Below are 241,640 nucleotides of genomic sequence, written 5' to 3'. Positions count from 1 at the left end.
GGAGGACTTAAAGCGATCGTTCTGAGACTCTGACAGCGACCCGTTTAATCGTCTGCAGAGGAAAGACGTTTCTCTCCATCTGAGGCTCAGTCGGCCTCAGTCGCTTGCGGCTGGTTTGCTGCTGTCATCGTCGTCACGTGTCACCGTGACCTTTAGAGCTGACGACCTCACTCCCTCCAACATCTTGTCACGCTTCACAGAACTCAACACAAACAGAGCCGTAGCTCACGTCTGACGAGCAACACACTGTAAAAACACAGTCTTACCAAGTCGTGTCCAGTTTCTACTGTAAATATCTTAATACTCATGAAAAAAGACAAAACTAACTTACAAGTAACTTTTCAGCAGGAAATGGGAGATTGTTTTAAGTTACTAATTCCTTAATTTTAATGAAAAAAGTAGTTGATCCACTGGAAGATTATTTCACTTATGATTTGAGGAAAATAAGTGAAAGGATCTGCCAGTGGATCTGGTAGCTTTTTGTATTAATATTAAGGACTAATTGACTTAAAATAAGGTTCTATATCTTGCTGAAAAGTTACTTGTAAGTTAGTTTTGTCTTATTTCAAGACAACGTTTGTTTTATTGACTTAAAACAAGCTCCTACACTGCAAAAACACAAACTCTAAAAAGTATTTTGTCTAGTTTTATTGTGAAAATATCTTAGTTTTGTCTCATTTGAAGTGTACTAACTTACAAGTAACTTTTTAGCAAGATATACAAGTTTGTTTTAGGTCAATAATTCCTAAATATTTATGAGCAAGAACTTATTTTATTATTTTTAAACAAGACATTTTCCCCCCAATTTAAGCGAAATAATCTACCAATGTAACTAGTATTTTTAAATCAATATTAATGATCTATTTAGTTAAAACAAGCTCCTTATCTTACTGAAAAATTACTTGTAAGTTAGTTTTGACGTATTTCAAGTGTAATAAGATATTTGCTCTAGAAACTAGACCAAAAAAGTTGGTAAGATTTTTTTTTTTTTTTTTTTACAGTGTATGAACTTGTTTCAAGTCAATAAAATAAGCTTTGTCTTGTTGAAATAAGACAAAACTATGTACAAGTAACTTTTCAAGTAAGATAAGGAGTTTGTTTTAAGTAATATTGATTTTAAAATACTATTTCCATTGGTAAATTATTTCACTTATAACGAGACATTTTCCCAAGCTGTAGGCGAAATAATACTTGGTAATATTTAGAGTTTTTGCAGTGCATCTTTCACTGTCGTCTGTCTTCACACGTTACTGAACATCTATTTTATTTCTGGCCTTCTCTTTCTGCTGCCGGACACACTGGAAGCCTTTCTCCTCTTTATCCAGGAGTCAGGACGGAGAAAAGCTGCTCACTGTTGCCAGAAACCATCCCACAGACCCAGAGGGGAATGGATTTAACTCCAGGACAAAAGGCCTGGTTATATTTCACCGCAGGACGGTCTTTGTGCCTCTGAATCAGCCAACTCTGAGGCCGTGTTTGCTGCTCGCTCAACCTGTCCGTCCGCTATAATCTGAACAGCAGGTCTTATTTAGGGAGATGCAGCAAAGAGAAGTCTACCGGGAGATGCGAAAGGGGGGAGTGATTGATTTTCTGCAGGTTTACACACAGGCTTTTCAGCTGAAAGAGAGCTCTATCACTGCACATTTCTCACATCGGGGTTGTAAGGGGGCTGGATCTGCTGGGAAGGAAAAGGGTGGGGGGTGGCAGTGGTTAGAGGGGTCTTTTCAGCTCTTTCTGGAGGCAACAATAGTCTTTGTTCAAGATCTTCCACCATTCTTATTAGGGCTACCAAGAGGAGGGAGGTGCGAGGAGAAGGGTGTTTCTCCATAGTTACAATGGCAAAACAAGCCAGTTTAGAGGGAGACGCTCCAACTCCAGCAGGAGAGCTGAAGAAGAAGGAGCAGGTTTCACTCTGCTGCAGAAAGTTTAGCAGAAGTTACCCAGGCATGGAGCGGGACAGCCACAGCGAGGACACCTTGTCCACCATGGTCCTGGAGAACGTCAAGAACAAACTGATCCACGCCTTCAGGGTGACCGCCGAGTCCAGAGCGGGTCAGAGGGAGGCTGGCGCCGGCGCCGGCGGCGGCATCGGGAGGAGCCAGCAGGTCAACGAGGAGCTGCGGCGGGCGCAGATAGATGGAGCTCTGACCTGGCTCCGATCCGAACTGGTGAGATTTAACGCTTCCTTTCAGCATGCGCACTGGAAAACAGAAATGGAGCTTAAAATTTCCCTTTGGGATCAATAAAGTATTTCTGAATTTCAATTTGAAAAGAAAAGAGTTAATTTGCTACATGTAATCAAATTAAGTTTGTTAATCTTTCTTTTTTTACGTCTGTATAACATGACTAAAAAGTAGGAGTGCACTGATTTATGAGCACTGATTTTCTTAATTTTGAGACATCGGTGATCAGCTGATACTTACATTTATCAACCTCAGCAAAAGTCTTAAAGGTGTCAAACTCGAGGCCCCGGGGCCAATTCTGGCCCGCCACAGCTTTTCATCTGGCCCTCTGGACTGCAGAGGGATGCATAAATAAAACCTTTAAGATCACATTTGTGTGCTAAAGTATTATTTTATGAAATCACAGCAGTTTTGCAGCTGTGTACCGCCAAATTACATCAGTCAATACCTTCAGCTTTTTAAGGAAATTCACTCAAAATCAACAAATCCTCACATTTTGTTGTGGGTTTATTTTAAAATTTCTGCTAAAATGGTCTGAAACATTTTTGTCTAAGCGTTTCTAACTCCCACCAGCAGGTGGCAGTATGTATTACTTCTTCCAGCCCTACCTGATGTCACGTTATTGTCCGAGTCGTTGTGGCGAGTAACAAAAAGTCACTTTTACAGAAATAAGCTCAAATGTCTCAACATTCCTAGCAAATTTTCCTACGACAGCAGCACGAAATCAGTGATTTTGATCACAAAAGAATCAATCAATAAATAAATAAATAATTTAGAAAAAAATATGTAGCTATAATTTTTTTATAAAACTTGAATACTCACAGTTGAAAAGTCAACATGTTTATCAATATTCGGTACAATTTTAATTCACTTCATGTCACAAACACACAAATCGTTCAATGTGTATTTAATGTTTAGTGGATTTCTTTATTTAATTAACCAAAATAAATAACTTTTGTTTCTAATTTAATCAAAATGACAAGTAAGATATTTATTTATTAATGATTTTTTATTTAAATGCCTCACTTCTCTTGCCAAATAGATCATTAAGTTCTTCCACGGCTAAATAAAGGTTTGAAAACATGCATTTCTTTGTTTCATTACGTGTGTTTCTAGTTTTATTTAAGCGAATGCATTAATAAATCTTTACTTGGCCACTAATAAACACATCCAACAGTGCCTGCTCTGGGCCTGGGTGCACTCTGACCTCTGCCTGTTGTCGTGCAGCTGGAGATGCGCTCGCAGGACGTGCAGCTGGCTCAGACGCTGCTGGGGCTCAACACAGAGATCCAAAGACTGAGGAGGGAGAGCTTTGGGGGGCTGGAGGTGCAAGGGGATGGTCAGCAGTGAGCGAACCCCACGAGACCGCTTCTTATCTGGGAAGGACTTAAAGCTGACGAAGGGAATCCGTGGAGCCAGAAGCGAAGAATCCGACACAACAGAGGAACACTGAATGCATCGTTTGAACAGAGTAGAGCCGCTGCATGGACAGTGATGGAGGCAGGCAGAATAACTAAAGCTGCGTTCACACTGCAGCCTGAAGTGATCCAATTTCGATTTTTTGTCAAGTCGGGTTTTTTTTGCCGTGGCCGTTAAACACTTTAAAATAAATGCGACCTGTATGTGTTCTGCAGTGTGAACGGGCAAACGACCTGAAAGTGTCCCGCATGCGCAGTAGAGGGCGCAATAGCGTCAGAGTTCTCAGAGTTTTGCCAACCGCCATAAAAAGAAGAAGAAGAGCTCAGTGTTTGCGGAAGTAAACATGGATGCTAACAGTGGAGCACAGCTAACATATTTGAAGTTGGTGTCCAGCCGGAGTAGCTTATTAACAATCTAATCCTCATTGTCGTCCGTTATGGTTGTTTTTCTTCCCGCTTGCTCGCATCAGGACGCAGAACAGTGACGTTTGTCGAGGATCAGTGACGTTCAGTCCAGACGAACGCGACCTGGATGTCAGGTCACATTCGAATCGGATACGTATCGGAATACCCGAGTGGCCTGGGTCGACCTGCGTTGTTCAGACTGTCATGAAAAGGTCAGATACAGGTCGCATTAAGGCAAAAAATAAAAATAAAAAATTAGAATTGGTTCAGTTCAGGCTGCAGTGTGAGCGCAGCCTAAAAGACGCTTCGCATTTCTGCAGGGTTCCTCTGATTCGGAACAGTAAAACGATAACGAATGTGAAGTTGAGGAACAATAAATAAATGAATTGTTAAAAATATTTGTCCCAGCAGCTTTATTGAGCCAACTTTCTGAATCACAGGAGATTAAATTCATCCACACTTTCCCTCTTTTATAGACATATTCTGTTTATTCAGTCTCTTACTATCATCATTTTTATAGCAGTTTACAGAAACAAAATCATGCTACTGTCAAAGATTTCACCTTTTGTCACCTTCTAAGTAAAAGTAGATGTGATTTATTGAAATGTTCTGAGATAAAATAGAAGAAAAACAATCTATATTTATAAAATAAACTCCTGAAGATGTGAAACTTTAACCTGAAATCCAGTGCAATGGTCTCAAGAAGCTTCCTTATTAGTAAACATAGTCCAGTTGTGTGTATTTTAAAATCAAATACCTGACCCTCAGCATGACGCTGCCACCACCATGCATGAGTCGGTACAGTGTTTGAAAACGTCCCACTGCTCAGACCCTTTAAGAAGTTTTGTTAGAATATTATGAACGTAACTGTTAACGAAAAATCAGACATCATTTACAATTTTCACCAGTTATCTAAACTTTTCTGCAAATCTAACTTTAACCTACTTTAAGGTTTTTCTGTATTTTCTTCTCTGACCAATCACTGCGACTCGGCTGAATTTTGACCAATCAGCTGTAGGCTTCTTCTAATTGAACTTCCTCTTTCATGATGTCTCTTGAAAGCCACTAAGCAGTAACATATTTGCTTTATTTAATTTAACTTTTTTGTAAAAACCATTTTGAGATGTTCTATATGTATCTTTGCATGAATAACCGTTATGAAATTATCCTCTGGCACTTTGATCCATCTTTGGGAAATACGGTGCTTGAAAATGTTATCTGCACTTTAAATGTTAACTATGAAAAGTTTTTCATTTTGAGCAAGTTATGTGCAGCAATTTCAACTTTTTTTTGTAAGACCAAGAGAAAAATCAAAAATAAAGCTTACAAAAAATTGCAACTTTTTGAAAAAGGTGCTACAATCTCAGTAATTTTAGGCCACAACAGTCACGAGACAACATGGCAACATCTGACCAGAGCTATCTTTTTCTCTTTTATTTTGCTTGGTTGGTTTAGGATGTGAGAAAGTTAAGACTTTCGTGATTAAATGTTCCTTGTCACTTTTACAAAATGCAAGCTAACTGTGCACATGTTTAGAAAATTAAGGCACAGAGCTTCTCCTGTGGGTCATTTTTTCAGGTGAATAAAAGGTTTGATGTATCTTCTGACAGAGATTGTTGGTGAATAAGTTTCTGTTTCCTCCGTCGCTATCAGAGTCCCAGTAGCTGCCCTCTCCGTCCATGTCCTCTTCTTCCTCCTCGGAAAGCTCCTGCTTCAGCTCCTGGATGCCAGAATGAAGCTCCATAAGCTGCCGGATCAGAGCCTGGTCCTGGGAACGCATCTCCATCTGAACATAAAACACACGTTTGGATCAGACTTGCGGATTAAAAACGGGGGAACTTGTCTTCCCAATCAAACTGACCATTTCCTTCCTGCGCCATTCCGCTCTAATAAAATAAAATCTCGGCTTTCTCCCGTTTACTCGGATTCCTTCCGGTGGAATTTCAACCTGGCCAATCAGCGAAGAGAGAAACTCGTGAACGATGACGTCGGTTTTTTGCGCTGTTTTAGAAATTAAGTCTGCTTGCAGTTTTAGCGATAACAGCGGAGGAAGTGAACGAAGCCGTTCAGTCGATGTTGGCCTCTAATTATTAAAATATCATTAACATCTTGTTCGGATTGGCACTTCTTACAGTGGAAGATGGTTAGTTTCTATGGAGCTAAATTGGAGCCATAAAGTTGGTCCAAAAGAAAATAAAATTCAAACTGAAGGAAAAAAAGATTTAAAAGTGACAAAAAGATTTGAAACTTGAAAAACAGGTTGCAAAACTGAAGAAAATGTACAAAACTAGTTCCAGATTTTTTAAAAGTTTCTAAACATTTCAGTTTCAAAACAATTTTTCAATTTCAAACATTTATATATTTCAAAACATTTTTTGTTTTTTTCAAACATTTTTTCAGTTTCAAGACAATTTTCAGTTTAAATTTTTTTTAGTTTCAAACTTTTTGTCACTTTCAAAATTATTTTTAAGTTTCAAATCTTTCTTGTTCAGTTTCAAACAATTTTTATATTTCAAAACTTTTGGGGGGATTTTCAAACTTTGCTATATTTCAAAACTTTTTTATTTTCAAACTTTATTCAGTTTCATGTTTTTTTCAGTTTCAAACATTTTTCAGTTTCAAAATAATGTTTTAGTTTAAATCAGGAACAAACTTCTTGGCCCCAATTTAACTCCATAGCCTGTGGTGCAGGCTATTTATGGTAAGCTTCATTGCGTTGAACTACTGCGTTATATACATCATGGACAAACAGTTTTTACCAGGCTTCGATGAAAATGTTTTTGTTTTTTATTGGTGGATGTTCTGTGCAAGTTGCAGCATTTGAACCACCTCTCCTTTCAAATGTAAATTTAACTTCTTCATTTAATTACATCCACTGTAACATGCGATTTCCCCCAACTTCACCAGAATCCAAGTTTGCTTTCCAGAATACAGGAATGTCTTGAACAAAAAACCCCGGCAGGCCGATCTGCATTTCTTTTCTGTGTTAATTACGGCTCCAGTCGGAGAGTCCGTGCTCCGGCTGAAAGATGCCGGTCTTATTGCCTTTGTCAGAAACTCAACGACTCACAGATGAAACATGAACTTTCCTAGTGGAGACGGGGGCCTGCTGGGCTCCAACTCATTATGCCAAACGCTGGTCCCTTTCACAATGGACACTGTCACTGTGTGTGTGTGTGTGTGTGTGTGTGTGGGTGTGTGTGTGAGAGATAGAGAAAGAGCTGCTGAGCAAAAAGACTCAATCAAGAGGCTTTTTTGTTTGCCCCAAAGTTCTTTCACTTATGAGGAAAATGAAGATATTAGCATTTAAGCTGGATTTATGGTTCAGATGTGCTGCAGGGATAAAGTTGTTCTCTTTTCCTTAGAGGCTAAAATGTAATTTGATCTAAATAATCTTGCTTTTCTCTTATAACTATCACAAAAGGTTTATTTGTCTCATATGTAAAGTCTTTTTTTCATTAAAATGAGACAAAATGTTAAATTTTAACTTCTGTTAATGGCAGAATTGGGTAGTAACTACAGTTAGGAGTATTTTAACTATGCTTTACTTTTACGTGAGTAATTGTATTACTAAGTACTCGTACTTGAGTGAAATTTCTGGATCCTGAATAAACAAACATGTTTTAACCAAATATTCACCAGACACAGACCTGCAGTTTTTCTTAAAGTTTCATAACTTTAACAAAGGTTGTGTGTCTGTGTGGTAAGCCTTTGGTTAAAACATGTTTGTTTACTCAGGATCCATAAGTTTTACTAAAGTACGAGTACTTAGTAATACAATTACTCACGTAAAAAGTATTTGGTAAAAAGTCTAGTTGTGCACTGGGTAACTTGAAATGATCAGTCATTTAATATTTAAAAATTACATCATCAGACAGATCAAAATATAAGGTTAAGTGGAAATTTTGGTATTTAGAGGACAAAAATTACAATAATTTATATAAGTAATAAAAAATAACAAAATCTGGCAAAAAAAAAAAAAAACAACCAATTGTCCAAATCAGTTTTTTTCAATAAAAACTTATGAAACTTTAACAAAAACTGCAGGTGTGTGTCTGGTGAATTTTTGACTAAAGTAAACTTGTTATTTATTCAGTGGATAGAAAATCCTGGTATGTTACTCAAGTGAGAGTAGCAATACTTCACAATAAAGTTCTTCATGTAAAAATAAAAAGTACAGCGTAGTAAAAAATACTCCTAAAAGTACATTATTCCAAAAAGTTACTCGAGTAACTTGAAACACGAACCAACATTTTAATGTGTAATGGCGACACTTGGCAAAATAATGTTTCAATTGTTGGTGATGACTTTGTATTTTTGTGTTTTTATGACGTAAAGCACTTTGGACTTCCTTGTTGCTGAAACGCGCTATCCAGTTAAACTCGACTGATCGATTGAAGTAAATGTAACTGAGTAAATGTAACTAGTTACTCCCCAGCTCCGGTCTTACCAGCTCCGCTCGCAGCCAGGCCAGTGCGCTCCCAATGTCCCACCGGCTGCCGTCTCTTCCGGCCGTGTGCGCCCCTCTCACGGGGGAGAAGTGGCGCAGTTTGGGCCTGTTCTCCCAAACTGCGCCATCATGAAAGGTCGAAGTCTTGCAGGAGAAATCCCGCAGTCTGGTCAGGACCACTTCCATCACGCCAGTCCGGTGAAATCCTCAGCCGGTCTCCACCGGACGGTACTTATGAGGAAATCACTTTCTTTTTTCTCCTCCTTCTCTCTCTTTTTCTCTTTCTCTCTTCCAAACGTGATCCCTGCAACTCGTTTTATCCAAAAAGGAAAAGCTAAATGTCGTCACCTAACAGGGAAATGTGACTGACGTCGATGCATTGTTCGGTTTTTATCGGATCCGCTCGCTCCGTGACGATTAGCGGAGGACGTCGGTGGTTGCTATGACGACGGGGATTGTGTATCTTCAAGCCAGAAGAAGAAGGGCTTCTTCATTTACGCCTTTTTTTTGTTTTGTTTTGTTTTTGTGAGGTAAATGTGAAGAGCAGCCATGTGTGACTAACTGTTCCCATGCCACCTTCCTCCCTCTGCGCAGCCCGGGGCAACCCGGCGGCGGTCCGGACGCTCCGGCAACCGAACACACAGCGTCTGTATCGGGGAGGACGAACCGAAATGAGCGCCAGAAGCTATTTTTAGACTTCCACTGGTTCCACTTTTAGAGATGCAGAAAAGAGCAACTGAACCGAATTTCAAATGGAGTAAAAAAAAAAAAAAAGACTAATTGTGTGAATGTGTCATGGTGGTAAAGTTGCGCTGAAAACGGATGAGGATTTGTGACGTACGATGACGTATCAGGGTCATTGCCTTCAAAACAAGTCAGAAATGTTTAGGCTAATATGAGAAATTTTCTGGAATAAAACCTGTAAATTTCTCAGCTTCAAAAGTCGAAACCTTATGAGACAAAAAAAAAAAAAACAACGTTTGAGATTATTTTCAGAAAGTTTCTTGAAACAAATGGAAATGTCTGAACTCCAAAAGACAAGAATTTGTGAGGGAAAAAAAAAACTAAAAAACTTTGAGATTAGTCTCAGAAATTTTCTAAACAAAGATGGAAATTTCTGATCTCTATAAACTGAACATTTGCAAGAAAAGAAACTGATATTTTGAGATTTAAAAAAAAAATTTAAGAAAAAAGTTTTGACATTTCTGAGCTCTGAAAGAAAAAAATAAAAAATTTTCTGGAAATATCCTGGGAATTTCCTAAGTCCCAAAAGTTGAAAGATTGTGAAACAAAAACTCTGAAATTTTTAGATTCATCTCAGAAATGTTCCAGGGAAAAAAACAATCTGAGCTGCAAAGGTTGAAAATTTGCAAGAAAAAAAAAAACGTAGAAATGTGTAGCTTAATTTCAGAAATTTGTAGCAAGCATTTCTAAAATCATTCTACTCAGTTGCAAATTTGTTTTGGTCTGATCATGCTACTTTTAAAAACTGTATTTATTGTCCTTATGTTGCCAATTTCCCCCGTAGTCTTCTTTTTTTATTTTTGATGTTTTCATATCTCAGTTTGTTTATGCTGAATAGATACTTTCTCACTGAGGGGACAATAAATAACATTTCTATTCTATTCTGTCTCCTTCCTTATGACTCAGTGTCGCCCTCTTGTGTTAATTTCGGGAACAAATGAGGTTCGGATGAGAGGCGGCTTTTTTACCAACAAATCAAACGGTAAGAAAATATTAAAAATCAGCTGTTATCAGTCTTAACAATAAAGATTATTGTTTGCACTTTGACCAAACTTTAGAATATTTTAATATTTATGGTGAAACGTCATATCAAATGTTATTTTCAGTGTGTAAATTTGAGGGAAGTAGTTGTTTCTATTTCTGTTATATTCTGTCCTATTGTCAGAATAGATACATAAGTAAATAGATTTATGGTCTGTGGTGAAATTAAAGCACTATTTTAGGCCCCTGGTGGTTTGGAGGCTTAGTAGTTGCTTAGTTTTGGGTGGGTGTGTTTCAACATCCGGGTCAATCAATCAATCAGTCAATCAATCAATGTCTCAGTTCCAGCTGATCAAAACCTCAATGTTTGTTTGAAAATCCGATTTAATTTAACTAATTTAAACTTCTGTCCATCTTGTTCTGATCGCAGCGAAAGGAAAGTAATGACATTTCATGTTTATGTTTCACTTTTTTGTTTGTTATTTACGATTGTGATGATTAATGATGCCCCCCTCCCCAAACAAAAACATGAAAAAACCTCAACTAAGACCCAAACATTTCGTACCAGGAAAGCTGTTTTTACAGAACAATGCCCATCACTTCCAGCAACAGAGTTAATCTGAGATAACTTTGACTCGGGGTGTGGGGATCCACGGATGAACCACGTGATTCCGCACGAGGAATCCGCGGCACACGGCACTTCCAGCGGGTTGCGTAACCCCCGAGTGCCGGCCGCTGCTGCTGCTGCTGCGGGGCGCTGCGTGAAGCGGCCAGTTTGGGTCGGTGCTGCAACCACCAGTTTCTCCACTTTAAGAAAGAGTCAACTTAGTTGCACAAGTGTTTCCCCTGGTAGTTTTTGTTGCAATGAGCTTTCAACTTCTGCATCCTCCCAACGTCGAACCGTCACCTCTTCCCACCCCGACCACCTCCCTCTTCAGACGGGTTGCAATTTGCACACGGCTGCGTTGGTTATTTGCACTAATTACGATGTAGGATGGGTGCAAATATTCGCAATCGGCGTGTGGAGAGCCAGCAAAGCTTCAGCCAGAGAAAAGCGGAGTTGAATCTGTGAAAGGTTTTCTTTTTTCCACTAGAAATTTGGGTTTGATATTTCCCTCCAGTGATGTTCAAAAGCAAGGATCCGGAGAGACGTCACATTTTGGCAGAGCAGAGCAAAGCGTACACCCTCCCGGGAAGGTGAGGCAAACTTTTATATTGAATATCGGTGATTTCTAAAGAGGGAAAACTGCAAAAAGAGGCGATTTCTGACTTGTTTTCATTTATTTATTTCGTGTTCTTATGTGATTTAGAGTTTTCCTCACGGCACTGATGTGGGATCTGTACGCAAACCTGCATTTAATTATCTTGTTGATCAACCGATTTATTTGATTAGGGGAAATGATCATCATTCAGCTTTAAGGGCTGTGATGTTGAGTTAGTTACATTTTTACATAATTGGTCTTTTTAATCGTCTCAACCTCATAAAACTGTAATTAAGTCAATCTAATAAGCTTAAATAAGGATACTGAATACAATAACGCTTTAAAATCTTTCAAAAATAAAATCGCAACCAGATTTGGTAATATTGCACACCCTCTTAAACACCTTCAGGTAAGGTCAATTTATTAATATAGTAGATTTTCAGCAGCAAGGCAATTCAAAGTGCTTTTCATGAGTTAGAGGAAGAACAAATAAAATAAAAGCAAGAGAAATAAAAGTTTACAAAAAGGTAAAAATATAGACCACTTGCTGCAGTGTTGTTGGTTGTGCAGGAGACTCTGCTAATGCTTTTCAAAGATATTCGATTGCAGTGGTGGTGATATTTGAAGGGTGGGCTAATGTGTATATATATATATATATATATTATTCTTTTTTTCTTTTGTTTTTTAATTCCATGAGAGACCCATCCAGTTTGAAAAATAAGGAGAAAACCTGCTATAGATAACCATGGAAACATACCAAAGACCAGGGGTCTCAAACTCCAGTCCTCGAGGGCCGCTGCCCTGCAACTTTTAGATGTGCCTCTGCTGCACCACCTGAACAGAATAATTAGGTCATTAAGGCTCTGGAGAACTGATCTACACAAGGAGGAGGTCATTAAGTCATTTCATTCCAGCGTTTTGTACCTGTGGCACATCTAAAAACTGCAGGGCCCTTGAGGACTGGAGTTTGAGACCCCTGCCAAAGACCAATTGCATAGAGCCTCTGCAGAGGTCCCAATTTAATTTCCCTGCATTAATTCCCCAACACTGGACACCATTACACTGATAAAATGAAACCAGATACAATATATTTTTAAATGAGGCCTACCGTATTTAAAGAGAAACTCACTTTTCTGGGACGCAAAAAGGATAAATAATCCACCTCGTTTATGCTAACATTGCTCGCCATCGCTCCTTCTCAGTTTACGGCAAGCCACGCCCACACACACTGGAGCTCAAGGAAAGTCCATCCTGATTGGATGAATCCTGTGGCCCTGGGCCAACCAAAATGAGCCGCAAACCGAGGGGGCGTGGCTAGACGCCTGTCAATCACTCTGAGCCAATCAGTAACGCTGAATGGGGCTGTCAGAAGTTAGCCCTTCCGAAAGACCCAGAGATTTTCACCAGGCGGTTTAACACCAAGTTTGTTGAAAATTTAACAAAATGTGATACATTATTTATAAAATGTAGTTATTTTAACAACTTTATTGTAAATGTCAGGGAGGGCTTAGCCCTACTAGCCCACTTACACCAGCCGTCCCTGTACATCTGTTTGCAGCCATTTTCGGCCAGCAGCAGATTATTTGGATTTAAAGTGACAGGAGCCCCTAAAACAGCTCATTCTGTAAATAGCTCAGAATAGGCAGAACTGAGCAAATCTCATTATCTAAGAATAAGTTGTTTGTAAAAAGAACAGAACACGTTTTGTGTATCTCAGAAACATCCTAACCTGTTTAAGGAAGCATGATGGGTCTCCTTTAAACATGTTCTGTAGTCCTGAAATGCTGGTTATAATTATTTTTTCCCTATCAATTTACCAAACTAGTCATTGACGTGTGTAAAAATATATTTTGCATGAGGAGCCAACCTTGTTTCCCCTCATCAGTATGGCAGCGGTTGGTGCAGGTTCACTATCTTATAGTCCGGTGTGTTCAGAAGATCATTTCCATCACCAGTTGGACTCTCTCTGGACATTTGGGGTTGTAGTTTTTCCATCGTTTTAATGAAATCGTCCCCATCTCTGTTTCTTGGGGCTGAATTTATCATTCTTTTCGCTATACACAGTGTGCCAAACCATGAAGAACTGCAGAAGGATGGGACTTTCAAGCATTGTCACGATAACAGCTTCGCTCAGCAGAACCGAGAGACGGAGAAAAAGGTCGCCAGGAGGAGGTTGTACGTAGTTTCCATCGTCTGTCTGCTCTTCATGATAGGCGAGATTGCTGGTAAGTCATTTTTTAAATTCCTTTTCTTGCTTTATTAGTTTCATTCTAAATCTTTCTCGGCATTCTCTGACAATACCGGTTAATTTTGACCATTAGCTTTCATCCTTTTATTCTTTTTCACTCTGTTCTATTCTCATTTTATTTATTCAACTTTTCATTACATTTCCACCTTCTGTCTTTTCTCTTTGCTTTTTCTCCATTCTCCAAAATACCCGGTTACCATATGTAAAAGAGGTCAAATGCAACTGAAAACTTTAGAGTTGCAAAATATTGACGCTAATGGAGACAGACCCTTAGTAATTGTTTAAATTGTTCCTTTTTGCAGGAGGATATTTGGCAGGAAGCCTCGCAGTGATGACGGATGCTGCTCACCTTCTGACTGACCTAGCCAGCTTTGTCATTAGCTTGTTTTCCCTCTGGCTTTCCTCTAAACCTGCCACACAAAGGCTCAGCTACGGCTGGCATCGTGCAGGTACCGAGTCATAGGCCGGGTCCAACAGCATCTGTTGGCCAATGTTTCCTTTCCAACAACATTTAGTTAGAAATTATTAATACAACAACACAACACACACTCTTTGTACATATGAAAACACAATTTTGTGACTAGCATTTATTTAATTATCTACATGCTAACAATAGACCTTGCTGGTTGCATGACTTCTATAGTATTTATTGGCTAGCCAGCAGCTACTTTGCTAGCTAGCAATTCCTACTAGCTAGCTAACTGGATTGAGGTTTAACTTACCCTGTCTTCAGTACCCTTATTTAATAAACATAAATAAATAAGTATATAAATATATTAAATTCTCTCAGCTAACTTTGTCTTTTAAATACTTTGTGTGTTAATTATACATTGTGATTGAGGCTTCCCAAGTAAATTAACCATTGTTTTTGAAATGTCAGTTGACCTTTCCATTTCCTTTCTCTCTTGCATATTTTCTACATTTTATATAAACATTTTCTACCAGGGTGATTGCAGTTGTACGTCAGTTAACCTTTTGTGCAGGTATCTTGGGGACACACGTGACTGTGAGATGACCAGATACTGCTACTGGAACGATGCCACGAATCTTTATTTTTTTCTTTTTTGCTGTTTTTTCTAGTCAAATGCTTGTTAACTAAGAATCAAGATAGATTACTAATTTGCTACATGCTAGCTTCTTTAATAGATGCTGTTGTTAGTACACTTGTGCTGCATTAATAAGGTCCTGGTTATGAATTCCTCAAGCTATTTCTGTATGGAGTTTACTTTTATTCCAGGTGTATAAATGTTTTTCTAAATGGCCCAAATGTCTTAAGAGGGTGGATGGAAAGTTAGCTTGCTGGTTGCATGTAGTTAATTAACTTCATGGCTATAAACTAGCTAGCTGATAATGACAAGTTAGCATCTTTGATTAAGAATATATTCTTTCTCTGGTTCTTTGGCATTTGAAACAGTTTTTCCTCACTCTTTGTCAAAGAAAAATTTCCGCAACAGTTGCATGTTGTTAATTAACTTCATGGTTATAAACTAGCTGATAATAACAAGCTAGCATCTTTTTCATCCTGCACCGATTTCATTTTAGTAGCAGCATCTCCAGATCCAGTTTTAGGCTGAATCTTCAGTCACTACCAGCCAAATTAATGTTCCATTAACAAAAAGAGAATTGATGCACTTTAATAAGAAACTTTACTTTAGGTTAGACTAGAAGCAACTACCTGGTAAAATAAGGTCAACTTTTTGCCCCTTAGCCATTCAGTCGATGTTTGATTATGTTTTCTGGTGAATTCTCTCCTGATATCTTTGTTTGTTTTGCTGTCCATGCAGAAATCTTGGGTGCTCTGCTGTCAGTTTTCACCATCTGGGTCGTCACAGGAGTGCTGGTTTATCTTGCTGTGGAGCGCATCGTCCATGATGACTACGAGATCGAGGGCCATGTGATGCTCATTACCTCAGGCTGTGCAGTGGTGGCCAACATTATGTGAGTAAAATGGAGGAATGTTATTATTTATGCTAATGTATTCAATAAATGTTCTTTGACAGGTTGAAGAACAGCATTTCTTAAAGCGCTGATTGAAATTGTTCCTTATTTTCCAACAGAATGGCTTTAACTCTTCACCAGTCGGGTCACGGCCACAGTCATGGCGGACTCGCGTCACACGGACACAGTCATGGCGGACTCGCGTCACACGGACACAGTCATGGCGGACTCGCGTCACACGGCCACAGTCACAGTCCCAAGAGAGGAAAAGAAAAGACTCAGACCCCAAACAACATCTATTCAAATGACTGCATAGACATGGAAGAAAACCATGCAAGCAACGGTATGATCGAAGAACAGCAACATCATTGAGACACTAAAATGGCGTAATATGATGTGGATGTCCGTTATTTTTATACGCGTTAGGAAAGAGGGCTCAGCAGGCGAATGCAAGTGTGCGAGCAGCTTTTGTGCATGTGATGGGAGACCTTCTCCAAAGTGTTAGCGTGCTCGTCAGTGCCATCATCATCTTCTTCAAGGTATCTTATTTTGTATTTGGGCTCAAACACAAACTCGACTTTAAAGAGTTTGTTTTCTGTAGATGGCTGTTACATAGTGGTAGAAACTGCAAATGGATATTTAAAATGTCTGAAATATAAAAATATGTAAGTTTTCCCTCATCTCAAGTCTTATTTTATTATTTAAAAAGAGATGTTTGTTTCCTGCTTCATTGTGAAACTACTATATCTTTGAAAATTACTTAAATGATCTTACTTAATGGTTTTCATAAAGTTTTTATTTAAACTCAATTATAATCTTGAACAGGTGGGTGTTTTAGGGTGTTTTCACACCTGACAGTCCGGCAGACTCAGTTCGATTGGGAACCAACATTAGAACATTTTTTACGTTTTCGGCTGATGATCCACTTTCACACTGCACTGTTTGCCTGTGGTGAAACAACACAAAAACCACCGAAGAAGACACTGAGCGGAACTTCCTTCTTCACAAAATGTAAACAAAAATGGAGTAGCGTCAGGTTTTAGCGGCTGTTGGATTTCTCTTTTGCGTTTGGTAAAAGTCCATGAGTCATTTCTTCGGCTAGTTTTAGATTCTAGCGCTTGAGTTACCTAGCAACTCACCCGTTCTTTGGTTGCCTAGCAACCACTTGCTGAGTAACTGCAAGTAACTAAAGTTTTAGAATGCCCTAAAAAGGCCATGAGCCACTTCCTGCTTTTGGAATGGTCTCCAGTCCAAAACAAAAGATTTGTGTTTTTTTTGCAGCTGCCCTTTTAAGGATTTCACAAAGATAATTTGCTTTTCTGCTTAAAAGAGAAATCTTATTTATTTATTTAAAAAAATAAAACGTAGCATTTTATTACATAGCTATTTATTATGTTATGCTTTTTGATATTTTTTCTTCCAGCCAGAATATAAAATCGCAGATCCGATCTGTACCTTCTTGTTCTCCATTCTGGTCCTATGCACCACCTTCACCATCATGAGGGACATCCTTCTTGTTCTAATGGAGGGTAAGGCCTTCACTATACTTTTAGTACATATTATCATAGATATAGATCATTTTCTCTTAGTTTTGCCTTTGTTGTTTTTCCCAGGTACGCCATCGGGGGTGAGGTACAGTGAGGTGCGAGACCGTTTGTTAACTGTAAACGGAGTCAAAGCAGTTCACAACCTTCACATCTGGGCGCTCACCATGAATCAGGCAGTTCTCTCTGCACACATAGCAATAGGTGAGAAAAATCAGTCATTTACTTCCAAGCTTGTTTTGTATTTCAATTAGATTTGAGTTGTTTTGGTCTAATTGGCCTATCTAAGTAATAATAATAATAGTCATTGTAATATTATTGTCCACACATGCATGTGTAAATTTGCCTTTGCTTTCACATTGTGGTTAAAAACAATACATAATAATATAGCTGGAGAATAAATCAATAACATATAGCAGATTCGACATGGGATCAGTATTGATAGATGATGCATCTGATAAAATATTCAGTAATTTCACTGAACCGCCCTGCATTCCGGGAGATATAAGCAGAGTAAAGGCTTTAACCCTTTAACCCAGGGGTCTCAAACTCCAGTCCTCGAGGGCCGCAGTCCTGCAACTTTTAGATGTGCCTCTGCTGCACCACACCTGAATAGAATAATTAGGTCATTAAGGCTCTGGAAAACTGATCTACACAAGGAGGAGGTCATTAAGTCATTTCATTCCAGTGTTTTGTACCTGTGGCACATCTAAAACCTGCAGGACTGCGGCCCTCGAGGCCTGGAGTTTGAGACCCCTGCTTTAACCCTGTAAAGGCTTAACTCAACTTAAGCTAGTGAGTCATTTGGTGGAATCAACTGACTCAATCACCCTTTGGTTACCTAGCAACGTGCACGTTCTTTGGTTGCCTAGCAACAACCTGCTGAGTAACTGCTACAGTACAAGTTTTAGATTCCACCACTGCGCCTCATAACTGCTTAAAAATAAAAAACAGCGGGTTGAAGTGAAAACTGTGGATAAAACAGGGAAGTCACGCCATCAGTTTGTTTAAAGCAACAACAAAAAACAATTAATAATTATCAATATTGACTGATAAGAAACAATTATATTGTGAAACCAAGCTTTTTTTTAGCCATGTTGTCCAGTCCTACGTAATAAAAAGGCCACCTAGTCACATTTTTGCTTTTTCGAACTAAAATATGCCTTTATATAAAATTTAAAAATGTGTTTATTGTAATAAACATCGGTTTTATTGGTCTCTTCACGTTAGATGTTAACAGCATTTCAGTTAGACGTAGAATAAGTAAATTATAAGTGGTGTTTTCTGTCTCTCTGTTTCTCCAGATGATTCGGTTGATGCTCAGACCGTCCTGAGGGAAATGACCCAGGCCTGTTTCTCCTCCTACAACTTCCACTCCATTACCATTCAAATGGAGCGGCAGGCTGACCTGAAGCCTGGATGTACGCTGTGTGAAAATCCGAAAAACTAGGAACCCGACGAGACTCGTTTCCATAGCTACTAGGACGGCCGGGAAAGATTTTCTTTTACTGCAGCGTCTCAGACAAACTTATGTTACTGTATGTTATGTGCACTTTGTACTAATTCCTATAATTGTGGGTATTTAATGACAATTAGGATGGCACAAACTGTAAAGAAAACAATAGTTTGACTCATTGCAAAAGAAAAATTACATTAAACTCTAATTTGTTCTTTTCTTCTTTCTGAATTTTAATTTTGAGTGTCTTTTAGAGCTTACTGATTCTTAAATGTTTTGAGTCAAGGTGCTGAATACAAGTAAACACAATACTTTTGGAAGACACTGTATGTGCTAACATGATAGCAGTTTGTATAAAACAGTGGTGTCAAACTCATTTTAGTTTTGGGTCAAATCAAGAGCCTGAATGCTCTTAAAGGGCCGGTTGTGCCAGAATGTATTGATAAAACCTGTTCACACACGGTTAACGTATCAATGAATTCTTAAAATTCAACAATATTGAACATCTATTCAGTCCCGTCAGGATTTTGTGATAATTTTTGTGATTTTTTTGCAATAAAATTCAAAGTGTTTATGGTACTAATTTGGAAATATTTGGATATTTGCGCTTATTTATGTTGGTAGACGCAACTTTTTATTACTCACTGGATAGATTATGGACTATAATATGACATAAATTAAAATTGAAGCGACTGTTCAGTACAAGTAAAATCTTTGACAATTTTTGAGAAAAATTTGCAATAAGCTCCCAATTATTAGTACAAAACAATTGGGCGATTTGTTGATTTGTGCTTGAATTTCCACGATAATTCGCAAAAAACTGGAGGGACTGATTGATATAATTTGGCAGTAAACAGATAAAAACTCAATTGATTTGATTCATAAAGTAATATTTAAGCACATTTAGTGTTTAGTCTAGACTTTACAGGGCCACATAAAAAGCTACGGCGGGCCGGATTTGGCCCACGGGCCTCGAGTTTGATACATGTGGTTTAAAGAGAAAATATGTATTTTTTTACATTTGTAAAACTTAAACTACAAAAGTTATTTGAATGTTTTATTTGATCCACTCAGTCAACACTAAAATTCAAATTAATTGTTCATCATGCCATCTAACTATGAGGGAAAACTAAAATTATTGCTGCATAAAATTGAAATATTAAAGTGATTCCAACAGTTTAAGTACAGTAAATGCCCTTTTGCATCATTTTACTGCCCATTAACTGAATATTTAGCTCTAATCCAGGCTCTTTCAAGTGAATGTGCTTTGAAGAGCTGAGTGGACTTAAGATGCAGCTGCCCTCAGAGTAACTCACTGCTCTCTCTTCTTTCCAGCGTATTTCCCTGGAGGAGCCACATATTTAATTAAAGCATGAGCAATGCACTAGAGAGTGCAAAGATAATCCCTTTTAGTGCTGATACCCCTTAAGCTAATAATTACTACTCCATTTTCTTGAAAGTGATGACCGGTAAAGCTAATTTCCAGGTTATTTTTGACTTTAAAATAGTCTGTTTCCTGTTTTTATTATTCTATCTGGATATATCGTAGGTGTTTGTTCAGACTGCAGCAGCACTGATGCTGTACAGTGAAGTTCTTTCCAGTTTTATCTGTTTCGAAGCTGCAGGTAAAAGCAGCTGCTTTCTTTCATGTACAGCAGTGGTCCCCAACCTTTTTGTGGATCGGTCAAGACTTGGCAATAGATAATGCTTCTGCATGTTGGTATCCAGCTAAAGCCTCCTCGGTCCGCGGACCGGGCCCGGGGGGTTGGGGGGGAGGCTGGGGATTGGGGACCACTGATGTACAGAATACTGTCTGAGGCGAGCAGAGGTGATGAGATGTGCAAATGTGAAAATGATGAGATTTCTGCCTGTGATAGATGAAGATCTTTGATGCAAATTTTTTCCTCATTGAGGTTTGACCCCAGCAACCCGTTAAAAATCTGCCTATTTTCTATCAGCCTGCAGGGAATCGATCGCTCAGGAAGCGAAGGAAAACATGCATTTTGTTTCAAGTCAACCTTCATTTTTTTATTTTTTTTTATTAAGAAGTTGTGGCAACACAAGCAAGATTGTAAAAGCCAATTTCTAAAAAACAAACAAACAAACAAACAGTTCAGGTTTTGATGACACAAACTCTTGTCAGATGACAGAATTTTAAAGGGTGAACTTTAAATTAATAATAGGAATTCTGCAATAGGATACTTTTCAAGCCACAAAACAAATCTTTCTCCATCCATCCATTTTCTGTTCACCCTTGTCCCTAATGGGGTCAGGAGGGTTGCTGGTATCTCCAGCTAAGTTCCGGGCGAGAGGCGGGGTACACCCTGGACAGGTCGCCAGTCTGTCACAGGGCAACACAGAGACATACAGGACAAACAACCATGCACACACACACACACACACACACACACACACACACACACACACACACACACACACACACACACACACACCCACACACACACACCAACACACACACACGTACACACACACACACACACACCTAGGGAGAATTTAGGACTGTGGAGTACCCAGAGAGAACCCACGCATGCACAGGGAGAACATGCTCCATGAAGAAAAACCCCATAGCAGATATTCATAGACTGAATAAGTTTGTAGCATTCTACTGTATTGTGCTAAATTAGTCCAGATCTTAGTCAGCAGACCTCAATTACTTTGTGTCATTTTGGCAATTATGAATCACAAGTGGAGTTCCTCAAGGCTTTGTTTCATACAATAAAATATAATTAAATTCATTTTTTGGCTATACAAAGAATATTTTCAGTATGCAGTCACTATTGTAGAAATGTTTCAGTCCCTGTACTGAATACTGAAAAACGACAAGTTGACCCTCCCAATATGGCGGCGTCGCAGACATAGAGAAATCAAATCTGGTGCCAAGCTCTCTAGCATGTGTGGCGATTAATGTTATACAAATGACATACCAGCTGGGGGCGCTGTTTCTCTGTTTAATAAATACGTCAAGATTAACCTAAGCACATATGCAGTGCGCAATGCTTTTTCAACAAGACATTTTTTCCCATACAGGGAAAAAATATGGAATCTATCATCAATATTAGAGAATAATACTTTATGTGATAACTAAATCTAGAAAAAATAACTAGAAAGAAAACGAAGAAAGGAAACCAGAAGAAGAAGGAAGACAGCGGCGCACCTATTCTGGAATTTACTGCGTGATTTCTGGAACAACGTACTCTCGCGATACTGAGATACAATTAGCAGCAGCTGTGCCCAAGAGAAGCTTGTTTGTTGTTGCAGGGCATAAAATGTCAACGAAAGAGAAAAATTACCACGTCAAAGGTAATATCACCCGTCGTTTAATTAGCTGTTAACATCAATATTCAGTAAAATGCTGCGTTTATGGTCGCGTCGGGTCAGTTTAAGCACACTAAAGCAAACGATAATGAAGTTGTATGGTTTGAGTTAGCTTAGGCAACAATTTCTTTCTGTTACTTATTATGACAAGGGGCTGTTGAAAGTCCACTATAGCATTTTAAAGCTATTAACTGACGTAAAACTTGTTTAGAATGTAATGTCTGACTTTTATTGTAACGATCAGTGTGTGTAACAGCTGTTAAACTTGTAGAGTTGCTTGTATTTTAATCATAGTGATGTAAAATGCCCTCTATTTCCAATTAAACCAGTAATATGGATTGAGTTTTCCTTTTATTGAAGGAATGTAAAGGTGTGCTGATGTAGATCAGCCTTAAAGGAGACTCCACCCGGACCCACACTTGCTGCTCCTTCTCCTCCTTCAGCATCCTGACCTGCCGTCTCCATGACGACCCCTCCTCTAATGCCTCCTTTCGTTGGTCAGCCTCCTCCGCCCCAACAACAGCAGCAGCAGCAGACCCAGGCTGCCAGAGATGTCAACACTTCCTCGCTGTGTCGCATCGGCCAGGAGACTGTCCAAGACATCGTCCTCAGAACGATGGAGATCTTTCAGCTACTCAGGAACATGCAGGTCTGTTTCTACCTGCTCATGAGTCACTTTTTTTTTCCTTTCTAATTTGCTTTCAAGGATTCAGAGCTTCTATAAGTTAGTAGAGATGTTATTTTGAACTTTAGCCGCTGTTGCACTGTCCATGTGACAGTCATATGTAAAAACTTTATGGATTAGATGTTCTTTAATATTTGTCCAGTGGTTCTACCTAAATAAATGCTCATATCACTCTGACAAATGACGATGACAACTTGGCTTAGTGCGACCCCAAAATTATGTACTTTTTTTTTTTAAGTACAGGAATAAAGCAGAACTTGTAATAATTTAGTCACCTTTGGTACATTAGAAGATCCCTAGTTTAAAATATTTTAAGCATCTTCCACATTATCATTATGGAGATAATGGAGTTAAATTAAAAAGTTAGAGAAAAAATGCTGTTGTTTGAAAGTTCAGTCCGTCTGTTCGTCCAACCATCACTTTTCCTGGACTTATAATACGTAATTGTCACACAGGCCTGATGCATCCGCCAAGTTTTATGAGTTTTTGTATACGTTTAGGCATACAAAAAGCCAATTCATTTGACACAATAATAATAATAATCACCACTCTGGCCTAATTATTAAATTTTATTGTAATTTGTACTTCACAAGGTTCTGATGCTGATGGCTGTGATCAGGAAGAATCTCCTGCAGCGGTCTCTGTTACAACATATCTAGAGAAGCCTCTGACTGAAGACATGGTTGTTCTAACGCAGACTCATGAAGCGTATGCTTCATAAAAATCAAATGTTCTTGATTTTTATGAAGCATCTCTTTTCACCAACTCCAGATCTTCCAAAGTAGTCCCAGAACAGATGAGGCTGTTGAATCTGTGCAACATCAGGTTGTAAACACGGAAGGATCGAAGTTTCCTTATGAAAAAACTTTCAGTATTGCCTAATCTGTCCCTTCAATTCAGTCTGTTTTCCAGGTGAACACCAACATATTTATTCTCCTCAACCACCTCCACTTCTTCTCCCATGAAGATGTAGCTGAAAACAGAGTTTTAATTATAATATCAAAACAATTAGAGGGGCATAAACTTTAGGTTTATGTGATACATTTTTGCTCTTTCTTTGAAGGTAACTGGCACATTTTTACACTAGTAAATGTAACTAGTTCCTACCCATCTCTGTTTACAAGAATAGTCGTCGTCCTTTTCTCTGAGGGCACGCTGATGTCTTAATTTCATCTCCGCTTGATTCTTTTTAGTTATTTGGTTGTTGCTCAGTTTTCCCTGAATCCACATTCAGTTTTCAGTTTTTTGAAAGTCGAGGTCAACTTGAACGTCTCCATCGTCCTCCAAGGTGCTCTTCCTGCTGCATGTTTGCATCAGAGCCAAACAAGCATTCTTCTTGCTCAGCAGAATTCACAAACAACATTGTTGTGATTTGTTTCTTTAGATCACAGACGGTCTTACTAATAAAAATTCTTCCTGTATCCTCTCTCCTCCGCTCTCTTTATTCCCGTCTCGTCTCTGGTTCTCTGTCTCCTTGTTCGCCCCGCAGGCAGGCTTGTTCATGTTATGTAGGATGTTTATAATCAGACATTGGTGCCTCAGAGGCTTGTTGATCCTCTCAATGAAAGAATACATTGTTGCTTTTAACACCCATTGTAGTTTAATGCCAATAATCCTGAATAAAAAACATCCAGCCGTGGTGTTTTGATGATGCTGAATTGGGATTTAATCTTGTAAAAAGCACATTTTCTGTGAAGCTGCGTTAAATAAGCAAGTTGACCACGCTCCAGAAGATTTGAGCTGCCTAATTAAATTACAACATTTTCTGTTGTTGTGTTTATTTCAAAATATGTAGGATCTGTAACCCCTCAGATGCTAGCTAAGCTAATTAGCTTCATGCATCTTATTTGACAAATGCAACCAGCCTGGTGTATGAGTGCTACAAATGTTGATTGATATATATATTCTAAGCTTAATATTAGAAGTGATTTGATACCAATCGAGTGATCAATGTGAACTACTCATGGGTCATGGAAGTAAATGTGAATTAGGCCAACTGCATTGAATTTTGCTGATAAAATCATTAAATAATCTTAACCCTGAGCTAGATTCTGCAATAAAAATATATATTTAGGCTTACTAATGTCTCTTAGTTATATATTAAAATAGACACCATGTAAACAAAAATCAAAGGTATTTGTAATTTTGGGTTTGAGGCTTTTTAGTGACAATAGGCAACTAGGGAATGGAATACCAGTATGTAAAATTGTAGAAACTAAATTCTGTGCATGTGCTTTTATTACGCAACTTTGAATCAAAAGATTACTTCAGATTATAGAAGAATAATATAAATAAAGAATAAATAATTATTTACTCAAGTACATACCGTAATGCGATATGTTTATTTTTTTATGTTTACTTCAGATAGGATAAAAGCAGTGAAGGGATTTTTTTTAGTATCTAGCTGTATTTAAAACACTACAATATGAACACCAGTAATTGTACAAAAATATGTTAAAATTGAATTTGTAAAACTGATTTCATATCACAAAAAAGGGGCTTGCACCTCATTGGATTTTGCAGCAAAGAAATTTGGCTGCATTTGAAGTATAGACTTATATTTTTCCTCAATTTCAAAGTCTTTTTTGAGAACATCGATAAAAATAATCAAACTGAGATTGAAAAATATGTTTCATTCCTTATGTGCCTAGTGGATCTAATTAGCATCATACCTAAATTTACACTAATTTTAGGTCCAATATTTAAATTTATACTCTTTAACATCTGACAGCAAAAACAAGTATTTTTTTTGTAGAATTAGATATAAATTCAGGTATTATGGGATTAAAATAAATCAACGTGTCCAACAGTTTTGCCTTATTTGATCCTTTAGTGCAGATAAATGAACCAGGTCTGTCTCTTCTCCTTCTCAGCTACCCAATGGAGTGACGTATCACCCCAACACCCATCAGGACCGGCTGGGGAAACTTCAGGAGCATCTACGGATGCTTTCCGTTCTCTTTCGCAAGCTGCGACTGGTCTATGACAAATGCAACGAGAACTGCGCCGGGATGGACTCCATTCCCCCAGAGGTCAGAGGTTCTGTCAATATCACCAGATTGAGTTACTACATTTAATACAGTTTTCATTTAAAATATATAAATTTGTCCCTCTATAATTCAGGTTATGTATTTATTCCCCTAAAACACAAGATTAGTTTCATTTTTCTGCTTTAGATTTATTGATTTATTCCTATCTAACACATGCTTCATCTCTTAAAGGGACAGTGTTATGTAAAATCAACTTTTTTTTTAGTTTTACATCATGGTATAATGTTATTTCCTAATCAAAAACAAACCTGGAGTGTTGCTTTGATTATGCTCATTATAGGAGCTGCTTCTTAGAGAAGCCCTGGTAAAAATGTTGCTACTGGGTTAACAGAGAAGCCGTGTTGTGACGACTTCCTGAAGGCAGAGATTTAGAAAGAGTTTTTAAAGTGACAGAAACCCAATTTCAGTTTAAGTCAGGAAGTAAAATTTCTTCTTCTGCTGCTGCCACCACATGGATACCCCAACAGAACTATTCACTGAATCACCCATCTTTCTCCCCGGGGTTCTTATCTGACCGTCTTGAATCTTTCCGAGCTCTGCGTTCGTCTCCAGACTCTTTACAGCTCTGCTGCCAATTACAGCCACCTTCAGGAGCAACTGCAGCTCAACACTGAACAGCTACTCTATTTCTGCTACCAACGATTGTTCTATCGATTATTATGTAAGAAAACGTGGCACTTTAAGCAGATATATCATTACTTGAGCTTATTTTATACAATATTAAAATTAGGTGACAAAACCTGGGAACAATCACATCTGAAAATGTGGCAAACATGACAAATTTAAAGTGAATATCTAAAAGCTAATGTTGGAAAAACCTGTATCTAATTAGTTTAACTTTTAGCATTAATAAAATTTAAAATTACAAGATTTGAAAAAAAAATAAAAAAAGAGCCGTCTTGATAAAATATGGGATGGATAAGGGAAAAAAGTTACATTTTCAAACCCAAAAAAATGTCCATTATTGTTCCAGTGGTTTATCCATTTTAACATGACACCAGAGAGTTTTCTTAAAACATTTAGAGCAGAACTGCACTGCTTCCCCTCCCCCACTTGTTGCCATCTACTGCTGCTCTGTTTAAAGAAATAAAAACTCCATTAGGGCTGCAACGAATGATTATTCCACTAATTATTTTGACGATTAATTGATTATTTGAACAAAAGGAATTGTCATATTTTGCAGAATTTTTATTTAACCATTTAAAAATATATTAAAGATGCAAATAATGTAATTCCTTGTTTTAAAAAAAAACAAAAACAGATATTGTATTGCCTAAAATTCAATAACACATTATTCCTCCTGTGTTTGCTTGATTATTTGTAGCTAAGGATTGATCTGCAGCAAAAAAAAAAAAACTTTTCACAGAATTTGTGAAGCTAAAATTATGCCACATAATTGACAAAAAAGATTTATTTTTTATCTTAAGTGCAAAATGTATATGTGTTTTGTACAGTTTTGACTTAATTACCAATCTGAATGCATTTTTGCTTCTGCAAACTGCATTTTTTTACAGTTTGTATGCGCCAATTAACGATTAATCGATTACTAAGTTAGTTGATGATTATTTCAACGATCGGTTAATAGCATTTAATTGTTTCAGCTCTGGTCTACACACAGGTTTGTTTGCTTTTGGTACATGTGAAATCAAACACCCAGACTTTCTCTTAGAGACTCTGATTGCTCTTCACATGTGCAGTGCGACATGCAACGCTGCATCGTGGCTTTCCGCTGCTTTTTGATTGGATTTGCGGCTGCAGCAGTCACATCCCGATCTCTAAAGATTGCCTCAGAGCTAATCCTCCTATCCAGACTCCCACTGGGGAAAATGGAGGATGTGGGAGGAGACGGGTCTTAAATTGGAACAAATTTGTGTTTAATGCCAACCTTGTGTTGAGTAATATCTGAACAGGGGTTTGTTTTTCCACCTCTAAATCAAAATCTACGATGAGGGCGACATTTTCCTCTTGCTGTTGCCGCCTGACCTCCACCTTCTTCCTCCACCTTTATTTAAATGTGTATTCATTTCCCCTGGAGACCCGGAGCTGCGCTGACCAGCCAATAACTTAGCTCACCGTGTTTGTCTGGGACTGAGCGTTGTTGACTTTGGCCCAGCGGCTGCGTCGTTTATCATCCTGGGGAAAATTCAGGTGCCAGCCTGACAGCAGCTCGCTATTGGCTGCCTGAAACAGGAAGTGGAATCAGTGACTCGAGCGGTGTGACCTCATCGCAGCCTAATTAGCAGCAGACCTGTTTAATGAACAGCTGGACTGAGTGCACACATCAGGCTCTTTTCCTCTCCAGCTGGCGCTAGCTGCAGCTTTTCCCCCCGTCTTTCTCCATCTTCACATGATTAGTTGATCCTTTTTCCTTTTTCTGTTCAATATGAGCTCTTTTTCTCCTTTTTCTGCAGGCCAGTTTTTATTTTTACGGTTTCTTGGACATGTCACACCTTTTGAACTTTTCCATCACATTGCAGCTACAAACTTCAATGTTTTTAAATACAGAATTGGCAAACATTTCAGCCAGCAGATGTGCAAAGCAGTGCAATTTAAGGGGATGAAATTAAACAGGGCTGACTCCATATGTATGCCATACTTTATTTGACTGATTTAAGAAAAAAAAACACCTTTATTTTTGAGTAATTTTGTATGGCTTTAGACAACAAATTTGGTTCAGCATTCCAGGCAGTTTATGCAGATTTACTGAGGCAAAACACTTTTAAAAAATAATGCAATAATGCAAATAAAAAACCTTCCCAGAATTCTTCCTTTATCAGCCACATGTATTGCTTTCATTTTAATTTTATAGCAAATAAGACCTCGAACCTCGAGAGCTTGATACGCAGACTTAGCGCACCAGTTTCTTAATCTAGGCTAAATAAAGTGAGATTTTTAGGAAATGTGAATCACATCCTGTTGTTTCTAATAATTTGACACATATTAAGAGAAAACACTTTTAAAAAATGATTTACCACTTTTCTACAAACAAAAAACAAACTTTCTTTTGTTAAAATATTTTGTCAAAATCAAGTCAAATTTTATTTGTCTAGCACATTTCAGTGTTTATGTCATAAAAAACAGAAATCAACTGTTGAAACATTACATTTTTCCATCTAAATGTTGGTTAGTGTTCCATTTATCAAGGTACAAATTTACAGAAGGATTTACTTTATAAACAAGAAATGTAACTTTAAAATATGTTAATAATCTTTGTGTCCTTTGACTACTTTTAACTTGACCTTTTTTGGGTCCTATCGCCACATGTTTGGACACTTCTGGCTTCACTGTTTGGTCTTTATAATACAGTTTGAATCATGAAGTTTTCTAGAAAAGCAGAATTGATGGATTCAAACAAGATTAAATGTCACAATGAACAATAAATCAATTAATCACATGATAAATTAAAGCAAACTCAATAATTTCTATTTGCATAATTTATTGTTTTCCTTTTTCTACCAAAAACTGAATGATAAAACTCTTCAGTCTGGTGTTTTGGTCTCAATTAAGCCATTTTCTTTTTTAAAGATAATTTTGTTTACAGAGACTTCATAATTTATATTACTTGGTTTTTCTGTGGTTTTGTTTATTTATTTTGGATATTTAAAATGCCTTCCAGTTCCAGTATTATATGTTTGTGAGAATTTAAAGTTCATTGATCTTTAAGAATATATGCATTTTCATGCCATCACCATTATTTTACTTAAAAATGGTCTCAAAGTGACAATATTATTGTTTATCTCAATAACTAATTTATCGCCCAGCAGAATTTGTTATTGTCCGGCCTAAATACATCTGTCAAATTAATGTTGTGCATGATTTACTTTTCAAATTTTGCTGAAACCTTTTCCCTTCTGCTTCACAGTTATTCATTGCTTTGTGCTGGACTGTCACATAAAATTTAAATAAAACACATTTAAGTCTGTGGCTGTTGGGTGGAAAAAGTTTAGGGAGCATACATTTTTCTGCCAGGCACCAAATTCTCCTTTTCTTCTATTTCACTCTTGCTCAAGTTCACTGCAGCTCTTGTCATTTCCTGCAGCGAACAGTCAAGCTGTTTCATTTCCCTCTCTCCTTATCCGTTCACCCTGTTATTTTCTTATTACTTGTTTTCTTTTTTCTCCCGTTTCCGCTTTTTTTCTGCTTCTGCCCTTTTCCTCTTGTCTCACCGAGGCAACCTGGAGAACTTCATTAGCTCATTCCTCTCTGTCAGGCTGGAAACCACATCCATCTTTCTGTCGAGGAGGCCGGGGTTATGACTCACACAGGCACATTCTCGCACATACATTTACTCTGACTCACATGCACAGTGCACTCTGCATCCATCTTTTCTCAGCTGTACTCAGCACATTTTATTTCCTTCCTGCTCCTTTGCCAGAGTCTACTCTCCACCCTCAGGATTCAATATGTGGATCGGTTTTGCTCTTAAGTGATCTGATGAAGAAACACGACTGTTTTCCTTCTGGGATGCAGCTTATAGTTTGGTTTAATGTCCAACACAATGTCAATGTTCTTCTAAGATCACAGTTTAGATTTCGAGTTTTTCCAGAAAACTCTCAGGGTTGAAAGTTTTTTTTTATTGATCTTTTATTGGTGCTTTTAAAACCCAAATGGGTGAAATGTTTCACCTTTCTTCTTTAGTTTAGATTTAAATATTTCACTTTGACCTTTTCAGGGTTCTTGGAAATCCTTGAAAATGCTTGAATTTCAGTGAGGTGTTTTCAAAGTTTTGTTCTTAAAAGCGTTTAATAATCAAAGATAGCAGTTTTGTAATAATTAGCAATCTATTGTTTGACTAAAAGCATAAATTTGGAAAACAGTATTTACAGTTGAAACCAGATAATTTAAACACAGAGATACTTTTTTTCTTGCTATCTGAAGTTAGATCAGACCAAATTTATCTTGTTTTTGGTTAGTTAGAATAACCAAAATTATTTCTGTTTGCTAAATGCGAGAAAACTTAGCAAAACAATTTTTCTTTATAAAGATTTTTTTTTACTTTTCCTTGACCAGTTAGGTGTATAAGGTGTGTGTGTGTAAGAAACATTTCAAAACATAAAATTTTGTTTTATTTTAGTTTGTCTTATCCCTACTGTAGAATATAGAGTACTATTACAAGACATTAGTAATAACAGTAGTAAATTATATAATTAGTCTTTATTTTTAGTTCATTTGTATTCATTTTTGAAAAACCTACCTTGAAAAGTGTGTGAATTATACAAAATGTTCATTTTGCCCTCACTCCAGGTTTTCTTGTTTTGCTTATTTCACTCTTGCTCTGGTTTTTAGTTTGATCGCTTCAGTCATCGTGTGGTTCAAGCAGCTGCAAAGTTTCAGGCGAAACTGAAATTAACCATAAACTTTGGGGTATTTATAGTAAAGTTTTTGTTTTTTCTTGTACAAACTAAGCTTGTTTCATACCAATCCAGTCAGTAATTTAGATATATACATACATACATAAACAAGTTTTATTTTATTGGAGTTTCTCTAAACACAAACAACGTATAGTCCCTCTACTCCTAAAATTACACCTTAACCAGTTTTTGTTGCTTTCCACAAGCTGCTGGTTGGATATTTGAGTGTTTTTCTTACCAGAAGTCTATTGCTCTTGTGGGATTTCTTTTGGCACAGATCTAGTTTTTAAGCATAGTGTAAATCATTTTAAACAGGTTGTGATTTAAGCCATTTTCTTTCAGATGCTGCACCAATCTATTTCCATTTTCCACTCATTTGTAAATAACACCCTGAGATACTCGATTGGGGAGAAAAATTGTTATATTTGCTGCATTTTCAGCTGCTGTGGTTCAAATTCACACTGTCAAACAAAGCTAACCCTTTGAGAAACCTGTTCCCTTTCTCGCCTGTGGTGGCGCTACACCAAGAACCAGTGAAGGAAACAACACAAAAACCCCGCAAGAACAAATGAGCGCAACTTCCTTCTTTCCAAAATGTAAACAAAAATGGAGTAGCGTCAGATTTTAGCGTTAGGATTTCTCTTGTCTTTGGTAAAATACCACGGGTCATTTCTTCCGCCAGTTGTGCGTTTGTTTTATTTGTATTTACCCATACAAATAATCCACTATATGCTATAATCCACTTTTTACTTTTGGAGCTTCTATGCACAGATTCACTCAAACTGCATCCTATGTTTTTAGGTGGACCAAAGTTTGCTTTCTTTGTCCACATCAGTTTGATTCACAGCCCCGCAGACGAACTGAACTTTCTAGACAAACCAACCAGAGTTTGGTTAAACTGGACTAAACAAGCCTGGTGTGAATTCATCCTAAAGGCCTGCTAGAAGAAGAAATAAGGGGAAGGTTTAGTAAAGAAGTAACATCAACGTTCCCCTCTAAACCTTGCCTCTGCCTAGAAATTCTCCCCCAAAAATGAGATGAACAGCAAGTCTTTGATTTCAGTCAGTTTTAAAATGGTCTAAAGGAAACATCTGAACTCAGATTTTGAATCATTGTCTTTGATGGAAAATGGTAGTAAATTGTTCACTTGAAGTAAACGTTTGGTTCTAAACCATTTACTATCTGAGGCATCAAATAAAAACAAATACAACCCTCTGGATTATTAACAGATTTTTACAAAGTTCCCCTTGATTTGGACTCAGACTAAATATAAGTTCTGGTTCCCATGCTTAAAACTGTAGAGGACAAATATTTGAAGCGTCAAATTGTACCAATTGTCAAACTTGGTGGCACAAAGTGGATGGAATAATGAAAAATGACTGCCTCTGAATTTTTCACGTTCAGTTAGATGTTTTAACTTTGACAACTCTGGATGCTCCAGCAGAAATAAGCCAAAGCTCACATTAGAAGTGGTTTTAGAGAAGCTAACGCCAGCTAGCGTGAAACATCTGGAGTGTTGACAGCCTCAGCTCAGCCTTAATACTGGAGTTTTGCCTTAAATTCACTAGTTTGGATGTTAGATTTTCAACTGGATCATGCCAGAAGCAAAATGTGTTTTTCTGCAAATTGCTGAGGATTATTTTGTCAAATTTAAAGTTTTAGCCTGTGTAATTACAGAAAATCCACATGAATCCAAACTTGTACAGCCTGTTTTTATAATTTATTGACGTCATTTGTATAATCTGTCCAAGAAAAGAAGCAAAAGAAAACACCAAAGGATGATATTCATGGGCATAATGAGAGTAGGTAAAATCCCTACTGGAGCCGTCTAGGGTGTGCATAAACCAGTATGATTTCCCCTTACAAAAAGATATAATTAGGTATTTAGTTGCTTAGTTTTAGTTTGCACAATCTAGCTCATAAAAAAGTGCAGCAAACTTGCTTCTCGCCTTCCATCACTGTTTGGACCACCAGGGGGCAGTATGACGTCAGAAAGCATGCAGCGGCCCAGGCGGCTCCCCAGAATGCTGCCATAGCCTGAAATCTCTTGCACATCAGCCTCTTGGTGGTGTCAAGCAGACAAGGTCAAGCACACAGAGCGTTTAAAAATGAATTAATCTCTCACTCGCTGTCTCCTTCTCTCACAGAGAGGCGAATCAGACCGCCGGAGCTGGAGAGCTTACACTCAATCCCCATTTCTTCTGTTGCTTCATGGAAACCAGAGTAGAAGACAGCTGATAGGTCATGCAGTGTATCTGAGAGTGAGATGAGAGCACATGTTTATCTAAACTTTACATGAGAATAAAATGCTCAGTCTGTTTTATTATTTGAGAAAGAATAATAAGAAAATGCTGAATTCTTGGATTAAATCCAGATATTCTGAAAACAGATTTTATTACAATAAATATGAAACCTTAAAGGTGACATATAATGCTTTCTTGGACAGGTGAGCATAAATCTATGGGTTATAAGAAATATTTTGCACAAAATAATTCTTAAATAATGAGATGTAGTCTCTTTTTTGAGTTTCTTACAGAATGAGCCATTTTAGGGCCTCTTGTCACTTTAAGTCCGAATAACCTGCTGCTGGCCACGCCCCCTAACTCAAAGTTTACACTCGCATGTGAAAATGGCTGCAGACGCGTAATTATATGACAGTACATCTTAGAAAAGCAGAAGTAGAGCCTCCTACACAACCGTCAAGATTACAGCAAGTGGTTTCTGGATGATAAGTCAACAACAAAACACTTGTCTTTTCCAGCAGCCATTGTATGGCGCATAAAGCAGTAAAACCAGCTGACCAAACTTGCTGGAGTTATGCTTTGGTCGCTAGGTGACGGGCGGAACTCTGCTGGGGTTGCTAGGTAACGTTCAGTGCCTTCTGATTTGTGACGCTACATTCTGAAGGTTTTTGAAACGGTTCATTTTCCAGACACCAAAAGACATAAATTTATTGCCAAAAACACCGGCAATATGTGTTTTTTTTTTGTGTGTTTTTTAAGTGCTTGTTTTTAGAAGCAGTAAATGGAAATACTAAAATTTGGCATCATAGGTACCGTGTAACGGTGCAGCTTTATCTGCGTCAGTTATCTGAGTGCAGTTCCTACTCTTGCAGTAAGTAGTAAAGCCACACTTTTGTTTGCTCTCTCCTTTCCAGCAACTGATACCCTTCGTGGAGGACGACGGCTCCAAACATGAGGACCGATCTGGCGGGCAGAGCCACCTCACCAGCGAAGAGAGGAGAGAAATCCTGGAAGTCAACAAGGTATTATGTTCTCTATCTTGGTAGCACAGCCGTGTTTGTGTTGCGGGTTGGGTTTCCAGTCAGTGCTAACACGAGATAATGTGTGAGCAGTAATTACAGGGGGAAAAAAAATTAAGTAAAGTTTCCACATTATCTTCTAGATTACACATGGAAATTAAGCATGAAATTTCTTCCAGGCAGGTAGTGTGAAACATTAGCATTGATTTGATGTCTTAAAGGCCGACTTGCTGTTGTTTGGATAACGTGCAGCAGAATTAAGGGGCTTCGCTTGGTTAACTTTATTATCTGCTGATAGAGTTTGTGTATTTAAATGAGGTTTGGAGGCTACAGGGAAATGCTATTAAATGCTAATAGGGAATTTATTTCTTTTGAGAATTTCAGCTAGTCTCAGCAGTCTGTGTATTTTGTTGCTGTGCAGGTGGTCGCACCTGGGCTTGTGGTTTGCATTCATAATCCAGAACAATATTAAACTTGATTAGGCTTTTTCCTCCTGCTGCAGGAGACGGAGCCCGGCTCCTCTGTGGCAGTTAAAACTTAAAGCAAATCCTCTGTTCGGGTTTCTAATTGTCCTTTTCACACAAACTGCTTTTGTCCCTCACTCCTATACACTGCAGAGTAGGAAACTATTTATTTATGTGTTTACGTAAGGATTTAAGGAGACTATTCTTCCAGGAGTCCACGCCAAACATTCCAAATTAAATCATCTTTTATCGACATTACAAAACGACATAATGGTATTCCATAAGACACAAACAAAATTAAATAAATTACAAATCAGCCGTTACAAACATTACAAAAAAACATAACAAAATACATTACTCACAAACTATTTCAGCAATATAAAAACTAAATTAAAAATTTTAATAAATAAAACAGATGAATATAAATTCAGCCATTGCATTAATTAAATATTAATTCATTCTCTTTTACAGATTTTAACAGCCATTAATGTAATTTCAGATGGCAACATATTCCAAAGAGAAATTGCTTTGAAATGGTGGCAAGTGATGCCAGCTCAGATGCTAGCTGTTTGCACAAGTCTGGACTTTGAGTAGGCCACTCCAATATTAAGGTTTGACTGTCACTGGAAAGGTTTTTTTTGGGGGGGAAGAAAATTGTGTAGTATGAGTTAGAACTATATTTATTTTTCCTTCCAGGATCAATTGAATATTTTTGAATTGAATTAATTGTCTTAGGAAGCATCGTAAAAACATTATAAAGTTACCAATTATGAAACAAGCGATAAGCATTACATGTTGTCAAATGCCTCTATCAAAATCATCAATACACATCAAATAAGTTGATCAATGTTTCATTTACTACTAATCAAAAGCAACTCTATACAGGTGGGTTTTTAGTTGTGATTTAAATGAACTCAGTGTTTCAGCTGTTTTGAAGTTTTCTGGACATTTAGTTCAGATTAGTGGAGCATAAAAATTGAGTGTTGCTTCTCCATGTTTAGTTCTAGAACCAGAAGACCTGACGAGTCTGAAACAACAGGTCTTCAATGTATTCTGGTGCTAAGCCATTCAGTGATTTATAAACTAACAGTATTTTAAAGTCTTCCTAGTTTTGGTGAGAACACCAGCAGGAGCGTTCTGGATCAGCTGCAGCTGGAGGTGTGATTTTTTTTTTAGACAGACCTGTGCATACGCTGTTGCATATCACTAAAGACAAACCATGGATGAGTTTATGTAAATCTTGCCGAGACATTAGTCCTCTAATCCTGGAAATGTTCTTCAGGTGATAGAAGGCCGACTTTGTGACTGTCTTTATGTGGCTCTGGAGGTTCAGGTCAGAGTCCATCACTACTCCCAGGTTTCGGGCCTGATCGCTGGTTTTCAGTTGTAATAACTGAAGCTGTGCATTGACTCTAGATCGTTCCTCTTTAGGTTCTGTTCAGCTGGAGAAAGTTTTGGCACCTCCACACATTTATCTGCTCTAATCATCTGTTCAGTGATTGGATGGGTTCAGAGTCACCTGGTGACATCGTAATGTAGAGCTGTGTATCATCTAATATTATTTCTTGTTATAACCGGATTTCAAAAGCACATTTTACGTTATTTCTGGCTGAAATATTTGTAACGTGAGGAATACATTATTTTTCACAGAATGTATACCTCCAAATCTTTCACTCGTTTTGATCCTGATGTCTTTTCAGAGCCTAGAAAGGAAATCATAGCTAGCTGCGTTTTAAATATTAATAAGACAGCAGCAATAGCTGGATTTTTCTCCTCTATTTCTCTTGACTATGGTGTTCATTTTTGAGCAGTTTTCATGTGTCAGACATCAAACAGACGTAAAAGCTTTTTCAGCTTTATTTACTGTCAGAAATGCTTTTTCTCGACTCTAATAGAGAAGCGGCGTTGTAAGACTGCGAAGCGCTGTGCTGGGAGCTTTTCTTCAAACTGACACCGCGTGTCAGTCGGCGCTGAAATGTCATGGGAGTCGAACGATGCAGACAAACACGGTGAATCTTAGCGCAGATGAAGATGTTATAATGACTGACATGGGCTCTTGCAAGTTAATGAAAGAGTCAAAAGAAGAGAGGTCTTGTAAACGGAGAAAATATTATTCTGTTCTTTTGAGTTTAACTGAATTCACGGATTTATTGATTAGTGCGGCGACCTTTGAGCTGCCCCTAAATATTAGTCTGGTTCTGTAGGCGTTTTAATTAATGACTGAGGTATTGTGGGAATGGATTTTATTTCTTAACATTGGCTGTCTTGAACCTCTATAATTAACTTTTTCTGCATTAATTTACATTAATTAATTATGGAAAGACAATTTAGATTCATCCTAGTAGTCATCTGTGGGCTTTAATTTTAGTAAAAATAAATTGAGACATGTTCCTTCTTGTGGGATTCTTGCTCAACAGTTCTTAAGGTTTCCTGAACGTCTTCTTGAAAATTGCCTGCCTCTTTACTTTTTTATGCTGCATTATGTGAATTTTTAAAGGAATAAGCCACTTCACATCAATCTGTGACTGATTCTGGAATGAAAAGGCCTTTAAACTCAAGGTTGTCTTGAAATAACAGACAACTTGGCAAAGAACCAATTTTAAATTGGATATTTAGTCTCTTGGTTACTAGCAGCCTGTGACAACGACCCAATTGTTCTCATTTCTTTAGTTGAATCTATTAAAAATAACAAAGACAACATGGTTTGACAGAGGGAAAACAGTATTATGGTTCTTGGCTAAAGACCTGGCGTCAGGTGCCATTTCTTAGACATGTCTTATAAACTTTGTTTTCTGTATGTAGATTTTTAGCACACATAGTGCTTCTTTTGTTCTGTAGCAGTTTTTCCTCTTCTTTTCGGACTGCACTGCATTAAAAAACCCCCTGCTAGAATCATCATTATTTTAAAAAGATTGAAAACTCTTGGCTTCTTAAAATGAATCAGTGAAGAAATTCTTTCTGGGAGTAAAATATAAAGAGATTTGTGAAATACATTAAAAACATTTTTACACTAAGACTAAAGGAGACTTGAAACCTGTCTTCTATTTGAGTTCATAAAAATCCAGGATCTTTATGTCAGAAGTTTGTAGTAACTAGTTACATGACTAGGTGCAGAGTTATGATGTAAAAGTTGTATAAACAGTGACATGACCGGTCAGACTGCACATGGGTTAAATAATCTGATTTGTATCCGATTTCACTACCACATATGAAAGCTGCACAGATGGGATTTTTTTGGAGGGTGAAAAGATCGGAATAGGTAGTTCCCACAAGTCTGAACCGGAAATTATCCGTGCCATCTTAGTAGACAAGTGCAACACGAAGTGGATCCATGGCTTTGAGACCAACAAAAAGAAAATATGTGGACACTCTTGACCAATGTGCGAGAGAAAGATGCATGAACAAAATGGCTGCTGTCAGGATCGACCTGATAAAGAAAATATGTCAAGCGATGTGGATAAGCTGCCTCCAATCTCAAATTACAATATAGTTAATAACCACCTAGTGAACAGGAAGAGCGTTTACACCATGTAGGAGCTTCATGGCCTGAAATACATGAACGCTTCCAATCAATGTTTACACGGATTTGTAAAGTACGTACAAACTCTAAATAATCAGGTACTGGAGAGTGGCAGAGTAAGTACAAGTAGTAACTTGTAGCTTTTTATGTTGTAAAATGCCTAATCCCTTTATATTTTACTCCCAAAGAGAATTTCTTCACAGAATCATTTAAGAAAGTCAAGCATTTTACATTTTTTTTTAGAAATAATGATGACGCATTGTGCAGTCCGGTCCTAAAAGAAGAGAGAAACTTCACTGGTACAGAACAAACAGTATGTAAATCTATACCCAGAAAACAAACAATGTCTGTAAGACATGTCTAAGAAACGGGACCAAAGGTCTTTAGCCAAGAACTGTTTGAGGCTACATGTTTGTCTTAGCTAGCAGTGAAAAGGTAATTCAGCTAGTTCATCAGTAAATACTACAGTAAATATCACTGATATTTATTTTAGTGTTACACACAGGCGAGTAGGGTACTCAAATTGTGCTTCAGTAATAGTTGTAATGTATTTATGCTGATTATAAGTTACAGGAACGAAGGGAGAGTTAGTTCTAAGCTTGTGGGGAGTTTTTTTTAATCGTTGTCATAGCAACTCCATAGCAACTGCCTGCCAAGAGGCCTGTCAGTTACAAAGTTCAGTGTGATGTCACATGAGAACTACGCATTGGGCGATTCGAATATGGGCGGGAAAATCTAATTCAGGTCAAATTTGTCTGCTGTGGTGGCGTAGGGGTTAGCGCGACCCATATTTGGAGGCCTTGAGTCCTCGACGCGGCCGTCGCGGGTTTGACTCCGGACCCGACAATATTTGCCGCATGTCTTCCCCCCTCTCCTTCCCAGTTTCCTGTCAGCCTACTGTCATATAAGGGACACTAGAGCCCACAAAAAGACCCCCTGGAGGGGTAAAAAAAAAATTAAAAATTTGTCTGCTGTGGCTTTAAAGGTTTTATGTAATGAAACAAATTTGATTTGCGAATTTGTTTAGTAGTAAAATATAAAGGGATTAGGAGTGGTTAAAACTTCTGGGCTGTATTGTTCATATATTGTCCTCCTGTAGTAAAATAATTGGTTAAAACATTTTTAGATGCCACATAGAAGAGTGAAGGAGACTCTGTTATTTTAGTTCCACCATCTCTACATGCAGTATGTCAGATCTGAACTGGTCAATATGGTGGTGTTTTTATTAAGTCACCCTTAGTCAGACATAAATGTGTCAAACCGTGACTAAACCTGAACACTTCGATCTTTATTCAAACCTCAGATCTTCAGCCAGAGGCAGATGGTGTGGATTTTATTTTTTAGTATAACTTCTATATAGCAGAAAGGAAAAAAAAACAACACGTCAGGCAATCTTAAAACATGCATTAGGCTGAGAGACGCATCTCGCATCATAAACCTTAATATGCAGCGCGATCTCTAAATGCATGCTTCTGGTAGAGGTGGGTAAACGACGTGCCGGTGGCGTTTCTCTGTTGTGTGGAGTTGCTTTGTAGCAGGCCGGGGTCGTTTACATGTGATTTGATAAGGACGGCAACGCTCAAGGGCAACACTTTAAATCAAAGGCTGCAGACTCAACAACACATTTGCCACGCTGCTTTCAAAGGCCATGGGAATTTGATGAGATTTTTACACATTGTAAAGCAGAGGTGGACAACGTCTTATGCTAGAATCACTTATCCTTGTTTATTGATAGATTCAGAAAGATTTCTGCTTTATTTGAGAGAGATTCTGCTTTTAAATTTTCGGCTGTTTTCCATTTTATTGGAACAGTGTTTGTAATTTGCTCTTGTTGGTGAAATTAAAGTCCCACTCCAGTTGCAATTAATTTAATTTAATCTGTTTTTGCCTTTTAAAGTGGCTGGCTTTTCATGCTGCAAGGAGATATTTTATGACCATTTAAACTCTTCCAACAAATTCACTCCCTGCAGTTTTATAGTTTCCTTTCACTGAAAATTTCATTAATCTAATATTGAATTATGAAGATCTACTGACAATAAAACAGTGATTAGTTCTTCTAATAATCTTCTATCTTTCCATCCCTGAGTGGCGACTTATTCTGTAATTTTAGACACAATATTAGAAGCAGCTGTTTCTACTCATTTTAAGAAGTTTTCTGGTTTCTCTGATCAGGACAAAACTCTTGTGTGGGTTATAAAACAGCAGCTCCACATATCAAACCCTTAAAAACTAAAATTACAAACTGGAAAGCCAAAGAGAAGAAGTCATTCAGGGAAAAAAGCTTATTGGATCCTCTATATTATTGCTTGTAGCCTTTAGCTATCTCTAAAAATGTTGTAGTTTTGGTTCCACTGGTTTTCAAGGTAGAACAAGCTATTTAATGTAACATTTATTCAATAAGGCAGACCTCCAAGCTTGTGCTGCCATTGAGAAGTAAAAAGTGCTTTACTGAGTGTAAAAATGAATACAACGTTCTGTATAAAACCTCTTTTGTGAAGCAGTTCATAGCGCTTTGTAGTTTCAAAGCAATAATTTACATTGATGGTGGATTTTGCTCAATAGAGTTTCTCTGGGAAAGAAAGAGCCTCAATGCTAACTGAATAAAAACATTTTGTGTTTATTATATATCATGAACAGGCTTGTTCTTTTGTTCTTTCAGGGGATCATTTTATGTTTCCAGGGTTCGTACAGATACTTTAAGTCCTTTAAAATCGACATTAGTTGTTTTTAAGATTTGTAAAGTCCTTGAAAGTGCTTGATATTCAAACTGCACAGTTTTGTAATAAAGTTCAATCAAACATTTGATGGAAAGCAGTTGAAACCAAATATTTTCATACACCGAAATAAAAAGGCTAAACAACTTTTTTTTTTGTCTTTTTGAAGTTAACTGATCAGTGCAGCTGATTTCACCATGCAGGGCCGGTCCAGTGTTTTATGGGGCCTTGAGCAGAATTTGACTTGGGGGGGCCCCTCTAATAACACCATCACAACTGACCGCGTTTCAATATAGATTTAGTGATCATCGTAATTTGCTGAGATGTACAGGTGATTAAACTGAGCTCAAACAAAAAGATTAAACTCGTAGCATCAGATTTTAGCTTTAACACTACGAAGCTTGTTGTAATGATTATTATTGCCATGGTTACCTAGAAGTTGGCAAGTCGCTGATCATCTGTGGTCGAAACATGGTTACTACTTTAAGCTGTCTGTAACATGTTTCTTATCATTTTTGTAGGTTTGAGTTAAAAAATGTTTTTAATACATAACAGTGACCGGAGGCTCCATCTTAAATATGCAACTGGTTGAAAAAGTAAGATTGTTAAACTTTGTATGCTGTAATACTATGAAAGAAAAAAGAACACAGTATTATATGGCGTTTATGAAACTTCATGCTTAAAGATACAGTATATGTTTTATTATAGTTTTCACTGTTTTGTGGTTCTATAGTGGAATAAAGAAACCAAACTTCAGTATGAAGCGTGGACTTTTAGTTGCATTTGTTTTTTTTGCAATTTCATAAAGTAAAACAATTTAAAACAATTAAATTAAAACAATTTAAAAACTGAAACCATAAAATCAGATTTAACAACATGGAAATTCTTGATAGACATTAAAATTCTAGATTTATATTCTGTGTTACAATGTAGAGGGATCTAAGCCTTGCAAGATAAATCATTACGTCTTTGGGATTTATCTTGCAAAAAATGTATGTTGGCTTTAATTTAATCTATTTTTTTTGTTTGTTAAGGGTCTATAATTGTGTGTTGAAGTCTTGTCAACAATGTCTTCCAGTAACATATTATTACCAAGTCATATTTTCACATTTCCTGTCAAAGTGATATTTTTTAATACAAAAACATGGTTGCTAAGTCGCCCACCAGGTTTTGCAAGTTTTCTTGGGCAAAACTTGTATCATACATTACCATTTATTACATTGTTTTTCTTTGAAGTATTTTATTAACATACATGTATTTTTGTGTTGTTGGTTTTTTTTCTTTTCCTTGCAATGTTACTGGAAAAAGCGGACCAGTATCGAGTTTTGCGCCGTCTCATTTGCATGGACCTTCATCCTGCACTCTGTGTTGCTTCACCACAGCTGCACAAGGTCAATCTGAAGGGTTGGAAATTAATTAACTGGTGAATTTCTGTTTGTGTTGTAACAACGCTGCAGAGTAAAAGAATCTGTAATGTGTTCAGAAAGTCTTGATCAGAAAGTGTGAACTTTTTGAATGTGTGGGAAGGAGAGACGGGAATTAAAAAGTAATAAATTAGGAATTGAATGATTACTTGATTATAAGAAAAAATGCTGTTGTTGCCTCCGGAGCGTGACACAAACTACTTCACTTTGATTTGTTGGCATTTGTCATCTGACTATTTTCAGCCCTGGATTAGGTTTAATCTCTCTATGGGAAGCGTCTACATCAAGATGACATTAAATCATCCGTCCATCCATCCGTCCATCTGGGTCGGGAGGGTTGCTGGTGCCTATCTCCAGCTAACGTTCCAGGCAAAAGGCGGGGTTCACCCTCGACAGGTTGCCAGTCTGTCGCAGGGCAACACAGAGACAGACAGGACAAACAACCAAGCACACACACACTCACACCTAGGGAGAATTTAGAGAGACCAATTAACCTGACAGTCATGTTTTTGGACTGTGAGAGGAAGCTGGAGTACCCGGAGAGAACCCACGCATGCACAGGGAGAACATGCAAACTCCATGCACTGAAACAATAAACACCGTACACTGCGACATTAAATCACTGTGTGCAAATATCAGCTTTGGGTCAGTGAAACCCAGATCCTGCATAAATACAGGTGAGGTAAACAGCCTGCAGCCACACACAACGCCTGCTAGTATCATCAAAGTTTAACAGTTATAAATTGTAAAACAAGGTAGAGACTCGCTTAAACTCATTGTGCATTTAGTAGGACTTTACGGTATTTCTAATCTTTATTGAAAACAGCCTTAAGTGTGTGAAAGGTAAGAAAAAGGAGACTTTCTCTTTAGATTTTCTTTCTGCGCGTGCTTTTTAAATGTGCACGAGCTGAAACTGTTGGTCTGTTCGTACCAGTGCGCCAAACCATCTGTTTGCTGCAATGATAATGGTCAGAAATGTCAGCAGCAGAGGCAAGAAGTGGTTATTTTGAGAGCTCAGCACAGCTCCCCGGGCTGCTTTTAAATGTTAACACTACAGTAACATCACAGCGAGCGAACCCTGCAAACTCCACTGCATGCAGCCCAGTCCAAAAGAAACAGCAGCGTTCCCCACAAAGCCGTCCACACCCACAGAGAGAGCACCGGGACGCTGCTTAAGTAAATAAACAAGCCAATGCATGCTTTAATAATGTCAGTGCTTCAGCAAATACTGACACAGATCCTTCAGCGAACATAAAGCAGATGTTGCTTTGACCACCGTTGGTATTTGAGGCTATTGTTTTGTAGCTTAAGTGATAACTTGGTACTGATGTGAACCTGCCCTATGCAAAGCATTAGTATGCAAATTGATTCTTGTCAAGTGATGAAGCATTGAAAGATGAATAAAAAGAACTGAAGCACCTCCCATTCTTTACCTCTGAACCCTTAAAGTGCTTTTGAACGCTGTTTAGCACATTAAGTGGATAATATACTTTTTATTCTCTCAAAGTAATGAATCAAACACTGAATCAACAATATTTTAAACCTCTCCTGATTCAGCCCTTTCCTTCTATTTAGTCTTTATTCAGGATTGTTTTAAGGTGGATCTGTTGTGTAAAATGTACATTTTGGATGATTTGTGATTCCATTTGGGTCTCAAATGCTTCTAAAAACAGCTCAGCGTTGTCTTGGCAAGAAGTTAATGTTTGTTGAGCCCATTTCAAAAACGTCCGGAATGAAATATCACAAATCAGCGGGCACTGCCCCGTTACCTACCACCACACCCGAGCCCAGCCCTGTTACCTAGCAACCAGAGCGGAGCTCAAGCATGTTTGGTCAGCTGGTTTTACTGCTGTATGCGCAGTGCAATGGCTACTGCAAGAGACGTGTTTTGTTGTTGACTTGTCATTCAGAAACCAATTGCTGCATTCTTGTTGGTTGTGCATGAGGCTCTACTGATGCTTTTCAAAGATGTATGGCTGTGTAATTGCTCATCTGTTTCAAGCCATTTTTATGTGCGAGTGTAAACGTTGAGTTGTGGGCGTTCATTCTGAACGGATCTCAAAATAAGCAGAACAGAACAGGCTAAAATTGAATTTTTCTTGAATGAGTTTGTGCAAAAGATTTAACAGGCATGTTTTGCATAGCCCAATGCCATATCAAGGACGCATAATATGTCACCTTTAAATGAATTCTTTGCCGTTGAACATTTGAAATCTGCTTTCCAGAAGATTCCAGCTTTATTTTAAACCTTTATCCAGTAACACACAGTTGAAGGTGATTCCATTTAATCCACCTGATAATGTGCAGCTAAGTGGACGTTGCTTCACAAGGTCAGTTTTTGCAAGTAACTTAAAATGTGTGATGGAGAATCAGAAGATGATGATTAAAAATACATCAAAGAAAAGGCCAAAACCTTTTGGGCTGTCTCACAAAACAGAAAATCTCAGAACAATGGTGTAGAGATGCATCAAAAAACCAAGTCTGTGACCAGAATAAGATGATTTTCAGTCAAATACTCAAAAACTTTGATTGCCATCAGTGAGTGGATTTAATGTCAGTTTTTGAGATTTAACATTTCCAGATGATGTGCAGTCTAGGTGAAATGAAACTATAGTCATTTAAATTTTAGGATTTTATACAAATAAAATAATCCATGGTTTATTCAGAAGAATAATACTAACGTATTAGATAGCTGCAGCTACATGTAGTTTAAACTGAAATAAGTCTTCCTCTTTCTTGAATTGCTGCCTTCCTCCATTTATTAATTTGAATATTTTATGTTTTTGGTAGTGTTTAGAGACGTGCATATTTAAAACCAAAGCTTCGTCAACAGAATCAAATGGAGGAAATATCAGCGGCTAAAGCAGGGAATAAAACCTGTGTAGCAGCCTTTTGAAACTTTAATGAATCTCTGCATCTCTTATGAAAGAGAATAAATTATAAGGCCAATCTATTTCCTCTCTTGGTGAGAGTCTTTCTAGCTAAACAATGTGGTTTATTAAGAACAACAGCTTGAGTGCCACTCGGCTGTACAAACACGTGTCCACAAATATGAGCCAGACAGAGAGAGACGAGCAGCATGCTCTGGTAAAAATCATTATGTTGCTGTTTCTTCGTGTAACAAACTCTTGTTTACTGGAGCAACGAGGTAAATGTACCAAATATAACTCCTTTAACAAAATCTATACGCTGCAGTGGCAGCTGAGGAAGGGAGTCATTTATTTGACTTGAATGTTTCATTTGTCACGCATCCTGCCTTTTATTGTGCAGTTAAGCTTTAAAGCACCAGGTAGAGACGATGCACAGAAGACTTCTTGAAGTGTTACTTGCTTCCTACTAAGTAATGTCTTTAAATGTGTTTAATACATGAAACATAATTTATTACTTTATTGTTGCCTTTACAATCTTGCTGGACGATAAATTGTCCCAAAAGTTATTGAGATAAACGATAATATTGTTGTTTGGAGACCATTTTAAAGCAATATATTAGTAATGGAAAAGTAATGCAAGAACACGTTCTCATAGACCAATAAATTTTAAATCCCAATCAACATTTAACACTGGAACTGGAAGACATTTAAAAATCCAAAATAAACAAACAAAACATCAAAAACGACAAATAAAATTAATTATGAAGTCTCTAGACAGAATCGTCCTTCAAGAAAAGGGCTAATTGAGACCAAAACACCAAACTGATGACTTTTATCATCCAGTTCAAATGGAAATTATTGAGCTCGTTTAATCTTTCATGCGATTACTTTATCTGTTGCCCTGTTAGAAATACATTTTAGAAAACCATTGACTTGTTCAGTACTTTTTTGTGCTGTGTATGAGGATATTGGAGAGGAAAGGTCTTCTGTGTTTGCTGCTGTTGCAGTGAAACTGAGGAAGATGATGAAGAGTTTGCAGAATCTGTCTGCACATCTTGCCAGAGGCCCGGTGGAGGCAATGAAATAATCTGCAATATTCCCCTCTACTGCTGTCATGGTCCAACAGATCCTTCTACATTCCTCATATTCCTTGTTAGAGCTTCAAACTATTTTTTTTAATTTTTTTTTTTTTTATCATATTTCCTATTAGAATGAAATAAAAAAGTCAAATTCTTCTGAACTCTGTTCACGATTTGCTTCCACAAAATCTCCTTCTGAACTCATTTGGGAAATTATTCTAGGCTTTAGTTAAGCTTGGTAAGGCTCCAGCAACTGATCCTGCATGTAAACAACTAGTTGCTATGGTAACTCATAATTACAGCGTGCTGAGATACAGAATCAATCAGGCAGCACTGCATTTACCAGAGTGAGAAAATACATTTAAAAATATGTTTTTCACTGGGAAAGAAAAGCTGTAGAAATTCTCAAAGAAAACAACTAGTGCAGTTCTGGTTTATATATTTAATCCACATGCTTGCTAAAACTTAATTTGATTATGCAACACATTTGTGCAACACATCAGCTACAGACTTATTATGTTCTGAGTTTGTGTGCATTGTCCCTATCAACAATGTTTGCTTCATTTCTACACTTTCTGCAAATGTTTTGACTAGATTTAGCTGTTTAATCCGCAGTTTTAGCGCGACGCTCAGGAGGAGCGCGGCAGATGTCACGGTCAACCCATCAACTTTTCAGTTCATGAAACTACAAAGAAAGCTCATTTTTTACCAATGTTGTTGTTCCTGATCTATATCCATGATGTGACAGTCAGGTCTGTTTTATCTTACCTGTTCTTCAAAATGGGAAAGGCAATAAAACATGCCACTAAGCCTACAAGAAAAGCTACTGAAAAATTGTCCATTTGTGCAGATTAATAACAAAAAGGTAAAAGATTCATATTATAGCCATTTAATGATGATGATGATTGCTTTATTGAACAGACTTGTGGTCCACAAAGAGATGATACACAACAACATGACTTATAAAAAACAAGAAAAAAACCAAACATTTATTTCAGGTTAATCTATCTTCTGGGGTTCCAGTAAATGCAAATGTTAAAATAAAGCAGCAAAGAGAAATAAAGCAATAAAAGCCGAATGAAATGCAGCAATCAGAATCTGCTTTCAAACAGCATAATTTTCTACGCCATTTAAAAGAAAAGTATAATATTTTATTGTAATTAAACTGGACAGCTGCAGCTTTGTTTTGTCGTTTTGTGGTTTTGTTTGAAGTGTGCGAGCCAAGCTCGGTATCTGCTAATTGAACACTTAGCTTCAGTGGGACTGCTTTGTTTATGTGACGCGCTGAAAGACGATTATACAGGCATTTGACCAAGAATGAATATATTATTGCAATATTAACAATCCAAACGTCTACGGATGGAAAAGCTGACCGATAAGTGATGAAGGCAGACAAATGTTTATATCTCTGGTAAACAGCATCCCACATGGAGAGCTAGCAGGGCATTGCTCTAAACAGTGAAGTCAGTGTGAGGTAAGAAGGTTGGGCTGCAACAAACAATTTCCTTCACCGTGAATAAATCCCAGGTTTAATTTGAGTTCATTGACTATCCCAGCAGATGTTCTGGAGCTTTCTGGGCTTTTTCTTGTGCAAAATGCACATAAAATTATGTAAATTTTTAATTCTGTATATCCTGATATTTCTCTGATTCCTCAGCATAAATTAAAACAGATTACATTCAATTTGGCTTAAAGAGTTTCTAACATTGAATTATTCTGTGCAAGTCCAGTTCAGATCAATATTCTAAAGTTACAACTACTCATTAATCATTTCAAAGTGTGTTTTTATTTTTAATGGGTAAAATAAGAGCTAATTTTATATGTATTAAGACATTCAAACAAATTCTAACATCAAATTCATAACTTAGAGTGATGGGAATGTTACAACATCTAAAATTGATTTTAAACATCAGATCTGGTGTGTTTGTGTTCACTGCAGTTATCTACACTCTTGTTTTTGATGCTAAAGCATAATCACAGAATAAACTTGAGTAATTTTAATAGATTTTAAGTTATAATTCAGCAAATTATTATAAATTTTGCTGTTTTGGATTTTTATAGAAGTGGTCGGCTGCTGCTCATTTCTAAGAAATAACTTCCTCTATTGGCGTTTAATCCTTCACAAAATAATCAAGCTTAATATGTAATTATGATATGAAATGTTTGAGTTTGACTGCTTGTATTTACAATTTGGATTTTAGAACAATGAAACTTGAATTTTTACAAGCGGAACCAACAGTTTTCTGAAAAGCACCTGCATAAAGCTGTTAAAATGCAGTTTTTATTTAAACCTACATATTTAACAGTAGATTTAATTTATCTATTTTGTATTTATCTTCAACAAATCAAAGGTCCAAGTGAAATTGTTGTTTTTGTTTAGTTTATTAAAAAACTGCATTTTATTGAATGGTATATTCCATGTTTTTTGGAAAAGAAACGCGTGTAGTTTGCAGCCTAATTTAAATTAAAAAAGTTTCTTTATTGTTCTCATTCTGTTGAGTTTCTGTAGATATTGAACCAAACCACATAGAAAAACTGCAACAAATCTACTTTATTACCATTTATATCTAAGAAGATCCTGTCTATTAGCAATATTATAAATTTTATTCAATGATATCTTGATCTCAGCTTGAGTTTTAAAACTGTATGCTAATAAGGTGATGGGTGGCTTTCCTTTAATTTCCACAGGATGTAGTCCAGGGCTAAAACCATCACTTGGATTAATCATGATGAATTGATTATTGAAATAATCGTCCATTTTAGTAATCAATTAACTGGAGTATACGGGCTCAAAAGATTCAGTTGCTAACTGCTTATGATAAGCACAAGCTAAAGAAATGCAATAAAATGTTTATTTTATTTTTAAAAAAGGATTTTTGGACAATTTATTTGCATCTTGTATTAAATTTCTAATATTGTGTAAAAAGGCTTAAGTGGTTAAAGAAAAAATATGCAGAATGTGAGATTTTTTTATCTGAATTGTCGGAATAATTGTTAGATGCAGCCCTAACAGTCTTTTCATTTTTCCAGCAGATAGCAACAAGTGGGGGAGGGAAAAGCGGTGCAGTTTTCTATCCAAGACGGTGTCATGTTAAACTGGCTAAACCACTGCAACAGTGATGGACCTTTTTTCCTCTTAACCATCCTTTATCTAATCAAGACGGCCAGTTTTTGTTTTTGAAACCTTGTAACTTTTATTTTCTGAACTGAAAAAAAGCTAAGCTAATTAGAAACAGGTTTCTCTGACATCGGCTTTTAGATATTCACTGTACGCTTGGCATGTTTACCGCATTTTCAGCTGTGATTGTTCCCGGGCCGGCCAGCTGCACGACAGCAGGGACGACAGCGAGCTTTAGGGAGTATCAGCGGTTAGTCTGATCAGCAGAGTAGAGCTGCGGCGGGACATGGGAAGCAGATGTTTGCGGCCTGGCTACATCTGCTGCAGTCGCTTCAGCCTGATAGGATGGCTCCGTTTCAGGGCGAGGAGATAAAATGTAAAACAAAATAAGGCAGAGCGAGAGAGAAGGAAGGGTAGGAAGAGGAGTAAATGCCCGAGAAATCTTACCAGATGGAGCAGAGAATAAAATATTTGCGACTGAGGGGGGAGAAAGGGAAGCGTGAAAGGAAAGCATCCTGTTTGCACAAAGGAGAGAAATGGACTGTTCATGTGGGAAAAGCGTTTGAAGATGGATGAATGACCAAACAGATAGCAATGTTGTCAGTGGGGGTTGATATGTGAAGTGAAGGGTAAAGGACAAAGGAAACACTGAGAGGGAAAGAAGTCAAAAGAAAACATCCATGTGTTGCATTTGAGATGAAGAAAACCACATAAAGCAGCAGCAGAGGATCAGCCCGTTTGAAGTGAAGGGAAATGATTGATGAGGGTATAAACTGATGAATCTGAAGACGACTGCAGATTGTCAGCGTTTGCTTGCCGTCTTTCAGATAGCGTCTCCTAAAGGAAAAACTGTAAACTGATGAAATTCAGCCGGCGCAAGCAGGGGGAGTTGGATGCGTTCTGCAGCAGACGGCTGACAGAGTGAAGAGATTGACGCACAAGTGAAAAGATAAGTCCAAGCACGCTGCCAACTCTCCAGCTGATATGTCAGGCTGGTTCAGCTTCAAATATTGCCTCAGAAATACTGACAGTAGATTTTATTTGATGGGAGGAAAAATGGACTTCTGTCAAAATTTAGATCCACTTGCTGCTGCACATAATGAACAGATGTATCGTCAGAGGAAGGAGTGAAATGCAGAGTAACAGGTTGTCATGAAAATACCAATCTGAGTCTGACGATGGGGCTTTGTATGCTTTGTTCTGATTGAAATAAACGGAGAATAGACGACGTTCTTGTTACCTTTTTACACCATGATGAGAGGTGTCAAGAATCAAGTATGGTGCATCAAACCATCACTTAAAAAATAATTGAAACTAAGGGACTCTGGTATTTATGAATTGCTAAAATCTGTGAGTACTTGGGACCCATTCCAAAGAATAAAAAAGCTAGCATTTATTGTATCGTGTCATTTATCATGGTAATCTTTTTTAATAAGAATTTCAGTTTAATAATACCAGCTTTACACCGTGCTCCAAATTAATATGCAAATTGGATTAAAGTGTCATAAAGATTACATTTTTTGTTGTGCTATTAAATTTATAGATGGCTTTGTGTGTCAGGGCTTTTTGAATCACTATAATTAATTTCAGAGAGCTGGTTTGTCTGGTGAACTCAATTAAAGGAAATCTACTTAAGAAGGATGTTCCACATTATTAAGCAGGCCACAGGTTTCAAGCTATATGGGAAAGAGAAAGGATCTCTCTGCTGACAAAAGTCATCAGACAGTGTAGTGCCGTATGACAGGGTATGAAAACATTAGATATTTAACGAAAACTGAAGTGTTATCATCGTACTGTGAAGAGATTTGTGGCTGATTCAGAACAAAGATGGGTTTGTACAGAGTTTGTGCTTAATGTTATCTGGATCTTAAGCTCTGAAATTTGTGGAAAAAGTAAACATTTCAGGCAAAAAATCCCTTTTCCCCCCTTAAGGCTCTCATTGATCCCCACATTCTCAATTTCATCCCATTCCTGTTGCTCTGGGTGGCTGGGATTCCCCCTGGAGCTGGATGTGTGAACAGGTCTCAGTCTTAAATATCAGTGCCATCAGGTGAAGAGGTAGTAGCAAAGAGGCGGCTGGAGGAGGGCCAGATAAATGACTTCAGCATGGTAATGTCTGACTGCTTTATGAGGCATCCTGGCTGTGAATGATAGCCTTGCTCTCGTTATCTGTCGATTGGGGTAATTGCTGTTTGTCAGAGTCGGGCTGATGGATGGTGACGCAATTTGCCCGGAGTTGGGAAGGATGGAAGGGCGAGGCATCACTTTTCATCACTCTGCACAGAGTCCTTACAGGGAAGCTTTGTGGTTGTATCTATTTTAATCGACTTGTGTGTGTAGTCTCCACTGTAACTACCTCCATTTTTTATGCTTTATGTATTCTGTATGTGTATGTTATTTGGGTTCATGTATGCAAAAGTTTGCTTTTGCATTATGGTTGCAATGATTAATCGTGATTAATCAATTATTGAAATAATTGTCAAGTAATTTAATTGGTTAATCAAGACACCAGTATACAGATTCAGGCAATTTGCCGAAGCAGCAACATATTCAGAGCAGTAATTAAGCCCAAACTGTTCAAAACATATATAAATATTGTGAACTATTAATTGTGATTAATCGACTAATAAAGTACTAGTGCTGTAACTAACAGGGTAAAGTTCATCTGGGCATGTGAGCAAGTATTTTGGATTCATTAGCCGTAAACCTCTGGTGCCTAATGTGTTGCAGTCACTCTGTTTCTGCAGCCCAAACCTCTGGTGTCGCTGGATGTGATTGTGCATATAAATTCAAAGTCCCACCCATCATCTGTGTTTCTGCTCCAATAACACCGAAAACAAATCCAGTGGCACCCAAGTGACCAAAAATTACAGCCCAACATGACTGGTCACACGCCAAATAATGAAGGACAACTGCGAATACGAACAAATAATTTAGCCTGCAGGATTTCTTTTTTCATTAGAGTGTCAATTTGGACCGAGCTCTGTGTTTTTTTGTCAGCTTCCTTTCTGCCTGCCTGACTGACTGATTGGCTGGCCGGCTGACTGACTGTGCATTTTGCAGAATGGAGGAAGGATGATTCATAGAGGCTCTCTGGACTGCTTGATAATCATTCCATCTGGGACGTGGGACAGCCTGTCTTGTCACTGGCACATCACTCATCGTTTGTCCTCCTCTTGCATTCCTTCTGTCTCTCCATCTTTCCATCTTTCCCAAGGGTCTCGGATAACACCGCAAAGACTCCAAATCAAACCAAATACATACCAAATCCAACATGAACTTAAAGTTTTATCACAATATTTTATGGTACTATTGTGATAATGGCAAAATTGGCGATGAGAACTACATATTACTGCTTTTTAAGCAAAACACAAATACTGCTTTTGAAAAACATCCATTAAAAGAAACTTCTTTAGGAGTTTATTTTAATAAACTGTGATTTGTACCACTAATCTCCACTTAATATTTATTATTTATTGATGCTATCATTGAACAAGCAGTGGAGAAAATATTAGGACGTACAATTTCGACTAAGGCTGAAACGATTAATCAGATTATTAAAATAATCGTCAACTAATTTAGTAATTAATCATCAACTGAAGACTCAAGAAAGGTAATTTGCTGAAAAAAAGGAAAACATTCATAGCAGTAATTAAGTTAAAACTTTACCAAATATATACACATTTTGCATTTAAGATTTAAAACACTTTGTAAATCTGTTTTACCAAAAATACTTGAAGTGGCTTATTTTTAACTTCACAGGGTTCAAATTCACTAAAGGAATACTGTTATTATTGTTAATAAAATGTTTATTTTCTTATTTAAGTCGAATTATTATTATTGCATCTTTTTAATGTATTTCTAGTATTGTTTAATAAAAATCTGTAGATAGTGCCAATTTTTTAATCCAATTAATCGTCAGAATAATTGATAAAATAATACATCACTAAAATAATCTCGACACTACGGAGAGTTTAGGAGGGTTTCTACTCTTAACTGGAATTTATATCGATTTGATTTATTTATTTAAACAGGTTTTTAAAAACAGGAAACCAATCAGTAGGACAGAGAAAACATGTCCGTACATAACCAAGAACTAAATAATTTTACCACTTGTCTTTTTGAAAGAGAGTAGGAAGAAGTGAACTTATATAACTTTATCGTTATCTCAGTTGACAACAATAAATCAAAAATTCTTATAACAAATTAATCAGGATAAACGATACTATAAATCCCCACTGGCAGATTATTTCACTTGAAATTTGCACTTTTTCATCAATACTAAGGAATTTCTTACTTTAAAAAGCTCCTATTTCTTGCTAAAAAGTTTCTTCAAAGTTAGTTTTTGTCTCATTTCAAGATGTTTGCACTAGAAACTAGACCAGAAATAGTTGGTAAGGTTTTGTGTTTTTGCAGTGAAAACCTTCCGCCCTGCAGGGGGTCTGTGGCGGCGCGGCAGAAACCTCTGCACCTGCCTCCCCACCCTGCGCCGCTGCCTGCCACCGCCACTCGCCTGGCGTTTGATTTAATACCAGCCTAAGTGTGAATAAATTCCTGTCACAGCCCATTAAGGGGGCCTTGGAGAGATCTCGCCTGTTATTAATTCTCCACAGCTCCTCTCTTCCCTCTTTTAGTTACTATCTCTCCCGCTCTTACTGCTGTCTCCCGTGCGCCCTCATCACCCTCGTCATCCTCCTCCTCCTCGTCTCTCATTGCACACTGCCTTTCTTTTTTTAATGCCTTGTTAATTACCGAGCCTGTCCTCCTTTATTCAAATGAGGAAACAGGAGAAATTAAAAGTAAGAGGTTGTTTATAAATTCAAACGGTTCACTCATCCGTCTGTCTTTGGGCGAGCTGGATGTTTGTGAATAATGAACCTCGGTGGTGAGTTTGCTCTAGAAACAGGCAGGAGTTCTGCAGTCCAATCGACCAACCGCTATGGGAGTTCTGCCGTCCAATCCTCCAACCGTTACAGGAGTTCTGCCGTCCAATCCTCCAACCGTTACAGGAGTTCTGCCGTCCAATCGACCAACCGTTACAGGAGTTCTGCCGTCCAATCGACCAACCTTTACAGGAGTTCTGCCGTCCAATCCTCCAACCTTTACAGGAGTTCTGCCGTCCAATCGACCAACCGTTACAGGAGTTCTGCCGTCCAATCGACCAACCTTTACAGGAGTTCTGCAGTCCAATCCTCCAACCTTTACAGGAGTTCTGCCGTCCAATCGACCAACCGCTATGGGAGTTCTGCCGTCCAATCCTCCAACCGTTACAGGAGTTCTGCCGTCCAATCCTCCAACTGTTACAGGAGTTCTGCCGTCCAATCGACCAACCTTTACAGGAGTTCTGCCGTCCAATCCTCCAACCTTTACGGGAGTTCTGCCGTCCAATCCTCCAACTGTTACAGGAGTTCTGCCGTCCAATCCTCCAACCTTTACGGGAGTTCTGCAGTCCAATCCTCCAACCTTTACAGGAGTTCTGCAGTCCAATCCTCCAACCTTTACGGGAGTTCTGCAGTCCAATCCTCCAACCTTTACAGGAGTTCTGCTGTCCAATCTGCCAACCGTTACAGGAGTTCTGCAGTCCAATCCTCCAACCTTTACAGGAGTTCTGCAGTCCAATCCTCCAACCTTTACGGGAGTTCTGCAGTCCAATCCTCCAACCTTTACAGGAGTTCTGCTGTCCAATCTGCCAACCGTTACAGGAGTTCTGCAGTCCAATCCTCCAACCTTTACGGGAGTTCTGCAGTCCAATCCTCCAACCTTTACAGGAGTTCTGCAGTCCAATCCTCCAACCTTTACAGGAGTTCTGCAGTCCAATCCTCCAACCTTTACGGGAGTTCTGCAGTCCAATCGACCAATCTTTACGGGAGTTCTGCCGTCCAATTACAGTAATCTGTCATACTGATCATGCATCTAGCTACAGTGGAGAGGAATAACTGTCCTTTAACAGGAACCAGAACCAGAACCTGGCTCAGTTAGAGCAGCCATTTGCCACTGACTGACTGGAGGTTTGAGAAAACAGATGAGCTGAAGCTGGATTATTTTATTAGTGAAGTTTTATGTTATACTTCATAAATAATCTGAGAACTTTGAGCTCTTGAGTCTGGAAGGATGTGTTCACCTTTAAACTCTGAGCTTTTCTTCTTCCCCTCCTGCAGACGTCGCCCCTGCTGCTCTGCTCCTCTCCTGATTTCTCCCTGCCTCTCTTCCTTTTTTATCACTTCTCTCCCATCCTCCACCTCTCCGGTCAGTGTCCAGCATTAGCAGGCCATGCACAGCAGGCGCCTCAACCTCTGTCTTATTAGCAGACACATATGCGGCCCATTAGGGCTCTTTGTATGCCAGGAGCTTTTTAATTGTTTTCAGGGGTCAAAGGGGCACCAGAGCTTCAAAGCTCTTGGAAAAACAGTGGTGGCTGTTTTTTCTTTTGGGAGTAAGAGATTTCGTAGCGTTTTGTTGGATTTAATGTTGAGGGCAGTTCTCAGCTGGTTATTGCAGCTGCTGTTGTCCTGGTCATTGGACTGTTAATGTAAAATAAACAACTGAGGGATGGAGAGCTCTGTGCTCTCAGATATTTGTGTCTTTACAGACGTTATTCTGGTGGGAAAATACTTAAATGTTTTTATTTGAAGGTTGGAAAATTTCTTGAAATTTAGATAAGGATTGTTTAGTGGTTTAATAAATCTGTGCTTTGGGTAGAAATTGGATTTTCATTTTTAGATTACACAATTTAATGCCACTTATCCATCCATCCATCCATCCATCCATCCATCCATCCATCTTTACACTCATCCGTCCATCCTTCCGCTCATTCATCTGTTCCTCTTCCGCACAGATATCCACTCAGTTCCTTCATCCATCCATCCATCCGCCTAAATGTTGCTCGCTCTTCTCTCCATCCATCCATCCATCCATCCATCCATCCATCCATCCATCCATCCATCCATCCATCCATCCATCCATCCATCCATCCATCCATCCACCTACCCACTTGTTAAAGCATTAATATTCATAATATTCTCATTATTTCTGGCTCTCCTTGGATTATGTTTCCTAAAAGCTGTTCTGAAATCCTCTCTTTACCTCCATTCTTCTCTTCACTCTGTGAACAAAAAGCTGCTTTTCTTTCTTTTTTTTCCTCCCGTTCGTTTGCTGCTGGGAATCTTAACGTCAGAACATGAAAACCTGCTTGGTGTGTGAAGAGTCAGTTTAGTTTCCATCAGGGTGAGACTCGGCTAACAGGCCTCCTCTCTCTGCTCCTCTCTGCATTAATCTCCTACCGGTGTAGGGGAAGCATTACATTGGAACTACCTCTCTTTTATCTTTCTACAAATCTGCATGCTTTGCTATTCCCCCCACTGATAGCTCCACTCTTAAGACGATAGCGGTAATTAGAACCTATATTACTTGACTGGAGACGTGCCACAGGAGAGCCGGTTTAAAGTGAGTGAGCGATTGTGCCAATTAAACGCACGACTGAGCCACGAGATGCTTTTGACGTTTGAAGAACTGTTGTCGGTTTTTGAAAAACATTTAGATCAAAGGTCCTTTTTAACCTGACAGCCCTCTGCTGCCCATTAAAAAGCCTCTAAATCTGATGTTTGCTTTGAGTGTGAGAGGAGACGTGTGACCTTAGATGATATAAGCTCCTGACAAACATCTGATGGAGATGAAAGGACGACATCCTGCCTGGTCTGAAATTGACTCGGCAGGATATCACCCTGCAAATGGCAGCTTCGAGATCTCAGTGCTAACATGCAGGCTTGTTCACACAAGTTTGTGTCCAAAATATGCACACACATAAGCGACTACATGCAAAAAGCCATATCTTTTTCCTCTTTAAAATGACTGCAAAAGTTATATTCTAATCATTTTATATACATAATGTGCCAACAATAAAGCAGACTTTTATTTTAATACTGAATTTGGTCAGTTTTCATCATAAAGGTTTTACAGTAGAGCGAACTAGAAGTATGTTTTTAAAGATAGATTTATGGAGTGGACACCTTATTTTTATTTTTTTTTAAAGGTTTGCAGTAGGTTTAATAGTATTAGCGTATAGTTGAGCCTTTATCATATCGTTAATCATCTTAGCATAAGAATTCTGATTTATTGTTTGACCTCAAACCATTATTGGGATTGTTAGTTTTACTAGTTTCTCAAATGTTTGTTACTAAGCACCAATAAATATTAATTAATTTAAAAAATCATCAAATGGAGTTACTTTGTGCAGTTTAGTGATTGTGAATTGTGTCCTAAATAAATGTATTACTAATGGGAATGTTTTTCAGTAGCATTTTTTGTTTTCGTTTATTCCTGTGCCTTGTCGCCACAGAAATACAGTTACCTAAGAAAACAGTAATAGTTTTTATCGTCACAGTTTTTATCACATTTTACAAAATATCTTGATAAGACTTTTAAGTCTATTTCGCTCACATCCATCCAATTCACAATCTGCATTACTTTCTGTCGGTCTGTCACATATAGTCCATTAAAATGCATGCTAAGTTTGTGGGTGTAAATACTTTTCCAACACAACGTACCTGATTATAGCACTATATTATCCAGAGTTCGTTTAAAAACTAAGGAAAGTGGCGGGCAAAAGACATCAGCTGTTTACATTCACCTTCCAGTTAACAGCTAATCAATCACAATTCTAGTTTGTAATTTAAGAGCTTTTTATACTCCTCTTTGTGCTAAAATTTTATTTTCTGTCAAACCGTTTTTTGTTGTTGGTTTTCATAGTCAGATATAGGAATGGTTTTTCTGCGTTATTTTTTCCCCCTTTGCTGTGGCGCACTTAATTAATCCTACCTACATCTCTAGGTTTCATTTATTTAACTGAGTCTTTCTAACGCGGCAGCGCGGCCACGGATAGCAAGTAAAAGAATCGTCTTTTTGCCTTCCAGCATTTTGCGCATGCGCAAAATTTCCAGACGTAAACAATAACATGCAAGAGGTACATAAAAATAATCCACCAATTTATATCAATTGTGTTTATCTACTGTTTTTATTTGCCGATTAAATAATTTTAAATTAAATAAGCAGGCAAGCTGAGTCATAAAAAGGCTAAGTTATAATAATAAAACAGCTCTCACTTCTGTGTGTTGAAATTTTAGCTCACGTCACGGCAAATAGACGGTCATTTACATGCAGTACCTGACCGGCCATAAGAGGGCGCCAGTGGACACTGTTTTAAAGCGACCACACTCCTACCTCCCAGATTCTCATTTATTATCAGTGGGAAGCAAATTTTAGAGGAAAGCCCAATCAATGGCGGTACCTGGCGAGGATGCAAGTGCTTAGGAGGAGGCGTGAGGGCGACTGGCCTCGGATACCAAATCGATGGCAGCCATTCTGCAACAGTCTGCTGACGCTGCAAGCTCTCCACCTCAATACCGAAGACGTATTGAAAGAACCCCATTGGTAGGTGCATGCAAGGATGACAACATGATTATTGTATTTCTGCCACTGCTGGGAGCGAAGGCTTTTATCTGCTTTCAGAACCCCTTTAAAGACTTAATTCCCCTGGGAAAGCCAGCGCCAAACACTCAACAATCTGCCTCTTAAAGCCTCCTCTCGAGGAAAAGCCATAAAGTTTACAAAGTCAATTAAGGTTTTTTTTTTTTTTAAACTGATGTCAGGCAAATTAAAGCTGCTTGGCCTGCCTCCCTGTGGAGAGACTGTCAGATGGTAAACTTGGACCAATTTAGCATCAGAGGGTTCCCCAGGCGGGCAGGGAGCTGCAAGCAGCTTATCGCCCCCAACTCGTGCTTTTTACAAGTTCCCTCAGAGAAAAACTAGCTTTTTTACCCCCATTTATTTTACTGTATATTTAGTTTATTAAATAATTCCTATAAAATTACTGAACTCAGTTTCCATGCATTTAATGAGCAGCAGTAAAAATCTGACCAAAGTTTTTTTTTGTCATAACCAATGAAGAAGGATTTGGTTGTTTGGTGCATCTGCATGTAATTATGATTGGAGTTTGATGATATTAGATCTGCAACAGGCCAGTGTTACGGAGCGCTCTCCGTATGTTTCACCCTGTTTTTAAGGAACATATTATTTTTCTTCACCAGAACAGAATGATAAAAATTATCCTTAATTTCTTGTCCAGTTTCAAAAATGTATCGTATCTTTCTTTATTTGACCTTTTAATACTTTGAATCAAGTTTTCTGTTTTTTACCCCCAAGTTCTACACACGCACACCCACACCCACACCCACACACACACACCCACCCCCACACACACACACACACACAGTAATTATAGCTCTCCGTCTCTCTCTAGCTTTGTCTTACTGCGCCTGTCTCTTTCCCTCTATTTCTCTTTCCCTCTATTTCTCTCTCTGTCTTTTCCTCTCTGTCTGTCTTTCTTTCTCCCATTCTGTCTGTCTCTATATCCCTCTATTGCTATCACTGTCTATCTCTCTCTCAGGCTGTCTTGCTGTCTGTCTCTCTCTCTCTCTCTCTCTCTTTGTGTTTCTCTCTCTACCAAAAACTACTTTTTCACCCATTTTTATGTCAATTAAACGTGTTTCTGTTGTCTGATGGATCTCAGGAGTAAAATCAAACTTTTCGGATCACCTTCTGTTGATGATGATTAATATTATGAGTGAAGCGATCAGCTGTGCTTCCTATTAAACCTAATTAGTCACACAGCTTTGGTCTTCATCAGGGTTTCATCCAGCTCCCACTGCTCTGTCACACCCCTAAAAAGCTGAAATACTTGGTTTTTATTAAGGACTGCAGAGTTTTGTAGCAGAGCTTTGAATACTTTGATTATTATTGGGGTTTTTTTCTTTGTGTGTAATAAATTATACAAAGTAAAGACTTTAAATTAATATTAGAAAATGCAGTTTAGATTTTATTGCTGTCAACTTGGCAACTTTCTGAGCAGAAATTAGAGTAATCATTAAGGTTGGAGTGTGACAGCTTCTTTCTGCCGACAGCCATTAAAAATATAAACCTCTTGAGTTTTTGTTGTCCTAATTCTTCTTCCTAATAGGGAGTTTCTTTTCCTGGAGGACATTCACATCCCCGAGTAATTTAATGGCTTTCTGCTTTCTTCTGGAAATTAAGCACCTTTCCCCTTAACTCAAGTTGATTTGTATGTTTTTGTCAAGTTTATTATAAACCACTTTGACTTTATTGAACTTTATTTTTCCAGTTTGGATATTTGGTTTGCATTTGTGATTTTTTTTTTTTTGTTTTTGTAGAGGATAGTTTTGAGTGGAACAGTAGATCTGTCACAAAAACACATTTTTCTGGATGATAAATTTCCCCAGGAGTTATTGCGATAAATTATAATGTTGTTGGTTTAAAGCCATTTTCACGTAATTTAATGTTAATGGCGTAACAACGCAAGTTTGCCCTCTTAAAGATCAACAAACTTTTATTTTGTAGAGAACACTTAACACTGGATCAAAGATTAGGCGAATGATTTCTTCTTCTTCTTCTCTTGTTCCTTCCTCCTGCTGGGGTCGCCACAGCGAATCATTTGTCTCCATTTGGTCGTCTCTCCTGCATCTCTTCCCTCACGCCAAATAATTAAAACGACATTGAGATTAAAGGAGAGTTAATTGATATTCAGCAGTAAGAATCGTCTATCAGCTAATTTCTTTTTCCTCAATCCCGACGTCCTTGTGACTTTTTATGAGCCTCAGCGTCTTTGAAAATATACATAAAGACAGTAAAAACTCATGATCCAACAGAATTTGCATACATGACACTTGAAAGAAAACTTTAAATTATGATTTAAGGTTCAGTTTAAGCAAAAACATCCAACATGGTGTTTACTAAAACAAATAAATCATCGTCGTCCTGGTCATCTACCACCTGCTCCACGTCATAAACAAATTTGTTTTTAACATGCTTTTTAAAAAAACTTGTCATCTTGTTGAAATCCTGCACTGCAAAAACACAAAATCTTACCAAGTATTTTTGGTCTAGTTTCTGAAATAAGACTAACTTAAAGTAATTTTTTAGCAAGATGTTTGTTTTAAGTGAATAATTCCTTAATATTGATGAACAAATACTTGCTCCATTGGTAGATTATTTCACATCTTCCCATGTTATAAGTTAATTTATCTGCCAAAGCAACAAGCACTTTTCCATCAGTATCAAGGATTTATTTACTTAAAACAAGCCAGCATATCTTGCTGAAAAGTTACTTTTAAGTTGGTTTGTCTTATTTCAAGTGTACTATATTTGCACTAGAAACTAAACCAAAATTACTTGGTAAGATTTTGTTTTTGCAGTGTAAAGGGAACCAGATTAGATTTAATGTTAGTTAAAAAATCAATTATCTTGTTTTTTGTTTACGTAGAAGTTAATTTGTCATGTTTTTATGCGTTCTAGTTAAAGATTTCCATTAATAAAAGCAGCTTTAGTGGTGAGAATATCTCCGCTCTCCTCTCTAATCCCTGCTCCTCGCTCACAGACACTTACACTTGTAATTCCCAGCCAGATCCGTCTGAGTCAAAGCTGCGATTTGAGTTGCCAGCGACGGCGCGGATTAGCCGGGGAATCCTGACTGAAGGCTTTTCCTCCTTCCTCTCTCTGCGCCCGTGTTTCTGTGAGCGTCCGTTCGTATTTTAAAGGAAGGAGTCTCATTCTCGCCATTATCTCAAACCCCTTCATCAAAAAGCAAAGCTCTCCATGTTCTCAGAGCGCCAGTCGTCCTTTTAATCGGTAATGAAACCGGCTGAACGACTGGAAAGAAGATAAATGTCTTCATATAATGATATTATAACAAGATTACTTTGATTTTCTGTAACGTGTAATGGATCAGAACAACCTCTCCAATCGGCTTTAATGTGAAGACATTACAGCAGAATTAATTAATGTATAGATTGCGGTTATCAAGCTCAATAAGCCTGATGAGGGGCGGCTTTTTAATGGCCAACATTTGACTGTTTACTGGTTTTTATGATGGGCCAGTGGGCCGACGGCGTGTGAATGCGTTGGTGACTAATTGATTCAGGTCAGAGAGCGTCTTCTGGTGGCCTGAGCCCAAATCTGAACCGACACAACAAGCAGAGATCCAGAGCGAGAGCTGCAGCCGAGTCTCTGAAGTGGAGTCTTAATGCAGTACTTTCTATGAAAAATTCATTTTCTTTCTCTCCCCGCCTCCACTCGGCCGCTTTGATCCGAATCAGACGGAGGGAAACCACAGGAATGCTCCGGAGACGGAACAGAAACTCCTGATTTCACTCTTTGAGCTCAGATGATAAAATCCAACAAAATTTAGATCAGAGTCTAAATTTTGAAGACAAGAAAACAAAACTTTGTTTTAGGTTTTAACATGGAGATGAGTTTCAGATCCATCCATCCATCCATCCATCCATCCATCCATCCATCCATCCATCCATCCATCCATCCATCCATCCATCCATCCATCCATCCATCCATCCATCCATCCAAAAATAATTTATTGATCCCAAAGGGAAATTAAATGTTGCTGTAATTCATATTCATTTAAATTCTTGTATATATTATTATAGTGATGACTTTTGGCAGGAAGGGTCTCCTGTAGCAGTCTGTACTACAGTGAACTTGAAGAAGTCTCTGACTGAAGACGCTTTTAATGTAACTTTGCATTAAAAGTGTATTTTTTTTAATGAATGAGTCTAATGCTCTCTTCTTCAATAAAGTTTTCCCTCTACTTTTAAACTTCTCCTTCACAAACTCACAATGTGACTCTTCTCTTTTCTCTGGGAAAATATATATTCATTCACTGCTCTATTTTTTTATTTAACAGAAAAACAATCCCAACAGTTGTCCAGTTACCTTTTGTTTCTTTTATTTTTTGTTTGTTTTTGGCTCAAGCAAACTTTCAGTTTCTGTTCTTGGGTTTCCCCCTCCACAGCCTGAGCTACCTGGTGCCTCAGGGATTTGGGTTTTGTCTGGTCAGCAAAGTCAAAGTAATCCTGGATTTGCCCGGCTTGCTTTGTAAAACGCCCGCCGGGTTTACTTTCTGCTTCCCTCGGTTTACAAAGCAGATCTCGCCCTGGTCCAGTCGTCTGTCCGTCTTTTGGGTCACACTCAGTTAGACTGTTAATTTATGAGCAGACCCAGTGAACCTGATATTACCAGAAATCATGGTAATTAGGCTCAGCGTGGATCAGATATGTGCTGTTTTTTGTTTTTAGGTTGTAACATGGAGCTTAGTGAGTTTACAGATGCAGAACCTGAGCTGCTGGGATAAAACGCTAATCGCAGCTGAGCTTTCTTTGCTCAGGAAACGGATCCATGAAACGGATCCAAAACACAGCTACTGTCATGTTTCTTATGTATAGCTTTTACATGAAAATATAAATGCATCTTTTACAAAAAATGAGCCAAATGTTAAAGATTGTTGTTTAAAAAGTCAGAGTCCAAACTAAAAGTTAAAATTTACTCAAACGTTCAAATGTTTTACAGCGATTTTTATTGATTAATGAGTTTTTGGCCTTTGACTATTTAATTATTGCAAAATTCAAAGTTTTTCCATTTATACTACATAGTTATACTATTTCCATAATTCAGTGTTGTCAGTGCGCCCAGGGCGGCCATCTTGTTTTACAGCTTTTTTTTATTTGGACTTTTAATTAAGTTCAACTCTAAAATCAGGCAGTTGTTTTTTTTTGCGATAATAAAGTAGTAATAATAGAAGAATGAAGTGGCGACATTTCCACACAAAATAAAGAGGAATGTTGAGCGTCTTGTTACCACAGAGTGGTAAGAAAAATAAAAACTAAAAAAATAAAGTTAAATTACAAGAATGAAGTTGTAATATTACCAGAATTAAGTAAAAAATTACCAAAACATTTATTATTCCTATTATTTTTATTTTCTTAGTGGCTGTAATACTGCATATCTTGTGAAGGTATATTATGTTTTACAAATTATACTTAATAGAAAATCTTAATGTTTCAACATCATCATCAAATTTTTATCAGCAGCAGAAACAATCATGCAAAAAACTTAATCTATTCTGTATTTTGCAGGTCATAAAAGTCGTTTATTGTATTGTTTATAATTTATCGTAATAAATTTATCGTAAGCATTCTGATTTATCGTTGTCATGACAACGATCATGTTTTTCCAGAGCTGGATATTTCATTGGCGTCTCAAACCTAACAAACATAAATATTGGTTGTTCATATGGGCCCAGTTTTATCAACAGGGCCGATACGATATGTTAAAGAATTACTAATATTGGCCGATAGCGATGTTGGTGGCGATATATCGTGCATCCTTAGGACAAATAGTGGAAAAAATAGTAAAATTCACCATCCTGAGAACATAGACAGACCAAAACTTTATTGTGACAACAATCAGAATTTATCACGATAAACGATACGATAAGTGTCCACCTTTATGACGTATTAAATACTTCATCCAGTTTTTGATTTGAGGCCGTTCAGTTTTAGTTGTAGCTGAACTCGTTGCATCACCGGTGCTTTTACTTTGAAGGCCGTGACCTGAGAGGACAACGGACCGTCCCTGTGGTGGGAATCCGTCTCCGTTTCACCGCTTGCCGTGTGTTTCTGCGGTTTCTCCTTTATTGCAACAGTCGGAGCTCAGAATAAGTCACAAACCAGCGCATGAAGGCAGACATGCTTACCTCCACACATGACTGCACCTGCCTGTAAGCACGCCAATCACCGCTAACATTCCAGCTCGGGTCACTGTGCCGCTTTGCTCTCTCTGCAGGCGGTTCTGCAGTCTTCAGTCTGCTGGCCGCCCTCAGAGACCGGATGGTAGATCCAGGAGTTGTTGACTGGTCACTGCATGTCTGAGCAGAGCTGCAAATGTATCTGAACACCAGAGAATGCAGAATATCTGCAGGAAACCTGCAGGAAACCTGCAGGAAACCTGCAGGATATCTAGGTGTGAAGGATTAGAGTTGCACTAATTATAAGGTTATGAATAAAATCTGCATTTCCCTCAGGTTGATGCATAATTTCTGTGATAATTATTCATGTGTCACGATACGCCGGGCAGCCTTCATAATGAAGAGGCTGCTGCTCTAAAAAAGTCTGCTGCTTCATGTCTCCTTTCAGAGAAACATAAAATTAAGTTGATGCTGCAGATATTAAAAATGGAGCTGCATCTAGAAATTATTTCAGTAAAAGGTTAACCTATTTATTATTCTATTAATTGGATGAAATGGTACAAAGTTTTCATTTAACCACTTGAAACCTTTTTTCTATAGTATTATAAATAAAACATGCAAATAAAAATCTAATTAACTTTTTATGCAAGAAAATAAACATTTTATTGCCTAAAATGCAATACCATGGCATTTCTTTAATGAATATAAACTGGGTGAAACTATGACGTTTGAGAAATTCTAATTTTATTTACAAAGGTGGGGTTTTTATATATAATATATCTTGAATGTATGTATTTTTCGTACAGTTTTGGCGTATATATACGCTAGTTAATGATTAATCGATTACTAAATTACTTGACGATTATTTTAATAATCGATTAATCACGATTGGTTCGATTAATTGTTCAGCTCCAATTAAAAACTACATTAATCTTTGTTTACAAACTTACTGAAAGTAAAGGAGGCATTATCTTGTTACCAGAGAGAAAACAGTTTTACATTCAAAGTTTTTATTTTTTATCCTAAATGGAAAATGTGTTTATTTTTGTACAGTTTTGGTTTAATTAATGCTCTAAATAAGTTTTTTTTTTTTTTTTTCCAAAAATGGCTTTTTTGTGGTTCTGTACACTACAGTTAACGATTAATCAATTACTAAAGTAGTTGATTATTATTTCAATAATCAATTAATCACAATCATGTCAACCCTAATTAAAAATCAAAACTTTTTGTTTACAAACTTGTCAAAAATACAAGGAGGCATTATCTCAAAGAAACCAGATTTAGAACAAGGTTACAGACAATGGTTTATTTTTTTTAATCTGAAATGTAAAATATAGATATTTTTTGAACAGTTTTGATTCCATATAGTCCAATTAACGATTAATTGATTACTAAATTAGTTGATTATTCTTTCAGTAACCGATTAATCACAATTAATCCGATTAATCATTTCAGCCCTAATTAAAACACTGTTCTTTGTTTACAAACCTTCTGAAAATACAAGGAGGCATTATCTGGGCATCGGAGAGAAATCGGGTTTTTCAGGTCTCACTTGTTGGAGTAATGAGGCAAATCCTGTAAAATACGCGCCGGCAGTCGCTCAGAATCAAAGCGAACATCTCTTAGAAGTGAAGAAGCTGGAGAAGCGTTTAGAAATCCCCCCTGAGGAAGAGACTGGAGGCTTTCCAAACTCTGGAATATCTTCAAGGACAATCAGCTAAACAGCTGATATTACCAGAGCCGTGTGAAATCGATTGCTCAAGGTGTTATCTGCGCCGCAAAAATGGCTGGTAATTAGTCATGGCTAAAGGAGTGTTACAGAGAGCGAGATGGATTTAATCTTAATAGATTTCACTGCACTGCAGATACAGGCGCTCCCTCCTCTTCCTCCTCTTCCTCTCTCATATGTGCTGCTGCTAAATTTGCCCAAACCTCCAAACGTTTCGAGGTATTTTATTTTTTTCCTCTAATGCAGCCCGCGCTTGGCAGCTGTGTTTGATTTTATTGTTCAGAGTCTCCAGCTGCAGCCGCAGTGAAGGAGCCATTATTAGGTTGTGTGTAAAAGCTTTGGGTCCACAGCAGATGTTGACTCAGAGATCTCCGGAAAGCATTCAGAGACAACCGGGGGACAAAGCCCTGCCTGGAGGTGAGCTCGTTTGCTCCTCTGATGTCATCCTGATTAAGTTTTCAGTGATTATGTGGGAAGGTTTGGTTTGTTGTTCTGAATACCTGAAGTTTAAAAGTCTCTTTGTGGACGGTGTTTACTGTTTCACCTTCAGCCAGGAGTCATGAAGCTCAAAGGAAAACCCAAGTCCCTTCACTAATTAATCAATCCAAACAATCCTCCATCTTGGTGTGCAGTACAAAGTATTAACCAGAGTTATAATAGTTTTTCATTCTGGTTTAGTTTATTGTGTTGTGACTTTTTGTTTGTCTAATTCAGTCAGTTTTAGTCCGAACGTGTTTCAGGCATCAGGCTTCAGGCTTCAGACTCTACAACCATCTCCCATATATTTCATCTAAATAAATACATTTATTTAACATTTAACGTTTTTGCTGCATGGATTTGGATAGCTCAAATGAGGAGGAGAAATATTTTCAAATAGTAAAAGTTATAACTTAACATTAAAGCTTCCTCCCTGATCCTCTTCCAAGAAAAGTTTTTTCTGTTTTTGTCACTGTAGTCACAACTTGATTGGTCGTAAATTAAAGGACGCGAGCAAATTAGTTTATCCTCCGTAGTTTTGTTTCTGAGATAACGTTGGAAAATGCAGCATACGTGCTACTTGACCCTGCGGGGGTCAGATTTTTGAACTCCAGCGTTGGACGCGTCAGACGCTTCAAAACGCGCCGCGCTAGCCGCTCAGAACGCGCCGCGCTAGCCGCTCAGAACGCGCCGCGCTAGCCGCTCAGAACGCGCCGCGCTAGCCGCTCAGAAGGCGCCGCGCTAGCCACGTAGACTTTGAATGTAAATCTGACGCGAATCAAAACGCGTTTGGTGTGAACACAGCATTAGTGTTTGCTAGTTATTAGCTAAACATTGTTTAGTTTTCTGTAGTTTTAGTGAATACTTTTGCAAGGCACTGACTGTATACCAGGTTTTGAAAGTTGAAATCTAAAACTTTTCTAATCTAAAACTTCAAAACTAAAAGTTTTTAAGCATTTTGTTTGTCTAATTCAGTCAGTTTTAATTAGTTTTAGAGTGTCTTTGAAAGTTTTAATTAGTTAAATCTTGTTTAGTTTCAAATAGTTATTTTAGTTTAAGTTTTTTCTTACTGTGGTTGATTTTAAAAAGGTACAGAATTGAAAAAGGTCAAAGTATTTTGATAATTTATACAATGATTTGGTAGTGAATGTTCAACAGGAGAAACAGTTTTAAAAATGCGTTCAGTTCTTGTTGTTACTCCCAACATGTTGCCATTTTGCAAAATGTTTGTGAGGGAAAAAAATAACAAGTCCAAAAGGCTAATGCATAGATTCATAAAAATAAAGTGTATTATGATTTCAGTATGTTTTAGTTTTATAAACGACACGATACAGTTCCAGTTATAGATTTTCTTCACCATTTTTTATTTATTTCGGTTAACAAAAAAATGTTTTTTCAATTTCAGACTTAATGCTTCATAAGATCAAATTATGAACAAGACATTTTGTGAAATAATCTTCCGCTGAAGTTGAATCATTTCCATCAACATTAAATAATTATTGACTTAAAATAATCTCCGATATCTTGGGAAAAGTTACTTGTTAAGTTAGTTTTGTCTTATTTCGAGTGTACTGAGGTATTTGTATTAGAAACTAAACCAGACTTCTTTGCAAGATTTTGTGTTTTTGCAGTGTAAGTTTATAACTGTTGATGGTTTGCTCAGTTTTCTTTCTCGTGTCGTGATGCACTTCCTGCAGAAGCTGAAGCAGAAGAACCAGCAGCTGAAGCAGATCATGGACCAACTGCGGAACCTCATCTGGGAGATCAACTCCATGCTGGCCGTCCGCAGCTGAACACGCCGACCCGCGCTCGCTAAGGTCGGAGGCGTGCAGGTTGCTAACTGGACAGACCGCACTTTACATGAGAAACGGGAACTCTGGCAATATCAGCGTGTTGGAAACCACAGAAGAAGAACGAGGGACGAAGGGTTGGACGGCAGAGACAGTTCTGTCTACCTCGATGATCTATAATCAGATTTATTTAAGCTAAAGATCAAATATGTTTTATGTAGCTGCAGGCTAAATGAAAAATCCTAGGCGTATTTAATCAGACTATCCTTCCTCCAGACTGAAGTTTGAAGATAATTGGACTCTGAGTTGAAGGACGTGCGACTCACTGTGGCTAAACCGTACTTACAGCTAATAACCACTTCTGGATTCAGTGTAATCTCACCAGTGCTTCACTATGGCTGAGTCTGACCACTCTGTCAAATCCTCTGCTCAACTATAAATCTTTTTGAGATTTCACTGTTTGTTTTCTTTGTTGGAAATCATTCTAACAAAAATGCTGTTGAATTTTTTTATAAGTTTTGGAGATTTATTTCCTATCTTTGGCGATCTCTCCTTCAGGCGTAAAACACTCGAGTTACGAATTTTAATCTTGATAAATGCAGCAAATGCTTCCTGGGTTGTAAATCAACAACCAAACACTGTCAGCCATCCCGCGGTGCATACAGTGGGTTGCTAGGTGACGGATGGCTCTCTGCTGGGGTTGCTAGGTGACGGTGCAGTGGCCTTCTGTGACTCCACAATAAGGATGTTTTCTTTTTAAATGACTCATTTTCCAGACACCAAAAAACATCAACTTAATGCCAAAAGTCTCAGTTGTTTTAGAAGCAGTTGAGACCCAAATGGAGGCACAAAAACATAAATCGAACATATTTCAGGTCATTTTTTTCTTGTTAAATATTCTGCTCAACTCTAAAACCTTTTGAGATTTCAGACATGAGAAGTCAGTGTTTTTGTTTTTGTCAGAGATCGTATTGTACGCTGTCAGATTTTTTTTAGAAGTTTTATATTCCCTCCTTCAGGTGAAAAATGAATTTCTGAACCAGTTAAATTGACTTGAAATGCAAATTTTAATCTTGATAAACGTAGCAAATGGTTTCTGCATGGTAAATCAACAACAAAGTAGCTGTCTTGTCCAGCAGCCATTGCACAGTGCATTCACTGGGGTTGCTAGGCGACGGGTGGAACTCTGCCGGGGTTGCTAGTTGTTTTTTTTAACAACTCATTTTCCAGATGCCAAAAAACATTAATTTATTGCCAATTTTTAGAGGCAGTAGAGACCAAAATGGAAACACAAAACCATAAATAGAACATGTGTTAGATGGTTTTCTGCTACTTTATTTTTTTAGTTTTTGAGAACCTCTCCTGTGTAGGTGGGAGTTTTGGGCTGAAAAATCCCCTGTTCTCCAAAGAAGAACTGTAAACAAATGTAGCATGATTGAACGGTTTGAGGCACTGATCTTTGGTTCACAGTGAGAAACGAATGCACACATTTTGCACCGTACGCTGCGTATTTAAAACTCTGTAAATCACTGAGCTAATTGTAATTCTTCTGTCAGTGCTGGAAGATTGCAACGCTGCATGAGGAGCCGCTTCCTGTGCCGCAGCGAACCTGCAGAGAGCTCCGGCTTTTTTAATTTGAATTTCCAACAAGCTCCATCAAAGGAAGTCCTAATTTAAAAGGGCTGCTCTCATTAATAAACATCGCCACTTCACCTGAAAGTCACCTGCTGGCAGCTTCTAACAGGTTGGTACATTTCCACAGCTAATTCTTCTGTTCTTTAGAGCCGAAATGTCACTTTTCTCTCTCTTTATTTCCCAGTTTAAAAAGCTTTTTTGTTGTTCAAAGCTTGATCGAGGTTCTGATCGTGTGGAGCTTTCAGGCTCAGCAGGACTTTTGTTTTTCTTCGAGTTTCTTTTTAAGGATTGCTACGACGGAGAACAGGACCAAGAGAAATGAGTTCTCATAATATTACAACCTTTTTCAAAAAAGCATGAGGGTTATAAAATTACCAGATTAAAGTCAGATTACTTCATTTTCTTTTTACTTTATTCCTGTATTATTTTGACTTTATTATGATTTTATTCCTGTATTTTTTTGACTTCTCATAATGAGTACTCTGGTAATAGTACCAGTTTTTTATTGTAATATTAGGATTATTTTAATTTTACTACAACTTTATTCTCCTAAGATTATGACTAAGTATTGTGACTTTATTCTCATTTTGACTTTTTTCTCGTATGACTATTCTCAAAATATTGACTTTAATCTCGTATTATTACACCTTTATTCTCATAAGATTATGAGTCATAATCTCAAAACTCTAAGTATTGCGACTTTTCTCATATTATTCTCACATTATTCTGACTTTTTTCTATTATTTCTATTATTTTGATATTTTTCTGGTAACATTAAAAAAAATTTTCCGACTTTATTCTCGATATATTACGGCTACTTTAAAACTACTTTTCTCTCACGTGACTTTATTCTCATAATATTTTAACTTCATTCTCGTAATACTACGACTTTATTCTCATAATTCCTAAACGTTTTTCTCAGCATGGCTCTAATTCTCCGTTGTTTATCAGTAAAGTTAGACGTCGGATTAAAGGAGGGAAGGTCACAGAGGACATAATCTGGAAAACAAAAGGTGATGCGTAAGTCGTTGCCATCACAGATTCTGCAGGCATGTTTGATACGACCCGTTTAATAATTCACAACAAAGCCGGGTCGCAGCGCCGTCGTCCGCAGGGAGGACAGCCAGCGGACCACCAGCGGTCCGAGGACCTCAGTTGGAGAAACGTGTCGGATATCGCTCAGTGAGTAGAGAAATAAAAAACGGTGCTACTATTGAAGAGTAGCATGACTTCAACATAATTTCACTCTAGTAAATGTAAAAAGTATTCGTCCAAGAAATTACTCGAGTAAAAAAGTATTTGGTAAAAAGTCAATTAAAGTACCGAGTAACTGATCGATTTATTAATCGTTTAAACTTCAGACTCAGACGAACCAAAGTGTAAAGTTAAGAGGAATTTTTTAGCATTTTAAGGATGAAAATGACAGTAGTTCATATAAGCAATAAAAATAAATAAAAAATCAGGCAAAACAAAAATTCTATGAAAATGTTTCCAAATCAGTTCCTTTCAATAAAAATCCTGCAGCTTTAACAAAAACTTCAGGCTAAAACTTGTTTGCTTTTCATTCAGTGGGTAGAAAAAAAAAGAAATTTTACTCAAGAGTTGAGATGCATCATAACAAAATTACTCAAGTAAAAGTAAAAATACATCTTAAAGTAATTATTATATATTTTTTTCAAAAGCATTACTGAAGTAACTAACTATTTACTTCCCGGCTCTGGGCTGAACCTCTGCTGATCGATCAGAAACAAACTGCAGACACTCGGCTATAATCAAATATGAGTTTATTTTTTATTATAAATCATTCTTACAAAATGGTCATTTATCTATTTAATTTGTGGCCTCTATAAAAGTCTTCTCTTAGTTACAGGGAGGAAAAGCATCAGGACAGCCAGGCTTCACTGATTCCCTCACGCATCAACAGGAAGCTGTCGCACATTGTCACCATGGTAACGGTGTTCAACATGAAAACAATACGGCTGTGTGTGTTTGTGAGTAAAGCTGCGACTCCTCCGTTGTTTAAAAGTTTGGGATCCTGTTGATAAAAGGCACAAATCAGGAACAGACTCTGAGTTCGGTTCTGAACAAAAAGATGAAAATAAAATCCAGACGCTGCAGCCGAACTCTCCGGTGCGATGAGGAGTTTTCCCCTCACTCTGCTTTTCACACTCGGATCAGAACCATTACCGTAATGAACCATCTGGAGCGACCCAGCTGCCTCCGAATCCGTGCCGGGACTTCATGATTTGACCCCCTCATAAAGCCGAGATGGCCCAGATCTAGATTAGCGTGGATGCTTTTGTGAGATTAGAGCTGCGGCGATGAGTCTGGAAGTTTCCCGTTTGTGTGACGGATGAAACGGGCTGATGTGAACAGCGAGGAGGAAATAAACCGAACAAATGTCAGCTGCTCCCCTCAGAGACGCAGGATTGATGTGCTCAGGTCCAACACAGTGCTTTGGAAAAGTATCCTGTCATCGTTCAACGGGATCGGATGATAAACCAACACAAAGTAACTCATAACTGTGAAATGTCCTGCAAAAAGCTAATATTATATATATATACAAAAAAAACATGAGTGAAAACTTTAAGACAACGTAAAAATCCCAGAAAGAGTTTTAGAAATCGGTGCAGAACGTTGCTCGTTTACTGTTAAGAAATTTGATTTATTCTCACAATAAATTCCAATTACTGAAGTTTCAAACCCCTAAAACTGAATTTAGTTTTACAATTTCCTCCACTGTCTGTTCAATAAGAGTATCAATACATTTGAAAATATGATTAAGTGCAGTTAGTGTGATCAGTTTAGTGATATAAAACACTTTATGTGACTACAGGGTTTCCCTCAGTGTATTATAAGCCTGGCGGGCCTCCAGGCTTTACTTGTGCCCCCGCCAGGCTAAGCATTATTTATTTTAGTTTTTTAATGACTGTCTTTTTAAAAGACTTTATAGTTGGTGTTCAGGTGTTAATCTTCAATCTTCCAATAACATAATTACCAAGTGATATTTTCCAATTTCCTGTCAACGTTTAACTCAAAAACACGACGGGCTGCTGGCTGAACGACTGAACCAGAACCCAGAACCCCGGGCTTTTCTGGGGAAACCCTGGACTGCTGTCCCGAACAGCCGTATATAAATGTTTAGTATATTTTTAAAAATATATATTTGTGGATTGCTGTTAAACAGCTACAAAGTAGCAATAAGTAGTACTTATCGTCACTTTAATGGTACCACAAACTATTGTGGTACCATTAAAGTGGTACCACAATACTGTGGTACTGTTGAGCAGATTTCTAAAGTTAATAGTGAAGTCAGAGCAGTGTGTTACGTGCAAGTGTTTTTAGCTAATATGCTAACAGTTGAGTGTTGCTAACTATTGTAGCAAGCATACTGTGCAAAGAGCTACAATGATAGCATGTAGGCTAACAGTAGCATGCTGACCTAAAGTAACATACTCAAATTAGCCTTTACTTATAAAAGTTAAAATTAGCTAAAATGCTAATTTCAGAACAGTGGCTAACAGTAGCTAGCAGCCAAAGTGTATGACGACATTTTAAACTTTGACAGTAAGTGGAAATGGTTAGCTGTGACGAAGCTTTTTTTGCAGAATGAGGTTTTTCCATTCATTCCAACTGAGTCGAAATATGCATAAAAACTTACAATTCAATAAAATAAGATATTAATACCAATAGTCGTAGCTGTAATGTCTTGAATGTCCACAACATAGAAGTTCAAATGGCTACTACACATTCAAACAATTATTCATGTTTCTAAATTATTTATTAAATAGAAAATCTGATAAGTGCGGCAGACATGCCTGAATAAAGCAGCCAATTTCCTTCAGACGTCAGATAATTAGTAACTAGTCCACCTGTGTTTTGAATTAATTTATTGTAAATGTGGGTAGGGGGTAAAGATGTGGAGAACCTTAAAGCAAAGTTAGGTAGTTTTCAACAAATATGGTGTGATTGGTCAGAAATGTAAAGTGGGTGTGGCTTATCTTCTACTTCCTGCTTTAAAGTTTAAATTTGAGGCTCATTATGGTAACAGAGAAAATCACAAAAAATCTGCCAAATGCAACAGGAAGAATATCTTCTGCTCATATGAGGCCACAATTCAACGTTTTCAGCTACAATTGTAAAACACGGTGATGGCAGTATCATGCTGTGGGGTTACTTCTGTTCAGTGCTGAGAGGAAAGCTCTAGATGTGCAAAGTTGGTAGAAATAAAGTCCAACAGGCTTGCAGTCAGAGGTGATTCTGTGTCTCTGAATAAATTTTTTTTTAAAACCTGCCACACTTTTCAGATTACTCAAACGTTCAGGCATCTGTTTTAAACTTTTAAATTATGTACTACTTTGTGTTTGGTCATATAAAATACATCAAAGCCGGCTGATACTTTCACAAGGCACTGTTTGTTCTGGTTGCAATCCTCTTGAGACATTTAAGACTTGATCCGGATCCAGACGTATCGGATGAAACCAGAACCAGATGTACATTGAACCCAGATTCTGCTTAATGGTCTAACACTGAATTAAACAGATAAAACAAGTAAAAAATGGTATAAAACAATGAAATGATATGCTGAAAGTTGTAAATAAAAGGCTTTTGCGTTGATAAAATAAAAAAGAATCTGATAAAAATGTGACTCTGTTCATCGAACCCAATAGGACCGAGTTTTCAGGTGAAAGTTTGCGGGTCACACATGATGCTTCATCACCAGCTCTTCTGTCTTAACTGAGGCCTGACGAATGGAGGAGAAAACGTTTTAATCAAACTGCCGACGTTGTCTAATATGTCGAGGGGAAACAAACACAAAAAAGAAAGATGGCGTGAAAACGAGCGTTTAGGCAGCGTGATGTGCAGTAAACAACGAAGGCAGACTGCGAGGTCAGAATGGCACTGATTAAAAACGGAAAAGATGGCGGCCAAATGAAAAATTAATCTTTACTCCATTAGGATCGTGTTCATGCAAGAAAAGGTTTGGGTTTGTTCTCCGCTGTGAGCAGCCGGCGTTCGGCGCTACGAACCCACGGAGAGAGAGACGGAAACGAGAGGAAAATGGGTCACGAAATGAGACGACGTCCCAGCAGGCTGTTGGGTCGGACGGAACCGGAGCCAGGCCCGATCCCACCTTCAAATCAAACTAAAACATTTGAACCGCTATTATTTTAAAGAGATTAATATTTCCAGAGGCCATTCAAGGTTAAATATTTACAAAAAAAGCAAATTTGGTATCGATCAAATGTGCTGCTATTTTTAGCTGCACAAACATGGCGCAACTTTTATCAGTTTTGTTGATAATTATGCAAAATTCAGTTTTTCTACTTCCATCATGATTTCTACTGCTTCTAATATCAGCCAAAGCACTTAAAAAAAATCAAAATGAGCAGTTTTAAAATCCTACGGAATGCAGACGCTGCCCTGTCACCTAGCAACCAAAATGGAACTCCAGCACATTTGTTCAGCAGGTCTAACCGCTGTATGCGCTGTACAATGGCTGCTGGAAAATGAGAAAAAAAGTGCTTTGTTATTGACCTTCCGTCAAGAAATCACTACTGGCATTCTTGTTGGTTGTGCAGGAGGCGCCACTTCTGTTTTTCAAAGATGTACGGTTGTAGAATTGCACATTTTGACACATCAAAAATGTATTTGCTTAATGTTAACACGCCAATTACAAAAAATCCTGTTGTCGATTAAAAAGTTTTGGTGCTAGGACATTTTTTTAATTTGCAAAACTGCAATGGAAACACGTTTTTGGAAACACGAGTGTCATGACAAACTTATTCACATGGGATTTTAATTGCAAAATTGTGTTTTTCCCACATTAGCAGAATATTGACAGTTTCTAATGGAGGCATTAAGTTTTGGGGGCGTGGCCATCAGGAGCTTATCTGGATTTTGTGTGAAAATGTTTTGTATAGGCCATTGACCTGTTTAAGGAAGCGTAATAGGTCACCTTTAATATGGGCAGGTTGATCTCTGGTGACCTTTTATTTTTTTTAAATCTTAAATATTATAATGGCACAAAGTGACACCATATTCCATTTGATTTTTCCAGGTTTGTTGACCTTTGATGACCTCTGGATCCACTTATTAATATCTTTGAAATCAGTTTAATTTGAAGAACAGGTGATGGGAGACCGTCTCTCCGGTGTGTCGGGAGAACACCAGCAAACTAAACTAAAGCTCTGTGTGCGAACAGCTTCTACCCACAGGAGTCGGATCTCTCTGTCGGGTCCGGTTTCATGTCCTGATGCGGATGAGGAACGCTCAAACGCCCCTCCCCTCTACCATCCTGCACATGTGCGGAGAAAGCAGGAAACTCGACGTCCTCCAGGGTTTTTCCTCGTACAAAAAAATATTCTAACCCACAGTTTCTTTTTTTGTGTCGTCAGTAGTGCGCGCCGTGTGAAACATCCAGTTCTGTTTGTGTCTCTGTTTGCATTGTTTCTGTTTCCTCCTGATTCCCGTCCGGATCAGGTCCGGGGAGCAGCGGCGGCGGCGCTGTGGTCATTGGCCATGTGCTGAGTGGAAGACAGAGCGCCGTCTCTCCCCGCCCATCCGGCCGTGGTCCGGCTGCTCCTCCGGCTCTCCACGGAGTCTCTGTCGCGCGCCTCCCCCTGCGTGGAGTCCCCCCCGAGGGGGCGGCGGTCCTGTCAGAGCCTCTCGATGTCCCTGTATTTTTTGCGGAGGATGGAGACCTGGTCCTTGAAGAGCACGGGGTCCAGCCTCATCTGGGAGTGGATGAGCGGCATGGCGCCAAACCAGCTGGCGAACTTGTTCATGCAGGTCTGCCGCTGGGCGAAGTGGTCCGGGTCGGCCCAGCGAGACGCCCGTGAAGACTACAGGAGAAAACACACATTTAAAACCCCGTCTACCAACCCAACATCTTCTTCAGGTTTCACTACGGTGTGTTTACCAGGCACATCGGGACGTTTTGTAGGATAATCAACTAAATGTATTTGATTTATTTATTTCAAACAGGTTTTTAAAAACAAAACGAGCAATCAGTAGGACAGAGAAACCAAGAACAAAATGACTAGTTTACTACTTTTCTGTCTGAAAAGGAGTAGGAAGAAGTGAACATTTATTAAATCCAACCTCTTATTTCAATTTAATGAAATAGATGACTTACCAAATCAATAACTATCAAAAATTTGTAATTAAAAGCATGTTATAATATTCATGTTCCTGTTCAGTGTACTGGGGTAAAGAGCCAAAAAACAAATAATATTACAGAACAAAATGATTACAAAATAACTCCAAACAAGACAAGAAAACCTAATAATAATGTAATGCAGGGTTTCCCCAAGAGTATTATAAGCCTGGAGGGCCACCAGGCTTTACTTGTGCCCCACCAAGCTAAACATTACTTCAGTCTTTTTAAAATGTTTACTTTTTTTAAAAAGACTTTATAATTGGTGTTCAGGCGTCAATCTTCCAATAACACACAATTATCAAGTGATATTTTCAAATTTCTTGTCAACTTTAAATATGTTTTAACTCAAAAACACAGCTGACCACTGTATGAATGACTAACACTCAACTCAACCTTTATTATGCCGTATTGAGCGACACACAGCCTCTCTAATCTTATTGACTCATGTCTGTCTATATGATGGCAGCTGGAGTAATTTATTGTGTGCTCTTATTGAGTATATGGTGTATTTATAGTCTGATTTTAGTATTTGTTTTTATCACGAGGGCATTTCAATATAAATCCTGTCTGAGTGGAGTCCCTGTGTCTTCCAGAAGTATTTATTCTCCTTTTTCGGGCTTTTTCTGACGGAGACCTGGTAATGACAATTGTAAATAATAACGGGACACACAGTAATTACAATACCTTCAGTTATTAAAATGCATCATATATAAAATATGACTTAAAATAATGCAGGTTTTCAGAGAGCTACTTACTCAGCATTTAGGTAAATGTAACCCAGATCTGACTTTCATGCATCTGAGTGTCTGATTTTTTTAACCCACACAATAAATCTCATTTGTTATAAACAGGACATGTTGCAACTTTTCCCTCATAATTCTGCAGCAGAAGAAGCCAGAGGCGTTAAATCAGGACGTAAACAACGGCTGAAGCTAGAAACACAGCAAACTTCCTCATTTACCGTAATTTCTGGAATACAGTCTCAGTCTTTTCAGTCTGGTCGGTCCTGAGATTTAAATATGATTTTTTCCCCCCTCTTTGTTGCATTTTTATGTGCCGGAAAACATTTTTATTTACAGCAGCTTTTCATCAAAGGATCTGATTAATGAGCTATTTGAAATATTTGTTCCTTTTATGTTTATACTTTGATGTTCTCTGAAGTATTTGTGTATGAATGTTGCTAAATAAATAAACTTGCTTTATCTAAACAGTGCAGATTATTGAGACTTAGATAGACAGAGGAGTATGAGATTTAAAAAATGAAAAACGTGGGAATTCTGTCAGGAACTCAAATGAAGGACAGACGGATAAAACGCTTTAAATACTGAATAAACAGCAATTAAAGCTAATGGTTCAGATCTACTAAATCATGTTTGATCCATGATGATGATCTCTGATTTTATGAATGAAAGCAGTCGGGCTCTTCGGTTTTATTTCTCTGGAACAATTTGTCTAACATTTCAACTTCTGATTCACCATCAGAGGAGCAACAAACTTCTCCATCGATCATCGGCCGCTGCATGTTTGTGGGTTTGGGAATCTGGACGTCGTTTCCCTCGTTTCTGAGCTTTCGTCCTGCGGCCCCCAGGGGCCTAGCTAAAGTACAGCGTTATAAATCAAGCTGAGAAGCAGGGAGAGCTGGCTGCAGCTCAAAGGAAACAATGGCTGCAAGATGAGTCAGAAGAAGGAAGAAAATCAAAATAACTCGGGTTCTGGTCCAACACTACAAGCTTCACGATTTACTGCAGCATTAATAATAAAGTTAGTTTTGGTGGCTTCCTCACCTGCCCCATCATGGTCTCAGTAATAATAATAATAAAGTTAGTTTTGGTGGCTTCCTCACCTGCCCCATCATGGTCTCCTTGTACTGCTTCTTCTGTGTGATCTTAATGGGCGGCAGCTTGGTGACGGCCGACACCAGGAAGTTCATCAGGATGTCCTCGCAGTTGGCCAGCTGGTCCACCATGTTCTTCAGGCTGCTGGGCAGGTAGTGGGTGTACAGGAAGTGGTAGTACCTAAGAGACGGGAGCTGGATTAGGATTACGCTGAGATTACAGAATAGAGTTACTCTATTTGGGATTTAAATATGGCTTCTACAAATGATTAATCGGATTTTAAAAACTGGTAGGTTTAGCTTCATTTAGCCTCTAAAGCCGAATTTGGTGGTAACTAGTTACATTTACTTAGTTACTTTTACTTGAGTAAGTTTCTGGATACTGCGAGTAACTTCACCGAATGAACAAATTTATTTTAACCACCAGAAACACATAAACCTGCAGTTTTTGTTAAAGTTTCACAAGTTTTACATTGAAACAGTTAAAAAATGTGTATTTTGCCTGATTATGTAATTATGTTATTTATATATATTTTCATTTTGATAATTAAAATGCCAAAATTTCCACTCAACTTTATATTTTGGTCAGTGTGATTATGCAATTTTTAAATATTAAATTATTGATAATTTCATCAGTTGCCCAGTATTTGAGAAGATTTTTACCAAATGGAATACCATGGCAAAGTGTTGCAAAAATACAAAACCTTACCAAGTAAATTTGGTCTAGATTATAAAGAGAATATCTTCGTACACTTGAAATAAAACAAAAACTAACAAGTAACTTTTCAGCAAGAAAGAATAGATTGTTTAAAGTCAATATTTCCTTAATATTGACAAAAAACTGTCTTGTTATAAGTGAAATAATCTGCCAGTGGAAACAGCTATTTTTATCTATTTTAAGAAATTACTGACTTAAAACGAGCTCCTACATCTTGTTTAAAAGTTACTTGTAAGTTAATTTTATCTTTTTTCAGTCGTAATAAAATATTTCCACAGGAAACACAAAATCACTTGATAAGATTTTATGTTTTTGCAATGAGAACAAGATGGATGGATTCAGTTTCCTTTTTATCTCTTTCAATTGTTTTGTTTATTTATTTTGGATATTTAAAATGTCTTCCAGTTCAAGAGTTAAATGTTTATTAGATTTTACAGTTTATTGATATTTGAGAAGGTCTACTTGCATTATTTTCGCTATTATTATTAAATTACTAGAAAATTGTCTCAAAACAATATTATTGTTTATCGCAATAACTTCTGGGACAATTTATATAACAACTGTTCAGCAAGTTGTTAAAGTGATGGGAGCTAATCTGGGCTGATAGACGGAAGGATGAAGGGATGGATGACTAGAAAACCCATTTAGAGAACAGGATAGGGAGTAAGTGGTGGGATCTGGAGAGACGAGTGTCTTCCATATTATATTTCCCGAATGATGCTTCTACTCCAGTGTTATGAGAGCTATATTAGGAGTGATTAGGCGCTGGGAGGTGCTGACTCTCTGACTCCAGCCTGATGTGGCGTCCTCCTGACAGCAGACTGAAGCCATATTGAAGCTGACAGGACATCAGCTGAGCCTCATGTAGGAGCTACAGAGCTCTGCGTTCAAGACAAATCGACTTTTATTCTAAAACGTAGTCGATGTCAAAACCGTGGTTTCCTGAGGCTGTGCTCCACTGAACATCACATTTACTTTATGAACTGCAGATCACTGCTTCAAAGCGCTCCATCAAAACAGAGACGAGCCAGAGGGGGTTCTCTGCAGATTCAAAGTGGGCGTTTCTAAAGACTGGCTAAGGATTGACTGGCTAATTCCAGCAGCAAAAATATTTCAGAAAGTTGCAGAAATCATCTATGGTGACTGCTTTAAAAAGTTGAACGAGAAAAAAGAAGCTAAGGGTACAAAAGCCTACTTCGTCTGTAGGCAGTCCCATTTATAGACGAGAGCGGAGTGGAGAAGGGCAGAGCCGTACCTGTGGAACATGGCAGCGCCGGTCAGAACCATAGAGTAGTCGTTGGTCCATTTGGAGGTGTAGCCCCAGCGCTCCTTGTTGCTGTCCCAGAAGTGGCTGCGGGCCGGATAACCCACGATCCGCTCCGGAAAACTCTGCCAGACGGTGAAAGCAAAGTCCACCTGGACAAAACGTTAGCAAGGAGGAGTGAATTCACCGTCAATATTACGAGAAAAAACCCAACAAACAATCAAACAACAACAAAAAAAACAGATTTATGCAGGGTCGGTACACTTTTCAATAAAAACTCAGGCACTTTTCAAGTACGTTTTAAATCTTTTCCAGGGCCACACTTTACAAATTAATTAAAAAACTATTTAAATTCACTATTATATAATGTATTAGTTAACATCTTGTGGTAGTATTCAACATTGTAGGTAAATTAAACCTGTGTTTTGTAATGTCTCTCACAAATCACATGTACCCGACCGCTCTGAGAAAAAAACACAAATATAATAATACAATTTCAATAACATAAAATATAAGCCAACCTTTATTTCAATTACACGGAACAATAAGTTATTGAGTCATCAGGATAATAAATGTTCATTACATTGAAACAATCCAAGCAAACTGTGGGTAAATGCTCAAATTAAATACTTCAAGTTACAAAACAAATCTCTAAAAAATGTTTTTGGTAGGCTTTTTGGAATTCACCAAATAGAAATAATTTTTGTAATTCTAATGAACCTAAAAGAGAAGAAGTTTAGTTTGATTTTAGTTCAGACAGTGAGAAAAAAAAAGTTTTGTGTCTTTTTTTTTTGGTGTATAAAAATAACTGGTTTCACCTGTAAATAATGCTTTAGAAATTTAGACTTTTATTCAAACATTAAATTAAACTTTATTACAAAACTGTTACGTTTGAAAATAAAGCACTTTCGATGACTTTACGTGGAAATCAAGGACTTTCCAAAACTTGAGAACACCTAATTGAAATTCAAGGATTTCAAGCAGCCGTATGAACTGTGATTTTAAGCATTTAGTTAACTATCCACAGTAGAAATTACTTAATTTCAGTTATCTGATTCAAGAAGTAAAACACAAAGCCATCCATATTAAGGGTTAAATCCAATTTAAAGCTTGTAGGAAGGTTTGTGGTAAATTGAGTCACCCCTTGTTGCTAGGAAACGGGAAAAACACTTATCAGCTAACCAAACAGAAGGACTGAATCATTTAATGAAGTTTGTGAAGGTAAAAAAACCTCACGGATAAAGTGGTTAAGACTTTTATTTCTTTAAAAAGCATTTTTGACTTTTTAAGGTGAATTTAGTCCATCATAGGCAAAGAAAAGTGGGACAAAAATCTCCAAAGTGATGATGATGTTAGTTCCTGCCTTTAAAGGGGGAAAATACTTTTTCTCATTTATAGGTTTGGATTGTTTTTCTCTCATAATTCATTTGATTACTGAGGTTATCTTTGTGAAGCAAAAGCAAAAATGGGCCCAGACCCCTCCACTGCGCCTCACATAAAACTCTGGAGTAAACAGGAGGATAAAAAGAAAGACTTTGTTTAGATGAAAGCCCAAAAGCGTTGCAGTGAAGAAAAAGTTTTCCTCTGAGCTGACATTAAAGCTGCGACTTCTAAAACCCACGGAGAACAGTTTGTGCTCAGCTATCTTCATGGGAGGAACACAGGTGGAATTAGTTTTGGGTGATGGATTCCTGGCTCCCTCGGCTCTGCCATCTTGATCCGCACCAACAGCCTTTTTATGAGATCTAATTCTGCGCTCTTCAAAGCAGCATCTGGCTTCCCATGGTGCTGCGCCAGAACTTGTCCCCGGTTTAAAAACAAAAAACAAGAAAACAGCACAAAACAACAAAAAAAACACACACACACACATAAACACCAAACCCAGGAATGATCCCGACAGCATGTGGAACAAAGAGAAACAAACAAAAAAAAAAAATCACTGCTGCTCCCAATTAGGCGAGCGGACAAGCTCAGATGGGTTTCCAACAGACTGAACAGAAGTGAAAGTAAGATGAGAAATTTATAAATAAAACCAGAATAAAGATGAACTTTTAGGCAAAACTCACATTTTGCACATTTTTATACTCCCATTTTATACTCCCAACTGATTCTAAAACCAGTCAAGCACTTAAAAAAAACCACACTGCTGTTTTTTGGTAAAAAGTTAAAGTTGGTGTCTGGAAAATGAGTCATTTCAAAAACCTAAGTCACAAATCAGCAGGCACTGTCCCTCACCTAGCAACCCAAGTTGAGGTCCAAAACAATTTGATCACCTGAATAGTCACAGTAACAAAATATACACCATTGATATAAAAAATATCCAAAAATATAAACAACTGTATATCAATAAAGTACCTACAGATAAAATTAAATAGAAATACAATCAACAGATCCAGAATATGATCTTTTTGTATATACAGTTTTCACAGAGCTCACATGAAGTTAACTAAACAGCACATGTGATGTATTTGTTGTTGCTCTATTCATGTTGGCTTAATCTTTTTAAAGATGTACGGTTGTATAATTACGCATCTGTTTGCTGAGTGTAAATGTTGAGTTGGGGGCGTGGCCAGAAACAGCTTATTTGGATTTAAAGTGACACGACGCCTTAAAACAACTCTTTATGAAATGAGCTCAAAATAGGCAGAATTGAACAAACTAAAATTTCATTATCCAAGAATGATTTTGAGCAGAAAAATGTAATGAACATGTTTTGTATACATCTCGCCTAACATGTTCAAGGAAACATAAAAAAGGCGTTTGATCTGCAGGTGGCCTAACAGAAAGATGGCGGCTGTGGTGTAATGTGAGGAGTTACCTCTGTGGTGGACAACACGGTGTCTTCGTCCAGGCTGAGGACAGCGTCGGTCACGATGGACTTGTACGGCAGGAAGCGGCTGCTCATGACCTGCAGGGAGGAGAAACAGAACCCAGAGTGAGAAACAAGCCAGAACAGCTGGAGAACCGGGTTGATAAATGATTATTTGGTTACGAGCCTCAAAGAGACGGACAGAGCAAAGAGAAACCAGATACACTCTCAATTTATTATACATAGTTTAATTTTTCCTGTTAGTTTTGATGATTATAGGATGGAAACAAAAAATCTGATCTCAGTACATTTTATTATTACGTACAACTAGGGCAAAAAGAATTAATGAAATTTTTAAAAATCATTAAAAAACAATTATATACAATAGAAAAAATACATAAATCAATAAAAGGAAAGACAGCAGAGACAGCAGAGAAGAAAAAAAATCTTATGTCTTTTATCCCCAAAATATATTCAAATAGGGATTTACAAAAAACAAAACTAAACAAAAACAAAATCAACTCAAAACACAATTTGTATTATGATTAATCAATTAATCATAACTGAAATAATCATCAACTAATTTTGTAATCAATTTATCATTAACTGGAGTATATAAACTCCAAAAAAAAGCTATTTGATGAAAAAACTATATTCTGAAAAGTAATTAAGCCAAAACTGTACAACATATACATTTTGCATGTATAATATAAAAACCTTTGTCTATAGATACGTTCTACCTAGAATTCCTCAAGTGGCAATTTTAGCTTCACCTGGTTCAAATTTTGTTTAAAAAAATCTCCTACTTTTTTTTTTTTTTTTTACAAATAATTTTAATAAATCATAAATGTATCAAATCTGTAATCAAATTCTAAATTAGTTTACCCAAAAATGCTAACAAAAGCTAAATTGGAGCGGAGAATACTCTGGGATCCAAAAAGAGTTTATTCCAGATTTCTACATCTAAAAACAATCCAACTCATCTGTACCTAAGACAAATGGCAGTTCACAGTGAATTTACAGCAGCGTAATGCTAATACACGTTTCCATAGAAACCTTTCAGAAGAGTGCGAGTTATTGTAAGAGTCGCTTGTTAACAGTAAAATAACTTCCTGTTGATTCAGACAGACTCAGCTGGCAGTTCTTCCACTCGTCTTCTGCTTATTTGGGTCGAGTGGCGACCAAACAAGACGGAGCGTTTTTCATTTAGCCTCGCGCAGGAGCGGCAGGAGTATTAAAAATAAATCGGCAACAATGTTCATAGAGGGATGCAAGTTATTGATTAATGAGTCAATCTTATTGATCTGCTCAAATTTTAACATTACTTTGTGTCAGCTGTTTTAAATACTGACAAGTAAAACATAAAATTGTGGTTTTCTCACATTATTAAACTTAAATAATTTATAAAACATAACAAAATAGAAACTTCTTAATAGCTTAGCTGAGTGAACTTAAGGAGCTTGTCGAGTGTTTATATTTATAAACAGAACCACATGAAATGAATTTTTCATCACAAACTGGAGTCTGTTCAGACTGTTTCTCTTTCCCGTTCTGGCATAGTGCTGCCACCTTTGTTTCCTTATCAACTGGACCCACGTAAGGGTGACTTGTGGTGGCCTCTGCTGGTTGGAGACCAAACTACAACACTGAAAAAGGCCTAAGCAAACGTTACTGGTTAACTGACAAGAATTAATTTTAATCTAATTAACCATTAATTTACAATTGATAAGCTTAATTGTTTGGATGCACTAACGCAACATGAAAAGATAAAACAAAGGATTTTCCTGCCAGCATTCCTGGGATTCAACTACAGACTGATGTAGAGGTTTAATTGCTCTCAGTGACTGAGGTCATGCATGCAGACGGAGCTGCAGGCTACGAATGTATCTAAAGGAAAATGAACCATAAACCAAGTTAAAGCCAGCAGACGCATGTCAGATGGTTATCAGGTCCTGACAGAAATATGGCTGCAGCTCTGCTGACTCAGCAGCCACTGAGATGGACAGGTAGCATCCAGATGGCTATCAGACAGTTACGCCTCTCAAAAGACATTAACAAGAACAAAGTCTGAAGTTGAATTAGAGCTGAAAGAATCTAGGAAGAAAAAGGATAATTTACTTTCCTGACTCTTCTTAGAAAATGTGAGTCAAAGCTGCTTGAAATAAAAGTAGATTTCTTATTTAAAGAAAAACGGCAGATTTAGCTTTAAATGTTTCCTACTATGCTTCTTTGAACAGGTTAGGTTAGATTTATGGTCTATTCAAAACATGTTCATTACACGTTTTTGCACAAAATCATTCTCAGATCATGAGATGTTAGTCTGGACAGTTCTGCCTATTATGAGCTCCTTTCAGAATGAGATGTTTTAGGGCCTCTTGTCACCTTTTTCCAAACAAATCCAACTCACAAAAAATGGCTGCAAGTAGATTTGCAATTGTGCAACCATACATCTATGAAAAGCAGCAGTGGAGCTTCCTGCACAACCAACAGGAATGAATCAAGTAGTTTCTGGATGATAAGTCAACAACTATATACTCGTCTTTTCCAGAAGCCATTGTACAGCACACAGAGGTAAAATCAGCGGAACAAATGTGCTGGAACTCTGCTGGGGTTGCTAGGTGATGAGTGGAACTCTGCTGGGGTTGCTAGGTATCGGTGCAGTGCGCATGTAATTTGTCTTAACATTTGGAAGGCTTTTGAAATGGCTCGTTTTTCTAGACAACAAAAAAACTTATTGGCAAAAACTGTCTGGGTGTCTTCTTTTAAGCGCTTGGATTGTTTTTTAAAGCAACTGAGAACCAAATGGAAGAACAAAATTGTGCAAAATATAAATTTTAAACATGCATGGATCCACCGCCTCCCTTCAATCTGGAAAACAGAAAAATTCACCCTGAGATGAATTAAAAAAATAAATCCCCTCACTCTTTAGCTCCCAATATCTAAGGCATGCATTTTTAATGGCGCCTCACACATTCACAGCATTCAGGGGAGACAACAGGCCATGACAACAACAAATAGCTGCTTGGAAAGAGGGGAGGGAAAAGCAAATCTCCTGCTCCTTCCTGCAGGGCGCGGCCTGTCGTTTTCAGCAGTGATATAGTGCTGAAACAAGTTTCCATTACTGCTGCAGGCGCTTCTTTTCTCCTTTAAATCAATAAAAACATAGAAACGGACCCAGATACATGCTGCAAGTCTTGTGTTAAACATGTGGCACAAATTTACTCTTCTTCTCCACGCCCATTTGAAAGCAGACTATGTATATTTTGGAGCAGAAGAAGCCGGCCTGTATTATACATGACAGCCGCTGAATATTTACATGTAGTGGAGAAAGTGATGGAGGGTGGAGAAGAGGAGTAACAGCTTGAGGATGTTTAGATTGAAACGGTTGCAGTGATGAAAGGAGGAGAAAAGAAACAACAGATTCTTGATGGAGATTTGAACCGGATGTGAGCTGCAACTCCCACAGCTTCACACCAGTTAAACACATGGGTTTAATTGGTGTTGATAGACACTCACACACGCCCGCACACACACACATATGGTTCTGTCACGTCTTCCAAGCTAAAATCAAAAAACAGAATCCTTAAACCATGATTTTTAATCGATTGATCGGTGTGTGTTTATGTGTTCTTTTTTCAGAGTGGTAATTTTTTAAATATAGAACCTGAAAAAACTGCAAAAATGAAGGATGGATGATGGATGGATAGTTGGTTGGATGGACAGATGGACAAATGAATGGATGAAAGGACAGAAAGATGGAGGGATGAAAAAATGGTTGGATGAATGGATGGTTGGATAACAGGATGGATGGATGTATAATGAGTTGGATGTTAGCATAAACGAGCCCAGAGAGTAAATTCTGGAGATGAAGGCATTTCCTCACCTGGATCTGGGAAATATTTAAATTCGTGGTCTAGTTAAAGTCTCCCTCACATTAAAGCCAGCAGAGAGGAGCCTCTGATCCAGCGCTCAACAGCTTTTAAAGGTCCGGCCTTTTAAAGGAAAATACCACCTGCATGGAGGAGACAGTCCATCCTCCTTGCTCTATGCTGACCCGTTTCCTCCAGAAACACCTGCGCTCTGGGAGTGACCTCACCCTCTGCAGGTGTTAATCACCGCTGCAGCTCAGAGCGGCAACACGCAGCAACAACACGCCGGCTGCAGCGCCACCAGCAGGAGGCCTTCAACTTCACTGCTACCAACCAGAACCCAACCTGAAGCCTGTTAAACCATCTCATTGAGACCAATAATTAATGCAGCCAGACAATCCCTTTAATACACTGCAAAAACACAAGATCTTACCAAGTATTCTTGTTCCAGTTTCTACTAATATCTTAATACACTTGAAATAAGACAAAACTAATTTACATGTAATTTCTTAGGACGATATAAGAGCTTGTTTTAAGTCAATAATTATTGATTTAAGACTACCAGTTCCATTGGCAGATTATTTCACTAAAAACATGGAGAAAATGTCTTATTATAAGTGAAATAATCTGCCAGTGGAACTGGTAGGTTTTCATCAATATTAAAGAATTATTGACAAGCTTCTATTTCTTGTTGAAAGTTATTTTGTGGTTGGTTTTGCCTTATTTCAAGTGTCCTAAGATATCTGCACTAGAATCTAGACAAAAACTATTTGGTGAGATTTTGTGTTTTTGCAGTGTATGAGGAACACTGCAAAAACAGTGTTCCTCCAGCTTGCTCTCACGTAAGCGTCCAGTCTCTCATCACTTCAAGCGTTGCTCGTATTTCCAGCGTGTGAGCGACAGACGAAGAGGAAAAATCAGAGCTTAGAGGAAACGTGAGAAGCTCTTCACCCTCAGTCTCACTTCATCCTGTGGCCACAAAGAGAGGAAACCAAACAATCCCTTCTCCCGCTTTCCCTCTTGTTTTTCCACACAGAGAAGAAAAAAACAAGAGACAAGGAGACAGGAGAGTGACAGCTAGACAAACAAGGGAGAGAGACAAAGGCAGGATGAGAGGCTGGTGTTTGTAACGTTAGAAGTGAGATGGATTAGCCTGGGGCTTGTGCTGCTCTCCAGGAATGGGAGACTTCTCAGCGGGAATCCGCCTGCAGCGATCCGGCTCCTCAGCGGAGCAGGAGAGAGGACCAGCTGACCGGACACTTAGCAACAAGTGGGGATCGTATATTTGGCCGATCAGGGTTTCAGGAAGTTACATTTAAAGTGAAACTCACTTTTTAGCCGATAAACTGTCTAAAGAGTTTGTGTAGGGTTTAATCGTTATGTTTTTGTGCAAATTTTGAAATCTTTGTGCAATTCTGGTAGCTTTGAATCAAGCTCTTTTTATTGGTTTTTTGTAAACATCACAAAACAATAACAAAAGACACACAAACCACAAAAATCCCTCCCACCTCACCCCTACTACACCCTGTTCTGTATTCATAAAACAGCCAATGCAAGTTTCAGGTTTGTGCCAAAATTACACAACCAACACGAATCTATCTGCTGAAATTCCTTCAAACATAACATATAAATGGCTGCCATTTTTTACTGCACTGCAAAAACACAAAATCTTACCAAGTGATTTGGGTTTAATTTCTAGTGCAAACATCTTAGAACTCTTCAAAATAAGACAAACTGACTTAAAGTAACATTTTAGCCAGATATAGAGGCTTATTGTAAGTAAATAACTCCTTAATTGACTCTCTTCTGGCCTTCAAAGCAAAACTAAAAACTCAACTGTTCAAGTTAGCTTTTATCTATTTTAGATATTTTGTGTCTTTGTAGCCACTTTCTACTGTTTGTGTTTATAATGCTGTAAAATGTCCTTGGGTGTTTGAAAGGCGCTGACAAATAAAATCCATTATTATTATTATTATTATTATTATTATTATTATTATTGTTGTTAATAATAATATTGATGAAAATGTACTTGTTCCATTGGCAGATAAATTAACTTATAAGTCTTACAAGTTAAATAATCTGCCAATGAACTAGAAATTTTAATGAATATTAAGGAATTATTGACTTAAAACCAGCATCTATATGTTGATAAAACGTCACTTTTATGTTAGTTTTATCCTCAAGTACATCGAAATATCTGCACTAGAAACTAGAACAAAAATAATATCTGGACCAGAACGACCGTTTTGTTCTGCTAATAAATTAGAAACGATGAAGAGTGCGTCTATGAGGAAGACGATGAAATAAGGAAGTTGCAGGATAAAGAAGGGAGGGAGAAAATAAAGCTCTGCCTGCGTCTCCCTCTGTGGGGTGAAGAACACAGCTTGGCTCGCCGCAGTAAACACAGAAACACCACAATCACAACAAACCACAGGCCGCATGGCACACACACACACACCCACACACGCCCACACACACACACGCAGGCAGAACGCTGGACCCATTCTGCTCACTTTTTCAGACGCTGAGGCCTCCCGTTATGACTGACAGCTTGGAAGAAACCACTCAGAGTCAAGGGGGGGAGGGAAAACCACAAACCCGGCTGCCGCCGCCGGCTGACTGACAGCGGAGAGGAAACCACTTCCACTCAGGTGAGTCTGAAGCATCAACATCTATAATTCAACAAACTGAGCAATTCCTCAGTAGATGAGGGGTTTATAAACAAAAAGTGGGAAAGATAAACATGTTCTCCAGGTAATTTCACTCTACAAATATGTTTTATAGTTAAAAAGCAAAATGAAGAAGAACTGCAGCCGTTCTGACTGTTTTACTGATGAAACTCTGCAGAGTTTAAGGTTTTCTTAAATCATAAACTCTGCAGAAAATCCTGGTAAAGATGTAGAAAAAACTTTAAAACAATGCAGCTTTTATTCCAAGCATAAATATAACAAAACCAGAGAAATTAGAGGTTTATTAAACAAGAACGTTTTGAAAGAAAAATCTGAATATTTTTCGGATAATCAAGGATTAAAACCAAAAAAGGAAAAAAAAACCTAAGAAAAACATTTTTATTTTAATTTTATTTCAAGATTTTAGTTTTATTTTACTTATTTAAACTATTTTTTTAAATCTAAAAATGAACAATTTTATTTTGAATACTTTTTTAATATAAATTTCTAATATGACAAAAAAATAAAACTTCCATAAAGCTTTGAACAATAATTAAGCAGGAAATATGCAGAAAGTTTTACCACTGTAAAACTTGGTTTAATCTAGTTTTAGCTCAACTCAGTAAACACAGAATAACAAAATAATAACAAATAACATAATAAATAATAATATGTATTATTTAAATATTATTTAATAATAATTATTATTCAATATCAGCTTATTGAATAGTAAAAATAATATTAAAGTGACTAGTAACAAGAATATTTTGTCAAACAGATGTTCTGTTGACTTTGTAGGATTTTGTTAAAAACTGGAGATCATTTTTGTTAGGCAACTACAGATGAGTTTTCAGCCGATCCTTTTATTTTATTGATTTTAAAATCAAATACCAGTTTTGTTGAAGCTAAAACAAACTAAAGTTGATTCTTAATTATAATTTAGATCACAATTAAGGTAAAAAATGTGAAACAAAAGCAAATAAATCAAAACCAAATAAATGCTTCGTGGTTCTGAAGCTTGGGTCCAAAGCAGGCAAAGGGATTTGCCTCCAGTCATCCAGAGTGTAAAACTCTCATTACTGAGATTGAATTAAAACTAAAACTGTCCTTTAATGGGATCAGCGCGGCACAAATCGAAACTCATTAACTCCCAGAGTGAATAAAGATACAGTAGGTTTACCGTTTGGGAATATGTAATTAGAAATGATAGCAATCACACCTGTGAGGCATCTGAGGGTGTGTGTGTGTGTGTGTGAGAGAGAGTGTGTGTTCACCTTGTTCTCTCCCTCGATCACGATGACGGGCACGGAGGTGGCGGGCCAGCGGTGTTTGGCCGGGAGCGGCTTGTCGCAGTTCCACAGGACGATAATCTGAAAATGACCGAAAAAATTAGTTTTTTCTACTGTAAAGTTACTATAGTTAACTAAAATTAAAGGGGAAAACTGTAACTAACTTTAACTATATCACACTTTTATCAAAATAACTAAAACACACTTAAATTACAGGTATATTATCCTTTGTTTTTATGTCAATGAATCTATTTATCTGCCTTTCGAAATGTGAAATAGATTTTCCTTCTCCCCACAGTTTACCTCAGCTATCAATAAATTACGGCGCTCCGTTTCTCCCAAATCCACACGACGGGAGAAAACTCCAGACTCAATGATTTAATTTTTTTTTAAAATTGCACCTTCTGTTGAGTATTTATAAATCAATCGATGTAAGCATAATCACAATACTTTGACCTTTCTGAATTGTGCACCGAAAAATTAACCAAAGTATGAAAAGACTAAAACTACGACTATAACTACTAAAAACTAGCAAAAACAATACTTAACAATAACTAATAAACTAGCAAAAATGATACAATATAAAACTATTAATAATTAATAAAAAGTAGCTAAATCAAAACAATATATAAAAAGAATTAATAGCAAAAGTGAAAATATTTAGCGAATAAAAACTAGCAAATGCACTCTTAAAAACTAATTAACACTAGCTGAATTAGACAAACTAAAAGTCACAATGAAATAAAACTAAACTATAGTCAGAAACAGTGATTTACTTTATGTGCATGTTTAATAATTTATTCCTGTTTTACCCTCAGAGGAGCAAACCTACGGATTTAAACCACGAAACACGTGACATTTATGTGGCTCACGGCCAGAAAATGTCACCTTGTTACGAGTTGATTCAATGTTAAAGAGCCGCAAAGGGCAAACGAAGCGATAAAATATTTTCCAATTATCACCGCGACGCAGCAGCAGCAGCAGCCGCAGCCGCCACCGCCGCCGCAGCAGCAGGGTTAACATTTCAGAGGGGAAACGATCCAATCACGGCGTCCGAGGACGTTTCCCAGTCGGGGGCAGAGGTCACGCCCCCAGCTGCGGTCATGTCATGTTTTAGATGACTCAGACAGCGACGCAGCAACCTGCAGGTCAACCGATTCACTGAATTACCACAGCAGGATTCATTAATATTTAATCAGAAACACACACACACAGAACGCTGGTGAGAAACGATATGGAGAGGCAGACCATGACAAAGTGCTGTTAGTTAAAGTCAGACAGCAGGGTCGGGCTGTTCTTGATTTAACAAATATGATTGAGTTTGTCCGTTGGGTCAGGCCGACCCAGGTGGCTTAAACAGAAAAAAAACAAAACAACTCTTTTCTTATTTCTTTAAATGTTTGTCTGCTCTGAGTTTTGACTAAATGAAAGCTAAATAATGTCTGGGCTTCTGTGTTCCTGGTTTTGTTCCTTCTCAGGGTTTTTCTGTTAATCGTTTTATAAATTATTTTGCTCTTTAGTCGTCAGAAGGACGTTTGGTCTTAACTGTGGCGTGTGCTCCGCATTATTGAGGCCATATAGTTTAGTTTCCCCTGGCAAACTGGTACTTTGTGGTTCTTCTTTGTGTTTTTCCCATAATTGTTTATTTCATGTAGTTTTTTTATTGCCTTAGTTTTTTCAGCAGTATTATGTTTTTTAAGTTGTAAATTTAGTTTGATATAGAATTAAATTCATCTTAATTTGTTCCATTATTCTGTTTCAGTTGCTTAAGATGTAAAACGCTGTGACAACATTCCAGCCTTAGAGATTAATCATGTTTTTACTTTTTTTGTTGCAGATGTCAGATCAGACAAAGACAACGTGAGTGGATGAGTGGGTGGGTGAAGAAAACCTTCTCTGAAACAATAATGCTTATAGTAATAGCTATGGCTGTAACGATTAATCGTATTAATCATGATTAATCACTTATTTAAATAATTGCTGACTAATTTAATAATCGATTTATCGTTAATTGGAGCGTACAGACTCAAACAAATGCCATTTTCAGAAAGAACAAAACACCAAAATGTACAAAAACTATATGCATTTTGCATTTAAGATGAATAAAAAACTTCTGTCTGTAAAAATGTTCTACCCAGAACTGCCAAAATGACGTAGTTTTAGTTACACCCAGTTTAAATTCAGTAAAAAAAAACAACTCTTTATGCAATCCAATTAATAAAAAACAACATAATTAACAGAGCAGAAAGGAGAAAGGACTTTTTTACACGTTGGTGTTAGAGGTATTGTTTTAGCTGCTGATGCGTTGTTTGCTGCCAAGCGGTGTTGTTGAATTTTAGGGAATAAAATGTTTATTTTGGTTATTTTAAAAAAGGATTGAGTTATTTGCTTATTTGTATTTGCGATTAGATGAAACATATGCAGAAAGTGGCAGTTTTTAAAAATTGGACTAATCGATTAATTGTCAGAACAATTGATTAATCGTCCAAATAATAGCTGCCTGAGTAAAATAGCCCTAATTATAGTGTGTTGGGAGATTTTCTTGCAGTGCTCTGACTTCGGCAGACGGATATGGGAACCACATTTAGATGGCGTTCGGAGTGAAAATCCACTCATGCTTAACCCGTTTATCTCCTGGTTTGAGGTGAGTAAAACTCTCTGGGACACGGCAGCAGTCTCCCAGTCAGTCTCCGTCCGCCAGCGAACGTCTGCCCTGCTGAAATGTCCTCCAGCCAGTCTGTAGATTCTCCCATCCTGGTTCCGCTCAGAGGCGTCCCCAGTCCCAACGGAGGTGAACCACAGGAATTTCCCTGCAGCGATCAATAAAGCTTCGTGTTACTCAGGCAGCAGCGACGTCACACACACCGTGGCTCGCCCCGGGGGGACTCTGATCCCTGACTGGACCTGCAGAGCAATGTGCTGGGAGATATTTGGATGTGTGCTGAAGCATTCTCATAAGGCTGCAGCAGCTGTGAGTTAGCGTACAAAATATGTCACTGGCAGAGGAAGAAGATGATGTACAGCTGTTTGATAAATCACTAAATCATCTCCCAATTCTCAGTGAATGGAGATAACAAAAAAAAAGAGAAATCCTTCAAGAAGCTAATGGGGGGGTAAATACTGCTGTCACAGAGAGATAACAACAGGTATGCTGCACACAGACGGGTGTTAATGCGCTCACACACTTCTATAGCGGTTTGATTAGGAAGACAGATGGAGTCTCTGTCGGCTCGCCGCCCTCTCTGGGTGTCGACAGGGAAGTATTGTCTGAGTGCGCCGGATAAACGACGGCAGGAGGAAACTGCAAAACACGCAGCAGGAGGTCTGCCGAGTCAGAGCGCTCCTCACAACGTTTCTGTCGTCCAGTTTTACCCTTCAGTGTTCACTGTTCATTCATTCGTCCTCACTAGTAGCTCTCCTCTTGTTTTTTTGTGCGATAAGGGGAAGAAATGCCCCCCTTAGCTGTGCACCCGGCTCTCCGCTCTGCACGCACAGCCTGGAGAAGGCAAACGGGAAAGCAGCTCCATCAAAGCAGAAAGCTGGGTGCAGACTGATATATGGCTGCGATTAATTATCGATTAATCAATTATTCTGACAATTAATCGAATTTTTTTTTTTTGCAAATTCTGCAGAGTTTTTAATTTAAGTCTTTTCATACAATACTAGACATTAAATAAAATCAAATCTGCATTTTCTTTACTAAATAAGAAAATACAGATTTTATTGTTTGAAATGCAATAACTGCTCTTTTGTGCTTGATCATTTGTAGCAAAGGTTGTATTTGCAACAAAATAAAATAGGGATACACTGATAAATCGGCCCCGATTTTGTTTTTTTTATGAGATTGTTGATCGGTTCGCTTTCACTGCAATATGTCCAACGAATCAAACCCTTCAAAAAATCCTGTTCCCCCCGGTCGCCTGTGGTGGTGCTGCACCAAGAACTACTGATGGAAACGACAGAAAAACCTCTGAAGACGACATGAGCGCAGCTTCCTACTTCATGGAATGTAAACCAAAATGGAGCAGCGTCAGATTTTAGCACTAGTAGGATTTCTTTTTTGTCTTTGGTAAAAGACCATGAGCCATTTCTCCTGATAGCGCTAGACCTGTGCGATTGTTTTGGTTGTATTTACCCAGAATGCTCTGCGCTATAGTTCACGTCCTTCTTTTGGAGCGGTTTCTGTTCGCATTCATATATGCATTCAGACCGAACCAGAGTTCACTTCGGCCGAACTGAGACCGAGGTTTTTAGGCGAATCTTGGTCATTTTTGGTCCACATCAGAGTTGGATTGTGTATTCACTCCTCCCCAAGCAAACTGGAACCAGAATTTGATTAAAGTGGAACAAACATGGCTGGTGTGAATGAACCCTAAGAGACAGAGATTATTTGCCCTTTATTTCTTCCACCAGATATAATCCTGAACCTACCTTCATTAGACCAGAGGGAGCCTGTATGAGGGATCTGTTCACTCATCCATTCATCCTTCTAATTTATCCATCCATCAATTATCTGTCCATTCTTTAATTTGTTCATCCATCCATCCATTATTTACTCATTCATTATTTATCTGTCCATTTCTCAATTTGTCTGTTCAGCTATCAGTTTTTCCACCAGCCTATTTGTCTCTTAGTACATCCATTCATTCATTCATCCATCCATTTTTTGTATCCTCCAGTTTAATATTGCAGGTCAGAACATTTTATGAGCATCTCCAAAACATTTACAGTGAAGTTTTGTGTTTCTGCCTAAAAGGGAAAGAAAACCCTTTTGACCTGAAAAGTTTTGACCTGAAAACCCTAGAAACCCTGAATATTTCACTACTGTTACAAACTATAAATACTGAATTGGATTTACTTCCTCATCCACTCCGTTTCCTGCACAAACAAACCAAAACACAGCCACTCTCACTCCCACAAAAAAAGAGAACAAAACCCAGCCATCCAGGAGCAAATTCCATTTCATTTCCCGCTTTGGTAAGGAGCAAGCTGGGGAATCAATACACGCCATCTCCAGCTGTGCTGAAGGGGGCTCGGCTGCCATGGAGACAGATGTACCCTGGCTACAAACTGCTGCTCTAATTCAATCCTCCAGAGTTAATTCACAGCACACACAGACCCGGGATGAGCTCTGCTGTTCTGCTCCGCTTGGAAAATGCAATTGTGGAGCGGGCCGCCGTTTGCCGCATAACGTGGCGCTCAGGCAAATATTTACCTGAGCACAGTACTGGGATTTGGCCACAGCTACCAGTAGCTTGAGAATGGGTTGGGACTGGGACACCAGCGGGGAGACGGCGTGGATGACTGCAGTGAACTTGGGGTACGGTTTAATACCTGAAACACAAACAGAAACACACAGTCTTTAATGCTTTTGACTGACACCTTAAAGGTGACCTGTTATGTTTCCTTGAACAGGTTTAGATCTACGGATTATACAAAACATGTTCAATACATTTTTTACACAAAATCCTACATTTTAGGGTCAAATGAGCAGCTGCTGGCCACGACCCCAACTCAACGTTTACACTCGCACGTGAAAACAGCTGCAAACAGATGCACAGTCATACTACTGTACATCTTTGAGAAGCAGAAGTGGAGCCTCCTGCACAACCAACAACAATGCAAAGTGAAAATCAAAAATCAGATCACATTTTATTTGTATGGTACCTTTCAGCAACAAGGCATCTAAAAGTGTTTTACATCAAAAAAAGAGAAAAATACAAAGGTGTAGAACAAACAGTCAACATCTGAACCATTACCTTTTGTCAAGTGCCATCGTTACACTTCAGATTGTTGATTAATGTTTCATTGATTATGATTCAAAAGCGACTCTAAACTGTTGGGTTTTTAGTCTAGATTGAAAGGCACTTGATATTTCAGCTGTTTTGCAGTTTTCTGAAAGTTTGTTCCAGCTTACCAGAATGAGAATCAGTCTTTATCGTCATTGTACAATGAAATTTGCTTCAGTACAGCAATTTACAAGTAACTTTTCAGCAATATATAGGAGCTTGTTTTAACTCGATAATTCCTTAATTTTGATGAAAAAGTTCTAGTTCCACTGGCAGATTATTTGAATTTTTCCCATGTTATAAGTGAAATCATCTGCCAGTGGAACTAGCACTTTACTTAATCACTATTAAGAAATTATCAACTTAAAACTGAAACTGAAAAGTTAGTTATTTTTTGCAGTGTAGAGCCAATTGCCAACAAGAACTAGAGGCTTGTTCTCAAAATCTTACAGTCTATTTTCAGTGGAGACGAGGCTGTCAGCGGGAACAAATACAAACAGTTTAACTGGCAGGGATGAACATTTTTCAAAACAACTTTAAAATATTCAACAATGTTAATGTGTTTGGAAAAACTCTGAATCTCCTGATCATTAAATATTTCATCTTGCAGCTCGATAAAGAGACAACCGACCGCTGATGTGACTTTAGATTCAACCCGACTTCCTGCTGGAGCAGAGTAATCGAAGCTGAAAATACGGAAGGAAAAGACGCGGAGGCAGACGGATCATAAAGGGCGTCCAGCGTCTCCTAATTTAAATCTAATCCAACCCAAACCAGCAAAGCATGGCGGGGAGGAGATAGCGTCAGACGACTCGTCTCTCTGCCACTGAGCAATTTCTGAGAAGATTAGCATATGTGGTTTTCAAACTTTGTAAACTACGGTGTCTTTGTGATTCCTCTGCAGACTTTCTGAAATCTGCAAATATGAGTCTAGAGCTGCCAGGTGTTTATGAAACCCCAAACAGAACCTGCAGAGTTTATTGTCTGGGTTGCTAAACTTTGGATTCACGTGCCGTTTTCTGCCTGTGGCACATGATGCTGGGCTTTTATCAGCCTCTATGAGCACATTACGCTTCTCACTTCCTGAAAGTTTGCATATACACTCCAGGATGCTTTGAGGCACAGACAGGCTTTTGTACTTTTGGCATCAAGTTTTAATGCAGCATCATAACATGGAGGACAGATTAGGGCAGCGATCTTTGACTTGTTCAAGCTGGTGAAGCCTCACAATGAAGGAGCGTCTGTTTGCTTAATTCATAAAAAGTTGTGTCATTTGAACATGTTGAGTCCAAATTTCTTCTGTAAAATTGCAGACTACATTTTCCCCAAAGCGAGGCAAGGATAAGAGGTTTGTCACTCCAACGCCTGAATAAGACGCCGCCGTCTCCTCTGATGGCTGATAGATGAATGTATCTCATGTTTACATCTGCTGCTGCCAGGATTTTTAATGACTTATCATGTGAACAAGTTTTTTCACGTGATTTTAATTTCATTTCTTATTTAATGGAAACACTGCAATTGCAATATTGTGTTTTTTCAGACATTAGCAGAATATCGACAAAGATTTGTTTGTAATGGAAACGCAGCTACAGTTAGAGTGGTGTTATGAATGACAACAGAGACGGCAGCCTTTCACTGGCTCTTTGAGAGGAAGAAGAAAAGCCAGTTAGCAACAAATGATCTAGCTTTGGTTTCACACATTTACCCATCAGTGACAAGCCACTTTGTCTCCTAAAAGCCCATCCATGTTTAATTGCTTCCTCCTTGACAAACAAATTCAGCTGCAGCCATTGTAATCTGTGTCTGTCACCGCATCCATCCATTTCCATATCTGGAGTAAAACCTGGCTGAGTTCATTCTGCTGTGTGTGTGTGTTTGTTGCAGCAGTGGATGATGATGGAGTTAGGAAGTCAGGGATGGAGAGGGTTGCAGAAATGTGGCAGAGGGGGGAAATATCGGCTCTGTTGAACCGTTGCGGCAGGAATCTGGCCTCGCCGCAGCATTGCTGACTTTAAACCCAGTGATGGACGGGTTGGTGTGTCAGCAGAACTAATACAGATATCCGTCACGGACCCATTCGTCCATCCCACTAGAAGCCTGACGGAGCCGCAGCAGCAACTTTAGGCCATCTCTTGTTGCCAATCAGATAAAGTTCAGAAGCCACAGCTGGATTTGAACAGAAATGATACGGAAACCGTCTTCTTGGATGAAAACTAATAAAGAGAAAGGGAAAGAAATTCACAGAAAATCTTGGTTATGATTTCAGTTAGAGAAAATATGGGACCTGAGTGGGAAATTTCTGTTTTCCAACATTTTAATTTGGAAAAAGCCACTTTCTGACATTAAAAAAAGAAAAAACCCACCATGAGAAACATTTCTGCCCCTTTACCAAATCAGAAATTGTGTATTAAACTACATTGTAAAAAAAGTCTCTAATTTACGATAAAATACCCACAACTGTCAGTATTTTACCATAAATTATAGGCGTTGTTTGTTTTTTTGTATTTTTCGCAGTGTACAAAATAACACCAATAACAATGCTGCAAGTGGTTTCTGGATGGTAAGTCAAGAACAAAACACTTGTCTTTCCCAGCAGCCATTGTATAGTGAATACATCAGTAAAACCAGCTGACCAAATGTGCTGGAGTTCTGCTTGGGTTGCTAGGTAACGGCACATTGCCCATCAAAGGTGACTTAACAATGGGAGGTTTTTGAAACAGCTCGTTTTCCAGACACCAACTAGACATTAACTTATTCCCAAGTTTGGGTGTTTTTTAAGTGTTTGGTCTGTTTTTAGAAGCAGCAGAGACCCAAATGGAAGCATAAAATCTGAATTTTGTATAATTCCTCCGCTGTATTAATGCTACTCTGGGTTTTGTGTGTTACTGACCCAGTGTGGCGTAGTAAAAGGGGAAGTCTCCCAGGTATCCGGAGTACTGCGGCAAGGCAAACAGGCCTCCAGGGTGGCTGTTCCACATCAGGCTGCTCCTGGAGCCGTGCTCCAGCACTCGGTCCTGGATTATCTGCAAACAGAAAAAGAAACAACTAGGAAAAAAAAATACTCTGCTTGATATTTACTTTCAATGCAGTCCTTTGATGGTCTAAAGCTTTTCTTTGGTATAATCACAACCACGGAACATAAAAGCTTTAACATCAGCATGATTTCAAAAGGAAAACTCCTGCCATTTTCTGAGAAAATAATACCATTTTATCTTCATTTTCATAGCTTGGCTTCTTTGAATCTTGGAAATGTACTTTTAATTTGGAAGGTTTTCTGATCCACTCAGAAAAACAACACAAAACTGCCCCTTCACACATTTTGCAGCATCCCAGAGAGCACATAAAAATTAAAATTACACGAGTGGATGAAAAGATTGATTGTTAGCCTCTCAGATTATAAAATCATAAAGGACTATCAATGAGCCTTGTAATCACTCCAATAAAGCGTTTCACACAGAGATGAGTTTTCACACAACAAGGAGGTGAAGCAGCTACAGCTTCCTGCTTTCACACCAGAATGTTACTCAAGTGTTTTCAAAGTCAGCTGATGACTTAAAGGTGAAATTCTGCCGTTTATCTACAGAGATGGTTAGCTTTGTGGCGTTGCATTTAAAGATTTGTTGTCTAAATGTTTATTGTGATGGAAATGTTTATTCGTTATGTCCTCAAGATGTTTAAAACAGACACATTTTAAGTCAATTCAGCTCAGTTTTTCTGTATCAGATATGCTAAACCTCATATATTGGTATCAGAAGTGAAAAAAGACAATCAGCGCATACCTAGTAAATACTCTGAAAGCCACCGTCTGCCCGTTCTTTGTGCAATAAATGAAATTATCACATGTATGACTTCAGATTTTGGCATATGTAAATGCTAATCCACACCTTTGTTGCAAAGAATTGCTTAAAATGCAAAAAACCCTCTGCCACACCTTCCACCACCTTGAATAAACATTTCAAAAGCAGCATAAAAGTATGATGAAAGCATAGCTAAGCTCCTGAACTGCTTGCTTCATGCTGCCTTAAAAGCAGCTATTGAAGATCTGCAGCCCAAAGCAAAGCTGAAATAAATGTGCGTTCTTGTGTAATATTTCCCAGACAAGCCAACCTGAGGTTAGATCAGCGGCATCTGCGCCGGTCCGTCTCACAAAAAGGAAGCCATGGGGGGGAACGCGATAGCAGGACAATGCAGACGGAGTCATCAGCTGTATCTAAGCGTCAGTCTGTCAGGCCTGCCTCAATCCTTTCTGGGCCCAAATAGAGCAGTCAGTCAAACGGTCAGACGTGAAAATGGCCACCGTTTTCCCCGGCTTCTGCTGAACAGGCGGGCGAACGTACAGAGATATTGCTGCGGCGCCCTTGAGCCAAGCTAAATTGATCCAGTAAAACAGACACAGGTTTGCAGCCATGTTTTATAGCTGCTATTGAATCAGGAGCTGCCTCGCTGTTGGCGTGGAAACTCAAAAAGGCGGATATATAGCTCAGAAAAGAGGCAGAGAGTGAGCGTTGTGATTGCTGTTCTCACTGTTAAAAGCTAATAGAACAGCTGAAGGGAGGGCTGCTGCAATAACACGGACAAAGCAAAGCAAAAATTCATCACAGAGGGGAAGTGATGTGAGGAAACAGAGAACAGCAGCGCAATGGAAGTTTCTTTTACTTTTCCCGAGCTCCGTCCCCGAGGGCAGTCGATAACGGTTCGCCTCGGAAAAACAGATTACCCCAGAAACCCGTCGACTTCTCTATAAAAAACTGTCCTGCCACCTTCAAACCCCGCAGCCTTTTACATCTTATGACGGGCAATTCGGCTCGCTTGGCTGCGGCTCCTCCCCCGACGGCGGCCCTCAGTCGGACATGATGGACGACTCAATCTCACCTCAGACCAGCCACAATCAACCAATTAGAGCATGATAGATAAATCCTGCTTCTGCAGACTCGACTTTAATTGGTGAGTTTAATGGGTGCACCAGCAGCCCAGATCCAGCGATACTGACCATGTGATTGGTTGAAATGTTGCCACTTGCTGACGGGAAACACTGCCTGATTGGCTCGCTGTGTAGCCCTTCAGTCAAACTATAAAAAACTGTAATGTCTGTCCTATTGTGCAATTAAATCAGGACTCAAAAGCACCGAATAAACTGCAAGAAATCCATGAAAGCTGAAGTTGCTTTAAAGGTGACCTATTATGTTTCCCTGAACAGGTTAGGATTGGTCCAAACAAAACATCTTTATTACATTTTTAACACAAAATCATACATTTTAGGGCATCCTGTCACTTTAAATCCAAATAAGCTGCTGCTGGCCACACCCACCAACTCAACATTTACACTCACGTGAAAATGGCTGCAAACAGATACACAATTATACTACTGTACATCTTTGAAAAGCATTAGTAGAGCCTCCTGCACATCCAACAAGAATGCAGGAAGTGGTTTCTGGATGGTAAGTCAATAATGAAACATCAGTCTTTTCCAGTAGCCATTGTACAGCGCATAAAGCAGTAAAACGAGCTGACCAAACATGCTGCAACTCATGTTGCTAGGCAACAGGCAGTGCCAGCTGATTTGTGACGTTACAATCTGTAGGTTTTTTTAGCTGCTCATTTTCCACACACCAAAAAACATAAACTTTGTACCAAAAATAGTTGGATGTTTTTTTAAGCACTTTAGCTGTCTTTAGAAGCATTAGAAAAATAGTACAATAATATAAAATTTGCATGATAGGCCTCCCTTATATGAAACAAAAGTGATTTGGATCAGTACATTCATGTGTCAGAATTGAATGTTCAAAGTTAAAACCAGACAACTATGTATTTCACATAAAATCCAGATATTCTGCTATGATCATTTTCTTATTCAAAAAAAGGAATTTATTTCTTTACTTGTGTATTTTTTATGTATTTCTAATCTTGCATAATGTCACCTGTGATTCTATTTTCCTTTCTTCTTCCACACCTCTCTCTCTCTCTGCAGCTTTTTCTGCAGAACAATTAGTTAGAATTAAGCTTTCAGCCGGCAGCGTAGTTAAAGCAAACACTCCCTGCCAAACACACACAGTGAGTCAGAAGCTGTCGCAGTGTCACCTTGCACTTCGCAGCGGAGTGACGGAGTGTCGGCAGGGTCACGCCCGGGTGCTGCCATGTGTGTCTGGCCGCCTTGACATATGGAGATGTTCCTCTGACTCGGTGTGTGTGAGATTGGTCGCAGGGAGGCGAGGCTTGATAGCAAACATACCCAAGATGTAGAGGCAGATCAAAAGTTTGACTTTGAGGTCACAGATTGGGTTGTGTGCTCTGGGAGTGGGTGGAAATGGGAAGTTTGGATCTGTACATAGCTGGATTTCTCCCCAAATTATTGGGAGTTAAATTCAACACAGGATAGTGAACCACAAAAATCTGATTGCTTTACAGAAAAGAAGAGGTGAATCAAGATTTTTCTCTATGATTATAAGTTAGACAGAATGAGTCACCTGTTTAAAAATGGGAGAATTTAAATATTATTTGATGAATATGCCCACATAATAACAAAAGAAGCATATTTCTGTAGTATATTGTCAGCCAAATAGATTCATTTGAAGCTTTTAAGTTAAATTAGACGGATGAAAAGATAACGTAAAAGTAAAATGTACTAATGCTTGCTTAAAATGCTAAAAATATTGCAATCCAAACATGAAACATAAAACTATGGTTAGTGTATTTACAACAACATCAATTTACTGTCCTAAAAATTTTGCTGGACGATAAATTGTCCCAGAAGTTATTGCGATAATCGATAATATTGTTTTCAAGTGCTAATGGCACAATAAAGCAAGAACACATTCTCAAACATTAATAAACTTTAAATTCTGATGAACATTTAAAACTGGAACTTTAAGACATTTGAAATATCCAAAATAAATAAATAGAAACAGCAAATAAAATGAATTATGAAGCCTCTGTAAACAAAACTGTCCTTAATCAAAAGGCCGAAGCACCAAATCGACGACTTTTGTCATTCAGCTTTTGGTATAAAGAGAGACAGGAAAGAGAAAACGATGAATGATGCAAGTGGAAATCATTGAGCTCGTTTTGATTTACTATATAATTAATTGATTTATTGCTTATTGTAACAGGCCTAGTTTAGGCCTAAATGCGTACCGATATAAAACAACTGAAACTACCGAGCTATGACTCACCGTCAGACAATAAAACCTGAAGCATCACTTGAAACGATCATCCAACATTCTGGGATGGGAAAATTTCATTTAGGTTTTTCAACAATGTTAAGATGAGCTCAGCAAACTTGGAACATTTTGTTCTGCAAAATGTTATGACATAAAAATTGATCATTGAGAGATTCTTTTTAAAACTGAGAATTATCCTGTACTTTATGACATTACTGCAGAGGCATTTCTATTAACCGCAGAGAAAGAAACCTTCCTGAAAACTATGAATCGCTGCTAGGATCCTCTGATGATTATAAAAAACTGATAATCTAAAAATCAGGATGGAGTATCAGGGCCACGGTAGACAGAAATAAATTCTGCCAATTCAATTCTGAGAAAAACTCTGCCCAAAAAAGTTTGAAAAGTCAAGAATTTGCTAGCAAACCTCTGAAATGTTGAGATTACTTCCAGAAATCTTCTAGAAAACATAAGGAAAAATTTTAAGCTTGAAAAGCAGAGAATTGGTAAAAAAAATAAAAATAAAAAAATAAAATGAATCAAAATTTGAGGTTGTTTTTTTTTTTAGCAAATTTTCTAGAAAAAAAACAGGGAAATTCCTGAGTTTCAAAAATAAAAACAATTTGATTTTCTGAAATTTATCTCAAAATGTCAGTTATTTTCTTGTTAATTTTTGACTTTTGAAGCTCGCAAGTTTTCTTGTTTTTTCTAGAAAATTTCTGAGATTATTCTCAAAATGTCAGAGTTTTTTGGCATACAGTTACTCCTTTTCCTCCTATCTAAAGCAACCCTAACACATCATTGTAGAGAACTGCCATCCTTCAATTTTACCACCTTGATAGTGTTATAAAACAGTATTCTGAGCACTACAAGATTTTAAGGTCACTGGATTAAATTCGCCAAGTTAACAAGAAAGCTCTGAGATTTTCTTGAAAATATCTTTTTTTAATGTATATTTTGAATGAATATACAAAAAGAGTAAAAATTAAATGAAGATTAAATCATTTTACTAAGATGTTTTTATCAAAGTGTATAGTATTTCCATTCTCCCTGTGTTTAAACCTCAGCCTGGCCTTCTGTTTGTACTCCAGCTTTATATTACAGTCTGCAGTGACTCTAAAGCCCTCTGAGAGAACGACTGATGAAAAAGGAAGAAGCAGAGAACAGGAGGACACAGAAGGCCAAAGGAGCAGGTGGCTTTGTGTGCACAGCATATGTTTGGATGCGTGCCTGGACTCCTCACCTCCAGCGTGGTCAGCACTATCTTCTCCACAGAGGAGAAATACGCCTCCCAGAGGAACTGAGTCTGCTGTCTGAGCGACAGGATCTTGTCCTGGTGGATGGAGCGCACCGTGGTCGGGATCTGTGAAAACAAGCAAAGTTCAGCGATGCCACAAACACAGGCAGGAAATTCAACAGATGAAAAGCAAACTACAGTGCATTGTTTAATTGGGAAATATACTTTACTATACAATAGAGATTTTTTCACGCCTGATAGTCCGGTAGACTTGATTTGATTGGGTTTGTTACATTTTCAGCTGCTGCAGTTTGATTTCTCACCCCACTGTGTCAAAAAAAACAAATTAATTGAAAAACCTGTTCCCCTCCTCACCTGTGGCGGCGCTGCACGAAAAACTATTGAAGGAAACAACATGAAAAACCCTGAGAAAACTTCCTTCTTTACAAAGTGTAAACAAAAATAGAGTAACATCAGATTTCTTTTTTGTCTTTGGTAAAAAACCATGAGTCATTTCTCTTGTTAGCGCTAGACTAGCGTGTTTGTTTTGGTTGTATTTACCCAGAATGCTATGCATTTAATCTGCTTCCTGCTTCCTCCAGTAGGCTTGGCTTTTTACATATGAATTCGAACCGCACCAGAGTTCACTTCAATCGAACCAAGAACCAAGACCAGTTTTATTTTAGATCGATGTAACAGCAAAAACAAGTAAATTTCAAATGGAGAAAGACTGACAAGAATGTGATGTATCACAGTTTAACTTAAAATCAGTTGTTTATAATCACATAAAACAAAATAAATCATGCACAGATAATGTTGTATCATACTAATGTAATGACAAATGTGATCCCCTATATATCTTGTAACTTGTAAAATGGACCTGCGCTGTACTGCTTAGTGAAAACAAGGCATTTGTGTCAGGAAGCTTAGGGCTGTATTTAAGGTTTTCCTATTTTTTCCCCTCTTTTTGTGACTTTAAAAGCCTAGAAATACAACAAAAGTTGAAAAAAGATTAACTTCAGAGCTGGCAAAGAAATATGTAAGCTTTGAAACCTCTATTTTGGCTTTGAAAGAGACAAAAAGTTATGTTTTTTTATGAATCTGCTGTTTTTACCTTTGAGCAACACTTGAGATGTTGATGCTTGAAGCAGCAGGTCAAGTCCTGTCACTCAGGATTCAGCTCAGGTCAAGAGTCAAGCCTTCATTTCTGTAACTCTAGGAAGGCTTTGGTATTTTGGGAGATACTTTAATTTGCTTTTTAGCTGTGAGCGAGATGGCAGGATCCAGCCTGCTGAGCACCAACTCTCATTTCACATCCAGGTCTCAGCAAGAAAACTAATATGGTATTTACCAAAATGTCAGACTTCACCTTTAAATTTAACCCCATCAGGTCTAAAGTGTTGATTAGCTGGAAAATATCCAAGCAGGATCTTCAAAAGATCCTTGGAGAGTTTTTTTATTTTGGTTTACGAATAAAACTGACAATAAATCACTGAGAATATATATTGTGATTGATACGTTATCAATATAAATAGATAGGATGTCTTGCAGAATATTCACACTACAAAAACACAAAATCTTACCAAGTATTTTTGGTTTGTTTCTTGTGCAAATATTTTATTAAACTTGAAATAATACAAAACTAACTTAAAGGTAACTTTTTAGCAAAATATAGAGGCTTGTTTTAAGTAAATAATTCCTTAATACTGATGAAAAAATTATTTTTCCATAGGCAGATTAAATTAACTTAGAACATGGGAAAAATGATCTAATAATCTGCCAACGGAACACGTACATTTTCGTCAATATTAAAGAAATTATTTACATGAAACAAGCTTCTATATCTTGCTAAAAAGTTACTTGTAAGTCAGTTTGTCTTATTTCAACTTTACTAAGATATTTGCACTAGAATCTAGACAAAAATTACTTGATGAGATTTTGTGTTTTTGCATCGCAATAAGTAGAATATTTACTGACCTATAATCCTGAACCGCACAGTATTCTGGGGGATGTAGGCAGAGGAAAGTTGGTGGAATCAACTAACTCACTCACTCTTTGGTTACCTAGCAACGGCCTTTTCAGTAACTGGCACAGTAGCAGTTTAAGGTTTCTCCACTGTGCCTCATAACTGCTTAACAGTAAAAAAATAATGGCATGGAGTGAAAACTGTGCCAGTTTGACAGTATTTTAGATATCTAAAACAAAAAACTAATCAATAATTATCAATAGTTACGTGTCATTTAAAAAAGAAAACATGGGAATGTATTTTATTTAAGAACGAGACAACAAAAAGAAATTTTAAAGGCTTCAAATAAGCCCTTGATCTTCAAAATAAGCCTTTTATAAAAAAATTGAAAGCTCTGAATATCCAGCATTTCCTCTACTGTTTCTATCATTAATTAGTAGCACATAGTCATTAATCATATGTACTTTAATATAACAATAGAAACATAGTTCTATGTACTCTAGCCATTATATCTGTCAGGATCTGTGTTTTTCTGTGTTTATTTAGAGTTTTCTGTGTCTCTGAGTCTCCGTGTTGTCCTGTCTCCCCCTTGATTGTTCCCAGGTGTGTCTCGTTCTGTGATTACCCTCTGTGTATTTAATGCCACCTGTGTGTCTGCGTCTTTGTCGGGTCCTTGTCTAATGTGCGTTCTGTCATTCGTGTTGTCCGTTGGTTTAACGGTTGCTACCGGCGTCGAGCCCTGGCTTCTGCTCGGCCGTGCTGCCCGTTGCTTGGACTGTGTCGTGTACATTAAAAACCATCATCTCTCACTTTACCTGGGTCTACAGCGTCTGCCTCACCACCTCTACACCGCAATTCATGACAATATCTTAATTCATAACATACAGTACATTAGAAGAATAATCCAGGATGGCTTAAACACATTCGGTGCTGCACACACAGAGTTCCTCATGCCAAACAATATTATCACGTACTTCATTCAAATTAAGATTTAATGGGCATGTAATTACTTTTCTCCCTATGAAGCACAGGCAATTCCAACCAAATTCGTTGGCTTGGTCTGTTTATTTGCCCTCTCATAACAATCTGAGGCGTGGTGAGACGTTTTGAGGGACTTTGAATGCTGCTGGAGTTTTTCTTTACAGCCACCTCATCCTAAAGTGAACCAAACCCGGATCGGACTGACAGCCCGGGTTTGGGTTCGACTGCTGATTTGTTGGGAGCTTTCAGGTGACAGACAGAGGAGGCAATTTTGTGCGAGAGCTGCACATGAGCCGGTACCTGCAGGAGGAGTCTCTCGTCGCCGATGACTGCGGCGGTGTTCCAGTCGATGATTTCAGAAAAAGGAAGCTCCCATCCGTTACTCAGCATCACTGGCACACACGCAGCCTGAGACACACAAAGAGGAAAGCCATGTTGTTTTTTAATCTGTGATGCATTAATGTGGTTTTTCTGCAAAATAAGCTTGCCCATCTTTATGAGATTCCTAAATATGAAATATGGGGGAAGAAGTGTAAAGGTGACCTAAGTTTAGTCTACGTTCAAAGCGATACCAAACATGTTCAATAAATTTTTTTGCACAAAATTATTCTTAGATAATAAGATTTTAATTTGCTGAATTCTGGTTTTTGAGCTCCTTTTAGGGCGTCTTGTCAGTTTAAATCCAAATAAGCTGCTGCCCCCAACTTAACGTTTACACTCAGATGAGAAAATGGCTGCAAACAAATGCAAAGTCAACAACAAAACACTTGTCTTTTCTAGCAGGAAGCTGTAAACACCAGCTGACCAAACGTGCTGGAACTCAGTTTTGGTTGCTTGGTGACGGGCTGAGTTCTGCTGGGGTTGTGAGGTAACACTCTGGGCTTAACTGGGGTTAGTAGGTCAGGGGCAGCCTGGTGATTTGTGATGTAACTTCGGGAGGTTTTTCAAACTGCTGGGTGTTTTTCACGCACTTTAACTACATTTAGAGGCAACAGAAACCCCAATGGAAGTACAAAAATGCACAAAATGGGAATTTTGCATAATAAGTCCCTTTAATTTTTAGGTTGGATCCATTCAAGTGCTGAACCGTTAAAGCCGGTAATGTTGGGCATTCCCAAACAACTCATCTTCAAGGTTCCTATAGTTAAAACATTTATAAGATTATTTTAATAAAACAAAATGAAAATGAATGAAGGATGGACAATAAAGACAAACACACCAATGGATGAATGGACAGACAGAGTGTATTATATGCCTGGCGGGCCACCAGGCTTTACTTATGCCCCCATCAGGCTAAGCATTGCTGATTTATTTGTTGTTTTTATGTTTGCATTTTTTAAGATTTTATGGTTGGTGTTCAGATAATAATATTCCAATAACACATAATTCTCAAATTCTATTTTCAAATTTCCTGTCAATGTTAAACATTTTTTAACTAAAAAACAACAAGCAAAAGCGCCCCAACCGCCAGGCTTAGGAAGTTATCTGGGGGAAACTTTGGACATATGGATGAATAAATGGATGGATGATAGAAAACTAGATAGATGGAAAAAGAGATGGACAGACGAATGGGTAAATAGAGAGAAAGAGAGCCGGATAGAAAGATGGATGGCAGATAGATAAACTGACAGATGGATGATAAATGGATGGATAAATGGATAAATTAACAGACATATGCGTAAACAGACAGTAAACAGATGTATGAATGAACAGATGAATAAGCAGATGCATAAGCTTTTAGACGAGACAAAAATAAACTCTGAAAATACAAATATTGTAAATGTTTTATCATTATTTAGGCCTGAAGAAAATGTTACACATGCTGGGATCACAGCAACGCAATATAAAACAAGAGCTCTGACCCAATACCTGATGAATAAAAATAAGACGTGTGTACAATCCAGATCAGGAGCAATATATAGGCCCAGAGAGCAAACATGTATCTATTGATATGCTGTGGTTTATTATTCTGCAGTGAAAACAGAAGAAGTTGAGAAAAAACACCAAATTATACAACATTTGATCCCACAGCAGTAACACGCACAACGTCTGAGATGTTTAAAAAGAATATCTTAATTACTTGGTTGGTGTGTGTTTACTTGATTTATAAAAGATCTCTAAATCATTCACAGGCCGCAAAGTAATAAATAAATAAAAACAAACAAACAAACAAAAAAAATCAATGAGCCGGAGCGCGCTCAGAGCGTTTAAATTCTTTGAACCTAATATCAAATGTTCAGCCTTTGTGTGTGGCTATTTTCTTCTTCCTCAGTTTGAAATGGTAACATCAGAAGTGGGAGAGTTTATTACTCAGAGGTGGTGAGCTGCAGGATTGATGAGGAGAAAAGGGAATATAAAAAATAAAAAGATCAAAAGCCAAAAGGAAAGTGGATACACAGACTTAAAAACAGATGAAAAGCGGGGAGATATTGAGGCTGAATGTGACCTTTGGCAGAGGGATGCAGGGATGGGCGGAGAGCTGCAGAGAACAGGTGGTGTGTGTGTGTGTGTGTGTGTGTTGGTAGTTTGATGTAATGACAGCCCTGTCACTCCCGGGTCATAAAGGTGTCGTCTGAAGCAGCACCGGCCCCTGGGCTCCACAGATGCGGCGGCGGCAGCCGCACGTGAACCAAAAAGACGACGCTGACCTCAAAGCGGAGCGGCGTCCGCATGCGAAGCTCAAAAGCCTCCACACTCTGCACCCTTCATCTCCAACACGACTGTGCAAAACTGCTGGATCATTGAGTCAGACAAATGGAGGAAGGAGAGAAAAGGGCATATTTCACTCTTGAGTGAAGTGCAGTGTGTGAGCGTGTGTGTGTGGGGGTGGGCGTGTGTGTGTGGCTGCTGATAGTGAGATAAGCACACTTCTGAGGGCGCACTCTGTGGACAGAAGTGTTTGGAAAGGAGAGGTAAAGGACAGTGCAGTGGAGAAATGGATGAATGGGGGGATAAGTGAGGCTGGAGGAAGAAAAAAAATCTGTCTCCACTAAGAAATAAGAGCAGTAACAAGTTATAACTGATCCAGAAAGCCTCAAAATCCTGCAGCGTGCTGCAGTGAAAGGTGTGAGGCTCCTCAGGTTAGTGTGGCAGACTGAGCTGTCCTGGTAAAAGCTGCAGTATGCAACTTATTTAAAAAAAAAAAGAAGTTTTTTACACGTTTAAAATGTCACCATGTCCTGACAGTATAAGACAGATAACTGATCTGTGTTAGAGGGGTAATTATGACTCTTTCTAGTAATGGAAGGTGACGTTCAGTGTGTTTGTGCTTCTCTTTTTCTTTGTTCTTTTGTTTTTTACCTGCAGCGCCTCGAGGAACCGAAAGGAGCCCAGACGTCTGCCGCGGGGCACCAAGCAGAAGGTGGAGTTGTGGAGCATCTCCTTGTAGTCATATCTGCAAAATAGACACAAACTCTCTGTGAGTTCAACAACACAGCAGGTTTTATTTTATTCACTTCAAATAAGTTTTTAAAAACAGAGAAAACAAGAAACACACAGGAACAAAATAATAAGCTTACCACTACCTTTCTATTTGAAAAGAAGCAAGAACTGAATTTAATGAAATGGATCCCTTATCGACCCAGTCATCAGCAGAAATGTGCAACTGAAAGCATGTTGCGGTATTCATTTAACTTACTGTACTAAAGAACCAACAAATACTGTAAATAATATATAAAAACAAAATGATTACAAACTGACTCTCATAACAGGAGACGCTTAGCCACGCCCCACGCTGCTTAATTTTTTTAATTAATTAATTAATTTTATTTTACTTATTCTTGTATTTATTTTAGTAAATATTTATTTTCTGTTACCATTATTTATTTTTGGAGGTGTTTTGTTGAATAAGATGTTTATGGCTTGTCACTATATATGCAAACATCTTTGTTCTGTGTACAAAAGTATTAATAAAAATATCAATCAGATAACATCACATCAAATTTACTGACCCATAAGTATAATTTATAATAATAGTAATAATCAATCCATCCATTTTCTAACACCCTTGACCCTAGCAGGGTCGGGAGGTGCTGGTGCTGATTTCCAGCTAACGTTCCAGGTCGCCAGTCTGTCGCAGGGCGACACAGAGACAGACAGGACAAGCAACCATGCACACACACTTAGGGAGAATTTAGAGAGACCAATTAACCTAACAGTCACGTTTTTGGACTGTGGGAGGAAGCCGGAGTAACTGGAGAGAACCCACCATGCACAGGGAGAACATGCTAACTCCCTGCAGAAAGTCCTGGGAATCGAACCCAGGACCTTCTTCCTGCAAGGCAACAGTGGTACCAAGTGCAGCCCCAATTGTTATACTGATAATTGTTAATAACATAGTAATACTGATAATTGTTAATAACAATTGGACATAGTGAGTCAGAATAATTACCAATTTGTTGCCAATGTATATTTATCCTTGGTGTTATAACAAAATGGTACAATAAAATATGATAATAATGATAATAAAATAACAATAATAATCTACTAATAATGGTAATTGTAACACTGAAGAAAGAAAAATTAAAGGGACATTAGGTCCAAATTAAAAATGTAAATCAGCTGAAACCCTGATTTCCTTTAAATCAAGGCTAAATCCCCAACTGTTTGAGTCATAATAAATCGAACATTGACCAACATATTTCATGTGTAATGATGAATTTGATGTAATGTTTGTTACCGGTTTCTCAACTGGTGACTGTATGATGTTTTTCTGACTTCTTATTCTTCTGATTTTATGACGTAAAGCACTTTAAACTGCCTTGTTGCTGAATGTGATATAGAAATAATCTTGGTTGTTTGATTAATAGTACATTTGTACTTAAGACTTTAAAAGGCAGTTGAAAAAAGGGAAAAACTAATCTTTTGTTGGTTGTTTTAATCCTATTTTCACTTCACATCCTGTTTCTACTTTTTGTTTCTTTCTGTTCTGTCTTCAGCCACTTTGCCAGCTAATTTTCCTCCTACTCGACATCTTTTCACTTCCTCCAGCCCCTGCAGCTCCCTGATCCCTCCATTTCTCCAGTGAGGTGTGTCTTATTGCTCTCCAAACAGGGTGATCAACTCTGCCAGGGGTAATGAGCTGAGAGTGACACCTGCTTCCACCACACAGCTGGCTCCGTCTCCGTGTGATAAACCGAGACAGAAGTGGAGAAACCGAGTGTATCTGGGCATCAGTCTGCGTGTTCATGCTGCTTTTCCATGTTTTGACAGGTATTTGTGGAAACTATTATATTAGATGGATGGTTTAGTGGAGATGCCAGTTTTTGTTCTTTTTATCTGTCAAAGTCTTCCTGTTTTCCTGAACTCTTGTCAAATTATCTGTGTTTTAGATAACAGCATCACACTGCAATGCAGATGTGACCTGAGACTGACACAGATACAACTGACTCAGCGTTTTCTGACCACAGATAGTCCCTTTGTTATGACGTATTTACTTATAGGGCACCGCTTATCTCTTGCGCTGACGTTAAAGTCACACTGTTTTTGGTAATTAGTTTTTTTCTGTCCGTTTACGGAAATGATCTTCACTCGTTTGGGGAACCTCTTCAGAAATGTGTCCAAAAATGACAGGTCAAGAATAAAAGTAAAATATCTCAGGAATTGCCAAGGTTTATTTGTACTGCTGTGGGTAAGACTCCAGAAAATACCCCAGAGGTTTAAAAGTTAACAATGTTAACCAGTGAAAGTAAATTAATAAAGCACACAACATAAAACTGAAAAAAGAGACATTTTCACCTTAAAATGTGTTTGAAAGTATGCAGCAGGATCTGACCACTTACTGCACCAAAATTCATGCAAAAATAGTAAAAGATTTATTAGTTAATAAAAGCTTCCAAATTAGCCATTTTGGCACAATTAAATTTCATGTGTGCCATTTGAAATTTATCATGTTTTTTTTCTTTGCTTTTTCTCCCCACCTATATCTCACCATAGATCTTCATTCCATCAAATAAGTGTTTTTCGGACAAAATAAGTGCCAGTTTACTACAAGCCCATTGGCCAAATTGGGTGACTGATATGTTCATCGAACCAAAAGTCAGAAATCAAGAAGCCAACATTATCAACCAATCATATTAAGGGAAATGCATTTGCAAGTCTGGCGCTTAGTCACGCCCCATGCTAAAAAACTCAACATTTTGATAACTTTTAATCCCCCATCCCTCAACTGCACACTGACCAAAGATGAAGCCGATAAACACTTCTTGGGGATTTTGTGCTAAAGTTTAAGGTCTGTAAACCTGAGAAATGGCGAAAATATCCGCCTCCCTCTACTTTTTTCCTTGCTTTGATGGGGATCTACCAACATACCAAGTTTCAATTCTCTACAATGTGTGGTTTGAACACTCAGTTTAGGAGGCACTGTGTTTAGCCATGCCTACTTTTGGTTCCATTGAAATCCCAAAATTTTGTACAGAGGACAATTCTAGGTGAAATTTGATGGATTTTTGAATATTTTAAGGCTCCCAAAAAGCTGAAATAATAAATATTGGCATTACAATTAGTGCTTTCACCATAAATTACATAAAATAATCAAATTTATGCACTATTTTAATAAAAAAAAAAAACAAACTTAAAATAGGTTCTTCCCCTCCCCTCCCCTCTAGGGGGTCTTTTGTGGGCTCTATATATGAAAGTAGGCTGACAGGAAAGGGGGGAAGACACGCGGCAAATGTCGCCAGGTCCGGGAATCAAACCCGGGACGGCCGCGTCGAGGACTCAAGGCCTCCAAACGTGGGTCGCGCTAACCCCTATGCCACCACAACACGCCCTTAAAATAGGTTCTTGAATTTGTAATTCAAGTCTTTTGCTATGTACTTAGATCTGTCATGATAACAATTTTTGCTGGATGATAAATTGTCCCAGATGTTATTGTGGTAAACAATAGTATTGTTGCTTTTAGACCATTTTGAAGTAACATAATGGTAATGCAAGAACACATTCTCAAAGATCAGTCAACTTTAAATTCTACTTAACATTTAACACAGGAAGACATTTTAAATATCCAAACATGAATCAACAAAACAAGAGAAACAACAAATAAAATTAATGATAAAGTCTCTGGTCAAAACTGTCCTTTAAAAACCAAAGCTTTTGGTAGAAAGAGAAATTATCAGAAGCTCATTTTAATTTATCATGCGATGAATTGATTTATTGCGACAGGTCTGTACACACTGTCCTTTTTTTAAGTGCAATGCGTTATAAAATGAAAATGAGCCTACAGGTTCTCCAGGTTTGAGGTTAAAAGACTTCAGAGGCATAAAATCAATTCTAAAGTAACTATAATCCATACAAGGTGAAGGTTACAGGACACTAACATAGATCCTGCACCATTGATGATGCTGTGGCTGGGCTTTGTGCAGGAGTGTGACAGTGCTTGCTAATGCTTCCTCAGGTGTGTTGCATTGCATACGGATTAAATCGAGCGGTTGACTTCCTGTTTTTTCCTCCCAAACACAAACCCGGTAGCCGCCGAACGTCTCCTCTCAAGCCCCGCTCCACTAATGTGTGGGAACACAAAGGCCGGCGATAAAAATCCCACCCTCATTCACACCTACGCGTCGAAGAGCATCCTCACAGTTATCGCAGACTCGCAAAAACGAGCGCGGCGAGGACAGGCGACAGCTGCACGCCCTCACACTGACGTGCCGTCACCTGTCGACGGAGACGAAGAAGCCATCTTAGCTCATATTTCCAACGCCATCTGTCCGCCTGGACGCCGCGTGAGTAAGTTAACAGCCCACAAGACACACCAGCATCTGAAGGCAATGAATATAAATGTGGAGTTTAATGAGCAACAGTCATGTAACAAGTCTAAGCAGGCAGTTCCACCGCCTCATGTTTAATATAATACAGATTGCTTTGCATTTGTCTCCATTTTTTCCAGGTGTTTACAGGCTGAAAAGTTGCTTTATATCCATTTAAAGCCTCTCAAGAAAACCTTCCCACATCATTCACCTAACAGATCATTTTCTTTTCACTGAAGAGTCTTATAGAAGCATCTTTCTTTGCTTCCCGTTGTTGCTGTGTTGTATTATTTTCTACAATAAAGAAGCTCTTCAGTTTTATTTGAGCATAAAAACCATCAAAACGACACAATGTGCTTCTGTGTGAACTTTGCTTTTTTCATTAACCTGCATCTGTGCGTGGGTGTGTGTGTGTGTGTGTGTGTGCGTGGGTGCGGGGGTGTGTGTGTTTGTGTGTGCAACAACCACCTGAATCAGTATTAGCAGCCCACATCTGAGGGACTGGAAACACAAATGTAATAATAAGCAAGGTCAGGCAAGCGGAGAATACAACACAGGCAGAATGAAACCAGAAACAAATAGGATGACCTCTGCTTCTGAAGCCTTTTCATGAGTGTTGAGAAACTGCATCGGGTCTTTAGTCCCTAATGAGAGCATGCTACAACACTGCCATGGTAACCCGTCATTAAGAGCTTTCACTTGCACATAATTACTCAGAGACGTGCATCGTCCTGTCAGGATGTGAAGGTACTGAAGAGGAAACTGGTGGGAATTACATTTATTTTAAGAAGCACATGACTGTGGTAATGTAGTAGGAGTGATCGGTATTTCTATTTATGTTGCTGTTATGGTGAGGATCAGCAACATAAATGGAAGCATCAGAATGGGAAATAAATCAGATTGAGGTGATCTTTAATGTGGAATGTTTTAAATTAAAGGGGACCTATTATGCAAAATTGCATTTGAAGTACAATGACTGCTGGAAAAGGCAAGTGTTTTGTTGTTGATTGACCATAAAGAAACCACTCACTAAATTCTGGTTGGTTGTGCAGGAGGCTCTACTTCTGCTTTTCAAAGATGTACGGTTGTGTAAATGTGCATCTGTTTGCAGCCATTTTCACGTGCCAGTGCACGTGTTGAGTTGGTGGATGTGGCCAGCAGCAGCTTATTTAGATTTGGCAGACTAAAATCTCACTGTCAATTAAGAATTTTGTCCAAAAAATGTAATGAACATTGTTTGTGTTACCATAGACTTATTGTAAGCTGTACACGGAAGCATAATAGGTCACCTTTTAGAGTCAGAAAAATAATTAAATATCTCATGAGTGGTGGATTTGATGGATAAAAATAACCACTTGCTACAACCAAAGTATGCAGAACACCATCTATGACTGCACTGAACCTCAGAGCAGAGTGGGTATAGCAGCAGAAGACAACACAAGATGAAACTCCTGTGAGAACAAGAACAAGAACAATCTGAGGCCAAAAGTTGAAAGCGGCTCATCAAAAGTTGACAATAACAAATGGGACGTTACTTGGTTCAATGAGTCTCGATTTCAGCTGCAACATTCAGATAGCAGAGTCAAAATTTGCCGTAAACAAAACGAAAGCACTGATCCGTCCTGTCATATCAACAGTTCAGGGTTGCAGTGGTGTAATGGTGTTTTTTAATAGTACAAAACATGGAGTGAAAATGTTTTATTAATGCTTTTCTTTATAGAAAAGCATAAAGTTTTTAAGTAAAAACTTGTGATTTCATCGAGAATTTCGCAATTGCGGTGTTTTCATTAAATAAGAAATGCAATTACAATCACACGTGAATAAGTTTGTACACCCAATAAGTCACTGATGAACGGGCTCTGCCATCATCCTCCTACCACTTCCTGTCGTCTTCTTCTTCATTTCCGTCAGTAGCAACATCCAGTTGTTGATCAAATGACTTGTATGTTGTGAAAATACACTAATTTCTATACAGCTGAAAAACCACCTAAGCCCAGCGCAAAGATTTTGTGAAAAAGATTTTTTTCCCTAAATTGTCATTTCTATGAAGCAAATGTATTTTCATGATTTCAATTTGTGCAGTTTTAGGGTCAACTGAATCGCAGCTAATGTCTCCTTTTCACATAAAAACAAAAAAATTACTTGACAGTTCAGAAGTTGGAAGCTCTTTTCAAGAGAAGGTCTAGCTGATATGTTTAAGAATTCAACACAGTTTTAAGCATAGAATGTACTGAAACAGACGTGCAGAAGGACAAAATCAGAGTTTAGTTTAGGTGCAACAGGGTTTCCTTTTGTTTCACTGCTGCCACCAATAGACAACTAGACACTCCATCAGCTAAATGTGGTTCTCCAGAGTGATGAAAACTCTCAACCCCACCCAGTCTGATTGTCTTCAGAGGAGCAGAGAGAAAAAAGATCCAATTTGCTGCTTTTTGTGACTCCTTTTACATCATCCTCCAGGACTTCTTTCATGTACTCCTCCTCCTCACTCTCTCACTAATTTCTGTCTTCCAAATGTGAGTTTCCGTGTGCGTCGGTTAAATAATGGGTGTCTGGAACAAAACCAGGACTACAAAACTGTGGAGGCTTGTGAGCAGAACCATGTGGGCGCTCAAACTGATAAAAAATGATTGGTAAATAAACTATTAAACTGTCAAACTTTGGTTTAAACTTTTGGTTACCTGTGACTCACAAACTGCAATGACAAAACACTACATCAACTGCAACATGTGTCAAACTCCAGGCCCGGGGGCCAAATCTGGAACGCCATAGCTTTTTATGAGACTCCAAATTACATCAATAAGTCCCTCCAGTTTTTCACAAATCTGCAAAATTCACACAAAATCAACAGATCTTCACATTTTTTCCAGATACTGAAATCTTTCTCAAAATTGGCCAAAAGCATAAGTTTAAGTGACTGCTGCCTCAGCCTTACTTGATGTCAAGTTATAGTCTGTGACCAATATGGAGATTAGTAAAAAGTCACATTTAGCATTATGCATTAGCACAAATATTATTAAAATTCCTTACAAATTACAAATATTTCTAAATTAGCACCACAAAATCCGTTATTTTGATTGCAGAAAATACAGAAAAACAATTACAAAATCCTGGATGGACTAATCAGTGTGAAAAGATGTTCAATATTATTTCATTTGGATGTTAAAACAGATATTTATTGATAATTTAACAATTCAAAGGGTTTTATCAATACATCCTGGTCATCCGGCCCTATAAGAACATTTAGATTTTTGATATGGTCCAAAATGAAAATGAGTTTGACACCCTTGAACTAAAACATGATAATTACTATGGTGGTCACGCATGTAGTCATGTAATTTAAAACAAAAATAAGAGAAATAAAAGTTTAACAGCAGCATTTAGCTGAAAAAAAAGTCCTCAAACCCCCACTAAGGACAAGTGTGTAAGCTGGAGCTTATTGTTGTGCATGTTCCCATGAGAATGCGACAGATGTGCCGGATAAATGCAATCCTGACTAACAGAGATAGAGTTTGGTGAAGGGGAATGTGAGTGTGTGTTATTCAGGGATCCATCCAGCCGTTTCCCTGTATAAACATTTAAGGCAGATAATGTGTTCTCACATGGGTAGAGTGACAAACATGAGCTACAGAAGCATCTGCAGTGTTACTTTGCATTTATGTCCGTTCAGTCGCTACATCTCTACTTATTTACCCCACAGCTGTGTATTTATAAGTGTGTGTGTGTGTTGGCATCTGTGTGAGCACCGCCACATATGTGTGTGTGTGTCAATTTTGTTCAATTTTCCTCCATTGCCGTATAACTTCTGCTATACACGGACAAACTAATTCATTAGCCTAGTTTGCGTTCATTTGGCAGCTTATGCTAGCTCCAATTAGCATTCTAGCATGTGATGTTGCAAATGTCTGGCTAAATAAACAAGTTTCTGTACAGCAGTGAAAAAACTGAGATCAACTGACTAAATTTAGGAGGTGTTTGTAAAGGAATGGGGCAGCAAAACTAAAACAAAATCACAACCGTTACAAGCTAGCTGCTCTGTTGATGGTAAGCGCTAACAATCTTAGCACTGTAACAGACTAGCTTCAATTAAAGGGTTAAAGGTCAAGAAACGTATAATACTGTTTAGAGACTTTTTCACATCACAAAACACTCACGCATTTATAATTTACCTGAGTATAAAATGAGCAACAGTTACAAGCTAGCTGCTTAGCTGATACTAAAGGCTATCAATCTTTCTAATAGTCCTTAGGTCAAGGTAAGGGTGGATGCCACTGTTAGAGGGTAAGAAACTTATAATAAAGTGTTTGGGCACTTTTTGATATCAAAAACTGCTCAGGCATATGTAATTTGTACCACTTGAAGAATAGAGAAAGCATATAATAAGAAAACGCTAGCGAGGTTATGCTAACATTCAGGAATGTAAAGCAACAACGATCTGACTGGTCAGTAAAAAAGGATTCTGTAGTGAAAGTAGTGATAAAATTGATATTAGAAAAGATTAATTAAGTAATTATTTAAAGTAAGTTTAAATCATTTAAAGCCGTTCCAAGATTGCTCTATGTAATAATAAGCAATAAAAAGAAAAGTCAAGTCGTTTAAGTTATTAAATATAAGCTATTGATAGGTAATCATTATTTTATTTATCATTAAGAGGGAATTTTATCATCATAAAAACTGATATCTGATGATAAAGAAACTAATCGATGTCATATGCAAACCTGAAAAACTAAAATTATGTTTGGGATTTTTAATTTTTAAATATTTATCAATCTGGCTTCCTGTCTTAATACATGAGCTCGTAATTCTTGTCTGCTGAATTTCTGAAGCTGCTGCTCCTTTCAAGATGAGTTAGCACACAGCATGGATATGTCATCCCATAACTAATTATTGTTTATTGATTGACATCCAAACTACACAGAGCAGTCAGGCTATGTCTTAATTTCATGACTTTGGCAACCGTGTAAGAAACATTCCAACAACCTCCAGAAACCTTTGGATAAGCCCAAGCTAGATGTCATGAATTAAACGACACAGGCTCAGACGTGAAGAAAGACCATTAAATCTAAAGAAAAGGCCACTGAGAAAGGGTAAAGCCAAGCCATCGTGTCCAGACAAGCGAGGCCTGTTGAGGAATCCATTAAATGATTGATGCAGCAGACACATACACATTTTATTGCAGCCAATGATGACATAAGCCAGTTTCAGAGTCTTGCAACAGTTAGAATATCAATTTAACCTTTTGCCACATTTCAGCTGCAGCCTTTCATGTAATTTACTGGGATTTTATGTGACAGATCAACACAAAAGAGGGTGTAATTCCGAAAAGGAAGCTAAAAGTTGCATGGTTTTCAATTTTGTTTTTAGGTATATTGGTATGTGGACCCCTTAGTTCAATGCTTTGCTAGCTAGCTTTATATGCAATTATTTGCAAGACTTTTGGGGTCTTCATCAGCTTCACAAGTTGGGAGCCTAAACCTTTTGCAATGATACTGCCACCACCATGTTTCACTATGTGGATTATCTGTCCATTAAGTTTTTTTTTGCAATGGCCTAAGATTCTGTAATGAAGTTATCACAAAACCACAACAACAAAAACTTCATCTGTACCTCTATGGATGTAGTGTTTGCTTTGGTTCAATATTTCCTTTTGAGGCTTAAAGACTACATAGAAGCATGATAACTTTTCTATGGTGGCCCAGAGAGGTCAACAAAATGCAAAAGTCCCAACACAACATAAGTTATGGTAAACTTACTAACATATGTTTCGGTTTAGCATTTGTTCTGTTGTAGATTTAGTTGTTGTGTTCCAGTTTTTTGCTGTAGCATTGCAGCTTTTCACAACTGCTGTGCGACTTTTCCCTGTTGCGTTGTAGCTTTTTGCTGTTGCACTGCAGCTTTTGAGTTTGTTGACCCTTCTGAGCCACCATACTGTTCAACCTTCTAGGATACAAATCTCGCACAACGTTGAATGGCAAGTCAAATAAATCTCTCAAACATTTTTACATCCGTTCTTTGTCTGGTGCTCATCAAAATGTACAAATAGATAAAACTGTTCTTATTTGGCAAATATAAGATATCTGTTTAAGAGTCAGCTCTCTGGGCATTTGGTCAAAATTCAGACATTAGAAAAGATGTAGGGAATGTTTTGATACTTTGTGAAATAAACAAGACTATCTAACTCAAAGCTGCCCTAGACTAGTAGTTTTTAATGAATAATTTCAAAGAAATCATATTCACCTTGAATATAAGAATTCATGCAATCATGCTGTAATGTAATTTGTCTATAGAATCAGAAGTGCTGCAAGCGGTAATTTAAGACATGGATGTGGATATAAATCCTAAACATTATTATTTAAACTTATCGCATATAAGTTATTCTGATAGATGACATTAAATATAAAGTATCTTGACGTGAGGATAGATCAAACTGGAACAAGACCTCAATATGAAAGGTCTCTCTGCCTGTCAGCAGCGTTTCCCTCTGATGGATCGGTTATTACTTTTTTCTCCTCTCTGCAGTTCTCAGTCACTGTCACTGTAACTGAATTCAGTCAAATCACAACACCAGAATCACTTTCACAAATCCTAAACTACCTGCAGACATTCAGAAAATGTCTGAATTGGTACGGTCCATCAATATGCAGGCGCTGCACATCCCCCTCCATATTAAGAATATCTCTGCTGCCAATACACGATGAGCCATACTCGTCAGACTTTCCCTGGAAAGCCCCTGTTGCTGAGCGCTGCAGCATGAATTACAAAGCAAACAGGTTTGAGGGATTTCTAAAATTTTCTTATGGTTTTGTTTCTCTGTTTTGGATCTGTGTAACGAGAGAAATGAGGGCTGGACGGCGAGCGAATCCAAGACTGTAAAGAATAAAACGCCCACACATCATCTTACAGTGGAGTGAACAAGTATTTGCCATCTTATAGAGGGATTATTTGTTTGTAAACACAGCACAACTTGATTACAGAAAGAGCCAGGCTGGCATTTAAATTCTCACCGGTTGCTATGGTTACCCAGCTTTATCTTGCTGTTTTAACATTAGCTAGCATGTTGTCAGCGTACTACAACTATTTATCACAGCATAATAAAATAAGTTATTGACATTAGTGAATGAGATGCGTCTTACTGATGCACTAAATGCAGGGGAGTCGATAAATGACGAGAAATGGCAGAAAAGTCGGACTACCAAGCAATATTAAAACAATTTGTTCACAGAAAGATCATTAGCTCTCAATGAGATATGTTGAGTCTCTCTAACTAAGACTAAAATGGTGAGCAATAAGGGCACTCAAAATTAGAGGGAAAACAAAGGTGATAAGGTTAACCATCAGAAATTAAAAATGAAGCAGGATGAACAGAAAAGATGGGCTAAATAAAACCTCGTGTAGCTGCAGACGCCGGAAAGAGTTATGATCTGCGCTGGTGGAGAGTTGTAAATTATTATTGTAAATAGTTTGAATAGATAGAATAATATTTTCTTTCCTGCGTTCTGAAGGCTACATGCACATTAAAGCGGCTGCTCACGCAACGTGACGTCAACTGATAATCCCTCTACTGAAATGTGTTTTTGCTTCACATCTAAATTTTCACACCACCATGTTTCACCGTTGTTCTTTTCATGTGTTACTTTTACTCCAGATGTAGTGAGAGATGCCAGATGAAAACCCAGTTTCTTTATTGTTGCTGAATCATGAACGCTGATCTTAACGAAGGGAAGTGAGGCCAGCTGGTTTCATTTGTGACCTCCTGGGTGCGTTGTCAATGTTCCCCAGACGTTATTTTAAAAGGCCAGGCAACATGCAACAGTTCTGAAGCAACTGTTGCATGTTTTCCCCATTTGTAGATGATGATTCCCAGTGGACTCCCAAAGCCTATTAAGTTGCTTTATTATCCTTTCCAGACCAACAAAAAATGTATCTGCTAAGCTTCCTTAGATCGTCTGAGATGTTTTAGTCTGCTTCATCGGGTTCTACTTAGCATATTTTCCACACTATAGATCACATTTTTTATTTCAGTTTGGCTGGCCCTGTGACTTATTCACTTTTATATGCTTTTTTTCCTCTTTGTGACGCATTTTTTGACTTATGTGTTAAATCTTAATTCACCCTGATAAGCATAAACCAAGGATTAAACGTGGGCTGAAACAAGGTTTCTGCACATCAAATTTAAGACTTTTTAATGCCACCTTGAATGAAATTCAGAGCCAAAAACTATAAAAATAAAAAATGGTTGAGGGAATTTGCTATATTACAATGAAGCATGGCAAAATGCCCATGACAGAGGCAACAAAGCTAGCTACCTAGCTTGCAAGGATATCTTAGCAGCTAGCTTTTATTAGCCTTTAATGCGTCAAACTATGAAGATGTTTATGTGTGACTCAAACTATTGCCTGACAGAGAAGTCTTGCCAGAAAAATAACATTAAATTGGCCTCCCTCAACAAATTTTAAGACTGATTGACATCCAAATTACATTTTTAAAATGAATTTAAGGCATTTTAAGACCTATATTTTAGACACACATCTCAATCGAGTTTGACAATTCTAAATAAATCTGACTACTGGAGTGACTTAAGTTTTTTCCTCTTTATGAAGTATTCTTTGGACTTAAGCAGAAATACATAAAGTGATTTTTTGATTTAGAATGTTCAATAATTTCACTGAACTCAGATCCAGAAATGCACAGCATTCTGGGAAATGTAGGCAGAAGAAAGACTTCTAAGACCTTTAACAGCCACCAGCTAAGCAAGCTTAGTGGAATCAAATAACTGACTCATTATGTGGTTACCTAGCAACTCACTCATTCTATGGTTACCTAGCAACAACCTGTTGAGTAAGTTAAAGTTTCACCACTGTGAAACATCATAGCTGCTTAAAAATAAAAACAGAACTGCATGGAGTGAAAACTGTGGATAAAACATGAGCGGTCATGACAGTTTGGCAGTGTTTCAAATATTTAAAACAAAAAGAATCAATAAATATCAACATCAGCTGATATAAAATGTTTGTATCGTTACAAGTTTTTCAACCATAATCACGCCTGCGCCATGAATGCGGTTAAATCATTTAATTCATGATTTAACAACGTTTATATTTTCACATAGAAGCAGGTTGGTTTGGATTAATCTTCTTTTAAAAATAAAAACATTAAGTTTGTATGAACACATAGGTTTGTGATAAATTAATTAATCACATGATAAAATAAAATCAGCTCAGTAATTTTAATTTGAATGATTTATTGTTTTTCTCTTTCTACCAAAAACTGGTTAACAAAAGTCCTCAGTCTGGTCCTTTGGTTTCTACTAAACCTTTGTTACCATGATAGGCCTATTAACATGTACATTTTTAGACTAATAACAACACAAGCTCTGGAGGGGGGAAATACTTTTTTTTTTCTTTTGGCAGGAATGTAAATCGTGACGCAGACAGAAACTTTGCTCGCAGCTATACTTCCTGACATCCCTGATTCCCGCTGCATATTTTACAAACACCCTCATAACAAGAACCCTTCCTGCCACAAAGCTAATTCGCGATGATGGCTTTATCCTCTCGGATGCTTCCCCTGCCCGAGAGACCGCGGCAGTTTTTCAGTTACGTTTAGCGTCTACGCAGCAGTCAGAGGTGAGGTCAATTTCAACCCAAACGACAGCTACTCCTCACAAGTATTCAGAAATATTAGGCACTGCCTAATATTCTTAATAAGGAAAAAAAAGAGAAAACTTTGCCGTTCCCCCCCCCCCCCAAGCTAACAGAGTGAGTTTAGCAAGGCCGTTAAATTCGGTTAATGTTAGCTAAATCATGACTAGCTCATTTCTATTGACTCTTTACAGCTACGTCACTAAATCACTCGAGGGGCCGTGATGGTCGTCGGAAGTGAGAGATGGGAACAGAGCAACTGAAATTGTTTTCCAAAGTTGTTTTTGCCAGTTTATTCACGGTTTCTACTTGACTTGTTCGAGTCAAGCTAATTTGTCTGTGAACGTAGCACACCTGGTTGGGGCTCACAGTATTTACAGCAGCTAGAAACAGCTAGCTTAGAAACCGACCCATACTCCCCCCTCCTGACGTGTTGATAGATATTACCGACTGTGCCTGAATTCACGCCACATGATTAATGTCACCATGTCATAAACAGCGTTTCCTCTTACACCGGAGCAGCATTAAAAACACAAAAGACGAGATGCTAACCAGTTTTCTTCCATACATGCTAGGCTACATGACGGCGCGGCATTGTTTCCATGGTTACTAACGGTTAGACACGTACCTTCTCCAAAAGGCAATATTTGACGTTTTTCTAATCACACTTACTTATAAAGTAAATTAACGTTAATATTCTTACCTTGTAAAAAGTGTTCGCTACAAATCCGCGATTCCACCGAGTCGGCTGTTATGTATTGACGTCATCTTTCCTCATTAAAAGTTATAAAATAAAATGACTAGTTTGATTTGCATTCCTGTCTTTTTCTGCAGCCGACCCCGCGGCACCCCATGATCATTTTTAAATTGAAATCAACTAAAAAGAAACGATATTAGTTTACCAGATGTCTGTTTCAAGACTAGCATTAAAGGAGGGTATTGGTTGTTGTAACTTCCGTCATGGAGGAGTGGGCGGAGTTCTGGAGAGCGTGACGTCACGTGCAAAGGGCCAACCGTTAAGCTTGTTATCTACTATTTTTTTTTTATCAAAAAGTAGGAAGTGCTGGTTACATTTACTTGAGTAAAAATGTACATTTTTACGCCACTATACTTTTTCTTTTACTATTATTTCTACTCTTCATTGAGTAGATTGATTTTGCATTTAAAGAAATAAACTTCACAGATTGGAAACCTTAGATTCTTAGATTTCTGCAACGTATGAGTTAATCGTTTATGCTAATTTGAGCATAATTACTCAACATTTTGTACATGTCACTTTCCAATAAAAATGGTTATTTTATGTGAAAGGTCACATAAAGGTTTGTTTATGCATTTATATTAAAATAAAAGCTAGTTTACTCTGCTCCCCACTTGCTAATTTCCTCTGGAGCTGGGTCTGTTGGGCAGCAAGATGACTCCAAAGATCCCTCTTTGTGCCTGTTTTCCTCCACAAACAGAGATAGAGTCGGTAATTGGCGCTTGACTGTGTGATCCTGAGGATGAGGGGTCCGGACTCCGAGGATGTTCGCTGGAGCCCAGCTGTGCCTTGCTGTGCGCTGCGGTTTGCACGATTCGTATGTCAAAGCGCCGCGAGAGTGAGAGACAGTCTCAGATTTAAACATGTCAGCACATGCTCCGCGGCGGCAGTCCCCCTTTTAAACACTGACACGTTTTGTCATCAGAGCCACTGAAACGAAGAGCAAAGAGAAGGCCAGAGATACCCCTCACTGAGACGGCCTTTCATCTCACACACATACACACCCACCCCCACACACTGAGACGGAGAGAGAAACGCTTTAATTTGATCCATCCAGATCGCGGCCGCTGCAGGCTCTCTCTAATAAATCGTTATCCAAACTCTTGAAGTCTCTTCACACTCTGACTCACACTTTTGTCCACATCATGAAGCATAAACCGCACACACTCATACACACGCACGTACACTAGCCTTGTTATTTTCAAAGCGCCGCTGACCATTATCAAGGTCCCACCTGCAGAGAAACACCAGCAAAACTCTTCCTCCAATAGGTGAGGAGAAACTTAATTGCACCTAATTCCTTGTCTGCAAAACACTCTAATGTATTCCCACTGAAGATTCCTCTAAATCAAAATAAAAGCCGGGGTTTTGGAGCCACCTGGGACCCTGAACGCAACCAATCAGAGGCCAGGCTCCAATCCACAGGAGCAGTGCAGATACAACAGCTTTTCCATCTGATTATTCTGCAGACTTTGGAGAGGTAACTGCTTTTTTAATTCAGTGCATGATTGGATTCTGGCAGCAGTCGCTCCAGAAGAGGATTTCATGAACATGGACTCGTCCTGAAGAGTCCTGTCATTAAAGTTCACCCAGATTTATTTCTCTTAAAGCTGCAGAATGTAACTTTTATTATACATTTTTAAAATATTTGTTAAAAATGTTGTGACACTGTAATAGAAGACAAATACTCTGTTCAAAGATCAATCTCCTCCACTTCCTTATTGAGCTTTTGTTGCACCAGAAACATCCAATCAAAGACAGGAGGAGGGTCTTAGCGCTGTCAATAATCCTCATGTTCTCGCTGCTAAATATGCTGGTGGCGGAGAAACAACACAACATTACAGGAAAACCATTTACCCCCTGTCATCCGTGGCTATGCTAACTAGCTTTAGCACTCATGACATGTCTGCTCTCAGCGTGAGCAGGCGCGTGCAAGGGTGATTGACAGCGCCAAGACCTGCCTTCTGAGTGATTGGTTGTTTCTATTGAGCCCTTCTATTTTTTCACAGTGACAGTTTCAACAAACATGTAAAAAATATGTTTTAATAAAAGTTACATACTGTAACTTTAAAGTGGTTTGATCTAAACATCCACCATACACACACATTTACCTGAAAACCAAAAGACATTTCCTGTTAGAAACTGTTTAATAAACTTAAAATCTAAAATTTTTGCCAAGACATTTTCCCCATGTAAGTGAAATAGTCTGCCAGTGGAACTAGTAGATTTTCACTGACATTAAGGAATTATTTATTTAAAACAAGCTTCTTTATCTAGCTGAGAAGTTGCATGTAAGTCCGTTTTGCTGTATTTAAAGTGTACTAAGATATTTAGACTTAAATCAGACCAAAAATACTTGGTAAGATTTTGTGTTTTTGCAGTACAGAGAAAAGAGACAGAAGGTTAACCTCAGCTGATATTGTTGCCAGAAGTGCACCGATTTATTGGTGTCAATTTCCTTAATTTTAGGAGATCGGTGAACGGCTGATGCAAGTGAAGTTGATCTCAATTACCTCAGCAATGATATAAAAATCGATTTCATGAGTATCCTTCTGCAATCCTTCTGAGTATCACTGTCCTTTTCTGCTCTCCAGTGATTGAGGTTTGACTGATTAACTTGTCCACCAGGTCATGTCTACACGTTTACACTTAAAAATCATCACTCACTGTTTACAACTCAGCGACTTTCTTACTATATTCAGCGACATTTCATTTAAAAAAATTGGTATTGGCCAAAACCGGAATCGGCAAATCAGGGTTTTTAGGGATCGGTAATCGGCGATCAGCCAGAAAACTGCAATCAGTGCATCACTAACTACATATATACCGACAATCAGTCAAGAAACGATGGAAAAGGTCAGAAGGTTAACCTCAGCTGATATTGTAGCATATGAGCTAATCTGAACACATTTACTGCGAGTGCACTCATTTAACAGACGGCCAATATACTGGCGTTGATTTCCTTAAATTTGGGAGATTGTTGATCAGCTGATACTCATGAAATCGATCTTATCCACAAATCTCATCTACCTTGATAAATGTGTAAAAGCCAGCCACTGTCCTCTTCTGCTTTCCAGTGAGAGCAGTTTGTCTGACAGACCAGGTCATTTTGGAACAACTGCAGTTAACAACAGTCGCCCCCCTGAGTGAATATCTTGCTATATTTAGAAACATTTCAGATAAAAAATTAGTATTGGCCAAAATCAAAATCGGCAGGTCGGGCTTTTTAAAGCTCGTTTATCGGCAATTGGCCAAAACAACTGCAGTCCTAATGAAAATATGCAGACAATCACTCTGGAAATTACAGAAAAGAGACAGAAGGTTAACATCAGCTGATACCGTTACTGTAATATTTAACGAACGCTTCCTAGTTGCATAATTTCCTGACATTTTCAACTAAGCAACCGTTTTTTTCATGGCTCTGATTCCTTCTCCAGCTCTGCTGCCGTCTGACTCTCGCGCTCACAGGCAGTCAGGAACACAGCAAATCATTTGTGAGCGAGTTTGACATCAGCATCAAACACAGACTATGTCAGCACAGCACGACACTGGAGAGCAGCGTGATGTCTGAGACGGTGTGTGTGAGAGAGAGAGAGAGACAGGGAGAAGGTACAGCTGTCAATCAGGGCGGCGGGGCGAGCGAAGCGATATGCTACCCAGTGAGTTCATCAGTGCCATGTGTCAGTCACACCCCGAGATCGCATTGATTGTCTGTCGGCCCCCCGTCTGCGCGTGTCTGTTGCGTAAGTTGGAGCGAAGGGGCCGCGTTTGGTCTGAGGGGAACATCAATGAGAACGGACAGAAAAAAATAAAATAAAGTAATGAAGGCGAGAGGTGGAGGAGGGACGAAATGTCCACTATGATGCAATTATGATTCAATTTAGATTCCTGCATCAATTATGCAAACACATTCAGGAGACATGTCAAATATTTATAGGCTCCTCAACTTCTCAAACTGGATTCATTAAGGAGCCCAAACTTAACCAGGCGGCTCATTAATCATGGATGGATGTCAGCTGGAGGTCCGCATTCACATTCTGCTGCAGCAGAGCTGTGTGTGTGTGTTTGTTTGGTGTGTGAGCTGTTTGTCAGGATTGACCTCTGACCTGTCACCTCTGGGGTTACGGCGCGTCGCCGCAGCTGCAGTTTAATATTCGAGAGCGCTGCCGTCCCACGCGGAGAGAAGCTGGGAGTTTCTGATGCGACGCATCGAAATGATTCAGGATTTAAAACGGAGAAACGTCTGAACACAGAGAGGTGATGAGAGGAGGAAAGAAAGGAAGACAGGAAGAAAGGGAGTAAGAAAGGATGCAAGGCAGGAAGAGAGGATGCAAGACAAGAAAGGATGCAAGAAAAGAAGAAAGGATGCAAAACAGGAAAAAACGATGAAAGACAGGAAGAAGAGATGCAAGATGGGAAGAAAGGAAGGAGTGAAGGATCAACACGGAAGGAAGGAAGGATGGAGAACAACAGGAAAGCACACACAGAATGTGTCCAAAAGAGAAGGAAAGAAGAAATTAAAGAGTGACTAGAAAGAATAGGAGACAACAAAAAACAGGAAGCAAGGAGAGATGGAGGGGAAACGAGAGAATAAGAAATGAAACGGAAGGAAGGAGGAAAGGAAGGAAAGAAGGAAGGGACGAACGTAAGGAAGTAAAGAAATTGTGATCATGGATTTCAACTGGAGGTCAGCATTAAGATTCAGCTGCTGTCGCCAGACCTGAGTGTGTGTGAGGATCGGTGTGTGAGTGTGTGTGAGGATCAGTGTGTGAGTGTGTGTGAGCTGCAATGTGGCTGTTTGTCAGGACTGACCCCTGACCTGTCACCTCTGAGGTCACGGCTCGTCGCCGCAGCTGCAGTTTAATATTCTGCATCGTCTTCACCGGCAAGAAAAACTCAGAGGGCGAATCGTAATATTGGCGACAGAGTGATGAGGCGGCGAGGCGCTACCTGAGGCCGGGCGGCGGATTTTCTGCTCCAGTACATCAGAACTTAAACAGGTTCCAACAGAATCATTATTCAGAAAATGTAAAATTAATCCAGGGAGTCTTCACTACAGCGCAGAATTTATAGAAGTTCAGTTTTAATCACAAATAACACAATATTGGCTAAAAATATAATTATTTTGAAAGGATTTAAGCAGCAGCCATGCACTGGAAATGAAACATATTTGATCATTAGTCACAGCTATAAAATCAGGAGTTGATTACTGAATTATTTGACTATTATTTGAATAATTGATTAATCTGATTAATCGTTTAAATGCTTGGATTGTTCTAAATAACATGCATTATGATGCCATATGAATCATGTGATGTCATAAATAAAGCTGTGGCACAGAATACAAACACTGATTTTAAATTCCTTCTGAATGCGTTTGACCCAGAAGTTACAAATTACCCGACCTGAAAAAAAAAAAAAATTACCCGACCTGGAACGTTGCGTGTTCTTGACCCAGCAGCTACGTCAACAGTCTTAAACGGTAATTACAGCAAGTCATGCGTCAAACTGTCTGAGAGAATAATAAAACGATCTGAAGCAGAGTGAGGCGGGTCTCCATGAAGGGAGGTTAAGTCTATAAAACGGATTCCACCATCTTTTATTTTAACAACCAGTCGCTGTAATTTTGTTTCACGTCATTCATTGTGTGAAACATGCAGGAACTGGATGATCATGACTCTCTTTCAGGAACAGGAGAGCAAAACAGAGAGAGAGAGCTTGATGAATTAGAAACAGAGAGAAATTGTTTTGTGTGAAAGAGGATTAGAGCCACAGAAAAAAATAACTCAGAATTTTGAGGAAAAGGTTTAAAAAAATTCTTATAATTCTGATTTCAATCACAATTTTTTACTTTCTCTCTTAGAACTACTTTTCTTCTGACAATTCCAAGAAAAAAGTCAGAATTCTGATGTTTTTCTCAGAATTCTCAAATTTCTCATATTTCCTTTTTCCTCAAAATTCTAAGAAAAAGTTTGGAACTCTGATTTCTCATAGTTCTAACATCAGAATTAACATTTTTTCCTCCAAATTTTGTTTTTGTCCTCCAAATAATTTCAAGGAAAAAAGCAATCTCCCAATTCTAAGTTCTGAAAAAGTCAGAATTCTGAAATTTATTCTCAAAATTCTATGAAAAGAGTTGGATTTCTGAGTTCTCATAATTCCAATTTAAATTTAAAAATTCTGACTTTTTCTCTCTTAAAAACGACAATTTCTCAGAATTCTAAGAGAAAAAGGCAGAATTCTGATGTTTTTCCTCAAAATTCTCATTTTCTCATTTCTGTTTTCCTCAAAATTTTGACTTTTCATAACTCTGAATTATGACTGTTTCTCTTAGTTATTTCTCTAAATTCTAAAAAAAGTTGAAGCTCTGAGATCTCATAATTCTGATTTTAATCTAAAAATTCTGACGTTTTATCCTTTATCTCTTAAGCCACTTTAAAAATATATATTTTCTCTAATTTGTCATTTCTTTCTTAGAGAAGAAAGAAAAAAATGTTTAAAATTGTAAATTGAATCTGGTAAGAAACAAAACTCAGCTCTAAATGCAACAGAGTCGTTCCTTTTAAGCTTTGTTTCTGCATTATTCTGTCACGCGTTCCCTTATTTAGATCATGAATTAACTTCCTGAAATCTAAATTTTTCGACTACTTTTGACCGCAGAAATATTTTCACACATTCCTCCTGTTATGTCATCGCTCAGGTTCACTCCAAAGCTCCCTCTGATGGATGTTAGCTGTTTGACAGATGGAGGCTAAATGAGTCTCAGACGACTAAACCGAGGGCCTGAGTGGGGTGGGGTCAGCGGGCAGAGGTCAAAGGTCACAGCAGTCCCTACCCTGAGCAACAAAAGGGTCGGCTAAGCCTTTAAGTGAAGACGGTTTGGACTGAAGCCGAGTCGTTCAGTGTCAGGGTTCCCACAGTGAACTTTTCAAGCATTTTCAAGGTAAGTTTTTAAACGTTTCAAGCACCCAGACTTTGGAGATAAAAACAATACAAATGAACTAAAAGAGAGAGTTTAAATTCACTATTATGCATTATTTGTCATTTTTATAAGTCATTGTTTTGTGGTAATATTCTACATTCTGCTGCAGGAATAAATTAAACTAAAATAAAAAAAAATTTTATGTTTTGAAATGTCTTACATTGACTGAAAGAAAAAAACCCAACTAATTTCACGAGAAAAAAATCCCTAAATTTCATTTTTTATTTCAATTACACAGGTTAATATGTCACTGAGGAATAATAAAAAGTAATTAAAGTGAAACAATCCAAACAAATTGTGTTAAGATGAATGATCTCTCAAATTAAATGCTTAATCACAGCATATAAATAAAGTTACAAAGAAGTTGTCTGGCAATTAGCAAATAGAAATAATTCTAAACTTAAATGTCCCAGAAAGTATTGAATTCAACAATAATATTGCTTTATTGAGACCATTTCCAAGTAATATAATGAAAATAATAATTGTCAAGAAAACTGGCATAAGGGTATGAGATCTTTCCAGGCACACGCAGAAAAAGATGCATAATGGCTTGGAAGAAATAAAGTAATCCTGTAGTTTGATTAAAAGTTAATTAAGTTGAATAAGTCTGAATAACATGAATATAAGTAATCACTCAATAACTTTCTGCAAAGAATCTCTGATTAATGATCTGTAATGATTTAAATATGTAATGATTATGTTAATAATTAACAACAAGGAAAAGATGTGATGTATGGAAAAGATGTGATGTATTGTCAATGAATATGAAGTTATAATCATCTGAAATCAATTTAACAAGAGGTTGAATGTGTTTACTGAGTTTTAATAGATGAAGTGAGTTATAGAATATAGAAGAGACGAATGTGCAGTACAGCTCTGAGAACAGGAAATGTCGCAAGCAGTTCTGAACAGATGGCCAAGGAGCACAGGAAGAAAGGAGAAGTACGGGAAATTCCACTGTGGTCAGCAAGCAGGTTGAGAAATGGGGGGAACTTTTTCATGAGACGCAGCGGCCGTGAAGAAAGTCACGTAGGCCAAACCTTCCCATACACACACATGGTGGAGAGAGGCATAAAAAGGGGCTGAAAAGAGGAACCAGCCGTTCCCAGTCCAGCGGCGCAGAAGGAGAAACAACTCACCGAGGAGCAGATTAAGCTACGGACCGCACTTCAGAACCACAGGGGAAGCTCGGACTTCACACCGCTAAGAAAGGACTGGGTTCCATCGCCCCATCTCTGGTTCTTTATTCGACCGCTGGTCTCGTCTCAACCCAGCATTCCCAAACTCTGCAACAAGTCTTGGAGGAAGGACAAAGGTCCCTCAGGGATAAAGAACTGGGTTCTGCAAAAGGATTCAGACCCTTTCTGCTTTGCTCCCTTTCTGAGGAGGGTTTTTCCACACAAGGCAAAGACCTCAACCAAGGATGCAAGAAATTCCTGTTGCCAAAAGATCCACCATCGTCTGGGTATGAGTTGAATCTGCTCATTGAAATTCTATTTCAGAACTTGCGACTTAACTCTTAGGGAAAGGAGACAGAGTAGTATGATTGTACATGTAAATTTTATTACACTGTTTTTGATCTATTTACAATTGATTATTGATCTGTATGTCGCATATCCCTGCTTAAGCTTGCTTAATAAATTTATACTATAAAATTCTTATGAGGTTGGTGGACATTGGAATTAATAGAGTCATTTAATCTTTGTCCAGTTCTTTTAATCAAGGTAAAACTAATGTACATGATTCCAGTAAATAGGAGGCTTCATAATTTCCTTTGGTGAGAGTAAATAATGACCCTGGGACTTACATCTAAGTCACTGAATATAATCTAGCCGATTCCAAGTGCAAGTTATGATTTAGAAAGTGGGCTACCGTTAACAGAAGTGGTTATTGGAATTATGCAGCTGTGAGGGCTACTCAGCTGATGGTTTCTTAACTGTAAAGGGTCATAACTTCTGGATTGGAGGTAGTTAGAGCTAGACGAGTCACTTTCGCTACCAGTTTAAATAGATTATCTCTTATAGAGTGCTCTTAGGGTAATACCCAGGACTCAGAGATTTTCCGGACCTGTTAGACGGAGAACTGGTCAGTAGGCAGCCCTGGGGAGTAGTGAGGAGTGGGCGGGGCTGACTATTGCAGGATAACCTACATGGCGCCCAACGTGGGGCGCCATGTAGGTTATCCTGCAGTAGGCAGCCCTGGGGAGTAGTGAGGAGTGGGCGGGGCTGACTACTGCAGGATAACTTACATAATACAAGAAACATTCTCAAAGATCAATAAACTTTAAGTTATAATGAAAATCTAACACTGGAACTGGAAGATGTTTTAAATATCCAAAATCAATAAACAAAACATCAGAAACAATAAATAAAATGAATTATAGAGTCTCGTCCATCAAAATTATTCTTCGATAAAAAGAGCTAGTTGAGGCCAAAGCACCAGACTGAAGACTTTAATCATCCAGTTTTTGGTAGAAAGAGAGAAAATGGAAAAATATAAATCATGCAAATTATTGAACTGCTTGTAATTAATTATATGATTTATTGTTTATTGTGACAGGGCTGGCTGTATGAAAATATGTGGTCTCAACTGTAAAAAAAATTAAAAAAGAGTTAAAATTTAAAATTCTTCACTGAAACCAAAGGGAAATTAAATTAATTCAAAATTCTTCAAAGAGTAATTGTAGGTGGCAGGATAGACCTCTTGTAGCAGTCTGTATTACAGAGGATTGGAAGAAGCCTCTGACTGAAGACACTGTTTTCAGTGATTTTATGTAAAATCCTTCTTTGCATCATCATCTCCAGAGATTCCAGACCTTAAATTGCACGTCATTGTAAATCCGTGAATATCAAGCACTTTCCAAACAAATAATTGAAATTCAAGGATTTTCCAGGATTTCAAGGACCCAGCAGTGTGGTCCTGCAGCTCGCTGAGTCATGTTAGCACAACTTTTCCTTTGACTTCCTTTGATTTGCAGCGTCTGTTTCTGTGCAAACCGCAGAGACCTCGTGTTCATGTCAGCCCGCATGTTCCTGTCTGAGAGCGCCGAAACCTTCTGCCCCGTCCTGCAGGCCTGACCTGCAGCGCTCTGTGAGTGTGTGTGTGTGTGTGTGTGTGTGGAACAGCTGTTCAGCAGCGCAGTGCGGAGAGGTCAAGGGGAGAAATAGACGGACTACAGCTGTGGCCCTGGGGCCTGTGGGAACTGTGGCCTCAGCAATATGGGAGAGAAGAAAGAGGAGGCAGAGAGAGAGAGAAGATGAGAGGGAGAAAGAGAAAGAGAGAGAACAAGGGAAAGATAAGATAGAGAGAGAGAAGATGAGAGGGAGAAAGAGAAGGAGAGAGAACAAGGGAAAGATAAGATAGAGAGGGAGAAAGAGAAGGAGAGAGAACAAGGGAAAGATAAGATAGAGAGAGAGAAGATGAGAGAAAGAGAGATAGAAGATGGAGAGAGAGACAAAGAGAGAGAGAAAATTGATGAAAAATGGAGAGAGCGAGAGAGAGAAAAAGAGAAAGAGAGAGAGAGAGACAGGGAGGGAAACTGAACCTGTGAGAATCCCATCCAGACTCCAACTCCCAGAGTTCCCAGTATGTTTATATAGAAAAGATTCAGAATGTGGAAAATATTTGTACAGTGGTTAGGAAAGGAAGGAAGAAAAGACGGAAGAGTGGACATGAGAAATGAATGAAAGAAAAAAGAAGAAAGGATGGACATGAGGAAGGAAAGAACAAAGGTAGAAAGATGGAAAGGGTGGAGGGAAGGAAGGAAGGAAAGGAGGAGGACAAGATGGACATGAGAAACAAATGAAAGAAGAAAGGCTGGAAGGAAGGAAGAATGGACATAAGAAACGAATAAAAGAAAAATGAAAGGATGGACATGAGAAAATAAAGAAGGAAGAAAGGATGAATTGAGGAAGGGAGGAGAAAAGGATGGTCATAAGAAACGACTGAAAGAAGAAACGTGAGGAAAGAAGGAATTAAGGAAAGAAGGAAAAAGTAAGGAAGGATGAACATAAGATAAGGACGGAAGGATAGACATGGCAAATTAAGGAAAAAAGGAATAATTGAAGAGAAATGGCAATAAATTTGTATTTACCCATGATAGATGCAAAAAACTAGCTAGTTTTTTGCGTCCATCCTTTCTAGCTAGTATGGGTATGCTAGATGGTAGTTAGCGGTAGGTCCAACCGCCTAGAGTCACAGAACTTAATGAAGACGTCAAAGTGCGACTTCAAGTTCCTCAAAAGAAAATTAAAAACTACATGGAACATGAGATTAAATTCATTTTTACATGAATGTAAGACTTTAAAGAACACCCTGGAACAGCTACAGGTTGGAAACTAACACTTATTTCAAGGCAGAGCATCACGCCATAACTCTGGGAAATCACTTCATAGTTTTGCACAGACAATCATGAGCCGGCCCGCTGCTCCAGCAGACAGAGAGAAACCAGACCCGGCAGAGAAAACTAATAAGCCTCCTGCAACGGGAGAGAAATGGGCTCATCTCACCGAGGCACCAAGAAAAACTACCCAAGCTGTTGCACGTCTTTTCAGAGAACAAAAAAATTTAAAAAATTGCTCGAACCCAACACTAAATCCTTTCTGCCTGACAGATTCAGCAAAAGGCTAATATCTCCTGCAAGAATAATATTATGGACGCATACGAGGGAACAGAGCAGGAGATGGAAGTAGGCCAATTTACAGCTGCTGCAGCTCTGGAAGGAGACGGAAAGAAAGGAAGAGGAGTTCAGAGTACTTTCTGCAAAAAAGGAAAGAAAGAAGAACGCTTCTTTCCACTCAAGCAGAGCGTAAATTAAACATCGCAGACTGCCATCTGTGAGGCAAGTGAACCTGAAATCATTAAAACCTGGAGATTTAGAGCGATTTAAATGTGATTTAAACAAGAAACAAAGAAGATGATACGGAGGCCGAGCCAAGAAGTTCTCAGATAAATGCTACAGATGACCTTTATGACGACTGTTCACTGGAGGGCAAAAAGCTGCTCGCTAACAATAACTAGCATTGGTTTAGCAGTTAAGTTATCAAGACACTAAGTCTTAAATGTACGGCTGTTATATAAAAGAAAAAGGGACGCAGTGCTTTGCTACTAATTGTCTATGCTACGACAACTAGATGACAAGGTCAGGAAAAAGTTTTAGGGAAAAAATCACTAGGGAAGTAGGTCAGCTATGCTAGCTTGACTATTACAACTATAGTATGTAGATGTGCTGTGGAATTTGATGTGTTTCAGTTTAGATACAAAAGGTGACCTAAGCACCAACTCTGACATATCATCAATAGAGCAGGTGTTTAAATTAGCTAATCAGCCACAGCAGTTTTAGATTGGCTAGCAGCAGCGGTAGCTAATCAACCGCCGCGATCACTTATTAATCACTAAACAAACATCAAGCCTAAAACATAGTGCTCTAACGGACTGAATGTTCTGTTATCTGTGTGGGAAATGTTTGAGTGTTTTTTGTTGTTGAATCCTAAATCTTAAAGTAGCATTGTTGTCAGTTGTTGTCATTGTCATGACAAGTCAAAATTTGTACTTTATAATTAATTTATACTTTAGCAAAATTTATACTTTGACTCAAATAGTCATGTAAATTGCATAAAATGAGTAAAAAGTCAAATATTTCCGTTGTAATCAAACATTTTATTCTGATTACAAATAAAAACTAACAAATATGTATCAGTCTTGAACTGCAGTTGGGACTACAAAAAGAAAAAAAAATCTATTTTAGGGCCACAAATGGCCCCCGACCTACACTTTGGACACCCTCGATGATATACAGTAAACACGAGGCGCCAGCTCCACTGCTGCTGTGATGTTTGATGAGAATTTAAATCGATTGCAACCAGATCTGACGTACACGAAGTTTGATTTCCTGTTAACTAGTGAACCGACGGAGATAAGCGTCGTCTCGTACGTCGCTGACGGTCACACATGGAGGAGCGCGCAGACAAAAGGAGGAAGTAGGTGTCGCTTCTCTACCCGGGTGCAGCTGTTATCCCCGAGTCATCTCGTATCAGCGCGCGCCGTCGGAGTCGTGGCACATCCGCTGCTGGGATGACTCTGCGCCGTCACCCACAGGGATTTCTGCACATTTATTTTCTCAGGGAGAGAGGAAGATGACTAATTTTCCTTCCCAAGCAGCCAGGAATAAAAAGTCAAAGTCTAGTTATGCAGTGGGAGGATTGCAGCGGAAAGTAACGTGCTGAGAATATCCATGCATCGCGTGCTAAAGCCAGTGGAAGCTTCTGATTCAGACAATGAGGCTCCCCACCCAGGGGAGAACAAGCACTCGGGGTGGAAAGAAAAAAAAAAATTGTTTTCAGTTGAGAGCCCAACCAGTTTTCTGTTCTACATGAGCAAAAAACAAACATGATTCACTACCCACAGCATGTACAGCCTCCGGTTTTTTAATCAAATTTAAGACTTTTTAAGGCCCTTTAAAAGCCAGCTTGAATGAAATTTAAGACAGAAACTATAAATGTAGGGGATGATAGATTCTGATGGCTCATACCAACTCGTAAAAGTGACTAAAACATTATCCAGCCAACTGGTGATACATTTTCACTTACGCAAATAAGCTAGCTAGCTAACAAATTAGTAGCTAGTAGGAGCTAACTTTTCCCTGATATAAAAGTCCTCGGAAAAAAAAACTATATACTAGATCGAACAGTCCTACAACAAAATGTAAGGCCTGGGATTAGCGTATTTAAGATCAAGTTACATTTCTTTAAATGAATTTAAGACATCTGATACAGATATATTGGGAATCCCTACTTAAAATAAAAATTACTTTTCTCATCCTACGCAGTCCAAATTGTTATAGCATCTTTCTCTCTTGCATATTTCCCCATTTTTTTTCTCTAAAAAAGATGTAAAAACTGTGATTGGGTTCTAGTAACTCTGGACATGATGCTAGAGAAGATAAATTAAGCTGCTCGATGCTTCACTGTGGGGGCTTTGGCCTCTAATGAAGTAACTAAGGAAAAACAAAAAAATCTGAGCGTCATTGTGGAAACTCTGCTGCCATAAAAGCAAACTATTTCTGTTCTCCTAAACAATATTTGATCACCTTAACGTGCATTCTGCTCCAAACATTAGCCCTGTTTCAAATCTAAAAACACACTCTTAAGCTTGTTTGACGTAGAGGAAAGTTCACGTCCTTCCCTATAAAAGCAATAATCTCATCAAAACGCTCTCTTCTCTCCTCTGAGACAATATAAATGAGACGGGAGTGAACATGAAGAGGCAGCTCTGGCTCAGCACTTGAAGTTGAACAATGCAGGTCTGTGAGGCGTTCCTTCATGAGCTTCCAAGATATCTCGTTCTCTAACCATCTGCAGCTGCTTTTTTACCTTCTATCTGTAAAGGATTTAAGAACAACGGAGGTGGGAACCTAAACGAGACGTGAGGAACGTTTGACAGTGATTAACGACGGTATTGGGCCTTCCAAACCCGTCCGTCTCGGTTTATTCACAGGTGCTCATATGGATACAAACTGGGAATCTTAAAAATGCAAATGCGTTGTGTAAACGAGGCTCCGGTTCATCTCCTTCCTCATTCCCTTTTCCATTAAGAGGCGACGCAGTCAGAAATTTCTGTGGTGCATTGGAGCAGAGAGAGCGCCAGTCTCTTGTACAGCGAACGAGCGGAGGGATATTATTCCCACAGAACCGAGACTTTGGTTTCCAGAAACATTCCAACAGAAGGTAACTTGAGGTAAAAGTTTTAGTTAGGAAACACAGATAGGGTTGATCAAGGACAGAAGCATTAGCACCACATGGTCCAGTTCACTGAATTTGGAGTTGATCTTTTTCAAAGTCTTGTTTTCTCAATGGTGAGGATAGGATAGGTTTATGGCCTACACAAAACATAAACATCCCATCTTTTGTACAAAATAATTCTTAGATAAGATTTTAGTCAATTTGAGCTTCTTTCAGCTGTTTTAGGGCATTTTGTCACTTTAAGTGGAAAATTAACTGTAAATCTTTGAAAAGCAGAAGTGGGGCCTCCTGCACAACCATCAAGAATGCAACAAATAGTTTCTGGATGATAAGTGAACAACTTAAGAAGAAGACATGAGCGCAACTTCCTTTCTTCAAAATGTAAACAAAAATGGAGTAGATTTTAGGGGTATTTCTCAGGAGCCATTTCTCTCACTAGCGCTTGAGTCTTGCGTTTCTTTTGGTTGTACTTACCCAGAATGCACTGCTCTACAGTTCACATATCACTCAGAGTGGCGACAATAGAAAAATGCCTTTCAATTAAAGGTGTCAGTTTATGAAATAATTTTCATAATGAGATAAAACAATCTAAATCTCCTTCTGTATTTAAAAGAAATTTGAACATGATGATAAAACAATAAGCTGTTGAATAACAGTTATTTATTTTTTGCATATTTGAAAATATGTTTGTACTTGTCTTCTGATTTTATATTTGGTGGAATAACCAGGAGGTTTTAATGGGCTTCAGTGCAATGGGCTCTTAGTTTTTTCCAGATCTACATTTTCACACCTCTGAAAACAAACCAAACTTTCTAGGAAAATAAAGAACAGTTTGATTAAAGCAGACTAAACAGAGCTGGTTACTTTATGTTATCTAATGAAGTTATTTATTTGATTCAACTGTCTATTTCTCTCATTATTTAATATTTTTTGTGTAATATGCTGCCATAATGAAGCAAAAGTGGACAATCTTCCTGTTTGGATGAGAAATTAAAGAAATTAATGATAGTTTAAAGTTGTACGTTTAAAAACCTGACAGGAAAGCACCAACCTGCAGTCACCACATCTTTTGAAAAACCACCTAGACTCAGCTTTTTGTGGAGCCGAACAGAGCTGAGGGAAATGATCTGACCGCCTTTGATCTAACTGGAATGTCATTTCCAATCTGAGCGTGTAATTCTGCTTAATGGGACGCCGCCGCAGCAGCAGTGTTGTTGCTCCCCCACCCTGCACTCCCGACGATGGCACACTTCCCACTTCCTGAAAGTCGAAGCACCGTCGCCGCCGCCGCTGCTGCTTTTAAAGCCTCAAATGGAGACAAACACAAACCCAGAGGATGAGATGGGGTTTCATATCCCGACACCACTCAAAGCAGCAATTCAACAGAAATAAAACGCTGTGCATTTTTTTACTCCAACATCTGAGGGAACGGAGCTCCGTTAAATCCTGCGGTAATAGATTTACCTCCAACTGAGAGTCCAATTACCAAAGCCATAAATGCTAATAGTAGTGCTAATCATAACAACGACATTATGAGTTAGAAAGGACACGGTGCTCGCTTTGCCCCGGTATCTGCAGAGCGCAATCAAAACTTAAAAACACACAAAAAAAAACAGACGATTTCTGCTGATTTTATCTTTTCAAATCACAAAACATGTTTAAAAAAAGGTTCCAGTTTCCTCATTCTGGTCCCAGCTATGATACTACACCAGGGCCGCTAATATTTTAGAAATCAAGTATTCTATCAAATATTCTTACAATTAATCGAGTAATCGGATAAAAAATTTGATAAAATAAAATATTGGTAAATCTAACTTAACAGCAGCGTTACCATCGGATATCAATATCAATCCAATTTTTCATATTTGATAATTCCCAACGAATAACTTTTCTGTAGTTTAGAAAATAGCTCGCTTTCTATGTTAACCTGAAGAAAAGTTATACAAAAATCTGAAATTATATTCAATTCAATAATAAAGAGGCGCCCTCACAAATACCCTTATAAAAATGTCTATACTCCAGCTTTTAGTTTATGCATTCATCTTCAGCCAACTTAATAAACTATAAATAGCCCAGCCATTTATAGCTTTTGTGTTCATGTCAATGACAGGATTTGACACCTTCGTCCGTCACACACAGAAACATCTACCAGCTTTGTACCACCACGATGCGCTCCGCCACATATTTGCTGAGACCGGGATGGTGATATATTTAGTTTCCGGTTTGTCAGTAAAGCTACACTTTCATTAAGCATCAACTACAGCGCAGCAGCCCACCGTGTTTTGTTTATCAGCTCACCTGTATAAATACACCCGCCGCGCTCTTCACTGCCGTTCGCTCTGAACCAGCAGTATTCACACATTTTCCTATTTATTTCACTGCTATAAAGAAGTTCATCACATTTCTGCTGCTAGCTGCTGTAGCAAACAGGTTTATTAGAGTAATGAGAAAATATTTAATAAAGTTATGAGACATGGAGAGGAGGAAATAAACAGTGATTTAATACACTCTTAATGGCAAAAGATTAATTAAAGGAGGCTTAGAGGTTGTTTGTTTTACAGATACAATATTTTCACATGTCAGCTAATAACTTGAAATTGGTCTCAAAACAACAATATTATCGTGTATCGCAATAACTTCTGGGACAATTTATCATCCAGAAAAATCCCTCATTTCAATCCCGGTTGATTTATTGAAGATTAAATCTGAGATTGTAAAATATATTTCTCTGTTTCCTAATATGCTTTAAAAATACCTGAGTTTATAGATGATCTTTTAATTCATTCATTTGCTGTTGTTTTTAAAACTACTACCTCTTAGTCCGATTTAATGAATATATTTGGATATTTACAAGGAAAAAATATGTAGTATAAAGACTAAAGATGCTCCCTGCAGTTCTGGTCTTTTATCTAGTCTGACTATCATCCTCAGAAATAAGTGGGTCATCGTAGGCAGTAGCATCGTACACACACACACACACACACACGCCTTCAGAGGGAGATGTTCAAAGCAGCTAAATAAAACATTTACAACGTGTTTAAGACTTTTTCTCTGCGCTCTCTCCTCCAGCCTTGGCTTGTTTTGCTTTCTCCTCCGTTCTCTGCTGGGTTAAGTCTGGACTTCTGTTGTATTCTTTAGCAGCGACCTCGGGTTAAATACGTTTAATTAGCACTCGGATGATCTACACGCCTCCTTCGAACCAACATGAGCGATTCTTCTGTGATGGATTTGTAAGGCAGCACTTGGACAAAGATGTCTCCCTAAGGCCTGATAATCCCGCTGGTGTGGGTTGAGGTCCAAATGCAAACACACAAACTCGGACCAGATCATGTTTCCTTGAATGTTTCTCTCCAACATTGAGGCCTTTTTCATCCACATCACCCAGAGCTGAAGAGCTGCCTCTGTTGGGTTTCTGATGCTTAATACCCAGAAGCAACATGTATTTTATGCCAAAGGTCAGGAGTTTCTTCACATCAGGAGGCAGCATGGTCTTTCAACATTTCGACAGTAAGAGGAGGACATCGTGTTCAGTAATACACTTACAGAGTAAGTGTGAGGTACAACATGTTGACTCTGAATCTCTGTAGCATGAACTACTCCTGTAGAGCGTCTTAAACTAAAGAATGGTTTTCTGAAATTTATATCTGTTGCTGAACCCATTTGGCTAATTAAAATGAATTGTTCTTTCAATCAGATGCAGTGGGGGAAGTCAAACTTTGAATATGTCCTTCCGTTTGACTAATCGTTCCTGCAGTTTCTCATGTTGCCAAGAGGCTGCACTGTCTTCAGAGATTACATTACTTGGTCCATTGTCTTAAAGGTGACCTATTATGCTTCACTGAACAGATTAGTTCAGGTCTATGGGCTAAACAACACATGTCCATTACATTTCTTGGACAAAATCATTCTTACATAATGGAGTTTATTCTGTCAGTTCTGCCTGCTTTGAGCTGTTTTATGGCGTCTTGTCACTTTAAATCCAAACAAACAGCTTCTGGCCACGCCCACAACTCCACGTTTACACTCGCGCGTGAAAATGGCTGCAAACAGATGCGCAGTTATACAACCGTACATCTTTGAAAAGCAGAAGTGGAGTCTCCAGTAATAATGCAGCAAGTGGTTTCTGAATGGCAAGTCAACAATGAAACACTTGCTGGAGCTTTACTTGGGTTGCTAGGTGACCGGCAGGGCTGGGCTACGGTTGCTAGGTAACGACGTAGAGTGACTCAACAATTGGGAGGTTTTTGAAACATTAAATGAGTGCCAAAAAAATGGCAGTTAGTTAGGACCCAAATGGACGTACAAACACAAACAAAATGTACATTAGTAACTTTTTTTAAGCCAATTGTCTGGGAATTAGAGGTGGTGAGCCTCCAGTGCCAGGAAGAAACCTTTTCGCAATAAATGTGACTTCCTGTTTGGCCAATAAGCTATTTTCAACCAAAGGGATTCAATCAAATGTAGAAAAAAACAATCATGAACAAACACTATGAGTCGAACCAACAGTAAGGCATCTTTTACTGTTGTGTTGCTGGTAGTTCTGATAACAAAGCTAACAGATTATCCTACTGTGGCTCTGAAGTTATGAACTTCTTATGTTTGAGTTTCTCTTTTAAAACTCACCTCAAACAGATCAGAAAAACACAATTACTAACCATTTTAATAGTTAGACCACCATTATAGTGGTCAAACTCCAGTAGGCTACTATAATGAACTTCTACTGTAGGTCTTGAAATCGGCTTTGAGTCTTAATAATGATAAAAAAAAGTTAATCTTTTGGTGAACACTTACACAGTAAAGTGTGCTGCTACGTCAGCAGACAAATGTATAGATCAGTAGTTTTATTTAATTTATTTCTTAAATTTAGTTCAACAGTAGTGAGTACAGTAAATGATCGGTACCCGATGTGATTTTTTCCTCTGCGAAGATTCTATGTTAATTCTTCAACAAAAATACTCAAAATCTTTGTTGTGCCTGATTATGAATCAGAAGGATTTAATTTGAACAAGTTGTTCAATTTGAACAGTTTCTCTTCAAGTAGTTTATATCAGTGACACATTTAATGATTGTGAGCTGAGAGCGTAAATATAAAACCAGGATATTTGAGGTGAAGCAGTCCTTTCTACTTAAATGCAACATATTTTCTGTGGTCAAGTGTTTCTCCAGAGATTTTAAACATGTAGGTTAATGCCCTAATTACTACTTTAGTCCATGAAAACAGTTTTATAACATCTTTTTTTTTTGGCTCAGAAGGGAAGCCTCAGCCTAAAATTAGGGCTTGGATTTTTTTTAGGATTCCTATAATAAACAGGAAGTGTGCAGAGGGAAATAAATGAGCAGCCGAGGCCACAAGGGTCTTAAAACAACATACCATTGAGTGCATTGAGAAATGGGATCCAGTAATTGTTGAGACATTCTGGGGAGTCATTATTTGCTCCAACTATAGGGGCGTGCATCATTAACTCCTTTTCATAGGATAGAAAGTAGTTTGAAGGACTGCATTTTTTTTTTTAGGTGAATGACAGATGATTAACTGCAAAAATATTTCTTCAAAAATCCCAATTAAATGGAAAAAGTCATGCCCAAGGGCTAAACTGTACTCAGTGAATTACAAGTAATTGCTTCCATAATTTTGACTTTGTGAAGAAACTTGCTTTTATTAGTTAGACTAAAGATCAAAATCAATGAGAAAAAAATATTGATATTGATATTGAATGGACAATAAAACTAAAGTATTACAAAAATGACTAAAAGGAAAGCAAAATAAGCCAGATAGCACCTCTCTGTAGAGAAATGTTCTGCTTATTTCCTAAGGGTAATGGTAACAAAAGCAAGAAATTAGGAATAGAAAGCACAAACGTTTCTCCACAATTACAGGAGTAAATTTTTTTTTTGTCTAAGACAAAAAGAGAATAAAACTGAAAACCAGAGCTGCGAAACAAATCACCCTCACTTGGAAATGAGAAAAGAGCAATTTGCCAGACAAGATGAGAGAGAATAAAGCTGTAGCGCTTTTTTTTTGGAAAGCTGATGCAATTTACTTTGCAGTGGTACAGCTGGGGAAATAAAAAGGTCACACAGATTTATATTTAGAGGCCGCAGGGAGGAGTCGTATGCTTCTCCGTTCTGCTCTGCACCCATAACCCAGCAATGGCGGGTAATGAAAAACCAGATTAATTTGCTGGTAATGGCAATGCGCTGTACAGTTAATGGCTGATAGTTTTGTTTCTGACATAAATAAAAGGGTGTGCTCTGAACGCGTTAGCTCTAATTAGCAAGGATCAAAGAAATAGGTGCCACATTTTGATTTTTGTATCCCTGCAGCTCAATACCTTCTTTTGAAATTTTCTTGTTCAAAGCTAAATTAGCTTTATTCTAAGTCAAAAGTTTAAATTCTGCTACTATAAGATTAGCTAACTGTAAGCTTACATTTCTGCAATGCTAATGGGCTTCTAAATATTAAGTTAGCCTCTGACTAAGCTGTATGGGAAGTTATTTTTTGGCTAGGCTAATTGGCTACTTTGCTGTGTGGGAGTTTAGCTTTATGCTAACTTTTTATACGCTCGTGGTGGCAGCATGTAAGTTCTGGTTCTGTTTTATTCTTAACTTTTCTGCTGAGGCATTGTGGTTTGGATTTCTACTTAAACTTTTTTAGCTTTTGGACAGTTAGAATGTGTAACCATGACAACCACGAACGTCAGTTCAGGTTCAGAAATGGAGGAATGGGCCGTACGTTAGCTTAAATCAAGCTCTGTGGTAATGTACATATGATAAGTGGGACGCTAACGTGCTAATCCAGCAATAATTGTGTGCTAAAATAGCACAGAAGTAAGTTCTGTGGTAATATGAATGACCTTCAAATTGCAGATTTAGCTTTATGTTAGACTACATTAACAATGTATTACGCTAAGCGGGAATTTAGCTTTGCGCTAGGTTAAGCAGAAACAAAATATTTAGCTTAGATTTGTTCTAAGAATTGGAATTTTACTGTTTGCTATTTTCAGTGTTAGAGGAAGAATAAATGTAACTTAGGTTAATGCTAATCTAATGTTGAATTAACATCTGTGACATTTAGCTACGTTAAACTATAGCTGAAGTTATCATTTTATCGGCAGTTTTCATATTAATAGCAGTCTTTAAAACAACCACAAAGACTAATTATGTATTAATTTGTTGTAGTTTTCCAAAGACAGACTAAACGATTAATCATAATATTACCCATTTCCCCTTTAAAATTACTGCTAGCTTCTTTTTAAGCTGTCCATCTTCATGCGCCATCACCTCCCTTTCCTCAGCGCTCAGATTAACGTTAGCTTAACGGCTGGAAAGAGGCCTTAAAGCCTTGTTTAACCGTAGCTGTGCTAACATGAGCCATTTGCTAATAGTACTGACTGGTGTTTATGCCTCTCCTTCTGCTCTCCAAGCAGAGTTCTCATCCGTCTTCTTTATGTCTATTTGTGTTGGAAATCCAACTCCCATTGGGAAAACTCTGGTACTTAAAACACGGAGAGAATATATATAGTAAACATGTAGATGGAGAATGAGATGAACGCCAGGGGGACTAGCCTGACGAGAAAGCCTGGGAACGTTTCAGGCAAATGCAGGACTAATTAGGGCACGCGAAAACACCCACAGGCACCCATGAGGCTTTGTTTTTATTTTTTTTCCCCCCTTCATTACTTCAAGAGGTCCCAATCGTCTGCTCTTCAGCGAGAAAAGATTAATGCCTAAAATTTGCCGCTGGTCCTTCTCTCCAAAAACTTTTAACCTGTGACTAAGCTGGCGTTGATGCACCTCTAATGAGTTATAGAAGGTATTCCACCGCCGCCCCGATCTCCTCAGGCAAGGTAAGACATCAGCAGAGATCAGTCATGGGACGCTAGCAGAGCTGTCAGAAGCACCATCTGCTGGCTGTCATTTACAGGACCGTACATATCGTCTGGCTACACCAGGGGATGAGTGCGTGCGTACAGGAGTGGAAGGGATAATGTTCCCGTTGTGTTCGGTTTCATAAGCCGGGATGGGACACAGGAAGTCGATTTGATGCGGTTAAGATAAGGATGTTACTTAAATATGCAGAAAAAAAAAATATCCTAAAACGACGAGGTGAAGCGAAGTTTACGTAAAATATCTAATATCCAACAGCAGCAGATAAAATGTCTTATCAAGATTTAATTATGTGCATTGAAAATAAGAAATGGTTGATTAAAAAGTTATTTAGAAATGGAGAAAATTGAACCATTAATTAAATGAGTAGGACTGTAAATGTTTTAGAGCTTCAGGGTTCAAACTGGCAGAATGACTAGAAGAATGTAAAGGAAAATGAATGAGTGAAAAAATTAATGGATGGATGAATAAATGGATGGATGAGCTGGTGATGAAATGGTTAATATTTTTCCATCCTCTCATGTTTTTATTCATATTTTCCAGACCTTTAATCTCCTTTATTCCGTTTCTTCTCCTCGTTGTTTTTCCGTCTTTACGTTTTGCTAATTATCAGAAATGAACCATTTCAGTGAAGCAGCAGAGAAAAAATAAAACATTGTTTCCTTTTGTGTTGGGGTCCATTTTTTTCCAGGACGGGATTTTCTCTGCTTCATTTCACAAAGCTCCTCGTCAGCTTTTCCAGACGTTCTTGCGACACGACGGGCCGTCTGCCGTCTGATTCACGATTCGCCGTGTTATGACAATAACACCGGCTCTTTTTGGCCAGATGAACAATGACTTTGTCTGAACTTGGCAGATATCTGTAAAGCCACAGCGCTGCTTCAACAGAATGAGCTCATCTCTGCAGGACGGGGTTTAGAGTGAGTAATGCTGGCCTCCTCAGCCACGCTCATTACAACCGAATTAGGTCGCATTGTGGCGGTAAGCTCCAGTAATCAGACTACCTCTGCAGTCTGGATTAATTGGCTCATCATTTATACAAAACTCACTTGATGCGCACTAAAACGGGCGAGAATCCTGTCAAACCTCCACTACTTGAAACACAGGAAACCAAAGCCAGAGTTCAGGGTTTCCTCTAGGACTTTTCTCTAAATCGTCGTGGTGGGTGAGATGGCACCGCTGATTAAAAACCAGAACCAGGGAGCCTTCGAAACGTATCTGAAACTTTACACAAGAAGGCCAAACTACATTAATTATAGCTGCAGCATGTAACTTTTCTTTACATATTTGTTTTCAGTATGTATGAGACAGATAAGCTGTGAAAAAAATAAAACTAAAAATCAAGCTAATCCACCTTCTCCCAATGCTAACTAGAAACAACCAATTAGACTCAGGAGGAGGGTCTTAGTGCTGTCAATCAACACTCCATGTGGTACTGCAGATACCTGCTCCCTCCCCATTTGCTCTCTGCAGCGCTGCAGCTAGCTAAATAACTAGCAAGATAAAACTAACTAGCTAGTTAGCTCAAGATAGCTAGCTTGAGCTAACTCAAGTGCATTCATGCTTAAGCTAGTTAAGCTTAATCTTAACTAGCTTAAGCCAGTTAGCTCAAGTTAGCTGTCTTGAGCTAACTAGCTAGTTAGTTTTATCCAGCTAGTTAGATAAATTTTTAAAAATGTTATAGGCAATAAAATGTTAATTTTTTAATTTAAAAAATGCATTTACTTTCTTTTTATATTTTAATGTATTTCTAATATTGTATAAAAATGGTTTAAGTGTTTAAATGAAAAATCTATAATTTTTAGATAACTATTTTTATCCAATTAGATGATTAATAGTCGGAATAATTGATAACTAAAATAACAATTTGCTGCAGTCCTACTTTTCTTGTTTCAACAATTCTTGAGTTGTTAAATCTGAGTTAAATAATAATTTCATACTGAAAAAGAAAAAGTTCAAATTCTTAAAGCCTGAAACAACAAGACTCATGTCAGTGATCACCGTTTATCACAAATGACGGCGGATAAACAGTTTATCTGCAACGGTATGTTGTAAAGGTTTCTACCTATTAAAGAAGCGGGCTTAGAAAAAGACAAAATCTTTGTATCGTACTTAACATTTTCCATTGTAAGAAAATTATGTTGCTAATAATTTTACCCTGATTACAAATAAAAAGTCTCCATCTGAGCCGAATGCAACAAATTCGAACCATTCTTGAACTACAGTTGGGGGCCTCCAAAACTCTACAGAGGGTCGCCTCAGATGGCCCCCGGGCCGCACTTTGGACACCCCGATGTAGAGGAAACCATGTGAATGTTTCCTGTGGAGGAAACAGTCAACTGTGGTTCACAGCAGAGGAGATAATAAGGCTACATCGTTACACTGCTCATGTTTTAGTCACATCAATAGCATACTAAAGCTTCCCCCTGTAGGAGCAAATTCTTGTGAGCTGCATGAAAGAAGAACCCGAAGACACTCCAGATTGCTAATAACCTTCAAATGTACGTGTAAAATTCTCGGCAGGCAGCGCTGCTGACCGCAGTTCACATGAAGCGCTCATTAAAGAAAGATTTAATTCGCTTTGCTCCTCAAACTCAACCTTGTACAACAACCCTTAATAATAATTAAGCTCAGGCAGCGACAGAAGCAGGAAGAGGATGAGATGGAATCGGAGGGGAAGGCAGCGGAAATGAACAAACGAGAGAAGCAGGAGCGGGCCGGGGTTTTCCGCTGGCCGGCTGAGGAGGCGCAGCGCCAGGCGAGGCTCGCTGAAAAGCGGCGATATTCATCAAGCCGGCCTGACAGCGAGTCTACAGAGGGTCGCTCTTTAAACAAAGGCTCTGACGCCGCTGGCCCGGCTCCAGAGAAACTCACACTCTGAAGGGGATCCCCTCAAACCCAGAGACCTCCAGGGAAACAGGCGGATGAATGGCCGAGTCGACGGGGGGAGAAGAATCTGGATGCTCAGAGAAACGAAGAGAGGAAATAAAACACAATCCCAGGCGTGAGACAGAAGCTCCACATGGGATCCTGTGAGGACCTGACTGACATTTGTTTAATGGATGCCCATACATTATGAATGTTTTCATCCAGAGGAGCAACTGTGATTCCAACTCTGATTTTCAAAGTGATGGGAAAGCAAACTCACAAGAAAATGCCTTAAAGGTGACCTGTTGTATTTTGCTGAACAGGTTAAAATACGCCTTATACAAAATATATACACTACACTTTTTGAACAAAAATATTCATAGATAATGAGATTTTAGTCTGATCAGTTCTGCCTATTTTGAACTGTTCTAGGGTGTCTTGTCACTTTAAATCCAAATAAGCTCTTGTGGCCATGCCCCACAACTCAACATTTACACTCACTCCTTAAAACGGCTGCAAACAGATGCACAACTACACAAATATACATCTTTGAAAAGCAGAAATTGAGCCTCCTGCACAAACAACCAGAATACAGCAGGTTGTTTCTGAATTGTAAGTGAACAACAAAACACTTGTCTTTTCCAGCAGCCATTATACGTCGCGTACAGCAGTAAAACCATCTGAACAAACATGCAGGAACATGGGTGGGGTTGCAGTGTGTTAAAAATAAATCGAGGTTTTTGAAATGGCTCGTTTTCCAAACACCAAAAAAAACAAAATGTCTGTCTGTTTTTAGAAGCAGTTGACACCCAAATGGAAGTATGAAAACATGAAAGATGCTTCTAAAAACAGACCAAACGCTTAAAAAAACCCAAACGTTTTCTTGCAATAAGTTTTAATGTCTTTTAGTGTTTGAGCCTTTTCAGAAACGTTTGAAATGTAGCATCACAAATTAGCAGGCACTGCCCATTACCTAGCAACCCCAGCCAAGCCTGACCTGGTTACCTAGCAACCAAAGCGGGACTTGAGCACATTTGGTCAGCTGGTTTTACTGCTGTATGCCCTGCTGGAAAAGACGAGTGTTTTGCTGTTGACTTATCATTCAGAAACCACTTGCTGCATTCTTATTGGTTGTGCAGGAGGCTCTGCTAATGCTTTTCAAAGATGTACAGTTCTATAATTGCGCATCTGTTTGCAGCCATTTTCATGTGGGAGTGTAAACGTTGAGCAGCAGCAGCTTATTTGGATTTAAAGTGACAAGACGCCCAATAACAGCTCAAGATAGGCAGAACTGAGCAGACTAAAATCTAACCTGTTCAACAAAGAATAAAAGATCATCTTTAAAAAAAAAATGCAGTGAGAAGCTTTTGGAAGGATACCAAAAACAGCACAATGGTGAAAAACAACCATTTTTAAATTGACACTTTCTTCAAGCCATGACAGAAAAGTGTTATTTTCCTGCTTTTCCTGGCTTGTCACTTTGGAAGAAACCCAGCTTGTGCTTAAAAGAATGAATGAGAGATTGACACCTGTAACATTTTTAAGCCACTCTAACCCAGCTCTGCGTTTATCAGACTGCTTGGAGCAGCAGTGGAAAGCCAATCTGGCATCGCTCACCCACTATCTCGCTCACTGCGACTTGTCAGGGAGCCCTGGTTCTTAGACGGGCCCTCCTCCGGGAACTGAGAAGTGACACTTGTGTTGACTGAAGCAAAACAAACCTCTGACTGTGCCACGGTTGCTCAACAGGATAGCCAAACGTCCAGCGGCCTCACCCGCCGCCTTAACGAGCGTCTTGGCTCAGGGAGCGGCTTCGTTATCCATTTATGTCAGCCAGCTGATTTGTCTTGCAGCACAATAGGGGAAATATTCAGCAGCATTTTCTTTATAAGCCTCTTGAGAGTGTTTACGTTATCAGTGTGCACACACCTCTATCAACACTATTGCTCCAATGCACCCTGAGCCGCGGGGATAAAGGAGGAAAAGAGCCTCTCTGGGAGGCTTTGATATGTGCTAAAATACATACATGGCTACTTCACCGGCTAACGCTGCTCTCCTTGAACACCTCTCCAAAAGCGGTGGGTGGGTTTATGAGTGAATTCCTCCCTCTCTGCTCTCCAGAGACATTTTCTGCTGCCTGCAGATAAGTGTGGAATTCAGGCTTGGCGAAACGGACGCTTCGAGCGGCGATGACCGCCAAAACTGAAGCCCTCCAGCACTCGAAAGACTTTGGAAAACAAAATCAGCCAAACAAGAACAAATAACATAAAAAACAAGGAGGCTATTATGAGCGCCGGACGATCCAGTGAGCTGTGTGGGTTTCATTATTCCCCCAGCAAGTGAGCCGACTGCCGTCTCCTCCCTGCACGTCTCCAACCAAAGCGGAGTCGTTTCTAATTTAATTTATACAGGAACCGGGCAGTGCGGAATGACAGTACATCATGGGAGTGTGCGTGTGGGGTACAGCGGGGAAGCAGGCAGATCAACACACTTCTGACTGGAAGTGACAACCCTTGTCCCAAAGCGATGTAGTCCACTGAGAAAGTTCACACACTCAAAGACCGACTTCATCCCTACAAACCGATGGACGTTCCCTTCACCGACACACAAAGACATGAAGTCCTGATTTTTAAGATCTTTTCAAATTTTGTATTAACAGTGATGGAGAAACCAGGGTACAGTTTAAGAGTTGATGCAGACTTTGAGTGCGTTCACACCTGCCATGTTTAGGCCACTTGAACTGAACTCTGGTTTGTTTGCCTAGAAAGTCCGGTTTGTTTGTGGAAGTGTGAAGGCCTAATCAAACTCTGATGTGGACCAAAGAAGTGAACTGGTCTGTCTAAGAACCCTCATCTCGGTTAAGTGAACGCTGGTGCAGTTTGATTGCATATGTGAACCGCTCCAAAAGCAGGAAGTGGACTACAGTACAAGGGATTCTGGGTAAACACAATAAAACAAACGTGCTAGGAAGAGAAATGGCAAAAAGACAAAATCAGGATTGCTGGACAAAAGTTACTGTTAGAGGAATGAAAACATGTAGCGCACTTCCCAGATCTGTTGTGAATGTAACAAATGCTAGAGCTTTTAAAAGAGCCTTGCTAAATTATTCTACTACAAAATGTTATAATCGTGAAAATGAGTTATGTTTCTAAAATAAGGTAATTATTTTATCATATAAAGTGTGATAATTCTGCATTCATGAATTAATGTGCTATGTTTTTAATATTATGTTAAGTGTGTGTAACTGTTTATTGTAATAAATGTTATTTTTATCATTTGGACTCCAGTAGCCATTTTTAGGAAAATGGCTACTGGAGTCCAAATAAACAAAACAGAAATTCTACAACCACTAAAATCTGATGACACTCAGATTAGTTTGCATTTCGTGAAGAATTAAGTTTCACTCTTGTCTTCTCTGGAGGTTTTTGTGTTGTTTCCTTTGGTGGTTCTTGGTGCAGCGCCCCCACTGGCGAGGAGGGGACCAGGTTTGGATTATTTAATACAGCAGTGTGAAAGGGAACCGCAGCTGCTGAAAATGTAACAAATGTTGCAATTTTGTCCCCCAATTGAATCAAGTCTACTGGTCTATCAGGTTTTAAAACAAGCTAAAGCTGTAAAGCAATATGTTGCTAATAGGTTTTCCATCCTCAGGTTTGAACTTTCACCTACAGATACATTTCTCAAGGTCAAAATGTCCTGGTCAGAGTTGGATTTATAAGTATTTTCAATGTTTATATGTTATAAAACATTTCCCTTTATTTGAGTAGATCTGGTGTTTAGATCCGTTTGCTTCTTCAACTTAGTTACTAATTTGTGCAATTATCTTTTGTAATTACACTTCAACTAAAGTCTTATTTATGAGCAATTATATAGTGTAATATAAACTGCTACAAAAATAAAATCACAAATGAAGAATATAATAACAGGAGAAAGACCAAGTTGTCAGTGTTTCATTTGGTTTCATAATGTGTAAAGAAGTGAAATTGGGTAATTTTATGAGACGAGAACTTATGTTGTATTTATTGTTTTATGATCTCAGTTTGCTTTACTTCCTTAATACCCTCTGATACTTTGATTGGGTAATGATTTACCATTTATAACACAGCAGGCTCCTCCACAGACGTGTTTTGTTGTTTTAATAATCCGTTTTATGAGCATTTTGGGGAAGCATGAAGGGTGCAGCGTTTGAACCTCAGCAGGAGCTTTATCCTTTAAGCCTGGCCTGGTTTTCTCTGGGTACTTACAGTTTTTTTTTTACGGCATAAAATTACATTTATCGGGTAAACTGGCAAGTCCAAGATGGCTGCATGTGCATGTTTGCCTCTGAGAAGTAACTGTCCGCCGGCACCATAAGAACCGGAACGTCTCCAGTAGATATTTTGGTTTCATTTTGTCATATTTTGGGAGGATTGTTTTAAAACGTGTTCTTTTCTTCCCCCTTTTCGAAGCTACTTATCTATTTGTCTTCATCTTCCATAGGTACAAAAAAGAAGCTTTATGAAGTTTAAGATATTGTTTTGCAAGGTTTTAAGTACATTTTGTGAGCAACAGTTCTCTGAAAGTTGTTCAGTACTGAATAAATGAAACGAGTTAAAAACATTCCTGTAATCTGAAAAATTTGACATGAAACTAAATGTTCTCATTAAAATCATAAATTAGCTTAAAGATTATTAGAAATTTAGAAAGCGTAGAAGAGAAGGAAAAATGTGCGAATCGTATTTGAATAAATTATTATTGAAAAAGGAAAGCACACCTTATTTTCATCCAGTCTGTCACAATAAAACATTTTGCTGGACAATAAATTGTCCCAGTAATTATTGCGATAAACAATAATATATTTATTTTGAGACCATTTTCATATAATATTTTGATAATGCCATAAAAATGCAAGTTTGGGCTCTCAAAGTAAGAATAATGTTTAATTTTATAAAGAACTCTTAACACTGGAATTGAAAGATATTTCAAATAAAAACAACTTACAATTGAAACCGCGAATGAAATGTTTTATGATGTCTCCGTCAACAGAATTTCTTTTCCAAAAAATAATAATCAGAATAGAAAATGAGATCATTTAAATGTATCAAGCAATTCATTGCTTAATGTGACAGACTTAATCTTCATTATTGATTAATATCAATAAAAGTTATCAAAGGAAGGTAAAGATCTCCACTTTTATTGATTTTTCTCTTAAACAACTGTTCCTTCTTGTTTTGGATGTTGTGTATTTTATTTAATTTAATAAAGAGTTTTGAATTAAATCAACTTTACTGTTGGGATCAAATCAGATGGATCAAACTTGAAGCAGAAATCAAAAACATCCCTGAAGCCATTACTTTCTAGAATTCGTTTTGGTATTTAAAATGGAGTAAACTTTGACACTTTTCACACTTATAGATGAAGTAAAGCGACCGCTTCAGGGAGTAAACGTTGGCACAGTGCAGGGAAAACACGGCTCCACTTTCAGTAGGAAAAGAAACCAGCAGCATGCAGATCAGGGCTGCGGCGTAATGCGAAGTAAAAACTCTGCGGTGCGGCAGAAAGCCTCTGAAGTGGGGTTAACTGAGGTGTGGGAGGGACTGTGTCTTGGTAAAAGAGCCTGGCGAATGTCGCCGCAGCCACCCCGAACACTTTGTCTGGCTGATGAGTTCAAACAGGACATGGTAATAGCCTGTCTCCAACATTCCCCTAACCATAAATCTCCCAGCAAGAAAAATGGGAAAGCAATCAGGTGGGAAGACGGTTCTGGGCTTGTGCGAGTCAGAGAGTTCGTTCGTGTGGCAGGGAGGAAAAACGAAGGGAAACGAGACGAGAGGAGAGCGAACAACACGGCGAGGACGAGCTCGACTCTGAATCAGCAGCTTTTCCTCCGGGGGACGATGAGGGAAGCACTCGAGATATTGTTTTAGTGTCCATCAAAAGTTTAATCCGTAAACCAATTAATATTATTGAAGTGTAGGAGATAATAGAGCTGGCCTAAAGAGGAAGAAGCTTCGGTCTCAGCAGAACTAAAGTTTCTCAATGCGACTCATTTAGTCGACGTGATCAAAACTAAAAGGTAAGATTGAAGATTTGGGCTTAGGTCCATTTCTACGGGCTTCCCCGACCTATTAGTCAAAGTCCCAATGGATCTGGGAAAGAATAAGTACCATAACCTTCAACGAGAACCACAGAGTCACATGAACACTGGCAACTAAAATTTATGCTAACATAATCTGTAATCTAAAGTAAGATAATTTTATTTATATAGTACATTTTCAGCAATAAGGCAGTGTTTTGAATATTATAAACTAAACATTGACCAACATTTTGATGTTTAACGATGGTACTCATCAAAATGTAATGTTTGTTCAATTGTTGAACAACTGTGTGCTGTTTTCTTTATAACTTTGTAATTTTGTGTTTTTATTATATAAAGCACTTTAAGCTGCTGTTATGTGCTACACAAATAAAGTTGATTGATTGATTAATTGATTGATTGGCCAAACCTTGGTCTCGGTTTGGTTGAAGTGAACTCTGGTCCGGTTTGAATGTGAATCAGACTGGAGAGAGTTCCAAAAATCAGGAAGTGGATTATGGAGCAGGGCATTCTGGGTAAATACAACCAAAACAAATTTGCAAATCTAGTGGAGGTGGAATAAATGGATCCTGGCCTTTTACCAAAGAGAAATCCTCCAACCGCTAAAATGTGGCGCTACTCCGTATTTGTTTACATTTTGTGTTTTCTTCAGAGGTTTTTGAGTCGTGTCCTTCAGTGGCCTTTGATGCAGCGCCCCCACAGGTGAGGAGGGGAACAGGCTTTTCAGTTAGTTTGGTTTCTTTGACACAGTGCGGTGTGAAAGCGAAACGCAAAAGCTTAAAATTTAACAAATGTTGCAACTTTGGTCCCAATTGAACCGACCGGACTATCAGGTGTGAAAATGCTCTTAGACTCTAAAACAGGGAAAGGAAAAGATTTTTACTTCATGTAGTTCTCTGTACTTTCTGCATATTTTCAACACATTTGAACAAAAAAAAACAAAAACAAAAATCCACAGAGATCCCTGTCAGTCCCATCAGAATCAGGTGTTTTAGCTCTCTGGTGCTAAAGGTCCAGAAGTCTTGATCCTATTTACCTCTTAAGTCTTAGAACCTAAAATCTTTTCTGTTTTGCCTCCAAAGAACTGATAAGATTATTGTAGTTTGAGTTAATCTTTATTAGACGTATAACGACTACTACAGAGTTTATGACTTTATGATGCCCGAGTTAATCAGTAGCAAGCTGAGGATTTTAGTGATTCCCAGCTCTTTTTAATTGAAGTTTTAGTTTCTGCACTCATTTCAAACAAAAGGGATCTCATGTTTATTTAGTTCTTTAACATTTGTTCAGTCAACAAAGCAGTAGAGGAGCTTCTCTATGTGCTTTTTGACTGCCATAAGTCCAAACAGATGCAGATGTAATTAGCTATTGCTTGAGGAAGGTTTTTATGCCTTTCCAGTCACTGCTGGTTGTTTGACAGAAGGTTTGTAAATAACATCCCTTCCCCTTTGGCAGGAACATTCAAATCACGGAGGTGAGGTTAAGTGGTGGGGACAAGACGTGAAATGGGATTCACCCTCAGAGAAAACCGTGTTAGCCAGTTGCTAATTGCGTTGAGCCGAGCGCCCAGGTAATAATCACTCATCAGAGTGGTTATATTAATAGAGATCCCTGTATTTCTGTCAGCAGCTGCTTGGCGGCAAATCTAGCTGCCAAAGTGCAGCTGATGTGCTCCCAGAATGCTGCATTTGCATCTTTTTTGCACGCCGAAATCCACGGTGTGCGTGCCCCTTGCCGTCAGCTACACGTATACACACAGTCGCACATGAAGGCTCTCGAGTGACTAAGATGTAGGGCCTCATCAAAAGCACAATGCAACCAGTGTGCTCGGCGCGCCGCATTCAACCGTCAGCGCAGCGCGACAGGGCCGTCACGTCTGCCAAGCAGCCCGCTGCAGCGCCGCGGCAAATGAAGCCGAGTTTATTGAATGGGGAAGGAGGGACTGAGGGGGAGAGAGGGAAGAATGAGTGAGAAAATAAGAGAAAAGTTTGTTATTCACAGGAGACGGTGAAGAAGGAGGGATAGAGTCTCAATATGGCTGTGTAATCTACACCCAAAAGGAAACTTAATACTTCACCGCTTTGTTTTAATAGCTTGATTAACTAGCTAGCTGCTCTAGTCTTAAAAACACACCAATGTTAAGGTTTCATATTTATCAAAACATACCTAGAAAGAATGAGAAGCTGCTGACAAACAATGTTTCCACACCTGATAGTCATGATAGATAGAACTGGTTCAACAGGGACCAAAACTCCAACATCTGTTACATTTTCAGCTGGTGTAGTTTGTGATCTGTTCCCCTCCTTGCCTGTGGGGGCGCTGCACCAAGAACGACTAAAGGAAATGGCACCTCTGAAGAAGACACAGAGCGTAACATCTTACCTTATAAAATGGAAACAAAAATGTATTAGTGTCAGATATTTGCATTTGTAGGATTTCTCTGGCTTTTGGTAAAAGACCACGACCCATTTCTCCTGCTTTGTGTTTGTTTTGGTGGCATTTACCCAGAATGCCCTGCGGCGTAGTACCCTTCCTGCTTTTGGAGCTGCCTCTAGGTTTTTAGGCGGAGCAGAGTTCGTGTTTACAAATCAACCAAGTAAATTAGCGCTTTAGAAGTTACCCAGAAAATTAATTTAGGGGAAGCTAAGTGTGCTAAATGTTTTCAAAGTCAGCAAAAATGCTAAATGCTAAGTAAAAAGTTAGCTCCAGTGTTTTTTGCTTTCATACCTAAATAAAATTCAGACTTTTTGTCCAGATTTACTGTAAATAACTCCTGAAACATTCATATGCTACTTAAGCATTCTGGCACACATTTATAAGCACATTAAAAGTATAAAAAAATGTAAATATACCTGGAAAAAACTAGTTTTTGCTTAAATATAGCCCAGACTTTGGAAGTGCTGCACTACAAACATCAGCTAGTTTAGACGAAATGAAACTGCTGGCATTAACCTTTGAACCTATTGCAGGACTCATGTTTACAGTCTTGTTCCCCGGGCCAGGAGGAAGCTTTTTCTGTACAAAGGCTTAGAAACATGAAGAAAACTTTTCTGTGCCACATCCGAGTGTAAATATGAATATCTGTTTGGGGTATCATTAAGAAACATGCAGACACAACACATCCCATTCATTCAGCTCCAGCTGAAACAGCCATGAAGGGACAGGAGAGAGAGTGAAGCAGCCTTCAGTCCTCCTGTTTGTCCACAAACAGTCCAGAGAGAGTAGACCAAACAGCCTCCCACCAGCAGCTGCAAACAACCAGCAGACCTCCCACCAATCAGGGCACAGCAGACGTGTCCTCCAGGAGAGACGGGACAGGAGACAGGAGACGTTTTGATCCTTTAGCCAACTCTAAAGACGCTTCTAGAGGAAAACTGCTGTCCCATTGCTTTGGGAAGTTCTTGTTTCACTGGCAGATTATTTAACTTATAACAAGACATTTTTCCCATAAGTGAAATAATCAGCCAGTGGAACTAGAACTGGTTGCTAGGTGACGGGCTGTGCTTGGCTGGCGTTGCTAGGTAACGACAGAGTTCCAGTTTATTGAGGACTGTACTGTTGTCATCAACATTAAGGGATTATTGACTTAAAACGAGCTCCTACATCTTGCTGAAAAGTTAATTTAAAGTTTGTTTTGTATCTAGAAACCAGACCACATGTGTCAAACTCAAGGCCCGGGGGCCAGATCTGGCCCGTCTTAGCTTTTTATGTGGCCCTTTAGATTCCAAATTACATCAATAAGTCCCTCCAGTTTATCCAACAAATCCACAGAACTCACTCAGAATTCATACAAAATCAACAGATTACAAAAATCTTTTTCTGACTTTTACTGTAAATTGTTTTTCAAAAACATCATATATTAGCACAAATATCCTAAAAAATCTTTATAAATATTTCTAAATTATCACCACAAAATCTGTGATTTTGTTTGCAAAAAGAACATAAAAACAATCCTGGATGGATTAATCAGTGTGAAAAGATGTTCAGTATCATTTAATTTTAAGAAACACTTATTGAAAGCTAAAACTGCTATTAATTGATATTTTAACAGCTGAATGTATTTTTATCAATACATTCTGGCAAAACTGGCCCTTTGAGGAGATTCAGATTTTGATGTGGCCCAAATTGGAAATGAGTTTGACAGTCCTGAACTAAAAAAAATATTTGCTAAGATTTTGTGGTTTTGCAGTGTTCTGACTAGAAATAGTAAGACTTCATTCTGGTCACATGACTCTACGACTACATTTTTGTAACATTATGACTTTATTTGCCTCGAAAATCTTAGCTTGGGCCTTATGTTTCATTGTAGAGTTGACTTGAATTCAAAGTCTACAAAAATCAAAGCTGTAAAAAATGTTTGTTGAACAAGATGGCGGCCTTGAGCGCGCTGACATCACTCCGAACGAAGTCAAATCCAAGAGATGGACTGTTGAAAAAAATCCAGACACCTCAAAACTTACATCTCACTAATAGTTTTTATCAATAGAATCGATTATATGTTGTCTGTTATTGTAAGCAAATATGTTTCTCTAAGCAACAACATCAGATCTAAACAGGAAATGAGACAAACACCCAGATTTTTCTGCCACTCTAGACAAATAGAAAAGCCTACATCTGGTTTTATGAGAGTCCGGCTGTCTGAACGTCCCGGAAGCCCAACATGTCCTCAGGACCAAACAATTTCCAAATCTAAACAAAACAGCAAACCTTAAATATTGGCCTGAATGATTCATTTCCTGCTGCACCAACAGTGACCCCATGAACCGGCCGCCATCTTGGACACTGCACAGTGAGACTGGAGGCTGCTGTTCTGGTATCATATGGCTGCAAGGTGAGTCAACAAAGCTCTGACATCAGATAGATATTAATCTGGTTTAGGTATGTAGAGGAAGCTACGCTCACTTTAAGCTCAGAAAATCTAAAACATAATCCCTTCTATAATCTGTGAATGTTGAAGTTCTGCATCTAAAAACAACATGAACGTGTTAAATTTAATCAACTCAATTGCAGCTATTTAAAAAGTTTTACATATTTTTCTTATTAAATCCTAAATGACACACAGATAAATCCTAAATATGTGCAGATGTTTGACATTTAAACGGAGACTTGATTTTCATTCAACTCTACATTTAAAATGTACATATTGAGCAAAATTTCATTTCAAGGCTCCAACAATAATAAAACATAAATGAATAAGTAATAATAAAAAGTATTAATATGAATATATACAATAAAACCATTAATAGGAGTTTAGTAGATAAATTTGGATGCGTTTCCTGTTTCTCAAACAGATTTACTGCAAGGTTTTCCAAATAAAACATGCTGAGCTCGGTGTTGGTGTCACTAACACAGCCATCCAAGCTGCACACACTGAGTTATTACTCGAAAAAACAAAATTTTACCAAGTCATTTTGGTCTAGTTTATAGTGCAAATATCTTAGCACACATGAAATAAGACAAATTAACTTAGAAGTAACTTTTTAGCAAGATATAGAAGCTTGTTTTAAGTAAATAATTCTTTAATATTGACGAAAACGTTCCAGTTCCGGAGGCAGATTTTTCACTTATAACAAGACATTTTCCCCAGTGAAATAACCTGACAAAGGAACTGGAACTGTTTCATCAATAGCAAGGAATTATTTACTTAAATCAAGCTTTTATCTGGCTAAAAAAATCACTTGTAAGTTAGTTTTGTCTCGATTCAAATGGGCTAAGAAACTAGGCCAAAAATATTTGGTAAGATTTTGTTTTTTTGCAGTTTACTCCTGGATCAGTGAACATTTTTTCCATTATTTTATCAATAATAGCCCCAATACTCCATTGTACAAACCTCAAAGAAAACAAAAATAATTGGTATAGAGCAGAAAAAGTCTGATTCTTCCACAAACACATGATCTTAGAACTACAGCAGCATGGCCGCTGATCTTCCCTCTTCAGAAAACTGGTAAAGACCTAAGATACGTCACCACTTCTCTTTAAAAAGGAACGTATTTACAAATGTGCGCCGAGTGTCTGAAACGTGTTTGTGTGTTCTGCTAATTTGCCGGGAAATGTTTGCTCTGCCACCCTGGCAGTTCTCACGCTCCACCCGACCTCCCACAAACTCTCACACAAACTCACAAGAAGAAACGGGGGGTGGGGGAAAAAAAACAAACAGTTTCTTACCTGGACGGAGTGGGTCGATGTTGGGGGACGGCCGGTGCAGGGAGGCAGGGGGAGAAAACAGAGGGAGAAAAGCTCGATTAGTGTTGGAGTTCAGCACCAGCAGCCTCTCTGGCTGAGAGTTAAGCTGCTCTCTCTTGTTCAGCCCAAACAGGTTGATGCCGGCAGTTCGCCTTTACAAATCCGCCAGGCACTCGTCTCACCGAGTTCGCCTCCTTTTCACAGACTCGCTTTCTTATCAGAAAAGAGCTCCACATTAAGCTCTTTGCCTCTGAATCCTTCAGTGCTGCTTTTGTTGCGCTGTTACTCCCCCGACAATCATTTCACCTTCTCATTTTCTCCTCTTATCTGCTGCCGGACTCATAACCCCTATTTTCCCGGCGCTCGCCCAGGCTGTTATTTTCTCCTCTGTTAGCACTTGTACCGCAGAAAGTGAAACACTGCCTGAGGAGAGCTGGTGGAAATGAGTAAAACCAGCAGAGTCGACTCAACGCAGCACCTGAGATTTTGATTCCCTTCCTGCAAACGTCTAAAGAAGCACATTTTCGACTCCTACTGGTTCCCCCTCAAGGATCGGGAAGCCTGCAGGTTAAACAGGAGGATGGGTTTGGATTAGGCCGGATGGAAAGCAGAGCATGGTTTGGGGAGATAAGCTAAAACGTCTGAGTTGGCAACCTGGGAAATATGTTTTTCTAAATGTTTTTTTTAGTTAAATCTGTTTTCCCACTTAGTTCGTTCCATCCTTCCCTAAGCAGCGCGGAGCAGAGCCACATGCTCCATAGCAATTCCACTATTGCCAATAATCGGATTTCAGTTCGATGTAAACTGGAGGAGAGGTTTGCATTCTACAGGTCAAGGGTTTATACAACTTCTTGGGTTCATCCAACTGGCCAAATATATCATTTTCATGCAGTGTGTGAATGCATGTTGGATGAAATACATTAATCTACTATGAGCTGCATGCAAGTGATATTTAGGATTGCAATATTGTAGGACTGATGTTAGTGACGGCTGCAGCTGTAGCTCCACATATTTACTCAAGTTTTATAGCAAAGAGCATGAAATGATCCACTTTCTTTGGTTTCATTATGAGACCAAGTGTGTAACATTTACACTGTGGTTGAAATGACTAATCAGATCAATCATGATTAATCAATTATTGAAATAACAGTAACTAATTTAATCATCGCTTAATCATTGACTGGAGAATAGACTAAAAAATGCCATTTGCTGGGAAAAAAATCACAAGGAGAAATGCCTTTAAAAGTAACAAAAATAAAATAAAATCTTGAAACTAATATAGGATGGAATCGATTAATCAATTGTTGCAATAATCTAATAGTAACTAATTAAATGGCGTATGCAGGCTCAAAAAGAAAAGCAATTTGCTTAAAAAACAGCATTTGTAGAGCAGCAAATAAGACAAAACTGCAGAAAATATTTATACATTCTGCATTTAAGATACAAACACATTTGTCTGTAAAAATGTTTCAGCCAAATGTGAAATGTTTTGTTTTAAAGTTCCAACAGGTGTGAAGGGAACTGCAGTAATTCAGAGACACGGTAAAACATTTGAGAACCAGACAGGTGTATGACAAAACTTACTTAACCAATCCTTCCTGTTAAAAATTTAAAAACGGATTTTAGGATATTTTCACACCTAGTATTCCTGGAGAATCGGTTCGATTTGGGACCAAAGCTGCAACATTCGTTACATTTCCAGATGTTTCTGTTTGCTTTCACTCTACACTGTCAATCAAACCAAACCTTTTGAAAAACCTGTTCCCCTCCTCGCCTGTGGTGGCACTGCACCAAGAACCACTGAAGAAAACAACATGAAAACCTCTGAAGAAGACAAGGGTGCAGCTTCCTTCTTCACAAAATTTAAACAAATATGGAGTAGTGTCAGATTTTAGCGGTTGTAGGATTTCTCTATTGTTGTTGATTAAAGACCAGAAACAATTTATCCTGCTAAACTCAAGTTTGTTTTGGTTGATACCCACAATGCCTTGCGCTGTACTCCACTTCCTGCTTTTTGATCGGTCTCTGGTCCACTCGGCGTTCAAACCACGCCAGAGTTCACTTCAACCAAACCGAAACCTGGGTTTTCAGGAGGAGATTTTTGTTTTGATTTAGATTCCAATTGCGCATTCACACCTTCACAAATGAACTAGAGTTAAAAGTGGAATAAACAGCAATCCTTAACTTCAGCCAAGTTTTATTACAAGTCCAGATACTTTTTCTTTTTTTGTCTTTTAAACTTCCAGTCAGCGCTCCAGAAGCCAATCCTTCCTTACTGTAAATAATCCTGATTCCTGAATGACGCTAGCACTGCCACCCTTTTCCTGAAGCAGCCTGATCCTACCAATTACTGTAAGCAGAGAACACCAAACATCAGCCCTCAGTCTGGGAGTCCTTTTAAAGCCAGCCAGGCAGCCGTTCAGTCAGACATCCAGTCAGCCGTTCACACGGCCTGCGGCGAAGGGAAAGTTTGCTGCGGTTAAAACAGGAAGAGAGCGAGCGAGCTGCTGATGAGGCGAACGCGGCCTCGACTGGCTCGGAGCGAAGCCATCAGATGACTGGCAGCAGGAGCAGCAGAGGAGACGCAGCGATTTTGATCCTGCGGTAGCCCAGAGGGCCGCGACTGTGGGCGTGTGTGTGTGTGTGTGTGTTCTTACACACCGTGTGCATTTGGAGCACAACTGTTGACACAAAAGCTTGTGTTGCATTTTCACAGGAAAACAATGAGGAATTTGCCTAAAGAGGAAAACGAATGTTCAACTAATTAGTAAGATCGCTTTGAAAACGAGAGAGGAAAAAAAGGGGAGGTCTTCAACGAAACTCACCAGTTTCTAAACAGAGAAACTAACGGTTATTTATTATCTGATTATTCTGACGATTAATCGATTAATCGCATAAAAAGACTTGGCACATTCTGCAGAGTTTACAGAATACATTGAAATATGTCAAATAAACAATTAATTCCTTTTTTAAAAAAAGAAAATAAACATTTTATTTCCTAAAATTCAATAAAAGATACTTCTTTTAGTGGACGCTTGATTATTTGTAGCAAATGATGAACCTGCAGCTAAAAAAAAAAAAGCTTTTAGCATTAATATGTGAAAAGCTCTGTGCTTTATGCTCAATTTATCAATACAGTGTAGCTAATCTGTCAATTACATTTGGATTAACTAATAACAACAGGAGAGGAAAAGGTGCTTAATGTTTTATTTTATTTTACTTGCAGAATATGAACTGGGTAAAGTTTTGGGTAGAAAATATTTACAAATAAAGTTTTTTATGATGTTAAATGAAGAATCTCTCTATTTTTTTGGTATATTTTAAACTTAATTACCGACGTGAATGTGTTATTCTTTAAGCAAATTGCCTTTTTTAAGTCTGTATACTCCAGTTAACGATTCATAGATTTCTAAATTAGTTGATGATTATTTCAATAATCGAATAATCACGATTAATCGTTTCAGCCTTGATAAAAACCAGAGCTTTCATAAATAAAACACACTTCTGTACACATGGCTGCATTGAACACTTTACCTTCAGTAAGTCTCTTTTCCCTTTGAGGCTCTGTTAAAAGCTGTGCCACCGTCTTCAGGGCGCATGATTGGAAAACGCCTGGCCATTAAACATCAGCTTAACATGCAGGGAATATATCAGATGTGCCAAAGCCAAACGGAGGTCTAATGGGACCCTTAATAGTCCTGCTGTTTGTGAAATATGCATGTGCTGTGTTTATTATGCTGTTTATGACGAAGGTGAGGAGGAGAGCCAGAGTCCTGAGCGGGGAAATCCTCTGAACTGGGGTTAGTGTGAAGCAGAACAGGACGGATCATGATTGGAAAACAAATAAAGGTCACAGTGCCGCCTGGAAAGGTCTCAGTTATCAGCAGGTTTTGTGTCGGAGCGCGAGAAAAACAACAAAAAAAAGCAAACGGGTTGATAGTGATCAGGTCCAGGCGTGACTCCTCCACCCCAACCTTTGGGTGTTTTGACATTTTGAGCGAATGTGAGCGCGGCAGTCATCCTCTGCAGCCGTACTCCACAGCGGTCTCCATGGCAGCGCCGGCTGCCGTCTCCCACAACCAGCCCTGACATTTTGTCTTCTTCTCGGCGTGAAGCGAGCGCGTCTGTTCCAGAGCTGATGTGCCGCTGTGTGCTTCCTTCCACCCACCGCTTTCCTTTAGATAAAGTAACCAAACCTGCGCGCGCTCAGGTGTCAGAGCGGCAGAGGCAGTCCTGCGTGGGCTGCAGAGCGAGAGGGAGGAAAGTCACAGAGGAAGCCATCAGCTGAGATTCCCAGACCAGGGAGCCGCGTTAATAAGCTGCAAACACAAACGACTCAGAGCAAGCAGAAGGCCGAGTTTCCACAAAAACAGCTGCACTGATACAAGCCTGGTTGTTTTATGTTTTTATTTTAAACGACCAGAGGAGCAAGAAACTGAACGGTTCATGGACATCAATGTCGTCTCTACAAAGACGTGTGGAGGAAGCTGAACTGACAGTTACAGGGTGAAGCTGGGTGCTTTTTAATATTTAAACTGGTAAAATACTCCAAATTGTTGAAGAAAGTGAAAAGCAAATTTTAAAAGTCAAAGGAAATGTACAAATTTTAACTGAATGGAGTGATTTCTGTATCATTTAACAGATAAAATAAACAGAAAATGGAAACCATTTCATAAGAGAGAAGAGTAGTAGTGGACTCTGACCTGAACCCTCAGAGCCACATAAAGACAGTTGCAAAGTCGGCCTTCTGTCACCTGAAGGACATTTCCAGGATGAGAGGATTAATGTCTCAACAAGATCTAGAAACTCATCCATGTGTTTATCTTTAGGCGCATCGATTACTGCAACCGTATCTTCACAGTTCTGCCCAAGAAATCAATTCTTGTATTCTTGTGTTTTATGATGCAAAGCACTTTGAACTTCCTTGTTCCTGAAAATGTGCTACATAAATAAAATAACTTTACCTTAAACATCAAGACCACTGGTATTTAAAGTCATATCTGATCAGGAAATCTAAATATTCACCTTGTTGCTTTCAAACGTTTATCCCAAAAGCAACATCTCAAGCTCTAAGGTTCTCTAATAAAATGTTGAAGTTTATGACAGAAAGGGCAGAAGTTAAGAATTTAAGTGATATTAACTTCATTTATCATCGATCTGCTTCCGTTTTTAAGCGTTTCCTGATGTCTACGTGACTCAAAGGTGTCTGTTCTGCATAGATCGCTGTTGGTGATAAGCTGAACGGCAGCTGCCAGCGTTCTGAGCATCGTCATGTTTACATCCGGAACAGGAAACCCAAACATCTCATATCAGTCGAACCCACTAAAGATCGAACAGAAGAAACCAGGAGGGAAAACGCTCAGTGATAACTGAAAGCTTCAGATTATGAAGATTCTTGTTAAAACTGAACCGAAGCTGAAACATACGGGGCTACGTTGCAGTGATATGTTTTATATTTTCTCTTTCTGAAACCCATTAGAAAGGTCCATTAGGGGCTCCATAATGTTCTGGCCTGGAGGTTTCCAAGAAGCAGAGCGACTGTCAAACACAGACATCAGGAGACAGATGGGCTGATAATGTGCTGCCAGGTTCAGATCAACATTTACTGCTACATTATATCAAACGTAGGAAGTTCAAGCAACTCTGCCCTGTTTTACACCTGGACAGTTCAAGTGTTGGGTTTTATTTACGCTACGCCCTGATTTCTGCCGAGATCTGCATCATGCTAATTAACCAGACTTCCTTTTTAGTTTGCACACATGAGTTTAAACTTTATTACATTTTAAAGGAGAACACAAACAAACTGTTCCCAGAAATGAAGAAGCTGGGTTTGCACTTCTCACAAGCTCCTGTACTGTATTTCCTCTGCGTGGAAGCAGGTGCTCAGCTTTTCACAAACGGCAGCTTCCTCTGACATCTGTGGGAAACACCACAAGGTTTTCTGAACAGGTGAAAGAGCATGGAGAACGAGAAGCTGAAGGAAAGTTACGAAGACCAGTAATCACAGGCTGGAACGATTAATCGGATTAATCATGACTAATCACAATTACTCGTGATTAATTGTTAACTGGAGCGTACAGAATCCAAAAAAAGGCCATTTATTGAACATATTTAGAGAAGTAATTAAGCCAAAACTGTACAACGAAGTACACATGCTGCATTTAAGATAAATACAAATATTAAATGGCAGTTTTCTATAGCATTGCATTTTAAGTGAGAAAATAAAACAATTTTTATTGAAAAAAGGATTTTCTTCATATTCATTGTTAAATGTATTTGTAATACTGTGTAAAAAAGATTTACATGGTTAAATGAATGATTTTTTCCATCTGATTAATCGCCAGAATGATTGATAGAGTTATTCATCCATTACTAAAACAATAGTTGCAGAGGCACCAACCCTCACTTGTTTTGTCCTTCTTTGGACTTGATTTGATCATCTAATTTATTCCCTGTAGTTGTTAAATTTCTCTCTGTTTTATATTTGTACAAGAAGTGCTGCATAAACAAAGTTTGATCAATTGATTCCAGAGTTTTCAAGACTGCAAACAACTGAGTGGATAAATCTTTCACGCAATTTGATAGGGAATAAAGTCTAGAAATACAACTATTTTTCCATATTCTGTGTCCTTTCTGCACTGGAGATCATTTTAAACAGCTGCTGCGTTTCCATTGTAAATGTGCATAAAACTTTGTCGATAACTCAAAAATGTAAAAAAAACCACCAACTTTGCAACTGTTGTTTTGCAACTTTGCTTCCATTAAAGAAGAATCACAATTAAAATCACATGTGAATACGTTTGTCCGCCATCATCCTAATACCTCTTCCTGTCGTCTTCTTCATCGTTTCTGCCAGTAGCAACATCCGGTTGTTGATCACATGACTCGTGACGCAAAAAAGTGTTTCGTTTGCAGTTTTGAGAAATACACCTAATTCCAAAAAATTACATCCTCCTAGCACAAAACGTTTAATCAAAATTGCCGCGTTTCCATTAAACACATTTATTTTTGTAATTCCAATTTGAGCAATTATATGATCAACGAAAACGCAGCTGATGACCTGAACTCTGTGCGCTGCAATGTGATGCTTAAAAAGCAAACCAACTCTTTTTGGTTGGTTTGAATTGGTTAAACTAGATCCGGCTCCAAAACAAACAACCAAAACACACACATCAGCGTGATGTGTGTGAGTTAATGACTTCAGCCGTGTGCCTTCACTTCCTTGGTACACCTCATTTACTGTTCAGGGAACGCAACACCCCCAAAACAGGAAGCCAAGTTGGTCACTTCCTGTGGTTTCATCCAATCAGACGCTTCCTCTGTGCTTGGGTTTATCCCAGTGTTTGTGCCTCCCACTGAGTGTTTGTGTGGGTTTGCAGCATCCTGCGAGATCAGCCGGGGAACGCCACAGAGAGGTTGGGAGTTGCTATAAAAACATCAAACGGTAGCTGCAGACGAGCAGCCTGAGCATTTCAGAGTCGCCCCTGCCTCAGGAGTGGGTGTGGGCGTGTGTGTGTGTGTGTGTCTCGGCTGTCAGTCCGAAAACACGCAGCGAGGCGCCTGGGCTGGCTAATGTTTCCACGCAGCAGAGCCTGGTGTCCATTAAGCTGCTGGAGACGACCTGACCTGGACAGAAGCGGCTGCTGAATAAATAAATAAGTCAAACAGACACCCTTCTTCCTCGGCGTGTGTGGGTGTGGGGGTGTGTGTGTGTGTGTGATGATTATCGATGTAGACATTTTCTATGCATGGACAAGTGCCTGCCAGGCTAAAATCGATGCACATGCAAAGGTTAGGACAGAGCAGTATGGAGTGTGTCTGCATGATCGCTCTCACCGTTTAACGTGCGTCTAACGCATATATGATCAGTTTACAGTGTGTGTGTGGGTGTGTGTGTGTTGTTGTTTCTAGTGGGTTGGTATTAATGAAGCATCTCTCTCTGAGGAGCTCAGTCAGTACAACAGGCCCAGATGTGATTAATAAGCTCCTTTCTCTGCTTCTGAAAGCGTGCGTTTGGATTTTTTTATTGTTGGATGAAGACGATGCAATGTTTTACGTCTGCTTTTTACTGCAACCATCAAAAGACCAATTCTATGTACTTCCCAGAAAAACACATTTAAAATATTTATTTAGGTTATTACACACAAGTAGGGCTGCAACTAATGATTATTCAAGTAATCATTTAATCGATTATTCTGATGATTGAAAAAAATGCCGCATGTTTTGAAAGGCTTATGTCTTTTTCCATACAATATAAAGATGCAAATAAATAACTCAATTTTGTTTGCTTCCCAGAAAAACACATTTAAAATATTATAAACAAGTAACAATTATTTCAGTAATCGATTAATCGATCATTCTGGCGATTAATCAGATTTTACAGTTTTTTCCATAAAAGATCCAAGTATTTGAAACAATATAAAAGAAAATAAACATTTTGTTGGCTAAAATCCAATACTATAGCATTTCTTTAGTAAATCTGAACCAGGTGAAGCTAAAACTTCACGACTTAAGGAGTACCTGTATCTGAAAAAAAAAACAAACAGTTTTTATGTCAGATACAAAATAAAATATTTTTTGTACAGCTCTGCATTAATTACAGCTCTGAATATGTTGGGTTTATTTCAGAAAATGGCCTTCAGTTAACTAGAGTTAATGATTAATTGCTTTCTAAATTAAGTTGATTATCTAAATAACTGATTAATCACGATTAATCGTTTCTTCCCCAACTATCAGAAAGTGTAAAATCCTTTTAGACAAGTTTTATGAGCACGTTTCTTCCCTACAAACAGTTGAAGCTGCTGCAAAAAGCCAAATGGTTTAAACACGACCAACAAGCAACGGCACAAAGCTAAGCGCATCCATTTTCCACCACAAGCCAGATAAGGCACAGTGGGGTGTGTGAAATGTGTTTTTGCTTAAATAGGTGGCCATTAATGTTGCTGTATTATCTCCTGAGCTTCTCGCCGCCCTGCTGATCATCCATCTTCATTTCCCCAGGTGCCAGAGCTCGCGTGCGTGCGTGTGGAGAATAAATGATCGAGAGAAGAAGAAGAAGGAGGGAGGGAAGATTTGGAAAACGTGCAGCTCTTTACGGCCGTCCACGCCCAACAGTCAAACAGATCCATTACAAACCTGGCAATGACGACCTTCCATACATTCTTACAACTTCTGATTTACTCAGCTGCCTCTTTTCTCCTGTGATGAGATTGGATGTTGAACATGGCTGGTTTGCAACACGCTTATCTTTAGCACCTAATTCATTCCCATATGCCAGGACATTAACTCCCTCCGACATGAAGCGCCTCGCTGGCCTCTCATCCCGCAACTTATCAAACCTAAGAGACGACGAGAGCAGGATCACACTCTGGATCACTGATCCCAGCAGATAAATGGATCCATCTAAAAATATATTTATGTAAAGAAAAGCAAGGAGAAGCAAAACGGATGAGGCGAAACGTCTCCAAGGCAGATATTTGCATACGTTGTGTAAAAAGACGATCATTTTCTCGCTGTGCAAACCAGACTGAACTTCTCCGGTTCTGATCAACAGAATTTTTTATTTTGCTAAATGTCACAACGATAAACAGAAATATTTTCATTACTTTTTTCACAGTTGGAAATTTACATACATTTCCTTAAATAAGTCAATCAAGTTTATTCATATAGCACATGTCAGCAACGAGGCAGTTCAAATTGCTTTGTTGCAGTCAACCAGTAAACATTACATTCTGTAAAGTGCCGTTGTTAAGCTTTAAAATGTTGGTGAATGTTTAATTTATTGCGGTTCTGAACAGGTGGGTGTTTAGACTCAGTGTTTCTTTAGTATTTGGTAAAATCGCTGTAGGATTCGGGTCAAACATTTTGAATTTTCTTCAACAACCTTTTCTCCATTGTTTGCTGGGTTATGGGCCCATTCCTTCAAACAGACTTGATGTAACCAAGTCAGGAACAAACTTCCAGAAAACTGCAAAACGGCTGAAACACTGAGCTACTTCCTATGAAAGCTAAAAACAAAACTGCTTTTGAACCACAATAAATGAATTATTGACCAACATATTTGATACTTATTGATGATTTTGATGATTGCACTCAACAAAATGTAAAGTTTAGTTTCTCATGATGTTTTTATGATGTGAAGCTCTTTGAACAGCCTTCCTGCTGAAATGTGCAACACCTATAAACTGGATTGATTGATATTTAGAGTCATTGTCCAAGTGAAAGGTCCATTTCTGTCCAAGTCCTATTTTCAGTCACTGAAGAAGTTGGATAATGGACAAATATTTTTATTTCAGTTCATTTAGACCTGAAATAAAGTAAATATTTAAGTAAATATGCTTTACTTAAAAAGTAAAGCATATTTTCAATCAGTATTCTTCCTTTTTGGATTGTTTTGGCTTCTTCATCTCTGAGTGGCTCTTCAGGCTCTTCATAAATTACTCTTAAGAGCGTCTTAAGAGCGTTTTTGTTTTTGTATTCTGGTGGATTTGACTCTTTTTTTTTTTTAATCACGAGAACCAGTGTTCTTCCCGAACAGCATGAACCAAACCTGTGGAGGTCCACAGGTTTGGACCTCCACAGGTGAGAAATTTCATTTCTCATCAATGTTTTCAGATTTTTAATGAGGTCACACAAGGAAGCAGGATGTTTGATGTGATGTCTTAAAAATATCTCCTTCTGTTAATTCTCCTGTTGTGAATTAAGCGAATCAGAAACTTAGAAAGTGAATCAAGTGTGCAAATATCTTACACTTGAAACAGGACAAAACTAACTTACCAGTAACTTTTCCACAACATATTGGAGTTTGTTTTAAGGAAAGAAAAACCTTCGATATTAATTTGAAAAGTTCTAGTTCCATTTTTCCTGATTATGAGTGAATAAAAGCAATTATTTTACCGTGTCGCTGAAATGCAAATCATTTTGAAAACTCCAATTGCACCAAATGTGAAAAGTTTAGTCTATTTAAAGTCAGAAAAAAAGAGGTTTTGTAAATGTTTGGTTTCAAGTACAAACTGAAGAGAACCAAGAGATAAAAATCAAATGCACGCAGCCTAAAGCACTTTCTTTAAAGGCCTCTTCATATAAGTTGGGAAAGAGGCTTTCTGGCAACAAAGATTTCCACTTTCCATTTCCTCATCAAACGCCATCCGTCTCTGTGCTTTCCCAGGCCTGTGAGAATAATTGGGCCAAGTCAGGAGTAGTTTACACAGTCTGAACTTGTTAATGCATGCATGAGTGAAACCTCAAGCTTCCTGCTGCACATCAAAGTAATTATCTTCGTATAATTGCCCTTCCGAGTTAAGATAAATAGCTGCGATTGTTGGAAATGATCAGACCTCAGCGCAGCGTTTGTTGCCTTTTAAAAACGTTCGTTTATGTGAAATGGAGCTTTGTTGTGTTTGTTTGCTGACGTTTGGTAGATGAGTAGGTGTACAGAAATGTTGTGGACTAACAGTCAGTGAGTAGAGTCATGCTGTGCAAACTCGGAGCGCAGTTCACCCATGAGAACATCGTTAAGGAAAGCAAAGAGCCGGACAGCAGGAGCAGCATATGGTCTGTCCCGGCTGGCTGACTTTAGCCTCTAGATCCAAATCCACAACAACTGTTTCGGTTTTAGAAAGCGTTCTTACTGAAGGTTATTTCACGAGTAAATCCAACAATCACCCCAACTTTGCAAAAGCCTCGTAACTGTTGTGCAATTTTGGATCAACATTTTCTACAAATTCAACCATTTTTCAATGCAAACATCCCTGAAACGCAAAGAGTCAACAGAGTAAAGCAACATTGACGTCAACATTTAAATTGGGAGTTGCTAAAACCCAGTTTAAACTTTATGCCCTGGCCTAAAGTTATCAGTATTTCTAACTGATGTCAACCCCAGGTTAGAGTTAAATCAACAACAGCAACTTAAACGTGAATAAATCTCTCTTTCAGTTATTTTTAGATGGTGCGCTTTGCTTTCAAACTGCACTTGTAAAGTGGACCAAAACTTTTGAAAAACCAGTTCCCCTCCTTGCCTGTGGTGGTGCTGCACCAGGAAACACAGACAGAAACGACAAGTAAGTCTGTCATAATAAGCAATACACCAATTAATCGCATGATAAACAAAAACGATGTTTGTTTCTTGTGTATCGTTCAAACAAAAGGATTCAATCTGGTGATTTGGTCTCAAGCAGCCTATTTCTGAAAGGCAATTTTGTTTACAAAGGCAAATTTTATTTGTTGTTTTGTTTATTTTGGTTGCCTAAGTTCCAATGTTAAATATATGTAAAAAAAAAAAGTTACTTGATCTTTGTACTTGTATTATTATGCCATTTTTATATTACTTGAAAACTGTCTTGAAACGACAATATTATCATTTATCGCAATAACATCTGGGACAATTTATCGTCCAGCAAAATGTATTGCATCAAGACAACTTCCTTCTTTACGAAATGTGAAAAAAAAATGAAGTGGCGTCAGATTTTAGAGGCTGTAGGATTTCTTTTGTAAAAATACTATGATCCATTTCCAGCATGTGCCAGACTCACGCGTTTGTTTTGGTTGCATTTACCCAGAATGCTTTGCACTCTGGTAAATAAGCATTGCGCTGCTACTTCCTGCTTTTGGAGCGCTTGGCATTCATAAATGAATTCAAACTGCACCAGAGTTCACTTCAGCCGAACCGAGACTGAGGTTTTTAGGTGGACCAGCGTTCGCTTTTTTGGAATTCCCACTTTCTAGACAAACGAACTGGAGTTTGATTGAAGCGGACTAAACATGTCTGGTGTGACTTCACCCATAAATACTCTGTTGAAACAAGTGAGAAAACTGATACTGGAAGCTGATCCTGACACGAGGCGCCTTTCATTTAAGTTACAGCTCCACCAGAGCTGTATGGACTTGGTACATTTCATTACGATACACATTTGTTTGCTGATCCTGCATCAGCAAAAAAAATAAAAATTATGAGACAGCCCGTCAGGGTGTGTGCACAATCCTCCAGGACCGAGTGACATTCTCCCACATTGATGTACTGCTGCTTTAGCCCGGCACAGTGAGCCATCAATCTTCATAAATCATTCAGTCTCTCCCACTCTGCCCTACACACAAACACACACACACACACACACCCCCACACACACCCACGCTTCGGTTCTGGTCTCGTTCCTCATTTTCTTATGCAGGCCTTCAGCATCTCTGCAGAGTAATGCAACCACAAGGCAGGAAAAAATGATAAAGGAGAAATGGGAACCAGATTTTTGAGACTTTCAGCTCCCTGGAGCTGCACCTCCCTAATTAGGCCCCTCACTGAAAATAACCCAAACATGTTTTTAGTTGAATTAAAGAAATAAATGTCAGATATTGGAAATAGATTGAGAGATTAGAGCTGACATTTTAAATTCTTGCGCGCCATCAAGACCTCTCCAGTAATAAAAATAAATCCTTTGTTACACATAAAGAGCTGTGCATTAAGCCAGTTTTAAGGGGAGCCTGGTGCTGGAATGAGCTGCCAATTACAGCAAAGAGAACGCAGCACGCTGCAGAAAAATCATAAAAAAGCATCACATAAGAAGGCTTCAGCACCGAGGAACTTGGAAATCCGTGCTGGTCTCTGCCTGATACTTTAAAGCTGAAGCTATCACAGGGTGGATTACAAGCATGTGAGCTCCCTGATAGCCTGTTATCTGCTGCCTCAGCTTTCTCTCTGACTTGTTTCCCTACACTCATTCTGTTCACGCTACGTTCTCACCTCAACTTGCACAGGAAACCATTAAAGCTCTGAGACGAGTCACTTTTTTAAAGATTTCAGGGAATATCTTCAATTTGAGATTCTGAGATGATGTAGGCAGGACATTTGACTTCACCTGGGACATGCAGCCCAACATTCAGCCCATGTGCTGGAATAAGTAGAGCTAATCATGATTAATTGTGATTAATCGTTAACTGGAATTTACCAAAAAAAGAGGTCATTTAGCTTCAACTGGGACATCTAGAACAGCATTCAGCTCTTGTATTGAAATATCTTGGGCAGAAACGATTAATCGTGAATAATTGTGATTAATTGATTTTTGAAATAATAATCAACTACTTTAGTAACTGATTAATCATAAACAGGAGGTCATAGACAAAAAAAAAAGAGGATATTTGCTGAAAAACACCATATTTAGAGCGGAAATTTAGCCAAAATGTTCCATATATATATATATATATATATATATATATATATATATATATATATATATACTGCTCAAAAAAATAAAGGGAACACTTTAAGTGTTAAACACCTGTTTAAGTGTTCCCTTTATTTTTTTGAGCAGTGTATATACACTGTATATATATACACTATATATATATACATACTGATAGCATTTCAGATAAAAACATTGATGTCTATAACTATGTTTTAGCCAAAAACTCAGGAAAAAAAGTTTTAGCTTCAGATTTATGCTGAATGTTGTTACTGCATTTTCACTTGAAATTATGATTCTCTTATTAAAAAAAGGAAATTATTTGATTATATTCATCTTATGTTTTATAGCAGGTGGTTTAATCAGATCAATTATTGAAATCATTATCAACTAATTCAGTAATGGATTAATCGTTATACAGAATCAAAAAAGAACTTTTGCTGGAAAAACACGGGTTGAAACACGTGAAATGATCGTCTAATTAAGTAATAGACTAATTGTTAACTGGAGAATATTGACACAGAAAATGGCCTTTTGCTTAAAAAAATAGATGAAAGTGAACAATTTGATCAATCATGATAAAATTTATTGGTAAAAAAGGCCTTTTGCTGAAAAACAACTAGGGCTTAAACAAATAATCAGATTAATCTGATTAATCATGATTAATCAATTATTGACAATTAATATTTGCTGGGAAAAAAACATATTTAGAGCAGTAAGTGAGCCACAACTACACATTCTGCATTGGCGATAAAAACACTTTTATCTGTAAATATGCTTTAGCCAAAACTCCCCAAGTGGCCTAGTTTTATCTTTACCCGGTTCAGATTTACTAAAGGAATGCCGTGTTCCCGCCTTTCAGGCTATAAAATGTTTATTTTCTTATTTAAAAATAGAAATCAAATTATTTGTTTATATTCATCTTTTTATGCAAAACATTCTGTAGAATGTGTAAATTTTTCCATACGATTAATCGGCAGAGTAACTGATAGAATATTTGATCACTGAGGTAACCAGCTCTAGAAATAACCTGGCGGCGCCTTGATCTCCAGGGAGCGGCTTCGTTTGCTCTGATTCTGACCGCAGAGGAATGCTGGAATGCCTCCTGCTCGGGGTCGGCAGCCATTCCCAACCTGATTCCGACCTTTGCCACGATGAAAAGGGACAGAGGGGGGTTGTAGCAGCAGCCTCCACCTGCTCCCCCTCTGATCCATCGACCTCGGCACGAACAAGCTCTCGCTCTCATTCCCGTCTCCGTCCAGGACCGGCTTCAAACACAGCCGGCCCATCGCTGCGGCCACGATCTGCGGTGGAGGGTAAACACGCGGCCCGTCGACGCGCACCGAGCCGTCCGCTCCAGTGAGGCGAGAGACAAACACGCTGAGCACAGACGAACAGCAGCTGGGCTTCCACTGGTTTATTTAGGGATGAAAGCCTCAGCAAAACAAGCTGGATGCTGTGGGAACGTGAGCAAGCAGCTATTCATAACCGCTACAACCCACAAGTAGAAACATTATAGCCTCTGATGTCATCTGGAGCAGCTTTCACATTTATTTAAAGCCGCTTAACTTCTTTAACATTTGAACAAGCACAAACTGAATGTATGTTATTGGGATTTTAAGTGAAAGTTCAACACAACGTTAGGCGATACGGGTGAAAAACTTATTACGTTTCATATCAGACAATACCAATAATTATTGATTCGTTTTTTGTTACTGCCAAACTCACTCCATGCTGCTTCGTTTTTATTTTTAAAACAGTTTGAGGAACGGCGGCAAAACCTTAAACTGCTGCTGCGCAAGTTCCTCAAGTTGCTACTAGGTAACCACATTATTCAAGTTGTTGCTAGGTAACCAAAGTGCGAGTGGGTTGCTAGGTAACCAGAGAGCGAGTGAGTCACTTGATTCCACCAACATTGCTTGTGAGAGGTTGAGCGACTGAAGTATTTCCTCTGCCTACATCTCCCAGAATGCCGTGCGGTTCTGGATTGGAGTTCAGTGAATGTTCTATGTATTGAATATTCTATTAGAATGCATTACCTATTGATATTGATCAAGTGCCTATCGCAATATATAATGTTATTGACTTAATTTGATCAATTAATCAATTTTTTTGGTTTTGGAGATTTAACTTTTGGAAAACTGGGATCCTCTTTTAACCAATGGATTCCTTGCATTTCCATGGTTCACAGTGATGTGCTTATGTATCCTATATTCATCAAATGTTGTCGTAACTCAAATCATCCAAGTATCTGGGCAGTAATGGTAGAAGTCAGTCTTGCAACATGTCTGAAAAGGCCTCTGACTGAAGATTGGTGCTGTATGACAATTTAATGACTAACATGACATGCTAACAGATCAATATACGGGCAGCAGAGATGATTTTCCACAGTAACATGACCTGGATGACATCATCAGGTGTTAGAAAGCACTCTTTAAATTTCTCTGTGGCCGTCTGATTAGAAAGCAATGCAGAGACATGTTGGAGTTTCAGATATGATGGATGGAAGAGGTGGTTTGAAGTTCCTCCTTTATTATTCTTCTGGGATTTGGGGTCATAGTTCAGGAATTACTTCAGTTTTTGGTCCCAAAAGTAAAAAAGTAAGAGAGAAAAAAAATCCTGTTATTCCAAAACCAGAGGGAATAAAAGCAAAAATATGAACAAAGTCTACAAGAAGAACAGATCAGGAGTAACGTAACAGAGCTACTCCAACATGCTGCACTGCAAAAACGCAAAATCTTACCAAGTATTTTTGGTTTAGTTTCTAGATACACTTGGGGGAAAAAAAGACAAAACTAACTTAAATGTAACTTTTCCACAAAGGAGCTTGTTTTAAGCCAATAATTCCTTAATATTGATAATAAAATTGCGAGTTCCACTGGCAGATTTTTCCCCCCACTTATTTCAAAATCAAGGGGCACTGCACCGTTACCTAGCAACACCAGCCAAGCCCAGTCCATCACCTAGCAACCAAGACATTTTCCCATGTTTTAAGTGAAATAATCTACCGTTGGAACTAGAACTTTTTCATCACTATTAATTAATCAGTGACTTAAAACAAACTCCTGTTTCTTGTGTAAAAGTTACATGTAAGTTAGTTTTGTCTTATTTCAAGTACTAAGATATTTAAACTAGAAACTAAACAAAACGATTATGTGTTTTTGCAACCCTAGCATATAAAAATATGCTGTAGCTTGTGGTCGTAATGCTATGTAAAATGAGAAATTTAAACGGGTGTCTGCACCGCTCCAAGGTTCTGCTTAGCCGGTTCCCATGTGAATGACTCTGGAAAAATCTGCATCATTACATCATCTGGCCTGCTCTAACCTCAGCCGTTTGGCATGAGCGCGCGGACGGGAGTGCCAGCATAAAGAGAAATTGGAAGCGTTTTTTAAAATAAACGCAGCGGAGCAGTAAAACGTCGAATGACTAATCGGTGTGGAGGGTTAAGCTGAGCAGCCTGGAGCCCGGCTGCAGTCAGACTGACCACAGTCAGGGCGCTAATTCATGGACGGATTATACACACAGAGTAAATCATAATAATAATAATAATAATAATAATAAAAAGAAGATGGCAGGTAGTATCCAGTAGTTGCTAGTAGTAACTAATATCTAATTTTCATCAGGTGGTAGATGAAAATTTGGGTGGGTAACCATACATTTTTCTGTACGATAAATTGTCCCAGAAGTTATTGCAATAAACAATAATATTATTGTTTTTTAAGACCCTTGTCAAGTAATATATTGGTGTGGAAATGCAGTAGCACATTCTCAAAGATCCATAAACTTTAAATTCAACACTGGACTGGAAGACATTTTAACAAAAACAATAAAAACAACAAATAAAATGAATTACGAAGTTTCTCTGAACAGAATCTGAACAAAACTTATTTTTCTACCAAAAAATAAGTAGAAAACTTCTACCAAAGTTTTTTCTACTTTAGTAGAAGGACTTTGGCTACAACATAAAGTATTTGTCTTTAACTCACCAAGCTTTTTGCTTTTCCTGAAAGGTCCAGGTCTCAAAAGCAAACTTTATAGCAAATGGAAATGACTGAGCTCGTTTTAATTTATCATGCGATTAATTGATTTATTTCTTATTGCTCCAACAAGTCCAACATTTTCACTTCAGGTATTGAGTGAAAATACCTGCAGTTTGGGTGATTAGTATCGAACCAAAGGAGGCGATTCTGTTCTCATAGGAACACCAGAAAACAGAGCAGCAGCTGGGGATAAATACGAGGCATTCCCTCATCGCCCCTCCGGCTCCCATTTCTGCCGACAGAACGGAAACAGAGGGGAAGTCTTAAAAAAAATAGAACAAAAATAAAAAAAGGAGCAGGAGGAAAATTATAGATCGCTTCGTCACTGTCTGCTTATGTCATGAAACCCGAGCGGCTTCATGAAATTAGCTGCCACGGTTCGCTGCACCTCGACGTTGAGGCATGTGGGAGGTTTTTGTGCAGGTGTGTCACTGCAAAAAAAAAAAAAAAAAAACTAAAGAAGAAGAAGCAGCAGCTGAGATTATGGAGGAAGGATAAGAGTGAGAGGGAAGGATGGGAGACTTCCTGGAGTTGCTGGTGTGGTCTTAGAGCGCCTTAGCCCTGCGTTCGCTCCCACCGCCGATCAAAGGTAGAGAAGTGGCTCTGCTCTCAGCGGCATTAAGTCAGGCTAAGCCCAGACGGAGGCCTTACAAATGCTCACACAAATAAAGCTGGTTGGGATTAGGCAGACAATGAGCGGCCCACAGTGATGCTCGCAGTAAAACAGGAACACAGGCGAAGGGCGTGCAGGACATAGAAGATGCGCTTCAGCTGAACTGCGTAAAGTGTGGCTGATTTAATTAGCTGCTGTAATGAAAACTGTTGGTCGTTTTTATGTTTTGTTTGACTGTTTCATCCGAGGGGAGACAGTTAAAGGGGAGGGCCGTCTCTGAAGAGTGTGTGGGGGCAAAAAGAAGCTTAAAATGCCTTCATTGAGCATTGCAGGTTGTTCATATATTAGATGAAAGCAGTTAAAATGTACAGGTGAAAATATCACAAGAAATGATAAACGATGCGATAGATGCCCACTCATATTTAAATAAAAAATATTTTTCCAATAGGAAATACTGGCTACAACTCAAAGTATTTGTCTTTAACTCACCAGGCTTTTTGTGTTTCCTGTAAGCAAACTTTGTTGCATCCAAATCTGCCTTTACTAACCTTGGTTAAATACAGGAAGCATTCTCAGAAAATCCTGTTTTTATTGCTCAAAATTGACCAAATCGTTTCCCTTTTTCTTTCCTAGTTCAGACCTTAATAAATTTAAAAACTGGATGCCTTTTCTAATGAGGCAAAGCCGTATTTTGTGAAGACCTTGTGAAGATGCTGCCAAACACCGGGGAGCGTTTCATTATTCACAGTGAAAGGAGTCCAGTACAAACCTGGACTGAATGGCCGCTCAGTAAGGAAGAAGCCAGTTCTCCAAAAGCAACGTAAAAAAAACAGATTAGAGTTTAAAATGTTCTCTGGAACAAAGATATTTGGTTTTGGAGACAAGAACAAGTGCTTTAGTCACTACAGTAAATTTCTTTGGCCACAATGTTAACATTTGGGGACAAAAAAATGGAAATTTCTAAATATCATCCAGTAAGTTAAAGCCTGGGCATAAACATGTGCGCCAGTGGAAAATGTCCCAATCATGTCAACAGATCAGTTACAAAGTGGATGAGATCAACAAAGTCAAGGTTTTGGAGTGTTTCATAGAAAAGTTGTGGACAGAAAACTAATTTTGCTAATCTTTAATAACCTTAAACAGGAAAAGTTTAGCTTGACTTAATGGCAAACAATGAAACAAACGCCTTTTTCATAGAGACATGATAAATGTCTATGAAGATGACGGCCTTCTGGGTCAGAAAGTTCAGTGTTTTCAACGTTTAACATGATAATTTGGTAAATCTGAACAGCTAGATAAAATCATGGAGTTTTAATGAAAGGGGAAGGAAAAAATAAATGGCTAAATGCATCTGCAACATAATTAACAAAATGCTGTGGCGTTGGAGCTTTGGTGCCCACAATCGTTTAATCTTTTATTAAATGCTGTGGGTTCTTGCCAACTTTCTGATGTCATAAAATCTAAAGAGCTCAAAATGAATAGAAATGGTTTTCAGTGTAAAGAGAAGCAACAACCGAACAGATCTCTGGAGCAGATCAGATGTTCGACAGCAGGAAGTACGCACGGTGGCGTCTAAAGCTGCAGCACGTAACGCTTAGAAAAAAAATCTTTTTTTCCAAATTTGTTGAAACTGTCAATATATCATGACAGTTTATGAGACAGAAAATCTGTGAAAAAAATCAAGCTCTTCTGCCTGTGCGCGCTAACTACAAAGAACCAATCAGAGGCAGGAGGCGGGTCTTAGCGCTGTTAATCACTCTCAGCGACAAACTTCTACCCATTGCTGTCTGCTAATGCTACAGCTAGGAGAGACTGTACTGAATGCTAAAACTAGTTAAATGGTTTTCCTATAACAGTAAGTTGTTTCTCTTAGACTTATCAGCAAGTACATGAGGTTGATTGACAGTGCTAAGACCCGCCTCCTGGCTCTAACTGGTTATTTTTCATCGAGAGCAGCGCATTTCTTCAGCCAGCAATAGTAGCTCATGTAGATCGTGGAGGAAATTCATCTTTTCATGGATTAACTGTCTGCACTGCAAAAACATAAAATCTTATCAAGTTTTTTTGTCTAGTTTCTACTGCAAATATCTTAGCAAACTTGAAATAAGACAAAACTCTCAAGTAACTTTTTTAGCAAGATTTTAAAGCTTGTTTTAAGTAAATAATTCCTTAATATTGATGAAACAGTATTAGTTCTATTAGCAGATTATTTAACTTATAACAAGACATTTTCCCCATGTTATAAGTTAATCTATGTGCCAAAAGAATAACTTTTTCATCAACATTTTTGATGTTTTAAATTGTCTTATTTCAAGTGTATTAAGATGTTTGCACTAGAAACTAGACAAAAAATACCTGGTACGGTTTGGTGTTTTTGCAGTGCAATATTATACTGTCACAAAATGGTGACAGTTTCAACAAAAAAAGCAAAAAAAACAACAACAAAACAATAATTTTTTAATAAAAGATACAAACTGCTGCTTCCACGCTACCAACAAACACGTCGTAAAATGTGATGCTACATTTCAAACATTCCTGGGAAGGAAAAAAAGCCTCCCGTCTGACTGATGGCCAGACGGCCAGATTTAAAGTTGCTTTTTTAGCCTTGCCAGGTGATAAACCAAACAACTCATTTTGAAACTGCTTTACGAGTCTCAGAGGGCAGACTGAATGAGAACGCAAAGGGACATAAAACACAAACAAAAGGGTGTCAGGTTGACTTAAAGGTGCGTCTGGTTTCACCGGACTGTCGGCCTCTGGACCGGACCCCCACCCTCTGCACGGAAACACCGCGTCAGGACCAATACACAAATACAGACAGAGATTACAAAACATCCAGACATCACCAGTAAACAGCAGTAAATATCGATGTGATGAAAAGGCGAGGCTCCACAGATTCAGAGACAGAAGGAAAGGATGGATGGATAAAAAGAGAGAGAGAGTTCAGGAGGGGAACATGTGGGGATCAAAGCGGGATTTCAGACTCAATCTGTAGTTAGACTGTTTGGGAGCTGGTTGCTGTCAGCACGCATGAGAATAAACGCAGACGAATGAGACGCAGATTTACATACCGGCGCTCACACTTCAGAGTAAATATGGACAGGCAGCATCACAGAGGAGAACAAAAATACATCCATCACTTCACTGTATTTTATGTTCAGCTCCAAACATTACTGCTCCACTTCCAAATGCTAAATATAGTGGGCTTTTATCCGAGTGCCTGACTTTGCAGTGCACTTATTTTCAACTGCGCGGCCCGCTGGGAGAAACATCCCAATAACACGAGGCTTTTCCTAACTTACACTTTGTTACAAAAAGGCAGGAAGTTGTTGGACGAAACTGCAGTGTCCCATTTTCCAAACTAACTGAAGGAAACAACTAGAGTTGAAACGATTATTCGAATTAATCGTGATTAATCGACTGTTGAAATAATTGTCAACTAATTAATCTGCTGATTAATCGCTAACTTGAGTATAAAGACTTTAAAAATGGCCAATGGTTGACAGAACAGAGCAGTAATTATGCAAAACTGTACAAAAATGTCACTGACATTTTGCTCTTATTTTGATTAAGTCCATGTAACAACGTTTTGTTGAAAGCAAAACTGGCCTAATTTATTCAATAATCTTTAGCTTTGTATTAGTATAATTTACTAGATATGAGTATTGTATTTACATTTGCTTAAAAATGTTGTTTTTTTCCCCAGTAAATTTTACTCCTCAGTTTTTTCAGTGTAGTTTTCTGAAATTTGGGCCAAAATTTATCCAGACAGAACTGGATCAACTAACTCGGGTTTATTGATCGGCCTTCTCATCATCTCTTGATAAAATATGGAAGATATTTCTTCCATAATGTTCCCTCCTTTTGTCGCCTTCTGTTCTGTGAAGTACACCCCCACTGCATGATGCTGCCACCACTATACATCACAGTTGGGATTAGGACGACTATGATTGAAGGAATTTAATTTAAAAAGGCCTTTTTGACAGAGTTATGGCTCCTTCCTCTCTGAGCAGCTTTTCAGGTCAGATTAAACTTGTTCCGCTGTAAAAGTGTCTATTTGTCCAGCGTTGGCCACAATCTTTAGCCTTTATTCTGTGTCTGAACATTTCACATCTAAACATGTTTACATCTGGAGCTCTCAACCCGTCTCCCTCAGTATGATTGCCGGACATTCAAGTTTTACATTTACATGTAATTTATTAGGTAATCGAACGTTGCATCATCTGGCATCTAAAAACTGACATCCAATTTCTTTAGGTTTTTCCTAACAGCAAAACTTCTTAAAAAGCAATAAGACATGAGAATAAAGTCTTTTTTTTACGGCTGTTCTTTTTTGTATTATTCATCTTTTAAGGCATCAATATTTGATTAACTCTAGCCAGATAAATACAGCCTTCAAAATGTTTAAGAAACGCCGCATTGCTCTGTTTGAGCTCAGAGATCCAGTCATTCCAACAATCTGTTTGCAAGGCTAAAAAGGGTTAAGATGACCTGCAGTCCTGGCTGATAATATCAGTTTTTATTGATATAATAACCCAGATAACTTCAGGGTAATATAAACTGTAAACACTGCACTGTTTTACCAGCTGACAGCACACTTTAGCTTCAGAGCTAGAAAATCTGTGGCTAAGAGCAGAAATTGATAATATGTTGAGGGTTTATTGCCACGGCTTCTTTAGACCCGTTTATATAAAAATACCGTTCAGAACAACTTCAGGCGGCTTCGGTTGCTTTTCAGAAAGCTTGTGCTGAATAATTGGCCCAGTCAATAGTGACTTAAAGACAATCTGCATATAAAGTAGCGCATTAAGAGCAACACACAACAGATTCCCAATGTAAGTGCAAAATGGTGGCGTTTATGGGTGGATCGCTCACCAGCCCAGGACCTGAAGTGAATCCCGCTAACTGAAGTGTATTTTTGTAAGATAAATATTTTTGTTGTGTGCTTGCATCTCCGACACCCACACATACAATCAATGTGAAAGCCGACACTTCCAACCCCGCCTGTAGGAAAACAGTCGCAGATGGAAGCAGAGGATTTAAGGGCCACGCCGTCTGCAGCGCCGATCACCTGCTCTCGTTTCAGAGCCGCTTCCTTTTCTTGCTCTGGTTCATTTTGAACTCGATTCTGGGAAAAAAAACAGCCAAACTCTGATTTACAGTCAGAGGGAATCTGACAGCTTCAGTGGAAAACAGGAAACAGTAGAGATGGAATGGAGGGAGGGATGGATGAACAACAAGATGGAGGGATGAACAAACAATAGGATGGATGGATGGAGGGATGAAAAAGATGGATGGATGGATAAATGACAGAATGGATGTATTTACAAACAACTGGTTGATGGAGGGCTGGATGGATAAATAGATGGATGGATAAACGACAGGATGGATGGGTGGATGGATAAAGGAGAACGGCTGAGATCTCCTCTTTCTTACCACCTAAAGTCCAGAATTTTCATTTTCATTTCTTCCCTAAGGCCTTTCTTCTCTCTGTTCACTCGTTCTTCTCTCTGTTCACTCGTTCTTCTCTCTGTTCACTCGTTCTTCTCTCAAAAAGGAAACGGAACAACGAAACGTCTCAGAGGAAGAAAAGAAAAATCAGCTTCGATGTAAAGAAACATGCAGCAGTTTACCTCCTCTAAACGTACAAATTTATCTAATTTAGCACACAAAGTACATTAAATTAACTATATTCTATGAATTTACTGTGTATTATGCTTGGCTCCATAATTCTTTATTTGACTTTGATTTAGATTAATTGTTTAACCCTTCCAGGAGCAGATAAGGCTTCTAACATCCAGAGTCAGATGTTTAACAGAGGCCGATAGCAGGAAGTGGTTGGCTCATTACAGCTCCCCACAGGGAAAGTTCTCGTTTTGTTTGTGGTGTAACTAAGCAATTTATTAAATTACAGCTCAAAAGCGCAGATTTCCTTCCCTTTTATCACTTTCTGTATTTCCCCTTGTGTTGCTCTGAGAGTCGGGACATGCATGTTTCCCTGTGATGTTTCTGGCTCAACACTGTATCTCTGCTATTGGTAGCTGAACACTAGAATCTGTTTTCAGGTTTTCATTAAAGCACCAAATTCACTCCCAGACTATAGATTTTCCATGAATTTATTGATTCATGCAACTTCTATAAATTTTTATAAAACAAGAATAGGACGCGCACTGCAAAAATACATTTTTGGGCTACATTGAAATGAAAATATTTTGGTGTACTTGAAATAAGACAAAACTAACTTACAAGTAACTTTTCAGCAAGAGGTTTGTTTTACGTAAAAATGTCATTAATATTGATTAAAAAAGTACTAGTTCTACTGGCAGATTATTTAACTTGCAACATTTTTCTCATGTTATGAGATTTAGAGGTTATCGCTAATATTATAAATTGTTGACTTAAAACAAACTACTATTAACTGCTGAAAAGTTACTTTTAAGTTAGTTTTGTCTTATTTCAAGTGTACTGAGATATTTACACTAGAAACTAAACCAAAAATCCTTGGTAAGATTTTGTGTTTTTGCAGTGTGGGACTGTTTGCAGGGTTGACAGCCTTTCTCACGGTTCAGATCATGGTTTTAGTTTCATCAAACTACACAACATGTCCACAAAAAGCCTCCATTAAAGTCCCTGACTCCAAACTAGTCTGGCCATCTTGTGTTGCTTTCAGAGTGACGCCTTCAGTATGGAAAAGCAGATTCACTTTGGTCAATGAGGCCTTCGCAGGTTTTGCCTGCACCTTTCGAAAGTCCTCTTGATCTGAGGTTATAAATTCAAATCCAGTTTATTTATAAAGCACAAAAAATACAGAGGTGCTTAACAAAAACAAGATGAATCAAAGAAGAAAAGTCAACAGTCAAAACCTCTCACATTCAGCAGGCACTGCCCCTCACCTAGCTACCCAAGTCGTTGCCCAGCAACCCCAGAAGAGTTCAGCCCGTCACCTAGCAACCAAAGCGTAACTCCAGTTCGTTTGGCTTTTAGAATAGAATAAATATACTGTACTGATCCCAAAGGGGAAATTGTTTCTTTCAAAAGTCAGATACTGTTGGAAGAAGATGTGTTTTTAAAACAGACTTAAAAACAGGAAGTTACGATGCCTGTCTAATATTCAAAGGCAACAGATTAAAAAGTTTGGGCTCGAAAACAGAAGAAGCTCAATCTCCTCTCAGTTTCTGTCTGGAACGGACGAACCAGCCTTACGGAGATCTGCATTCTCCTCCTGCTGTCTTGGTATATTTACTTTCAGCTTTCCATGATGAGAAAGTCGAGTATTTGGAGCGTTTATATAAAATACAGACACAGGTGTTCCTCTGTTCATCCGAAATGTTGTGATTTGTGAACAATATGGAATTATACAAATGTAATCTCTAATCTAATCAAAATTAGGTAATCCCAACTAACCTGAAACAGGAAACGTTGACACAGTGAAACAAAATGCTTCTGCTGTTTATACAGTTAATTTAAATATCTGGCCTCAGCTGTATATAATTAGCTAATGTGAGCTTTAGCTCACACAGTCATTTCCCATATTGATAGGGCTATAAATTAGCAATATCTTACATGACAATGTTATTCAGCTCTATTAGAAATGCAACAAGAAGCCCTCATTAGCAGAGTTCACTGTCCAGTGTGGCTGCCATGAATATAAAGCAGTAAATATTGCAGATATAAACTATTTATGAGTCTGTTTGTGTCCTATTAAACCAGATAGAGTTACACACGGTTATGTCCAACCTCTATTTGTGAACATCTTACTTTGTGACTGAACACAAAGTGTAGATTAAAACTGGTTTTTCTACTTGGAGCTGTAAAACACCATCTTTGGATGTGATGTCATTGTTGGATCTGAGCTACAAACCTCAGGTGGAAATCAGCAGCTGAGACATGCAAACACTGAAATGGATCAGCGACCTCTTCCCTGACCCCTGGGGGTTCACGGAGCCCCCAGGGGTCTCTTCTGGTAAATTAGCGGAAGCTGAACTGCGAACCACAACAATGCAGGACGGAAACACGAACCAGGATGTTGGAGCGAAGCGCTTCAAGCCACTTTCTGCACTAATCAACACCCAGCTGTGTGTTTCAGGCCCCACATGGAGCCACCATCTTCCTGAACACACATCATCACTGCCTCACTTCTTTAGGTTTTATAAAAATATTTCTCTATGCATCCATTTCCCAGCAGTATAGCAGGATCATATGAGGCTCCACGTTTGACCCGAACCGCTTTGAGAAGGTTCGTTGTTCTTTTTAGAAAACAGAGATGTTCTTCTATGTTCCTTTTGTTTCATTTAAGACAGGCCTATTGTACAAAATTAATGTTTTTCATGTTTTTGTAGTTCCATTTGGGTTTCTGCTGCTTCTAAACACAGACAAAATGCTTTAAAAAAAAAACTACCTTGGCGTTTTTTGTTTGGCAATAAGTTAATGTTTTTTTGGTGTCTAGAGAAAGAGCCATTTCAAATACTTTCCCAATGTAAAGTCTCAAATCAGCAGGTACTGGCCCTCACCTAGCAACCCCAGAACCCCAGCCCGTTACCCAGCAACCCCAGCAGAGTACCGCCCGTCACCTAGCAACCAAAGTGGAACTCCAGCACGTTTGGTCAGCTGGTTTTAGAATAGAATGGAATATACTTTCTTGACCCCAAATGGCAAATTACTTATTTGTTCACAAGCTCCATGCTAAGTGTTACCTACTGACAAATGCAATATAAGCATAATCAGTATAAAACTGAAAACTGTGACTGTAGGTAGTTTAAATATGACCTATAAATAAAATAAATAAAATAACAGGCATGTATATGAAAATACGTTCATAAATGAGTCCAGAAAAAACTTAGGTTTAAAGGGTTTCAGGGCTGTACAATGGCTGCTGGAAAAGACAAGAGTTTTGCTGTTGACATAACATTCAGAAACCACCGATTGCTTTCTTGTTAGTTGTGCAGGAGACTTAACTAATGCTTTTCAAAGACGCACAGTTGCATAATTGCTCATCAGTTTGCAGCCGTTTTCTCATGCGAGTGAGAAGGCTGAGTTGGGGACGTGGCCAGAAGCAGCTTATTTGGATTTAAAGTGACAAGACTCCCTAAAACAGCTCAAAACAGGCAGACCTGAGCAGACTAAGATCTCATTATCTAAGAATGTTTTTGTGGGAAAATATGTAATAGGTCACCTTTAAATCCCAGCTTTTCCTGCTGCATGGTTTCATAATCTTTTTCCACCTTTGTTCTTAAACAACACATACCTATACATCCCATCCTCCTCTTCCACCAGCTGCCTTCATCGCCTCCTCCTCCTCCTCTCTGCTGCCAGATTCCCTAATGAGGCTCCGAGGGAACGCTCCCTGGCCCCCTTCCTGAACGCCGAGAAGCTCGCTCTCTGTTGTTCCTGCTGGATGGGATCGTCCGCTGAGCGTACCATATGGCCTCGCTGCCCCGGCTTTCATGGCACACACACTCAAAGTAAAAGCAGCAGTGGGACCACGCACATTATGACGCCTTCCTGCCACAAACATATGTGGTTAGAATAATACTAGCACACACGAAATGCATGCAACAAACAACAGAAGGAATGGGAAAGCGTTAGGATACACCGCAGAGTCGGCCTGTCACCGATGAAGCTTCCCTCGGCAATCGTTCGCCCTTCAGAAAACGGCGAAGTGGAAGGAATAAAAGGGAAACGTAGAGCTTAGCTGATTTATTTAGAGCTCTAAAACCCCATAAACATTTCCTCGGGCTGCGCTCTAGGCGCTCTGCTTTATCATGTCTCCTGCAACAGCTTCATGTTGGGAACAGACCGTCACTTTCGTTCCTCTTTTCTTTTCTTTTACTTCAAAGAAAGACATGGTGCTTTCAAGTCGAGGCTCGCGAAAGCAGATTTAATTTCTGGGCCGCGGATCGAGGACTATCACGATTTCAAGCAGGACGTCCAGAAACGGGTCTCTGCTGAACTTTTTAGTTATTCACGAGGTTATATAAACACAGATACTGTTTGTTGTTTTGGGCGAAGGGGGTTGAATGACGCACTTCTCTGCAGCAGATAAACAGGGATGGTGATAGAGGAGCCAGAAGATACCGATCTCATCTGTATTAGATTGAAAATGACATCGACCTGACCCGTCAGCCGGGAAGAAAAAACATCAGCTCGACTTCCTGCTCCTCTGAACATTTAAAAGGACAGACGTCGCAAATCAATTTGCCACCAGAAATCGAAAGAAACAGTGCAAATAATTGTCTCTAATCTAAAATCTCTCACTGATGGGTTCTTGTTTGAACTTATGATTTTAATACGTCAGTTTCTGTTTATAGAAGAGAGAGTCATTTTTACCAGCTCAACAATAAAATAAGCATTTAATATTTTAAATAAAACAAAACAGCCAAATTCTGGTTGGAAATGTTTGTGTAAACCGTTGCAGATCCAAAACATAAGCAGGGTTTTAATAAATGAACTGAACAGATTTGGGTCCAACAAAGCTGCTCCTGAACAGCCTCTTACTGCTAGCCAAGCTAGGTTGGTGGAATCAACTGACTCACTCACTCTTTGGTTACCTAGCAACTCACTCATTCTGTGGTTGCCTAGCAACAACCTACTGAGTAACTGCCCTGCAGCAGTTTAAGATTTCTCCACTGTGTCTCATAACCTCTTAAACTTGTCATCAGGCTAACAAATTTATAATATTCCATTACAAAAGTTTTGACCACATCCATTCCTTACTTTTTTTTAGGTTCCCTGCTGCTCACACAAAATTTAAATGTCAAAGTATGCACAGTGTTTTAGTTGAAGTTTTAATAATAGTTACATTTCTAACTTGGGAGAAAACACATAAAAGTTTACTACGCCTTTAAAGTCAGATTAAATGAATCATCGCTTAGTATTTTTTATGTAAATTGTGAGACGTGCAAAAAGATTTGTCTGCAGATAAAAATAAAAACAAACTAGTGGTTTAATTAAAATAAACACCAGACATGAGGCTCAGCAAACATTTAGGTAGTTAAAACTTGTGGTCGTCTGCTGATGTTGACAAAGAAAGAACTTATCTGGACAACATCCTTATAAAAAATAAACTGAAAGGGTGAAGAAAACTAGTTAATAAATGGCGCTTTGTGAGGATCTAAACAGACATTTAAAATTGTGTTAATAAAACTCCAGAAGGATTTAATAGTTTCATTTGTGTTTTGATGGACTCTCTTGACAGCAGATACGTTTAAATCTGTCTATCTGGATCACATCAGAACCAGTTACTACACCAAACACTGTGTACAGTTAATACAGTAGTACTACGCAATTACTTATAGAAATTGTGGAGTACTTACTACTTTAGACCAACATTTACTTTATACTTTTAATAACGGAGCGAGACCTTTAGAAACTCCTCTTAGTTTATAAATCTAGAACAAACTTAGAAAGTACCGTCTACCTGGCAACGCAGAACAAGAAGCAAACATTGAGAACCAACATTTAGTTTGATCAGAACAAGAATCCAGAGAAATCCCTACTAGCTTATAAATTATGGATTACTTATTCTTATTAAAAATGGGGAGCCAATATGTAGTTTTACACTTTTACCTTTTTGTCTTTGTTTTAGTTTTATTGTTTTCTTATAATTCCTGTAAAGCACTTTGAACTGCCTTGTTGCTGAAAATGTGCTATATAAATAAAATTACCTTAAAATAATGTTGCAGCAAATTTTCTAAATGCTTTAATGTAAAAGGAATTCATGACTTAAAGAAACATGACATTTTGTAGATTTTCTTACAACAGCAATGAAAGTGACAAAGACTGAAAATCTCTTGGTTAATAAAGCTAAATGACAACAGAAGCTTTATCATCTCTATTGGAGTCCTGCCTTCGCAGTTTGTAGGACATGTGTTCATATCCCAGATATGAGGTGAATATGACCGTATGCTGGTCACGTCACAGATCCATCGGCTCTTCAGTCTGAACCCAGGAAAGCAACACAACAATAAACCATGCAGGTTTTCTGCTGAAAAGCGTGTAATGTGGAGCCTCTGCCAACATAATACAAAAACTCTCCACATCCCAGCTGATTTCTACGTCTGGGTGATGTCTTCTTCCAGCGCAAAATGCCGTTATCGTGAAAATATTAGGTTGTGCGCTTTCAGAACTGCAAGACATCAACCTGCCTTTTTTTCCCCCCTCAACGTTATTGCAGCAAACGGATATTAGACTCTATCATGATGGAGAGTTGAGAACATTGCATTTTCTCTTTATTTTACAGCAGTAAAGGTCTGCGTCTGATGGGCTTAACAGGCTGCTGTTGGAGTTATTGAGTGCATCATGATGGGTCATATTCATTCTGTTCTGCTTGTCCTTCACTTCACTCTCTGCTGTGTCTCTTCTCCTCCACTACCTCTCTCTTTTTTTCTGCTCCCATCTCTCTCTGACGCATGCAGTTAGCAAGCGGACCATTTTGTCCAGGTCTATTTCTGGATGTCATGCTGTGGATGAGAGAAATAAGATTAAAAAACAGAAGGCGAGAGAAAGAGAGACATTTCCCTGTGGCTTATGGATCAAGGAAACTTAAATCGTTTCATTCAATAAAGAAAAAAAAAACTCAGCAAAAAGGACGGTTTGTCACCAAAGCACAAACATACTGATAGTCAAAACATGCTATCTTCAGGTTTCAGCAAGTCGATTTTAAGACATTTTTAATGCCACCTTGAATAAAATTTAAGACTGAAACAACTATAAAAATAGGGAATGGTTGTTGGATCCTGCTGTATGCAATCAAGTCATAAAAAGAGCTAGTTAGCTAGTTAGCAAGCATATATTAGCAGCTAGTTAGCAGTAGCCTCAACCGCAGAATGCAATGAAGACGTTTGCATGCAACTCAAACTTTTGCAAGACAGAAAAATCCCACCAGAAAAACAACTTGAAATTGATTTATTAGCCCTGCCACCTGTGATTGACGTGTTAAAGACCAAATTACATTAAAAAATAAATAAATTCAAGACATTTTAAGGCCTTGTTTATCTATATCAATTTAAGACCTTTTAAGACTTTTGAAGGATGTGTGGACCCCCTGAAAAAAGGACTAAACATCAGGAAAAACATTCCTATTCAGGGTTTCCTCGATGTACTACAAGCCTGGCGGGCCTCCAGGCTTTCATTGCCTCCCCACCAGGCTATACGTAATTTGTTTGTTTTAAAAAGAGTTTTTAAAACTTCAGTAACAGTGACAGTAAAGACAAATTATGATGCCTGTTCATGCACCTCCAAATTTTTGTAACTTTTAACATTTTATAACAGAAACACGGTGGGCTGCTGGATAACTGCCTAGCGCAGCTAACAGGCGTAGCAGGTTTTCTGGGGGAAACCCTGTTACTTCTTAATGCCCTTTGTAAGGAAGCAAATTTTTAAGTTTTCACACTTTTATCAAGAAAAAACTGGAGGGAAAAACCGCTTGGGAGAAACAGTAATGATGTAGAAAATTTGTTCTTTTCAACCAACGTATCCAAGTTCCATTTTGCGACAGAACTTTAATAGCTTGCTTCACAGTTTGATGATTAAACAATGACGAGACACTGGGGAGTAAAATATGAACTTCTGAAGCTCAAAAGTCTTCAGAGAGGAAGTGAAATCTGAAAAACAGATCTAGCAGCAGAACCCCCCCATCATTCCTGGAAACCCGACCCACTCCGTCCTGCCCCTGATGAAAGTCATCAGTTTTGGACCTAAGTGAGTCTGTGGAGCAAGAGAATGGAGTCCTAGCCTCCCTCCTGGATTAAATGCACTGCATTCATCATCCCTCCCATTAAATCACACTCAACTGAGATATTCAGTCTTTTCCTCCGGTTTCACCCTTCCCACAGGCCACCGCTTTCCCCTCCCTCCGTCACTGGAGCGGTGAAGGTAAGTTGAGTTCTTCCCTGCCCTCTCTGTGAGTGATTCTATTGGGAATAATCCCTTATTGGACTCGAACACACATGAACCGATGAAACCACTGAGGTGTGCCAGTTTGTGCGAAACTCATGATTTACATGCGGACGTAAAAGGAAAAGGAAAGCGGGGGAGAAATGGGAGACAAACGACAAAGACTGGGACGTTTTTCTACTGCCGGGCAGCGAGGCAGGTCTCCGCGGATCAGCAGAAAGCCCAAGAATGTGACTTCTCGTATGTCGGCGGGGCCAAGCTTTGATCCCCCCGGCTGAAGAGAAAGTCGGATTTTCCCGAGCAGCGAGTGAGTGACAGGTCGGCAAAAAGGGTTAGTCCGAAGAAAAGCCAGGAGGGAGCGATGGCCAAAAGGATTGAGAGAGTGGGAGGGAGAAGAAAAAAATACCACCATGCATTCTAATTTCTCTTTTTAACACCCCGACTACATCCTCAAGAAATTTCTTTCTTGGCAAGTGAGGCCTGGCTCAGAGAGAAGCAGGGAGAAGAGCTGCAGGAAGCAATGCGTCAGACGCAAGAGGGGATTCTTGGAAAAGCAACAGAACTACTTTCATAATGGATACAAGAAAGATCCAAACTTTTAGAGAGAGTCAGGGTTTTCAGTCTGGCTGGCATCGACTCATCCATCCACTCCCATCGTTTCCTTTTTTGGAGGAAATTCTTTGAAATGCTAAACATGCTAAGTTTGCACGCTGCCCCAGTCCCACCCAGAGAAAACGTCCCAATGAGGTTTGAAGAATAAACTGGACCTTCTGCCATTATTTACACTGGCACTTTTAGTAAAGGGTTTGGTTCAGCTGGGATTAAATGTAAAGTTTTATCAGTCCAGTTCAACAGATTCACAGTTTCTCATCTATGTAACTGAACCATTGCTCATTTTTATTGGTAGTTCACCTTTCAAACTCTGTTCAGTCATGTTTTGGTGTAACTGATACATTATGATGGTCTGTTATGTTGCAGCTTTTTGATGTTGCCCTTCTGAGCCACTGTATGTCATGTTTATTTAAATTCAATTGGGTCTGAAACGATTAATTGTGATGAATCTATTACTGAACTAATCGTTAACTAATTTAGTAACTGATTAATCGTTAACTGGAGAATATGAATTCAAAAAACGCCATTTGACGAAATAACCCAAACATATTCAGAGCGGTAATTAAAGCAAAACTGTAGAAAAAAAAAGTATAGAAATTTGGTATTTAAGATAAAAACACTGTTGTAACTTTAAATAAGTTTTAGCCCAAACTCTTTAAGTGGCAGTTTAAGCTTCAACTGATTCAGATTTACTATATCATTTTAGGCAATGGAATGTTTATCTTCTTATTTAGATGATTAATTAAATTATTTATTTGCATATTTTAATGTATTTCTGATGTATTCTAAAAAAGACGAATCTTAACACTAAACATGCCCTGATTGTAGATTCGAGCCGATCACCGATCTTTAAAAAAATCTAACCTGCTGATACCAATTTTGGCCAAAACTGATTTTTTTATATAAAAAAGGGTCTGAAGAGTCTATTATTCATGACACGACACACAGACCTGCAACTGCTGCAGCCGCATTGATACCAATATGGATCAGTTTGGCATGTCGTGCGACTCAAACCCTGCAGAAAAGAATCGGTTGGCTGAGCCGATCAGCCAACCACCAGCCAGGAAGATGGTTTTTGTTTAGTCAAAGTCGGACATGTTTGTTTCGGAAGAGTTAACTCAACAGTGCAGTTCCTGCCATTGTTCTCGTCAACGCGGTCCTAAAGAGTCGCAGGATGCAAGCAGGTTCGCTCTTACACTGCAAAAACACAAAATATGATCAAGTATTTTATGTCTAGTTGCTAGTGCAAATATCTTAATACACTGGAAATAAGACAAAACTAACTTAAAAGTAATGTTTCAGCAAGATATACCAGCTTATTTATGTCAATAATTCCTTCATATGGATGAAAAAGTACCTAGCTCTACTGGCAAATTATTTCACTCATAATATGGGGAAAATATCATGTTAGTGAAATGAAGTTAGTTTTGTCTTATTTTTATTGCAATACGCTATTTGCACTAAAAACTAGACATATAATGCTAGGTCAGATTTTGTGCTTTTGCTGTTTAAATCAGTCAAAGTTTAATCCAGAAAGAAGCCGTTTCATCTTTTAAACTTCACAATTTGAGAAAGAAAAGTTTCCATGTTCCTGAGTCTGTTTTTCTCCAACTCTACTAATACCTCTGTTAGCACGCTCTTTGAAATATTAATGAGGAGAAACTATATCCCATCTTAAGGCCATTATGTAGAGCTGATGTTTAAACATGATGCATTAGATAAAGCCATTAAAGCCAGCTTAGATCGTTTGCGCTGCTTGTCCTCATCGCTGTTTTTGCCAAAGGGTTAGAGCCGTTCTTCATCACTTCAATGTCGCACACAAATACCGCCGAGGCCTCTCCAACAACAGCACTCCACTGAGGGACGCTTAATTAATACAAGCAGAGCAAATGTGTGCGGCTGGAGACAGAACCCCCAAGAGACTGGAAATATGATGGTAAATGAGGCCTGGATGCAGCAGGGTTAGCGCTGACCACACCGGCCCGAGCAGCTGCGTGCGCGTGCTGTGTTGTGGTTTTAAACAAACACTGTCACACATGCATTCCTCAGACATCCATATGTATGTACACACACACACACACACACCGAGGTCTGTGTCTGGGTTTGGGTCAGGCTCGGAGTGAGTTTCTGTGGTCTGCTTGGGTTCAGAAACACACATGCTCTCTGTTTATGTTGTGCTTACAGGCATCCTGTGGTCGGCCTCGCTGCAGCTCACCAGAATCACCCATCTGAGCTCATAATTCACCGCTACAAACTTCCCTCACTGCAGTTTTTTATTTCACAGCAATCCGCTGCAGACTGACTTTATTTTCACTCTGTTTTCTGAGAACATGAATGCATTAATGATCCTTTAACTGTATTTTCAGCCTCTTTACAGACAAGTTTTATAATTTTATGCAAATATTGCATCGCAGGATTCAACAGAAAAAGTGCAGAGTGGATTGTTCTTCCTTTTAGGGCTGCTGACGATTATTTTACTAATCAATTTTGACGATTAATCGATTAATCATAAAACAAAAGAATCGACACATTTTGCAGATTCTTTATTGAACCACTTAAGGCTTTTTAAACAATATTAGAAATACATTCAAAGATGCAAATAATTAAATTTTTTCTTTGAATAAGAAAACAATGTTGCCTAAAATGCAATAACATTGCATTCCTGGACTGTACACTTCATAATTTATCATTAATAGCAGCGCTTTCTTTCTGCATCTAAAAAATACTCCATAATTATGACTATTTTACAGACCTATTAAAAAGTGGACAGTAAAAGTTACTTAAAATCAGATTTGTATTATTTCTAGCAGAATATTTGGGGTTGAACATATTTACTGACAGTTCTTTTATCGTTTATCTTTATCTTTTCTCTCAACTTCTATGGCGTTTCCTTCAGCAGGTCTCGGTGCAGCGCCACCACAGGTGAGGAGGGGAATGGGTTTTTCAAATTGTTTGTTTTGTTTGACTCGGTGCAGTGAGAAAGCAAACCACACCAGCTGAAAAAGTAACAAATGTTGCCACTCTGGACCCCAATCAAACCGAGTCTATCAGACACAAACATAATACTAATTTAAACCATGTGAATTATGAAGGAATATAGTATTTTACTATTTAAACACTGTATATGTAAACATTAGAGGTACTAAAAAAACCTTTAATCAACAGAATACCCATTCTTGAAGCACTTGAATTGGTGTCCAAGTCAGTAAAATCCCCATCAGGACATTTAAATAAAACATAAAAACAAGTATCCAGTCCAGAGTGGCTGTATATCCATTTCAAAAGATAGAAAACCTATAGTACACACCTAAAGCAAACTTTGGAAAGCTTTCCACTTAGAGTCTGGATGAAGGAGAGGCACAGTGAGCTCAGAGCTCCTGAAATGTCAGGGTAAATGGCAACTCCATGTGAGTCACACCAGTACGACGGGACAACAAGAGACAGAACCGTCACCAGCTCCGACACTTCCTGAGCGAATCTCCCAGGTCCTTAGCCTGAGGAATGGTGTAAAAAGAGCAAGATGTTTTTGCTTTTGGAGGCAGAGAGCCGGAAGATGCCTTTGCTTGTGGCGTGTTGCCTTGTCACTCTGATTTAAAGTCGCTCAGCTTCCTGCCGGCAGCCGCAAGAAACCATTGTCTGCAAGGACTAACCACCTCTCGCCTCCCATTCACGCCTTGGAAAACCACTTGGGAGGAACTGGAACCGCACCCAGTAGCCAGAGAAGACACAGCTTAGAAAAAACAAAAAAACGAAGGCAGCTAACCATTGTTTTATTAATTGTTTATTCTGACAATTACTTGATTAAACTGACAATTAATCAATTATTAGGATAAAAAATTGGCACATTCTCCAGATTTTTCAACTAACCACTTAAACATTTTTGTACAAGATGAACAAACAAATCAATTCCTTTTAAAGTAACAAAATAAGCATTTCAGTGCTTAAAAAGCAATAACGTAACATTCCTTTAGTGGAATTGAACAGAGTGAAGATAAAGTTTGAGAAGTTTTGGGTAAAACATGTTGACAAACAAATATGTTTTTTATCTCAAATGCAAACTTAATAAGCATTTTGTACAGTTTTTGATTAGTTACTGCTCTTAATATGTTCTTTTTTCAGAAAATAGCCCTTTTTTGAGTCTATATACCCCAGTTAGCGATGAATCGCGATTACTGCTTTAGTTAACGATAATTTTAAAAACCAATTAATCATTTCTGCCCTACAATAAACACTAGATGCTTTAGATTTTTTAGCAGGATGGCTTGTAGCTCTTCTTATAAGGCAATTAGCTGTTTAAAAGGTTTCTAATTTTAACTGCAGAGTGAAATACAAAAATTACCTCGTACCTTAACTGAAACAGAAAGCACCTCTGGTTACATCGGAGCAAATGTTTTTTAATCAAAGTCACCATTAGGATCACTTGGCTTTGAAGGAAAACAAGCAGCGGCGCTACCTCTCACAGCGAGGGCTTCGTGTTTAACGAGCGGCGTGCCGATTATTTATTCAATCAGTGGGAATCTCCCCGAGATAACGAGACAAAAAGTGTCAGGATCAGTCCGAATCAACACAGCAGGTAACCCATTGATTGTGACGCTGCACATTTGTTACCAGGCCAATTAATCAGAGGAGATGGAAGTGAAGCAACGCCAAAAAAAAGAAATTTGTCTAGTTATGACGATAAATGCAGACAGTCAGGTTTAATCAAATTTGACCGTCTGCAGTCATATTTCTTTCAAATCCGTCATTAATAAAACAAACTAAAAGCTTAAACTTGTCTGGCAAAGAGCTCAACATCGAACAGAGAATACAAATAGAATCCAATTTATTCTCCATCATCTGATCAATACATCCAGCTCTAAAAATGTAGATTTTTTCCCATCAACTTCAACTTTGTTAACATGTTTCAATAAAAAAGCCCTGATGGCCAACCAATCTGGCGCTCATGCGCTCCATCACCCATTTAAGCTCCCATTGGCCACTGATAAAGGCCCCCACTTACTGCCATATTGATTCATAAATGGGGGATGCACTTCTGCCGGCTATTAACTGACCCATTAACATAATGCGCTCAGACTCTGAGGAGCTTGTTTTTCTGCGGTGAAACTTTGTTTGAAAAAGAAGATTAAGGTGGTGGGTAGAAATGCTTCAAGAGACTCGGTTTTAACGTTAAAGCGCGACATTAACCCAGATAAATCAGTCTCAATTTATATCAATCAATAATCCGTGAACAATTAATTATTTCCATATAAATTTCATGAATTTAGAATGAGATTCTGTAAAGATATATGACCAGGAACTAACAATTAATGCCTTAAAGGAATAATTGTGTTATGAAACCAATGCCTATTCTTTATTCTATCTAAAAAAGTTAAAAAAAGGAGAATGTTTTTCAGATAAAGTTTTGTTTTTAACAAAGGTTTTAATTAGAAAGAGGAAAGTAAACAGGAATGAATTTAGGAAATGCACAAACAGCCACAGATTTAAGAAGAATAACTTACTTTGGTTAGTTTTGGGTCCATTTTTGCTACCTTGGCTTTGAAACCGTGAAAAGAGAAACAAACAAAAAATAATAATACTACAAGTATTTCACTCACAGCCATACAAACAAAAAGTGAACGGTAGAAAAAGAAAAGTTTATCACAACCGAAACCTGAAAAGAAAAACTGGATTCAAGTTTTAGATACAGGGAACATTTTTCAGATTAAGAAAAACTAAAGTGTGAATTTATCCTGGTAAGTAAAATTAAAATCTGACTGGAGTAATTTTCCTCATCAAGGATTCAGACATGTAAGCTTATTTTAGGGCAGCAACAAAGCAATTATTTTAGTAATCGATTAATCTAATGATTATTCTGAATGATTAATTGCCACAACCTGCAGATTTATAATTTAACTACGTGCATTTAATACATTAATAGATGCAAATAAACAATTGTGATTTTTTAAAACATGAATATTTTATTGCCTAAAATGGAATATAATAGCATTAATTTAGTAAATCTGAAATGGGTGAAGCTAAAACTCGGCCACTTGGAGCTTAAACATACTGACAGACAAAAGTGTTTTATCTTAAATGCTAAATGTATCTAATTTGTTTGGCTTTGGCATAATCATTGCTCTGAATGTAGTTTGTCCAGCAAATCGCCTGTGTTTTGAGTCTATATGTTCCAGTTAACGATTAATCAGTTAATAATTTGATTAACTGTTTTAATCATGATTAATCGATTCATCATGATTAATCGATTCAGCACTGGTTCATGTTGAATAAAGAGGCAGCTTATCCAGAGTTTAAACCTAAAAATGAATAATTTATGGATTGTTGTAAAAGTTTTTCCAGCATTTGGAAAACATGAGCATTTTTAAAGGATTAATTTATATAGTTTATATAACATGACGTCACAAAATCCTTCACTTAAAGCAGGGGTGTCCAAACTTTTCGCTTGAAGAACCAAAATCACCAAGTTGAAAGTATTCTTTTTTTCCCTCATTAAAAACCCAGAAATATTATTGTGATTTTTTTTCTCTTTAGCTGCACAGCAAACAACAATATTCACCAACAATATTTTTTAAGTCTATAAAATGTTTTAGTTTATTCCCAACCACAAAAATAAGAATGGTCTTCTATAAACTTTGATGTTTTTAGCCAAATGTAATGGACGGTTTAAACTAGCCCAAGTCGCTAGATGTTATTATGTGATACAAATATATATATATATATATATATTTGTGTTGTACTTTACTTCTTCAGTTTAAGAAGAAGGTATAAACTTTTGTAAAAAAAAAAAAATAAATTACAAAAAGTGTAAGAAGGTCACATTTGTGCTGTTCTTGAATTGCAGGCAGGGGCCACACATAATTCCTCCAAGGGCCACAAATGGCCCACAGGCCACACATTGGACACCCCTGACTTACGGACTGAGGACGATGTGAATTCAGAGATTGTTGTGGCTAAACCCAAAAGGTCGTTTCTGTTATAATGCAGCTTCATGGAGGCTCTTCCAGGTACTTTCTCCACTTCCTACAGAAAAAACGACGTCGCCATGACAGTCCGGACAGATGAGCGTGAATTAAAAGCGTTTCAGGCCCGACTCCTGCTGCACTCTGCTTACTTAGTGCAAACAGGGATGTGCATCCAGGCGTGTGCTAACAAGCTGATAAGGAGTGACGGCCTGACACATATGGCCTTGATAAAGTAATGCTGGGTAATGTTATCTGACAATCGCTAACTATACGCTGCTGCAGCACTGCTGCGCTGCGGATCGGACCTGGAGCTGCTGGCTGCACGCCGGAGGGTCTGAGCACAACAAGCTGAGAAGTGGGAAAGGTGAAAATGAGTCGTTGGAAATGTGTCTAAACATCAACGCCGTCCCTCATGGCGGTTTACCGTCGCTCTTCCACTCCCGCTACACATGACATTCAGCCTGGAGGAGCATTTCATTTACATTTTCCTCACAAAATAAGTAGTTTAATTAGATACCCCAGTTCCTGTAAACATGAACTTTTTTTCTATGTCTTCGGATCGCGGCCAGCAGCAGAGTGCTTTGGTGAATATAAATCTGGTCAAAATGCTGAATCTACTAAACAAAAACCAAAGGGCAACAAAAGCAAATCTGGAGCGTGTCCAGCATGCATCTGAGAAAGGTCAGGCTGAGTGCAGAGTATGGAACATGCAATAAAGTTTGGCAGTTTGCATCCTGAATTAACAGGACCTGAGCCAATGGGAAACGTAATGCAGATAATGTGGGCAGCTTTGAAGTGATTAGCAGGGCTACGGGATGCTAATCCTGCTTCAACGCACTGATTAGCTCAGGAAGTAAAGTCACTGCAAACCTGGCTCAGTCACAGCTCCATGAGTTTATTGTGAAGCAACAAAAACTGTGATTGATCACTTTAAAAGGTATAATAGGTGTGGTCATTATTAAAAAAAATGAGGTGCATGTTGTCACTAAAAGTCCTGAAAACAGGCAGAATAAAGCAGCCAAAGTCAAAAGATAAGTTCTGAAAACCTTCTGAAGATCCAGATTCTGGATCCTTTGAGGCAACTTTAAAAGAAATGAGGGATTAATCCAGATTCTTCCAGCATCTACATGACGATTACACTCTAGTTTCAGATAAAATCGACTCATTCATGTTGTTTGGTTGAGCTTTTGAGGCTAAAAAGCAACATCTTTTAGCTGTGATATAGTGAGAAGTCAAATTCAGATGATATAAAGTTAAAATATCCCCTGATTTTAATTAATTCTGTTTATTAAAAGGCGATTAACATCAGTTATCTTTATGCCATTTTAATACCTGTATTGGTCATTCAGGGAAAAAATAAATCAAACCTTACTGTTGCTAAGTGACCAACGATTGCAAAGCTTTATTTATCATTACAGGAAAAGACTCAGTAACACTTATTATTCTTTCATTTCACTAACCAAAGCTGCATCACTTTTACAGAACAAGGCTGGCATTAAGTTCTGAGTAACTCTGGAAAAAAAACATTTAAATAAGAGAAAATCTATTTTATTTAATCGAAAACATTCAAACATAACGGGACAAAAGTCTGCAGAAAAAAAGAGAATAAAAGATGAAGAATGAATAGATGGAACGATGGATGAAAAGAAAAGGAACAAAAAAAACATGGATGAATGGATAAATGTAAGACAGGAAGATGGATGGATGGATGGATGGATGGATGGATGGATGGATGGATGGATGGATGGATGGATGGATGGATGGATGGATGGATGGATGGATGGATGGATGGATGGATGGATGGATGGAGAAATGGACTGACAGGAGAACAGATGAATGGATCTAGAAGTGGATGAGTGCCTGAATGGACGGATGGAAAATCCAGAGAACGACTGGACAGACAAATGGAAGAATGGATGAATGAAGAGTCTTTATAAACGATGGACAGACGACTGGATGGATGGATGAGTGGGAAGACAAACGGATGGCTAAAAGACTGGATCAATTCGACAAAAAATAAAATTTGGAAAACAAATATTTCCTCTTTTTTCCCCAAATGCATTTTAGCGTTTTTAAGGTGAAACGCTTCATGCTAACAGGAAGTTATAATGAAAACCTTATGAGAAATAGACGCAGCTCAAAAGTTCAGAAGTTTTCAGCAGCAGATTAAGTTGGACTTTGGATGTAAATCTTGTTGTGGACCAACTATTTTATTAAAGTACATGAACTGGACTTATTGTGGATGAAATTTTTGTTCAACTTACTGATGTTCTATCAATGATAAAAGGCTCTGAATGGTCATTTAGACATTATTTTGCCTTTCCTGAGTGGCTTGACGAAAACCTTTACGTTCTGTACAGTTGTAATCGTTTCACTGTTTTGCAAACATTATTGGAATCCCAATAATCTTAGCTTTTTAATGTTGTATAACATGTATATTTACATAGAAACGATGTTGTATAAAATGGCGCATCATCAGGTCTTCCATTAAGATCATAACGCTAAAAGAATAAAATTTAACTTTACAAACCACAATGTTACCAGAGGAGTAAAGTTTGTGGTTCTGATCCAGCTGGAAACAGAGATTCAAAGATTTATTTTTTATACTTACTAAATTATTAGAACTTACTGATTTGGGGAATTTACAAACAGCGTGTGTCTTATTTAAAGCACAGAATGAACAGTTACCAGAAAATATTCACAGATGCTTTCAAAAGAAGAAGAGCTTTATAATAACCGCTGGATGAGTGACCCAACCACCAGGCTTAGAAAGTTTTCTGGGGGAAACCTTGATCATTATTATTGTTGTTAACACCATTGGAGCTATAATTAGGATATCTTTGAATGTGTTGCTCTAAGCAAGAATCTGAAAGAATTAGGAGATTATTTTGTGATGTTGCTGTAGAAGGGGTTGGTTTTATTTATTAAGTTTATAGCTCAATTAAACTTCAAAATACAAACAAGAAAAAAATGATTCAAACCCTGAATAAAAGACCTGACTGTTTTATGTTTGCGGAACAAGAAGGAGAAGTCTGTCTGATCAGATTTTAATATAGTTCCCAGTATAATAATCTTTATTATCATCTTTATTATCGTGCTGAAAAGGGGAAGTGATTAAATCAGGAAGAAATTAAGGAAGCGTTTGAGTTTCACTAACTGTACCCGTCTGACCCCACGTACTACTGTACAGCATGTGAAGAAAAAATCCTTCTGGTTGATGAATTATTCATCAATTGTAGCTTCTGGGTGTTACACATGAGTGGTTAGCTTCAGTTAGCACCAGCACCTGGTTCTGACCAAACAAGATGCTGCAGAGAACGTCGAGGTGTCTGTGTTGGCGGGGATGGAAGAGGTCGCCTTGAGGGCCGGAAAGATGAACGCTGGCAGAGGGAAAAATGAAGTGCGGATGGAAGGAGCCGGTTCTGAATCAGCTAAAGCGAGCACACACAGTCAGAGAAGAGAGCAACACACACACACCCACACACACACCGAGGTCAGACCGTAAACGCTAACACGCACACACTCGCCCGGACTTCTCGTGGGTAGCAGTGCAAATACTTGAGATTTTCACCAATCTGAATCCCAAGAAGAAAACAATTAGAGCAAAATCTACACTTGTTTCATGTTGTGTTCACAGCCAGGCAGACTTTAAAAAGGAGCTGGAGGAAGAGTTAAAAACAAACCATGTCAAAAAATATTCAAATATGCAACTCTGGAAAAAGTTTGCCCACTGCACAGAACCCCATTAAACCCTCACTGTTACTCCACCAAATGTTGATTCCTGAGCTCTTCCTGAGTTAAAACATTAGTTTTGTTGTTTCTAAATTAATTTAAACTCATTTTCTTTGCATCATTTGAGGTCTGAAAGCTCTGCATCTTTTTCCTTATTTTGACCATTTCTCATTTTCTGCAAATAAATACTAAAAGTTTTGCTTGTAATTTCAGAGACATTTTGTCAGTAGTTCATAGAATAAAAGAACAATGTTCATTTTACTCAAACATAAACCTATAAAGAGTAAAATCAGAGAAACTGACTATTTTAAGTGGTCTCTTAATTTTTTCCAGATCTGTATTTATACATAAATACATCTAAGAAATAAGTGGCAACAAATTATCTAGAAGTTAATAGAAACAAGCCACTATTAATATTATTATTATTATTATCCTTTTAAAAAACCAGGAAAATATCACATCCAAAGATCAGAATAACTAGAAAAACTAAAAATAAGTCTGATTTATGTTCAGGCGTCTAAATAAATGTTTTTCTTTCTGTCGGTTCAACAGCAGAGCAGCGGAAATTTACAGACTACAGAAACAAACAGATGCTAACAGTAGCAATAAATTGGCTTTTCTTATAAATAATTTATATAATTTATATAAATATTTTATTTATAAATCCAACCTCTGCTTCAGTAAGTTTGTCACTTCACATTCTGAATCACCCAACGTTTTCTGGCTTAAAATGACAAAAACATACAGTAATACATAAAAAAAGAGAGCAGTGATAAGGCGCCTCGAGGCGTTCATTCCTAACTGAACCGAGAACAAACATTCCCAGGACATGAGATCCACGGAAAACCCGAGACCGGACCTGCTCGCAAATAGAGCTGCTTTATTTTACACAGACAGACCCACACACGTGTTTGTCTGAGAAACCTCAGGAGAATTTGACCTCTGGCCTCAATATAGAGGCAGTGGCACTGAAAGCTCCCCGCAGCAACTGGAGCTCATTTACTGCGCACCAAAATGAAGCGACGCTCGTACAAACGATGTCACGACTTGGAAAGTGGGAAGAAGAGTGTTTGAAATGCATGAAGAATAAAAGAGGCTTTTGGTATCTTAGTTGCTGTATTTCTGAACATCTGTAGTTTTAGAGTCTTAGAGTCGGTGCGTTCAGGGACACATGATCGGGTTTAAATACAACACAGTTATCCAATTCAAAACTACTTAATCACAAATGGAAATTAAATGTTGTTCTAACTCAGATCATCCAAGTATCTTCAAAGAGTCGTCATGGATGATGATGCAGTGAATAAGAAGGAAGATCTCCTGCAGCAGTCAGTTTTGCAACACATCTGAAGAGGCCTCTGACTGAAGACTGTTGACATTCTTATGACCGTCATGACACGCCAACAGCTCAATTTTCATAGTAACAGTAACATGTCCTGGATAACGCAGTCAGTTAATTGTAAGCTAATCCAGCTCCTTTGTTTCTGCCGCTTCTCTTCAGGTCTCTGTCTTACCGTAAGGTTTAAAGGACTGGATGGACTGATTGATATGATTTGGCAGTAAACAGATAAATCTGTATTGATTGGATTGATAACATAAAATTTAAGCACACTTAGTGTTTAGTGTAGGATCGAGATATAAAAAGCTACGGCGGGCCGCAGTTGGCCTACAGCGTACAGTGTTCACCTTTCAAACTTTGCCTCCAAGGTATCGATTGGGCCACCGAGGAGAAAACCAACATACAGAACCATTCTCCACCAGCACCATTCCCAAACTGCTGAATTTCTGTTCAGGGTCTTACAGACTTACATAATGTACTCCAACGTTCCCATCTCAACCAATTCCCGCCGCCGTTCGCCTGTCTCACTGCCGACAGCAGAACGCCGCTACCGAGCGAGCTGGCAAACAAGAGGCACCAGCGTTAAAAACAAAGTGCTGTCATGCCACAACTTTCCGGGGAAATAAACTCTTCGCTTCACCTGCGCAGAGAAAAATAAAAAATACAGCCTGTCGGGCCGCAGTCTTTGTTATGAATCTACCTTCCACTTCATCTTTCCGCTTCTCTATTCTGTCTTTATTTCCGAGGCTGTGACTCTTGACTGCATCCCTGGGTTTACTCGCTCGGGTTTCTTCTCCTTCTACATGTTTTTAATTTGCTGCCATGGGCAAGGATGCGGTAAGTCAGGATGCAGAAAAAAGGAAGCCGCAGTGCAAAGGAAAAGCATCATAAAGGCTCGGCGATGCAACCACAGAAAGTGACATGCAAGCAGAAAAAGAACCCAACTCAGCCGACACCGCGGAAAATTTGAACTGAAAACAATATTTTTATTTTTCTGGGTTTACAAAGCTACTGCTTTGTCACATTACAACCACAAGCATATAATCTGAAAGTGGAAGGAAGATGATTCATGGGTTTCATTTTTTTAACAAGTAAAAACTGCAGGAAAATGTTGAGTGTCTGTTTTCAAACTCCACAAGTCAAAACTAGACCCACTTTTCACTCCAGTTACAGCTGCAAATCTTTATCTATTAAGACTGCAACTAACAATTATTTGAGGAATAATTTGTTTTAGATGATTAATCAGTTATTCTGCCGATTAATCAATTATTCTGACAATTAATCGTATAAAAAAACTGGCAAATTCTGCAGATTTTTCATTAACCACTTAAGTTTATTTAGAAAAAAAAATTGTACTTTAAAAGGTGCAGATAAAACAATCAAATTCCTTTTTTAAATGAAGAAGTAAACATTTAGTTGAACGTTTCCTTCAGTATACTTTTGATCATTTGTAGCAAAGGACGCAAAAAATAACTTCTAACTTCAACATGTGAAAAGTTGAGCCAATTCTGCTCGACTCATCAGTCCAGGGCTGATCTGTTGATTTATTTTGGATTGACAGACTAATGCATAAAACTGACAATGACACTGTTATAAACAAGATATAACACCTGTTATAAACATGAAGGAGTCTTAATAAATGTTTACGGCTGCTGTCATTAAGGGTCATATGGTAAATAATGGACGTTTAATGCAACTTTGCATTAAAAGTGTCATTATTCATCAAATGACACTTCATGACATCAGTCGTAAACATTTATTAAGACTCCATGGTTATAACAGGTGTTATTTCATGTTTATAGCAGGTGTTGTATCATGTTTATAACAGTTACATGTCAGTTTTACCCCTTCAAATAAAACGTTACCAAAGGCAGAAGTTTCTGGATTTAAAGTGACAAACTGTAAAAAAAAAAAAACGTAATATTTTCACAGCAAACTCAACGTTTTTGGCTTTTTGTTTGCAAATCAAAAGCAGCAAACACAGGAGAAGATGGATGGAAACTGAAAATGAGCGTAGGTGTTAATTAAATAAAACACAATTATAGCCAGTAACCACTCTTTGCTATAAAAAGCAGCTTCATTCAAGCTGCTGAATAAACTCCACTCAGCAGCAGCAGCAAACAAAACTCCTAATAAAACTAAGAAAACAGCTCTCTGCAGGCAACCGCACACCCACACCCTGCACGTACCAAGACTCTCCTTGGTGACACCAAATGCTTTCTTCTTCCTCCTCCTCCTCTTTAGTTTTGGCTTTGCTGCTTATCTCTTAAGGGTTGAGGAATTTGGCAGAGCAGATCCGGGCTGATGAAGGCTGGCACGCCATCGCCATCGCCAGGAGCGAACGACGCTGTGGTCCATATGGGGGGGGGGGGGGGGGGGGGGGGGAGCTGGGTTTGTTAATGAGCCACAAGTACTGGAAAGTGGAAAACAATCGGACCCCCTTCAGGGGCGACTTTTACACCCCGAGAGTGGAAGTCAAACCAGACGGGGGGAAGAGTCCTGCCATCAGGCTCCAACAGAACCTCCTTTCTCTCCTGCAGCCGAGGCGCCTTAAACTCTGCGCCATGCTCGCATTCTTCACTGACATAATGCTTTTTTTAAGCCATCGCCCCCCCTTGACTCCCTCCTCCTCTTCGCCCTTGTTAAGATTTCCTCCTTTTGCCAATTACTATTTAAATATGAATGCCGGCGGCGGGGCTGAGTGTTTGTTTTCCTCCCTGTGAAGGAAGGAGATTGGCGTTCAAGTTGGCGTCAAATGCTCCTCTCGGCCCCATTGATGCGCCTGTTGGTAGGTGTTTGCTGAACGGCTTCTCGGGGCATAAAGGCTGCTATTCTGGAGGGCAATAAAAACTGACAACTCCTTCTGCTCCTCCCCCCCCGAGGGAGAACTGAAGCAGAACCGTGCTCTGATCAGCACGCCTTTGATTTAGCCAGAAACGTTGAGAGAGAGAGAAGGCCGTCGCAGACGTAGGGATGGTTTCAGAGAGAAATGGGCTCATTTGCTCACCAAGCCAGCAGCTGCAGGGTCGACACGAATCCCCAGAGGCAACGAGACCTCCAAGCAGGAAAACCAGGCAACCCGTTCCGAGAGAGACACGGCGACCTCCGACACACTCTGAACGCCTCGGTTCAGCAGAGAAAAGATAACCGGAGCCTTGTTTACTGCCAGGTTCAGCTTTTATAAAGCAAAGAAGCCGGAGCATAAACCACCAGCATTTATATTTTCACTTTCAAGCATCTCAGTTTAATCTCTACTAGAGCTCATAAAAGGAACATTTGTTTATGCATCTTTAACCAGAGAACATTCCTCTGTACGCTGCAGAGCAGGAAAAGCTTTAAATGACTCTGAAAAACAGTGAAATACGACTTATAATGAGCTCATTTTATGGTGATTAAAAAACTTCAGTAAAATGACCACAAACATGGTGGAAATGTGCAACTAAAATATACTGTTTTTTAACGGATAAAAATTCATTATAACAAAAGCAAGCAGCACTGGAAATTAAACGAACTAATTTGAGCCAATTTTACAGCACTTACACTGTAAAACCGAAGCAAAAACCACATCAAACTTAATGGAAATGTAACCAATTTCAATCATTGAAAGCAAATGATCAGAAGTTGAGTCAATAGAGCAATGAAATCAGAACAATTCGTTTTAAAAAACACTAGTTTTACAGTACATACAAGTGCAAAAATTGTGTAGCTTCAGAAAAATTTGATATTTCTTGCAAAAATAATCAAGTTGGGTTAAGAAAACACCAATATCAGATTAATTAAATGCAGAAAAAAATAGCCTTATAAAAAATTGGTGGAAATCAGACCAATTAATTTGAGCCAATTTTACAGCACTTACACTATAAAACCTAAGCAAAATCACCTTTTATTTTATTTATTTTTTTTTTTAAAAGCTTGTTTTACTAGTTTTTTTAAGGCACAAAAACTTCTTCAAGATTCAACCTTTGAGTGCAGGAAGGCGAAAAAGCTGAGACCCGACTCAGACTAACTCTCCAACCTGCAGACAGAACCAGCAGAACCAGCATCCTCCTCTCATCCGCCGTCAGCAGTAAAATTTAATGAGGACCAATCAGTCTCTCCTGATCATCACTTTCTGCCGCAGCCAGTCACAGAGCTGTCTGGTTTAATTGAATTCACAGGAACACAGCGAGGTTCTTGTTCCCCTTTCTGTTTGGTGCTGTCAGAGCTTTTCCCAAAACTGCTCAGCTCCTCACTTTACTTCTCTGCCAGCAAACTTTTACATCAGCACAAGTTAGGGATGAGAGGCCTTCAGCTGTGACAGAAGGAAGGGAGAGGAGGGTTCAGCTCTTAATACCAGATCGCTCATTAGCTCCGTCTTTTTAAAAGCTTCCTGACAGTCCTGGGGAGGGACACGCACTGATATCAACTCACATTTTTTACAATTATAGCTAATAAAACAGTCATTTCCAGCTGGTTTGGGGACAAAGTGGAAATAGTTTAGGGCTGAAACTAATGGTTATCTTAGAAATCGATTATTCTGATGATTAATCAGACAAAACAAATGGCACACTCTGAAAATGTTTTATTTAACCAGGATTTTTTAAGTCTAACCTTCAGATTTATCTTTTTATGCAGGCTTTTAAAACGATATAATATGGTGCAGTTATTGTGTTTGCTTTAGTCATGTAATATTTTTTGCTTTAGTTTTCCTGACTGGTTGTTGTTAAGTGGTGTACAAATAAAAATCAATCAATCAAAAGGAAATAAACATAGAACTCCTTTAGTGAATCTGAAGTTAAAACTTTTCAACTCGAGGAGTTTTTACTAAAACATACACTGCAAAAACACAAAAGTATTTTAGTCTAATTTCTAGTTTAAATACACTTGAAGATAAAACTAACTCATAAGTAACTTTTCAGCAAGAAATATGAGCTTGTTTTAAGTCAATAATTCTGTAATTTAGATGAAAAGGTTCTAGTTTCATTTTTCAGATTATTGCCCTTATAACAAGATTTTTTTTCTCTTCTTAGAACAGAAATAATCTGAGTTGAACTAGTATTTTTCCATCAACATTAAAGAATTATTGCCTAAAAACAAGCTCTTGTATCTTGCTGAGAAGTTAGTTTTCTCTAATTTGAAGTGCATTTTGCACCAGAAACTAAAATTACTTGGGAAGATTTTGTGTTTTTGCAGTGTACTGTATGTATAAACAAAAGGTGTTTTTATCTTATGTTGTTTTCTCAACAGATGTGCTTTTTTAAATCTGTATTCTCCAGTTAACAATTAATCGATTACTAAATTAGTTGATGATTATTTAAACAACCGATTAATCATGATTAATCGTTTCAATTTTTTATTATTATTTTTTTTTACTTTTGAAGGTATTTTCTGTTTTGATGTACTTTTATTGCTCAGTATTTACAAGTGTGTACTAGCAGCAGCAGGATGCATGGTGTTGGACTTATTTCAAGTATACTTGGATATTTAGCACTCGAAATTAGACCAAAATCACTTGATAAGATTTAGTAAGCATAAGGGATTTTTATCTTAAATCCAAAATGTATACATATATTTTGTAATGAAGTTTTTACTTAATACCCGCTCTAAACATGTAGGTTTTTTTTTTTTTAAAGATAGGGTTTTTAGAGTCTGTATTCTCCAATTAACAATTAATTGATTACTAAATTAGTTGACGGTTATTTAAACAACCGATCAATCACGATTAATCGTTTAAATTTTTTTAACTTTTGAAGGTTTTGTTGTTTTGATGTTCCTTTATTGCCTGCAGCAGCAGGATGCATGGTGTTGGACTTGGGCTTCGGTGTCCAACCTTCCCCTCCCCCTCATCTTCTCTGCAGTTCTTCCGCTCTCTTGCTTCCCATCGCTACCACCTTTGAGTTTGGGGGTCGGCTTGGCTGTGCTGTTAATCCGTCAGTGAATGTGGGTCAGAGAGTGGGCCTTTGTCCTCGTCACTCAGACAGCAGGGTCATGACCCCGGCCATCATGTGTGCACCCTCCAACACACACACACAGGCTTGTATTTACACGCCTGTGTCTGCAGACAAAGAGCGATCAAACACACACAGATATGGGTGGATGAGCAGATGCACACAGGAAAAACCTGCTGAAATGAAAGCAAGTTGCAACAAAAACTTTGGATCTCAAACGAGAAGCGTTCAATGATTTGATGGTCAGCTGTGTTTGAAGGGTAACAGATTGTTTTTTGGGGAAAAAAACGATTTAACGATTTACCGACCAGAAACTTGGCCAACATATTAATTGATAAATCTTAAAATTGGTGTAAAAATTGCAGCACACCAATTAATTGTTCATGCATGTTTGAAACCTAAGGGACCAAAAAGGTTAAGACTTGTGATTAACTTATTAAGCCCAACTTAGTTTTATTTAAAAAATTTAAGACATTTAAAGGGCTTAACTTTAGCTACATAAATTTAAGACTATTAAAAACCTTTTTAAAACCATTATCAAATGAGTTTAAGAACGAAGTCTCCACAGAAATGTACGATCTTCGTCCTGCCAACTGATATATTTGCACTTACCCAGGATAGACACAAAAAGCTAAGTAGCTAGCCAGAGTATGTTAGCAGTTAAAGGTAGCTTCAACCGTCTCGACTCACAAATGTGTGAGCAAGACTCAAACTTTTGCCAGAATGAAAAAAATAATACGAAAACCTGAAATTGTCCTGCTAACATTTTAAATGTATTAAGACACATTAATTTAATCAATTTAAGGCATTTTAAGGGCTTAATTTTTAATACATGTATTTAAGACATTTTAAGGATGTGCAGACACTCTGGTTTCGTTCTCTGATATGTACACTACACTTTGACAAATTAACGTTGTCAAAGTCTGCAGCCTGAGAGGCTAACCGGGTCAGGCAGGAGGAACTACCCTGACACACTGACTCGCTCCACATATTAGCACTCAAACGCAGCTGAGACGCCTTTAATGAGACGAGCGCAAGGCAGAGATCTCAGCCCTGAAAGAGGGGATTTGAAATGGTTACGCAGGCTGATAAGATGGAATAACAAACAGAGGTTTTATGTAGTTATAGGCTTAAATCTGCCTCTTACACACACGCACACACCAAAATATCAAAGAACGCCAATTACACCGCACTGCATTCTAACTAATTATCCTCTACATCATTAGCATTCTCCATCACGAGTCGGGCGCTTTATCTAGGAGAGAGCAGGCAATAATGAAATATTCATGATTTATTAATCTGAGTACAGAAACAAAAAAAAACAAACAATGGCAACCCGAGAAGTGTGACACCCTCTCCTGCAGCAGCGCAAATGTTTGTTTGCTTCCCGCTCAGGCACTTACAAATCTCCAACAGGAGGCCGCAGTCGGGCGCTGACATTCACATGAGAGTGGCTGTTCCCACTCGAAATAACAGCGTCTCACCAAGATAAGAGGAGAGGAAGAACCGGCTCCGGTTCTGCAGAGTTTCTGTCAACGGCGGCCGGCGGGGACGGAAACGTGGCAACGACAGCCACACATCAGAGGCAGAGGCGGGGAGAGTAACCAAACATTAAACCCAAGAAAGAGTAGAAATACTGTAGTTAAAGTAAAATGTTGCCGTCCAAGAAATTACTCAAGATTGTACATTTCTGTGGAGATTTAGGTCTTAAAATCCTTTCATGAAGGTCTTATAAAGGTTTCTGGAAGTCTTAAATTAAAAAGTGTTTGGTAAAATGTCTACTCAAGTACTGAGTAACTGATCAAATTAGCAGTCATTTCATGTTTAAAAATTACATCATCAGACAAAACAAAATGTAAAGTTAAGTGGAAATTTTGGTGTTTTAAGAACAGAAATGACAATAATTTATATAGGTAACAAAAAATAACAAAATCAGGCAAAAGACATTTTTTCCAAGTCAGTTTCTTTCAATAAAACAACAACAAAAACTGCAGCTGTGTGTCTGTGTCTGGTGAAATTTTGTTTGTTTTTCATTCAGTGGGTAGAAAATCCAGAAATTTACTCAAGAGTAGAAATACTTCATAATACTCAAGTAAAAGTTAAAAAAAAAGTAATGCGCAGTAAAAAGTAATTCTTTTTAAAAGAGTTACTCATATAAGTGTAACTAGTTAGTACCCAGCTCTGGTTGGGGATCTGAGAGGAAAGGAGAAGCAGAATGTGAGACAGTTCATATTTCTACCTCAGTCTGCTCACAGGTGTGTGTTTGGTTGCTGTTCCCGTCATTTAAACGACAAACAACAATCCATAACCAGTTCCTGTTTCCCTTCACTCCTCCTGATGGCCCTAAAGTTCCCCCGACTCCCCTCAAGGTGACCTGGAGCGTCGATGACGGCGACGGCGGCCCGTAAAGTATCTGAAGTACAAAGTCGATGCGAGTCACCAGAGTCGGTTGGGTTTTAAACGGGGGGATGATGACGCAGCTGCTAAGCCTCAGAAACATCCCGTCAGACTCTGATGGCACACTCCATTGCAGTAATGAAGACCCGGGTTATTAGATGAGCTTGCATTTCTGATTTCTGCAGGATAATCGGTTTGCCAAAAGGACACGGAGCTCCAACTGATCCAACTTCGACCTACATGCAGGAATCCTGCTGCACATTTTTCATATTAAAAGCCCCCATTTCCTCCAGACTCGGCCGATTTTAACGTTTAAATTTAAAAGTCAGGTGTGAGTTTGTGGCAAATATTCTTACAGTAAAAACCAAAACAGGAAGGATGGAGAAAACGACAAATGGTAGGATGGATGCAAGGATGAACATTTGGATAGATAGATAGATGGAATGGATTGATTTATGGAGTGATGACTGGATAAACTCAGGAGTGGATGAAAACAAAAATTAATGGCTGGATGGACAAACTGATAAATGGATGGACAGAATGATGGATGAAGGAAAACATGGATGGATTCAAGAATGGGTGGACAGATAAATTACCTGGATAGATAAACAGATGGACAGAATGGTGGATTTATGGGCAGACTGATAAACTAATGAAAGGATGGATGAATGAAGGAAGGAATGATAGCTTTGCGACTGAAAGATGGGTGGACAGGATGACGGACTAAAGGGACAGATTGACAAATGGAAGAACAAACAGATGGAAAGAAAGACAAGGACGGGTTAATGGACGGATACAAGTAGGCCTGCCCTACTTGTATCATTATTTCAGTAATCAATTATTCAATCGTTTATTCTGGCAAATAATCAGATAAAACAATTTGGCACATTCTGAATTTTCAGCAAATGGAATTTCTGTTTTAAATAATAAACATTTTATGAGGTAAAATGCAATAACATAGCATTCCTGTAGGCAAATGATGCAAGAAGTGCTAATGCTAGTGTAGGCAGGGCTGATCTATTGATTAATTTTGCATTAACTGGTTAATAACTGGATTGCAAAAGGTGCTTGATGCTTTTTTTTTTTTTTTACGTAATTTGAACCAGATGAAGCTAAAACTACAAACTTGAATTTTAGGTAGAAAATAATTACAAAGTGGGTTTTTTTATATCTTGCATACAAAATATAGATATTTTTGTGCAGTTTTAGCTTAATTTTTGGCCTTTAAGTAAATGACCTTTTGTTGAGTCTGTACATATAGACTAGTTAACGATTAATCGATGACTAAATTAGCTGACGATTATTTCTAATCGATTAATCACAATTGATCTGATTAATCATTCAGCTCCAATTAAAAACTACATTAAACTTTGTTTATAAACTTACTGAAAATACAAGGAGGCATTATCTTGTTACCAGAGAGAAAACGGTTTTAGAAAAGGTTTACAAAGTCGATTTTCTTTTTATCTTAAATGGAAAATGTGTATATGTTCATACAGCTTTGGCTTAATTACTGTTCTATGTTGTTGTTGTTGGGTTTTATTCAGAAAATGGCCTTTGTTGCAGGGTCTGTATACTACAGTAAACACTTATTAAATTAGTTGATTATTTCAATAATGGATTAATCACGATTAATCGTTTCAGCCCCTGAACTTTAGACAATTGTACAGGGTAAAGGAGTTTACAGCTTTTAGATGCGTCTCTGCTTCTACACACCTGAAGCTCATCTTTATAAGTTGAGTTGATGCTGAGGAGTTTATTTTTTCCTTTGATTCAGGTGTGTTGGACCAGGGACACGTCAAAAGCTGGAGGACGTTGTCCAGTGTGGACTGGAGTTTGACACTTTTCCAGGCTGCACTAAAACCATCTAGAAACTGCAAAGCACTTGACAAATACTGAACAACTGTCTGAATGTGACACAGTACATGACTGGAATTATCCAATGAAAAGATTCATTGCGCTAATTAGCATCTTATAAATAGAAGGGATGATTTTGCGCCAGTGGGATCGCTAAAACCAGGAAAAATGTATCGTGGAGGATGTATTCCGGTTAAAGAGGGTTAGTCAGCACAAAGCATGGGATTTCTGCCAACTTAATTTTTTTTTAACAATTGCAGAGCCCATAATAGCCCTCCACTGTCCTCTCTGAGGATTATTGTCAGCAGCCCTGAAAACTCCCTGGATAATGTAGCGGTGAATGGGCTCCTTTCATCGGTGCTCGGCCATGAAAGTGGACCGGAGTGACTCCAATTGAAGGCTATTACGGCAAAGAAAATCAATCGGATAAATGTACAGAGCGTGGTGAGGGGCTCTGTGTGCGGCGCTGGAGGGTGGGAGGCATTTTCTGCATGATATGCGCCGACGTCCAGCCACATACCTCTGGAAGACGGGTGGAGAGGAGGGCGAGTGCACGCTGGCAGGTGGATGTGCAGTGACATTAAACGAGCTCCCAGGTATGTGGACGCAGTCTGCAGCTGCTCTCACACATAATGTGCATTCCTGGCTTTCCTGCGACTACGCATGCGCCGATTACTAGTTTCAAGGTACACCGAGATATGGAAAAGTCCCGGTTTCTAATTTTCTGTCACACGGTTCCTGTGGTGTAAGCGTTTTCTACGTCTGGTCAGAGATAAAGTGGAAGGACAATTAGCTATTAGCTCTGCAAGTTCAGGCAAGTCCCATAAACTCCCTGTTTAATAAAATAAGGTTCGCTATATGCTAATTCTTAAGCTAACGTAAGAAATTACGTGAAAATGTGAATAAGTGCAAATTGTGCTTATGGACAGCGGCAACCACAGGAGGCAACATCTCTATTTATTAAAGTCAAAGTTTATACCGTCTTGAAATTACAATGCCGGATTAGGATCATTGTAGATAGTAAAATTTATTTAAAAAGAACAGAAATTTCTTTTTAAAACTCAGGAATATCCAAGTTTCAAAAGTCAAAAATATTTGACTTTTGAAACGTTTTTTCTAGAAAATTTTCCAGTTTTTTCTCACAAATTTTTCACCATCTGGAGCTCAGAAATGTTCTTGTTTTTCTTGAGAATTTCTGAGATTAATCTCAATTTCTCAGTTGTTTTTTTTTGTTGGTAGAAATTAACTCCCCCCTCCCACTCCATCTACAATGATCCTAGTAAAATAAAAATTATTTGAAGTTCTAGTGAAATTCACATCTCTCCTAATTGTTAGTTTGGGACAGCGGTCATGTCAAAGGGTGAAAATCAGCCCAGCAGTTCTGCAAACATTTGAGAGCAAATCACCTAAAATGCTAAAACAAAAAGCAAGATAACAGATTTTAGAGCTGTAATGATAAAACCGTGACGCAGCGAAGCTGGGATATTTACCGTGGTAACGTCATACCAGCAGATGCCTCCATGCCAGGCATCTGACCCGTCTAACTGTATAGAAATCCATTTACCTAAAAGCGCTCTGTCAGGGTTTCTGCGGAGCGTGGGTCGGCACCCACAGGGCTTCAGAGTTGATTAAAAAGAAAAAGGCATCAGATTGATTAATTTTTAAACTGGTTACTAAATCATAACAGGAGCAGAGGTTCTCGTTTCTTGGTTGAACTTTGTTGCCAGAGTAGATTTGCAGACGGAGTACAGAAGCTAAATGTGTTTGATGCAGAAGTTTTAAACCACAGAGGAGTTCAGAAGAGGAACAGAAACTCTGCACTGCACAGAAGATTAAAAATAGATTTTTCAGATTCTTTCTTGTAAGAACAGAAATCAAATCTAGCTCTGATGCTAGAAATTAAACGACTAACAGGAAGTGGTATTGATCAAAGCAAATCAACTGTAAAAACAAACAACAGTGGAGCAAAGACTCAGATTTCCCTGAACTACAGCCGGATCGATGATCCGATCGGAAGATGATCCGGGGAAGACGCGCGATCCGTCGGGAGGCAGGGCGAAGCACGGAGCAGAGGTAGGCCAGATCCCGGATGACGCCGCATCTCTCCGGGCGACAGCGGGATGGAGGGAGCGAGAGAACTGGTGGGGATGACGAATGGAAAGACAAGTGCGTGCTTGTGAAGTTTCGTTCCAGCTCTTTCCCATTTTACGAGTTAGTCTGAGGTTTTTTCGAGTTCACGCCGAGTTCAGGAGAAAAGTGTCTTTCCCTCTCAGCGAAACGGAGCTGAAAACTCCTTATCGGCGCCTGCAGCTTCTGCGTCTCCCGCTCTCTGACAGAGCGCGCTGAAATATTTCTGGCCTCTGCCTTTAACCTCAGCAGCAGCTCGACGCAAACACGCCCTCCAAGAACAATGCCGACAAGTGTTGTTATCACATGCCTCCAGTTCATCCAGGCTCCATGAATGCCGAGGAACTCAAACCCAAGTCACTCCTGGAGGAGTCAACCCGACAGTCAAGTTCAACCCTGTGAACCTGGGACGACCCCGCCCTCTGCGTGGCAGATACCTCCCGTTTACAGGTGCTCAACCAAAGGGGAGGTGGCAAGGGCTCATTAATTACCAACTTGACAAAACCGAGACTTCCAAAATTAGAGGTAATTGGCCGTCCCCTGGGGGGCCAGATAGAAACCATGCCACTAACGCCTGCAAATTAAAGCTGTAATTAACCCATTATGACTGATTTATTTGCACCGAATCGCTTTATAATTCAATCAAAGGTGTTGCCTTACATAAACTTCGCAGCAGGAAGCCTGAGGTCCCTCTGATGTTAACAACTGTTTCATAGCGGAGGGCTCCCACGGTTGACTTTCACTTAATTTGCGCTAAATACAGGGTGCAAATCAGACGTGTCCGTGCAGATCCTTGTAAAGGCTGCGGTGCTCCCTGTTGGCGGAGCGGCGAAGGGAAAAGAAAGGAAAGTAGGGAACGCCGAGCTGAGGTCAAGCTGAGAGACCTACAGGTTCAGATTCAGGTCTGTAAATAACTAAATAAATAATATAAGTCTGAAACGATTAATCGTGACTACTCTATTATTAATTGTGATTCATCATGATTAATCGCGATTAATCAATTGTTGTAATGATCATCAACAAATTTAGTAGTGAATTAATCTTCAACTGGAGTATGCCAACTCAAAAAAAGGCAGTTTGCTGAAAAAATAACATATTTACCGAAGTTATTCAGCCAAAACTATACAAAATTCAGAGTTTCCCCCAGGAAACCTGGGTTTCTGTCTGGGAAAAAAAAGGTAAAAGAAAGTAAAGTAGGGAACAAAAGGAAGAACGTCTAGCTGAGGTCAAGCTGAGAAACCTACATGTGTCGGATTATTCGTGATCAAGTTATTTACAGATTCAGGTCTGTAAATAACTTGAATAAATAAATGATATAGATCTGAAACGATTAATCGGATCAGTCATGATTACTCGATTGTTGAAATAATCGTCAACAAATTTAGTAATTGGTTAATTGTCAACTGAAGTATGCAGACTCAAAAAAAGGCCATTTATTGAAAAAAAAAAAAAACATATTTAGAGAAGGAATTCAGTCAAAACTGTACAAAATACAGAGATTTCCCCAGAAAACTCGCTGATCTTGGCAGAAGGGGAGCTAGGGATGTTCACCACCGTGTTTATGGAAATAAAAATAAGAAAAATACAGCCGTAAACTAAATAAAACTTGTTTTTCTGTAGGTTGTGTACAACCAAATGCAATTACTTTTTTAAATGGATCATTTGTCTGCTATCATCTGACAGTAACAGGTAGAGTGAGTTGAACATCAGACCAAACTGTATTGTTGATCTGCGTGTGATTAGGACAGGTGTGTATTTTCAGTGATCTTCTAGTTTTGTCTGCCCTTACACATTGCTGATTGGGCAAAATACTGATCACTAATAAGAGAAAGTCTTAATGATAACGTATGCATAAAACGCCACTGCATGTTATTTACGCTACCACTGTTTTAAAAAAAAAAAAGAATTTCACATTATGTAGGTTTAGGTTCCCACCCGTTGCATGACAAAAAAAAAACCCTATGCACCCTGCTGTTTACGGTTTAGTACAACAATGCATTGATATACGTCTCATTATTGATACTATCAGCTTTCCGTACATTGGTGCTATTGTCCAAAAGGAGCTTTCATAGAGGAATCAATAAATTATGGTAAATTTATTTTTAATATTGTATAAAAAAGGCTTTGGTGGTATAATGAAAAATCTGTAGAATGTGTCAATTTGTTTGTCTGATTAATTGATCAACATGAAGGAAAGTTAAGGTTATTGATGTGTTTAAAAGTTTAGTAACAAAGATCATTTTTTCCTAATTTAAGATCATTTTAATGATAGAAAAGTCCGGCTCTGTTCTGTTGAACCTCTGGAGACAATAAAAAACAAAGATTTTTCATAAAATCAAGAAAATTATGGCATCCTCTTCATGAGACAGTGTCTTCAGTCAGAGGCTTTTTCAAACTTACTGTAATACTGACTGCTGCAGGACATTCTTCCTACTCCTAGACATTAGCATCTACAGCAACTCTCTGGAGAAAACCGTGTAATAACTTTTAATTTGTTGGGTTAATAAAGTATTTTTGAACTGAATCGTATTTGACAATGTGTACAAAAAATGATGCTGAATCTATCAGTTTTCAGCTTGAATGGAAACCGTCTCGATTTCTGATTAATTAACACATAACATCTAAGAGATGGCGTGTGTGTGTGTGTGTGTGTGTTTGTGTGTGTGTCTAATAAACACTCTTTAAAGTTCTTATGTGGTACAAACACTTAACTTGAGTCACTTTCAATATCAGTGAACTGTTTAAAATCCACGCAGAGAGACAATAATCTGTTTAAAAAAAGAAACACCATGTGGTTCAACAGGGCTGCGAGAAAGCGAAAGAGAGCAAGACTTTCAGCATATAACAGGACGGTTTTGCAGCAAGGAGCTCAGGTTTTATCTTCCTGTCCTCTTTTAACCTCGGCTTGTTCTGGAACGTGCTCAGCAGCTTCTTGGCAAAGTCAGAGTTGCAGTAACAAATCTACATTCTCCATGAAGAGACAGATGTTAGGAATGTTAACCGCTAATAAATGACACTAAACTATTATGCTCACTAAAATAACTGACATGATGTTACTTCTGTTACTTCCTAATATAAATTATGAACGACAAAAGGAAGCTGCTTTCTTGAATGCAATTTTTAAACCATCAATTAGGTGTTGAGGAGAAATCTGACATTATTAAGGATGAACTTGAAAAAATCAAACTCTAAAGTGCAAAACACAAATCTGGATAAGGAACAGCTGGATGCCTAACCTGAAAAACTTCACAACTCCAACTTCACTCTGCAGGCGCAGGTTAACATTTCCATGTACTAAGCGCCAGCTCCGGCGTTTTGCATGTGGGTAAGATCCACTTTTACGCACAGACTTTTACGCCTAGCGCGTAAAAGCTCCAAAACAAGCTTTTTAAACGTGGTGAAATCCAACTTACTTGTCATATTCCGCGTTGTCCTTGTCGCACCGTGCGTCCTTGTGTTTCTGCCAGTCCTTCCCATGCTTGCAGGTGGTGAGCAGCACCACGTCCTCCCCGTTGTGGACGTGGTATAAGGCATTCCGCGTGTCCGAGCCAATCCCGGTCAGGTAGCGCTTCCCCTTGAACACCAGCATGTACTTTCTAAAAGGCGGGATGGAGTTGTACTTCAGGAAACCCCTTTCCCCTCCGGTCCGAGGGTGCTCCTTGGAGAAGAGCGGAATGGAAACGTCGAAGTTGGGCCTGAAGTTCTCAGAACCGATGCTCGCCTTGGCCAGCATGGCCTGGCCGATGTCAAAGCCCAGATCCTCCGTGTAGTCCGGCCAGGTTCCGGAGTACAGGTTAAAGATGAGGTGGTTCCTGCCGTCGTTCCACAAAGGCAGGCTCTGGACCTTAGTCTTCAGGTTGTGGACGTACTGAGGGGACAGCTGGTCCCGATCCAGAGTGTCCAGACTCAGGACGAACAGACATGCCTGTCCCGGGTCGGAGGTGTAGAACCTGGAGCCCTCGATGGTGGATAGGATGTTCTGGTAGCTCTCCGAGATCTTCTCCCCCTTCTGCTGGGGGTAAACATAAACTTTGAAGCCGTTCTTCTGACACAGAGAGAAGTCGAAACAGGAATCCATGCGGCACCGCTTGGCCCTGTAAACGCTCCTGTTCACGTCCCGCTTCTGCGTCGGAGATATGTGCAGGTTGTAATCCTCGGTGTCCGTCTGATCCCAGGGCAGGAAGGCGTGTAAAGGGTCCGAGTAGTGGGGCCACGGCTGCTCGGGCCGGTACCCGCTCCTGCTGCGGTCCTGCCGGCTCCTCCTGGCCGCTGGAAGCTCAACCCCTCCGAGGTAGAAGAGCAGCGCCAGGCACGCTCCGGCGGACAGCAGGATCAGGTAGCGTTTTTTGGCCTGCATGTGTCCCGGGAACAGAGGCGACTTGCTCAGGAATAACAAAGCTAAAGTGGCCCCAAGTTAGGCTCTCACCAGCCCCGGCTGCATCGCTCCATCCCCAACCGCCCTTCTTCGTGTTGTGCTCCGAGATCCGGCGATTGATCCAGCGCATGTGGGCGATTTGTACGCCGCTTGTGGAGTTTCACCACATCCAGCGACGCACCGACAAAGACCTGTCCGGAGCCTCTGCGCTGCGGCCGCTTCCCCTCATCCAGGCGGGAGCGCCAGCGACCGGGGTCCCCGAGGCTCTCCCAGACGTGAAGGTTGGATGTTGAACACCGAGTAGAATAAAAAAAGAAAAAAAAAAGAAAAGAAAAGAAAAAGAAGAATAAAGAAAGAAAGAATCCCCGGCGGTGTGAACGCCTCTTCGGCTGGATGTTGTCCTTTTATCGCTCCATGGTGCCCGGTTTGGAAGAATCAAAAACACCGGGAGACGCTTCAGCGGTCCAACTGTAACCTGACAAATCCCTGCATTTCTCTGCTTATTTATCACCTCCGCTCATTCCCTCACAAATATCAAAAGAACATGGTCGGAAGAGAGCGGCGGAGCGGGCGAAGTTATCCGGCCGAGCAGAGGGGAGCGAGCGGCAGCCTCAAACTGGACCGACTCGCTGGGAAAAAACTGCAGGATTCCTCAGACGGAGTGTCCAATTACCGAGTGCTCAGTTGTTCCGATTGTTGCTCGCTAGCATTCCAATCCCGACACGACGCCAGTTGACGTTACGTCCCACCGAGAGGAAGCGGCGCCGCTGATTGGTCCGTGTGTGGGGACGGAAGGGGCGGGACTTGGAGGAAAGCACCCATTCATAACCGGTGTAAATTATCTGATTGTAACTTTAATAATTGGGGGACGCAAAAGAAAGCGAAACAACGTCTCCTTTAAGATGGAAAGAAGTAACGCATTTATCTTTGTTTTAGTCCTTAACTAACGATTAGGTCTTTATTTTCTGTTTTGTTCTTATGGGTCCAGTACACCATAATGCGGTCACAACGTGCAGATGAAACTTATTTTGCCCCCAACAGGCAGCGAAAGGAGCAATATTTTGACCTTTATTCAGATTAATTCACATAACAACCAATTTCTGTTGTAACACACCAACACAGCTGGATGAATTTTGAACATTTTTCTGACTTAAATAATATCCATAAAACTTTGTACTGGTAATTTTGACTCACCAACATAATTTATAATAAAAAATAAATAAATAAAAATTCATAAAAAATGAACATTACAAGGTTGACTTAGGAATGAGTTAAAAAGTTATAAAAATGTTACATTTTTATGTTGAGTCAATGTAATGTAAAAACCTAAAAAAAAGAATTGGTGTGACTTTATAAAAATTTATCGTAATTAATTATCAGTTTAATATAATTGCTAGACAGTTAAGTCAACTTAGTTGAAGTTGTAGCAATAGCTTTTATTAAGTGTTTTGAACTTGATGGTTAAAGTTGATACAACTTTACTGAGACAAAGCAACAAAGAAACTACACTGAGCCAGTTTTTTTACAGTGTACTGCATAGTTTAAAGTGGTAGAATATTTCTTGTTTATTTTACCAATATCAATCCGAATGTGTTTTGAATATACGTCCTCTAATATGGGACAAAATGTACTAAAGTTCAAGGTGTATAAATACTAGAGTTCATTTAAACTAATATCTGTGTAATTTGCTTTTAAAGTTATTTATTACTCTTATAAATAAAATATAAGAGTAACAACACTGATGCCTCGCTGTTGCATTTATTATTATTATTTAATGATTTTGTTTTTAACCAGGAAGTCTCAAGATTTTTTTGAGTTTTTACAGTGTGCAAAACAAAAAGTAAAAGGTACAGACAGTTAAAACATCATAAAATTAACTTAAGTGCAAATTAAGCCAAACATTTACAGTAAGATTAAGACTGTAAAACCCCTAGAAAGGGGTTTATAAATAGAAATTGCACTCCTCAGTTAAACATTTTAATTTTAAATTCAGTCATGGGAATAAAATACTTTGAGTTTTAATGACTTGTGAATTATTCCTACCAATTTTTGGGACACGAGACAAAGCAAATATGGCAGCAGTTTGCTCAAGGCAGCCTTCTAATTTAAAGTATTACACATTTTACAGCCCAACTCGCATAACATAGCTCTCTGTTTGGTTTTATTGTTATTTATACCTTCAGGTTTACTGTAACACAAACGTTCTCAGCTGGGATTTATCAAATCCATCCAGAAAAATTTTTTTAACCTGCCGAGAACGAGTCAAGTTTTTTTAATAAATATAGAAAAGGTCGAAAAATCCCAAAACTAAGCTTGAGGGATACGCTGTCATTCAGTTAATCATCCACTGAATGCCAAGTTTGTGCTAATAGCCCTCTGGAAATCACCTTGCTGGTGGTAAAATATCATTTCTATCCATCAACGGTTATCTTTGATGTTTTTAATAGATTCAGTTACAGAACGAGGAACAAAACAGGCCTTTGTGTTGCATTTGCTCTCACCCGACTGCACACTGGTTCAACTGCTTGTTCTTTTTTAAACAGAAATAAAGAAGCAGCCGACTATATTCTAGCTAATCAATAGATTAAGGAAGACAACCCGCCGAAGTTTAAAATGTAGGACTGGAGTAATACTAGATTATATTCTGTATTATTTTATAGATGTATTTATGTTTGTTGTAATTATGAAGCATTTTTGTGTACATTCAGTTAAAGTAGATGGATCAGTTGATATAAATGTATTTTTCAAGGTTTTCTTTTTAAATGTTCAAATCTGTGTATGCATATATGCAGAGGTGGGGACTCGAGTCACATGACTTGGACTCGAGTCAGACTCGAGTCGTTAAAATCACGACTTGAGACTTGACTTGAAAAAATGCTCAAAGACTCGGACTTGACTTTGACTTTCATGCCATTGACTTGGACTTGACTCGACTTGAAGCTGTTTACTTGAAAAGACTTGATATTTTTTACTCAAAGTCTTAAAATTTAAAACACATTATTTATAAAGTGGCGTCATTAATTAATTTCACTCATTCCGTATCAATATGCGCAGACCGTCACTATGGTTTTCCTCTCTCCTTATGTATGTGTGTGTACGTAGCTGCAGCACAACCAATCAAATTAACAGGATTTGGACGTTTTAAAAAACGCGGCAAAGCTACAAGCTACAAAATACGAAATAACCGCTCGAATATGCTTCCGCGAGTAATTTCTTTTGGCTACGTAGGTTATGAACTTTCGACTAAAAAACGAACTGCAACTTGTAAAACATGCAAGAAGAGAATATCGGATGGAGATGCCACGACGTCCAACTTTGTCCGGCATTTGAAGCTTCACAAAGATCGGTAGGTGGCACTTTTCTTTTGCTGTAAGATAGTTGACTTTAGCTAACTTCGTGTTAGCATGTGTACTCCGGGTTAAATTGGTGATGATTTACCATAAATCCGGTCCTTCAAATGCCTCCACAAATAATGTGCACCGTGTTAGCTCAGGAAGCCGGTGGATAGTGAGCGGGGCTCCGGAACAGAAAGCAGATTCTGGACCTGAACACAGGGAACAGAGTCTCTCTGTCCCATCATGATGATGAGCCGGGTCTAGTATCATCTAAGGATGGTTGGTGTATTTGAAGACATCTACGTTGGGAAATTATATTGACAATATATTGTTTACTGCAGTCAGTGCATTAAGTCAACTGTTTTTGACTTAATGCACTGACCGGCGTGACTGTCACATGTGGCACAGAACCCATTTCCAAGTAGTATAGCTTTGCTGGGAAAAAAAAAAAAAAGACCAAATACAGTGACTGTCCCAAATAAATTTTGTGTTTAGAATATCTGTCCCATATTTACGGAGGACTGAAACTAACATACTTAGAAATAAAAGCAGAAAAATAAATGCACCAGACCTTCCTGAGTTTACTTGTGATAACTTCATTTATACTTATTTCATTTTTTGAAAACTATGATTGTTGTAGTGTTGATGTTTATTTATGAATAGAAGGAGTAAACTGAAGTCAAATGTAATTCATGAAAGGCTGTAATTTATTTTCTGACATCTGTTTACTTCTGACAGATTTGAAGAATACCAGATGAATAAGAGGATCACAAATGAACCTCAAATACATATTTTAAAAAGAACAAATGGTCTAATATTTGAATTTTATGTATAATTGCAAATTATTAAAAAAAATGAATAACGACTCGAAATGACTTGAAATTAAAGGTTCCTGACTTGAGACTTGACTCGACTTTTGCCTGTCTTTACTTGAGACTTGACTCGGACTTGAGGACAGAGACTTGAGACTTACTTGAGACTTGCAACACAGTGACTTGGTCACACCTCTGCATATATGTATGAAAAAAACCTTAAAGTGGGACAAATGGGGAGGATTTTAGGTGACTGGTCAGAAACTGTCATCTTACTGGGATTTTCATGCACAACCAGGTCTCAGGTTTAAAAAGAATGATCTGAAAAAGAGAAAATATCCACTGAGCAGCAGCTTGTGTGGATGAAAAACGCCTTGTTGAGGTCAAAGGTCAGAATGGTTACAATGGTATGTGGAATGCGGTGGGCTCCCACCTATTTGCGGCTCAGTACTCGAGGAGTCACCTACTCCTGGATTTTTCTACGGACCACAACTTCAAATTATTCATGGAAAACTTTCCTATTCGTGGATTTTTTTCCTAAAGTATTTGAAAGAAAATGCAGCTTAGAATGCTGAAATAATTAGGCGTAATGCTAAGCTAATGGGTGGGTTTTACAAACCAACCAATCCATGTCTGCTGTTCATTTTCCTTGCTGCTGATTGGCTGAACAAGAGAGAATTCAAAGCTGCAGTATGTAACTTTTATCAAACTGTCCCCATGTTTGTTGTGAGACAGATAATCTGAGAAAATATTGATTTCCTCTCTGAGCCGCCGTTGTCGTCTGTAGAAATGAACCGATCCCAAACAAAAACAACCAATCAGAGCCAGGAGATTGCTGTCAATCAATCTCATGTACTCGCTGCTAAATGTGCTAGAGATAGAAAAACAACTTACCATTACAGAAAAAACATTTATCTGCTGTCATCGGTGTCCATGCTAACCAGACTGAACATTCATGACAGGCTATGCTAGCTGCAGCAACAATGTCACTTTATGTTTCAGGATTAGACGCCAAAAAACACTCAAACATTTCCCACACAAAGGACAGAACATTCAGTCTGTTACACTATTATGTTGTTAGACTTGATGTTTATTTTGCTTTTATTAATAAGTGATCTCTGTAGCAGATTAGCTACCGCTGCTATTAGCTAATCTAACACTGCGGTGGTTGATTAGCTAATTTAAACACCTGCTCTATTGATGATTTGTCAGAGTTGGTATGAGAGTCGCCTTTTTTACTTTGTAACTAAACCAAAACACACCAAATTCTACAGCATGTCTACATGTCACATTTGTCAAAGTCAAGCTAGCATAACTGAACTACTTCCCTCTCCCTCGCTATTTCTTTCTTATTTAAAACTTTTTCCTGACCTTGTTATCTAGTTGTGGTAGAGTTGACAATTTGCAGCAAAGCTCTGTTTCCCTTTTTCATTTATGTATCAGGTGTACATTTAAGATTTAGTGTGTTATACTGATAACGTAACAGCTAAAACCAATGCTAATCATCGTTAGCCAGCAGCTTTTTGCCCTAAAGCAGGCAGATGGGGGTGGGATCTTGCACACGTGACGTGACAGTTTTAACAAATAAGTAAAAAACACATTTTCATAAAAGTTACATCCAGTAGGTTTAAAGTGGCTGATGCATCATGGACAATGATGATGTTTCACTCAAAGCTCTTCATTTATTCACATTTGAACTTAAAAAGATGCTACAGAGGAGGCACTCTATAAAGAAACTAGAGGTTGCTCAACACTTGCATTCATACTGCGAAGTATTTCACAGGAAAACTGGGACTTTTCATCAAGTCTGATTTATTTCTGACCCATTTGAATTTAACGCCTGGCCTTTTGTCAGCAGTAAGCCTCAGATCTCTAACCCATTATCCCAACAGGGAAGAAAAAAAAACCAAAAATGTATTGCTAACTAAAAATAAATTTTATTGCTACATGATGTAACACTGATATCACCCAGACCTCAATGTCCTGTTAAACGAATGATCTGCTTGTTAATTTACACCAAGGCATTTAATGAGAACACATTACTGGGCTGAAGATTCACCCGCTAACAAACCCGAGCGATGCGGCGGATGCGACCCTCTTGAAGGGGAAACTAATAGCGGAGGAGTGTTGTTCGCCGAGTGTCACCATGCCTCATAAGCCAACATAATCCTCCTCGCTGCCATTTGGTGGCACAACAGTCGGGGCTGGGTGAAGAGGCCATCCTCATTTTTTATCAGCCAATTAGCTCAGAAGAGAGGGGACTAATTAGCGGGACTGGCTGGGAGGCAGGCCAGCATCCTGCGGTCGGCCAGCACTCAACGTGGGAGCGTGCTGCTGATGGAGAGGCCTGGGTGTCGTTCCAGCGGGCTGCTCGCGTCTCTGTGGCCGTTCTGTTGGATTCTTTGTTAAATAGTTTATATGTCGGAAGGGTTTGTCGACCGCCTGCAGCTGAATGTGTTCCCTAAATCATCCATCTGTTGCCGTTCACGCAAGTCACAGTTTCTTCTTTCAGGAATCCTTCAGAGCCTCTCCTGACTTTGTTTTCACTTAATCAGAGCTGGGTAGTAACTAGTTACATTTACTTGAGTAACTTTTTTGAAAAAATGTACTTTAAGGAGTATTTTTACTACACTGTACTTTTTACTTTTACTTGAGTAATTTGATTATGAAGTATTTGTACTCTTGGGTAAAATTTCTGGATTCTCTACCCACCGAATAAAAAACAAACATGCTTTAACCAGACACAGACGGGCAGTTTTTGCTAAAGTTTCATACGTTTTTTATTGACTAAAACTGATTTAAAAACAATTTATTTTGCTTAACTTGTTCATTTTTATAATTATTGTCATTTTTGTCGTTAAAATACAAAAATTTCCAATTATCTTCATATTTTGGTCAGTCTGTTTATGTAACTTTTAAATATTAAATGGTGGATAATTTGATCTGTTACTCAGTACTTGAGTAAACTTTTTACCAAATACTTTTTTACTTTTACTTGAGTAATTTTATTATGAAGTATTTTTTACTCTTACTTGATTCTCTACCCACTGAATGAAAGGCAAACAGGTTTTAACCAAAATGTAACGAGAGTCACAGACCTGCAGTTTTTGTTAAAGTTTTATATTGAAATAAACTGATTTAGAAAGAAAAGAAATGCCTGATTTTATTATTTTTTGTTACTTTTATGAATTATTGTCATTTTAGTTCTTAAAATACCAAAATTTCAACTTTAACTTCACATTTTGGTCCATCAAATGATTTAATTTTTAAATATTAAATTATTGATTTCATCAGTTACTCAGTACTTGTGTAGACTTTTAAAAAAATACTCTTTGTATTTGGTAAAAAGACACAAAACAGAGTAAAAACATGTAGTACTGCTACTTTTACTTTAGTACATTTTTTGCTCTTAGCTTCTTTTGATGAAACTCGTGTCTGGTTGTTAAATGACACTTGAAACCAGAGAATGTGGGTAATTTGAGTAGATGTGTTATTTTTAGATAGACTGGATCCCCATTATTAAGATTTTATTTTATTTTTCAAATGGACTGGCTTCGGTGGCTTTAACAGACTATTGTGTTAACAGCCCTGCCATGAAAGGAGCCATATACTCCTACTTTATCCAAGCTGTTTGGGAACATTTTGTGGCTGTGTGGTCTCAGATCGATGGTGCCGAGGACTGGGAATACGTCCAACGAGCTTTGCTGCTCTCCGCTCCCTCATCCTTCCTCGTGTTTACTTCTAATATACCCAACCACAGGAAATAAAAATCCCCTCCTCCTCCTCAGAACCGTCGGTGCTGAAATATGAGAGGACAAGAAAGCCTCTGCAGCTGTGAAACCTTAGAAGCTGGACAAAGCAACATATGTCAAACATCCTGCTTTTTAATCTGCACAAATGAAAAAAAAGGAGGAGGCTTGGAAGAGAGGAATGCATCCCTTTGGCGTCGATTCTTCCCGTCAGGAAAATAAAATCCTCATGTTGGGTTTGTTATGAGAAGTGGAGTTTATTCTACGCAGACGAGGTGTGGAAAGGATGATGAGCTGCATTTACAACGGCTTAATCTTTGATTTATTTCCCAGCATACAGAGGAATTAAATTATATATGAGAACATTTTTAAAAGGGAATATTCATCTCAATTAGGCCCGTCACAATTACAAATCTTGCTGGATGATAAATTGTCCCAGATGTTATTACGATAAATGATAATATTGTTTTTTTGAGACCATTTTAAAGTAACATAATGGCATAATAATGCAAGAATTAATTCCCAAAAATTAATATACCTTAAATTCTGATGAATATTTAACACTGGAACTGGAATACATTTTAAATATCCAAAATTAGTAAGCAAGTACAACAAATAAAATGAATTATTTAGTCTCTATAAGCAAACAATGACTAGTTGAGACCAAAACACCAAACTGAAAACTTTTATCATCCAGTTTTTGATTGGAAATGAGAGAAAAGAGAAAAATTATAAATCCTACAAATGAAAATTACTGAGTTTGTTTTAATTTATCATACAAGTAATTGATTTATTTCTTATTGTGATAGAAAATCATCAAAAACTTAATTTCTGTCATTCAAAAATAGATTTTACATTATGACAGAGTGAAATAATTAATTTCATTTTACTTTGATGATTTGATATTCAGTCAATAAAAACACAAATCAGAAATTTTTAATATTAAACAAGAGTAAAAAAATATCTTAAATACAGAAATGCTTTGATAACTTCCACACAAGAAAATTAAGTGGAAGGAAAACTGCAGTCTGAAGGGTGTAGTAGAACATGTACCAACAAAGTAAAACAGATTAGTCTGTCTCTCAGTGAGTTCAACCTTTAAAGTTTAGTCTTAGTAAGCTGAAAGTCCAGGGAGTTTCCAAAAGTTTCTGTTATTTAAAAAAAAATCTTATTACATTTTTCCTTTCTGAACTCAAAACAGGTCAAAAAGCTCCTGACTGGTCCCTCAAAATAACCTCTCCCTTGACTTCTGAGAAATGAACAGAAACGCGATGACTTTTAGGAGTTTAGTCTGCTTTATGTTACAGACAAGGAAGTTTCTGTTTTCATTTTATTGCTCACTGTGACGCTAATAAAAACAAACTTTCACTTTCTCTTCTCTAGAAGACATAAGTAGGCTTTGTGTCCAAATTGACTGCTGTGTGAAACTGTAAGGATGGTATCCATCTTGATGAAAAACAAAAACAAAGAAAAGCTAAGACCAGAGCATGCCACCGCCACCCCTGTGTTTCACTATTAAACTGATTGTTTTGGGATAATAATGTTTGTGTCAAAAACCAAAAGGCCAGTTTTGGTTTCATCAGAAAACATTTTTTCATTCAGACTTTTGGGAGATTCCAGAAGTTTGTAGAAAATTGCCGTCATTTTCAACACAACAAACGCTCAGCTGACATTTTCAGCTCCAGTTTCTTCCTTGATGTCTGGTTTTTATGGTTATTGGTTTCTGTTTTTACCGGGCCGTGTTCTTTCATTCTCCTGATAATTGTCCACTGACGTCATTTTAATCCTTTAACGACTCTTCAAACTGTGGCTTTAGCTAAATGATGGAAAACTACAAAAATGAAATGATAGTTACAACATTTTCTTAAGGAGTGATGTAATATTAAAGTTGTTTCTTCAGTAAATCTCCTAAATGTGGCTCTGACAGCATCTCATCAGTGTGAATGAAATGATAAGATCAAAACCACTCCGATCAAATCACACACTGACTGGGCTTGTTCAAAACCCCCGACTGAACAAATAAACCAGGCCGTTGTTTAAACAAACACCTGGATCGCTGGTGAGTTGGGCTTCCCTGGCACTGATAAACTCTGTGTGAAAATCCCTTCCCGGCAGAGACGGCCGCCTGCCATAAAGGCTTGCAAAATCAGGTCGCGGTAAACAAATACGCGCGGCTGGAAGGTAATCTGTGGGTTCAGGGAGTTTCAGGCAGAGCGAAGACAAAACAGCCTTTGAGAGTCTTCAGGCTTCTGCTGATCAGGTGCTGATAAACTTCACTCTGGATGATGTAACAAGCTGGGTTGCTTCAGCGACAATGGGCATGTGTGTGTGTGTGTGTGTGTGGGTGGATGTGCGTGTGCGTGTGTGTTGGTACAAAGGCAGGCACTAATGACTGTAAATACTAGGCCTCCAAAGTGAGGTGAACGTATGCACCTGTCCTCTGTATGTGAGATAAATGTCAGTTTATAATGTGAAAAGATTCACAAAACCATTGGATTCTTTTTTCCATGTCTTGTTTTATTTATTTTGGCTGTGTGGTGTAACTATCAGAAGTCAGTATCTTACCTGCACCAAACATCCCTCTGAAAAATCTCAACTTAGAAACCATGGGAGAAACAAAACAAATCTTACCAGGTAATTTGGTCTAGTTAATTGGCCCTTTACACGTGACGTCAAGCTTTCCAGAACCTCACATGCTCCGCCAGGACAGACGTCCAAACAACCAACATGCTCCTTTAAGCCCTGTCAAAAAACAGATATTTGTAACCTAATATCGTTTTAAATTAGTTGATTTCACTGTAAAAATGATCACAGGATGCTGCTGGGTCAGCCACACAAACAGGCAAGAATAGAAACCAAACTTGTGATTTTATTGTATAACTTTTAATGAGGAAAGATGGCGGCGATGGATAACGACCGTTAATCATAATGAGTCGGATTTGTATCGACACTTTTTACAAGGTAAGAAGGTTAATGTTCATATACTTTATAACTAAGTATTATTAGAAACATATAAAATATTGCATGATGGAGAAGGTTAGGGTCTAACCATCAGTAACCATGGAAACAATGTAGCCTAGCATGTATGGAAAAAACTCGTCTTCTGTACGTTTTTAATGCTGCTCTGTTCTAAGGAGAAACGCCGTTTATGACATGGTGACATAAATCATGTGGTGTGAATTCAGGCAAAGCCGGTAATTTTATAAACCCGAAAGGAGAAAGGAAGTACGGGTCGGTTTCTAAGCTAGCTGCTTTCTTACTATTGTAAATACGTCTTTGAGCCCCAACTAGGTGCGTTACGTTCACAGACAAATTAGTTCGACCCAAACAAGTAGAAGCCATGAATAAACTGACAAAAAGAAACAGTTTCAGTCGCTCTGTTCAATACTCCCATCCTTCGATGTCCACATTAATCCAAATATTGATCTCTGAACTCTTTCTGAGTTAACATTAGTATCGTTGTTTCTAAATGAATATAAACTTGTTTTCTTTGCATTATTTGATGCCTGAAAGCTCTGAATCTTTTTCGTTATTTTGATTATTTCTCATTTTATGCAAATACAAACTTTTTTCTTGGCATTTCAGAGACATGTTGTCAGTAGTTCATAGAATAAAAGAACAATGTTCATTTTACTCAGAAATCCTATAAAAAGTTAAATCAGAGAAACCGATCATTTTAAGTGGTCTCGTAATTTTTTCCAGAGCTGTATGTTAGTACTCTTGAAATGAAACAAAACTAACTCAATAACAACTTTTTAGCAAGATATAAAAGCTTATTTTAAGTTGATAATTACTTAATATTGATGGAAAAATATAACATGGCAAAAATAGGTTATAATGGAACTAGAATTTTTCATCAATATTTAGTATATAGGAATAGAGAGTGAAGGGAGTAGTGGGGAGGGGTGTTGCACAACAACAGGTGGCGCCCGAACAGGGACCTGAAGGGAACAGGGGCCCATGAAGAATAATAGTAGTAAGGGACCTCGGTAACATAAGTGTGATTTTGAATAGTGCACTTAGTGTGATAATCCTAAGAGAGTAGGATTATCGGTGGCTGTCCGAGAGAGACCGCAGTCACCACCCTACAGTAACTGTAAGGCCTGCAGGTGAGGGAGAGCTCTTACTGAGGATAAGTGACCAGATCCAGACAGTGAAGCTGGCAGCCAAGTCTGTTTTGCATCCCCACCTGAGGCGCTAAATGGGGCTTTTCAGACAGACAACTCGAACCGACAGAGACGGAGTGATGGATGATCACTCCGGGGGGGGGGGGGGGGGATCTGGGGAAGAAACCGGAGGAAGCCGGTCGCCCAGATCCCTTGAAAAATGAGGAGACTTCAACCGAACTGCATCAGCTTTCTACACGGCTACTGTGAATCAAACCTGAAGCAAGTAGGGAAGTTGGTTCCAAGAATGAGGAACTGAGACATCAACCCCACGAAGAAAAGTTGGCTCATTCTTGCTGGAGTGGTTCGTGATGTAATGCTGACAAGAAAAGACCAGCCTGCAAGCATGCACAAGAAACAGAGAAAAGTATCATCAGCTGACGATGATGTTCACCGCATCCTCCACTGCAGCCATCGAGTAGACATCCAGCAACAGAGGAACAAACACCAGCAGCTGACATCAACACAGATAGCTGGTTAAAGTCATCACACAGAGTCAAGTCCACAAGTACCCGAGAAAAGTACTTTGAAATCAAGCAAGTATGTGCTATTTTTATTCATTTGTAATAAAAATAATAAAAATGTAATAAAATGCTATATACATCAAATACGACTGCAAATTTTGACTTTGTCTCTTGTCTCTGAACAGCACATGTTCATGTCGACTCTGTTAAATATTAGCTTTCTTTACCTTGGTTAAAATGATTTAGAGTCCTAGAATCCTCTGGTACGTCACTGATTAGCTTTTAGATCGAGTCTGACCATCTGCTAGCTTTGCTCCATGTAGCTATTAGCGTGATTGAGAAGACTTTGGCTCAACTCTGACTAGCTGCTAACTTGACTTCAAGTAGATGAATCTTGATTGTTGTAGCCATGTATGCTGATAAGATTTCACTACTTTTGTACAAATAGTGTTAGAAAAGTGTTTGTAACATTGCTTACATAATAATACGACAAGAAATTTACTCAAGTAATTCAGCAACGCTTTTTTTTGATTGTGGAGAGCATAAATTCTTTGGGCAGTGTTCATTGACAATAATTTGACATTTGTTCCACTCTGACTCGTTTTTGGGAGGGATCATCTTGAATAACCAAGAAAACAGAGAAGTAGCTTACCATTTCAGCGCTGGACCACTGTCATGAGTCCTTAACGGAGCAGTCACAGAGTGGCACCGAATATTACAATTATATTCCTTTTACTCATCTAACTAAGCTTTGTCGTAGAGAGGGCTTTCCCCTGTAAAGTCAGTTCCTCACCATAACATGTGCATGTCTGTGCATAGGCAAAAAGCAAAAACTTTCACATATAATGTGTTGAAATGTTTTTATCAATAAAAAAACAATCTGATTAAAATAAGACACTTGTAAACGCAAACATATTATGGTGCGTTCCCACCAAAAGCATTTTGCGCGTCAAAAACGCGTCCGAGGCTTCAAGCTTGACGCGTCTGCACTTTGAATGCAGATGCTTGACATTTTGCTCCACACCTAGCGTTCTGCACGTCTGGTTTACATTCAAAGTCTATGCGTAGACGTGTTGAGGGCACGCCAGATGCGTCAAAATCATTCTTGCCGTTGTTTTCCGGCAACAGTGAGCGCAGGCCTATTTGTCGGACGCAATGGATCCGCCCAACGCTTCACATCTTAGCTGCGCTAGACGTGCCAGTCGCGCCACGACGGACCCTCAACCCGCCTCCACATAGACTTTGATTGTAAACTAGATGCATCCATGTTATTTGTTTGAAAGGGAAACTTCATCCTGCTTATGTCGGTGGTGTAAAAGTTCAGGGAGATGGAAATACATCCATTATGTAACAAAACAATTGTCAAAGGACTGACCTCGCTCCTCACCAGCGGCAACTATTTATTTCCATATTGTTGTCCGTTCTCTTACCTGACAATCACAAATGGCAGAGTGACAAACAGGCCAGAGGTTCAGCTGGCGGTTCTGTGACTGATGAAGCTGTGGCAAGTGAGTGGGAGTCCACCTCCACTCAGGATTTTCTGTTCTCAGACTGCCAGGCTCACGGACTGCTTCAGGCTACTGAATGCTAAATGGTGTAGCCTTGGCTATCCGCTCAAAGTGCTGCTCAGTCGGTGTGTGGGATGCCGAGTGATCTCCGCATTCTTTATTTACTTTAGGTGACCTTTCGACTCCCGAGCCAAGATGGCTTCAGGGCAAACTGAGAAGGGTTTAAATGTTTGGGGGATGTGGGAGGGAGGACATCGTTTGTTGC

The 241,640-nt window shown here is 38.5% G+C and overlaps 3 protein-coding genes and 1 long non-coding RNA gene across 7 annotated transcripts; 2 read left to right on the top strand and 2 right to left on the bottom strand.

Moving 5' to 3' along the window:
- The first annotated feature begins 10,934 nt into the window (after window positions 1–10,934).
- On the top strand, window positions 10,935–18,806 carry slc30a8 (solute carrier family 30 member 8). 2 transcript variants are annotated; one of them, XM_032581792.1, is made up of 10 exons: window positions 10,935–11,378; window positions 13,448–13,608; window positions 13,934–14,080; window positions 15,416–15,569; window positions 15,689–15,716; window positions 15,777–15,912; window positions 15,996–16,108; window positions 16,993–17,098; window positions 17,183–17,317; window positions 18,418–18,806. In XM_032581792.1, exons 1-10 carry the CDS (start codon window positions 11,305–11,307, stop codon window positions 18,561–18,563), a joined length of 1,200 nt encoding a protein of 399 aa, XP_032437683.1. In that variant the 5' UTR covers window positions 10,935–11,304; the 3' UTR covers window positions 18,564–18,806. The 2 variants fall into 2 exon arrangements, with proteins under 2 accessions (XP_032437683.1, XP_032437682.1); XM_032581791.1 differs by having other exon boundaries at window positions 10,936–11,378; window positions 15,689–15,912.
- Window positions 18,807–21,764: 2,958 nt separating this feature from the next.
- On the top strand, window positions 21,765–69,498 carry med30 (mediator complex subunit 30). Of its 3 annotated transcripts, none has more exons than XM_032581637.1 (5): window positions 21,765–21,890; window positions 22,349–22,554; window positions 25,464–25,622; window positions 34,149–34,256; window positions 68,950–69,498. In XM_032581637.1, exons 2-5 carry the CDS (start codon window positions 22,369–22,371, stop codon window positions 69,043–69,045), a joined length of 549 nt encoding a protein of 182 aa, XP_032437528.1. In that variant the 5' UTR covers window positions 21,765–21,890; window positions 22,349–22,368; the 3' UTR covers window positions 69,046–69,498. The 3 variants fall into 3 exon arrangements, with proteins under 3 accessions (XP_032437528.1, XP_032437529.1, XP_032437527.1); XM_032581638.1 differs by lacking the exon at window positions 68,950–69,498 and adding an exon at window positions 42,260–42,367 and having other exon boundaries at window positions 21,770–21,890; window positions 22,266–22,554; XM_032581636.1 differs by having other exon boundaries at window positions 21,771–21,890; window positions 22,266–22,554.
- Window positions 69,499–72,444: 2,946 nt separating this feature from the next.
- LOC116731796 (exostosin-1b) lies at window positions 72,445–228,346 on the bottom strand. The gene is made up of 11 exons (XM_032581635.1): window positions 226,380–228,346; window positions 112,722–112,815; window positions 109,722–109,829; window positions 106,481–106,600; window positions 100,971–101,103; window positions 97,507–97,625; window positions 92,277–92,372; window positions 84,474–84,563; window positions 81,647–81,807; window positions 79,683–79,854; window positions 72,445–77,522 (listed from the first exon to the last, which is right to left on the bottom strand). Exons 1-11 carry the CDS (start codon window positions 227,321–227,323, stop codon window positions 77,337–77,339), a joined length of 2,223 nt encoding a protein of 740 aa, XP_032437526.1. The 5' UTR covers window positions 227,324–228,346; the 3' UTR covers window positions 72,445–77,336.
- LOC116731799 (uncharacterized) lies at window positions 169,692–182,052 on the bottom strand. The gene is made up of 2 exons (XR_004341633.1): window positions 180,501–182,052; window positions 169,692–171,216 (listed from the first exon to the last, which is right to left on the bottom strand). It is a non-coding gene; the product is annotated as an uncharacterized LOC116731799 (long non-coding RNA).
- Window positions 228,347–241,640: the final 13,294 nt, after the last annotated feature.

The sequence above is a fragment of the Xiphophorus hellerii genome, chromosome 13 (assembly GCF_003331165.1).
Source record: "Xiphophorus hellerii strain 12219 chromosome 13, Xiphophorus_hellerii-4.1, whole genome shotgun sequence".
NCBI classification, from domain to species: Eukaryota; Metazoa; Chordata; class Actinopteri; order Cyprinodontiformes; family Poeciliidae; genus Xiphophorus; species Xiphophorus hellerii.
The sequence above is the reverse complement of the archived record's forward strand: the minus strand, read 5'-3'. Positions and strand labels throughout refer to the sequence as shown.

Coding starts and splice junctions, on each gene's coding strand:
- slc30a8 (XM_032581791.1), top strand. CDS start 11,305: ATGTTCAAAAGCAAGGATCCGGAGAGACGTCACATTTTGGCAGAGCAG. Junction 15,570..15,688: donor GCAGTGGTGGCCAACATTAT/GTGAGTAAAATG, acceptor ATTTTCCAACAG/AATGGCTTTAACTCTTCACC. Junction 15,913..15,995: donor AGAAAACCATGCAAGCAACG/GTATGATCGAAG, acceptor TATACGCGTTAG/GAAAGAGGGCTCAGCAGGCG.
- LOC116731796 (XM_032581635.1), bottom strand. CDS start 227,323: ATGCAGGCCAAAAAACGCTACCTGATCCTGCTGTCCGCCGGAGCGTGC. Junction 101,104..106,480: donor TAGTGCTGACCACGCTGGAG/GTGAGGAGTCCA, acceptor TTCTGTTTGCAG/ATAATCCAGGACCGAGTGCT. Junction 97,626..100,970: donor CTTTTACTACGCCACACTGG/GTCAGTAACACA, acceptor TTTGTGTTTCAG/GTATTAAACCGTACCCCAAG.
- med30 (XM_032581637.1), top strand. CDS start 22,369: ATGACGACCCCTCCTCTAATGCCTCCTTTCGTTGGTCAGCCTCCTCCG. Junction 25,623..34,148: donor TGGACTCCATTCCCCCAGAG/GTCAGAGGTTCT, acceptor TCTCCTTTCCAG/CAACTGATACCCTTCGTGGA. Junction 34,257..68,949: donor AAATCCTGGAAGTCAACAAG/GTATTATGTTCT, acceptor CACTTCCTGCAG/AAGCTGAAGCAGAAGAACCA.